General features: G+C 41.3%; 6 protein-coding genes across 18 annotated transcripts; 2 read left to right on the top strand and 4 right to left on the bottom strand.

The window, feature by feature from the left end:
• Positions 1-26,449: 26,449 nt before the first annotated feature.
• On the top strand, positions 26,450-42,173 carry NR2F6 (nuclear receptor subfamily 2 group F member 6). The gene is made up of 4 exons (XM_031947992.1): positions 26,450-28,256; positions 36,881-36,975; positions 40,410-40,946; positions 41,204-42,173. The coding sequence occupies exons 1-4, from the start codon at positions 27,982-27,984 to the stop codon at positions 41,476-41,478; spliced, it is 1,182 nt and encodes a 393-aa protein (XP_031803852.1). The 5' UTR covers positions 26,450-27,981; the 3' UTR covers positions 41,479-42,173.
• Positions 42,174-43,851: 1,678 nt separating this feature from the next.
• Positions 43,852-56,704, bottom strand: LOC100925944 (occludin). 3 transcript variants are annotated; one of them, XM_031947989.1, is made up of 9 exons: positions 56,040-56,704; positions 54,611-55,293; positions 50,477-50,635; positions 49,682-49,783; positions 46,881-47,023; positions 46,543-46,728; positions 46,049-46,220; positions 44,487-44,528; positions 43,852-44,267 (listed from the first exon to the last, which is right to left on the bottom strand). In XM_031947989.1, exons 2-9 carry the CDS (start codon positions 55,277-55,279, stop codon positions 44,166-44,168), a joined length of 1,575 nt encoding a protein of 524 aa, XP_031803849.1. In that variant the 5' UTR covers positions 55,280-55,293; positions 56,040-56,704; the 3' UTR covers positions 43,852-44,165. The 3 variants fall into 3 exon arrangements, with proteins under 3 accessions (XP_031803849.1, XP_031803850.1, XP_031803851.1); XM_031947990.1 differs by having other exon boundaries at positions 54,611-55,289; XM_031947991.1 differs by lacking the exon at positions 49,682-49,783 and having other exon boundaries at positions 44,122-44,267; positions 56,040-56,157.
• Positions 56,705-64,095: 7,391 nt separating this feature from the next.
• On the bottom strand, positions 64,096-75,296 carry OCEL1 (occludin/ELL domain containing 1). The gene is made up of 5 exons (XM_031947988.1): positions 74,114-75,296; positions 68,283-68,509; positions 67,402-67,567; positions 65,596-65,646; positions 64,096-64,783 (listed from the first exon to the last, which is right to left on the bottom strand). The coding sequence occupies exons 1-5, from the start codon at positions 74,600-74,602 to the stop codon at positions 64,661-64,663; spliced, it is 1,056 nt and encodes a 351-aa protein (XP_031803848.1). The 5' UTR covers positions 74,603-75,296; the 3' UTR covers positions 64,096-64,660.
• Positions 75,297-90,289: 14,993 nt separating this feature from the next.
• Positions 90,290-105,855, bottom strand: USE1 (unconventional SNARE in the ER 1). The gene is made up of 8 exons (XM_012542391.3): positions 105,543-105,855; positions 100,223-100,272; positions 99,212-99,290; positions 96,515-96,667; positions 94,040-94,058; positions 92,195-92,219; positions 91,295-91,457; positions 90,290-90,644 (listed from the first exon to the last, which is right to left on the bottom strand). The coding sequence occupies exons 1-8, from the start codon at positions 105,717-105,719 to the stop codon at positions 90,462-90,464; spliced, it is 849 nt and encodes a 282-aa protein (XP_012397845.1). The 5' UTR covers positions 105,720-105,855; the 3' UTR covers positions 90,290-90,461.
• Positions 105,856-115,214: 9,359 nt separating this feature from the next.
• On the bottom strand, positions 115,215-233,840 carry MYO9B (myosin IXB). 10 transcript variants are annotated; one of them, XM_031947983.1, is made up of 42 exons: positions 233,667-233,840; positions 205,287-206,180; positions 179,341-179,435; positions 171,153-171,215; positions 170,650-170,749; positions 170,278-170,378; positions 169,332-169,461; positions 168,262-168,351; positions 167,620-167,736; positions 167,312-167,446; positions 166,629-166,750; positions 164,844-164,985; positions 164,123-164,327; positions 161,110-161,188; positions 159,617-159,706; positions 157,513-157,626; positions 153,845-153,884; positions 152,308-152,430; positions 149,502-149,582; positions 148,037-148,147; positions 146,543-146,665; positions 145,836-145,985; positions 145,576-145,742; positions 144,308-145,249; positions 142,220-142,286; positions 141,817-141,938; positions 138,149-138,282; positions 137,267-137,466; positions 136,469-136,567; positions 135,610-135,783; positions 131,360-131,401; positions 130,857-130,968; positions 128,386-128,456; positions 122,980-123,172; positions 122,558-122,686; positions 122,305-122,410; positions 121,340-121,471; positions 119,704-119,827; positions 118,408-118,455; positions 117,853-117,989; positions 117,355-117,482; positions 115,215-117,217 (listed from the first exon to the last, which is right to left on the bottom strand). In XM_031947983.1, exons 2-42 carry the CDS (start codon positions 206,121-206,123, stop codon positions 116,778-116,780), a joined length of 6,615 nt encoding a protein of 2,204 aa, XP_031803843.1. In that variant the 5' UTR covers positions 206,124-206,180; positions 233,667-233,840; the 3' UTR covers positions 115,215-116,777. The 10 variants fall into 10 exon arrangements, with proteins under 10 accessions (XP_031803843.1, XP_031803837.1, XP_031803838.1 ...); XM_031947977.1 differs by having other exon boundaries at positions 161,110-161,185; positions 233,667-233,743; XM_031947984.1 differs by having other exon boundaries at positions 117,104-117,217; positions 117,343-117,482; positions 233,667-233,743.
• A 120-nt stretch (positions 233,841-233,960) lies between these two features.
• On the top strand, positions 233,961-260,826 carry HAUS8 (HAUS augmin like complex subunit 8). Of its 2 annotated transcripts, XM_012542393.3 has the most exons (12): positions 234,330-234,396; positions 234,960-235,039; positions 240,374-240,456; positions 240,793-240,848; positions 241,876-241,966; positions 244,228-244,320; positions 244,421-244,521; positions 254,678-254,743; positions 256,428-256,586; positions 256,969-257,110; positions 257,740-257,881; positions 260,418-260,826. In XM_012542393.3, the coding sequence occupies exons 3-12, from the start codon at positions 240,435-240,437 to the stop codon at positions 260,569-260,571; spliced, it is 1,026 nt and encodes a 341-aa protein (XP_012397847.1). In that variant the 5' UTR covers positions 234,330-234,396; positions 234,960-235,039; positions 240,374-240,434; the 3' UTR covers positions 260,572-260,826. The 2 variants fall into 2 exon arrangements, with proteins under 2 accessions (XP_012397846.1, XP_012397847.1); XM_012542392.3 differs by lacking the exon at positions 240,374-240,456 and having other exon boundaries at positions 233,961-234,348.
• Positions 260,827-266,916: the final 6,090 nt, after the last annotated feature.

Below are 266,916 nucleotides of genomic sequence, written 5' to 3'. Positions count from 1 at the left end.
CAGGGAGGCCACGCAGAAGCCTCTTTGCAATAGATTAAGTGTAGGGTAATGAGAGTCTGGACCAGTACGGTGGCTGTTAGTGGAAAAATGGGGAGGTATTTGAAGGATGTGAAGCAGAAACCTGAGATGACAAGGTTGGATAAACGGAGCGATTGTAAGAGAGGAGTTGAGAAGGACAGGGAGGTTTTGAGCCCGGGTGACTGGGAGAAGGCTGGTCTGCTCCATGGTAATAAAGATAAATCAGAGAGAAAGTCAATTTAGCTGAATTGGAAGTATGAGGGGAAGTCCAGTGAGATTGAAAAGGTAGATTGTGTAGGGCTTTAAAGCCTTAATGAAGGAGTTTATCATTGATCCTAAAAGCAATAGAAATTCACTGGAGTTGATTGAGTAGGAGAGTCACATGGTCAGCTATGAGCTTAAGGAACATCTCTCTGGCAGAGGTGCAGAGGATGGGCGGGAAAAGAGAGGGAGACCAGGTAGGAGACTTGTTGCCATCCATTTGGGTTTTTCTTGGCAAAGGTGCTGGAGTAGTTTGCCTGTTCCTTCTCCTATTCATTTTACAGATGAGGAAACTAAAGCAAACAGGTGAAGTGACTTGCCCAGACTCACACACCTAATAAGTATTTGAGGCCAAATTTGAAGATATATTCCTGACTTTGAGGCACTCTATCCACTGTGGCGCAACCTAGCCACCCTCTTGTAGAGGTAGAAATGACAAGATCCAGCAATTCATAGAATGTGCTGGTGAGGGACAATGAGGATCCCTGGATATTGTCATTATTATGAAACCTGGAGCCTGGAACAACGGTGGAGCCTCTGGCAGAAATAGGGAAGTCAATACAAAGTGTAACCAGTTGTCCATGTATAACACTCTCCTCGTTGGTGAAGAGGAGTACTCCAGGGAATAAAGGTTGTAACTGGGAAAGTAGAAATTGAGCTTCCCGCTTCCAGAGAGAGGACACGATTTCCCAGCAATCTTTTCCACCAAAGCAGAAAGTCTTATAGAAATGCACTAGGTTTGATACTTGGATTACAAAAGTCATTTCTGGGGCATGGGAGAGAAAGCGATAAAAATTAGGGAAATGGAAAAGACAATCTCACAGATTGTCACAGGGAGATGGAATCAAAGGCAGTTAGGGATTGCAAGAGGCAAAGGTCAGGTGAAGGAGCATTCCAAGCATGAGGAGACAGCTGTACACTGTGTACAGGGAATAGCAAATAGACCGGTTTGTCTGGAATGGAGAGACAGAAAGAAAGGTGAAAGCCGGCTAAAAGAATAGTCACTGTGAATGACTTTAAATTCTACATGGAAGAGGTTGCATTTGGCGGGGAGGCAATTGAGCTTAACTGATTTCTCTAAGATCATATAGCTAGTAAGCGTGTGAGACTGGATTGGAACTCAAGTCTTCCTGACAATGGCCTGTGTTTTCCCTGTGCTCCCACTCTCACTTTCTTCCAATTTATTCCAGTTCTTCCCCCCGCCCCCTTTCTCCCACTTCCTCTCCTAGATGGCATATAATCAAATAATATATATTTTTCTTAGAGAAAATAGAGAGCCACTGAAAACTCTTGCCACGCTGTACTGATTTTTAAATCTACATGGGCATAGAAAGATATCCTTAAGGTAGCTGAAGATAGAGCTCAGGGTAGTGTTATGAAAGTCTGTGTTTAGAACCAAGGTCTGTCTGGTCCAAAGATGTGACTGTAGGAGCCCCTGCAAAGAGGTGGTAATTGAAATGAAATTGACAAGGAAGAAAAGGACTTAGGGCACAGGATGGACACTCACATTAAGGAATTGAGAAGTGGTTCATGGGATGGTAGGATTCAGAGCTGGGGGTCTTAGAGTCCAAAAAACCAGAAAAGAAGAAATAAGTAGTTACTGAGAATAGAAGGTAATGTCAAAGGTTTGGGGGAATTAGGGGTTCTTAAGAAGGATGAAGATGAAGAAAAGATCATTGGATTTGAGGATTAGCAAGTCATGGGCAGTGGGAGTGGAAAACTAACTAGGATGGAGGAGAGACTAGACACTGAGGAGGGTGGAAATGAAGGTATTGGGGACAGAAGGGAAGAAAGAAGGAAATAGCATTTATTAGGTATCTTCTGTGTGCTAGACCCCACGCCAAGCACTTAACAAATATTATCTCACTCAATCTTATTTGATCTTTGGATAACATAGCTAACTTTTTCTTTAAAAAAAATTTTGTAATAAGCTTGATTTAACCAAGCATAGTACAATGTAAAGGGCAAGAGTTGGATTCAAATACCAATGCTGACAATTCTTTTCTGTGTGAGCTGTGTAAGGTCATTCATCTTGAGCCTTAGTTTCCTCATCTAGAAAAATAAGAGAGTTGGACTAAATAGAGTCTGAAATCTCTGTCAATTCTAGGTTTATGATTCTATGATCAATAAATTCAATTAGATTTATTTTGCAATGATTTGCATTTCACTAAATGAATGGTGTATAAAATACCACAATTTTTCAATCACTCCTTAGTTTTCCATTAAATGACCCATATGGTCATTTTTTTGTGGTATATTAATATTGTATTACATTCATTCCACAAAATTTCAGAGTAGGAAGAAATCTCATGGCCATTAAGTATAACTCACACACAAAAGAAATCCTACATGTCTGTTCAGGAAGCCTTGAGTTCAAATTCTGCCTCAGACATCTGTTAGCTGGGCAAATCATTTAACCTCTATCTCTTTCCTCATTTGTAAAGTGGGGATAATTATAGCAGCTAATTAAGTTGCTAAGGTGGTTGTGAAGATCAAAGGCAAAAATATTTGTAAAGACTTTTGGGAACCTTGAAGTGCTATTTATATAAATGCTACTTAATATTATTATACTATTCTAATAATCTCTGCCAGAAAAACTCTGATGAAGAAGGATCCCTTCCCAAGGCAGTCCACTTTGTTTAGAGAAAACTTATTTTAGGGGAAGTTTTCCCCTGATATCTAGAAAAATTTTGTCTTTTTGCAACATGTATCTGTTACAGGTCCCTGGTTCTGCCCTCTGGGGCCAAACTGAACAAGTCTCGTCCAATCTCTGAGTCATAGCTATTCAAATATTTAAAGATTTTGATCATATCCTTCCCCCAACACAACACACACAACACAACCCATACATACCACACCCTACCACACACAACACAAACATACACAGAATCTTCTCTTCTCCAAGCAAAACATCCATAGTTTCTTCAGTTGATCTTCATGTGACACAGATTCGAGATGTTTCTGTATCCTATAGTTATTGATCTCTGAATACTCTTCCAACCTCTCAGTGTCGATATCAATCAGTATCAATGTACATTTATTAAGCACCTCCCATATGCCAAGCACTGTGTTAAATTAATTACTGGAGATACAAAAAGGAGCAAAAGACAGTTCTTGCCTCCAAGAAGCTTAGAGTCTTATGGGAGACACTCCAGGCAAACAAATACATGCAAACAAGTTACATTCAGATAAACAAAAAAGTAACCCCCACCGAAGTGGGGGTGTGAGAAAGATTTCCCATAGAAGATGAGATTTGAGTTGACATTTAAAGGAAGCCAGGGAAGACAGTAGGCAGAGATGAGGAGGGAGAGCCTCATAGGCATGGAGGACAGCCAGAGCAAATAACAAGAGAATGAATGTCTTGTTAGTGGGACAGCCAGGAGGTCAGTATCACTGGATTGAAGAGTACCTTCTAGAAAGTAAGATGTAAGAAACAGCATTTTTTTCAAAAATCATTTAGTTAGTTAATAAGCACCTACTATGTTCCAGGCACTGTGCTAATCAGGAGGGATACTAAAAAGGCAAAAGACAGTCCAGTCCCTGCTCTTGAGAAACTTACAATCTACTAGGTCAAAAGACATCCCCAATTTAATGACCTCTAACAAAATGTTCATAACCTTTCTTTTTATCCTGTTTTGATTTTGCTTCACATTCATTTTGAAAGGCCTTTTCCTATCTCTTCACCTTTTTCATATCTGTCCTTCTTAATTGCAATAGAGTATGTCATAACATGAATGTGCCACAATTTATTTAACCGTTTCCCTATTGGGCAATTAGGCTGCTATAAAAATCCCTGAACAGCTAGTTCTTCTTTCCTTGTTTTAAAATAAACACTCAGCATATAATCCCAACAGTTATATACTAAAAATAGAACCCCAACAATGGAATCATTGGGTCAGTGGCCAGGCTTATATTTTTCATTATTTTGTCATTTGTCCTGCCCCTTATTAATATACTAACAATAACATTGATAATCATCAAATTATGATTGTAAGGTGATCACTCAAAAATTGTTCTTGTCTGCATGGCTTTGATTCTTAGTGAGACTGAGCATTTTAAAAAGTGATTATTAACAATTTGTGTTTCTGCTTTTGAAAATTGTTCATAATCTTCTGATTATCCCTTGTGAAGAGGGATTTGTTTAAAAAAAAAACTTAAAACAGTTTCTTGTTTATTTTAGATGTCACATTTTTTGCTGTTTGCCATAAGTAATTTCCCCAATTTGTTATTCTTATTTTATATATGTACATACATCTATTTAGATAGTTTGCAACAAAATTTCCCCAATTAGTTTTTACTTTGTGTCTGCATACAGAAAGTATAAATATAAATATATATGTACAAATTATATCTCTGGAGATATATATGTAGCTTTATCTCTATAGAGATAGAGATACTTTGTATATGCTTTTAGATATATACAAAGTATGCTATATTTATTTGCTATATATATAAATATACTTTGTATACATAATGTTTTGTATAAATAAAAATAACAAATTGGAGAAACTACTTAGGGCAAACCTGATCACAAAAAAATATAACATCTGAAACAAATGAGAAACTGTTCAAAGTCTTTAAAAAGTAACTCCCACTCCACAATGGATAAGTGATCAGAGGATTATAAACCATTTTTTACATAAATTTTTAATAATCACTTGAAAAAATGATCATAAAAACCCCATACAAATTAAAATAATTTCAAGGCATGTAGATATAAATAGACTTTTTCAAGATGAGGTGTCGCTCATCTGACTAAGACAGAATTGCCAATATTAGTTGGCATGGAACATAAGCTTTAATCTGCTCTTTTTCTGTCCTGGACCAGGTTGCCTCTCCTTAGGAAGTCTGGTGGATATCTGTTGGAGGCTGGGAGGTGGGGCGGCTCTATTGATGCTGGACTTTGTGCAGACACATGATTTGCCGTAGTCTTACAGCAGTTCAGGATTCCCTAATTCCAATGATCTATCAGCCCCAGCCTCTTGGTAGTAGGAATCATAGCTCTCCTAACTATTATATTGTTTTTTGTTCAGAATATTAAAAAGTGTAATGTAGTCAAGAGTATATATCTTAACCTTAATAATTCCTTCTAATAGTTTAATAGAATAAGTAATCTCCCTTCCACAATAAAAAATAAATACATTATTCCATTTTCTTCTACCTTTTTGTATTTAAAATAATTGCTGAAACTGAAATTTGCTGAAATATATTGTGGAAATAAGAGTTTAAGCTCATTTCCTACCAAATTGCTAATCAGCAATTTCACCAAATACATAATTAAATAATGAATTCTTTCCCCAGGTTTTAAAATTTTATTTTATTTTTAATAGGTTTTCCCAAACCCATTAATTTTCAGTGTACATATACATATAAAAGAAGTTTAGCAGTAAAGGAAAGGAGAGAGATGGGAAGTTAACTATCTGAATGAAGGGAAGGCAAAAGTTTTTAGAAGTAGAGATTGTGTTCAAAGAAAATGGAGAAGAAGAGGTTGAAGCCATAAGACAGACAAAGAAAGACTGTTGAATGGAAGTCCCGAATGGCCAATGGAGCACAGCAAGGATAGCCTGACTTCTGAGAATTCCTAGATTCCCCAAGGCCATATTCTAAGATTTCTGCCATTTTAGAATTGCATCATGTCAGAATGCAGCCACCCCTAGGGGGTGCCAGAGTCCAATCACAATACCCGGGATCCTCATACCAAATTACCCCACTCAAGAAATCTTATAGTGACCCTCCCCAGGCCACCCAGAGGGGTAGAAGCCATCCATCCAAAAGGAGGGAATAGGAATTTATGGGTTAAATGTATTAGGAGAATGCCCAGGATCTGTTTTATCAAATGGTGTTTGTGGGGGCAGTACTTACAACCAGCAGAGGCAGAGATCCCATGTCCAGGAATGGGGATCAGAGCCTGTCTCCTCCCTCTTTATCCCCTCCCCCCACTGAATGCCCTGATGAGGAGAGCAAAAAGGGGAAGGGAACCTGGCCTCCACAAGGGTGGGGAACGAAGCTGTGCCCCCCAGTCCCTCCCACCCCCTTTGTCCTCAGTGGCCCGGTTCCCCCAGGTCAGTGACCCATAAGCACTGCCTATCCATCCATCCATCCCCTCTGGAGGGGCCCAACTGAAGGTGATGGTGTAGGGGTCAAGGGTCAGAAGACAGAGACTGGGAGAAGCACCCAAGGTCACCACCCTTTTCACATGGTAATGCTAAGAGACATAGTGGGGAGGGAGAGCAGACAAGGGTTAGGGGGTGGGTCAGGAAGGCCACCAGCTGAGCCTGTGTTCAGAGGCAGGTCCAGACCAAAAGATAGCTATTAGCATCTGCTAAAAAGCAGACTGGACCCAGCTAAAGCTGTCTCTGCCGCTTCACAGAATTATAGAATTTGAGAGTTGAAAGGCACGTCAGTTGCTTTTTTTGTCCAATTTATACATGAAAGGATCCCCCTCCTCCCCAATATCTGACAAGGGGTCTTCCAGCTTCCAAGACCTCCAAAGAGGGGGCAGGTACTACCTCCCAAAATAGCTTGTTCCTTTTCTTTTTTAAAAAAATAATATCTATGATTTCATCAATTTAGGAATCAGAGAAATACTCTTTACTGACACAAGTCAAGTTGACATTTGCTCTCCAATTTATAATCTTAGAGAGTTGCTTTAAGAGGTTAAGTGACTTGCCATGGTTTACTCAACTAGGATATTTCAGTAGGGGCACTTTAGACTTGGTCTTCCTAACTCAAAGGTCAAGCTTTCTATCTACCTTTCTATTTCATCTACATCCTATCTTTGGACATTTACCTAGACATTTTTCCCCCTGAAATCGAGTCTAAACCAGCCTTACATCTTTTACCCACTTTCCAGTTCTGTCCACTGGAGCCAAGCAGATTAAGTGTAACCTTCCTCCTGGTAATAGATCTTCAGGTATTAGAGCACCATCAGGTCCTCCCTCAGGCTTTCTTTTTCAGGCTGAACATCCCAAGTTCCATAACTCACTTCTTACATGACATGGATCTAAAGCCATTTACCACTGGCCTTGTCCCTGAGACATTTGGCTTATCAATATCCCTCTCAAACTAAGCTGCCTAGAACTGAACACATCATTCAGATGTGGGCTGACCAGGACAAAGGACAGGAGGGCTATCACCTCCCTATTCTTGGAATTTCTGCCTCTCTTAATGCAGCACAAGATTGCATTAATATTTTTGGCTTCTACATCACACTGCTGACTCACATTCAGCTCTTCTTTCCTTCTTCTCCATATTCATTATGAATGGTGACTGTGGTATAGTGGTTACTTACATAGTCAGAATGGCCTTGCATATAATAGGAGATAAGTACTTGATGAATTGAATTTCATTAAAGAGTCCAGATATAAGATCTCAGGCAAGTCACTTACCAAAATAGGGAGATTGGGCTGAATGATCTTAAAGTCCTTTCCCAACTCTGACTTCTATGATTCTAATAACACAAAATCCCAGACCTTCCACTGTCACCAGGATAGATTGTAAACTCTTTGAAAACAGGCAGTCTTTGATCCTTTTTTTTCCCCTAGTTTAGCACAGTGCCTAACACATTTGTTCAGTCATCCAATCTCCCTGACCCCCACTTAACAGTATTTTATTTTTTCCAGTTACATGTAAATATGACTTTTTCTTTTCTTTCTTTCTTCTTTCCTTCCTTCCTCTTTTCCTTCTTTCTTTCCTTCTTTCTTTCCTTCCTTCTTTCCTTCTTTCTTTCTTTCTTTCTTTCTTTCTTTCTTTCTTTCTTTCTTTCTTTCTTTCTTTCTTTCTTTCTTTCTTTCTTTCTTTCTTTCTTCTTTCTTTCTTTCTTTCTTTCTTTCTTTCTTTCTTTCTTTCTTTCTTTCTTTCTTTCTTTCTTTCTTTCTTTCTTTCTTTCTTTTCTTTCTTTCTTCTTTCCTTCCTTCCTCTTTTCCTTCTTTCTTTCCTTCTTTCTTTCCTTCCTTCTTTCCTTCTTTCTTTCTTTCTTTCTTTCTTTCTTTCTTTCTTTCTTTCTTTCTTTCTTTCTTTCTTTCTTTCTTTCTTTCTTTCTTTCTTTCTTATTGAAGTATTTTTATTTTCAAAACATATGCAAGGATAATTTTTTCAACATTGACCCCTGAAAAACCTTGTTTTCAGGCAGCTAGGTGGTGCAGTGGATAGAGCACCAGCCCTGCAATCAGGAGGGCCTGAGTTAGAATCCAGCCTCAGAAATTTAAACACTTCCTAATTGTGTTACCCTGGGCAGGTCAGTTAACCCTAATTCCCTCAGCACATTTTTTTAAAAAAGAAAGAAAACCCTTGTGTTCCAATTTCCCCCCTTCCCCCCATGCCCTCTCCATACATGGCAAGTAATACAATTAAAAATAACTTTTTAACATTTATAAAATTTCGATTTCCATTTCTCCCTCCCCAAGTCAGCTAGTAATCTGATATAAGCTATACATGTACAATCATATCAAAGATATTTCTACATTAGTCATATTGTAAAGGAAGAATCAAAACAAAGGAGGAAAATCATGAGAGAAAAAACAACAAAACTGAAAATAGTACACTTCAATCTGCATTCAGACTTTATAGTAAATTTCTCTGGGTATAGATAACATTTTCCATCTTGAGTCTTTTTCAGGTTTGTTTCATTTATTTTGGGGGGTGTGTGTGAGATAATTGGGGTCAAATGACTTGTGGAAGCCCTGTATATAGTAAGTGTGCCATGAGTCTGAGGTCAGATTTGAACTCAGGTTCTCCTAACTCTGGGACCAGTGCTCTATTCACTGTGCCACCTAGCTGCCTTTAGCATGTGTCATTTTGAACATTCTTTGATCATTGTATTGCTGAGAAGAGCAAAGTTTATTAAAGCTGATCATCCACACCATGTTGTTGTTACTGCATACCATGTTCTGGTTCTGCTTACTTCACTCAGCATCAGTTCACATGAGTTTTTCTACATTTTTTTCTGCAATCAGCTGCTCATTATTTCTTACAGAACAATAGGATTCCATTACATTCATATGCCACAACATGCCACAACTTGTTCAGCCATTTCTCACTGATGGGCGCCTGCTCCATTTTCAATTCTTTGTCACCAACAAAGAGTCCTGCTTACAAACGTTTTTGCACATGTGGATCCTTTCCCCTCTTTTATGATTTCTTTGGGATATAGACCCAGGAGACACAATGCTGAATCAAAGGTTATCGCCAGTTTTAGCCCTTTAGGCATAATTCCAAACTGTTCTCCAGAATGGTTAAATCAGTTCACAACTCCACTAACAATTGCATTAATGTTGCAGTTTTCCCACATCCCCTCCAACATCCATCATTACCTTTCCTGTCATCTTAGCCAATCTGACAGGTGTGGGGGAATACCTCAGAGATATTTTAATTTACATTTCTCTAATCAACAGTGATTTAGAGCAATTTTTATGACATAGTAGCTTTAACTTCTTAATCTGAAAACTTCCTATTCATATCCTTTGACCATTTATCAACTGGGCAATTTCAGACGTTCAGTTTTATTCATCTCTTCATTACCTGTGCACCATCATACAATAATGCTTTCCATGGGTCCTTCTTGGCAAAGACACTGGAGAGGTTTGCCATTTCTTTCTCCAGTGAATTAAGACCCAAAAAAAGCAGTTAAATAATTTGCCCAACATCACACAGCTCTTGTCTGAGGCCAAATTTGAACACAGGTCTTTCTGAAGCCAAGTCCAGCACTCTATCCACTAAGCCACCTAGCTACCTTCACTTAATATACAGTAGGTGCTTAATAATTGACTGATAGGAACAACTGGTGAATGTGATAGCTACACTATTGTCAGAATTTGGGGAGGCATTGTGGGGAAAATGCTGAAGGATTAAAATAAAGAAGGGTAAATGTCCCAATTTTCCAAAAAGGGAAGAGAATAGAGTCTATAAACTGGAGGCCTGTGAGTTTGTCTTTGATTCCTGGTGAAATACTAGAATGTATTATTAAAGAAATGGGTTAGTAAATTCTAGGAAAAGAAACAGCAACCACAAAGAGCCAGCAGGGTTTCATAAAGAATAGGTCATGACAGATCCTCTTCTGACAGCATTGCTAAGCTGGTGGATCCGCCCTCTATATCTCTCTATCCATCTATCTATCCATCTACCTGCCTTTCTACATATATACATGCATACAGATATAGATACAGCTAAAATAAAAAGGATGTCATTTACTTAGATTTTAGGAAAGCACTTGACAAAGTCTTTCTTGCTGAAAATGGAGATGTGAGTTAAGACAAAGGATTCCAAACTCCTTCAAAGAGCCAGACCCTCAAAACAATTATTGTTTCTGTTTCAACCTTAAAGGAGGTCTCTAGTGGAATGTCCCAGGGATTTGTGCTTTTCCCTGCACTGTTTAACATTTCCACTGGTGACTTGAATAAAGGCACAAATAGCCTGTTCATACTATTTGTAGATGACTAAAATCTAGGAGGGAGAGTTAACACTTTGAACAACAGAAGGCTTAAACTAATAAAAATAAAAATAAAACTAATAAAATTTTTTTGGAGTGAGGAGGATCCAGAAAGATTTCAACTAGTTGAAATGTTGGGCTGAATTGAAGGAGATAGGTAAATTGAGATAAAAGTAATCTTACATTTGGGTTCAAAATATCAACCTCAAATATCCACTCTATCTTACCTAACCTTACTCACTGAATGAATATAGCTTCAGTCTAGCTGAAACCTGTTAAAGACCTCAGCTTAAAAAGGCCAAGGTCTCCCACTGCATCCAGGGTCATCTCCTATTGTCCTGATCTCTATCTGACCACTGGATCCAGGTGACTCTGGAGGAGAAAGTGAGGCAGGTGACTGCACTCCCTCACTTAAATCCAATTCACCTGCATGTCACACTATCGCCTCTTTGATGTCATAGTCCTTTCTGAGAACAAAGAACAAACAACCACTACTTCTAGCTCCCTGGAGGCTTTAAAGAATTCGAGGCTCAATAGGAATCAACAGTATGATATCATAGCAAGAATCTAATATAATTTTCAACTGCATTAAGGGGGAAATGGTGGCCATTCAGGAATGAAAAAGATATAGATAGAACATTTATTAATTAAAGATGTGTCAGACACTGGTATAGCTACTGATCGTTGTACACCTGGATTATTAGATCCAGTCTGGATCCTCTATTTTATAAGAACATGGAAGGAGATGGAAAAGTCCCAGTGGAAGGTAATCAGAATGACAAAGGGATAAGGCAAAGAAACTGAGGATGTTTATTCCGAGGGAGAAGAGATTTGGGAGTTAGGGGATAGGTATGTGACAGTGAGCTTTCAGTATCTGAAGGACTGGCATGGAGAAGAAATATAAGATGTGTTCTATTTGGGCCCAGAAAGCAGAGGTAGCAGCTATGAATCTCAGAGAGGCAGATTTAGGAAAAATCTGCCTGATAAACTAGGACTATTTATCTGGGGAGGTAGTTGGTTCTCCCTTTGTGAAGTCTTCAAGCAAAGAAAGATTACATGATGACTTGTTAGGTATCTGGGGGGTAGAATTTGGAGCAAATGCCCCCTGAAGTGCTTTTCAGTCTCAGAGCTTGGTCTATGAGCTATTCTTGCTTAAGCAATGACAATAGCATTTTAAGGTTTGCACTACAAAAATAATTTAATTTGATCTTAGCTCTGAGAGTTGAATGTTATCCCCATTTTACAGGCAAGGAAATAGAGGGGGTTTTGTTGTTTTTAAGTGAAGGTCACACAGTTAAGAAGTATCCACAGCTAGATTTGAACTCAGGTTTTACTGACTCAGGGCCCTTATACTACCTACTGTACAATCTGGGGTCAAACTCACTAGATAGATTCTATCTAAGTCACTTGACCTCTGTCTGCCTCAGGTTCCTTAACTGTAAAATGAGGCTAATTATGGAATCTGTCTCCCAAGGTTTTTTTCCAAAGACCAAATGAAATAATCTTTATAAAGCACTTGACAAAGTACCTGGTATATAGTCATAACTTAATAAATGCTTGTTTCCTTTTCTTCCTTCCCTCCATCTCTGAGATTCTAGGATCTAGAGAGAAACTAATTAGTCTAGCAGTTTCCAAACTTTTTGAATCGTATCCCTATCAGTAAAAAGGTTTTGAGCATGCATCCCTGATATGTCTAGATTTTGCCTAATTCATGTTATATATCATGTCACTGTTCTCGTGATATGTGGTATAGAATTTGCACAAAAATAGAAATTTCAAAAGGATGGCTTAAAGATAATACTTGATCCTAAAATGCATAGGGAACCAACGAAAGGGAGAAAGGGAATAAATGGTCAAGCAAGTGCTTTAGAAAATCATCTTGGAGGCAGCTAGGAAGGGCAGAAGATAGACCTTTAAATCAAGAAGTTCAAGTCTAGTTTCAGACACTACTAGTGGTGTGATCCTGGACAAGTCAATTAACCTCAATTGCCTATCAAAAAAATCAACTTGATAGCTCAATTGAGGATTGATTTGAGACAAGACTTACATCAAGAAAGATTTGTGTAGCATTTATTTTGTGCCAGGCACCTCACTGAGTTGGGGGGATAAAAAGGCCAGGAAGAGCATTTAGCAAAAGGATTCTTTTTGTGTGTGTCATGGATTCCTTTGGGTTTTGTTTTTAAATACCTTAAATAAAATACAGAGAAATGCCAAGGAAAGCAATTCCATTGAAATGAAATTCTTGGGGCAGCTAGATGGTACAGTGGGTAGAATACCAGTTCTGGAGTCAGGATAGGTCTGAGTTCAAATCTAAACCGTGATACTTGCTAGCTTTGTGACTCTGATCGACTCTCCCCTAAATGAAGTTGTCAAAATATTTTAAAAAAACTAGTTCAACAACAGCAGGTTAAGAATCCCTGGTTTTAGTGGGTTGTTGCAATAGTCTAGGTGAGAGGTGATCAGGGTGGTGATTTGTGTAAGGAGGCAGATGAGACTAAATGAGAGAGTCGTTAGGGAGAGAGAAATGACAATATTTGGCAACTGCCCGGAAATGTGGGGTAGGAGAGAAGGAGAAGCCAAGGATGACAAAGTTGCAGGCATGGGTGACTGGGTGCCCCAGGACAGTAACAGGGAGATTTCGAAAAGGACTGAGCATTATGGGAAGTGGAATGCTATGAAATCTTCCAGTTATCCAAACCCTTGCACCGGCTCACTCTTCTCCTTGGAAACAATCTGTCTCACCTCAAAAGAAAAGGAGGGAGGCAGGGCGGCTCTTAGTCACCAGTTACTGCTAGGGAAAGCAAAACCTGCCCTTCAAGTGGGTGCTTGCTGCAGGCCTGGATCTGGGGAAAGGGGTGGGGATTTTCCCAGTGGCCCAGGTACTCCTATTGCTGCCATGGCTTTGATGGAAGGGGTTAGCTTATAACTATCCTCAGGGACTTATATAGGACCGGGATGGGGAAGGAAGTTGGGAACAGTCACTAAATCAGATATATTAAGTGCTTACTATTGCTGGGGACTCGAAGAGAAAAGGAGTTCCTGCTTTCATGGAGCTTATGATCTAATCGAGGAGATAATACATAAACAATGAACCAACTATCTCCCTCCCTCTCTCTTTCTCTCCTTCTCTTCCTCCCTTCTTCCTTTTCTATCTTTCTCATTCCCTCCCCCCTCCTTCTCTCCCTCTCTTTCTCTTTGTCTCCCGGTCTTCCCTCTCTCTCCTTCCTCCTTCCCTTCTCCCCCTTTCTCCCTCCCTCCCTCCCCTTTTCCTCCTTCCCTTCCTCTCTCTGTCTCCCTCTCCCTTTCCCTCCCTCCCTCCTTTCCTTTCTCTCTCTCTCTCTGTCTCGCTCTCTCAAATTGGAACAGGAAAGGATTGGGTCCTAACACATGAGATGTGGAGGGACTGAGTTTTATCCAGAGTAAGACCGGTTTTTTTGGCGGGGAGGGAGAGAGGTGATTCTCACTGGGGTGAGAGTCAACACTTCTTTCCACTGTCCAATTGGTTGATGATATACTCTCCCCCATGATTCCCTGCTCCTCATCCCCTTTTGAGACATACTCCCTTATGATAGACTCCTGGACATGGAGTCGGAAAAATCTCTGATCTGTATTAACCTCTTTCTGCCTCAGTTTCTTAATTTGTAAAATGGGGATATTATCACCGACCTTCCAGGGTTGTGGTGAAGATTAAATGAGATATATTTGTAAAGTACTTTGCAAATCCTAAAGTATCTCGCAAACATGAGATATTATTATTGTTCTGATGATCTCTGTTTGCCTCCGGCGTTGGGTCTCTACCAGCCTGAGTGTGGGCCTGCAGAAAGGGCCCAGAGTAATGCTCTACGCCTCCCGGTCACAGCTGTTCTCTGGTCCCAGAGGAGGAGAAGGAAGTGGGGCTGGGAAGAGGCGACAGAGATCTGTCTTCCTGGGCCACGCTTTCCCAATTCCCCCTGCCCCTCCCCCTCCCAGTTGGTTGCCAGAGAACAATCACCCCTCTCTCCCCCTCCCTCTCCCAGAGCCCAGCCTTCTCGAAGAGAGGCTCTGGCCTCCACAGCCCTGGGGCGGCCCAGGTTGAAGGTCATCTCCCTGCCCTTTTCTCATTCAAATCAGGTCCCTCCCAGGGGAGGCTGTGGGCTAGAGCCAGCACGGCACAGCCCGGGAGAGACTGCTGAGAGGGGGACAAATGAGAGATAGGAAAGAGATAGAGATGGGGACTGAGACTGAGACTGGGGAGAGATCTCCATCTGAGATGAAGACCCGGTGACTACTGGAGGTAGAGAAAGATATAGGAACAGAGAGATTGGGAAACCCCGGGCCAATCCACAGAGCAAGACAGACTCTGCCATTAGAGCCCAGGAGACTGAAGGATTATGGGCTTCAGAGATCTGAGGTCTCTTAGTCCCAGAGTGTCACCCTCAAATAGAAAACACCGGATTGTACGTGAGGATCCCTGTCGATCTCATGTTGACTTAGAAAATCACAGATTAACATTGATTATGTGTTTTATGGTATTTTTATTTCTTTTGTTTAAATGTTTCCCAATCACATTTATCCTGGTGTTGGATGCTGTGGGTAGGAAACCTTTGTTAACCTAGTCCAAACCTGTCATTTTATAGATGATGAAACTAAGGCCCAGAGAGATTAAATGACTTTGCTAATGATCTGAAGCAAAAAGGTGAAGCTACAAACTCAAATCCCCTGATTCTAAAAACAATCTTCTGCCATTTCCTTAGAAGAGAGGATTGGACAGAATTGGAGCATCCAATATGAGTAAGAGGGGATCTCATTGCTCCTATTCTACAGAAGCAAAAACTGAGGCCCAGAAACTAGCAGTGCTGTTTGCCAGGTTATTTTGGGGCTGTATCTATGCTTCCCTTGGGCTGTTTGAGTTGCCAGCCCATTCCTGGACCCTGTGCCAGTTACCACAGCTCTCCTAGCTGAATTCCTGGAATCTTAGAAAAGCAAACCTTGAGGGGAAACTCAGATCCTTCTTCAACTTTTGACAGAAGCCGTGAGTGAGAAGGGAAAGAACCTTTGGTCACAGCGGGAGTCAAGGGGCAAAAGTAAGACTACTGCCCAGATTTCTAAACCCTGGAGTCAATGTTCACATCTCACAGCTGCCCTGTCCAAGGCCTTACTCCCCTGGATGACGTCCCGCCTCCCCAACCTTGAGGGGGCCCTTGGAGCTCCATGAGGAGGCCTTCCCTTCTCTTGATCTATTCAACCAGGGATCTGAACTAGCAACGGGCCACTTTCCCACGAAGAAAAGGGGTCCCTAGAGAAGGGTGGAGGCCCACCAGGCTCAGCAGGGACTAGGGATTAGTGACCACAGGTGTCCTTATAATGGGGTTGGGGGGAAGCAAAGAGAGGCCCTTAAGCCCCAGCTCAGTAATCCAAGCTCCTGTCTTTGTTTCCCTGATGGGGAGAGCCCAGGTGTGCTTCACCTGTACAGGTGTGGATGGCCAGAAGAAGGGCCTGCTAAGGGTGGCACATTCATGCTGGGATCCCTCTCCCCTCTCAAGCCCACAGTCTCCCTCCCCATATCAAGAATATGGGGAGTGGAGAATGGATATTCCATCTCATGCACATGATTTTAAAATATCTATTTTTTTTTCATTTTTCAATTAACCAGTATAACTTTTCTTCCCATTTCCCTGCTCCACAATTGAAAAAAGAAAACCTGAGACTTTGAAGAGAGATGTATCATCAATTAAAGCAAAGCCCTCCATCAGCCTGTCTAAAACTGCATTTCTCATTCTGTGGGTCCATCAGATCTCTGTCAGAAGAGGGTCACCTGCAATCATTTTTGGATCACTCAGGCTTCTTAAGTTTTTCTTTTTTTTTATTGGAATAAGTTTATTTATTTCTAATACACATTGCTTTATGAATCATGTTGGGAGAGAAAAATCAGAGTAAAAGGGAAAAACCATGGATAGAGATAAAACAAAAAAAAAGCAGAAAAAAGAAGTGAACATAGCATGTGTTGATTCACATTCTGTCTCCTTAGTTCTCTCTCTCATTGCAGATGGCATTTGCTGTCCAAAGTCTATTGAGATTCCTTTGGATCACTGAACCACTGAGAAGAATCTAGCCTTTCATAGTTGATCATTACATATTCTTGCTATTATTATATACAATGTATTCCTGGTTCTGTTTGTTTTGCTCAGTATCAGTTCATGTAAATATTTCTAGATCTTTCTATAATCAGCTTGTTGATCATTTTTTAATACAACAATAATATTCCATTACTTTCATGTTCATTGTTCAGCCATTCCCCAATTGATGGGCATCCACTCATTTTCCAATTCTTTGCTACCACAAAAAGAACTGCTACAAACATCTTTCCACATGTGGATTCTTTCCCCTCCTTTATGATTTCCTTGGGATACAGACCCAATAATGGCACTGCTGGGTCAAACGATATGCACAGTTTTAGCCCTTTCGACATAGTTCCAGATTGCTCTCCAGAAAGGTTGGATCATTTCACAATTCCACCAACAATGCATCAGTGTTCCACTTTTCCCACATCGCCTCCAACATTTATCATTATCTTTTCCTGTCATCTTAGCCAATCTGAGAGTTGTGAGGTGGTACCTCAGAGTTGTTTTAATTTGCATTATTCTTGTTTTTTTTTTTTTTGTTTGTTTTTTTACAAAGGTTTTCTTTACAATGTGGTTATGATAAATATATTTAACATGGTATATAATTTAGAAAATAGGGAAAATATAGTCACATAGCCAGTATTTTTCAGGCAGGATGGAGACTTGGGTCTTCCAGATTCAATCTAGGTCTTCCAGACTCAGAGCCCTCTTCTCTAACCACTAGACACACTGCCATTTGCTCTTGAAATTACTTGACTCATTTACCTACCAAAGCTTTAAGTCAAGAACATTTTGTATTTGTCTTTTATGCCCCTATCTATTATTCCTTGCACATAGTAGATACTCAGAGAATGTTTATTTAATGAAACTGAAGTCAGTTAAGCTATCAGAGCCACAGTATTTTCTGGGACTCAATTTAATATAATAGGCTTCCTTTATAATTCAATGTATTTTACTTTATACACTCCTAAACAGACTCTGAGCAGGAAGTCTTCTCAGACTGATTATCAGAGGGGTCCTGGATATAAACCAGGTGAAGAGACCCTGCTCTGGGGCTCTGGTGATCATTAACACGCCTTCCAGAGTCAGCTCAGTGATGCTCAAGCACACAGCAGCCATCAGGATCCCCGTTCCACACCAAGCTACTGACCCTGCCCTCTCCAAGGTTACCAGGGATCACTTAGCAGCTAAACCCGATGCCCTTTTCTCAGTCCTCCTCCTTCTTGACCTCCAGGCAGCTTTTGACACTGGAGACCACTCCTCTCTCCCCTCCTCCCAGAGCCTCTGCTTTCACTGCTTTGGGACTGCTCCTTCTCAGGCTTCTTCACTGCATTAGCATCTCTTCTCCCTCCCATTAAGTTTTTTCTTTTTCCAGCTCCCAAGCTTTGTCACTTGCTTCCTTTTCTCATTTCTCTAATCTCTCTTGTAATTGAATCGGCTCCAATGAATTCCATAAGCATCTCTACCCAGATGACTTCCCCACCCCCCTTCGCCTCCCCCAAATTAATAACCAACTCCAACGGTCCTCCATTACCAACTGTCTGTGAATATCTCCAATATAGGCATTGCCTACTCAGCAGATCCAAAATGGAAGTCATTATATTCTCCCTCTCTTCCTCTCCCCCAGAAGACTCCAGCCAGCAAGCCTATCCTTCCTCCAAATTTCCCTATTTCCCCAAAATCCACACCATCCTTCATCCTTCTGTTTATGAAGGTTCACAAACTGAATTATTCTAACTCCCCTCTCCTCCTTACCCCCCACAATCTTGGAGATTCTTCCTCTACATCTTTTCACTTCTTTTTTTCCTTTTATATATTTCCTTTTCCTTCTCTCTTCTATCCCTTCTCACACTGTGATGAAGTAGATAGAATATTGTATTTGAAATCAGAAAGTCTCATCATTTGGCCTCAAATATTTATTAGCTGTATGACCTGGGGCAAGTCACTTATTCCTATTTGTCTCAGTTTCCCCATCTGTCAAGTGAGCTAGAGAAGGACATGGCAAACCACTAGCTGTGTGACCCTGGACAGTCACTTAATCTTATTTACCTCAGTTTCCTCAGTAACCTACAGGACAAGGAAATGGCAAATCACTCCAGTGTCTTTGCCAAGAAAATACCCAACAGGGTCACAGAGTCAGAAATGACTAAACAAACACAATGACTGTGGAAAAGTTATTTATCCTCCCTGGGCCTTAGTTTCATCATTTGCAAAATTGGACGGGTTGTTTAGGTAGTTCCTGATTTCTGGAATGCTATTTCCTCTCTTGGAATCCTTTAAGGGATCTGTAAGGTCCTTTAAAACTCTAAATCAATATCCTATGTCACTTTCCTCAAAAATCCTCAATGGTTCTCTATTAGAATAAAAGACAAAGACCATCGAGTAAAGTCCTTTGGGGGCCAGCTAGATGGTTCAATGGATGGAGCACGGGTCTTGGAGTAAAGACTTGCATTCAAATCTAGCTTCGGACATTTACTAACTGTGACCCTGGGCAAGTCGCTTAACCCTAATTGTCTCTGAAAAAAAAAAGGAGAAAAAAGTACTTTACCATATAGTTCCTTTTGATTTATTTCACGGTAATTCCTTCCTATACCTGGAAAAACTGGTCTACTTGCAGTTCCCCAAACCTGACCTTTCACCTCTCATCTATCTACCTCTGGGCCTCTCACCTGGAGAGCACACCCTTTCCAACTTCTTAGATTCTCCAACTTCCTTTAAGGCTTAGGTACTATTTAAGGGGAAATATTTCCGGTGCTTCTAACCTATTTAAATTATCTTTTATTAACTTATGTGTTTACTCACCTTGTTCCTCTGTAAAGTGTAAACTCCTTGAGGGGAGGGACTATTTTTTTCTTTTTTTTTGTCTTTTTATCCACCGGGTACATTACCTTGTACACAGTTACAGTGATTGTTGAATCGCTGGAGAATTCAAAGAGTATCTAGTCTCGCCTTGTATCTGAGTAAGAATTTACAAGCATTTCTGTCAAGTGGACATCTAACCTCAGCCTAAGGTCTCCAGGGATTGGAGAGGTCAATACTCTGTTAAACTATCCCCTGGAGGGGAGAGAAAGGTGTGGATTGGAGGGCTCTGGGACCTGAAAAAGAGCTTAGGTCCTAACATAGTGGTAAGGCAGAAGTCCAGGTAGGGTATTTGTACCAAGGTCAAGAACAGTAGGGAAACAAGAAGGCCCAGGCAGGGAACTGCCTTCTCTCTACATTAGAGCCAATGGGAGAGGGGGCCATTTTCCCACAATAGATCTTCCTTTTTAATACAAGCCATTGTATTAATGATTTGAGCCTTTCTCAGCTTTGGGAATAGAAGTAGAAAAGAGGGAGAGTATGATGTCTGAAATTTCCCTGAACTTCTGTCCCACTCACAACTCCCTGGGTGTCAAGTCAGCTGTGTGACTTGAGTTTTCAGGGCCTGGGGGTTCTGGTTATAGTTGGGCTCTTCATCCTGTCACATGATGGAATCCCTGGTCCTCCAGAGTCACTCTTACTGGTTCTGGGTGTGGATGAGTACCTGGGGGAGGGGGGCGTTATAAGGACTGCATGGGTCTGCCTAAAGGGAGTCTTGGGCCATCTGAGCCGACATTCTAATTCCAGCTCTTAACACTGACTAGCTAGTTATATGATCTTAGGTAAGTCATTTTCTTCCTCTGAGTCTTAATTTGGCTAACTAAATTAAATGGTCTCTTTGTAGCTCTGGTATTCTATGTTCTAAGGGCCCTCCCAGCTCATTCTATGTTCTAAGGGCCCCCCCAGTTCTGACATCCTGGGTTCTAAGGGCCCTCCCAGCTCTGACCTCCTGGGTTCTAAGGGCCTCCTAGTCCTAACACTATTTTCACAAGTCATTCTCAGTTCTGATAGCCTGTGTTCTAAGATCTCTCCCAGCCCTGACAAATTTCAAAGGGATCTCTCAGCTTTAATACTGAGTCTGTGGGCTCAGGAGTCCCTTGGGGGCGGGGCTAGAGTGTGGGTCACTTCCCCCGCAAGGGCTGGGGGAATGAGAAAGATCTGGCTGGCAGTTCTCACAGGCCTGGGCCCTAAAAACAGCCAGATGGGCCTGGCAGGCGCCTTTGTCCCAGCCTTCTCCCCGCCCCCAGCCCCCAGGCCGCACTGACTAGCCCACAAGGTCAAATGTTAACTCAAGTCCCCCCCCCTTCTTCTTCCTGGGGCCCAAAAGTCGCTAGTGCTTAGTGGGGAGCCTGAAGGGCGGGCGGGGCCATTGGTCAGGCAGGGCTATTGGTCAGGCTGGGAAGAGGCCCAGGATGGGGAGGGAGGCCCTGAGACACTCCTTGCCCTCTTCCCCTCCCCCAGAGCAGCAGGAATGTGGTGAGGTGGGGGGTGAGGGGGGGGGGTGAAGTCCCCTCCCGCTTGAAGAATGACCAGAATCTGGCCCTCAGCCACAGATTCTGGTTAAACAGGCCCCTTCTGAGACCTGGGTTTCTCTCCTTCCCTCCCCCTCCTCCCCACTACTCCATTTCTTCCTCAGGGCCTTTCCTTATCCTAGGTCAGGGTAAGGGTAGCCCATCCCTCACTGAAGTCTCCGGACCATCTTATCCTATTCCTAGTTCCTCAACTCCCCACAGAGCCCCCAGCTCCTCATAAGACCCCAGCTCCTCCTGAGCCTTCAGCTCCTCCCTGAGCCCCCATTCCAAGTTCCAACTCCCTCTGGAGCCACATTTCCTATCACCCCTCACCTTCCTCCTTTCTCTCCTGTCTTTAGGAGTTGGGTTTGTCCCAGGAGGTGGAGAATCAAGGAGCAGAGAACAGAGCAGTGCCGGCAGCGGTGGGCTGGGGAGGGGGAGGTTACTTAACAGGAGAATATTGAAGGTGGTTGAGTGGGAAGGCCTTTTGTGGAGATGTGAGATCTGGCCTAAGCAAAAAGTGCCAAACAACCCCAGATGGCCCTGTCCCATCCCCTCAAGCTCCTGCTTCCTTTGAAGGACTTGGGGAGGTGTGTGTTGGGAGGGGGCTCCGGGGGAGAGAATAGGGGAGTGTAATTTGGGGGGGGATATTCTAAAAAGAGGATTTGGTGGGGGTGGGGTGATTCTGAGGGAATTCTTAGCAGGCATTTGGGGATGAGGGACGATTCAACATTCACCGACTTGGTAGGGACCTTAGAGGCCATCCTATTTCCACCTTTGTCTGAACAGGTGAGCCAGAAGCAGGCCTAAGATGAAGAGAGGAGATGGGGGCTCCTCCCCGCCTTTCCCCAAATGCTGTTGGAGAATGGGCACACAGATCAGAGACATTCCCCATTCTTCAGCGCTGCTCAGGCTGAAATGGAATCCTCCCATCCCTGGGAGTCTTGGGGAGGAAGAGAGGGACAGGATGTGTTGAATGTGCTTGGGGGGTGGGGAGGGCAATGAGGGAGAATTAGAGAGGCACTGACCCTAAGTGCCTTAGGTTACATGGAGTGGGGCACATTTAAAGCAGTGAGCAGCCTACCAGAACTCCCAGAATCACCTAATGATGTACAAAGTGTCCCTTCAAGGGGGCCCAAAGCTTTATTTAGATCCTCCTATTTCTCCCCCTCTCCCCTGGAGGCCCACCTGGCTCCAAATCTCAGCTTTTTCAATCCAACAAACACACATTGAACCCAGTCCAAGAAATGGCCCTAGACCCAGCGTGGGACTGCAAAGGAAAAACAATCCTGCCTTCAAAGAGCTTATATTCTCCCAGAAAGTCCACTCTCCCTGGGTCCTCCTCCCACCCTGCATTTCTTTCAGCAAGCACTTGCTACAGTGTTCCTAGCTTTAACCAGATGTGGTTCTATTCACTCCCCAGGTTTCCTGAAAATTTATTGTGTGCTTCAAGGATGGCAGAAGACTCTTCACCATAATCCTGAATTCGAAATGTTGTCATCCCCATTTTACAGATGGGGAAACAGGTTCAGAGAGGTGACTTGCCCAATGGGTCCATAGTAATGCAGCCCTGGGATCAGCACCCAAATCTCTTTCTGGTTCACTATCCCTTTTTCCTCTGGAGTGATTGTTTCCTTTTCCTTTTCCTTTTTTTTTTTTTTTTTTTTTTTTTTTTTTGCATTCACTTTGCTTAACACAGTGCCTGATAATAACAAATGTTTACTGTTTGGTGAATCCTGTCCTCTCTTAATTCTCTTCCTGCCCTCAATTTGGCCAAGCAGGGCCTGGGATCTTTTCCTGGGAGCTACAGCCAGAATCTTGACTTCATATACCTCCCTTACCCCTCAACTTCCTCCAACCCCAGGCCAGGCTGATGGGAAAGGATAGTTAAGGAATTGGAAAGGGGGATGTTTTTGCCCTGTCTCTCACTTGGCAGCCTAGAAATTTCCTGAACATCACAAGATAGGAGGTTATGCTGGACTATTCTTCAAATCCCTTTCCCCCTGCTGAGAAGCACCTTTTGGAGAGAAAGTCCTTGCTTAGCAGCTCACCTAAGTCACTTTTGCTCAGGCTCAATGACTTGTGGGTAGTAAAACCCTAATTCCTGGATAGGTCAGAAATGATGGGTCAGAACCATCCCCTGATTAATGCAAGGAGGTTGTGGATCAGGAGGCTAAGGACTAAAGCTTCCAGTTATAAATTACCTAACTTAAACCTCTTTCTTACTCTCTGCCTAGCCATAGGACTGTATGAAAGCACTTTGCAAACCTTTTGGAGCTATAGAAATAAACATCACTATTAAGAAACATCAGGGGGCAGCTAGGTGGCACAGTGGAGAGAGTACCAGCCATGAAGTCTAGAGGAGCTGAGTTCAAATCCCACCTCAGATACTTAATACTTACTAGCTGTGTGACCTAGGCAAGTCACTTAACCCCAACTGCCTCACAGACACACAAAGAAAGAAAGAAAAGAAATGTTGCCAGTTGAAAGGAATTTCTCTGGCAGCAAGCTTGGAAAAGAAGTGCTTTGCTAATGTGACTTGAAGGGAGAGGAAACCCAGAAGGACACAAAAGGTTGGAAGTGGAGGGAGGCAGGTCTGTGAAATTAATAATTTTGTTAAGAACCTCTTCCTGTGAGTGACCAACAAGAGGTATCCTGGTACAGGGAAAAGGGCACATACACTCAGGATTTAGAGCCAGAGGACTGGATTTGAATCTTCCCTATCTCCAATTGCCTGTGTGAACCTTGGGCCTCGGTTTCTCCATTTGCAAACTGTGTGGGTTGGAGGCTGAATTAGAAAACCTCTCAACCTCCTTCTTGTTCTAAAGATTTTTATGATCTTACTCTCTTTCCTCTATCTCTGATAAAGGCAAAGGCATTTCCAGGCAGACTTGTGGTAAATGGGGATGTATGGGAAAGATCAATTTATTAATACTGAAGAGGCCCTCCTTTCCTCCTTTCCCCATCTCCAGCTCTGGTCCATTTGAAGTTTGATTCCCTAGTTAATCTTTAATGTCAGTACTCTAGCCCAGGCCAGCAGGGCAGGACTGCCAGACAGACAGAGACCGGTAGGCTGGCAGGCCTAATGGCCAGGCTCACCCATCTGAATCCCAAAAGGAGTTTCAATACTTATTAACCCAAGGAAACCTTTCATCCAGGCCTCCCTCTGATTGGAGCAGCTCCTCCCCCAGCTCCTTCTCTTTCCTCTTTGGCTGAGTCCCACTGCTCTTGGGTTCAATGCATCCATTTCAACTCCCATTTTATAGATGGTCTTAAATGGTTTTCTCTGGGAGATACCATAGCTTGGGGTCAAAGCAGAATGTCTAATTTTGAAGGGATCTTAGGATAGAGCTGGGATAGGCCTTAGAATATAGAATAATGAGGCTGGGAGGGATACAAAACGTCAAAGCTGGGAGGGTTACAAAATGTCAATAGTGCAATATTGCAATATAGAATATCAGAGCTTTGGGGTGGAGAGATATGGAACACAGAATGTCAGTGCAGAGAAGGTCCTTAGCAATGATAATGTGGGAGTGCTCTTGGATCAGAGAATAAAAGAGCTGAAAGGAACCTTAGACCCAAAGATGTTCAGGGCAGGGAGGGGCTTTAGAACCTAGCATGTGCAGGGCAGAGAGGGAGCTCTAATATATATATATATATATATATATATATATTTTTTTTTTTTTTGATATCATTGGGTATCATTTGGCAATCTGGTGAAGCCTATGAACCCTTCTCAGAATAATGTTTTTAAATGTGTAAAATAAAATATATACAATGACAAAATTCCCTTTTTACGTTGAAATACAATTACCAAAAAATTTGGAAAAACAATCTATGGACCCCAGATTAAAAATACCTAATCTAGTCTGATCCCCCTCATTTTACTGATGAGAAAACTTGAAATCCATGGTTGGGAAATGAGATGCCCAAAATGATAAAGGTAGTCAGTCATTGGTAAAAGACACAGGATTAGGGGGAAAAAAACAAACAGATTTCTAGATTATAACCTCAAGCAAGTTCCACATGTCATGAATTCAATTGCTCCTGTTGCCTTTGGCTAGGTATTATAAGGATGATATTAGAGAGAGAGGGGATGGTAGATGACCCGTAAGAATAGGGTTAAAATGAAGGAAGGCAGGACAAACCTGATGCAGACCTTCCAGAGTTGTTGAGAACTGGTGTTCTTGGCTTGGGATCATAGGGAAAGATGAAGGGTGACATCCCTTCGAATCCCCATTTAATTAATGCATATTTCCGTCCCCTTCTTTCCTCTCCTCTTCCACTACAATTTAGGACGGGCATTTGATTCCTAGGAGAATTAGGGATGATTCTCAAGTAATTCAGACAAATGGAAAACAGACTTCCAAGGTGGGCCCAGGGTATTTATAATTCCCTTTTTCTATTGACCAAGGCCAGCCTGTCTTCCTTCCCTGCTTCAGCAAAGAAAATAAAGAGGTGGGGAACGGGAAGGGGGGTAAAAGGCAGACCTCAACTTTGGCCCCCTTCCTTGTCCGGGCAGGCACCAAAGAGGCCAGAGTAGGACGGATGGGAGGGAACCGTTTGCTCTTTGGTCTGGCCTCTTGCCCTACAGAACCCAGGGTTCTGCGGGGCCATGAGGGGAAGGGGGCACTCGGGTCACTGCACATGGTGGGGAGGTGGAGGTGTGGGCGTGCTCCGTAGGCCGTAAGTGGGGCTGAGCCCCTTGGCTGAACTGGGGGCCCCGGAGGGGGAGCGGACGTTTTGCAGCTCTGTGCAGCGCCTGCGTGCTCCGGCCAGGTCCTCTCCCCTTCTCAACTCCCCCACACCTAGGCGGGGAGGAGGTGGGGTGAGGGAGGTGCTGTGGAACGTAGCGAGAGAAATACCGGGGCTGTGGGCGCAGCTTCTGGACGTGCGTTTTCCCCCGACGACCGGAAGCTAGCGAACGAAGGGGGGGGGGATCGATACCCCGAGCCCCTATTTGTGCCATGTAGCCCCCAGTTAATATAGCAACATCTCCTATCTCCCCCTCCTCCATCCCTGGGGTTAAGAAAGAGCCTAAGTGGCGGCTGCAGCACCGGGCACTGGAGAGAAGAACGACCTGGGGATCTGGAGACTGAAGGCGGAGATGGGGGCGGGGGGGGGGGGCAAGAGCAGGGGCTGCAGTGCAGTGGCGAAGGGGTTAAGGTTTTGCAGCCTCTCGCGCCCGGGGGGGGGGGTCAGGCCTGAGCAGGCACATTCCTCCTCCCTCCCTCCCTCCCTCCTCCTCCTCCTCCTCTCTTCTTCCTCCTTCTCTCCCCCCCTCTCGTGCCCGGGCCGGGCGCGCGCTCTCTGACACCCATGTCCTTATAAGGGCGGCCGTCGCCCGGGCAACCGTCCTTCTCTCTCTCTCTTTCTCTCTCTGTTTCTCCCCGTTCCCCCCCCCCCCCCCACCCCGTCCCCCTCCTCTTCCGAATGGAACGTTGTGTGTCAAACCGGCCGCAGCGCGAGAGCTCCGAGGAGCAGCAGCAGCAGCAGCGGCGGCGGCGGCAGCGACGGCGGCAGCAGTCTTAACAGCCCGGGCGGCGGTGGCCGCTACAGGAGCTGAGCCGCGCCGGCTGCAGCCCAAGGCAGACCCTCGGGGCCGAGGACTGCGGCTGGGGCAGCTCTAGCTGCGCGGTGAGGGCCGGCCCTGCCGAGGGCGGGGGCCGAGGCCGGACCCAGGCCGCTGAGCGCCACTCTCGACTGCCCCTCCCTTAGCGGAGCCGGAGCTCGGCGGAGGCGGAGGCGGAGGCAGGAGGAGGAGGCGGAGGCGGAGGAAGAGGAGGAGGAGGAGGAGGAGGGAGGGGCGCCCTCCTGCTCGCCTGCCGGGGCTCGGGAACTTGCAGCGCCTCAAGTTGCAGCCAAACTTTCCTTGTCGCCGAGCTCGAGCACCCGGAGGAGGCGGAGGCACCGCGGAGGCCCAGCCCCGCTAAGTTTGCCCCCGGCTCGGAGAGGAGAGGAGAGCGCCCGGGGCCGAAGCTTTCCGAGGGCCAGAGCGGCGGCGGCCGCAGGAGGAGCAGCAGCAGCGGCAGCAGCAGCAGCAGGAGAAGGGAGGAGGAGGTGGAGGAAGAGGAGGGAGGAGACGGACGGCCCGCCCGGAGGCCAGGCCCCGAAGTTTCCCCGGCGCGGGGGGGAGGAGGAGGAGGAGGAGGAGCTCGGAGGAAGGCGGAGAGGCCTGCGTGGGCCAGAAGCGAGCAGCCCTAGTCTCCGGAGTGGCACGAGTGGGGGCTGAGCCCCGAAGTTTCCCGGCGCTGAAAGGAGGAGGAGGAGCTGAGAGGAAGGTGCAGGCGCTTGGGACTACGGGTCGGGGAGGTGCCTCTGTAGCTGCCCCTGCTGCTTCTGCCGCTGGCGTGATGTCCCGGGGCCGGCCTGCTCTGGCCGCCGTAGCGGGGCCGCTGGGCCGGGGGACGGGTCGCACGCACTGCTAGTCCCGGCTCCAGCTCCGACCCCGCCGCTTGGGAAGGTGGTGCCGCCGCAGCCGCTGCTCGCCCCCCCCCCCTTTTTTTTTCCTCCGGGAGCCCTTGCCGGCTCGGGAACCGGCCCGACCAGTTCTGCCTTCAGCCGGGACCCGCGGAAAGTTGTTGCCAAACTTTGCCTGTCTCCGGGCCCGCCGCAGGGCCCCCAGCGCCCCGGCCGGCCCCGCCCCGCTCCGCGCCCCGGGAGCGGCGGCTGTTTCGGGGGCGCAGCCTGATGCTCTTCGGGGGCGCCCCCCAGCGCCGGGCTCGCGCCTCCTGCTAGCTCCCCGCCTCCCCTTCTCCCGCACCCCCGAGCCCGGGACCCTCCTCTCCCCTCCCTGGAGGGGAGAATGGCTATGGTGACCGGCGGCTGGGGCGGCCCCAACGGGGACACGAACGGAGTGGAGAAGGGCGGCTACCCCCGCACGTCGGAAGAGGACTCGGCCTCGCCCCAGGGCGGCGGCAGCGACCCGGAGCCGGGCGACGAAGACAAGCCCGGGCTCCAGGTGGACTGCGTGGTCTGCGGGGACAAGTCCAGCGGCAAACATTACGGCGTCTTCACCTGCGAGGGCTGTAAGAGTTTTTTCAAGCGGAGCATCCGGCGGAACCTCAGCTACACCTGCAGGTATGGGAGGGTGGGGAGGGGAGCGAGGCGCAGCCGGAGGCGCAGCCGCAGCCCCGGAGCTGAGGCAGGGGGCGGCGTGTGGATAGTTCCCAGAGCCCTGGGTTCAAATTCCAGCTCATGCGCCCCACGCTCTCTGGGCGATCTTGAGCAAGTCGCTTCCCCTCTCGGGGCCTATCGTCTCCCTATCAGTAAAATGAAATTCTTGGATTAGATCTCTAGCTCTTGTCACATGAAACCTCGAAAGCTCCGAGGCTTCCTCCTCCTCTGGGCTCGCCCAGGCCCGGCTGACCCCGAGGCTGCAGTCTATCACCTTGGGAAGACCACGGGACTGGCAGTTGGGTGGCTTGCGTTTGGCCTTAGGAGCTGGCTGTTCTTGGACAAGTCACTTCTCCCTGAGCCTCAGTTTCCCCCATCCTTAATTTGCAGATAGTCTCTCGCCTGTCTCATAAACTTGCTGTCGTGATAGAAAAGATCGGTAGACATGGGAGCATTTTTGTAAACTATAAAATGCTCTCTAAATGTAGGGCATTATCACCAGCTCTACATTTGCTTCCCCTTTAACCCCTTTCTTTCCCCTGACCTTTCATCTTTGACCCTCTTGCCCTCCCCTTCTACTGCTGTTTTCTCTGCCCTCATTTAACCTTCTTCTTCTGCCCTCCAGGGCCTCTGAAACCTGGCATGGTGGGGGGAGGGGGGAATGGAGTCTTTGAGGCTGTGACCTCTGGCCTGGGCCGGGGAAGCAGGCCTTCCCTTCCCAGGGCCAGTGGGCTGGAGGAGCCATCTGCGGGAGGCGGTGGCTGGAGGCAGTGATTGAAGACTGACTGGCCAGGGAGGCCACAAGCCCTCGTCTCCCTCTCCAGACTCCGAGTTAGGGACCTCTGGCCTCCTCTTTCTCTTCTCTTCCCCCTTCCTCCCCCAACCCTTTTTCTTATTTTTATAAAGCCAAGTATTTAGAGGGGCCCCACGTGGCATTTAGAACTTAGAATCCCTTAGAACACAGAACCTTCTGGCCATTGTCTTTGCTTGGGCCGGTTTCCAGAGCAAATCTCCTTTCCCCCCCCAAGTTTGCAGCCTCTTCACGGGGAGTAGGGTGCCCTGAGCTGGTTGGGGGCCTGGAAGTGGGAGAGCCGGGCTAGTTGGGGAGTAGAGTTTGGGTCCTGCCCTTCTTTGGGTTTTCCAGCTTGAGGTTTCCTTCCCCTCCCCCCACCCTTCCCACAAAAAAAAAATACCAACTCAAACTGGGTCTTAATTCAATCCCAAAAGTATTGAACCACAATGACCATAAATCTCTAATCAAAGGTATTAATACAGCCAGTAAATAGTGCTTCTTTAGTAGGGGAGATTGCCCCCTTTTTTTGGTGGGGGGGAAGGAGGGGAAGCCAGAACTCTTTTATGAAACTCGAAGTGAAGAAATGCCTTCTACTGTTGGGGAGCTGTCGCTTTTGGCTTTGAAGGGTCTGGGGGCTTGGAGAGCTTAGGTGATATTCCCAGGGTCCTGCAAGCAGGCCTTCTTGAATTCTAGGCCGGTTCTGTAAATTCCCTGCTGGAGAGGTGAAATAAGACATATCTTCTGCCCTTAAGAGCTCCTAGGATCCACAGGGGGCCCTGGAGGTGTCTGAACAGAGGAGGGGGGGGTGTATGTGTGCCAGATTCCTGCTCTCCAGAGAGCCTCCTTTCCCCTTCCCCCTCCCCCACCCTGCTAGGCTGCTGCCCACGAGCTGGTGTACCTGCCCTGGCCTAGGGGCAGGAAATCACAGGAAACCCCTTTCTTCTGTGGGCTCCAGGGCCGCAACTCCAGCCTGGCCGGCTGCCTGCAAAGGCGGCTGCTCCGGCTTGGAGGTGTCGGATTGTCCTTGTTGTTTTTTGAGAGGAGTCCCGGTGATGTTTTGTTTTGCTTTGTTGTTGTTGTTTTGGTGGTTTAAAGTGTTTTAAGTTCTCCGCCCCCACGGAGAGAAGCTGGAGGTGCTTTTCTGTGGTTTCTGGCCAAGGGGTTGGGGGGCTGGCAGAAAGGGAGCGAAGCAGACGATGTAAGATGCTCCAGAGCCACCTGAAGAAGGGCCGGACTCCGGCCCCACCTCCACCCAGCCCATCTCTCTCCCCAAGGCCCGAGGGCCTGCACGGCCACTTAGTGCTGGGCCCTCCCAGGCCTGGGCCCCGGAGGCCCCGGCCCAGCCTCAGGTGGGCAAGGCTTCCTCTGCCCCTGCAGGGGCCCGTTGTGGGGGGAAGGCAGGGAGAGGTCTGCCGGGCTCAGAGCCGGCTAATTCTCCTCCAGTGCCCGCCCTGCCCTCCCCTCCCCAAAAGGGGAAATAAACCATTTCTCGCTGCACTTAATTGTCCTTACCACCTGTTTTCTGGCAGCCGCCTCCAACCAACCCACAGTTGTTGGCAAGGAGGGGCAGGCAGGCTCAGCTTGCTGCAGGCCTGCTAATTAGGAGGTGAGCAGGGCCCCCCCACCGGCCTCTGGCTTTCCTGGGCCCGGGTTCGGGGCTGGACCTGCCCCTGAAAGCTCGAGGCTTTCCTGAGGGTCGCTGCTGGCTGCCTGAGAGCAAGACGCTGGGCCGGGGGTGGTGAGCTGGCCCAGCCCCGGCCCTGGCAGGGCCTGAGACCGAGAGGACGGTTAGCTTCTGCAACCGTGGGTAATTGGGCCGGCGCAGGCCTGGAAGCAGTGACCTTGGCCTCATTATCCGGAAGCTCTAACCATTGGTCAGGAGCCCAGGTGTTCCAGGGCCATTAATGATCCTCCCCTCCCCTTCCCCCAGCCCGCCCAGCTGGGGGCCCTGGCAGCCCTTGTCCCCAAGAGTGCCCTTGGCCCCTTCCTTTCAGACAAAAGGCTGGGATTTTCCCTGCCCGGTTCGGGCCGGACTGAGGCATCTTCTCAACTGGAACCTTTCCATGCTGCCGACCTCGCCTTGGGAGGAAGCAGCCGCTGCTGGGTGACCTTGGACAAGTCGGGGCCACCGGGTGGGCTTAAAGTGGGGAAAGGGGATCTGTAGGCAGGGGCCGCTTGCCTGGACTCTTGAGACAGTGGCCATCTTGTTCCTTCCCATTCAGTTCCTGACCTTGTCATTGTGGGACTGAGGGCATCTCTTCTGGGTCTCAGTTTCCCCAAGATGAGGCCTTCAGATAGAGGATTTCTGATGGGCCCTCCCAGCCCTGGCATTCCGTACTCTGGGAACCCCTCCCAGCTCTGATATTCCTGTTCTAGGAGTTCTCCCAGCTCTGACCTCCCGGGTTCTAAGGGCCCTCCCAGCTCTGACCTCCCGGGTTCTAAGGGCCCTCCCAGCTCTGACCTCCCGGGTTCTAAGGGCCCTCCCAGCTCTGACCTCCCGGGTTCTAAGGGCCCTCCCAGCTCTGACCTCCCGGGTTCCTAAGGGCCCTCCCAGCTCCTGACCTCCCGGGTTCTAAGGGCCCTCCCAGCTCTGACCTCCTGGGTTCTAAGGGCCCTCCCAGCTCTGACCTCCCGGGTTCTAAGGGCCCTCCCAGCTCTGACCTCCCGGGTTCTAAGGGCCCTCCCAGCTCTGACCTCCCGGGTTCTAAGGGCCCTCCCAGCTCTGACCTCCCGGGTTCTAAGGGCCCTCCCAGCTCTGACCTCCCGGGTTCTAAGGGCCCTCCCAGCTCTGACCTCCCGGGTTCTAAGGGCCCTCCCAGCTCTGACCTCCCGGGTTCTAAGGGCCCTCCCAGCTCTGACCTCCCGGGTTCTAAGGGCCCTCCCAGCTCTGACCTCCCGGGTTCTAAGGGCCCTCCCAGCTCTGACCTCCCGGGTTCTAAGGGCCCTCCCAGCTCTGACCTCCCGGGTTCTAAGGGCCCTCCCAGCTCTGACCTCCTGGGTTCTAAGAGCCCTTTCAGCTCTGACATCCCGGGTTCTAAGGGCCCTCCCAGCTCTTGACCTCCCGGGTTCTAAGGGCCCTCCCAGCTCTGACCTCCTGGGTTCTAAGGGCCCTTTCAGCCCTGACATCCTGGTTCTAAGGGCCCTTCCAGCCCTGACATCCCAGGTTCTAAGGGCCCTCCCAGCTCTGACATCCTGGGTTCTAAGGCTCTCCCAGCTCTGACCTCCTGGGTTCTAAGGGCCCTCCCAGCCCTGGCCTCTGGGTTCTGGTTTTCTTAACAACAAAGTCCTTCTTGGCCAAAAATCATAGTAATTTATCCCTGGGATTGAAGTTATCAATGTTTGAACTATTGTTACTATTATTTGTTAGTGTGGGGCTTAGACTAATGGTTCCCAACCCCAGGAACCTAGACAAGGGGTCACCAAATCAGTGAAAGATCTTTCTGAGAGCAATATTTCTCTCCCTTCAGGAGAGGGAGAATGATGGGAGGAGGGTCTCCGGTCCTGGAGATCCTGTAAGCCTGGACCAGTTTGGGCTCCTCAGTCCCTTTCAGATCCTCAGGATTGGGCGGGGTCCCGCCCCTCCAGCTTGTGCCTGTGGGGTCTCCCAGTCTGGAGTCTTGTAGGCTGGCCTGGCTTCCTTCCCTGAGCCAAGGACCCAGCTGGGCTCCTTTGCCAAGCCTCCTCCCCCGTCACTGCTCCCTTTGTCTTGGCCCACTGACTCTCTTTCTGACCTTGAACTTTGAGGGCCAGAGCCCAGCTCTGCCAGGCCTCTCCCAAGTTTATTGACGTGCCCTTTATTCTTGTAGGGTCCTTGGCATTCTCCACGGGTCATTCCCATTTCTGTCACACTGAGAGGCTTTCAAGGTTCTTTCTTCAGTCATCCCATGAGATGTAGGGCAGTAAAAAAAGATCCCTATTTTCCAGATGGGGCTACTGAGGCTTGGAGAGCCAGGTCTGTCCCTCACTGTGCCTGTCCCTAAGCCCTTTCTCCTTGACAAGGGGTTCTTTGATTCTCGCCCCTTCCCCCCAGGCCCCCAGCGTTGGCCGGAGGCCACTGCAAACAACCCTCTTAGTGGCACATCCCTGACTCCAGAGATTAGGGAGTGATAGGCCCCAGGGTGAAGTTCCTCAGATCCTGCCTGAGCCAGGGCCCAGTGGCCCTTGGCTTTGGGGGGGGGGGGGAATGGTGTTTCTTGGCCTTTTCCAGGCCCCAGGAAATTGCATTTTTATTTTTATTTTGGGGGGATCGAGGAGAGGGAGTAAGTAGTTAACAGGATTGGTGGGGTTGGAACAGAGTCCATGAGGAAGGGTAACTTCTCAGCACGGCCTCCTTCTCTCTCCTCTGGCCTCCTACCTTTCTGACTCTAGCTTGATTAGAGTCTGGGGTCACTTAAGGGGCAAGTTAAGGGGGTTCCCCACATTCTAGTCTTAGTACCCCCCACTTCTGAATTGCCTCGGGTATGTCAGGACCTGGAATTCAACGGAGGGAGCAGAGAGGGTTGGAGCTCTAGGTTCTAGAACTGTGGGGAGAGAACTGATAGGCTCCTTGGAAACTAGCAAATCTAATGGTGCTCAGCTTCAGGTCCTAAAACTGAAAAAAATATGATAACTATTTCAGTGTAATTGGTTTCCTTGGTAATGCTGTGTATTTTAATTTGTGCCTTTAAACACGTTATTCTGAGAAGAATTCCCATCACTTTCACCATGGAGCCATGGGGATCCAGGGCACAAAAAATCCAGCCCTTGATTGAATCCAACCCCCACATTTTACAGATACACACACTGAGGCCCAGGCCGGCAAACTGGTTTAGAACGTGAGGGTCACACAGAAGAGGCTGAAGCAGGATTTGAATCCCGGATCTTTGCCCCCAAATTGGGAGCAGCTGGAAGGAGGGGAAGGCGGGGCACTGGCCGGGGACCCAGCAGGGGCCCAAGTCCCTTAAGGTTCCGTGCTAGCTGGCAATATCTCATGTTTAGAACCTAGAATATCAGACCTAGAAAGATCTGAGAAACTGGGCCAATCTTCTCATTTTACAGAGAAAGAAAGTAGCTCTTGGAGTCGCGGGCCAGGAGTTGTAGTAATGCAACTAGAATGTGACATCGCGAGCCCTGGGTCCTGCTCTCCTGGAGCCGGGCCTGCTGTGCTTTCCTCTCCTAAGTCGGAGTCTGCTCTGGGACTTGTTAGACGTGGAGGGGTGAGATTGCCCATGGGCGAGAAGGAATTCCAGGCTGAAGCTTACCGGGACAACGGGCGTTTCTATGGCGGGTCGACCTCGGCTAGGCGGCTCACAATGATTATCTCATTTGATCCTCGCCACAGCCCTGGGATAATCGAAATTATCTTCTCCATATTACAGATGAGGAAACTGAGGCAGACAGAGGAGGGATTTTTCCAGGGTGACAAGTGAGGGTCTGGGTCTGATTTGAACTCATGAATCCCAAGTCTGGGGGCAGCTAGGAAGGGCAGTGGAGAGAGCACCAGCCTGAAGGCAGGGGGACCTGAGTTCAAATCTGGTCTCAGACACAACGCTTCCTGGCTGTGTGACCCTGGGCAAGTCACTTAGCCCCAGTTGCTCCAGCAAAAAATAAATTAAATAAAATTAAATTAACCCAAGTCTGATGTGATACCCAGTGTGTCACCTGGCCAGAATAAAAGGCATAGGTATGGGAGTGTCATCTGCCTGGAGGGGGAAGCTGAAAGCACGGAAAAGGGGGCAAAGAGAGGAACAATGAAGTCTCCGGCAGAACCTTGGGCCATTAGCAAGACATGGAAGAGAGGAAACGGGTTCAGCCGGGATGGGACGAGGAGAAGAGGGCTCTGAGGTTGGAAAGGAGACTTTGCGGTGGGAGGGGGTTGTCACCAGCCACGAGCAGCATGGGGGACTGAGGAAGGCAAGTCCAGAGGTTTGGGAACTGGGACATGTCTGTGACCTTGGGGAGAGCAGGGTGCAGAGGCCTGGATGAGGTATCCTGCAGTCGGGGGTGTCCTCCGGTGCCCCTCTGCTTTCCTCCACACCCTGGTGGGGATCTGTCAGTCACTGAATTCTCCATCCACCCTATTTATATCTCTATCCTGGGTCACTGCTCAGGGGAATGAACTCCATTTCTTTTTTCCCTCTGTGGGAAGTAGGACAGGCTTCTGTTTGTCCTAAAACTCCCTCTTTTATCCTGAAGAGTGGGACCCAGCCCTCTCTTCTTTCTTCCTCTGCATTTTCAGCTCCTGGCAAAGCAGAGAGGAAGAGGTAAGATAAAAATAGCTGAGACCCTCCCTCACCCTGCCCCTTCTGCCCGAGAACTCCCCGGCATTCTGCCCTCTCCGACCATGCTCCGACATCTGAGGTTCAGGTCGGTCATCCGGCCAGCAAACGTTTATGAAACACCTACTGTGTGCCACCTGGAAGGAGCTCCAAGTTTGTCCTATTGAGAGTGCGGGTGCTTGGAGGGCAGGTGGAGGCGGCGCTTTCTGTTCTCTGTATGCTGTATAGAGTGTGGGGGCCGCCCCCAGGGTGCCAGAACTGAGGGGTACCCTTAAGCTGGAACCTTCCAAGCTCTGTCCCTGGCCCACCCGCTGAGGGAGGAGCCTGAGGGACAGAGCAGACTGGGTGCCCTTTTCTCACAGGTGAGGGAACAGGTCCAGAGCTTAAGTGATGGAGGTCGGGTTCCTAGGAAGGCTTGGAGAAGGCCTTGAACTTGGGTTTTCTGAGTTCAGAGATCCGTGTTCTTCCCTCCTCCTCTCCCCCACCCTCCCTTTGAGCTAATGTTCTCTGCCTGACCAGAGTGGTCCATGGGTGGCTTAGGCCTTCAAGGGGTTTGGACCCTAGGCCTGTGTGAAGGGGCTCCTTGACACCCCAGAGGAGATTCTCCTTTCCTAACAGGGATTGCTTTTCCCAGCAGGTCCCTTGGACCCAGGATTCAGGATACAGGGGATGGAGGCTGTTCCAAGCAAGGGGGGGAAGCCCCTAGGCCTTTGGATCCATCCCTCCTGAGACCTGGGATTTGTGTGGGGCCCGAGGTCTGACCCTGCCCTGAGGCAGTCTCTGTGTCCTTGCCAGGCCCAGCAGTCGGGGAGGCAGCCTTCGCAGCCACAGCCAGGGCACTCCGGGACAAGGGGCGGCTCTGAAAAGCCCATCCACAAAAATTACGTCCTCGGTGCCTTTCTCAGGGGCTGTTTCTGGCCTCCAGATCTGGGCTCACTTGTGGCTCCCACGGGACAACGGCGCAGAGCATAGGAGGCCTGCCGATGGCCGCCGGGCAGCCTGGGGCTAGCCGGGGTCACCCCCTGAGCTGCAAGGGGCTTCGGAGGGCAGGGAGTCCAGCTGCCTCTGCCCCCCAGCCCCTCCCACATAGACGTGACAGGAAAACCAGAGCCCAGAAAGGGGGGGGATGAGGACTTTTTAGAAGGGTGGGTTACGGAAATGAGACCCTGGGGGAGAAGGGGAGTGACAAAGCTGGGATTTGTACCCAGGTCTCTCAGCCCCAGTCGGATCTGCCCCTGCCCTAGAGGGGAGGGACCTGGCCACAGGCAGACAGGGAGTTAATCTCAGAGATCAGGTGAGGGTCCAGGGTAAGTGTCCCCCTCCCCACCATTCAGCAGAACCAGTAAAGGAGTTAATGTGACTAGCATGGTGTTCACTCATAACAGTTTGGCAGGGGCTGGTGATGTAATTATCCCCATTTTACACATGGGGACAGCAGTCACTGAGGCTCAGAAAGGAGGCCGGGTAGTCTGGGGTTCTTCCCGTATTTCCAGTCTTTGGTTTGGATGTTGACCTTGGCCCGTTCTCCACCCCTCCAGGTCCAACCGAGACTGCCAGATCGACCAGCACCACCGGAACCAGTGCCAGTACTGCCGTTTAAAAAAGTGCTTTCGGGTCGGCATGAGAAAGGAAGGTGAGACAGGCAGGAGCCCCGCTCTCAGCCCTTCCTCAGGGAGTGGCCTGGACCGCCTTCTGAAGCCTGGGCTTCACACACTGCCTGGAGTCCAGGGGAGGTCGGAGGGGCTTGGCCCAGAATCGCCGGCAGCCTGAATTCACAGCTGGGCCTGGGACGCGGCTCCTATCCACTGTGTCGTCCTGAGAGTGGGGGGCTAGTTTGGGGTTTGGGGGGGCACGAGGGGACTGGGGAATCAGATCTGTTCCCTGGCTTTTCTGGCCACTCCCTGGGGCCAGGAGTCTGACTTCCGGGGTGATCCCGGCCCCTCCCCAGCAGGAGTCTAGTCCTTTCCTGGGCTGAGGGTCCCCCCCATCCCCAGGCTTCCCAATTCCCCCCCTCCATCTAGTACAGGAGGGCCCGGGGCCCCCCTCCCTCCCTCCTCCCCAGTCACCCTGCCCAGGTCGCTCTGACCTTCCCACCTCTAGATGGGGCGGTTCCTTTGCTGTTTGTTTTTTTCTTACAAGGGCCCTTTATTCCCTCCCTCTTCTTCCACCCCAGTGTTTGCCCAGGGCAGGAAGCATGTCCCGGGGCACAGTGCCCTCCCAGCTCCCTAGCCTGGCTGCCTCCTGGCCGGAGGAGCACCCAGCTCCTGGTCAGGACATACTGACTCGGGCCCCGGAGGGGGTTCTAGAAGGGCAGCTCGGAGCCTGGGGGGCATTCGGGGCCAGGTGGGCCTCTCCTGCAGCCAGGGTTTGGGAGCCAGAGAAGGTGCCAGACCTGGTTCTGCCTCCGCCCTTCCCTGGCTGAGGATCTGCCCTGCCACTTAGTTTTCCGTGCCTCGGTTTCCTCATTTGTGCAGTGCTGGTACTGGGAGTCTGAATGCTCAGCTCCCAGATTGTCTGGGTCTCCTCCTTCCCTTGTTGATGCTCTGGGCCCTGTTCTGGGCCAGACTTCCAGAGGCTGAGAGAGAGCAGTGTGTCCCTCCCTTCCCGCTGCTCCTGAGCCAGGGGGTTTGATCTTAGGCTCTCCCAGCCCCAGGACTGGAGGGAAAGGCCGGACTGTGAGTGATCCAGTGGCCCTCCTTCTGGCCTGCTGGGCCCCACTGAGCCACCAAAGTCCCATCCCTCCCTCTGAGCAGACCCAGACTGGGCTTGTCCTTTCCCTTCAGTGCCAGCTGTGGCCCCAAGTCCGGGGCGGGGGGGGGGGGGGGGGGGAGGCAGAGCTGGGTCTGCAGATCTCTGGGCTGGGGAAGGTTGGCCTTGACCCTGACCCCTGGCCCCTAGCCCCTGACCCCTGGCCGGGCGCAGCTGAGGCAGAGTCTGTGACACTGGGCCAGGTCATTTCTTCCCCCTCCTCTCCTGTTTCCCTCTCTCTAAAGTGAGCCCATGGCCCTGATTGGGGATGTAAGCTCTCTAGATCTCCAGGCTTCCTCTGAGGCCAAACCCGAGCAATCCCATGGAGCACTAGGTGCTACGACTCCCCCGGCCCCCTCCCTGCCAGAAGATGAACGGCTCCCTATTTCTGCTTCCTATGGGTCCCCGAGTCCCTGGAGCAGGGCCTGGTGGGTGTGTCTCGCCTGGTTCCTGCCCTGCTCTCCAGGGCCTTCCTGCCTAAGCCTGGAAGCTTCTGTCCCTCGGGCCCTCTGGGAGGGAGTGGGCCGGGCTGGCTTTCTCTCCCCCTCCCCCTCCCCAGCTGCTGTTCCGGCCCCTGGGTGTGGGCAGGGCTGTCTCCACAAGGATGGAGGAAGAAGGGGCAAGCACGTGGACCTGCCACTGGGGGGTTGGAAGCCCAGGAGAGGGGAAAGAGACCCAGTCCGGAGGCTGAGTTTCCAATTCTAGTCCCGGCCTGCTTCCAGGTCACCCTGATCCCCCTTTATCTCCAGCTGGGCCCATTTCCTTCCCTGAGATGAAGGGGATTGGGATGAGCCGATTGCTATCTCTCCAGACCCAGCTGCGATAAATCCTTCTTGGGCCCCCCAGGACCCGGGAGGGAAATGGGGACAAGTACTCTTCCCCTCCCTCGCCCCCTGCTCTGTTTTGTCCCCGTCCAGGCCTGGCCTTCCCTGCTCCTCCAGCCGCCGGCTCCGTTCCCAGGGACTGCCTAGGACTCTTTCTGTGTTTCTCTGTCCTTCGGAGCCCTTCCCGGCGGTCCCAGGCCAGGGACAGATAATTGCCCTGGTCCCCCCCAGGGCTCCGAGGGGAGGAGCGAACGCCCGGTGTCTCTGGGCTGCAGCTGTGTGGGCTGGCCTGGCCTGTTTCTCTTTTGTTCGCCTAACGCATGTGCTAGTGTTTATCTGGCCAGCTGGAGGAGGTACCGGGGCAGGTCCCCCCCCCACGGGCTTCCATGTGTGTGGGGAGGGCTGGAGCTGCTGTGCCAACGGGCGCTGTGTGTGGGGGGCTTCTGGGGGCCCTGCCTTCTGACTCCTCCCCAGACCCTTCCTTCCTCCCTGGGCCTGGTGGGTAGACCGACCTGCTCTCCCAGTATTGGTGCAGTTCCGGGGGTCTTGGCCTTTACCATTAAGCTTAAATGTGGGTGGGGATGGGGGGCACTGAATGGAAATTCACATCACTTGTTCTAATGCAGTTGTTTTTCTTTCTCCCTGTCTGCCCCTATCTGGCTTCTCTCTTTCTCTCCTGCTCCCTTCATCCTCATTCACTCATCTTTATCCCCTATCTTCTAAATTTCTTTCAATTTTATCTTTTCCACTTTTTCTTTCTCCTCTTTTCTCTCTGGCTATCTTTCTGTCTCTTCTACTCCCTGTCTGTTTCTCTGTCTCTCTCTGTCTGTTTCTCTGTCTGTCTGTGTCTCTGTCTCTCTCTGTCTCTGTCCCTCTCTGTCTCTCTCTCTTCTCTCTCTGTCTCTCTGTGTCTCTCTGTCTCTCTCTCTCCCTCTCTGTCTCTCTGCGTCTCTCTGTCTCTCTCTGTCTGTCTCTGTCTCTTTGTCTCTTCTCTCTCTGTCTCTGTGTCTCTCTGTCTCTCTCCCTCTCCGTCTCTCTCTCTCTCTCTGTCTCTGTGTCTCTCTGTCTCTCTCTCTCTCCCTCTCTGTGTCTCTCTGTCTCTGTCTTTCTCTCCCTTTCTCTCTCTCTCTCCCTCTCCCTCTCCGTCTCTCTCTCTCTCCCTCTCCATCCACTCTCTTTTTTCTCTTCCCCTGCTTTTCTCTCCCTCTTCTCTCTGTCTCTCTCTCCTCTCTGTCTCTTTCTGTCTTCCTTCCTCTCTCTCCTTCCTTCCTTCTTTGTCTCTCTTTCTCTGTCTCCTTTTTTTCCTCCCTTCTTCTTACTGTCTCTTTCTGTGATTCCCTGTCTCTTTCTCTTTACTTCTCTTCCTTCTCCTCCATTTTTCCTTCTTTTTTTTCTTCCCCTCCTTTTCTCCCCATTTGGCTTTTCTTTCTCCCTCCCTCCCCCTTTCCCTCCCGATGCTGTTTCCCTCGCCCCCCTTTTCTCCTCTCCCCCACAGCGGTACAGCGGGGCCGGATCCCCCACACGCACTCGGGGGGCAGCCCCACAACCCTGGCCGGAGGTGGGGGTGGGGAGTACTTCAACGGGCAGCCGGTGTCGGAGCTGATCTCTCAGCTGCTGCGGGCGGAGCCATACCCCGCAGCCCGCTATGGCTCCCAGTACGCCCAGCAGCAGGGCAGCGTCATGGGCATCGACAACATCTGTGAGCTGGCCGCCCGCCTCCTCTTCAGCACCGTGGAGTGGGCCCGGAACATCCCCTTCTTCCCCGAGCTGCCCGTGGCCGACCAGGTGGCCCTGCTGAGGCTCAGCTGGAGTGAGCTCTTCGTCCTCAATGCCGCCCAGTCCGCCCTGCCCCTGCACATGGCTCCCTTGCTGGCTGCCGCAGGCTTCCACGCAGCACCCATGGCCGCGGACCGCGTGGTCTCCTTCATGGACCAGATCCGGGTCTTTCAGGAGCAGGTGGACAAGCTCAACCGGCTGCAGGTGGACTCTGCGGAGTACAGCTGTCTCAAGGCCATCGCCCTCTTCACGCCAGGTGGGTGGGCCGCCCTCTCCCCTGCTCAGGCCCCTCCCCACCCTGGGGGTCCCTTGTAGCCTCCATACCCTGGGGGGTCAGCCTTGGGACTCCAGACCCTCCTATAGCTTGTCCCTTTTTCTTGGGGATGGGGGCAGGCAGCACTTCTGTGGTCAGGGGCTGGCAGGATCCCCCTTGGGCTGAGGGGATGACTGCCTGGGCGGGGGAGGGTGGGGTGGCTCCAGGCCCAGCAGCTGACAGCCCCCTGTCCCTGGCAGATGCCTGTGGCCTCTCGGACCCGGCACATGTGGAGAGCCTGCAGGAGAAGGCCCAGGTGGCCCTGACGGAGTACGTGCGCGCCCAGTACCCCTCGCAGCCGCAGCGGTTCGGCCGCCTGCTCCTCCGGCTGCCCGCCCTGAGGGCCGTGCCCGCCGCCCTCATCTCCCAGCTCTTCTTCATGCGCCTTGTGGGCAAGACGCCCATTGAGACGCTCATCCGGGACATGCTGCTGTCTGGCAGCACTTTCAACTGGCCCTACGCCGCTGGGCAGTAGGGGGCCGGCCAGGCCGAACCCCAGGCCCCTCGTCTGTCGGGGGGACCGCGGCCTCTGCCCTTCGCATGTTGGGACCAGCGCAGAGGGCCGGGCTCCCTCCTCGGGCGGGGGCCGGATGGACCTTTAGGACTCGGTTATTTTTTAGAAGGCAAATGAAATCACTTTGCCCTTTTTGTTTGTTCGTTTTTTTTTTTTTGTTTTTTTTTTTTTTTAAATGACAACATAAAACCAAAAAGACCCTCCCTCCCCTCCCGCCGGGACTCCGGCGGCACAGATGCTCTCCCCGCCCGTCAGTGCCCAGGAGCCAGCGCGCCTGTGAAGCCTCCCGGGGGAGGGAAGCCCGCCGGGCGGCGGCCCAGCCCGCCTCCTCTCACCCCTTCCTTGTCTCCCCAGATGCATGTCCTGGGCCCTATCCCAGAGCTACCGAGGCTGGAGAGAAGGTGCCGGCGCAGGGAGGCCGGCTTCTCCTGGCAGACCCCAGGGGCTGAGGCAAGGGGGCAGCGGGGGCCGGACTTGCCCTGCCTCCTTGGTCCTTCTGCTCCCAGGCTGGGGGGCGGCAAGGAGAGGGAAGGTGGGAGTGGCCCGGCCAGGGGGACACGAGTATGTATAATTTAGATTGATTCTCTAAAAATATAATCCTCGCTGGACACTACAAAATGAATGACCTAAAGCCAATAAAGATGTTTCTTACCACAGGGGTGACTCTGTCATTGGGGGGGGGGGCAGAGGCCTGTGGGCCTGACCAAGGGCCTCCCTGTGACCTTGGGCAAGGCTGGGCCACATCCCTGCCAAGTATGGATGGTTGTCCCTGCCCTTCCAGAGAGCCCCAAGCACAGGCCAGGCCACCTGCTGTGCCTGGGCCAGGAGCAGGAGACCGGGGACAGCTGCGGGCCGGGGCTGCCCGCTCACCTCCCTTCCCACCCTCCTCTCCTCCATCTCCTCACTATCACCCCCCTCCGGCCCAACCTCTTTCAGCTTCTCTTTATGGAGGCAGTGGTGGCGGGGCAGGATCAGCCCCATGACATTTGTCACTAAGCTTCCTGAGCTCCCCGGGCTGGGTCTGCAAATTGAGAGGGTCCCTTCCCCCTCTCAGCCCCAGGAGCTTTTTCTCCCCCTCTGTCCCCACACCCCCAAGTTCTTTTTTTCATCTCTTTCTTCTTTCTATCTCTCTGTCTCTCTCCCCTCTCTTTTTGTCTTTTTCTCTCCCCCTTTTGTTTGTCTCTCTTTCTCTTCCCCTCCCTCTCTCTGTTTCTCTTTCTGTCTTTTTCTTACCTCTCTCTTTTTATTTCTCTCCTCCTCCCTCCTCTATTTCTCTCTTTCCCTCTGTTTCTGTCTCTCCCCCCTCTTCCCTTTCTGTTTCTCTTTCTCTTCCCCTTTCTCTTTCTGTCTCTCTCCCCCTCCTCTGTTTCTCTTTCCCTCTATTTTTGTCTCTCCCCCTCCCCGTCTCTCTCTTCCCAACTCTGTTTTGCTTTTTCTTTCCCCTCGCTTTTCTTTTTTCTTTTCCTTTCTCTTTCTTTCCATCTCTCTCCCCCCCTCTGTTTCTTTCTCCACCTCCCTCTCTCTATTTCTGTCTCCCCCTTTTTTCCCATTTCTCTCCCCCTCCTTTCTGTCTCTCTGTTTCTCTCTCCCCCTTTCTCTGTCCCTCTCTGTTTTTCTCTCAGTCTCTCCTTTCCTCCCCTCTCCTTTGTTACTTTCCCAACTACTGTTCTACAAACCAGACTCTAAACTTCCCAGACTTCACCAGTCCCATCTGACACCTCTTATGTTGAAGGCCCTTCCCCTCTTCCTAAATTGGGGGGGGGGCTATGTGATCCCTGGATGGGAAGGCCCAAGAGAGGGGGTACGGTTATGAAAAGTGCTTTTGGTGGTGGATACTGCTCAGATCTGAAGGCCAGTGGGTGGGCAGGTGTCCCTGCCTCCTCCTCTCACCCCGTCCTGCAGGAATGAGCTGGAAGTAGGGAGTGTCCCTTGTGTCTTTTGACTCCCTGGAAGAGGAAGGGGATGACCTTAAAGCTTCTTCACGGGGAGAGCCAGGTACTGGGAGCTGAGATGTAGCAGGGGCCCCCCAGATTCAGGATAAGAGAAAGACTGGTCACTGATGTTTCTCCTCACCAAAGGAAAAGCCAGTGTACTTCAGCCGGTCCATGTCTCCTGATTTCTTCTCAATTCTTGGGGATTTCTTCCTGACTTTCCTCCTGACATCTTCAGGCTTGCTGTGTCTGATTTCTTTTTGGCCTAACACCTGCCATCTGGGGCATCTGCCTGATTTCTTGGAGGCCCGCCTTCTCAAGCTCCCAGTAACCAGGGCAGCCGGACCTTGGGGACTAAGGCCACCTGCCCCCTCCCCTTTCCCCCAGCAGGGAGGGCCCTGTCTCAGAGCAGAGCAGACTTTATTGATGTATATATCAGCTTCAGGCTGCCGAGCCTCCCCCTCTCCCCCTCTTCCCCTTAACCCTTCTTGGGACCGGGACCACCCTTTCTGGTTGCCATTGCCTCTCTCTTGGGCCCTGAGGGATCCCCGCTTCTCGCCCGGCAGAGAAGTTCATGGGAAAACCTGGGGAGACTAGCTCCCCACTACCGGCTAGGGGAGTGCAGGATCCATGGCATCCAATCTTTCCCTGGGCACATAAAAAGACGGTTCCTAGACCAAAAGCCTGGGAACCCACTCCCAGAGGGTCCGACCCTCATTAGCTTCGGACCTGGTCATAGGCCCCAACCATGCGCTTGATGTGGCAAAGCTTGTCTCGAAGGCTCTGGGTCTCCAGTTTCTTGCTTTGGTATTCTGGACTCTGGAGGGAGGACAGAAGGAAATGGGCAAAAGGGTTAACCCTTGGTGGGGCTGCCTGGCGTCCTGCTCATCTCGCTCGCTTCCCCAAATCCCAGAAAGCTTCCGCCAGGGACAAGGAGCCCAAGCAGCCCAGGCTTGGTGCCCTGGTACTTCCGGGCAGGGGACACATCCTCTTCTTGGGGTAAATAGAGGCAAGGGGCTCCCAGGGATGACATCTTACCCTCTTCAAGTCTTTCAGCCGGTTGTATTCTTCCGCAACACCCTGGGGAGGAAGACACGAGGGCCCTTCAGACTCTGCCAGGGCCCCTTCACCCCTTTCCCACCTCGTCCAGGGCAATGCAAGAGGTAGGTCAGGTATTGTCCCCATTACTGATCTGTGTCATCTGCTGGGCCATCAGCTACTTGGCCATTTCTAACCGCCGCGTGGACCGCTGACCTCTACCCCGAGACCCCGGGTTCTGATAAGTTTTCCTCTCTTGGCCCCCGGCCCATCATCCTGGTATCTCCTAGCTGGGAGGTGGGGCCTGGAGCAGCCTTGCCTCCTTCCCGCCCTGGCCTGCCTTGGTCACCAACCCCCATTAGGGCTCCTTTGCAGAGAAAGGACCCAATCCGAAGTAATAAGCTTTTAAGAGATCCTTTTTTTCTTATTTTGAACAACTAGGAGACTGAGGCTCAGAGAGAGGGAGGGACTGAAGCACAGCTGCAGGGGGATAGTCCTGGGCTGTCTGCTACTCTAATGATCACTCCCCTCCCTCTTGTTTCTTCCCTATGGGACAGTCCGTGTCAGGCTTGCCTGGAAAAGGAAGCCGAGGGGGCAGGTGGGGTTTGTCCCCACTAGTGTTCGGACAAAGGGGGATAGAGTGGGTGGGAGTATCATTCCTGGTTTTTGAGAACCCCGGGTGTGAGGGGCAACCTGGCTGCCCAGAGAGTAGAAAAGGGGCTTAGGTGGGAGAACAAAGGCAGCTTGTGAGGTGGTGCTAGAGCCGGACAAACCAGTTCTCTGGGCAGCTGGGGGAGGGGCTGGGCTGGCAACGGGTTGCCCAGAGAGTGCAGGGACCTGGGGGTGCCGGTGAGAACCCACTGGGATCCCAGTCCCAGGCCTACTGTTCTCACCTGTGTGGCCTGCACTCTCTGGGCTCGAGTTGGACTGTGGGAAGGGAATGAGGGAAGGGAACAGGCAACTATGATGAGCCTACTATGTGCCAGCTTCTGTGGTAAGCATTTTGCAAATAGCTCATTTGGTTCTTGGATGGTTTCTGAGGTCCTTCCTGACTTTGACATTCCATGTTCTGTGTTTTGTGGAAAGCGTCCTGGATTCCGTTAGGATCAGGAGATGACATTCAGGGTTCTAAAGGCCCTCCCAGCCCTGGGTTCTGAGGCTCTCCCGGCTCTGACACCCTGTATTCTAAGGGCCTTCCCAGCCCTGACCTCCTGGGTTCTAAGGGCCCTCCCAGCCCTGACCTGGGTTCTAAGGGCCCTCCTGACTCCAACATCCTGTATTCTAAGGGCCTTCCCAGCCTTGACCTCCTGGGTTCTAAGGGCCCTCCCAGCTCTGACATCTTTGTTTCTAGGGCCCTCCCAACCCTGACACTCTCCATTTTTGAGTTTTTTTATTCAAAATTTCCTTGAGAATCTCTAGCTCCACCTTCCATAGTATTCTCAGGCTAGCTCTAGCCTGGGCTGTGTAGGACCTATATTCTGCCTCAGAGAGAATGAAATGCTGCCCGGTGACCCTCAGCCCCTGCCCTGCCCTTTCCATTCCCTATTCCCCCGGGTCTTTACCTGATAGCGTAAGCTGCCTTCTGGGAGACAGTCCAGCTCATGACTGAGCTGCCTGAGTTGAGCCCCAATGTCGTCCATCTCAGAGCACAGGGCTTTGTATCGCTGAAGGTCACTGTTGAACTCTGCCTTGTAGGTCTGGCGGACGGCGTCCGAGGTGATGGGTGGGTAGAGGCTGTGGGCAGGGCAGGGAATGTGGGTGTCAGCCAGGAAGAGAGCTTAGAGTCTGGGTCTCTGATTCCCTTCCTTCTCCTCTCCCTGGATCCCAGCCCTGGAAGGCCTAGGTGCCCACATGCCACCAAGAGAGAGCATTAGCTTAGGCTCTGAAGGGTGCTTGTGGAGGGTTTCTCCATCAATGGCATGGAACCTGGGGGAGGGGGGTCCCTAAAACCCAGCTCTCCCTCCCCCTGTGCCCTCTGTCAAGGGAAGCACCTTGGGCTGGGGGACTATGGCTGGGTTCCTGAGGGCCAGAAGCCAGTGGAAACACCTCGCCTCACCTGGCCCAATCGTCCCGGTCCCGCTCCTCGCTGGATTCCGCCGCTGTGGTGTAATCTGTCTCGTATTGTGCTTCCTCCAGGCCTGTTGGACGCTGTCTTTGGCGTGGGCCCCGCCTGGCGGGGGGCCGACTCACAGGCCCTTTGTCTTTTCCTTCTGGAGAGCTGGTCCCTGCCGGGGGTGGGGGACTGGGAGAAGGGTTGGAGAATGCTGAGTTCTTGGGCCCAAGTTGTGGATCATGGGAGGGGGTGGAGGTTCTGGACTGTAAAGTGCCCACTCCCCAGGAGTCTGCGCCCATCCCCCGGGAGCCCGTGCCCACCCCCCGGGAGCCTATCCCTACCTGGGACTGGAAGGGGTTGGCTGGCTGTAGCCATTCTCCTGGGCTGGTGGGAAAGCACTGGTCAGCGGGCTGGTGGGCTTCTCAGAGTACGCCAGTGTGGCCGTTTCATCCTGAGTACCGGCATCCCCGGATACGTTCTTCACCTAGAAGTATTACAAACAGCAAGAGCTCCCTTTGTTGTCACTCTTTCACTGTAGGGGACATTGAGGCCCAAAGGAGTTAAGCTATAGAGTCATAGAATGTCATGATTAGAAAGGGTTTTTGAACCCACTACCACAGAGAACATAGGGTCTAGACTGTGATCTGGGATGTTATGTAGGATTCTCCATAGGGTGGAGAGTGTTAGGCCTGAGAGACTGTTTTCCCTCTTTTTGCTGATAGTAAAAAGTAATGTCCTCAAATCAGCTGGACCTCGTGGGTAGAACTTAGACCTTCTGCCTCCAAATCCAGTGTCGCCCCTTGGGCAGCCAGGCAGGTAACTTTGGGGTGAGACGCAGCTTCCTGTCTGGGTGGGCAAAGTGGGCCCTGGCAGATGAGTCATCACTGAGTCAGGCTGATAAGAGCAGGTCTGGATGCTTGGGGGCAGAAGACTGGGCTGTATCATCTCTCTGGGGTCCCTCCCAGCCCTTCCAGGGCAAGTCTGAGAGCTGTGGCTACTAAGAGGGGGACAAATTTCAGGCCTTGGGCCTGGCCATATATGTACATGGGAGTTAGGGAGATGGAGAGGAACTGGTAAAAGACCATTTTGGGGACTGAGTCAGTCCCAACTCCTCCAGACCCTTCTCTCCTGGCTTTTACCTCCCTATCCCTGACTCTCCAAAGGGTCTGAGACCATGGGTCCTCCTGAAGGAGGGTTAATGGCTGCCCCTCCTTGGAGAACAGGAGGAATGAAAGGCAGGATGGTTCAGCAAAAAGAATGAGGGATTTGGAGACTGACATCCCAGTTCTAATAGTTGCTGCCTATTCAAGTCTGAGGAAGTCATCTCTTGGTCTCAGTTTCTTCATTTGTGAAATGGGGCTAAGAACAAAATAGCTTCCATCCACCAAGGGAATTGTGGGTGAAGCAATTTATGAACTGTCCTATAAATGGGGGAAGGGGAGCTTGTATCCGTGATACCTCCTTAGGTCCTGTCCTGTCTCCTTCAAATCTTCCTCTTCCTTCCTTCCTCTGCACCACATCCACTCCCCACCCCCTGCTCCAAACCAGAAACTAAGATTTCAATCCCCCTCCCCCACCTTTTAAAAAACACCACCAGACTTGACTTGAATTCAGAGACACATCAAGGACATGACTGTCTCCGCTCCCCTCCCTGTGTGTACTTTTAAAATTCTCCCAGGAGGAAACATCGCTTCCGGGCATGGGTAAGCCCTTTGGTTACACAAAACACAAAGAATCTGTCGGAAAAGACCCGGATGGAGGGGAGTCTGTGCCTTTATAATTGAGGCAACCTCCCTTCAGGAGCTGCTTCCAGTTTCCTGCTCCCCAATCTCTGCTTTCAATCTTCTCTTAACAGAAGAGCAAGCGCCACTACCTTTGCTTGTTCTGCCCACTGCTCCCGAATCCTCCCTTCTCCTTAGAATAACAAAGGCAGCTTTGGTTCCCGAAGTCCTTTGAGGTTGGCCAAGTGCTTTATTTGTTTGTCCCATCTAAAGATCTTATGCAGCAGGGACCAGAGCTATTGTTATTCCCATTTTATAGCTGAGGAAACTGAGGCTCAATGAGCCAAAGAACTGGACCAAAATTGAATAGGGAGGAAGTGTTGAAGCTGGGACTCAAAGTGAAGTCTTCTGACTCTACAGATTTCTTTATTTATTGGTTGGTTTGTTCATTTATTTGTTTTTTAGGTGAAAACTCTGCAAATAATGTATTTGAAGTGAGAGAAATGAGGTTAGAATCTTGGTTCTCGTCACTGGCTAGCTATAGGATTTTAAGCAATTGCTTCAATCTCTTCAATCACCTCAATTGTAAATTGAGAGACTAGATGTTCTTCTGCTGCCCCTCCCAGCTCTATACTTTATGATCCCGAGATCTCCGGGCTTCTCCAGATTTTTCCAAGACCAGCCTTCTCCAGAATCCTGGAGACCAGACCTCTAGACTCCACCTCTGAATTCCTACAATTTTGAATTTGCAGCTCACAGCTTCGGATGCCCCCTGACCCCAGCGGTGTTTGGGAATCCTGTTGTCCCCTCCCGCCTCCCCTCCCCCACTCTGGTGGGTTGCTTTGGCCCCCCAAGGAGACTGGGTGGGTCTTCAGGTTTTTGAAAGTGGGAGCAGACTCTGTCCTGGTCCTTTTCCCCGCCCCTTAGGAGCATCACTAAGATTGATAGATAGTTGAAAAACAACGAGTGTCCCCTGCTGGAGTGGGCTACTTTGGGGGGGTGTTCTCCCTCTCCCTGAAAGACTCCCAGAAGAGGTTGGGATGGCCACTCGCCAACGGCGTTGCCCAGAGCATCTTGGGGCGACAGTTTGGCTCGGAGAGGCTGTTTGCTCAGACGTCGGGGCTCCCCAAGCACGCATCTCCTTCCCAGCTCACTCCCATTCCCACGGTGAGAAGGGGGGGCGGGCAGCCTTACTGCAACGTGCCCCACCTTTGCCTGTTGTTTCCACTAAGGTTCCGCCCCCCCGCCAGCTGACCAAGCTCTAGGTTAATCATTTTCCATACAGAAACTCAGACTATCTTGAGCAAATAGGGAATGGAGGGGCGGGACCCATGTGGACAGGCCTGGGACCCTGGCACCGAGCTCTCCACTGAGGCTGGGGGGGGCAGCAAAGTGACCCCGGGGGATGAAAGCTGAAGTACCTGTTCTCTACGGAAGCAGCGTGGCAAGAACCGAAACAGAGCCGGTCTCGGATCCATCAAAAGACCTGGATTCCAATTCTGACATCTACTGGCTTTGGGACCCTGGGTAAATCATTTATTTCTCAGTACCCAAGGCAACTCCCTGAGATTCACATTTAAAAGCTATGTTGGTATAAGGAGTCTCCCCATGTGGGAATTCTCTGTCTCTATTCTTAGGATCTCGATAGGATTTATAAATCAAAGCACATGACAAACATTATTTCATCTGATCTTCCCTCCCCCTGGGATGGGGGGTGGGGAGTGCTATTATTTCCCCCATTTTACAAGTGAGGAAACTGAAGCAGACAGAACTTATGTGACTAGTAGATTTGAACTCAAATCTTCCAGAACCCAATTCACTTTCTTAGCACCATAGTCTCTTCCCTAACCCTCCCAGGCTGATAAGTACTAGTCTTCTGGCTATTTTTGCAGATGAGGAAACTGAGGCATAGGAAAAAAGTATATGCTCAAGATCATGCAGCTAATAAATGGGGAGAGATATGGACTCAACTCAACTGGAACAGAGAAAAGAACATTGGGCTCAGTACTAGTAGATCTGGGTTCAATTCATGGCTCAAACATCTATGTGACTCTGGGCAAATCATTTGACTTCAAGCTTATTCATTCCTCCACACTGCCCCCCTTACCCACTTCTCCACACTGCCCTCCTACCCACTCCTCCACACTGCCCTCCTACCCACTCCTCCACACTGCCCTCCCTTACCCACCTCTCCACACTGCCCCCCTCCTGCTTACCCATTCCTCCACATTAGGACCCTCCATTGTAGCCAGGGGCTTGTCCCAGAAGATATTGGGCTTCCCGTACTTCCAGATCTTGTGACGGGTCTTCTGGGCGAAGTAGCAGATGACACAGAGGAGGACCACAACGAGGAAGCCACAGACGATGGCCACGGCCTGGGAGAGGAGGAAGGGGGCACGTGGGCTCAGCACTGGGGCCGCCCTCTGGACCTTGAAGGACTAGGTGAGAGACAGCAGCCATAGGACAAGCAGCCCACTCTGAGGCTGGCACAGGCAAGCGCCCTCCAAAGTACCCATCTTCAAGTTCTTGCTGTTAACCCGACAGCACCCAGGGAATTCTCAGCATCTCCTGCCTGGCTACTTTCCTGGCCTTGATCTTGGGCATTCTGGGAAACTCGGCTCTAGGAGCACTTCCCACCCTAGCTGACTGGGTTCACCAGGCACTGCTTCTCCCCGACCTGCCAGGGGACCCCTCCTGACCCCCAGCTTCTTATGTGCTCTCTCCTCTTCCTTCCCCCGCTGTTACATGGTAAGCAACTTGAGGGTAGGAGCTGTTCTTTGTGTCCCCAGTGCTTAGCACAGTGCCTGGCACATAGTAGGCATTAATTCATGTTCATTGACTGATTCAGACTCAGTGTAGAACTCTGGCTTTTCTCGCTGGCCTGAACTTTCTCCCACAAAGGAAGGACTCCTGGAGAATATGTAGGTTCCCTAGTGATGAGAGGGATCGTGGATACAGAGAGGCAGATCAGATGAGCTGGTCTGTCACCCTGAAGGGTCCAAATAGAACTTGGAATTGGGTGAATTTTAGAGGAATATCTTAGGAATGGGAGAATTTCAAGGAAGAATATCTTAGGAATGGGAAAATTTCATGAGGAAATATTTTAGGAATTGGGAGAATTTCGTGAGGGAATATTTTAGGAATGGGAGAATTTCAAGAAGGAATATCTTAGGAATGGGAGAATTTCATGAGGGAATATTTTAGGAATGGGAGAATTTCATGAGGGAATATCTTAGGAATTGGGTGAATTTCATGGAGGAGTATCTTAGAATGGGAGAATTTCAAGGAAGTGTGGTGGGGGGGTGGCTAAGGAGGGCTATTCACTATGGGACTTTGGCTTTGGAGATTGGGGAAGCAGAGAGAGGATAGAGTACTGATTGTGTACTCTAAAGACAAAAATGGGGAGGCAGCTAGTTAGTGCATAGAGCACTCACTGTGTGACCCTGGGCAAATCACTTAACCAATTGCCTCAGTTAAAAAAAAAAAAAAAAAAGACAAAAAGGCAGGTGGTTGGTCTGCTCCACCCTCAGCCCCCAGTTATGGAAAAGGCAAATAGGACTGGAGAGTTTTGTGCTGGATTCCAAGGTTCTGAAGGGAAGAGACTATATCTTCAACATAAATATCATATTTATAATAACAATAATAGCCAACTGTGGTCTTTAGATACTTGTTACTGTTTTTGGTAAACATCATTTTATGACAATGTTTGGGTAACAGCTAAAATCCAAGACATTTTTTGATTTGTATCAGAGAGTGAAGATGCATAAACAAATTTGACCAATGACTGTATCACCATTATTTAAAATTTTGTTTTCGGAAGGGATTCTTGTTTTTAACAGCTTGATCTTATAAGAGGATTGTATAAAAGAAATTACCAAGATATGAAAATTCCCATAATGACCTTAGCTTTCATTATGCATGAAATATGTTGATGTTTGTGAGTCATATATCAGTCATGCATCATACATCCCAAAATAAAATGGAATATTAAAAAAAAAAGCCGATACTTATATAGTGATCTCTAGGTTTTCAAAGAATCTTATGAACTTTTGATCATGGGACACTTCTGATAGCTGTGGGAGGTAAGTATGTAGCTATTATTACTCCCATTTTACAAATGAGGAAACTGAGGCTCAGAGAGGTTAAAATGATTTGCTTCTGGTCACATAGTTAAGTATCAGAGGTAACAATCATCCTGAGCATAGTGGATTAGACACTGGACTTAAAGTCAGGATAACTTTCTTCAGATACCATGTGTTCTTGAACAAGCCATTGACAAATCTCTTTGTGCCTCAGTTTCCTCATCTGTAAATGACTCAGTGGCTTCCTTGAGCTCAAATCTCTCTTCAGATACTATGTAGTCTTGAGCAAGCCATTGACAAATCTCTTTGTGCCTCAGTTTCCTCATCTGTATATGATTCAGTGGCTTCTAAGCTTCTAACTCTAAATCTATAATACTCAAAATAAAATAAAATAAATCTATAATCCTATGAACCAAGTATTTAGGGTTAGGGTTAGTATTTCCCCATCTGCCATGCTGCCACGTCCACTGCCATCACCCTTGTCATTATTGCTCTTCCCATCACCATTGTCCAGACCATCATGACCACTTCTACCACCATCTTCTTCTTCCTCATCCTCCTTTCATCACCATCATCTTCGTCCTCCTCCATCACTGTCTACCACCATCATCCCAATGTTGCCATTTCTACGGTCACCATTACAATCACCATCACCATTCTATCTCTGCCACTTTTACCACCAGCAGCACCATTCTGACCACATCATTGATACTAATTTTTTCCTAACTGTGGTTTTCAGATCATGGATTCAGAGGTTTTCCGGCAATCATCTAGACCCACCCTTTTGTTTCACAGATGAGTTTTATCCTTATTTTCCTAATTCAGAAGAGAGCTGTCGTGCTGACAGACATTTCTGTACCAACAACAGATCATTATAATGTACTTGGATGATAGGGACAACGTTCTTCTAGTATGCTGCAATCAGATTCAACCATGCACACAGAATAAGAGCATAATAAGAGTGATGACTAGTTTTGTACACCTGTCATATAATCAGGAGATTCCTATCTCACTTGTGGGTAATTAGGATGGCGGTGGCTAATGTCTGTGTTTTAGCATGTTGAGTTCAGATTGAGATAGGAAATTCTCAGAAGAACTGTCATTACAATACCAACCCTACTAATAGAATAATGTTATCATTAATTGTTATTATTAATTTTATTATATTATAAATATATAATTATATATTATTAATGTAGCATTGTAATAGTACTACTAATAATTACCAATATTAATATAATAAGTTACATAATAATGACTCATATTTCAATGACACTTTAAAGTTAGATGACTTGCCTGGTCACCTAGCCACCCAGCATCAGAGTGACGATTTGACCCAAAGTCCAAGTCCCTTCCAGACAACATCATCTCTCTAGCCAAAGGAATATCACGGACAGTCACTTGTGTTTGCAATTTAAAAAGTGGGAATGATGGGTTTCTTATGGATAGACAATAAAGATATAAAGAGAGTCACAAATGATCAGAAGTCAAATAGTCCGGTGTCTGTTCTCAAAGAGGATTGAAATAACATCACAATTTTCATGGTGGAAAGAGCACCAGTTTTGAAGCCAAGAGAAACTGAGTTAAAATCCAGTCTCAGATATTTACTAGCTGTGTGACCTTGGGCACCCCAATTGCCTTCAAAATCAGAAATGGGATTAAGTCACATACTAGAAGTTATGGGGTACCAACTTTGTAGGTTCTGCCCCATACCAAAGAAGGACCAATTGATGAAACAGAACAGAAGGTTTTGAGGGAAGGAAGGTGGAAATAAGACCATTGTCTTCAGATAACCGACAAGCTGTCATGTGGGTAAGGGATTATTGCTAGATGACCTAATAACAGCAGCACAGAAAAGTTAAGTATTGTAGAGACAGCCAGCTGACTGTTGGATAGAGTACTGGACCTAGAATCAGGGTGATCTGAGTTCAAATTCAACCCAGACACTTACGAGCTATGTGACTCTGGACAAGATACTTAGTCTCCATCTGCCTTAATTTCTTTTATTAAATGAGGATAATAATATCACTTAATTCTTCAAGTTGTAAAGATTACAAGAGAAAATATTTGTAAAGAATGTACTATGATGGCTCGCACATGGTAGACACTTTATCCTTTTTCCATCCCTTCCTTAAGTGAATTGCCCAGCATCACACTGGTTCCTGAGTATCTCAGATTTTCCTGACTCCCAGCTCTGAACTCTGCCCACCGCCCCACTGAGTTCCCTTCTAGTTGTGCTGTATTTTGTAATCTTCCCGTGACTCTTACCTCTTGAGGGTCCACTATGCAGTAGTGATAGAGGTACTGGTTCACAATCCCCCCTGCCACTGGAGACATCATCTGATTGCAGAGCATCAACATCTGGTTGTAGTAGAGACTCCCAGAGCTGGACCCCAGCCCCGCTCGGGGGTTCACCCCGACGACATAGACGATGGAGGCGATGAGCATCATGAAGGCCAGCAGGCCACTGAGCACGGTGACCAGCAGGTAGAAGCGGCGAGAGCGGGCACCTGATGCTTTGGACAGCCCGGCTATGACCAGCCCCAGAGTCACCAGGAAGCAGAGCACAGCCATGGCGATCATAAAGCCATTGGCTGCCCGTGGGTTGGTCAGGCCACCGTAATAACCACCATAGTAGCCACCATAGTAGCCACTGTAGTAGCTTCCCAGGCCACCCCCATAACCGAGGAGACCGCTGCTACTACCGTAGTAGTCCCAGGATAAGGTGGAGGCTACACAGGCAAAAATAGCCAAACACAGGAAGACCACAAATCCCTGAAGGATACGGACAATACCTGGCGGGGACCGCCACTGGTAGAAATGCTGGGGAGGGACATCTGCAAGGTAGAAGGAGCCAGGAGGGCCCGAGGGAGGTGGGTAGTCATAGCGGGAACTGGGGTGACCATAGCCCGTGTAAGACCTCTTCTCATACATCATGGGCAGGGGGCTACCTGGAACAGAGCAGACAGATCCCATTCTCCCCTTTCCATTCCGGCATCACTTCCAGCTCTGACACTCCCTGTTCTAAGATCCCTTTCAGTTCTGACATTGTATGTTCTGAGGTCTCTTTTATCTCTGACATTTCATGTTCTAGGTTGTATCTCAGCTCTGACATTTCTGTTCTCAGAACCTCTGCGACTCTGATATTCTGTTTTTCCCCCCAGCTCCAACAATCTATGTTTTATATTCTAAGGAAATTCTAAGTTCAGACCCCTCACATACTGATACTCTATATGTGGTGGATTTTTATGACCTGATACCTGTTAGGAGAACAGCTCCATCACTGTCTCCTCCACCTCCATACCCCTAAACAAGGAGTAAGAGAGAGAGGGCTAAGAGAGAGAATCTGGAGATCATGGGCTCTCTCCAGCTACTGGGAGTTTCTGAAGGGACTGAGTTCAAGTACCTCAGGCACTGGAAAATGCTACCTTTCATCTCCTTCTCTGATGGGTGGCTGGGAACAGAAGAATGCCATTCAGAGGCGCCCCAAGCTCCGAAGTTTTTTTTATCCCATAAGCCACCTCCCTCCTTTCTATGGGCTTCTGCCACCCTCTTCTACCCCCAAATCAGGGCATTCCCCTGGTCCCTAAGTCACTCTCTGCCTTGCCCTGTTGCCCAGCTTGGACTAACTCCTTCCTAGTCCTTGCTAATCCCCAGGGATTGCCCTGAGGTCTCCTGTGGGGCGAGAGCCGTTTACCTGAGCTTGGTGCCCTCCTGCCCAGGCTCCGCCTGGCTGCCTCCTCTCTCCAGGGATCCACTTCCAGGCTCCCACAGCCAGCTCTGAGAGTTGTCCTAATGCCTTCCCCTTCACTGGTTGCCCACTGAAAAGTTAACCGTGGGGACTCTTGGAGGAGGGAGGGGATGCCGAAACCTGAGGGGTGGGGTCCCCCGGCTCCCCTGGGCAGCTTTAGCCTGCCCTCCCTCTTTGTCCCTGGAAAAATGGCTGCAGGGATTAATCATTAGTAGATATACAAAGGCTCAGGAAAGGAGAAAAACCACAAGCTTGGCCCTCGCTGGAGTTAACCCAACTTTAGCCAGGGCGGGAGCACAGGCTGGCTGGGAGAGGCAGGCAGGCAGCTCTTGGTGGGGACCCACAGGTTCCTCTGTGGGACTGGGCCAGCCCCGAGCAACTTAACCCCTTCTCTTCCGGAGCGTCCCTCGGGAGGGGCGGCAACTTGATCCGAGGGTTTTCAGGGGCACAGAACAGAGCCAGGCAGCTCCCTGCCCAAAGGTTGCAGGGAGAGGGCTGTGGTGAGAATTCCCGCACCACTTCCCATCTCTTAGGGGGCCCTTTTTCTGGCATGGGAGAGGGCTGGAGGGATGGCTGGGCCAGCCTCTGGAGCCCCTTCCGGGTCTCCGAGGGGTTCCTACTGGAATATGATCGCAAGTAAGAGCTTCCTCAAGACTTCCTGGCTCATGGAACAGGAAACCTCCTCACCAAAAAGTGTTTCATGGGCTAAAACCTTCCTCCTTCAGGAAGCCTTTAGCGTTGCCCTGCCCATCCCCCCACTCTCACAACAGCTACCCCAAGTCTTCTCAACACAAAGGGACCCGGCAAAATTGGTTTCCTCTAGTTTAAACCTAGGGCCCTATGGCAGGGCCCTTATTTCCTTCAAACTAGGGACTCTTGGAAAGAGACATAATATTTCCCCCTTTTATTCAGGCTTTCCTTTTTTAAAAAAATTATATATTTTATTTTCAAAGAATATTTTAATTTTACCCTTTTATGAATTATATGTAAAAACGATTTTTTTTGAGGCAATCGGGGTTAAGTGACTTGCCCAGGGTCACACAGCTAGAAAGTGCGAAGTGTCTGAGATCAGATTTGAACTCAGGTCCTCCTGACTTCAGGGCTGGTGTAGATGTTCATTTTAAAAACTATTGTTGAGTTTCCAAATTCCCTTTCCTCCTCTGCCCCCCTCATTGATAAGGCAAACACTTTGAGATAGATTATATACGTTTAACCATGCAGAATATATTTTCATTATCAGCCATACTTTAGAAGAGAACACAGACCAAAAAGAAAAAAAAAAACACAAGAAAAATGAAGTCTGATTTTTAAAGTAGATACTTTGATCTGCATTCAGACTCCATCTGAATAAGGTCGATAGTGTTTTTCATTATGAGTTCTTCAGAATTGTCTTAGATCTTTGCATTGCCCAGAGTAACAATTCACAGTTGATCTTTATACAATGTTGCTACTATTGTGTACAATGTTCTCTTGGTTCTGCTCCCTTTACTTTGAATCAGTTCATGTCAAGTTTTCCCAGGTTTTTCTGGAACCATTCTTATTGTCACTTCTTACAGCACAATAATAATCCACACCATTTATGTATCAGTGTTTATTCAGCCTTTTCTCAATTAATGGGCATCCTCTCAGTTTCTAATTCTTCGCCACCTCAAAAAGAGCTGCTATAAATATTTTTTGCACATATGAAAATTTTCCCTTTTTCTTTGGTGTCATCTTGATATAGATGTAGTAGTGGTATAGATGGGACAAAGTAGTTTTATAGTCCTTTGTGCTATAAGGGACCACATTGCCCCCTCAAATCAGGGCTCTCTGAGAGCGAGAGTCATATTTTTCCCCAGATTCTGATCACAGAGAAAATATCTCAGACTGGGAGCTGCCACTCCGCCTCTGTCTGCCCCTCAAATTCCAGACCTTAGGAGGCTCCCTGAATGGAGGAACTAGATCACCCCTCTTAATTGGGACTCCCCAAGGTCAAGATCACATATACTGTGGCCTGGATGGTTACCCTTTTGGAGATATTTCATGCAAAGATGGTCTCTTACCCCAGTTGACAGAGGAGCCACCTCAAGTGAAAAAAGGAGAGGAAAGGCAAGATGTTAAGCCCCCACAGAGGGGTCAGCTTCTCTGGGCTAGGAAATTTGAAAAACATAGAATTTGCCTACAATGTGGCACATAGATAAAAAATACATTGTATCAGTTTGAATTATTAAAATTTCTCCCATCCCATCACTTCCCTTTTTTCTCCATTTGATAGGGGATCAGAGGAGTCAGACAACTCTCCAAAGATCACACAGCACTGATGGCATCCTCATTCACTCCCACCTACACCAAATGATCTCCAAGCTGTTGCACTCCTTCCTCAATCCTAGAATGACTTCCATCCTGGCCTTCCCCTTTTGACCCCTCCCTCAGGGCTCAATTATAATCCTGTTTTCTTTAGGGAGCTTTAAATTTTTTAAAAAAATAATTACTCCAAGGAACCTTCCCATGACTCCCATGACCCACATTGACCTCCTCCACTCACTTGATGTACAGCATTTGCCAGCTGAACATTTGGGTCTTTAAGTGTCTTGGGAACAGAGAAGATAATATGTCAAAGCTGGAAGATACTTTAGGAGTCATTATGCCTAATTACTCAAGTAGACCTGTGATCTCATGCATCAATTTGGGTGTTTCCTCCAGTGATACAGACCACCACCTGTCCACCTCTGTCCACCTTATGGGACTCTTGTCTATGTGTTATCATGAGTTTGTCTCATGTTCCAATCAAGTTGCTGGCTTCCTGCCTATCATCTCTTTACGTGACCAGTCCATGTTCTTTTTTTTTTTTCCTATCATACATTTCCTTGAATGACAATCTTTACTTTCGTTTTTCAAAGTTCCTCATTGATTAGATACTGTAGCCTGTTTTTTTTTGGCACTATGCTCTTTTCCATGGCTTTCTATGTAACTGATATCCATTTTCATTTCTTTGGACACCATGTTTCATGTCTCACAGCCATATACCTAAGCCACTAGAAAATTGGCATTAAAAAGACAAACCTTTGTTTCCTGGAGATGTTTGGGATCATTAAAAGAGCTTCACAATTTCCTGAAGGGAATCCAACTCATTAACCTGCTCTTGTTTAATTCTGGACCCAACTAATCTATCTGTGTGTATATATACATAAATATATGATTGTATGCATGTATATTTGACATGAACACACATGTATCTATATATATATATATATATATACCCATAGATACACATGCATATCCCATATTACACATGTATACCTATAACTATATATGGCTGTCTATTTATCCATATCTCTAGATGTATATTCTCTGTGTTATATACATATACACATATATAATATTATGTATACTGATATATAAGCTCCACAAATTGTCCATCCGACTACATGTCATCATCTTGGCAATAGACCCTTTTCATCCACTTGATTTTTCCTGTGTAGATGGCTAGGCCAATTTTTTTCAGTGATTATAAACTTTTTAAAAAATAGCTTTTTTTTTCAACATATATGCAAAAGATAGTTTTCAACATTCACCCTTGAGAAACTTTGTGTTCCAAATTTTTTCTCCCCCCCACCCCCTTCCCTAGATAGCAAATAGTCCAATAAAAACATGCAATTCTTCTATGCATATTTCTACAATTATCACTCTGCACAAGAAAAATCAGTTCAAAAAGGGAGAAAATGAGAAAGAAAACAAAATGCAAGCAAACAATAAAAAAGGTGAAAATACTATATTGTGATGCATATTTAGTCCCCACAGGACTCTCTCTGGGTGCAGATGTCTCTCTCCATCACAAATTTATTGGAACTGGTCTGAATCATCTCATTGTTGAAAAAAGCCATGCCCATCACAGTTGATCACCACCATAATGTGTTTTTTCCTGTGTACAATGTTCTCTTGATTCTATTCATTTCACTCAGCATCAGTTCATGTAAGCCTCTCCAGGCCTCTCTGAAATCATTTTGCTGATTATTTCTTACAGAACAATAATATTCCATCTCATTTGTGTACCATACTTATTCAGCCATTCCCCAAATGATGGGCATCCACTCAGTTTCCAGTTCTTGATTGCTACAAACATTTTTTGCACACGTGGGTCCTTTTCCCTTTCTTATGATCTCTTTGGAATACAGGCCCAGCAGAGATATTGCTGGATCAAAGGGTATATGAACCTCTTTCAGGAGGTTCCAAAATGTTGCAGGTCTTGATGTAGTCAGAAGGATATCATTTTCCAACTCCTCTTAATGCTAATAGTTTTCCTCTGTTTATTATTTCCTGTTTATACAGTATATAGCTTATTTATACATATATGCTTACTTGTTATCTCCTCCATTAGATTGTGAGTTCCTTGAGGGCAAAGACTACCTCTGCCCTTTTCTGTATCCTAAGTACTTAGCACATTGTTATTGTTCAGCCATTTGGTCATATCTGACTCCTCATGACCCTTTGGGATTTTCCCAGCAAAGATACTGGAGTGGTCTGTCATTTCCTTCTTTGTCTCATTTTACAGATGAGGAAACTAAGGCAAATAGGGTTAAATGACTTTCTTAGGGTCTCATAGCTAGGAAGTATCTGAGATCAGATTTGAATTCAGGGTTTCCTGACTCCAGGCTTGGCACTTTATCCACTATGTCATTTAACATAGTGCTTAGCACACACTAGGTGTTTAATAAATGTTTATTAATTTGCTTTAAATAGGATCCTCAGAAAGACTTTATCTTTTAAAAAATTTATTTTCCCCAGTTACATATAAAAACAAGATTTTTGGAGTTATACATGTACATTCTTTTTTTTTTTTTTTTTTTAAACATGTTTCTTTATGTGGAAGAGCCCTTCAGTTGAATCCTGCACTCTTCCATCACAATGACAAAAACCTTTAGCAAAGACTTCTCCTGCTTTATGCCTCATCTGATGTTTATGATTAGAGGAGCACTGAACAAGGTAATCTCTGTTATATCTTTCAAGGAATATGTAATAATTTTGATATCTAGAAGGGAAGCATCTTGCTGAAAGAACACCTTTAAGGTGGCGTTTTGCTCCATCAAATTAAATCCTATAAAAATATAATTGATAGACATTAAATACAATGGGTATCCTATGGTTTTGTACTTATTCTGGTCAGTTGTGTGATGGTAAAGATATAGCTCTCTGTGGAATATTGATTGCAAAAGCCTCACATCCTGGTTGAGGACGCCCTTGATACATGTAGAGATGATTCTCATAATTTTTTTTTAGATGGAAAATAGGTCAGTAGTTCTTTCAGTGCCTTTTTGGGATTAATAAGCTTTTGAAACTTTATTCATATCTTTGCTATCTTCCCCTCCTTTAGACATCTTATGAATTGATTCCCCAAGCACTCACAGTTTTATAATTTCCAGAATGGATCTTCTCTATTTATATTTGTTTTAGCCCATTTTTTTTTTTGCTTTTGTTCTATTTAATGCCATTTCTACCTTCTCTATGAACACATCCATCTCCATGATGTTTGAGTCCAAGTTTGGTGGAACTATTATCCTTGACAATGAAAGTAGTTGTTATAAAACTCTTTGCAGATCTTTTTCCATTTTTCTTCTGTTTGTGGTCTTCTATCTATTTTTCATCAAATGCTCTTGGGAAAATTGTACTTAATTTGCTCTCTCATAAGTCTTTTTGGGTTTTACATTCCACTGGTGTGCCAGATCTCAGAAAGACCTGAGTTCAAATTCAGCTTTAGATATTTATTAACTGTGTGATCTCGGGCAAGTCACTTATCCCCATTTGCTTCAGTTTCCTCGTCTGTAAAATGAGCTACAGAGAGAAATGACGAACCATGTTAGTGTTTTTGTCAAGAAAACTCCAAAAAAAGTCATGAAGAATTGGACGCTATTGAAAACAACTAAACGCTGAATCACAACAAACCTTTCTGCTTTATGAGGTACTATTGCTTCTAGTCATCCATCTCTGTTCTTCCAAAGATTTTACAAATGAGCTTATTGTCTAAATACATTGTAGAGTTTGGTTGTCATCTCTTTTCAATAAATGTAGGTTTGCTGATCAAGCTACTTTTTAGGCTCTTTTGGTATCCTTGTTATAGAAATTGATTTATTTTAGTATAATTTCTTGTATAAAATGTTTGAACAGATCAGGATTGAGTTGTTTCCATTGTTTACAATCTCTTCTCCTTATTATTCTTTTAAATTTTAATCTTTAATAAATCAGATTACTAGCTAATTTAGGAATGATTCCCATTCCAACAAGTTTATTTCTTCTCTGTTAAAATAATGCTCATTTCATTTTTTTTTTTGGCATGATATTCATTGTGGTATTAACCAGAATCTACCAGCTCTTTTCTAAAAAAAGAATATAGAGGGACAGCTAATTGGTGTAGTGGATAGAGCATCAGCCCTGAAGTCAGGAGGCCCTGAGTTCAAATCTGACCTCAGACACAACACTTCCTGACTGTGTGACCCTGGGCAAGTCACTCAGCCCCAGTTGCCTCAGATGTGAAGATTTGAGGTGTTTGTGAAGTCTCCATATCCTTGGAGTTCTTATTCTTTACCTGTGCTTTTCAATCTATTTCTCACCATCCTCACCTGTTCCTACTTTTGTTTTCAAGTCATTGAACACCAAATCATATGCTGATTTAATTTAGACTGTCTTAATTAATTTTTTTGTAGAGTTTCTCTTCCTCTTATCCTATGCAACCGGTGCTGGCACATAAACTGTCATGATTTTAATGGCAATCTTTTTTGCACACACTTATTATCATAGGCACTGAAATAGGAGACGGCCACCTGTTCCCATGAAATGATGTCTCTTGTTGTCTTTGAATATGTGATAAAACCCAATTCTGCCAGTTTCTTTCTTTGTCTCTCTAAGGAGCACTGGGGAGCTGGCTTTACATTTAGCTATATCTCTCATCTGGTGTTTCCTAGGCAGGCATTCTGAACTCGAGGTTTATAAAGTTGTTTGTGTGAATGTGTGTTTTTAATATTTTGACATTTGTACTTCAATACTTTATTTGCTTTAGAATCCCCCGTACATAATTTATGCATTCAGCGATATTGTTCAGAAGTTGGGATGGATGCTCGCAATCGTTATTACGGCAGGCTGAGTTTGGTGGATTGCTGGAGTTTAGTTGGAGTTCTGAGCGGCATTGGGTTGAAGTGATCAGGTGTTCATATTATATTTGGAAGCAATATGGCTTTTGTGGCAGTGATAAATATAGTAATGATAATGATGTTAATAATTATAATAATAATGGACATTTATTTTTGGAGAACTTTAAGACATTAAAAATTACTTTGCAAACATTAACTCATTTGAATCTCAAGTGGCCCAATGAGGTAGGTAACACATGTATAATTATGATTATCACCATTTTATGGATGAGGAACCTGAGGCCTCCTCACTATATTCTGGTCAAACAACTGGGAAAAGTCAGAGAAGCAATTTGGACCCAAGTCTTCCTGATTTCTAGTCCAGAACTGTATCCATTGTAACTTAATGCCTTCTTGGAATATGGAATGCAAAGAGCCAGATCTGGGCGACCCCTTAGAACATGGAACATAAGAGCTGAGACACTTAGAACAGGAAATATATGGGTTAAGAGGATCCTTAGAACAGAAAATATCAGGGGTAAGAGAACACTTAGAATAGAGAACGTTGGAGTTGAGAGACACTTTAAAACAGAATGACAGAGCAGGTAGGGCCCTTAGAACACAGAATGACAGAGCTGGGAGGAACCTTCAAATGCAGAATTTCAGGGTTGGGAGAGACCTTAGAACACAGAATATTGGAACTGGGAGAGACCTTAGAGTAAGAGAATGTCTGGATTAGGAAGTTCCATAGAACACAGAATTTTGGAGACTAGAGGGAAAATCCTTACAGGGGTCCTCAAACTGTGGGCCAGATGCAGTAGCTGAGGACGTTTATCCCCTTCACCCAGGGCTATGAGTTTCTTTATTTAAAGGCCCACAAAACAAAGTTTTTGTTTTTTACTATAATCTGGCCCTCCAATAGTCTGAGGGACAGTGAACTGGCCCCCTATTTAAAAAGTTTGAGGACCCCTGTGCTAGAATATAGAATTTTTGGGCTGGATTTGGGACTTCAGAGACCACATAGTTCATGTATCTCTCCTAATACTCCATTTTGAACAGAATGAATGAAATGAATGAGAGAAGAAAAAAGTGAAGGAGAAAAGCTTTGCCCAGGATTGGGCTAAATCAATGGCCCTCCAGGGCCTTGACTCCCAGTCTAACTGTCCCGTTGCTGCCTCTTCTCAGAAGCTTCTTCTCTCTAGGTATTTCTTCCCCAGCCCATGGGTGCACCACCAATGGATAGGCTACTTAGTGACATTTATACCCAAAATTCATTTTCCAAATACTGATATTCCCCTAAGGTGGGGGTGGAGGCTGAGATAGGTCTGTTCTCAGTGACAAATACTAGTGTCAGCCCTAGCTAAGGCAGCTCCCTTCTTCATGGGTGAAGAAGGACTATAGAGTCCCTTGCATCTCATCTGTCCCATCTACTGGAGCTGTCTCTGCCTGGGCATGGGCAATATCCGTTCAGAAATAAATGGAGCCATCCTGGGAATCTTTCTCATCATATTTCTGGATTTGTGCTTTGAGGTGCCTCAATTTTCTCTTCAAGTAGTCACAGCGGGCCTGCTTCTCCAGGAAAACTGGGTCCTGCCATAGGAGAGAGAGAAGAAAACCTTGTGGCCAACGGCTTAGCCTGGGAAAGTGCTTCTTTCAGTCTAGCTTTGAGCCTTATTACTGCCATAGCAATTCAATTTATTTCTATTTTTTAAAAAGGTCTATTTATGTCTGCCTTCTCCCCTCTTCTGCTTCCTTCTTCCAATTCACTAAACTCTTAACTTCCTGATCAAAACAGCTCCCCAACCTCGTTTCCTTCAGGGAGCCTGCCTAGATTGGCCCAAGAGGAGTCTGAACAGTCACCCGGCCTCTCCATAATTGGGGTTCTCTTTTATACAGAACCCCAGTATTTACAAAGTGAGGTCACAAAATAAAATGATCTAAAATCCTATGCTCTCATTGTTCAGGTCTTCAGGGGTTGGCCCCAGAACTGGAGGTGGGGAGGTTTTACTTCTGTCTCCAAACTTTTCCTCTCCATAGGCTGAGCCTTATCCTTCCTTCCCTTATTTGGGGTGTCCAGAGACTCCCGGGGACATCTGTTACCATAAGACTTAGTTTTTATATTTCCAGGGCAACAGGAAAGAGATCCTGCCTGAGGAAATATCATATTCTCTCTCAAGGGCCAAATCAGTTTCCTTGCCCTAAGACTGATTTAGTTTTACCATCTGTAAAATGGGAGAGTATGAAGTTCTATTTAATTTCTTTGGTCCTTGGATCTTAGGATGGCAAGGGGAGAGAGGAATGACTTCCAGTAGGGCCTTTGGGAAGGGATGTTGAGGGAGGGCTAGAAGCAGGAGTAGAGAGTTTTGTAGTGTTGGTAAAGGTTCTAGGAATCATTCACTCACCCTTTTCTTCCTCTCAAATTCTCTCCGGACCCAGGCAAGCCGGGCTTCTTGCTGGTGCAGGGGAAGAAGGGAGATGGAGAGCTGAGTCTGAGTTGAGTGGACACCCTCACCCACTTGTCTGCCTTTGACTTTCAAGTCATCAAATATTTTCTGCTCACAGCAGTACTTCTCCCTAACTGCCTCCCAGAGGCCAGATCGGATTGATGGGGCCTCCATGTCTCCGGGCCTTTCTCTGTGGACAAAGCAAGACTTCCTGGGCTGCTGGGGTGGCCTGGGTGGGGGCCTAACCCTCCCGCCAGCCAACAAGTACTTTTTATTAAGCACCTGCTGGCTTTGGGTTCTATGCTAAGCCCTGGAGAGTCACGGAGAGGGAAAAGACCTGCCCTCAAGGAACTCTTTTCCTACTGTGGGAGGCAATACACAAACAAGATATGTCCAGAGGAGATGGGAAAGGTCTCCCAAGAAAGCCGCCTTGGCAGGCCAAGGGAGCCTAGAATGGGGGGCGGGGGTGCTCATTCCAGACATGAGGCACAGCCAGGGCAAAGGCCCTGAGCCTGGAGATCAAGCCTGAGGTTGCTTGGGGGACAGTAGAGGAGAGAGGAGGGGAAGGGCCTGCTGTGACTGGGCAAGTACATGTGCTTCTGGCTCATGTCTGCACCAGGCTCCCTCCTCCCTTCCAGGGCGGGCTCAGAGGATGGCCCCCTGCCTAGCTCCCCATTCCCGCCCTTCCTCCCCGCTACATGAAAGCCTCTGCTGCCCAGCACACATTGGAAGTGCCAGGACCCCCACGGGGTGGGGGCTGGCCTCAAAGGCCCAGACCAAAGACTGGGCCCCCCAAGCTCTGCCATAGGCCCCTGAGTGCACAGGACCCCCTCTGAGGGGTTGGCTCCAAAGGCCCAGACCAGATACTGGGGCCCCCAAGGACTCAAGCTCTGCCATAGGCCCCTGAATGCTCAGGACCCTCTCTGAGGGGCTGGCCCCAAAGGCCCAGACCAAAGACTGGGGTCCCCAAGGACTCAAACTCTGCCATAGGCCCCCAAGTGCTCAGGACCCCCACAGAGGGGCTGTCCCCAAAGGCCCAGACCAAATACTGGGGTCCCCAAGGACTCAAGCTCTGCCACAGGCCCCCAAGTGCCCAGGACTCCCTCAGGCCTGAGCCCAAGTACTGGCCCCCCAGATTTCTCTCCCCACTCTCCTGAACTCTCCTCCTCCTCAGTTCTGGGCGATGTCTCCTCTGGGAAGGAAGTAGGATTTGTTTTGATCTCCCACCTGCTCCCCTGCCCTCTTCCCTCCCACTGCACAGGAAGGCCCAGCCCTGTCCAGTCCCCACAAGCTTCTCAGACAGGATTCCTGGTCAGGCCAGATCCCCACTTTGACCTCCCCCACCAAAGGGAAGGCCAAGTTCTTTAGCCCATCCCCCCTCCTCCCCCAAGCCGTACCCTTCCTCCCTGCCCACTGCTGCCCAAGCCCAGCCTACAGGTAGTCCCTGTCTGGACCAGACGGCCTTGTGAGTGTCCCCCTCTTTTCCCTTTAGGCTGGGTGCTCCCTGAGGTAAGAAGTATCCCTCTGCCCCAGATCAGGGGCTCTCGAGGGGAAGGGCTGGGCCTTCCCTCAAAAGGGTTTTCCACGGGAGGGGTCACATGCCTGTTTTTTGTCCTCTACCTTTAGAGTGAGTCATGGGGTGAATCCAAGGGGGCTCCTTGGAGGGGGCAGACTGGAGTTAGGAGGGGAACGGCGGGGCTCGGAGCCCAGGGTCTTTGGGAGCAAAGAGGGAGTTAGGGGGAGCTGGAAAGCGTGGGCACTGACCTTGGGCCCTGGCCGGGGCAAAGTAGCCAGCAGAGCCTCCAGCTCCTGGAACTTGGCCGTGGCCGTGGCCACCTCCTGGTGGAGCTTCAGGTACTCGGCGTGCTGGTCCTGAAACACAGCCTTGTAGCGGCCCCTCTCCACTGCGCTGGAGATTGCCGGGTATCTCCTGCCAGGGGAGGAACCCACCCACCGGGGGCTTAGTCCGGGCCAAAGCCTGTGCTGAGCCAGAACAGCTGGGCGATGACTTGTCCAAGGTCACAGAGTCGGCCGTGAGCCAGCTCGGGCTCAGTGAGACTCTGGCACCTTTACCCTGGGTTCCTTCCCCTTCATATACACACAGACACAGAGATAGAAAGATGCTGTCCCACAAGTAACTAAGTCCTCAGCCTCCGCCCTTGAGGAGGAGATGGAGTAGCTGGGGTTGAGGGCTGGAGGGGGAAGGCTCACCCATCCATCTTACAAAAGTGGAAGCTGTTCCCAGACAGAAAACTATGAACCCCAAAACAGGAACCAAGGGAAACATTTAAATACATAAAACAAATAGGGTACATGAGGAAGTACCCCTCAGCCCCACACCCAGTTGCCTTACAACCCTTTGCTTGGGGACTTCCCGATCCTTTGAATGTTTTCCCAAATAACTGTTCTCCAGGGACCCCTGAAATCCCCTTCACCCCCCATGTTCCTCCAATAACTCCAGCCCAAGGACTTTCCAATGCCTCCCCAAAAGTCTTAGGATCTCCCCCTGGAGATCTTTGTTGTCCCTTAATCCCTCCCAATGTTTCTACTTCCACCCCAGGGACTAGAAATCCTTCCCTCTCCTCTCTCGCACTGTTTCCCCCCCCATTCATGTTCTCCTGATGTCCTTCAAAAGGTAGACTCACAGAATGTAGTCAGGTACCAGCTGAGGCTGGGGAGTGTGCTCAGGGTGATGTGTCGGACCAGACCCTGTGGGGCCCTTGCCTGGCTGAGGACTTGGGCCCTTCCCTGGCTGAAGACTCGGGCCTCTGCCTGGCTGTGGAGCCAGGCCAGGAATCATTCCAGGGGTCTTGACAGGAAGCTCATCTTCAAACACAATCTTCCTGGGTCTCTGTTGGCACTGCCCCCGAGCCTAGGTATTATTGAGGCAGAAGGAGAAGGAGGGAGGGGTGGAGGGTCTTGGAGACCCAAGTGGGGCCAGTCCCAGACACCACAGCGGTGGGCCTCCCCAGGGACTCCAGAACCTTCACTGCCCTTTCCCCAACTCCAGATCTGGCATTAGTCACTGTTCTTGAATAAGTGGAACAGAGCTCTTTTGCACCTCAAAATAACAACAATGATAAATATTCATATATCACTTCATGGCCCCACATCTAATGTCTCCCTCAGCCTTTTTGTGGGTTGTCTTCCTGTTAGATAGTAAGCTTCTTGAGGGCACTGAATATCTGAACCCACAAATACCATCCTCACCTTTGCCAGGAACTTCATTCCCCCCTATCCTGGCACAGCCCACTCCCCCCATCCTAGGTATACATGCTGTGCCCACAAACATCATTCCCAGCTTTGTGCAGGGACTTCATCCTCTTTTGCCCTGGTACTTCCTATATACCTCACTCATCCCATCCTAGGCACACTACTGTGCCCACAAACGCCACCCTCAGCTTTGCCCAGAGACCTCATCCCTCCTTTCCCCAAGTGTCCATGTCTCCAGGGTACCCACGCTCCTCCCTTCTTGTGTCCACACCATTATCCCCCCAATCCCAGGTACACATGCTGTGCCCACAAACACCACCCTCAGCTTTGCCCAGAGACCCCATCCCTCCTTTCCCAAGTGCCCATGTCCCCTGGGTACCCACCCTCCTCCTTCCTGTGCCCACACCATTATCCTCAATGACCTCTACACTCCCACCTCTAACGCCTTGAGTCTCTAAGCCTAAGATCTCCCTCGGATTTCCCCTTTCCCCCACTCCCATCCCCTCCTACATCAAGAGACTGTTGCTGGATGTTTTTCTGTGCTCCATTCTTCTTTGCCCAAAGCCTTCATTGTCCGTGCACCCACAAACCCTGCAAACTCTGGCTTTTTCTGTGCCCACAGAATCCATTCTGTTGCTTGTCCTTAGATTCCATTTCCCTTTATGTCTATAGATCTCTCCCCTCTGTGCCCAACTTTTGTCCCACACCTTGTATTCCAACTCTATCCCAAAACCTCAGCCTTACCCTGTGCTCACTGATTCTGCCCATCTGCATGCCTACAGAAAACTACTCTTAATGCCCATAAGGTCCATCCCTTATGGTGTGCCCACAAACCTCGTCCTTCCTGCACCCATAGAGCATGTATCTCTCTGTGTCCACATGTCCAGTTTCCTCTTCTGCCCACACATTTGTCCTTCTAGGAACCCACAGTTTGTCTCCTACACATTCACAGTCTCCCTTGCCTGTTAGCTGTGTCTCTATGCCCCATGTGCTCCCATGACCCAGAAACCACCTCTCTTGTACCCACAGACCCCATCTCTCATATTCACATTCACTGCTCTCCACTGGGCCCATGAAACACATGCCCCCCTGCCCGGTGCCTACAGTTCCTGCCCCCTTTTCCTGTGCATGGACAAGTCTACCATGTCCACACAATTGTTGCTCCTTGTAATTGCCACAGACTCTGGATACATCTGTCTGACCTACTAGTGCATATATAACACATCTCTCCCATGCTCATACAACCTATCTCCTCCTATGCCAGGAGACCCTGTCCCCCCCTCCCATTTAGGGATTATATCCTCTCCCCATCCTCTTCAAATTCTTTTCTGAGGCTCAAGACCCTATTCATTCATTCAACAAGTCATTCATTCATTCACTCAACAGATATTTCTTCAATAGTTACTCTGTTCTCAACAACAATACTATATGATGATCAATTCTGATGGACCTGGCCATCCTCAGCAATGAGATGAACCAAATCAGTTCCAATAGAGCAGTAATGAATTGAACCAGCTACACCCAGCGAAAGAACTCTGGGAGATGACTGTGAGCCATTACACAGAATTCCCAATCCCTCTATTTTTGTCTGCCTGCATTTTTGATTTCCTTCACAGGCTATTTGTATAATTTTTCAAAGTCCGATTCTTTTTGTACAGCAAAATAACTATTTGGACATATATACTTATTTTGTATTTAATTTATACTTTAACATATTTAACATGTATTGGTCATCCTGCCATCTGGGGGAGGGAGTGGGGGGAAGGAGGGGAAAAATTGGAACAAAAGGTTTGTCAATTGTCAATGCTGTAAAATTACCCACGCATATAACTTGTAAATAAAAAGCTCTTAAAAAAAAAATTAGTTACTCTGTTCAAAGTCTGGTCTTTGTGCTAGTTTAGCTGTGACACTGTCCCTGCCCTCCTGACACGTACGTTCTCCTGGAGGAGAGATAGAGCATGCACACAGATAAATATGCTGCAAAGTACAGAGAATCAAATACAAAGTATGGAAGCAAAGGAGAGAGCCGAGTGTTCTAGGAGGATGTTTTCAATCCGTGGGATCCAGGGAAGGCTGCATGGGGAAGATGGCACCTAAGCTCAGCCCTGAAAGAAGAGAAGGGCTGCTCAGGGAGGCAGAGAAGGAGTAGTTTAATTCTAGACATGGCAGAGGGGGGGGGGGCATTCCATCTGTATGAGGTGGCAGAAGGATTTCGGGAAACAGTGAATGGTCCCATGTGTGACATATTACTTATGAAAGGACTAACGAGAAATAAATCTGGGCAGATAGTCTAAAAATAGTATGGAAGGTCTGGACTGTTGATATTTTTATCCTAGAAGTAATAGGGAGTCATTGAAGGTTTGAGGGGAAGGGAATGAAACAGTGAAACCTGTACCTGAAGAATATTATTTTGATATCTATGTGGAAGAAAGACAGTGGAAGGGAGAGACTGGTTTCAGGGAGATCAATTAAGAGATAATTACAATAGTCCAGGTGAGAGGTGATGGAGGATGGTGATTGTGGAATTGTAAATAAGGGAATGAATTCTCAAGGCTTTGTGGAGACAGAATTGAGAATGTATGACCCTAGGCAAGTCACTTGATCCTAATTGCTTTGTAAACAACAACATATGAGGAAATTGAGGTCCAGGGACTTGCCCAAGGTCACATGTAGCAAGGATCTGATTCTAGAACCAGTGCTCATTTCATTCCAACATGATGACATGGAAGGCTGGAGAAGGACTGGATTTGGGTGAAAAGATTTCTGTTGTTGTTTAGACATTTTTAAGTTGTGTCCAACTCTTTGTGACCCCATTTGGGATTTTCTTGACAAAGATACTGGAATTGTTTGCCATCTCCTTCTTCCGCTTGTTTTACAGATGAAGAAACTGAAGTAAACAGGGTAAAGTGACTTACCCACGATCACACAGCTACTAGGTGTCTGAGGCCAGATTAACATTAGGGAATCCGAGTCTTCCTGACCCCAGGCCTGGGTTCTTTTCCCCTAGCTGCCCTGAGGGAAAGGGCAGGGGTGGGTGGTAATAATGAGTTCAGTTTTGAACATGTTGAGTTGGAGAAGCTCGTGAGACATGTGGCAGGCAGATGGAGAGCAGGGTGGACATTGCCACTGGAGAAATAGCTCTCTATATAGAAATGATCACTGTACCCATCACAAAGGGAGACGGTGTAGAGAGAAAAGTGGGTCCAAAACATCCTTAATGCATAGGAGGTGGAGAATCATCCAGAAAGGTAGGAGAAGAACTAGGAAGAGGCAGTGCCATGAAAACCCAGTAGAGAGTGTCCAGGAGGGAAGGTATGATGGCCCCTAGAAATGCCATAAAGAAGCTAAAGAGGATGAGGATGGAGAGAAGGCTGTTGGGTTCATGGAAGATGGATGATTCTATTAATGGGAAAGGGATACTAGCTTGAGGGCACTTTAGACCAAGTGAAGGTTTTTGTTTTTTAATAACAGCTTTGTATTTTTTTATTATACTTTTTAATTAGGAAGCTTATGCATGGGTAATTTTTCAGCATTGCCCCTTGCAAAACTTTCTGTTCCAAATTTTCCCCTCCTTACCCCACCCCCTCCCCTAGATAGCAGGCAGCCCCATACATGTTAAATATGTTAAAATATATGTTAAATCCAATATATGTATACATGTTTATACAGTTATCTTGCTGTACAAGGAAAATCGGATCTAGCTAGAAAGAAAAAACCTGATAAAGAAAACATAAATGCATAGCTTTGTGTTTTTCAAAATACATGCAAAGTTAATTTTCAACATCCACCCTTGCAAAATCTTGTGTTCCAAAATTTTCTCTCTCTCTCCCTTCCCTAGACAGCAAGTAATCCAGTATAAATTAAACATGCAAATCTTCTAACCATATTTCCACATTTATCACGTTGCACCCCCCAAAAAAAATCACATCAAAAAGAAAAATAAATGAGAAAAAAATAAACAAGCAAAACTCAACAACAACCAAAAAGTGAAAATACTATGTTGTGATCTACATTCAGTCCCCGTGGTTTTCTTTCTGGATGTGGATGGCTCTCTTCATCACAAGTTTATTGGAACTGGCCTGAATCACCTCATTATTGCAAAGAGCCACATCCATCACCACATGAAGGTTTTAAAAGATGGAAGAGACTTGGGCATCTTTGTAGGCAATAGGGAAAAAACTAATCTAGGAAGGAGAGATTGAAGGTGAAAGGAGGAAGCTCTCTGAAGGAAAGAGATGTGAAGAAAGCAGACTGGTATCCTTCTGTCCCAGCCTTCCTGCATCCACATCTCCTGTGTCCCCATACAAGCCTTCCATGCCCAAAGATCCCATTCTCTCATAGGTTCACAGGTGCCATATTATTGTGCCTACAGAACCAGTCCCCCATATAATTTTTTTTTTTTTTTTTTTTTTTTTTTTGCTGAGGCAATTGGGGTTAAGTGACTTGCCCAGGGTCACACAACCAGGAAGTGTTAAGTGTCTGAGGTTAAATTTGAACTCGGGTCCTCCTGACTTCAGGGCTAGTGCTCTCTCCACTGAGCTACCTAACTGCCCCCCACCCCCATATAATTTTTCATTCCCGTGCCCAGATTCCCTCCATCTAAGGGCACATCTAACCATTCCTTTGCTGTCCACAGGTTCCCATCCTTCCCTGAGCCCATTCACCCCCCCATGCCTAAAGATTCTGTCCCCTTTTGTGCCATATACCATTTCTTTGCTCAGAGACCATCTCTTGCTGTGCCTACATAACCCGTTCCCCTGATTTCCAGATCCTATGCTCATACATACTCTCTACTAGTACCCACAAAGAAACACATCCTGTGCCCATAAACCTCGTTTCCTCAGTGCCCAGAAACCCCAACCCCTCTTTTGCCCAGAGTCTGTATTGCCCCACCTGACCAACCCCCAATCCCTATACCCAAACTTCATTTCTCCTTGGCCCTGAGAGCTCCCCCTTGCTTTCCCAGCCCCATTGCTCCATGCCCTCAGAGCCATTCTGTACCTCCCAAACCTTCAGTTCCTGCCTATGTCTACAACCTTCATGTCTGCTTTATTTATGCTTGATGACTCCTTCTGCCCCATAAGATGTCCTCTACGCCCCTGTAACTCACTCTCTCTTATGCCCATATCTATCTCACCCATGCCCACAGCCTCCCATCTCACCCCTGTGCCCACATTCTCTGGCTCTTCCTCTACCCTGAGATCTTGTCTTCCTCATTCTTTGTTCTTGTCTCTGGGGTCCTATCCCTCTCCAAGAGCCTTACCTCAGGATTCGTGGGTCTGGAAGGCAAGTGGTAGGTGACAGGTGGGCAGCTTGAGCTTTTGGGGGTCCCTCTCTTGCCTTGCAGGAGAAACTTCTTCCCAGTGTGGGAGACAAAGTGGTGGCTAGGAGGGACGGTCTGAGCTGGCCTTTGGAGACTCCTGGGGACTCTGGGTGAGTAGCCCCTTCCTCGCGGTCCTTGGCCTGAGCTCTGGATGCCCTGGCTTGATTGGGCAGGTGGGAGTGCCCTTAACTTCTCTGCCACAGAACATTTGACTCTGGGGATGCCCCTCCTGGCCCCTGGGGGCTTGCCTTCATCCCTCCGAGGGGCATGGGCAATGTGGGCCGGACCTGCCCCTTGAGAGACAGCACGGGGGGCACGGGAGCAGACCCCACGTGGGTGGGTCTGCCCCTCCCACCATTCCCCAGTCCGAGGCTCTGGAGGCCTGGCAGCAGCTTTGTGTATGTTTGTATATCTGACTCTTGTTTGCATGGCCCACTGCTGGCTTGGAAGCAGAGACTGTGGGCCCTGAGCTGGGCGTCTAGCTGCAACGAGCCCCTGTTCTTGTGGCAGAGGTGTCCCCCTCCAGTGCCAGGCCCGGGCTGGGAGCCTCTACACCACAGAGGGGACTCTGGGAGGAGGAAGAGCCGTCATTGCCCATGCTCTGCCCCCCCAGCACACACTGTCCTCCTTCCGCTGGGCAGGAAGTCCAAGAGTCCGCCTTCTCCCGGGCTTCCTCCTGATGGCTGCTTGGAAGAGGCCCGTCAGAGGCTTAGGCCTGGAGGCACCCCCTGCCTAGTGGCTTCCTTCCCCTCTCCCTCCCCCACCTCTCCAGCCCAGGGCAGGGGGAAGGAACTACCCTACACTGGTTCTATCCTGGATAGCCGAGAGCTAGGGAGGCACCTGGGGCTTCTGCTCCTCCTCTAGGCCCCAGAGGGCAAGGCAGGAGGGCGGCCCACGGGTACAGACTCTTGCCCCTTTCTCCACAGACTGGGGGCCGGGACCTGGGGCCGTTACCTGGTGGTCCCTGAGCCTAGCCGGGCTGCTCAGTCCTAGGGATCCCAGCCTGCTCTGCTTCTGTCCTGGACGAGAGCTGGGGCTGGGTTAGACATTAACCAGCCTGGGCAGGCTCATTACCCACCCCCACCCCCAGCCCAGCCTTCTGCAGCTGCAGAGGACCCGGGCAACCAGGGAAAGAGGGGCGGGCTGAGGGAGGGAGGCAGGGAGGGAGGGCTGGCAGGCAAGCGCTCCTGGGAGCCCAGCCTCAGCCAAAGTCTCAGGGGATCGCAGGGCAAGGCAGGAGTCACGACTCTCACACAAAGGGCAGGTCCTCTGGCCTGGGGCACAGCACCACGGCGACAGAAGGCACGGGACGCAGGACCCGCCAGGGCACAGGGACAAAGGGACGTGGGAGATGGGGATAATCGGACCTAGGGTGTGGGGATGCATAGGCACGAGGAAATGGGGGGCAGCCACATGGGGACGGGCCACAGAAACCCCGGGATACAGAGACACACGCACAGGGAGTTCACATGAACAGGGTAACACAAGGGCACAGAGACTTAAGGGACACAGGGACACAGGATTAGGCTACACATACAGAGCCAGCAGGAGGGGTTGAAATACAGAAGTTTTCCCATCCTGGAACTTAGGGATTACTTAATGATCATCCTTCCTTCTTTCCTTCTTTCTTCCTCCCCATCTTCCTTTGTTTCTTGTTTCTTTATTTTTCCTTCCTCCTTTCCTTCTTTCCTCCTTCCCTTCTTTCCTTCCTTCCACTCTCCCTCCTTTCTTTCTCTCTTCATTCCTCCCTCCCTCCTCCTTCCTTTCTTTCTTTCTTTCTTTCTTTTTTCTTCCTTCCTTCCTCTCCCTTCTTCCTTTCTCTCCCTCCTTCCCTTCCTTCCTCTTTTCTTTTCTTTCTCACTATTTCCTTGTTTATCTCCTTTTTCTGTCCTTTCTTTTTTCCTCCCTTCCTAACTTTTCTTTCTTTTTCTTTCTCTCCTTTTCTCTCTCCCTCTCATTTTTCTTTTTTTATTCATTCTTCTTTCCTTCCTTTTTCTTTTCCCCTCTTTCTTCTCTCTCTCTCTCTCTCTCTCTCTCTCTCTCTCTCTCTCTCTCTCTCTTTTTCTCTTCCTTCTTTTCTCTCTTTCCTTTTCTCCCTCCCTGTCTTTCATAGCTAAGTGACACAGAGGATTGAGTGCTATATTTAGACTTAGTATAAGACCTGAGTACAAAACCTGCCCCAGACACTTATTAGTTGTATGACACTGTGATCCTTAAGCTCTTTGTGGCTCAGTTTACCCATCTGCAAAATAGGGATAATAATAGTATTTATCTCATAGAGTTGTTATGAGAATCAAAGGAACTGTCCTATGTAAAGCACTTAAAGTGCTCTAGAATTGCTCTTTATTATTATCAGAAACCCCACATGTCCAAAACTGTATTCAATCTTTTTCCAAACCACTCTCTTCTTCCAAACTTCCCTATTATTGTCATTGCAGTAACTTATGCTTTGTCCTGGACTTCTCACTCTCTCCTACCCCTAACCCAGGTTTCCAGCCTCATAGGATATCTTTCCTACTTCTGTACTCTTGGAGCCAGACACCCTGGACTTCTCTTTGCTCCTGGCCCATTATTCATCTCCTATCTCCAGGCCTTTGCACTGGCTAGCTCTCATGCCTGGAATGCCCTCCATCTTTGTCCCTGCCTCATGAAGTCTTTCCTTTCCAAAACCACTTTCTGCAGGAAGCCTATACTAACTTCTTCCCCTGCACTCCTAGTATTCCTCATCCTTTCCTCCCTCCCAAAGTATCTCTTATTAACTACTTTGTATACTTTTGTGTCTATCCACTTTATATTTGTCCTGCCTTGTATATGTATTTCTTGTCTCCATTCAAATGTAAGCTTCCCCAAAGCAAGGATTCTTCTTACCTTCCTTTCTCCCTTTTTCTTCTTTCTTTTTTCTTTCTCTCTCTCCTTTTCCTTTTCCCTCTCTTTCTCACTCTTTCTCTATCTTTCTTTTTTCTTTCCTTTCTTTCTTTCCTTCCTTCCTTTCTTCCTTCCCTCCTTCCTTCCCTTCCTTCTTTACTTTCTTTCTTTCTTTCTTTCTTTCTTTCTTTCTTTCTTTCTTTCTTTCTTTCTTTCTTTCTTTCTTTCCCTCCCTTTCTCCCTTTCTCCCTCCCTTCTTCCTTTCTCCTTTCCTTCCTTTCTTCCTCCCTCCCTCCCTCTCGCCTTTTTTTCTTTCCTTAATATCTCTCCCTTTCTCTCCCCCATCCCCCTCTCTTTTTCTTCTCTCTCTCTCTCTCTCTCTCTCTCTCTCTCTCTCTCTCTCTCTTTCTCTCTCTCTCTCTCCCCCTTTCCCCCCTTCATCAGGTACTTAATAATATTTGATTAAGTGATGTCCCCTGATGTCCCCTCCTCCTCCCTTCATGTTCTCTGATGTTTCCTCATATGTGGGGGTGACCCTGGGAGTCCGAAGGCCTCCCTTCATAGCAAAACACAAATTTTGGCAGGCTTTATTAAGTTCCAAGGCTATGTGCCTAGCATCTGAGGAACTGTACGGTTAAGGGCACAGAGACTCATGGTCAGATTGGTTTCCAAGAGAATGCGTTTTCATGAGCGCAGTAAATCAGTAAACTGTCTCTTACAGGGTTGCCAAAGAAATCAGATAAAGAAGAAAATATGTACACAAATATTTATAGTAGTTCTGTTTGGGTGGCAAAGAACTGCCAAAGAAGGGGGGTGCTCATCACTGGGAAGAGTGGATGAGCTTACTAAAGATTGTGAATATAACGAAATGCAATTGTGCTGTAAGAAATGATGAAGGGCTGGTTTCAGAGAAACCTGAGGAGACTTGTATGAACTGATTCAGAGAGGAGTGAGCAAAAACAGAGAATGATTTATTTTTTACAAAAATAAATTGCATTTTTCAATTATATTAATTATTCTTAAGTGTTGTTTCAAGAGCATTTTAAAGTTGAATGGTTTTGAAAAACTTAAGAATTCTGATTGATGGGGAAACTAAACATGAGTCTAGAGAACCCAAGATGAAGCATTAGGCCTACCTCCTGGACTCCAAGTGCACACTGAGAAACACATTTTTTGCATTTGAGGATTTTTTTTGTTTGGCTCTACAATTTTTTTTTTTTTTAACTGAGGCAACTGGGGTTAAGTGACTTGCCCAGGTTCACAGGAAGTGTTATGTGTCTGAGGCTAGATTTGAACTCAAGTCCTCCTGACTTCAGGGCTGGTGCTCTATCCATCACACCAACTAACTGCCCCTATTCTACAAATTTTTAAATAAGGGTTTTCTTTTTCTTTTAAATAATTTGGGGAGAGGAGAGAAAATAAATGCCAATTACTTGTAAAAAACAAACAAAACACCAAAGATTGCAGGATTGGACTTGGCTACCAGGAAGAGTGCTCCTGTTCTTGAAATTGGAGACCTCTGGATACAGCAAAATAAGTTCTGACTCCTTAAGGAAATAATAGCAAGAAGGAAGCCCTGGAATGAACCCAGTGCCCAGCGGAGATTTGGGTGTCAGGGAAGCAGGGAAGGGGGAATGGGGTTGTCAGAGGCATATTTTGCAGAGATCTGCTGGAGGTGTGTGTGCACATGTGCAGGGATCCATTTTACTTCAATGTATGCAAAAAAGACTGGAAGTCCTGAAGTAGTTCTCTTTTGTGGTTCAGAGTTATAATTTCTCCTAAGGAGCAACCAGTGTGGACTGATAAGAATAGTGAATCCATCTTTAACTTGTGCTCAGATTTGCCAGGGACATTGTGAGGTTAAGGGGCTTGCCCATGATCACAGAGTTAGTCACAAGCTTGTGACATTTACTAGGTGTACATCCAGGAAACTTTATTTATTTGTAAAGCAAATATTTATTGAATGAACACTCATATTATTTTCATTTTTAAATAATTTCAAAACAAGCAATTAAAAAAGTTAACAGCGAAATTTTACTTTTAAAATGAGACGCAAAATACTAGTTGGGTTTTTTTTTTTTTAAAAAACTCAGAGGTTTGCCTGGGCACATCTGCAATCCTAACTCTGCGCCAGTTCAGCTACTATGTATCAGTAGCAGAATATGAACCAGGACATGAAGCCAAGGTAGACCCTCTGTTTACTATGTTTTGAAGACTTAAGATATGGCTGAAACAACAAGTCATAGATACAATCAATAATTTCATCCAAGAGAATGACAATAATGAGAAAACATACAAAATTTGTGGGATGCAGCCAACGCGGTAATAAGGAGAAATTTTATATCTCTAGAGGCCTACTTGCATAAAATAGAGAAAGAGAAGGTCAATGAATTGAGCATGCAATTAAAAAAGCTAAGAAATGAACAAATTAAAACCCTTCAATTAAATAACAAATTTGAGATTCTGAAAATAAAAGGGAAGATTAATAAAATTGAAAGTAAGAAAACCATTGAATTAATAAATAAAACTGAGTTGATTTTATGAAAAAAACCAACAAAATAGATAAACTTTGAGTTAATTTGATTAGAAAAAGAAAAGAGGACTTAAATTAAATGTTAGAAACGTTTATTGGGAGTAGCTAGATGGTACAGTGGATAGTGTGTTGGGTCTAAAATCAGAAAGTCCCCTCATCCCAAATTCACTCAATCTCAGACACTTACTAGTGGTCTGACTTGGGTAAGTCACTTTATTCTGTTTGCCTCAGTTTCCTCATCTGTAAAATGAGCTGGAGAAGGAAATGGCAAACCACTCCAGCATCTTTGCCAAGAGTACTCCAAGAAGGGTCACAAACAGTTGGACATAACTGAAAAAAAAAAAAAAACCTACTAACCCACAAAATTCTCTGGAGCAACTAGCTGGCACAGTGGATAGAGCACTGGTCTTATAGCGAAGAAGACCTGAATCAAATTCTCAGATCGTTACTAGCTGTATTCTCTTGGACAAGTCAAAAAAGAGTAAAAAGTTTATCAAGAAGAATTATTTGAGCAGGATCAAATAGGATTTAAATATAAAAAAGTGGGAAGGGACAACAAACCAGAATAGAGAATATTGTGAAGAAGGGTGATTGTTTGGGTAATCAGGAATTGGAGTATAGGGTATCTGAAGATTAAGAAGCAGGCAGACAGTTCCAATAGTCTTGTGATGGAGACAACCATCTACACTGAGAGAGAGAACTGTGGGAACTGAATGTGGATCACTACATAGCATTTTCACTCTTTTTGTTGTTTGCTTGCATTTTGTTTTCTCATTTTTTTCCTTTTGATTTGATTTTTCTTGTGTAATATGATAATTGTGGAAATATGTATAGAAGAATTGCATGTTTAATGTATAATAGATCAATTGCTTTCTAGGAGAGGGGGTGGGGGAAAGGGAGGGAAAAAATAGAGTATAGAATTTTTAAGGGTGAATGTTGAATATTATCCATGTATATGTTTTGAAAATAAAAAGGTTTTTTTTAAATTTTTAATAGCTTTTTATTTACAAGTTATATGCATGGGTAATTTTACAGCATTGACAATTGCCAAATCTTTTGTTCCAATTTTTCCCCTCCTTCCCCCCACTCCCTTCACTAGAGGACAGGATGACCAATACATGTTAAATATGTTAAAGTATAAATTAAATACAATATAAGTATACATACCCAAACAGTTATTTTGCTGTACAAAAAGAATTGGACTCTGGAATATTGTACAATTAGCTTGTGAAGGAAATCAAAAATGCAGGCGGACAAAATAGAGGGATTGGGAATTCTTTGTAATGGTTCATAGTCATCTCCCAGCGTTCTTTTGCTGGGTGTAGCTGGTTCAGTTCATTACTGCTCTATTAGAACTGGTTTGGTTCATCTCATTGCTGAAGATGGCCAGGTCCATCAGAATTGATCATCATCATATAGTATTGTTGTTGAAGTATATAGTGATCTCCTGGTCCTGCTCAGAAAATAAAAAGTTTTAATAAAAATAAAAGAAGTAGGCATAGAGTGATAGAGAGAAGTTAGAGGGTTTTGTCCAAGGTCTTAAATGGCAGGCTGAGAAATTTGGATATTATCCTTTGACTATGGGAGTCATTGAAGATAGTTGAGCATGAGAAGGATCTATGTCCGGGACTGGACTTTGAGAAATATTTCAGACAATCTGATTACAAAGAAAACTGTGGGAAAAGAAAGAAATCCTTTGATGGTATTTGAGTGTCTGGGATAACCCCTTAGCAGCTATTGGCTTCTCAGGAAAAATATTACTTGAGGAAGTGACTTTGTGGACCTTTGTCCCAGACAACTAATCTCCCAAAGTCAGGGAGGCCTCATTTTCTGTATGAATCACATAGGGGTATTTAGGGTCTCCAAATCAGGCAGAATGATGAAAGATTGTGAGCTGATGTGGTTGGGAAGTCCCACCAGGATTTATTGTAAATTAAATGAGGTAAAATACAGGAGCTTTTGTGAATAGCAAAAAAAAATTCTTCATAGGCAGGAAAATGTCCCTGATCTTCCTCCACTAATAATTAAGGATTCCTTGGACAGGGAGCAAATGGGAAACAGAGGGGCTCCACAGAAGAGGAAGAGATGCCCCCTAGTGGGCAAAACAGATAGTGACAGTAAAGTGATTAGGGGTAGGGGGTCCATGGTCCAAACATGAGAAATGACTCATTTATACACTATCAGAACTGAAAGAGACCTTAGAGCATAAGAGAATCAGAACTGAGTTTTATAAAGACCCTTAGAACACAGGATGTCAGGACTGGGAGGGCCCTTAGAATAAAGAATGTCAAAAAAAATTTTTTTTTTGACTTAAGAAAACTTTAAAGCATCATGTCAATGAGTGAAAATTCATAGAGTTAAACAAGACTTTCTAAAGTTGAAATGGAGTTAAATTTGTTTTTGATTCATAAAAATTTATTTTATTTTTTTTCCCTTGCAAAACCTTTTGTTCCAAATTTTCCCCTCCTTCCCCCCATCCCCTCCCTTAGCTGGCAGGTAGTCCCAATATATGTTAAATATGTTGAAATACATGTTAAATCTAATATATGTATACATATTTATACAGTTATATTGTTGCACAATAAAATCAGATCAAGAAGGAAGAAAAAGAAAAACTGAGAAAGAAAACAAAATGCAAGCAAGTAACAACAGAGAGAGTGAGAATGCTGTGTGGTATTCCACACTCAGTTCCCACAGTCCTCTCTCTGGGTGTAGATGGCTCTCTTCAACAGTGTACAAAAGTGGAACTGGAACAGTGTGCAAGTGGAACATAGTTCCAGATTGCTCTACAGAATGGTTGAATTCGTTCACAACTCCACCAACATGTATCAGTGTCCCAGTTTTCCCACATCCTCTCTAACATTTGTCATTATCATTTCCTGTCGTCTTAGCCAATCTGAAAGCTGTGTAGTGGTATCTCAGAATTGTCTTAATTTGCATTTCTCTGATCAATAGTGATTTGGAACAACTTTTCATGTGACTACAAATACTTTCAATTTCTTCATCTGAAAATTGTCTGTTCATATCCTTTGACCAGAGAATGTCAAAATTGTGAGAGACTTTTAAATGTCAGATCCCTGAGATCTTAGAAGAAACAATGTCAGAGCTGGGGGTGAGGGGGAACCTTAGAATCTAGAATGTTGAAGCTTGGAGAGTCCTAGAACATTTAACTAGATTGTCAGAGTTTAGAAGGACTGTAGAAAAGTGTCCTCACTTTAAAAATGGGGATACTAAGGCCCAGGGAAGTGAGGTGAGTTGTTCAAAGTCATATGACTTCACAGCACTTGAGAGAGAATGTGCTAACATCCAAGGCCCCGATGTTTTCTGCCATACTGTGTTTCTCCAAGATTGCACACCTGATTGGTGGCAAGGCTAGTACAAGAGGCAGTGGATGTTTTGATCATTGCCCTATGTTCCAATTCAGTACATACCTATCAGCATTTATCAGAGTCCTATAATGTGATATGCAAGGCCCCAGGGATTCATTAAAAAAAAGTTAGCAATTTCTCAGACTTTATTTTTTACTTGAGAGATTTGATATAAAAGAAGAAGGTAATTTGAGAAAGAATTCATCAGAACTAAAACTCAAGAGATATATCGAAGATCTGACCTAGGAGGTGGCTTGTGTTGAGCCTTAAAGGAAACTAGGGATTCTAAGAAGCAGAGGGGAAGAAGGTATTTATTCCAGGCAAGGGTTAACAATCTATGACAAAGGTCTGGAGGAGGGAAATGAATGGTCAAGTCTGAGAGCAAATAGGCTAAATTGAATGGAATATAGTGTGAATGAAGAGAAAAAATGTGCAAGAAAGTTGAGAGATTTCTGGTTCTGCTTTCTCATTTTAAGAAAAGATATTAAAGAAAAAATGACCCCATCATTTAATTCCTTGTCCTTTTCATTTTTCTTTGTAATCTATCTGTTGCTGAACTTTATCTGAGTTCTAAAATTGAATTCAGAGATGAATGATCCTGGACCTTGCGCCTGGACATGTAGCAGCTCTGTGGCTGCTCTTCTTTCTGTGCTCTGGACTCTCTCCTCAGTGCATGCTGGGCTGGAGAAGTGCTCAGTTCCCCTACAAGCCTCAATCTTCCCCTCTCCAACATCTTCCTCAACGCTTCTGGTGTTGCCCTCTGGGGCTAAGGAGAATAAGTCTCATTGTCATCTACCAAGTGAAAACTCTTCAATATACTTGAGTACGGACATGCCGGCTTTGCCAGGCTTCCCTCCTACAAGCCAGAAACATCACTTCCTTCAACGGATCCTTCTACAAAGTCATCTGGAGTCCCTTCATTACTCTGGTCACCCTCCTCTGAATTATTTTTGGCTTATCAAGCCCTGAAAAGTGGCACCAGGATTGGAGACTTCAGGTGTGGGCTGATCAGCACAAAGCATGATGGGAATATCCTCTCTCAGTGATGGATATGGCTTCCCTCTTTGCATCCCAAAATCTCATTTAGTTTTTCATGCTGTTTCATATGTTAACTTCTATTGAGCTTGCAGATCACTGAGACCCTCATATCTTTTTCAGGCCAACTGCTGGGTGGTCATATTTCGTCCATCTTGTACTTCGGAAGTTGGGTTTTAAACAAAATTAATATTTAGTCTTTGCCCAATTCCCAAATTGTAAAAAAAACTTTTAACATTATTATTTTTTTAATTTTGAGTTCCAAATTCTCTTCTTTCCCTTCCTCTCATTAAGAAGGCAAGCAGTTTAATATGTCATATCTGTACAGTCATGTAAAAAATATTCCATGTTAGTCATGTTGTAAAAGAAAACATAGGCACCCCCCCAAAAATAAAGAAAGTAAAGAAAAAGTGATTCAATCTGTTCCATCAGTTCTTTCTGTATAGCATTTTTTATCAGATCCTTCAGACTTGTCTTGGATCATCGTATTCTGAGAAGAGCTGAGTCATTCGCAGTTGATCATCATACAATTTTTAATGTTACTGTATACAATATTTTCCTGGTTCTGCTAATTTTACTTTGTATCACTTCATGTAAATCTTTCCAGGTTTTTCTGAGAGCATTCTGTTCATCATTTCTTATAGCACAATAGTATTCACTCACAATCATACACAATAAGTTGTTCAGCCCTTCCCAAGTTAACGCACATCCCTTTGATTTCCAGTTCTTTGTCACCATAAAAAGAACTGTATAAATGTTTTCATACCTATAGGTCCTTTTCTTTTCTTTTTCTTTTCCTTTCTAAAAATCTCTTTGGGATAAAGACCTAGTAGTGGTATTTTTGGGTAAAAAGGTATGCACTATTTTATAACTCTTTGGGAATAGTTTCAAATTGTTCTACAGAATGGCTAAATCAGTATACAATTTCACCAATGGTACATTAGTATCTCAATTTTCCCACATCCTCCTCAACATTTGTCATTTTCTTTTTCTGTCATATTAGCCAATTTGACATATGTGGGGCGGTAGCTCAGAGTTGTTTTAATGTGCACTTCTTTACTTAATAGTGATTTAGAGCATTTTTTCACAGAATTGTAGATAGGTTGGATTGTTTTGTCTGAAAACTGCCTGTTCACACCCTTTGACCATTTATCAATTGAGGAGTGGCTTTTTTTTTTCCTATAAATTTGATTCAGCTGTTTATATATTTGAGAAATGACACGTTTATCAGAGAAACTTATTTTAATTTTTTTTCACAATTATGATTACTATGTATTTCCCTCCATTTTATTTTCCATATGTTTATCCTAGTCTCTATCCTTTCATCCTGAGCCAATTCTGATGAGTAAGATTCATGTACTCCCCCTTTTCCATTTTCTCTTCTACTGTAAAAGTTCTCTTACCTCTTTTTTCAGATAATTTATCCCATTTTAGTCCTCCCTTTTCCCTTTTCCCAGTGTATTTCTCCTCCTCATATCTTTATTTTTTTTAGATAATTATCCCATCATATTCAATTCACTCTCATATCCTTGGTCTATGCATACTCCTTTTAATGCCCCTAAGTTCTTAGGAGTTATAAGTATATAATTTTCTCATGTAGAAATGTAAACAACTTAACCTTCTTGAATCCTTTATGATTTCTCTTTCTTGTTTACCTTTTTATGTTGCTCATGAGTTTTGTATTTAAAAGTTAAATTTTTTATTCACTCCAGTCTTTTTTTTTTTTTTTTTTTTAGGAATGCTTGAAAGTTTTCTATTTCACTAAATATCCATTTCCCTCTGAAGGATTATATAATTATCCCTTTGCTCATCAAAGTTTTCATCTATTGCAGGTCTGCATAAGAAATTAAATGGGAATTCTGGAGAGTTTTGCAGAAGTTTTCAGACAACGTGTGATGGTTGGCAGATGACAGAAAAAAAGTTTAGAAACTCAGAAATGCATAAAACATATACATAATTGTATAATATCAACATTTTGTCTTTTAATATCATAATAAGTTAGATTCCTTCTGTGGTATGAGGGGAGGGTCAAAAATTTATACACAGGTTTTCCAGATCATGGGAATATCTCATCCCTATTTTCCACAATGCAAAACAAATAACTGTACTCAGTTTTGCTGGGTAGGTGATTCTTGATTGTAATCATAATTCTTTTGCCCTCTGAAAGATCATATTCCAAGTCTTCTCATCCTTTGATGTAGAAACTGCTAAATCTTGTGTTATACTAACTGTGGCTCCATGATATATGAATATTTTTTCTGGCTTTTGCAATATTTTTTTCTTGGCCTGAGGACCTGAAACTAGGATTTGGCTATAATATTCCTGGGAGTTTTCATTTTGGGATCTCTTTCAGTAGGAGGTTGATGGAGTCTTTCCATTTCTATTTTATCCGCTGGTTCCAGAATATTAGGATAGTTTTTCTTCATCATTTCCTGAAAGATAATGTCTAGGCTCTTTTTTTCATTCTGACTTTGAAATAGACCAGTAATTTGTTGTTGTTGTTAATTAAAAAAAAAAACAACCTTCAATAGTTTTTATCTTTCCAATTACATGCAAAGATAGTTCTCAATATTCATTTTTGTAACTTTCAGTTTCTGGACATTGAGTAGATGCCCATCAATTGGAGAATGGTTGAATAAGCTGTGGTATATGAATGTTATGGAATATTATTGTTCTATAAGAAATGACCAGCAGGATGATTTCAGAAAGGCCTGGAGAGACTTACATGAACTAATGCTGAGTGAAGTGAGTAAAACCAAGATTCTATGGTACACAGCAACAACAAGATTACATGATCATCAACTGTAATGGCCGTGGCTCTTTTCAAAAATGAGATGATTCAAGGCAATTCCAATAGACTTGTGCTAGAAAGAGCCATCCGAATCCAGAGAGAAAACTATGGAGACTCAATGTGGATCACCTTTTGGGGGAGGTTATTGTTTGCTTGTTTTTTTTTTTTTCTTTCTCATGGTTTTTTCCCCCTTTTTGATCTGATTCTTCTTGTGCAGCATGATGAATATGGAAATATGTTTAGAAGAATTGCAAGGTTAACTTATATTGGATTGCTTGCTGTCTATAGGAGGGGATGGGGAGAAGGGAAAGAGAAAAATTTGGAACACATGGTTTTGAAAAGCTAAATGCCGAGAACTACATTTACATGTATTTGAAAAAATAAAAAGCTATTTAAAAATTGAGTCAGAAAAATAAACGAATAAAAGGATTTATCCATATTAAAAATATTCAGTTCAAATTTTTTCTCCTTCCTTCCTTTATTTCTTCCTTCCCTAAGCAATCTGATATAGGTTATACATTTACAATCATTTAAAAATATTTCCGTATTAGTCATTTTGTGAAAGAAAAATCAGAACAAAAGGGAAAAGACATGAGGGAAAAAAGCAAACAAGCAAAAAAAAAAAAAAAAAAAGGTGAAAATAGTATGCTTTCATTCAAACTCTACAATTCTCTCTCTGGATACAGATGGCATTTTCTATCCCAAACCTATTGGAATTGTCTTGTAGTCCAAAAATTCTTAAATTATCCCTCCTGGATCTATTTTTCAGATCAGTTGTTTTTCCAATGAGGTATTTCACATTTTTTTTTACTTTTTTATTTTTTTAATTTTGCTTAATTGATTCTTGATATCATATGGAATCCTTAGATTCCACTTGTCCCAATCTAATTTTAAAGGGATTATTTTCTTCAGTTGAGTTTTTTTTAATTTCCTCTTCCATTTTGCCAATTCTTTTTAAGGAATTGTTTTCTTCAGTTGAATTTTCATATAACTCTTTCCATTTGGTCAATCTGCTTTTCAAAGCATTTTTCCTTCATTGAATTTTTGTGCCTCTTTTTACCATTTGGCCTATTCTGTTTTTTAAGGTGTTATTTTCTTCAGTATTTATGGAGGGTGTGTGTGTCTGTGTGTGCCTTCTTAACAGAGATTGACTCATTATAATTTTCTAGCTTCACTCTCATTTCTTTTCCTAATTTTTTTTCTCTTACTTGATTTTTAAAATTATCTTTGGGCTTTTCCATGGCTTGAGACCAATTCATATTCTTAGCAGTTATGACTTTGTTTTTTTGAGTATGTGTTTAAATCTTCCTTGTCACCATAGTAGCTTTTTATAGTTATTATTTTTTTCTACTGTCTCCTCATTTTCTCAGCCTATTTCTTGAATTTTAACTTATGCTAAAGTAGACTCTGCTTTTGGAGGAGAGGGGGCACTGTCTCAAACTTCAGGTTTTTTGTGTAGCTGTTTTCAGAGATAATCCTGGGGACCTGCAAAGTTTTGGTTCTTCCAAGGTGGTATGATCTAGGGAGAAACATGTTTATTACTTTTTGGTCTGTGAATAACTACAAGCACTCATTTCTGTCCTGAAACAGGGATAGGGTCCCGGCTCCCCTATGGCTGCAAGTTCTGGTGTGCTGGTGCTCCTCCTTGCATTGAGATTGAGATCCAGCATTGTGACCCAGGGATCTTCAATGTATAATAAAATTCTGAGCAGTATGTATGAGTAATGCAACAGAGTCCCGTCCCTGGTGCCTGCAAAGGGATCCCTTGTACAATTTCCTTTTGAACAGTTATTTGACACCCTTACCATCTGTGGACTGAGGGGTCTGGAACTCTTCACTGATTCACTGATTCCCAAGTCCCACTGCTGGTTTGCTGGGGCATGGCCTATGCTGGACTGAGTTCTGCTCACACTGCAGTACAACCAACCTGTTCTGCTGACTGTCTAACTTGTCTTGGTGTGGAAAATTGTTTCATCCCATTATTTTGTGGATTCTGCTGCTCCAGAATTTGTTTTAAGGAATTTATTTAAGGTTGCTTGTAGAGATTTTGGGTAGAATTCAAGTGAGCCCCTACCTCTTCTCTGCCATCTTGGCTCTGCCCCCAAAGTTGAGGGCTTAAAACTTGGAGAAGGAAATTTTTTTTTTTTTTTTTTAACATGGAACAATTTCACTGAAATGTAGATTGTGAGATTAATAGTAAGCAGGAAGCAGACCATGAAAGGTTTTAAATGCCAAATATTTGTTTATGATGTTATTTTGTTCCCCAATTCTCATCTAGTGGCAGGACCCTCAGAACAGAGATGTTAAGAGTTGGGAGGGCTCTCAGACCCCAGAATGTCAGGGCTGGGAGGGCCCTCAGAATTTAAAATGTTCAGAGCCGGGATGGCCCTTAGAACCTGGGAGGTCAGGGCTGGGAGGGCCCTTAGAACCCAGGATGTCAGAGCTGGGAGGGACCTTAGAAGTGGAGAACAAACAGTCATGTAAAATGTAGCTGTACATACCTGCAAAATATCTTTACCTATTTTCCCATATAGGTCTGATCTCTAATGGATTTCCAGAGCTATGTTTTCATGTTTTTTTTTCCCATTTGGTTAAATTTTTTTTTAAATGTGAGATTCTCAGGTTGTAAAGGTGTATGTTTTTACAGGATAGATGTGCCACTGATAGACTGCCCAGTAATCTCAAGCCAGAGTAGTCAGGAGCTGACATGTGCTTTAAAATTAATTCTGGATGCCTTTTCTTCCTTTTTTCTTTCTTTAAAAATTTCTACCCACTCCATCCTCCCAAATTCTATAGACATTAATCCTTGATTATTTGCTCTATATTTATGCCCTTTTGGGTAACTTATCACCAGCAGACTGTTACTATGCTTGACTATGTATAAGAGCTTATGATGAAATATTGATTTTTCAAATTAAGAAAAAGACAACAGAGGGCCAGTGAAGTTTCTTGAGTGATAGAGTAACAATGAGACCTGGATTTTAGGAATATCAGCTTGACATCAGAAGGACTGAAGAGGAGAGAGACCAAACAAGAAAGACCAATTACAAAAATCTAGGTGAGAGGTGAGAAGGTCTAGGGTGGAGATTATGTGAATGGATTCTGGGAGAGATCAGACTGGACATGGGGGTGGGGAAGAGGGAGAAGGAAGAGACCCTCCCATTTGTGCTTTTTTGTGGGATTCAGAGCTGCTCTGGCACCTGGATAGGATAATCCCCCACCTTCCCAGCTCCTGGTCCTTCTCCACTCGACCTCCAATGCTGGATCAGCTCTACTGCCTGCCACCCTTCTCTGCTGGACCTTCCTTGGTGCATCATGCTTGGGCACCTTCTGCAGAAGCTCCCTGAGGGCGGGAACCTTGCTGCCACACAGGCCCTCCTCACTGCTGACCCAGCGGGATTCTGCAAAAGCCCCAAGAAGGCTGGAGTCCAACCTCCACCCTTTGCCGATGAGGAGACGGGACTGAGGCGCGAGGGCCCAGCTGCGTGCTGGGCAGAAAGTGGAAGAGCCGTGATAACCACTCGTCAAAAGTATGGAAATGCCACTTTATTCTCCTCCTTTTGAGAAGACTCTTCGGCTTAATGTTCCTGGCGTTTGGAAGGAAACCCTGGGAGATGAATGATTGTTTCTTAAGTCCGGACCTACCCCCATGTCCCCCCTCCTCTTGTCCATGTGCCAGCTGGCCAGCTCCTTGTTTCACTTTAACTTGGGGAAGATCCTGATGAAGAGGATCATACTGATGAAGATGAAGCAGACAAAGATGAGCACGATCCACAGGAGCCAGTTTACAGACTTCTTGGCATGCTGCTCCAGCCTCTCTGACTCGGTCTTCAGCTTCTCAAAGTTCTGGTCTGCCATCTTGAGGGAGTGGGAGAGGGTCTGTGGAAAGGACAGGCAGAATAGGGTGAGGGGCCAGCTCTGCCCCAGCACCTGGGGGAGCTCAGAGGCCCTACCATCCCCATCCCCACCTCTTAGGTTTTAGTCCAAGCAAACCATTTTCCCTCAGAGACCCTTGTTTTCCCATCTGTCAAATAAGGGGACTTATGATCTCCAAGGACCTTCCCAGCTCTGACCTCCTGGGTTCTAAGGGCCCTCCCAGCTCTGACATCCCGGGTTCTAAGGGCCCTCCCAGCTCTGACCTCCCGGGTTCTAAGGGCCCTCCCAGCTCTGACATCCCGGGTTCTAAGGGCCCTCCCAGCTCTGACCTCCCGGGTTCTAAGGGCCCTCCCAGCTCTGACATCCCGGGTTCTCAAGGGCCCTCCCAGCTCTGACATCCCGGGTTCTAAGGGCCCTCCCAGCTCTGACATCCCGGGTTCTAAGGGCCCTCCCAGCTCTGACCTCCTGGGCTCTAAGGGCCCTCCCAGCTCTGACATCCTGGGTTCTAAGGGCCCTCCCAGCTCTGACATCCCGGGTTCTAAGGGCCCTCCTGGCTGTCATGTTCCAAGTGCTCCCATCCCCCTTGGCTGCTGCTCTGTGGCTCTCCCAGCTGGAGACGCCGGCTGGGCATCTCGGGTTTCTTGTTGCTCTACCTGATTATCTTGTTTAATAACATTCTGTGCCGCCAGAGTGTTGTTCTTCAGACTTCGGGCCAAACTCAACATTTCCTCGGCCAGCTTCTCCTGGACACTGTGGTGATGCTGTAGCACGGCATCGAGCTCAGCAGCCGACTGCTTCTCATCTGCCCCAAGGCCCCTGTGTGTACAGAGGGCGTGGGGTGGAGGGGAAAGGTTTGCTCAGAACCGGTGGAGCTCTAAACCACCGAAAAGGAAAAACTGGCTGTCTCCGCCATCTCTGGAACAGGCGATCCTGCCATTTATTCTAGGCTACACATGTCTGAGCTCCAGGGTGAACACCCCGGTCCTGATTCCCAAACATGAGCAGAAAAAAGCTCCTGCACAATTGCCATAGGCCTTTTTTTAATAAATGGCAACAACAATTTCAAACATCTGTCCAGGACATGGGACCTGCAGCAGTTAAGTCACTTTCTCTAGCTCTCTGGAGGGAAAAGTTGGATCCTGCAAAGGCGGAGTGCCAGCCAGACATAGGTTAATGGGGATACCGAACCTCAGGCAGACTGAGCTTAAGGGGCCAAGTGAAAAGTGTCCTCAAATATGGGAAGGGCTGTCTACGGCAAGAGGGATTAAACTGGTTCTGCTTGGCCCTAAAGGGCAGCCCAACAGGTAGAGGCTACAGAGAAGTCAGATTTTAGTTGGATAAGAGGAAAATTGGGGTATGGGCATGGGATAATTTGTTTCCTATCACTGAATATCCCAAAGCTGGGTGGGCTGTTCCTCTGCTGGATCTGTTGTAGGGATGGAGTTCATGTTTCAGGTAGGAGTAAGACAGGATAGCTTTTCACATTTGGATGTGAACCCTAGGGGTCCCTACAACACGAGATGAGGAGATAGGACCAAAGATGAGTCACTTACGTCCGCTTCCTTATGTCCCCAGAACCTGGAACCAAAAGAGAGACATTTATCAGTCAGAAAATAGTCACTCATCAGTTGCAGGCTTTTACCATTCTCTTATACTGACGGGGTTCTTTCTTGTGAAAATTTCAGATAAAGCCCATTCCAAGGGCCCTGAATATTCCCAGAAATTCTAATCGGGGCCCAATGGATAATCTTAACTTTTAAGTACAACTTAAGTATATGTCAGCCATATTTGTGCCCTCCCTGCCCCCATTACTTGCCATATTCTTTTCTCACTTACTGCTTTTGCTCACACCTTTTGTGCAATGCTGAGTGAGAGGGAGACATTGCCCAAGATCCTGATGGGGCTTTCCCCCTCCCGACCTCCTCTCTGTCTGGCCTCTTGACATGAAGCCCACTCGGCTCCCAGGGATCTCTCTTAAAATTCATGATATTTCTCTGCCTCCCTCATGGCCCCTGGCATTTCCTGCCTCGGTGCGGTGGAAAGGACCCTGAGCTGAGGACCTCAGGCTCGGGTTTTGTCCTGGCTCTGCCCCTCACTAGCTGATTTGGTAATCCGATCCCTTCCTGGGTCAATTTTCTCAGCTGCAAAATGGGGGTGGGGGGTGGGGAAGAAGGGAGTAGACTAGATAATGTCTAAGGTACCTTCTAGTGATGACATTTTGGGTTCTATAACTCCCTCTGGCCTGTGCTGTCCAGGGGCTAAAATAAGTTTTCTGGTATTAGCCTTGTCTATTCACCCAGACTGCTGTGAGTCCCCATCTCCTGTAACAATCCCACACACAGGCCTGGACTCGGCACTGAAAGGGGCCTCAGGAACCAAGTCATCTCCTAGGGACTGAACCTCCCCCCCTGCCCAAACATCTAGGATCTGTGGCTTCATCAGGACATGGACTTGCTCCACCAAAGCTCAGCTCAACCGCTCAGGGACTTACTTAATAATCAGAGAGATGCTTTGACCAAAAAAATCAGGCCGAGGGCAACCTGGTGCTGGGCCTCCGGGCCCTAAGTGAGGCGGCTCCTCGGACGCCAGACCCAGCCTAGAACTTAGGACCAGCAGGTTTTCCCCTTATCTCCTCCGTTAGAATGTAAGCTCCTCAAGGACAGTGATGGCCTCCTTCTCTGGCCTAGCTCAGTACCTGGCACGTGGTAAATGTTTAAGAAACGCTGGCTGATTGAGTGAGGGTTGCTTGGCCAGAATGGATTTTAAAGTCCTGGGTATCTCCTGCTTCGTGGGGAAGCCCCAGGGAAGCCCTTACGTCCAGCTTGGGCTGCTGCCTGATTCTGGGTCACACAGTAGGGCTCCTCACAGACTGCTCGTTCCTTTACGTGGGCCTGCGTCTCCAAGGAGGCTCAACTGGTATCCTGAGTGAGTCCCGTCTCCCCCGGCTGTTGGCTCTGAGAGCCATGAGGGCCCCCTTCACCCCCCTCCACCCCCTCAGCCACCCTGACTTTCCTCCCTGAACCACTTTCCGGGTGCTGCTTGGGGCCTTTAGGAGCGGGACTGTCTAGGACTGAGAGGACGGGGGAGACAGAGACTGAAGGTCCCTGTGCTCAGCCACGAGAGCCTCTGAGGGCATCCAAGGCTGGGCAGGACACCCGGGGCTGGCAGGATGAAATGTCTTGTTCCAGACATTTGTTCTTGGTGACCTTGTTCCAGGTCACACAGTTAGTAGGATCTGAACCCGCCTCCCCTGCCAGTGAACTCCATTACTCTGTGGAACCAACTTCAGGAAACTGGAGACCTTCCATCTCTGCAATGAAGAGGGGCAGCCTGGGCTGAGCTGCCCGGGGCTTCTTTCCCAGGGTTCAAAATCATTTGGAGGGGCTGTGCTTACTCACCGCTGGTTGGCGAGGACTCCTAAGGGGAGAAAAACTGCAATGAAAACGTGCACTCCAGCCCTCGACTGGCCCAGGCTAGGAAGCTGGCCACAGGGGAACCCCGAGTCTCCCTCCTCCCCTGAAGTGGGGCCCCGGCTGGGCCAGTGCGAGGTGTTTCAGCTGAGGGCTCGGGGGAGGGCGGATTCTGATCCTGGGTGCAGAAAACCCAAACTTTGCTTTCCCTCCAGGTGGGCCTTAATCCATCCTGTTACCCGCTTGGTCCCCCAAATATGAGCCACATTTCTAAAATGAGGTCTTTTTGAAAAGAAAATGGAGAGAGGTCAACAAGTCCATCCCACAAGGAGCTGAAATTACATCAGTGTGGCTACTTCATTCACCGGTGCAGATTGCAGCCCCTCTGTAGACTAGTGGGTGGTCTTCTAGGGTTGCTAGAGACCAAGGATTCATTTTCCTGGGGCTACCACGACAATGCACCCTCTAAACGGAGCCCCGGTGACACACACACCATCTCGGGGCTGGTGCTGGGTAGGAGCTGCCGTAGCTTAGCCAGTTCTGACATCCGCTTTGGGGTCCCCATCAACCCCAAGCTCCATCAGGCTCTGGGGGAGTGTGAAGGGCCGGTGTGCATGAAGTGTGATGAGGGAAGGCCTTGAATACCAGGATGAGCCTTCAGTTGGTCCCTGAGGCTGCTGTTGCTTCTTTTGGAATGTGTCAGACTCCACCATGCCCACAGCCCTGAGCTACACGAGCAGTCTCCCTTCCTTCCTCTCGGTCTCTGCCATTCAGTGCCCTCCAGCCCCTGCCTTACCTCCCTCAACATTTCCGCTCTGCCCCCCCACCTCCACCCCGGGCTCTCATACGCCCCTCTCTCCCATCCCTTCCATCTCCAGGCTGGGCCCCATTTTTTTCCTCTAAATCCTCCCCTTCATCAGGCCCCAGTTAAGTTGCTTCCTCCCTCACAAAGCCTTCCTAGACCTGTCAAACCCTTCTAAGTCGCCCTGGGATTTATGGTCTGTTCCTACATTTAACACTTGTGAGCAGATGAAGCAAGAGGGACAGAAATCACTTAGATAAAAAACTTAACATAACGACCAGGCTCTGCCCTGAAGAAGAGCTAGGAGAAAGCAGCTTATCTCCTTCCTTCTTTCCAGAAGGGATGTGGGGGACTACAGATGGGGAATACTGCATATACTATGCTATGTGCTGGCCCCCTCTTGTTTATATTCTCCGTAACAAAAGCTGACTTTCTGCAAAGGAGGAAAATCGCAAATGAAGATGACAGAAAAACAAGAGAAATCAAAAAACTTCTGGGGAAAATTGTTTTTTAAATTCAATTTAACTGGATGAAAAGCTATAAAGTGCGATGCGCACCAGAGGCATTTCTGTTTTCTATCTAACAGTCCTAACTGTCTCCCTTGTGCTTTATGCAGACCAAGCTGAAGACAATCTATGGGTACTGGTCAGAGAGCTAAATGGAACCTGCAGGGCAATGGGGGAAGCAGGAAATTGCGAGTGAAAACAGGGGCAACTTAACCACCCACGGGAAGGGGTTGGGGCTTGGGGGACCGTACTTCCAACCCCACACTTCAGCTGCATTATGACCCTGGAAGGTCCCTCAGTAGGTGGGGCCTCCTTACCCAGGAACATCCATTGCCCTCTGTCTTCCTCGGCCTGGAGCATGCGCCCACCTGTGTCCTCCCCGGCCCGGAGCATCCCTCAGCTAGGCCAGTCTCCCTCTCCCACTGGCGAACTCCTCTCAGAATCTCCATTTGGTCCCCGACATGCTCTGTTTCCCTCCCAGCTGTGCTTCTGACTTTCTGGACTTCGATTCCAAGCCTCAGCTTCCTTTTGGTCTCCTCTCTCTCCCTTAGAATATGAGCTCCTTGAGGGGACAGGTCATTGTTCTTTGCTGCTCATATTTGTGTCCCAAGAGCTGACTTTGCTCAGTGCCTGGCACACAGTAAGGGCTTAATAAATGCTTTTACCTGCCTGCCTGGGCTGGAGGCTATACACCAACCCACAGTGTGACATCACAGCCAAATAAGGCTCCCATAACCCACATGCTCCCCAGACGAGGGGGCTGGTGCTCGGGCTGGGCTCCGGTTGCCTCTACAGAGCCTAGAAGCTACAGGTTGCTTCTAGGAGGGGGCTTCGTGCTCCCAGAGGAGGGAGACCGGGGTGAGGAGGATCAGCTGGGGGAGGCGGGGACACTGACTCTGGTGGGACGTCCCCGAAGGGCCGCCTGGGCAGGGAGGACGAGCTGGGCTCTGCTTGGCCCCACAGGGCAGAAGTGGGACTATGGGTGGAGAGTTCAGGGAGGTGGATCTTGGCTCTGTGTTAAGGAAGAGCTTGTTAGCAAGGAAAGTGATCCAACACAGAGTCCTGGGCTGCCTCTGGAGGCCTCCCAGCCGAGGCAAGGTGACCTGTGGGGGCTGTGGTGGCACAGGGGGAGGGAGGCCCTCTGGGCCCACGTACCGTCCCCAGAAGCTCACTCCGCATCTCCCCCGTGTACCGGGCCCGCGTCTGCAGGTGCACTGTCTTGGTGGCCGGCACCCGCTCCTTGGTGGTGGTGGGGGTGCGTCCCGGCGCCAGGAACTGATTGGCGAGGGCCTTCTCCGAGGAAGATGACTGGGGAGAGACAAGAGGAGGCTGGATAAGTTGGGGCAGCTCTGGCCTCAGGTCCGGGGATCCCCCTCTGGGGAATCCGTGTCCCCTTCACAGGAAGCTTCCAAAGGGAGAGGGAGGTGAGGGCAGGAGGTAACCCAGCTTCGCTCCATGAGCCATTCTTCCCCTAAGCTGCCAGGGACAAGCAGCATCTCTAACGGGGACTTTCAGGGCCTGAGTCTCATCTGCAAACCTCCTCTAAGTCCTGAAAACGAGTAAATGTGACCGGTTTGCCATGCTGTACAGCAATGCATTGTGGGATCCTTGGCAAGAGGTTATTTTTTTCCCTCACAAAGGTTTCCTGACACCTTGTGCTTTCATTACACTCTCATTTCCAAAATGTTCTCTTCCTATTCCCTTTCACAGAGCTCCAACCTTTGAGATTTCAATTCAGCAAATGCTGATGATTGTCCACTGGAAGTATGTCAGATGGGCTCGGCACCCCCAGGGATTGACTACCTTGGCCCTCTCTAGGGCAGCTGCTGGCCCAGGGGCGTGGGGGTCTGGGGCGGGCTGGTTCTCCTCTTGGCAGCCGCTGCCAGCACCACTGCTGTCTCCTCTTACTCCCCCTCCACAGCTTTCAAGAGGCTCTGGGATGGGAGAGTAGAAGGGGGTCTGGGAAGTGACTTAGAAACCCCTCAATATGGGGCCCCTCAATGACCCTATTCTAGCCTCTCTGCAGCATGAACTTTCCTACATTCAGGGGACTTGTACTTGTCCAGTGTCCAGTCCCTGTCTGGGTCAGGAGGGCTTGTCTGCCCTTTTCCTTCCTTCTCCCAGAAGGCCAGCCCCTTCTCCATTAAGTCCAGAGCCCCCTCTCTAATCCTGGGTTCCCTTTCCTGTCAGTCCCTGGTCCCCTCTCCAGTCCAGGGCCCCCACTCTGGTCTTCTCCTGCCCTCTCCCATCCTGCCCTGGGCCTCTATGTGGCTGTAGCCAAGTCAGGGGAAAATCAACAAGATTTCTTTCCCCTTTCACTCCTTTGGCCACTTTTGTTTTCCTTGGCTCAGCCCATGGAATGTGGCCCGAGGCTCAGGTTGGCACAGGAAAGCACATGAGTGAAACCCCCGCCCCCCACCAGCCCTCTGTGGCCAAGCAGGGGCTGGGGAAGCGGGGTCCCCTCCCAAGGGGGCCGAGAGGGGAAGGCCACAGAGCTTGTTCTGGGTTTTAGAGAAGGGGGAAGGGTCTCATGAAGTGGAGCCCTTATAAGTGAAATGGAGTTGCTGATTTTAAAAAACTACATTTATTTTCTTTAGCTAAATGAATAAAAATAACATTCTTTGGAAATTAAATATTCAATGAGTGTTTATCTTTAAAAAAACAAATACAATTCTGTGGGCACGCACCCTAATGATTTGTGCATGTGCCTCTGGGGCTCACTGTGGGGCCCGTTTTGGGCAGGGGCTGGATCAGATGGCCCCCAAGGCGCTCCCTCTGTGTCGCTCCTTGCAAAGCACTGTGCAGGGGGCCGAGGGGGCGAGTGTCATCATAACAACTACATATGACACTTTCCGGAGCTACAGTGGGTGTAGATAGAATCAGGAAGACCCGAGAATACAACCTGCCTGAGACCCAGTGGCTGTGGTTGACCTTGGCTAAGTCCCTTAACCCTCAGTTTTCTGTAAGCTTCAGTTTTCTCTTCTATAAAATGGCGATAATCACAGTACCTATCTCACAGGCTTTGTGCTGATTAAATGAGGCAATCTCTGTACTTTGCAGATTTTAAATTTTAAAGTGTGATGTAATGCGTGCTGTAATTAGTATTATTACCATTATTTTTGTTCTTAGTGGTAGTGGTGTTAGGGTCATATGGTCCTCTGATCCTCACAATAAGCCTGTGGTAGCTCTATAACTATTCCTGTTTCTTGGATGAGGGGACTGAGGCAAACGCAGAGGAAGTGACTTGTACAGGGTCACTGTGCTGCTGTTTGTCCTCGATGAGGACCGAGACGTGGGGCAGCTGAGTGAGGGAGGGCTGGGCGAGGCCCCCGGGCTCACTTCCTCCTCCGGAGCCGTCTGGGTGACGGGAGCTGGCCATGGCTGCAGGGGTCTGGGGTCCGAGGCAGGGCCAGCCCAAAGGCAGCCTTCCATCCAGGACACCGGCCCTTGAGAAGCCCGGTCTCTGCGGGTGGGAACAGAAAAATACAGAGCAGCTGGAGTTGGAGGCAGCGTCACCTGGTGGACCAGAAGGCTCCCATGGAAACTCAGGGCTCCGGACCCATCACCCATAAATACGATTTTCAATGTGAAAATGGGCGACCGGTGGCACAGGGGAGGGAAGCCTGGGCTTGGAGGCGCCTCAGATGCTTGCCGGCTGTGTGACCCTGTACAAGTCATATCATCCACTGGCCTCAGTTTTCTCATCTGCAAAACGGGACTAACAACAGATCTGCCACAGAGTTGTCAGGGACTCACGGGCCCACAGTTCCAGGGCATCTCTGAGGCCAGTTCCTGAGAACTCTAAGTTCTGTAATTGTATAATGTTAGTAACAGGCCAGTTACTTTACTTACCAGTTTTTCAGCTTCTAACATTCCTTTTAAAAAGTCCACTTTTCTAGAATACTCATTCAGCATTTCAGGGGCAGGTTTACTGAAAAGCAGAAAAAAGGAAAAATGTCACCAAGAAACCTGCTACTTTCTATCCATTTAGCCCGAGCTCTCTGAATTATCCCAGGCTTAGTTCCAGAACCAGGTGAGGGGGTGGGCCCGCCCCCCCCTTCCCCCCCCACAGATCCTAGAGAAAGAGAGCCCAGGACAAGGAGACTGGGGCTTGAGATGCTGCTCTTCTGTGAACCAGCCAGGTGAATGTGGGCAAGTCTTTTCATTCCTTTGAAGGTTACATTCTTCATTTGTAATATTTAGAGAAGGCTTGACTCGATGATCCCTGGTGGATCTTCCTAACTCTGACCTCCTGGGTTCTAAGGGCCCTCCCAGCTCTGGCATTCTATAAATCAATGCCAATTTCCCACTTAGATCGCCTTGGGTGAGTATCTATGGGAAGCAGAAGGGCATCAGTGGTCCCTGAGGGCCTTTTGCTCTCCCCAGACTTTGCTCCCTAAAATGGCACACATCTTTCTTGATTAGATGATTCGGACCAGTCATGCTGAGTTTCATTTGATTGTTGGGTTGGGACTTCTGCATGAATGGGTCCAGGGACCTGCTGTGGAACTGCAATACTTCCTCTAACAATTAGGATCATAACCTGAATCTAGTGAGTTTGTAAGCTTGTTTTTAAAAAACAGCTCGATGACTGGATTTCACATGCACTGGTTTCCTGTGTAATCCAATCCATTTTGTTTTATTCCTCTAACACCATCGCTCGGAAAAGCAGTCCCCAGGCTTCTTCAGACTGCCCACACCAAAGGGCTCCAGGACATCCCCTGCCTTAGAGGCAGAGCCACCCAGAGATCAGCCGACAGTCAGAGCTGGTACATGGCAAAGGTAAGAGCTGAACCTGCCTCCTCCTGCCCCTGGGCCCGCTTCCTTACCCACTGTATCCTACAGCTTTTCATCACCTCTTACCTTGACTGTTCCTTCAAGGCTTGAAGCATTTCTTCCAGGGCAGCTACATACTAAAAGCAAAGGCGACCCGTTAGTGACTGGATAAAAATGGTGCCAGCCTTCCTTCTCTCAAGCCCCAGCTAAAATCCCACCTCAACAAGCCCTGAATGATGGCACCTTCTCTCGGCTGCTTATGCCCAGTTCAGTCTGCTTCTGTCTGGTTTGGCTGCACTCGGTGGTCTGCAGTCTGTCCTTTTTTGAATTTCTTCCCACCTTCCTCCCCTTTGTTCCCACTTAGATGTCTGGTTGCCCCTCATACTGTTGTTGCCTTGGGTCTTACTCTTCCTGAGTTTTTTGGGGGGTAGAGATCTGGAGGGACAGACATTCCTTTCTCCAGTGGATTAAGATGAAGCCTCACAGCTGCCTTGTAGGCAACCCCAAAATCACACAGCTTGTAAGTGTGAGGCCAGATGGAACATGAAGGCTTCCTGACAGCGAGGTGGGGAGGTTGATAAGAGTCCTGGGCTTGAGATCTGGGAGACTCTTCTTCATGGATTTAAATCTGACCTCAACCAATCCCAATGGTCTTATGATGGAGAGAGCAGTCTATATCCAGAGAGAAGACTGTGGGGGCTGAGTGTGGATCACAACACAGAATTTTTGCCTTTTTTGTTGTTTTCTTTTTTTCCCTCTTTTTGATCTGATTTTTCTTGTGCAATATGATAAATGTGGAAATATGTAAGAAGAACTGCACATGTGTAACCTGCATTGGGTTACTTGCTGTCTAGGAAAAGGGAGAGTTGGGGAGAGAGGGAGAAAAGTATGGAACACAAGGTTTTGCAAGGGTGAGCATTGAAAATTATTTTTGCATGTATTTTGAAAATAAAAAACGATTATTATTTAAAAAAAATCTGGCCTCAAACTTTTACTTGGTATGTGACCTGGGCAAATCATTTCATCTGTTTTCTCATCAGTAAAATGAGCTAGAGAAGGAAATAGCAAACAATTCTAGCATTTCTGCCAATAAAACCCCCAAAAAGGGGTCAAAAAGAAGAGTTGGACAGAACTGAAATGTTTCAACAGCATCTTCCTGACCCCAGGCCCAGTGCTCCAGTCATTGAGCCATCTAGCTGCCTGGCCTTGCAACATAGTAGTTGCTAAAAAGTGTATCCTTAGTTGACTTGACTTCAACATATTTGTTTTTGGCCAGAACTGTGATTTGATTTGTTTAGGGCAGAAGTGTCAATCAGATTAAAATGTAATTGGGAAATATTTAACAAAACAAAAAAAAAAACAGTCAATTAAAGCTCATAACTTGGAGAGATGGAGGGTCTGGTGTGAGGAACAGTAGAGGCCTGTGTGGTGAGATTGCAGAGCATGTGAAGGGTTTATGAGCAGAGGCGAGGGAGAAACACAGTCAGATTTTCACTTTAGGAAGATCACTTTGAAGCTGAGTGAAGTAGGAATAGGAGAGAACTGGAGTAGGGAGAGAACTGAAGGAGAGAGTTCCCCCAAAACACCACTGAAATTATCCAGGTTTCAGGTGATGAGGGCCCAAAGGAGAGTGCGGCTCCTGTTCCGAGGAGAGATGAGAATATAGACTAGAATTGTTAAGAAGGTGAAATCCACAGGCTTTCAGATTGCACATGAGGTGGCAGAAGAGAATGAATGAGGAGGTGAGGGTGACTCCTAGATTTTGAGCCTGGGAACTTGAGAGGATGTGGACATCCTTGCCACTAACTGGGAATTACTAGAAAGAGAAGTTTTCTGGGGGAAAGATATTTGAGTTCCATTTTGGACATATTGAGTTTAAGATATCCCCTGGACGGCCGGTTTTGGATCTTCAGTGTGCAGCTATAGATTTAGACTAGAATGAGAGAGAGGTTAGGGCTAGATAAGTATACCTGAGGTTTATCTGCATAGAGATAATAATTAAATCACAGGAGTTGAAGAGAATATAGAAGGAGAAGAGATGGGGTTCAGGACACCTACCATTTACTGGGAATGTCCTAGACAAAGACCCAGCAAGGGAGACTGAGTCTCTCAGGTAGGAAGAAAACCCACATGCAGCCTGAGTGGTGATGGACAGTGTCAAAAGAAGAGGAAGAGGGAAGGGAATAAGCATTCATAGAGGGCCTATGATATGTCAGGCATTGTTAAAAAAATTTTTTTTAAACAAATTTGATCCTTCTCACAACAACCCTGTAAGATAGTAGCTATTCTTATCTTAATTTTACATTGAGGAAACTGAGGCAGAAATTAAGTGATTTGTTCAAGGTGCCACAACTAGTAATTGTTTATGGAAAGAACAATACAGTTCTTTCTGATTCTGTCTACTGCCTCAGTTGTAGAAAGATCTAGTAAGATAAAGATGAGAAAAGGCCAGAAAAGGCCATTAGATTTGGCAATGACATAACTGCAATTTAAGAGCAATTTCAGTCAATGATGGGGCATGAAACCACAATGTAGAGAGTTAAGAAGAGATTTAAAGGAAAGGAAGGGAAGGCTCTTAGTACGGAAGGTCTTCTCAAGTTTAGTCACAAAAGGGAGAAAAAAGATAGAAGCAAATAAGTTTTGGGGTAGACAGATTAAGAGGTTTTTTTTTTTTTCTTTCTGCGGCTCAGGGCAACATGAACATATTTGTTATCAGTAGGAAAGCCACTAGCAGACAGAGAGAGACTGGATAGAACAGGATAGGACAGGAAGGAAAGGGAGCTTGCATAAGCTAGTTCTCTCTGCCGAGAGAAAGGGCAGAAGTGTTTGTTGATAGGGGCAAGTTGAGGAGAAAAGAGGTCTCTGTGGGGAGGGAGAGAGACTAGGGAAGAAGGAAAGGACTGGCTTGCTGCAGGGAAGGCCCAGACAGCAAAGTTGTGTGACTTTGCCCCAGCATCATGTGGGCAGAAGTGGAAAAGGTACATGGTGCAAGTAATCCTGGTGTGTTTTTTGGAAAGGGATGAGTAGTGGATAAAAATGGGATAAGGCAACCAAAGACATAGGGGAAAATCTGAAATGGCAGAAGAGCCTACTTTTGGAGAGGACAAGAATGAATCCAGAACTAAGGTGATGGCCTGGGAAGGCAGGAAGAATGGAAGGCTGGCAGCTGAGGAGGTTATGGTCAGAGAGAGGAATCTCAGAGTTACAGACTGTGGAGTTATTAGACTTGAGTTCCTTGAGAGCAAGAACTGTTTTTGCTTCTCTTTGTACCTTTGCTGTTTAGCACAGGACCTGGCACACAGTAAGTTCTTAATAAATGCTTGTTGATGAGTTAGAGATGGAAGTCTTGTGGATAAGAGATCAAGGGTATGGCTATCCCTATGTATATCTGTACTGGAGTGAAGATTTTGAACAGGCAAATGAACCTGGAAGTATTTAAGGCTATTTGAGGGAATGTTGACAGGTGAGCCAAAGTCCCCAAATATGAGGAAGGGCTTGGATGATTGAAATGGAGAGGAAGATGGTGAGCCAGGACCTGAACTCCTTGAGAAAGGAAAGAGAATGATTTGGAGGCTGGCAGGGAACAGCCTGGGTAGTCTACCTGGACAGGTGATCCTTCAAAGAGTAAAGGGAACTAGAGAGGGCCTGAAAAAAGACAACTGGAGGTGCTGACCAGGTATGTCTAGATCTGGGATCTAAAAAGAGGCCTTGGCATGGTGCTTTTGAGGCTCTACAATGAGAAAGCACAGTCTAGATGACACATATTCCTTCTCCTGCTCTATGATGTTGGTGGGCATTGAGAAGATCTCAGGCCTGCAGGCCTGGACAGAATGTGGGGCTTTCTCAGAGAGCCGGATTTCTGACAGTAAGAAGCCACAATATGAAAGGAAGAGGCCTAATAAGGAATACAGAATAAAGGTTTCTAAGGAAAAGGAAAGGAGAGTTACAGAGGGACCAGGAAGGATGAGGTGGAAGGATGGAGGAGGAGGAGGAAGCGATGATCAGGAAGGAAGCTTGGGTTTGGACAGCCTAAGACTCACAATCACAGGGCCCCTGAGTGGAGCCGAAGAGCAGTAGACTGTCACACTCTGTCCGGCAGCCAATGGTCTCTTTCCTTAATCCTCATAACATCTCTACAGAACATGACCCTGTTCATTACCCTGTCCTGGATACTCTCCTTTCTATGATTTCACGCTCCTAATTCCTTTTTGTTAACTCCTCTTCTCTGTTGGACACTTTAAATTTTAAAAACAAAATTTGCTTGGGGGATTTAAAAATCCTGAACTTTGTGGTTGCATGCACATATGCATGTGTGCACACGTGCACAAACATACACGCACACACAGGCTCAGAGGGCATTTCCAAACATGCATCAGGACACCAAAAAACAGGACTCTGCATGAAACTGTGAATCTCCGCTTCCCGCTTCTTGCTTTTTTTTTTTTAAAGTCTCCTTTGCAGATTTCTCATCTAAATCATGCCTTCTCAGTATCTGTCCTGCAGCCCCTTGGTCCTTTTCTCTCTACTCTCTCTCACTTGATGATCTCATCACTTCCATGGGTTTAACGATCTCATACCACCTTGCTCAACCCGAGATTCCTCCTTGTGGGTCTCACACCTCCAACGGCCTTTTATATTCCCCAAATGCCTCATATTCAACATGAGAGAAGAGACCTCTTCCCCTCCCACGCTTCCCCATTTCTGCTGCGGGTCCTTCGTTCTCTCTCACACACACGCAGCTGCTGGATCTCGGCGCATCCCCGCGCGCACAGCGGCCGCCACCGCCTCTCACTGAGACAACTGGCCAGTCCCGCGCACTCATTCTGTTTCAGGTCACCCCACCTTGCGCTGACTTTGCCGGCACCGAGCAGAGACAGAACGCAAGCGGAAGCCAGAGGCGCCCTCCCGGAGCGGAGTTTCCCAGCGTGAGGGCAAGCGTGCAGAGGGAAGGAGGAGGAACAATGTGGAAAAGCACACTGAGACCGGGGACGCTAAGAGGAAGAAGTCTGGGAGTTTTGCCCGGTTCTGGCTCTGCCGGGCTTTGTGACCTCGGACGAGGGGCAGAGGGAGCCAGGCGGGGGGACCCTGCGCGCGCCCTGCTCGGCTAGGCTCCCGCCGGGCCGCCTGGCCGGCTTTATTAGCTCCGCCAGTCTAGGAAGGCCCCATGCCTCCGACGCCCTTCTTTCTATGCCTCAATCCCTCGGGGAAAAAGACTAGCGATGCTTTCAAGCAAGGCCAATTCAAATGCACCCGAACCGGCGCGGGGTAAGGCCAATGAGAGGCCAAGAGAGCGGAGCCACGCCCCAGATGGGGGCGGAGCCACGCCTCAGGTGGGGGCGGGGCAGCGGCGGCCGCCACATCAGCCCCATCTACCCCGGCCGCAGCGGGTCTCGGCGGCGCCTCCCACCTTCTCCAGGCGCCACTCGCTCGGGTCGCGCTTCTCGGCAGCCAGCGTCTCGCAGCGGCACAGCAGCCGCACCAGATTCAGCTCCAGCCGCGACACCGCCATCGCCGTTCCCACACTGCCGTCAATTCCGCCGCGGTTTAACCAACTACGGGCGGAAGAAGGCACCCCTGTCGCCATATTAACTACGGGCGATAGGAGGAGCTTCCGCTGCCACGTCCGTGACAGCGGAAGATGTCTTAGATTCCAAGCGGAAAATGACTGTCGGCATATTAGCCACGGGCGGAAGAGGCGGTTTCATGACCATCCGTGGTAAGGGCAAAATAAAAACATAAAAGGTCATTCAGAGCTTCCGGTTGGCCGCCTTTCCCGCGCCATCTTAGTTTGGGCGGGAGATGATGCGGAGCATCGGGATAGTCGGAGGCGGGCACTGCCGTCTTCTTTACGGCTGTTAGGGGGAAGGGTTCCTCTCGCCACGTTGATTAAGGGCTGACACGGGCTTTCTCCTTTTTCTCATCACGCGCTGCTTTGTAAGATTTCTAAATGAAGTCAGCTTCCCTTGCCCAGCCAGTCCCAGCCATGCTGGGGCTGGGCGCTAGGGGGCGGTGTATGGAGCGCGGGCCTTGTAGTTGCAAGGGTTCGAGTCCCGCCTCCGACAGCCTGGGCCAGTCATTTAATCCTGTCTGTCTCGGTTTCCTCATCTTGTAAAGCGAGCTGGAGAAAGAAATGGCGAAACACCTCGCGGCCCTGCCCAGAAACCCCGCAAAGAGCTCAAAGAGTGGGACCGCGCTTGAAATGCCTGACTCGCTCTAGTTTTAAAGGGGACCGCTAGGGGGCGCCCTTGGAGCCGGAGAAGATTGAAGTTCAAATCCTCCTTCAGTCAGTCACAAGCCCTGTGGTCCTTCTAAAGGACGGGGACCATCTTTTGCCTGCCTTTACAGGCGCTTATTGACTGGGCCTGGGCAACGCCACTTGTCTCTGCCTCAGTTTCCTCAAATGTAGACTGACCTCTCAGGGTGGTTAATTGTAAATCACTTAGAACAGTGTCAGGCACACAGTAGGTACTTATTGTCTGTAAATCACTTAGAACAGTGTCAGGCACACAGTAGGTACTTATTGTCTGTAAATCACTTAGAACAGTGTCAGGCACACAGTAGGTACTTTTTGTCTGTAAATCACTTAGAACAGTGTCAGGCACACAGTAGGTACTTTTTGTTTCTTCCTCCCTCCCCCTCCCCCCAGTCTCCTACTTCTAGTCCTAAATCACACTATCTTTTCGACAGCTCGAACCACATGTTCCCACAGGGATTTCAAACTCAACGTGTCCAAAGCCGAACCCTAACCCCCAAAGGCTCACTGAGCTTCCCTGGAAGGCGCTCTTAAGTTATTTCACACCTGTCCGCCTCCGATCCTGTCCTTTCTGCCATCATAATTTTCCTGTTTTCCATTTTCCCCATTCTCACAGACTCCCCTTCTCTGGACTAATAAAAAAGACTTGGGATTGATCTGGCTGCTTCTCTACTTCCATGAATCCATTTTTCTAAAGGGTAATTTTTTTTTTTCCTGGGCAATTGGGGTTAAGTGATTTGCCCAGTGCCGGATTTGAGCTCAGGTTGTGCTAACTTCAGGGCTGGTGCTCTCTCCACTGCCCCATCTAGCTGCCCCTAAAGGGTAGACCTCACCAAGACACTCCTAGTGGATCATTACTGACTCCAGGATTGAATATGAATCTCTTTCTTTGGCATTTAAGACCATTGAGTGGTGGTCATCTTTCCATTCCTTCAGACTTGCAACTTGGGAGTTAAACTTGACTCCTCACTCTCTTACCCCTCCCATTCCCATCCCCATCCCCAAACAAAGTCTATTGATTTAGATTCTGTATCTCTTAACCATTCCCCCTTCTCTCATCTAGCCTGGCCACCACCCTGGGGTGAGTTATCATCTCCTGCCTCTATTTAACCACCAAAATGATTTTTATCCTAAGGTGATAAGGTGTGAGAATAGAGGGTATGAGATCCCCTCTGGTCGATGTCACAGATCCCTAACGAAAGAATTGGCAAACCTGAAGTCTGTGGCAAAAAGGGGATTTATTTTCACTAAGAAGAAAGTTTTCTTAGTGGGCAAGGTCGTGTCAGGACTATTGCAAAGATGGGTTTGCATTAAGAAGAAAATATCTTCACCAGTGGACAAAATCCTGCGTTAGGCATTCTGCAAAGATGTCTGGGCATAGAGAGCCAGATATGTTGGGGCTGCTTTGAACTTTGGCCCAGAACCAGGGGCCTATCACTGGATGAGTCTGGGAGACTGATTTTCAATTCAATTCAAAATTGGATGAGATTACTTATCTTGAGTTTCCCTTATGAAGTGTATGCCCCACCTAGAGGAGAGTCTGAGACCCCCATCACCTTTCCCTCACAGTTTTAAGGGAACATAATTCACATCAGGGCCTCTCCAACCCTTCCTCCCAAAAGATCTCAGTTTATGTCAAAAGCACAGGTCTGACTGTATCATTATCTTTCTCAACTCCAATGCTTCCCTACTGCTTCCAGGAGCACATACAAAATATTCTGTTTGGCATTTAAAGTCCTTCAAAACCTAACTCCTTCCTACTTATCCCACACCTTCCCACCAAAAGAATACTTTTTAACAGCCTCTTGGCTGTTCTATGAACAAGACATTCCAACTGTCAACTCTGGGCATTTTCTTTTTTGTTTTTTTTCCTCTTTTTTTTTTTTTTTTTTTTTTTCTGGATGTAGATGGCATTTTCCATCCAAAGTTTACTTGAATTGCCTTGGATCACAGTATTATCAAGAGGAACTAAATCTCATTGATCATCACACAATGTTGCTACCATACCATGTTTTCCTGGTTCTGCTCACTTCCCTCAGTATCAGTTTATGTAAGTCTTTCCTGAAATCAGCCTGTTCATCACTTTTTATAGAACAATCATTCCATTCCACTCATATGCTATTCCCCAGGCTGAATCCACATTTCCATTTCCTTGCCACCATAAAAAAAACTGCTACAAATATTTTTACATGTTCTAGGCATTTTCTCTGGCTGTCTCGCATGTCTGCAAAGTTATCTCTCCTCTGATCATATTATTAATGACCTTCCAGGCTTCAGATGCCAAATAAAATCCCATCTTTTACAGGAAGTCTTTCCCAATTCCTCTTAATTATACTGCCTTCTTTCTGTTAATTATCTCCTACTTATTCTATATAAAACTTGCTTTGTGTATATTTGTTTGCATGTTGTAAGCTCCTTGAGGGCAAAGACTGTCTTTTTGCCTCTTTTTGCATTCCCATGACTTAACACAGTGCTTGGCCCAGAGTAGATGCTTAATAAATATTAACTGATTGATAATGTGGCCCCTTCCTAACTTTCCAGTCTTCTTACACTTGATTGCTATTTGCACATCCTTAGGTCCAGCTGCTCTGGCCTACTTGCAATTCTTCCAACATAGTATTCCATTTCCTTTCTCTGGGCTTTTGCCCTGACTGTTCAAGCATGGAATACTCTCCTTCTTTACCTCCACTTCAGTTTCCTTGCCTTCTTTTAGGAGTTACCTTGAGTTCCACCTTCTCTAGAAGGCCTTTTTGGGAACTCCTGGCTGCTAGTATTTTCTCCTCTGAGATCACCTTCTATCTACACTGTACATACTTCTTCCCATTAGAATATAAATTCCTTGACCACTGGGGACAGTTTGTCTTTCTTTGTGTCCCCAGAAGGACAAATAACAAGTACTTAGCACAGTGCTTGATACATTTTTGTTAACTGACTAGGTTGTTGTCTTGCCTTTTTAATACAGTATAGAGACTCAACACCTACACAGTACAAGGAATTGGTACTAGATACAGACATGAAACAATCCCTGACCTCAATGCCTACATTCTAGGCATCACATTAAGGGACACAATAGACACAGCGCTCATCCTGGAGTCAGGAAGACATGAGTTCAAACATTTATTTGAATACTTATTAGCTGTGAAACCTGGGCAAGTCATTTAACCTTTATCTGCCCTAATTTTCTCATCGGCAAAATGAGAATAAGATCTCACAAGATTATTGTAAGGATAAAATTAGATATTTGTAAATCACCTTGTACATTTTTTTTAAAAGCACTATATTAATACTAACTATAATTGTTATTACTTGGAGGCAGTGTGAGGAAAGAGAATATAATATAAACAGATATGTCAATACAAAGAGTTTTGTTGTTGTTATTGTTTACATTTGATTCCATCAGTGACCCAATCAGTATCTGGTCCATGCAGGAAGGATGAAAATAAGCATTTATTAAACACCTCCTACGTGCCAGGCATAATGTTAAGTGCTTTACAAAATTATCAAATTAAATCCTTCTCACACAATCCTTGTGATGTAGGTGCTTCTACAGTCAAAGAAACTGAGGCAGGGTTTAAGTGATTTGTCCAGTGTCACACACAGTCTAGTGTCTGAGGCTGGATTTGAACTCTGGTCTTCCTAACTTCAGGTCTAGACCTCCAGTCCAATGTCATCTGGCTGCTTTTTGAACCTGAGTATTCCTGGCTCCGAAGCAGACCCTTCAAACTGCTGCTAGAAAGTATATACAGAGTAATGTCAAGAAGTAGACAGTGCTAATGATGGGAAGGGATCAAAAAAGAGTGTAGGGATTAGGATCACACAAACAAAGAGCCAGGAGGGATCACCAAGATTGTCTACTCCAACCTCCTCCTTTCAAAAGACAATATGGACATGGCATGTGAACTTGAGCCTTGGAGGAAATGAGGGTCTTTAAGCGGTATGAAGAAGAATGAATTCCAGGGTGGTGTGTGTGTGTGTGTGTGTGTGTGGGGGGTTAGGGAGAATAGGGAAAGCCTGTGGAGAAATGAAAGGTCCCAAAGGTGAGCCAGCTATATGTCTGGAACAGAGCATCCCAGAATGGGCACTAATATAAGACTGAAATATAGAATATAAAATTAGGTTGTAGACTCCTTGAGGAAAAAAAATATATATATATATATGTATATATATATATATATATATATATATATATTTGCCTCTTTTTGTATCCTCCTTGCTTAGAATGTCTAGCACATAGTAGGTGCTTAATCAATGTTTACTGACAGACTAAATTTGTTGAGAGGAAAGATGGGTCTTTCTTTATTCATCATTTTCTGGCCACTGTCCAGGGCTGCATGACATAGGTGCTCAGTAATGGTTGTTGAGTTAGACTCAGTGAATAAACATTCCAGCAGTCATCTTGTTCAGGCCATAAACTTCCCTCTCTTACTGAATGTTTTCCAAGGATGTTAGAATTGGAAAGAACCTAAAGATCATCCAATATAAGTCCCTCATTTTACAGAGGAAAAAACCCTAAAGCCCACAGAAAGGAAGTGAGACTCAAATCCAGAAGACATACCAGACTTTTCCCAGAGGTAGCTAGTGGATAGAACAGGGCCTTGTGTCAGGAAGACCAGTTCAAATGTAGCCTTAATATTTATTAGCAGTGTGACCTCAGTCATTTTCTGTCTATCTCAGTTTCCTTAACTTTAAATTGGGGATTAATAATAGTACCTACCCCCTAGGGTTGTTCTGAGGCTTAACTGGGATCGTTTGCAAAAGCTCTTGGTATAATTCCTTGCATATATTAAGTGGTATATAAATGTTAGCCTTTATTTTTATTTATTTTCTTCAATCATTTACATTTCCTTTACAGTCTGGGTTGTAGAGTTAGCAAAGATGCTAAAGAATAGGAAAATATTGTTGGAAGCAGTGTGGAAAGGCAGCCGGTGCTGGCAAATATAACTTTGAACTGGTTCAACTTTTCTGGAAAAAACAATTTAGGATTGTGAGAGGAAAGTTATTGTATCGTTCATAACCTTTTTTCCTCCTTTATCCCACAAATGGGACTATATTTTCCTAAGTACATTTTAAAAATTATAGCTTTTTATTTACAAAACATATGGATAATCTTTCAACACTGACCCTTGTCAAACCTTCTGTTCCAAATTTTCCCCTCCTTCTTCCCTCCCCCTCCCCTTGATGGCAGGTAGTACAATATATGTTAAATGTTAAAATATATGTTAAATCCAATATATGTATATATATTTATACAGTTATCTTGCTGCAAAAGAAAAATCAGATCTAGAAAGAAAAAGACCTGAGAAGGAAAACAAAAATGCAAGCAGACAATAACAGGAGTGGAAATGCTATGTTGTGGTCCACATTCAGTTCCCATGGTTCTCTCCCTGGATGTAGATGGCTCTCTTCATCACTGAACAAGTGGAACTGGTTTGAATCATTTTATTGTTGAAGAGAGTCACATCCATCAGAATTGATCATCGTATAATCTTGTTGCCGTGTGTAATGATCTCCTGGTTCTGCTCATTTCACTCAGCATCAGTTCATGTAAGTCTCTCCAAGCCTCTCTGTATTCATCCTGCTGGTCATTTCTTACAGAACAATAATATTCCATAACATTCATATACCACAATTTATTCAGCCATTCTCCACCTGATGGGCACCCACTCAGTTTCCAGTTTCTTGCCACTATCAAAAGGGCTGCCACAAACATTTTTGCACATGTGGGTCCCTTTCCTTCCTGATTATTGATAGCAAGAAAAGACCCAAATGTACAAATTTGTTCATAATAACATCTGTAGTAAACAAAAATCTGCCCAATGCTTAAGTGGCTGGATAATCTATTTAATGGAATATTATTTCCTCATGAGGAATGATAAATATGAAAAATTTACAGAAACATGGGGAGACTAAATGTGATGCAGTGGGGAAAGCAGAATCCAAAGAATAAAATATAAATGATAATAGATATTAACCTCTTAATTCTATTGCCTTCCCTTTGTGATTTCGTATTTATAGGAAATCTGTATACAGCTTGTGTGTACATTTGCTTCTAGTCTCTCACATTAGATTGTGAGCTCCTCAAGAGAAGGTGACTTTTTCATTTGTTTTTTGGTCCATTAAAAAAAAGATAATAGCCTTTTATTTTCAAAATCCATGCAAAGATAGTTTCCAACATTCACCCTTGTTAAGCCTTGTGTTCCAAATTTTTCTCCCTCCTTTCCCCTCACTCCCTTCCCCTAGACAGCAAGTAACCCAATATGTTAGACACATGTAATTCTTCTGTGCAATATTTCCACATTTATCATGAGCAGGCACTGCCTTTTGTCTCTTTGTATCTCTTAAGACTTAGCACAGTGCCTGGCAGCGCTACAGTAGACACTCAATAGATGCTTATTGACTAGATAATATGTAACAAGTCAACAAAACTTGAGTCAAATTCAAGTCAATGCTGGTGCCATGTGGTCAGTTAGAGGAACACAATCCTCCTTTTAGTAATAGTTACTAAGTTGCGTTTGGGAATGTTTGATGGAAACTGTGTCAAAACGAAATGTATGAATAAACTTAACAAAGCACTGCTAGTTTCTTCTGCTTTGGGCTCCGGAACCCACATGAGCATCGTTGGAAGCCGGGGAAGCCACGGCTTTACCCCATCCCACGCCTAGAGTGCCTAACTGGGCCTGAATAACGCCTCTCCATCAGCTAACGTTCAGCTCAAATCCCAGACTGCCCTCCACTCTCCTTCCGGCTTGGTCACAGGGTCAGCAATTTCCCTATCGTTCCTTACTCTTTAGCATGGCCGGGCCTGCCTAGTCTGGTTGGGAATGCTAAGTCATTACCTCCCGGCTGGCTGGTAAAACCAGGAGCAGAGAGACAGTCAGTGACTGGCTGGTCTGATCTTTTCCCTTCTTGATGGCCTTTTGTAGAACAGTAAGAGGTTGGATGGATCTATATCTTTTACATACAAATATTACATATTTGTATTAGTATTCTCTCCAAGTCAATGCTCAAAAGCATATGACGTTTGAGTGGATGTGGACAAAAAAGTCATCTGGTGGGCAGAACTTAGATAAGGGCATCTCTACACTTTGCTAATAATAAATAACATATAGTCACTTGAGCCCCACAGCTACTGTTTATGGATGAAGATTAAATGGAGAGAGGTTAAGTGACTTGCGTGTGGTAGTATTGCCCATGGGATTCAAACCCAGACTCCTCTGTGGTCCTCTGCCACGTTACCTTGGATGGGCTGCTAATTTAACTTCACAAATGCTTATGCCACATTTATATGGGCATAGCTGTGTCTGGCGCTGGGTTGCCTCTAGGGGGATATAGTTTTTGGCCGCTGATATTTGTTAGCATTTCCCTGCTGTGGGTTGTTTTCTTTTTGACTGGCCTCTGATTTCATGGCTCTAGATGAAACTTCTGCTAATGCAGATCACCACTTGCCCTGTAATTTTTACTCTTAGAGGCCCCCGGGCACACTGAAAGGTGAAGATTGGCCCAGCTACACAGCCAGTAGGTCGGTACAGCTGCAGGAGTTAAACCCAGAGCTTCCTGACTTTTAGGCCAGCTTTCTATCCACATCATGCTATCTCAGGCAAAGTGGATATCAGACCTTGATCAGAAATACTTGTGGCAAAGATTTTTTTCTCTCTCAACCCATCTTTCTCTTTTTTTTTGCTGAGCCATTTGGGTTTAAGTGACTTGCCCAGGATCACACAGCTAGGAAGTGTGTCTGAATCCAGATTTGAACTCGGGTCCTCTGGACTTCAGGGCTGGTGCTCTGTCCACTGTGCCACCTAGCTGTCCTCCTTCCCCCCCTTAAAGCTCTTTATTTTCAAAACATACACACACACGAATAATTTTTCAATGTTGACCCTTGCATAGGTTTGTGTTTCAGATTTTCCCCTCCTTCCCCCCACCCCCTCTCCTAGATGGCAAGCAATCCAATATATATTAAATGTGTATAACTTTGATTTCTTTGCTAATGAGAAAACTCCCTTTGCCAGTATAGACAGGCACCCGGGAGAATTGGCTAGGATAGAGGATGGATGACTTAAAACCAGGCCTTCCTGAATTGTGCCATTCAGCCAAGCTGGCCCCTGCATTCTTTAAATGCAATATTTTTTCTTTCGTCCTTATGGCCGTTGCCTGTTCTTTCACTCATCTCTCTTCAAGATGCAGCTTAAGCACCATGGTCTACATGAGGCCTTTCCATCTTGGTCCTCCAACTCCTATCGCCCCTTTCCCCATGCTACCCTGTATGTGTGTGTATAAACACATATATGAAATTATTCACTACATGCTTTTTTCATATGTACTTTTTAATGTCCCTCAGAATGCAAGCTCATTGTGAATTTATTCTTTTTACTTGTGTTCCTAAAGCCCAGCAGTGCCTGGCCCAGTGTAGGTGCTTAATAGTTGATGACTATCCACTATTTCACACTGCCTTTGGGACACCGTCATACTCCCTTAACTCGGTGTTCACGAACTTGGATGGGAAGAAAAAATACATACTTTAAGAGTCAATCCACACAATAACACTATGAGATTCTATAGGAATCATTTCCATTTTATAGATGAGGAGTCAAACTCTTGTCAGGAGATGGGGAAGTGGGCTGGGGACATGAACAGCAAAGCTGTCTCACCCTACTTGGTAGACTTTCCATCAGTAACCGGAGGGAACAGCTGCTTCCCCTACTCCAATTTCTCCTTGGGTGAACATATCAGTTCCTCTCCCTTCCAACTTGAGCCTTTCTGACGGACTGCTCAGAGGAGCTTTGTTTCAAGAAGGTAATAAATGAGGGACATGAGGAGACAGGCAAAAACAAGTAAGTCATCATTTATTGCAAGTCAGTTGTGCAGGCACTTTTCTATTTGACATAAGGGCAGCATCACCAGGTCCCAGCACACTGGCTGCAGAGGTACCAGGGAGAGAACAGGCAGCTTGGAAAAAGACCAAAGCACAGGCAGGGCATCGGATACCTCTGCTCCAATGAACGTTCAGGAATGTCGCAGCTTTATTATTAAGGACACAAAGAAAAAGAGCTGAGGTCCTGCCCTGGCCCGTGGCCATTTTGACTTCATTTTGGAGCTGGGCAGCATGGAACTGAAGTTTTTCTTCCACTGTGGGAAAGAGGAGAAAAGGGATAGAGGGAAGATGTCCTCTGCTGCTTTCTTTGATAAGACCTGAGGCTCACTGCCTTACCTTCCCCCCCCCCCCCCCCCCCCCCATTTTGTTTGCTGAAAGCAAAATCCCCGGTTTTCTATTTTTTTCCATCCTGTAGTTTGTCCTCGTTGCAGGTCTGTCTCATCTGATTTCCAGTCAATCACCAAGAAAATACAAAGGAGACCAAACGAGGCAGCAAAGGCTACCTGTTAACCACAGGTCGCTTAAGAACAATCTCTCTTCTCTTTATGGTAATGGGTCCCTGGCACACAGAACTTCACTCCCTCACTCCCATGGCACAGACTCTGTGGCAGTGAAGAGAACATCACAAGTGCGACCATGTCATATCCTCGATCCCAGTCTCTGTGGGGCCTGTAAGACGAATGCAGGGAGATGAGAATTCACCTGCTTCCCTAAAAGGACTTATCCATGATCTACCTCAGACAGTCAAACATTTCCTCATACTGTCCCCCAAAGTACTTTTATGGGATCAGTGAAGACACAATGTAAAGGTTCTTTCCATATTTCCAAGTGAAAAGACTTTTGCTTTTGGGTTCTCGGAATGATGTATTCTTCACCAACTTGAATAGGAATTTTGTAATGTATGCTATTGTCAAATTAATGGCCCCAGCTCTTCATTAACTTAAGCACATATTAAAGGAAAGCTGCACAGCATTAATATAAAAGTTTATATATATATATATATATATATATATATAATATATATAATTTGGTCTTCCCTTAAGGCTGTTGTATTTTTAAAATTCTGTAAACTGCATACCAAGAAATAATTACCATAAAAACATACAAAAGAGTAGATTTGGGAAACATTGGCAAAGGGGCCTGTTTTCCCTTTTGGTCCTACTGGATAACCCACAGTGAGCAAATACAAAAGGCAAAGGAGCTGACACAGCACCAAGTATAGCTTGCAAATAGCAGGCTCATCTGCAAAGGTAATTTCATGATTTAATACCTATAAAGATTTTAATTTAATAAGTTCTCCAAGAGCAAAGAATTGATTTTGGAGCACTACTACCTAAGTCCCACAAGGGCACTTTCTGGAAGACCAAGGCAGTGTCCTAATCGATCCCGTCTCACTTAGGAGTACACATACGTAAGTACATGCTCCCCAAGAAAATGACAGGCCAGAACAATCTCAGAGGGCTTATCATCAGCTGCAGGGAAGTTACGACTTGGACCAGTCCACTTTGGGTCCAACTTCAGCCATCAGATTTGTTCGCCTGGGGAACAAAAGGGTAAACCGGAGGGTCAGAGTGTCTCCGCTTGGCTGCAGTTGCCAGGTCATAGTCATTCAAAGGTTCCTGAGCTTGGGCTGGGTCATCCCCTGCTGTGATGTACACAGACTGAATCTGATCCGTTCGCCGGGCTGGCTGCTCCCTGCGTTTCACTGGGACCTCAGTCTCCTTCAAAGATGAAGTCCGCCTCTGGAGGTGGGTTGACATGCCATATGGGAGCTTGATATTAGATGTCGGCATTATTGGAGTCCTCCGAGGAATTTTAATTCTAACTGTCATTGAAGATGGTCTTTGTCTCATCTGAGAAGGGCCTGGATAAGGGTTTGAGGACATCAAAGGAACTGAAATGCTGGATGTTCTAGAAGTAGGCGTACTGTGGCAAGGAAATGCGAATGTAACCATTCCTTTTAAAAGGAAAATAAGGCAAATTATTGCATCATTTGGAAAAGGCAGTGAGACCCTTGAATATCAATGCAGAGGTAACCCCAAATTCTGAAAAATCATAGAAAGTAAGAAAAGTACACACTACCTTAATACTGACCTTCCGTGTCCACCCGCCCTGCTCTGTCTTCCAAAAGGCTCTCGGTGCTTACTGAGGTCTCTGAATCCAGGTTTTCCTCATCTGAGCCTCGCTGATCTAATTCGGGTAATCGGTAAGTTATGTCTTCCCTGTGTGAGGAAAGGATTTAATGTAAATAGCCCATCAATTAAAAAAAAAAATTTAAGAACCACTAAAATCATACCCTGTTGGAAACTACCAGGGACTTTACTGACTATTGACTAATGGGAGAATCCAACTTCTCCCATTTTTTGGATGGACAGAGAAGAGGAAGGGGTTTGCTCAGTTATGGTAAAACAGGGACCAGACCCCATGTCTCCTGTAGGTGAGCCAGGTCCTCCTCCACCCCAATACCCCTCCTTTGGTAGCTGAGATGAGTAGTGATTTTTCCTTGATTTAGGGCTCAGAGGTGACAGGGAAAGGCAAGAAATAGAGGAGGACAGAAATGTGAACAAAAAGAAAGCAAAACTCAGAACTTGCTTTTCTTCCTTTATTGACTGGATACGTTCAATCAGAATTTCCTTCTCCCGGTCATCATCTCCTTCAGCTTGCTCCTCTTGCAGGACACCTAGTCCGTCTAAACTGCCATCACTAAGCTTAGACTTGGGGTTTTTGCTCTAAAACAAAGAAGGACGTGTAAGTGGCAGTCTCTCTTCAATCAAGAGTTAGTACTAGCTATAATAGTAGACAGACAAGCAGGAGAAGCTGACAAGTTGTTAATTCATATATGAAGGGAACATTTATAAGACAGATTCTCTAGATGAATAATGGGAAATCTATCAGGATGTACTTGCTCAGCTCATTAATAGCATATCTTCTTAGCTGTAAATTGATTATTTCTAGGGATTGTTGCAGTCTACTGACTCCCAAAGTTAACAAATGCAAATATCTACAACAGAGTATACATGCATTTTGAGGATATTTAATATGTAGTTGAGTTCATGCTAAAAAAATTTCAATGAAGCCATGAAAACCCAGGTCATGCTGCTGTGCACAAAAGTCATGCATAAGGAGACCACTAAGTTCTGTACGTACCATCACCCCCTCATAGGGAGAAGAAAACCCCAGTTTTAGAGGCCACAGCTAGAGAGAGACACGAAGACCAGGTTGACTATATCAAACATACACTATCACTTAAAGAAGCTCAGACAATAATTGCTCCATGGGGGTAGGGAAGGAAGCATATTGGGTCAGAGGAAACAGGCTTGCTTCATTCAGTTACCCATACCCATCACCCTGTTCCTCCCAACCAAATCTTCATTTTTTGCAGCTATGTACAAAGGAAGGGGGAAAAATTTGTGGGTTTATGCTCTTGGACACGTGAACATGGAGCCAAAGCAACACAATGAATTAAGCAAAGGGGCCAGATCTGTCTGGCTCTTCACGGCCACTTGAGGCTGCTAGGAGCCTGCAGGAACAACTAATGGGTATTCCTTGGACTAAATAATCAAAGTCAACCAGAGGCAAGGAGTTTCCTGGGCAGGCAGAAACTTTGTGGTAGGAGGGTCTCCTGGTTTGTAGTTATAGGACAGTATCCCTTCTCTGGCCTCAGGGGTCAGACTGCTGTTGGCAGAAAAGACTCAGAAGCTACAAATTAGAATGTGACCGGGGAAGCTGAAGGTGAAAAGGTAAGGAGACCAAGAACATTTAGTCTCACGACCAGGATGGATGAGAGCTAAGAGAAGGTACTAGGTACATGCAGAAAATAAATACTCATAAATACTCATGCTCGTGTGTAACACACCTTGCATATTGTTCTATAATACCTATCCTAGCTTGGTGACATATACAGGGCATGAATATAACCCACTTTCTTTTGCTGACATGGACACATGCCCTCTGGCAAGGTGATAAGAGAATTATGGAGGTAGAATATCCTTGTCTTGAACTTTTAATTTGCCAGTGGAAACCCAGTCTGTGACAAAGTTCACTGGAAACAGGAGTCTGGTCTGGGAGATTATTATATGATCCTCTGATTGAATGGATCTTCTGCATTTTACCAAGTCCTAACCCTCAAGTTAGTTACCTTTTCTTGCATCTCAACTAGCCAGGCTCAGTCATTAATTCCCCTGGCCTGCATACCTATTTCTCCTAATCACGCTCTCATTTGTCTTCTGGGTCTTTTCAACTCAACAGCAATAGCCTAGGCCCAAAGGGAGAGAAGAGCTATGGGGCAGAGCCGCTTAAAGATGAAGAAGGAGAGCCTCTGCTGCCCACCATCGCCACAGTGGAATCCTTTTCTTCTGTTCAAGGTTCAGGAGGACTCTCAAATGCTCTAGGACCAAAACGGCCCTCCCCAAGACTGGCCACTGTCAATCACTGAAAGCTTACTGTGTTTTGCCGGAGAAGTGACAATCTTCGAAAAGCTATGGTCTCTGCTGCTTCCAGCTGGTTAATTTCTTCCATTTTTATCTTGTACTTTCTCATTTGTTCCTTGATTAACATCTCTACACACCTGTGGGTAAAGACAGATCTTGTCACATGCAGGTTCTAAAGAGTGGACGAGACAGGGCTTAGATGGTGGGCAGAATGACCTGGGGGATTGCAAGAGTTAAATCCAGAGTAGGCAGAAGCATTTACTCATCCACTGAAGTGGGTACATGCCAGTCAATCCAAACTACTGTCAAAAAAGAACCCTAGTGTTTATTATTAGTGATAATAAACATATATGGGGCACTTTGAGGTTAAAAAAATGCTTTACAAGCATTATCTCATTTGATCCCCCTAACAAGTTTGTGGGATAGATATACTTCCATTTTTATCGACAAAAACATTTGAGACTCAGATTTAAGTGTCACACAGCTAGTAAGTATAGGATTTGGACGTAAGCCTTCTGATAATCATCTGCTACTTCCATTACAATATGCTGGGAAAGCTGGGGAAGGTACAAATACTCCAAGAAATCAGCAAGTAATGAGAAACAGGTGCACGTAAGGCGATCTTGTCAATGAAGTTTGATACAGATGTGAGGGTAGGTCCAGTGTCAGTACAAGATGAGGGAGATTAGGTACAAGATAAAGAGGAAACAATGTGGAGCTGTATTCACAGAGGGATGGTTTTTGCAGTTGCTTTGGATGCTGGCTAAATCTGTAGTGGTCTAAAAGTATCGGCCATGTTCTTTTTAAAGATCTATTCCCAAACCATAGGGATAAATGAGCAGCTTCTCTCTTTCTCAGCTGGTAGTGCTGTCTCTAAAGGCAATGTCAGGGATTTAGAAACTGTTGTTGACTGATCCCAGCAGTCTCTACATCTGGCTTTATGAGAGAATGCTTCACTTAAAGGGGAGAGAGCTCTATGGTCTAATCAGAAGAATGTTGCCAAGATATGGCCATTATTGTAGGATTATAAGCAGAAAGCAGAAAAAGACATAAAAAAGGTTTCCTAGGCTTGTGTGAACTCTCATTTGGGACAACTGTCTATCTCATGGTGCCCCCTCAGTGTATTCAGGCACAGCAGCCCCTCCAGAATCCCTTTTAAGCACCCTTGAGATCTATTAAGTTCTTCTAACTTCTCCTTCCACTTCTTTATGCTTGGACTTTGGCAGCTATTGAAAGCAGTCAGTTCCAATTGTTTCTTAAGTGATGTGAAAAGAATCAGGAGGTCCTGATGAAGGGGAAGATAAAACAGTTCTACATAAGGATGTACTATCAAGATCCCCCTTCCTGGTCTCTTTCTTAAACAAAAGGCATCGTTTCTCCTCCCCTTTGGAAATGATGATGGCACTTCAAAAGAGACAATAACAGATGTTTTCATTCATATTTGAATTTTTTATTCCAGCTTGTCGGAAAAGTAAATTAATATTCAGATGATATGAACGGTGAAATCCTTCTGCCACTGCCATGGAAGAAAAGTTCCCATTGGAATGAGAGAATGAATCCCCTCCCCCAGATTGAAGCATCAATTATCTATATCAATCACATTATTTATGTGACAAGTGTCTGATTCATGATAAGCCCCTAAGACTCACGTGGTGGTTTTCAAGACGTCCTTCATACTAGTGAGGGGATCTGAGTGGTCAGGACAGCGCAGCAGGCAAGGGGCAAAGACGATCGCCAGAGCACTGGGTGACATCCTGTTCACTTCCTCGATTAGAGCCACTCTGCCATGTAAAATATCAAACTGATTATTGAAAGGATCTATGCTCTTAAGGCACTTATTTTTGCAAGTAGAGACTTGGACTCTCACCCTTTATCAGTGGGGATTTCCATGGTGGGCTGGTGTGGGGGCTTGTTTCACCAAAGCCTCGCAGGCCCACTGTCACCAGCACGAAGTGGCCACCGTGAGGGTGAGTCAGGGGACTTTGCAAATGAAGCCGTGGGCAAGAGCCTTGGCAGGTGCTAGCTCCCTGGTTTTTCAAAGGCTTTAAAAAATGGCCAGCAGATTGACCATACATCTCCCATCTAAGGATTAGCCCAGTTGAGTTCAGAGAACTGCCTGTCAACTATAGGTTTTATATTGTAAATCAAAAGTTCCCAAGGAATTCATACATGTGATTCTATCAGGCACTCAAAACTCTCAGGAGAACATTTAGTGTTCTGCATGGGAAGTGTACACAAGGCCCATATTGTCCCAAGCCCAGCTGGACATGCCCCTGGTCTCTCTGCCCAGGTCTTTTCATCTTTGTTCCCTCCGTCTCTTCCACACCCTCTCTCTATTGGCTAGGGGCCCTCTGGATTGTCTTCCACCCCCCCTGTACATCCTGAGCACCTGTGCTGCATCCCTGGGCTCTGCCACGGTGTGTGGTGGCAGTCTGGGTGCCTGCCTCCTTTCTGTTTGCAGGAGTGCCTTCTGACGACTTCCTGCTCAGGGCACTCTCGAAGGGGAGGCTAGCTCTAGCAGCATTAACGCTGCTCCCAGTTTAACTTTCCATTGAGAGGGGCGGTGTCCGCGGCAGGCCACACCATCTCACACCATCCAGCGAGAGGAACTTACTTGACAAGATGGAAGATGAGCCGCTCCAGGGTGTTGTGATTGGCCTGGGGAAGATGCTCTAGGACAGCGTAGATGGCAGCGAGCTGCTCCTGCTTCTCTGGTAGCTCTGCAGGGACAGAGGAAGAAAAGCATCAGCACGAGTCCATCTTGTTCCTCCCTCTCACCCCGTCCTCGCGGTCTCCAGCCAGACCCTGGCTCCAGAGAAGCCGCGGGCCCAAACATGCCAGGAATGTTGTGCCCTGAGGACACTCACCCACGGCTCGGAGAAAGTCATTGTACTGAGCAAATGTCATGAGAGGTTCTGGCAGCTCTCTCAGCCACAGCTTCAGAACCCCAGTGATGGCATGAATGGGGTAATTCTCCAGTTTCACTGAATTAGGATCTGAAGGGGAAAAAATGACTCTATAAGCCAAACATTTAACTTTGGGAGAGAATAAGGAGTCAGTCTGCAGAAGGAGAGGGAGGCAGAGCTTCCCCTAACACCTCATCTCTAGAAGCGAAAGTGACTCATTTAATAAGGTGTTCTGGGGGAAAATGCACCTATTTTTGGATCAGAGGAGAAAGGGATGGCCAGGAATGACTCAACGATGACTCACTGATTGTCCCTCAGTAGTGGAGAGGAAACAGGAGCCGCATCTGCCGGACAGCCCTGGTTGGGCTCTGCAGCCCTCGTACCTGTTTGCAGGGACTGTTTGAGTTCTCGCATTCGATTGGCCGCCCCTGACTTCCGATAAATTCCTTCGGTGTATAAGCCGTGCATCTCCACATGTTCCAGTAGCTTCTCCAGGACCACGGGCACGGAAATCTTGTCGTTGGTCAGGTTGCTCACGGACACCCCAAAGTGCCGCGTCTCTGCTCCAGGTTCACTCTGTGTCAGAGCAGGCAGACCAGATCTCAGAGAGTGCGTGCAGTACGCGTACTGGACGCCAGAAGCTTAAAAAGCGTGGCGCCTCCCGTCCATCCCTGCCGCAGGCACTCCCCAGGCTTCCGTCCACAACACCCTCTGCCTCTCCTCTCACTCCCAACCACGCCATCATTTCATCACTGGCTTGGACACCTTATTTAAATTCCATTTTTACACAGCACCCCCTGCTTTCAACCTTCAAGATTGTCATCATCTCCAAGCCACTTTAGTCAGTCCCTGGGTCTTGGGACCACTCAGAACTTAGGAATTTCCTTCCTTGACACCTAGAATCTCTTGATTTTTTCTTTCATTCTTTCACTCTTACTTGCTGAGCTTAATTTTTGCGCTTATAGTGAAGGAGACTTCCTCTTTCACTTCACTTAATTGACCTTAGACAGAATGCTGGAAGATTTGGATTTGAAAATGTCTCAAACACTTCCTAGTTGGATGACCCTGGGCAAGTAGCTTAATCTTTCTTCAGCCTCAGTTTTCTCATCTGCAAAATGGGGACTGTAACAGTACCTATCTTATGTGGCAGTTGTGAGACTCAAATGAGATCATATATGTTAGAGGTTTTGTAAATTTTAAAGCACTACATAAATGTTAGATATTATTATTGTTATTAATCAAAGAGCTGTCTTCTGGCTTCATGTTATTCCTTAGCCAAGCCTCCACAGATTGTATAGTTACTTCAGAATCATCCTTAACAAACCTCACATCTAGTCCAAGGTTATTTCCTTTACAGAAAAGAAGTGAAGAGCCCTTATTCAATTAACCATCTGGATCCTCACCACTAACAGGCAAATCTCTTCCTCTTAACTTTTTTACCCCACTTGAATTTTCTCTCTCCTACCTTTCACCCCAAACTACTAAAAAAAGCTTCCTACACTCACTTCTCAGTCCTCGGCACCCAGCCCAGCTGCTCTCTTCCAAGTACCCACTGATCTCTCCAGGCTTTTTCCCAGTCCTCACCAATCTGGACCTCACTGAAGCCTTTGACCCTGCTGACCATCCTCTCTTCTCTGGATTTTTGTGACAATGCTTTCTCTTAGTCCTTCTAGCTGCTTGACTTCTCTTCTTCAGCCTAATTTGCTGAACCATCATTCATTTCACATTCCCTAACTGAACATACTCCAAAGTTCTGTCCTGGGTTCTCTTCCCTCTTAAGATCTCAGCAGGTGACTCTGTTGGTTCCTATGTAAAATCAGAGTCATTCTAAAGTGATCCCATGTTTTAACTTGCTTGTCTATGGCTTTGTGCAAACAGCCTGTAGGAGAGGTCCTACTGCAGGAACGTTAATCTACCTTAGCTTGAATTCCATTTTCTCATAATGAATAGCTCTGCTGCATGTGTTCATTTGCCCCATATTTTCATAAAAACTTATAGTATAATCAAAATACATAAGGAGCAACTGAAGTGGCACTAACCCCATCTCACTGAAATACAAAAGATTCAGGATTGTCTTTCCTTTATGTGGGAGTGGTTTACTCTTCTATAAAAAGCAACTTCCAACTGTGGTGGGCCCACCCAATGCTTACTGCCTTAGTATGCAGAATAAAATTCTTTTAACTTTTCTGAGTTTGTCTCACTAATCAGGGCAAAAGTTAAAATAAAAGTTTCTTTTTAATACGGGTACCCGGAGCTCAACTCCTGCATATCAAGCTTTTTGAACCGGATATCCTATATAAAAGGCTCTCAAGCTCAGCAAGTCTCTAACAGAACTCATTATCTTTCCCTAAATACTCAACTTGCATTCTAAACTTTCCTATTCTTGTTAAGTAGCATCCTTTCTGACTTTTTAGCTTCAATCTCTCACTTTCTTCACCTCATATATCTAGCCAGTTACAAATACTGTCATCTGAACTTCTGAAGCATCATCTTTTGATATCTGTTCTCTTGCCTCTTCTTCACTCATTCATTCAGTCATCAGCCTGGTTGAGGACTTTGTCCCCTCACACTTGGACTATTGGTAGTGTCTGAATTTTTCTGCCTATCTTTTTTCCTCACTCCAACCCATCATCCACTATTGCCAAAGGGATTTTCCAAAAACATACACCTGACTATGCCTTTCCCTAACTTAGTAACTACTTATGGCTTCTATTACCTGAAGGATCAAATAAAAACCCCTTTGTTTGGATTTTAAAGCCCTTCCCAGACCTGTCCCACTGTAAATTTCCAGACTTTTTATTCATGACATCCCTTCCTATACTATACAGCTCAGTCATTCCGGCCTTCTCTCTGCTCCTTTCTAGCCTGGATCTGTCCATGCAGAGGCCGAGCAGCATGTCTGGAAGACATTTTCTCCTCTAAGGATCACTGTCCAAAGCTCAGCTCAGGCACCATTCTTCTACCTGAAGCCTTACTAATCCCTTCACTTGCTTTGATCCTCTCCCTACAAGCCTCCCAATTACATGATATTTACTTTCTGTAAACTTATATATGTCCATTGTCTCTCCTGATAAAATGGAAGCTTGCCGAAAGTAGGAACCATTTCGGTTTGTCTCTGGAGACTCCCAGTGGCTAACAGAATGCTTGGCACGTACCAGATTCTTAATAAGTGCTTGATGGGTAAGATGTCTTCTTCCATCTGCTCTGTTCACTGTATCCCCTTCCCTAGCTATCGCAAAGGAAAGAGGCAGCTCTAATTCCTCGCTTTTCCCTTGACATTCTTGCTGTCATTGTCTCCCAGTCTTTGGGGACTTGTGTCATTTTTCTCTCCCCACTGGGGGCTTCTCCTAGGTTTACAAATATACTAAGGTTTTTCCTAATCTAAAAAGAAAACTCCTTCCCTTGAATTTCTCAATCTACAACTACCATACAATTTCTTTTTCCATTTATACTCAAACTTTTCAAAGAAACAGCTCTACTTACTACATTCATTTTATTTCTTTAGTCCCTGCTATGGACTGGAACCACAGCCTCACAGACTCCTGGATGTAGAGCCGAAGTTGGGTCCCTCATTTTGCAGATCAGAAAACAGGGCCCTCCAGAGGTTAAGTCATTTGCTCAAGGTCACCAATGATTTTTAAATCACTAAATCCAACAGATTTTCCTGACTTCATTATTCTTGCCCTTTCATGACTTTGCCCTGCTTAAAGAATAAGGCCCAAGCCCCAGCAGAATCCCCCACCTCACACTCTATTGAGGAGACCAGTTGTTCCCTGAAAGTCCCTCTATTCTTCTGTCTCAAAGCCCTGACACCCCTCCTTGTTCCTTCTTCTTCTACTCCAGGCACCAGTGTTTTTAAGTCTAACATGGCCCTTATCCAGGAGAAGACTCACTCAGGCCTAGTGTGTTATTTTAATCCTCAGTGCCCCAACCTAACCCTGGGTGATAGAGCCCTTACATTTTCCTGTGACCACCAGGCAGACATCTGACCATGTCAAGCTCCCCTAAAGCTACTAAGTGACAGCCATGGTGTGCTCACTTAGCTTATGAGTGCAAAGCCTCTCCCCGCAGTATCAGGCTGCTTTACTGCAGCTCTAAATATTCAAGTATTCCATAGCTATAGTGCAGCTGAAGCTTAAGTTAATTGGTTTAATAGCCTATGGAGCCTATGGGGAAAACTGCCAATTTTTCCTAGGAGAGGCCAGCAACTGAAAATCCTGTGCCTTTTTGGGCTCGTCTTCCAGCAGAATGTCCTAGAAGAGGGCCCCACACCCTTTTGGGTGTGGCCTCTAGATCCTGCTCAGAATCTCTGAGGCTCGTTGGGGTTCTTTCCAAGGGACTTGTCCTCTTATGGGGGCTTCCAGAGGGTCTAGACCCCCAAAGAGGGAGAGCCCAACTGAGGGCAGAGGGCTTCTTGCTTCATCGCCAGTCGCTTCATGCCCCAGGTACAGAATAGGCCTGGCCTTGTAGGCTCTGTGGGTCTCTCTGGCCTACCTGGCCCAAAGAACTTATGCTCAGCCAACCTTCCCTCGGGGGCACTGTGCTTCCTTAAGCCTTGGCCTTATGGCTAAAATGCCACGAGTCATTTTGCCAACTGCCTTTTCTGAGTGCTCCTCTCTTCCCCTTCCAATGCACTCTCCAACCCTGACGAGGGCCCTGCTTCATTTGTAAGGATGGGCTGGTTCTTTCTCTGCTTCCTACTTCCCTGCCTGGACATCTTCCTCTCCTGCCCTTCCACTCTGTCCTCCAGTTCTGGCTCCAAGGTAACCTCGGTCACCTCTATCATCCTCTACCTCCCAAGCCCCGCTGGGACAACATCCGACTTGAATCTGTGGAGCCCTAGGTCACATCCCAGTCCTGATCCTTGCTAGCCAGGTGATGCCAGGACCCCAGGACTCTACCTTTGAGCCTCAGTCCTCCTGTGTGAAAGGAAGCAAAGGCCTCCAATGCTCAGTCCAGAGGATTATGAAATGAAGGATGTCTGTAAAGCCTCTAGTGCTACAAGAACGGGAGATGATACTTGTGCTTCTGCCCCGGACTATCTTTATAGCAGAGTCCTCCTTCCCCCAGAAATGGGGTCTGTCTTTTTTTTTTTATCTCAGGGCTTAAAGCCATGCCTTAAAGAAGATCATACTCGGTGCTTAGCGAAGAGATTGTGACCCTTGGTGGGGGAGCAACCAGCCCAAAGCAGCCTCCACCCACGGCCTAAAATCAAAAGCTCTATACAAATCAGTCAGAGTCAACCTCCTCAGCCCTGGGTCTGCGGTCAGGAAGATGTGGGTTCAAATGCAGCTCCAGACAGTCACCAGCTGGGTGACCTCAGGCAAGGCATTAATGTCTCTCAATCTAGGGTTGGTGTGAGGATCCAATGAAATAAAATTTTTAAAGCACTTTTCAAACACTAAAGCATTAGATCAGGGGTCCTCAAACTATGGCCACGGGTCAGATGCAGCAGCTGAGGACGTTTATCCCCCTCACCCAGGACTATGAAGTTTCTTTATTTAAAGGCCCACAAAACAACGTTTTTGTTTTTACTATAGTCCGGCCCTCCAACAATCTGAGGGACAATGAACTGGCCCCCTATTTAAAAAGTTTGAGGACCCCTGCATTAGATAAATGTTTCTGTTACTATTATTACACAGTAATAATACTGTAAAGTTTCCATAGGATGATGACCATGGAGACCATGGCCACGATCATGGCCCAAGGCCTCAAGTCATAGAGAATGTAGTGGTGCTAGGGGATAGAGCTCTTCACCTGGCTATCGCTCTTGTACTAATAACACTTACCTTCCTTCCAAAAGAGGAACAACAAGTCTGAATTTTGTGTACACATTTCTTGTGGCAGGTCATCTTGCAAACTAGAAAAAACAGGTAGTAGGAATGAAGAGTTGTTAAAATCATTCAGACTTAAGTCAAGCTTTTGTAAGAAAAAGTAGCTCTTCTGGGGATTTTTTAGAATATTACAAATCTTAACCAGATGATTTATATAGTCAAAATCAAGTGTATGTATATGTATGTGTGTATGCTTATGAAAAGGCAACAGGATTCAGGGATAGAACTGCATCCCTAAACCTTAGAATTTAGCAGGTAGATTCAAGTCCCAGCTCTTTGCTGATGAACCATTCATTTATATGTGACCTTGGTCATATGACTTCACATCTGTGCCTATCCTGTCATCTAGAAAGCAATGGTGTAGTCTCTCTCTTTTTTTCTTTTAATTTATTTATTTAATAGCCTTTTATTTACAGGATATATGCATGGGTAACTTTACAGCATTAACAATTGAATGGTGTAGTCTCAATGATTTCTCTGTCTTCAAGAGCTAATAAACAGTTGATGATTCTGATGAACCTCACAAAATAAGCAAAAATGTAGTTTCTTTCCCTCTACATAGGAAAAAGAAAGAATGCTTTATTGTTTTTTAGGATCATTAATGTCCCAGTGCATCACAAATCAATTCTCTTCCTAGCCAGAAGTCAATGTGCATTAATATGAAAGCCCTCCACCTTCATGGGGAAGAATGCCAAAGCATGCTCCAAGCCCAGGGATTTGGGGTAACTCAGGAGAATGCACTGGCACTGTGCCACCCAACAAGGGAGGCAGTTGGTTTTCAACAAATAGATTCTTTTTATTTTTACATTATCTTCATTTCCAAATAAGCTACCTCTTCATAACCCTGAGGCAGCCCTCTCTTTTGAGAAATAATAAAAAAGGAGAAAAATGTATTTCAGCAAAACCAACACATGAACTGAGCCTAATGCATGTAATGTTTCATACACATAATGTTCCTCCCACCTTTGCAGAAAATAGAAACAGGTGTATTCTCCTACCTCTTTGAGATTGTGTCCATTCACTGGAATCAGTGTTCAGTTTTTATTTCTTTCTTTTCCACTGTCTTGACTGTATTTGTTGTGCATATTGTTTTCTTGGTATTGCCTACTTTACTACATTCTAAGTGTTCTCATGCTTCACTCAACTCTTCATATTCAATATTGCTTTCACTGCAATATAGTTCACCATGTTCACATACCACATTTGTTAAGCCATTCCCTAATCAATGAACATCTAATGGTAATAAAAAGTGGCTAAGACTATTTTGGCATATATGTGACCACCTTTGACCTCCCTGAAGTACATCAAAAGCTCTCTGGGATCTTAAACATTTTGGTCATTTTCTGATCATATTTTCACATTGCTTTTCTAAAATGATCAGATCATTTTACACTGTATTTATTATTAGCGTGTTTGTCTTTTTACAACCTCCTCAATATATCCCCACCATTTGTAATCTTTGCCAAACTTCTGTGATATATAACTTTAGAATTGTTTTGATTTAATTTATCTTATTATCATTAATTTTTAATAATCATTAAAGACATGTATTTACTAAGTCTGGGTTAGTGAAGCTAATTCCCCATACTGCTGAAATCATATGAAATATTCATATGGAAGGCAGGACGATATAGCAGAAAAATTCTGGAATCAAAAATCTTGAGCTTTCAATCATCACTAATTAGTGTATGATCTGAATAAATCATTCACTGTCCTTGTTCCTCAAATTTCTATATAAAAAAAGTGCTTTGGAAAGCATTAAACACTTTTTACAAAGACAAGCTCCCTTTCCAGTCTAATCTCATGCTGCTCTCTTTCATAAATTCTGGGCTCTAGCCAAACTAGATTACTCATGGTCTCTCACACACATTTTGCATTTTCCCAGCTCCATAAACTTGCTGAGAAAGTTCTCTCCTCTATCTACCTTGTTATCCTACCCAATTTCAAGGTCTGCTTCTTATATGAAACCTTTACTCAGTCCTCCAGCCAATAGTGATAGATTTTTACATCAGAGTTCACTATATTTATATGTGTGTGTGTGTGTGTGTGTGTGTGTGTGTGTGTGTGTGTGTGTGTCTGTTTTATCTCTCTTACCAGACCAAGCTCATTGAAGGCAGGGGGTGTGGTTTATTTTTACTTCTCCCTTAGTGCCTATGTCTGGCACAGGAATTTCTAACTAGGAAGCCCAAGGCATTTACCAAGGAGAATAAGCAAATAAGCATATGTTGAATAAATAGATCAGAATGATTTAACCAGCAAGGATAAAAACACCAAAAGGAAATACATAGCAGTCTGGACAGTAATAAATCTATATAATTACAAACACTGTTGGTGGAATCCCTACAGGGGTCTGTGGAACCATGGGACTCCTCAATACAAAGCAGTTTCAACCTTGTTGCTTTATGGCTGAACTATCTGTGACTCACCATTGCAAAGAAGTGCTTTATCCATGGGCCAGATGTAGGATAGGCAGTGTTCACAAGACTGGGGGATGCTCACTTGGTAGCTTGCAAACACATGACCATTGTGCTCCTGAATCTGAAATAGCAGCAAGTCACATCAGAAGGCAACTCTGTCCATCCCTCCAACCCCCAATGTAAGGAAAAAAGTGAATGAAGAAAATGGCATTCCAACACCATGACTTCCTTCTATACTGGTTTCCCTAAGAGAAGTAAAATTTCCAGAATTCAAGCTTTATGACTACTTCTGGCCACTGTCAACATTAAAAAACAAACGAACAAACAAAAAAAACCTATTCTCACCAAGCCATTCTCAAAATAACAAAACCCAATTTAAAATATATATAATTTTAAAAAATATCTATGAGCTGTCTACATTACAGAAATATACCCTTTGAAAAATCTTGGAAAGACTGGATCATTTATAAAAACACATAATCATTTAATTTGAAAATTTAAAATATACTCACTGCACGATCTTGCTTTCGCTTTTTCTTCTGAGATTTGCTTTGCTGTGAGGAAACAAAGAAAGAAACAAACAAAAAAGCCTATTTTTGAGTTCCCAATAATTTTATTGATTTACACTAGTTGGGCCTCCACTTGAAGCTGTCCCTGGAATCTCAAAGTTGGAAGTGATCTTGGAAACTATTTGGTCCAACCCATACTGGAACAAGAACCCTTATCATTATATATCTGACAAGTGGTCCTTTTTCTATATTTGCTTGAAGACCCTCAGTGAAGGGACCTATTTTACATAGGCCTAAATCGTTTTAGTTTCTATTCAGTGCTCCTGGCTCTGTTCCCCTGTCCCAAACTAAGGAGAATAGGTCCAACCTCCCTTTCGATAAGAGTTCTTTGGCCATCATGTTCTTCTAAAATTCTCTCTTCTCCAAGCTAAACATTCTCAGTTCTTTTAATTGCTCTTTAGATGACCTTGGGAGCCCTTCCCTAGCATGGCTATCCTCTAAACACTCTTTATCTTATACACATTCTGCTTAAGATGTGCCATATGGAACTATCCTAGAGGTGGAGTTACTGTGCCACCTATCCTTAATGTCACCTAAAATTATTCTAGCTGTGGTCTGATGAGGGCAGATGAAACCAGGGCTAAAATACTTCTCTAGTTTGGGGCAAGCTAATAGTTCATTAGCTTTTCAGACAGTCATACTATACTGTAGATTAAAGCTTGTGCTCCACTAAATCGTCAAATATTTTTCAAACCATCTGGTATCTAGAGACTTCTCTTCTTATTTTGTATTTGTGATTTTTTTTTTAAACTCAAGTATAAGGACATCATCAATATTATTTTTCTTCTTAAGATATAGATTAATGTTAAAGTCTGTCAAATTCTTTCAGAATCCCAGCTGTGGTATATGTAAACACGACAAACATATCATCCCTCATTCTAGACAAAGACAACAGTACACCAACCAGGACAAGCACAGATGCTTGGAGGTGTTTCTTTCAAGCAAATCATGGGTTTGACTATTTGAGCAGTGGAGCATCTACTTAATCATGCTAGTATCTTGACCTTATCTCTCCATCTTTTGCATAAAAATAGCATGAAAAACTTTCAAGAGTATTTTATTTTTCCAATTACATGCAAAGATAGTTTTCAACATTCATTTTTGTAAGATTCTGTTACAATTTTTTTTCTTCCTCCCTCTCTTACCTACCCCTTCCCTAAGACAGTAATCAATTCAGTATGGGTTATCTATCTATCTGAAATCATATCATTAAAGACATTCAAATACTTTGCTAAAATCTAGGTAAACCCTATTTGTGGCATTTTTCTGATCTATCAGCCCAATAAATCTATCCAACAAAAAAATGAGGTTAGTCTTGCCCTGTCCTTGACAAAGTCATGACTATTTTTTTAAACTAGAGGTATACTAACCATCTGTTCCTAGAATCACAGAATTGAGGAACAGTTCAGTGGTCATACTGTCCCTAGCACATGAAAGTCTAGCTTCTGCTTGAAGACCTTCAAGGAAAGGGAACTCACTGTCTCTTGAGCCCCTTCCACTTTGTCATGATTCTAATGGCTAGGAAGATTTTCCTGACATCTGGCCAAAAATTTATGTCTTTGAAGCATTCTCCATACTACCTCAATCCCACCAAATTATTTTGGGTTCTGCCCTCTGGGGCCAAACAGAACAAGCCTAGTCACTCCTCCATATGAAAGCCCATTGCATATTGAACACAGTTCTGATGTCCTTAATAAAGATCTGTTCTAGAATTTTATCAAGATGTGAAATTCAGTACCCTAGATCTAGATAATTCTAGTATCTTCCTTTATTGAAAACAGAAACAATATTTTCTCCTTTGCCAATCTGTGGAATCTTTCCTGTTTTCCAAGCTCTTCTCCAGATCAGTGACACTAGCCAATTTCTTTGATATCCTGGAAAGTAGGCGATCTGGATCGAGGGCTGTTGGATGTTCTTTTCTGCTACTTTACTTATAAATTCCTGATTAGCCACTTCTTTTATCCTTTGCAGTTTTTTTCTTAGACTGAAAGAGAAATCAATTCAGCAGTTTTTCCTACAGTTGTTCATCATTACTGCCTTACCTTTGGTCCTGTTTTCTGATTCTCCCTTTTTTCAGAATATGGCTAAAACACTCAGATTCTGGACTGTGTGTGTGTGTGTATATGTGTTTTTTTTTTTTTTTTAAATTAACAATTCTCACCTGCTTCTTTCTCCATAGCTTCAGCATCACTGACATTGTTCTTCCTAAGGCCCTGCCATTCCTCACAATCTATGTTGCTTTTTTTTTTTTAACGAATCTGATTAATTAATTTCCTGAGCATTGAAATCAGTCTTTACACAATTCTCTTTTTCCTTGTCATTGGAATTATTTCTTCATATCTTCAGAATTTTAATTCTTGAGACCTTTCCTCCTGAGTTGACTTCCTCCTGGAGAACCTTAGTTTCCAGGATTACACCTATTCTTTTCCAGAACCCTCTGAAATCTGCTCAGATTAAAATCATTTCTTCTTTTTCTCTATCACTAACTTTAGAATGGAAGTCTTCCATCACTATTTTAGCATACCTGTATCAGGCTTTCATGATCTACTCTTCAAATGACTACTCTACTCTATTGCTTCTTCTATCCAGGTGATCTGTAGCATACCCTGAGGATAATATTGCTCCTGTATAATTTTACACAAATGCTCTCTAGTTCCTGGATTTCTTCATGTGCATCTATCTTAATATATAAGGCTTCTTTCTTCGTGACTCTGTCTTCTTTTTAAAAACAAAACCGAACCAGAATAGAATATGCTATCTTTCAGGGCCACATTCCAGTAACAAGTTTCAGTGATACTTCTGAAGTCAAATTCACATCCCTGTGTAAGTCTGTTTTGCTTGTGAGCCACACTTTTATATATTTGAGTAGAGATATGAGAAAACAGGTTTTATCACTAGTCTCTTTCTTGGATTCTATCTTCTAGACATTTGAAGTCATCTCTACTGTTGTTTTTCCTATGTTGTAGATAGTCTCCTATGGTCTTTATCTTGATATATACATGCAGTCACTTTAACCTTCCTTCTTAATTTAGAGGGAAAGACTTTGAAATCAGACTTAAAAGATTCTGAGCAAATACATTCTTATCAGTGCTCTTCAGGACTAGCCAGGAACCAATCAATTCTTCTATTTTAAGTTATGGTCTATAAATCTAAACCTTGTACTTAGATACCAGCTTCTTTATCAGCTGCTCAATTCCTAACTCTGTTTCTCTTTTGAAGAGTCTCTTTTTATTGACTGGCGACTGTTATCTTCAGAAACACTTTCTGGATTCCTTTTGATGGTAACATTTGTACTCAAGTGTGAGTGGCAGCACTTTGTCTCCAGAATTTCTCTATGGCACCATGGATACTTATCTTGGGAAGGCAGAAAATGTCTTCATTTTTATTATGAAGTCATTTAGTTACTGCCACCACTAGACTTGGCTGCTTACCTGGATGATGTCTCTGGCCCACAGCATGTCTGGGTTTACAACATTTGTTCCTGGGAGGATAAATAGTTGTTTTTTCCTCTTTGAGAGGACCCCAAAAAGAACTGTTACTTAGTTCCATGTGTTATCCTTTCTTTTCTCTATAGTTTGTTAGATTCCTCATTTATTTATTCAGATCTATTGTCTTTTGTTTTCACATGGAAACCATTACTTTTTTTTTTTTCTTTTTTAAAACCGAACACCAATTGGGTGGATTCACCCAGGTAACATAGCCAGGAAGTGTTGAGTATCTGAGGCCAAATTTGAACTCAGGTCCTTCTGACTTCAGGGCCGGTGCTCTAGCCATCGTGCCACCTAGCTGCCTCAACACTTCCTTTTAAAAAAGAACTTGGATAACATAGAGAGGGCCATTTATCCTCTGTTGTTAAGGGAGATCGGGATGTACCTTGAATGTGGGTAACAGTTACTTGCACAGCAGAAATACACTGTGTACTCTCTGCATGTCACTGCTAAGAAGAGAACCCTGCTGTCTACTTGCTAGAAGTGAAATCCTTTGTTTTATTATTTCTATTTGCAGAACTGTTCTCTCTCTCTTCCCAAATCATGCTGAATACTGTATTACACACACACACACACACACACACACACAACACACACTCACAGAAATTAGAATTAGCAGAAGTGTGTTAGAATTTTTAAGTATTTAGATTTATAAATGAATAAGAAAGAGACAAAAGATTTCAGGGGTTGGGTCACAAGACCTACCTTTGGTAGTTCAAAATCATTTTTTGTGTATCCTCTAGTGAACTCATCAAGAAGGGACTGGAATAGATTCAGGACCAGATTTGTGTCCTTTTCCCCTTTTTCCATTGCCAGGTTGTTTACTACAATCTGGTAGTTCTCCATCAGATCCTTATAGCCAACATGAATTTTTCCATTCTAGTATTAAAAAGTAAAATTTAAAGTATAAGCACATTAAAATGTCCTATATTTTCTATTGTTTTACAACAAATAATCAGTTAAATATAAGTACTCCAGCACTGGAGATGCTTGTGAACTTCCCCACACATGAGCAATGTTCTCCCATCTCCGTACCTATAGTGGGTCATGCTTTCTTTACTCTCACAGCCTCCCTTCTCCAGAAGGACAGTATTTAGGCCGGGGAGGGGCCTCAGAGATCATTTGGTCTACTTCCTTCACTTTACAAATGATGACAGGTAGGCTCAGGGAAAATAGATGTTAGATCTACAAGTTGAGCTAGGTCCTAAACCCATGTACTTTAACTCAAGCCTGGTGTTCTTTCTAAGACATCATGCTGTTGCTGCCTTTCCTCTGCCTGCTGAAATTGTATTCGTCCTTTATGGACATCATTTGCTGGGGGAGCCAATACAGACCCAGGGGAAATAGTCTCACTTTCTATCATACTTTGTACCTTTCCTACATTGAATTCTGCATTATGATTATTTGTGTGTGTGTCTCATATCCTCTCCAAGACTGACAGCTATATGAGGGTAGGACTAGGTCTTCTTCACATCTGTATTCTCGTCTCCCACCCTTCTTACACATAGCACACACTCCTATATTAAGTTAAAGCTGGAGTTTATAAGAAAAAAAAGTTACTTACTGGAGCAGAATACATAGTCTTGATATTGCTTCTAAACTTTTCTGTGGCTTCAATAAATAAACTTTCGATGGGAGTCTTCTGAGAGCGCAAATCATTTATCTAACAGGCAAAAATATATAAAATAATTAATTTTTTTCTTTTAAGACAATGACATAATTGGTTTATGGGGAATTTGTAATTTACTGGAATTACAGGCTACAAAGCAAGTTCAATTGCCATTATAAGGATTTATCCACTTAACTAAGTATGGTTTTCAATTATGCTCTGTCATTTCTCCCTGGTAGTAGGTGAATTTTTTTTTCCTGTCCACTCCTTATCCTCTACACTCTGCCAGGTTCTAAGACTTGCAACATTGGGAAGAACAGTTCTTCCAGTTTCTTAGCCTTTGAGATGATAATGAACAATTATCAACTTAAGAAGTCTTTGGTATGGGAAGCCTTCTAGGCCTTTTCATCAAGTTTTCTCTTTGTCCCTCAATAGATGCCTTCACAAATACTACAAGCATCTATAAACAACCTGATATCTTAGTGGACAGTTCAATTAGTTACTGTCAGGGTCACCTGAGCTGAAGTGATCCTGAAGGGAGGACAAAAATACCCTGTCGTTGGTCCCAAGATAGAAGCCTTTCTAGCTGTAGGATTTGTTAGGGCTTGTGCTTTTTCCAAGTAGTTTTCAAAGACTTCAATATTTCACATATGATCAGGAAAAAGTTCATTTTTTTCGGGCCCCTACTATGGACATAGCCATTACTAGAATGTTTCACAGTAGTTATTAAAGTCCTCTGCTTGAACATCTCACCTTGTTCAAAAGGAACTCGTCAAGGTATTTCAGTTCATTGGCATTTGTTATTTTCCGGAATACAGACTCTCTCCATTTCTCAGACACTGTGGTGATTTTACCAATTTTAATGTTTCGATTCTTCTTCGTTTTGCTGCCTAGCTCCTTCACAGGTCGGTCTCGCTCTGCTGTGTGGGGGCGGTTCTGATGTCCTGATGATGCTAGGGAAAGGAGCATTCTCCATCATTAAGTGCATAAAACAGAGAAGCATTACAGGGAGCCATTTATGAAGCATAAGCCTAAACTTTAATCCCTCAAGTTTCTAAAATGTCACTTCAGATAATTTAATGATGTACAAAAGGACTCTGGTCCTGAAATCAATGTGACATTTTACAAAAGAGAATTTTTGTATGTCTTTTGTTTTTAGTTCCATCATTTCAACCCTTGATCCTGTTTGAACCCTTCCTTGTGACAGAAAAATACCTGAGCAAACACACATGATACAATGACTCCGTCTAACAAAAGCCAACATTTATATACTATTTCGATTTGCAAAACATTACACACCCATTATTTCATGTAATCCTCCCAACAGTCCTCATGGTCCTCTAGCTCTCTATCATGAGGAAAGAGGGAGAACCCTTTGCTGCTTTTCTCTATGTCTTGGAATTCCATTTCCAGTAGTGATTGAGAACTACTCTCAGTTTGACTGATCTTGCTTAACATCAATTCATATAAACTTTTCCTTCTTTTTTCTTAAGGTTATACTGATCATTTCTTGTTACCCATTAATAATCTCTTATATTCATTTTGTCATTCACCAGACACGGTGACTTTGCTACACGGTTTCATAGCTGAGTTGCATTCCTATACTTAAGAGCAATCATCATGTAGACAACTCACTTTCTGAACTTCTTTTTGAAGCTACGGCTTCCAACATCGCAGGGACAGGTGTGGCAGTCTCCATTTCTTCTGTTCCCTCTAAGTTGTACTTCTTATCTTTATTTTTAGGCATGAAAAGCCACTTAAATGTGGATCTAAGGGAAGAAGTATGAGTAAATTTGTTTAATTGTGTGCAATGTAAACATGTTTAGATTTTTTAGGTCCTGATTAGATGGCATAAAATGAAAAGAGGAAAACATCTAGCTATTTTATTACCAATAATATATAAATATCTTAATCAATAAACACAGATTTCCCATGCCCCTAGTAATCTATCCTATAGGAAATGAACCTTGTTGAAAACTTCCCTATGACTGTAAGAATCTCTTGAGAACGTTTAAAAAAAGTAGTGTTAATAAAAAAGTCTTCAAAAACAAAATAGGAGTAAACTACTGTTTTTGTATAAATTCCCTTTATGCTAATTTTCAAGATTAATTAATTAATTCAAGAGGATCTATATTTCATCATTTTCTCTAAACAAAGTGGGGGTCTTAAAATATGGCATGAAACCATGGCTGGCCTAAGAGAGAGTGTGGGAGGACATGGATGAGGTCCTAATTTGATGTCTTGCTACACATGTGACTTTGAACAATTCAATTAACCCTGTTGAATCTGTTTCTTCCTGTCAAATGGTGACAATAATTCTGGTACTTCCTACCTCATAGGGGAGAGAATAGGCTTTTTAAAGCTGAAGCATTCAGGTTAAGGTTGATTAGATGACAGCCTCTTGCTACCTTCACCTGGCTGGAGGACTCTCACTGGACTGTCCTCCCACTCTGGTGCTTGCTCTTAGAGGCCTTTCCTAACCTCTCAATCCCTTAATCAAAACTTTGATCTCATCTCCCAACAGTTTAGATCCCTGGAGATTCTCTGCTTTAACATGACTAAAGGAATTCTAGCTTCCTAACTTCACTGCTGAAATTGAGGCTCCCTCATCTCCCCCTGGAGTAGCTCAAAACCTGTTATTCTGTTTCTCTCTGAAAAGTACACCATACCTTCCAAGAAAATACTGCCATTCACTCTTTCAGCTTCAGTCTCTCTCTCTTGTCTTTGTCTCTATCTCTCGCCCCCACCCCCACTGGCTCCTCTATGTCCCTTTCCTAACATCAGTTATCCCTGATATGCTCCTAACCCCCAAAGTCTGCTCTGTGGTTATTAACCTTTGACTACCAAAATTTTAGAGGAACATACCAGCTGATTCTACTTCACCACCCATACTTTCTTTTCTTTTTTTTTTTTTTTTTTTTTTTGACGTCTATAAGCTAATTTTTTTTAATAGCCTTTTATTTACAGGTTATATGTATGGGTACTTTACAGCATTGACAATTGCCAAACCTCTTGTTCTAATTTTTCCCCTCCTTCCCCCCACCCCCTCCCCCAGATGGCAGGATGACCAGTAGATGTTAAATATATTAAAATATAAATTAGATACACAATAAGTATTCATGACCAAACCGTTATTTTGCTGTACAAAAAGAATCGGACTCTGAAATATTGTACAATTAGCCTGTGAAGGAAATCAAAAATGCAGGCGGGCAAAAATATAGGGATCGGGAATTCTATGTAGTGGTGCATAGTCATCTCCCAGAGTTCTTTCTCTGTGCGTAGCTGGTTCAGTTCATTACTGCTCCATTGGAACTGATTTGGTTCATCTCATTGCTGAGGATGGCCAGGTCCATCAGAATTGGTCATCATAAAATACTGTTGTTGAAGTATATAATGTCTCTTGGTCCTGCTTGTTTCACTCAGCATCAATTCGTGTCTCTCCAGGCCTTTCTGAAATCATCCTGCTGGTCATTTCTTACAGAACAATAATATTCCATAATATTCATATACCACAATTTATTCAGCCATTCTCCAATTGATGGGCATCCACTCAGTTTTCAGTTTCTAGCCACTACAAAGAGGGCTGCCACAAACATTCGTGCACATACAGTCCCTTTCCCTTCTTTATGATCTCTTTGGGATATTAAGCCCAGTAGTAACACTGCCGGATCAAAGGGTATGCACAGTTTGATAACTTTTTGCCACTCACACGTTCTTAAATGTCTGCAATCTTCTGCAAATTGTCACTTTTCTGTAGTCCACAAACAAATGGCTTTTCAAAGTTCTTCTCAATTTTTTGTATCATTTGACACTGGTGATCCCAACCACTTCCCTCAGAATGTGCTGCCCCTCTTTTCTTGTTTATCTCTTCTTTCTGAACATCCTTTCTCTAAAGATCTCTTTTGCTGGTTTTTCTTTTTCTTTACCCAGTAAGGGTGGGAATCCCTCAATGACAAGTTCTCCCTCAATGATCTTATCCATTTTAATTATCATCTCTATATAATTGGTTATCAACTCTTTATCTCTTCCTTTAACCTTTCCCCAGATCCACAATCTTGAACACATCCTTTTAACAAATGATCTGCTAATATACCTGCCTCAATGGCTTGCTACCACAAACTGCACAAGTGTAAAAAGGAATTCAATCTTTGTGCTATGAAGCTTGCCCCTCCTCCTAGAATTCCTGTTTCTGTTGAAAGTACCGTTATTTTCCTCATCAGCTAGGCCTCAGACATCAGCCTCATTCTCTGTATCCAACTGGTTGTCAACTTTGGTTGTTCTGTCTTTGTAATATTCCTTGTATGGATCCTGCCTAATCATTACATCTGGACTAAAATAGCAGCATAATGTTATTTTGCTCTGGAATATGGGTTCTATTTCTCTTTTCCAGTTCACCCTGTACTCTTTTGCATCCTCTGTTCTAGCCAAACAGAGGCCAGAAAAGATGAGGTTCAATTCCTGTTTTGGACCTCTAATGGCTGAGTGACCCTGAGCACGTGAGCCAGGTTTTTGGGGCTCCAGATCACTCTCCCAGAGTGGGTGCTGCCCTGCCTTGGCAGAGGAAGCTTCTCCCTGGGGGTCCTCGGCACCCATGAAGGCACAGACTGACCCAGTGTGGCCCAACATGGGCAGAGAAATACTTCTTCCCGGAGGCTCCCTGCCACCAATGGAATGCCCAGGCCCCATTTCCTCCTGCTCTCCCTCACCCCCATGTCTTTGTGCACAGTCCTGCCTTCATCCTAGCTACTGCTAGTCCTTTGTCTTCTTCCTTCCATTCCTCTCAGATCTCTCTTGGATCACCACACTCATCTCCTTTTAACACAGAATAATCATGTGTATGCCTGCTTCAACCTGCTAATAAATGAAAGGCAACCCAGAAGTGGTGACCATGGAGCCAGGAGACACAGGTTCAAATTCTGACTTTAAGTCAGTTTTCTTTTTTACAAAATGTGGCTACACTATTATATTACCTGTACCATACAGTTATGAAGAGAAAAGTGCTTTGTAAACTTAAAAGTGTATTACGTAAACATTATATTAAACTAGAACCTATTTTATAGGTTAACCTGAAGATCAGATAAGATGAAGTTTGGGAAGTGTCTGGTACACCTTACAGAGCTTCATGGGGATAAGCTATGATGAATGAATATCTGTCAACTTGAACAGGGTTATTAACATGTCCACTTTAAGGGGACATTTGGCTCTGCAGCAGGTGGAATGGGGCAAATATGTCGCCTCTCTTGCTTTCCCCTCCCCCCCATTGCCAAAGTCTACCCTCTCCTTTGGTGAACACGAGCACGTACTTAGAGTCGGCCGGCTGGCTTGGGGATAGGCCGTCACTGTGGGCAGACTGCTCCCCTGGCTTCTTCCTCAGGGTGTTCTGCTTCTTGGAGAACTTGCTGCCATCTACCACTTCTGCAGACACCTGCAGCAGATAAACAGGAATGTCAGGGGAGATGTACAATACATAGACTTCATTTTCATTTTCATTAGATCACTCTAGATTATAAGGAATCATCACTCATTTGAAAGAATGTCATTTACACTTTAAACTTTTTTTTTTTTTTTTTTTAGTGGGGACAAGGGAACAATCCATCAGCATTGGAAAGGTGGGCAACTTATGACTAGTGAAGTAAATGCAGTGTAGTCAGAAAATCACTGGAGGACAGAATTGCAGGCTTTTAATGATTTTCATGGAGATCTTACCTGATTCTTGGTAGATGAAGGAACTAGTTTATCAACATCACTCAATGATAAAGAAAATCCTCGTTCTCTGAAAGAACACAAAAGGATAACTGTTATGAAACAGATTTACAAGCACTTATCTGCTCTTGCTGATCAGTCATTTCAGTCCTGTTCAACTTTCTGTGATGTTTGGGGTATTCTTGGCAAAAAGACTGATGTGGTTTGTTATTTTCTTCTCCAGACCATTTTACAGATGAGGAAACTGATGCAAACAGGGTGAAGTGACTTGCCCAGGGGTCATTTAGTAAGTATCTGAAATCAGGTTTAAACTTGGAAAAATGAGCCTTCCTGATTCCAGGCCCGGTGCTCTATCTACTACGTCACCTGCTGTGCTTATCTGCTCTAGAGGAAAGTTGTCTTAGTCTTTCCAGAGATGAGAAAATTTTTCCCAATGAGATATAGAGGGGAAAAAATACTGGAGATGGAATCAGAAGGAATGAATTTGAATTTGACCTGGCACCATTACTTACTGGCTATGTGATTTCTCTGAGCTTAAATTTCCTTGTCTACAAAGTAGAGATAATAATGATTATACTACCAAGTTTATAGAGATGCTGAGAGGATCCAATGAAATACAATGTATATAAAGTGCTTTGAAAATTGTAAAGCATCATACCTTAACATAAACTCTTCATGATACTGTGAGTTTCTTGAGAGGAGGGGCTGTTTTTTGCTTTGCTTTGTATCCCCAGTGATTAGCACTGTGTTTGTCATACAGTGGGTATTTAATAAATACTAGTCTAAGAACTGACTTAAATACTCTAGAATCTAGGATTTCATCTGTGCAGATACTCCTTCCAACAAGGTTGATTACAACCTTGCTGTGCCTCAGTAGCTACATTCATGAGTTCATCATGAGGTGTTTCTGTTCCTAAGTAGCTAGCCTGCTCCAGGCTTTTGATCCTGAATCGCAGTGCATCCTTTTTGTTCCCAGTCTTTCACTCTACTGGAATTCTGACCAGGCTCTGAGAATCTGATTTTGAGCTCCCCGGTTGCTGAGCTGATTTTCTAATTTTTAGTTTCCCAAATATAGATGTTTCTTACGTTATTCTTGTAATATTACCCTGTCTTCTCACTGTTCTCTTTGCTTTCTTTGATTATTAAATTGGATTGATGACTTTTGCAGAGTAGGGATTATACCTAAAGATGCTGAATCCTTCCTCTACTTTACACTCACCCTTAGACATGGTAGAGAATGAATGTCTTTACTGAATGAATAATTACCTTACTATCACTGTCCTTAGTCTACATGTTGTTCAGTCTTTCCCCTTTCCTTAACATAGATTGTGCTTCTTGTGGGATGAGCCAAACTAAACTTTTCATTATCTGGTTATGACATCTGCTCAACCCCCCTCCCCCCCATTTAGTTCTTTGCCTCATACTGCAGGCCTTCCACCAGTTCTCATAACGGCCCATGCTCTGGTAGGGCTCCCTGCGCCTTGCCCGAGGGTCCTGACCTCACTCCTTCTGCAGTGGAAGGAATAGCTAAGTAAGTGTGGAGGCTTGTCTCCAAGGTCTAGTTCTGCCCTTTCCTGGCTCTGCAGCCTTGGGGAAGGGGTTACGACATCATCTGGGGCCTTACACTTCCTTATCTGGACAACAATGGGATAGCCTAGACCACCCTGAAGGTCTCCCCTATGATCCCCAGGCCTGGAGTGCTCTCTCCTTGCACTTTTGCTGCTGAAACAGTTTTAGCCTATAAAAGGTCCAGCCCAAATGTACCCACTTCCATGGAGCCTTCTGATTCCTCCTTTCCTGGTCCTGGGTTTGAACCTCTCATGCATTCTTGTACATTACGTCCAAGAGCCTGAAAAAGCCCTGATGACGTGCTAAACACTAGGGTTACAAAGATAAGAAAGTGCCAGACCTTGAAAATCCTTGGGGCTAGCAGCAGGGCAGATGTCAAGGCCTCTGCAGGGGTCTCAGGGTGACTGCAAATTCTACAAGGCCAGGGAGGGTGCTCTTTACACTAGCAGATGAGGTAGAAGTGCTGAATTGAACTGGATCTTTCAGAGCTTTTGCCTTGAACACATACACATCTTTACTTACTCTCCTGGTGTCAGGGGTGACCCAACAGTCCTGTATTTCTCACTCAGGTCCAGGGACTGGCTCAGCATCGTGCTGCTGGCAGTTATCATTTTCTTTCCTCTCCAAGACTCTACCATAACAGCCAATCGCTCACAATCGGCTTCTCGGTATCTCTGGATCTGGGAAGCGGGAGGACTCTCTGGACCTTCATTTATTTTCTGGCCAATGCTTGGCCTGTGTTTATCTTGGGGTGGCTCAGTGGCACCTTTGGTAACCTTGTTGTTTAGGGGAAGAGTAGATGGCCTTTCAAGATTACTGTAACTCTGACTTCCTTTTTGTTGCAGCTTCTGGTTTTCTTCCATTTTTTTAGACTCGATGGCCTGATTACTTGAAAATTCCTGCTTTAATTCTGTTGATTTTTTCCTCGGTAAATTTTCCTTGCCCATTGTTTCATCAAGAGAATTTATATCTGAAAGGACTTTCTCTTCTTTTTTACTTTGAAAAATAGCTTCTTGCCAATATTCATTTTGTTCCTGCACTGTCTTTCCTGGAGGCTCTCTGATACTGCCGTCTTCCTTGCAGGATAGTATGTGTTTATTCTGTAGTTTTACATGTTCAAGACCCCTTTGCCGTCGTGATTCACGCTTTTCTCGGCTACTTGTGCTCTTTTCATGACTTTCTATGAGATTTTTCTGGGAAGGAAGAGTCTTCTCAGTATTCTGGTTTCCTTTTTCTCTCTGTAAATTATGTTTTTCATCTTCTGTTGTGCGTGTTTCATGCAGCTGATGATCGGGGACAGAAACTGAAGTCAGTTCTGTCTCTGATGTGACCGTTTCCTCCTTGGGCACTGGCTCCCTGTTCTCTGCCTTGGGAGATCCAGTTTCTTCTTTTTCTTTCTCCATTGCCTGCTGTATTTCCCTTTTCTTTTCCTCAGTCTTCTTTTCTAAAATCATCTGGCCAAAGCTGTTAAAGGGGAAAAAAAAAGCTTAAGAAAGACATATGAAGATGGAGATCTCCAAAGATTTGACTCACTGCTGTTTGAACCAAAGTCTATACTATACAACTGCTGGCATGTTGACACCTCCTTAACCTTGGCTTTCAGGAACTGTGACTTGTCCAGCTTCACGCCCCCAAGTCCAGATCAGAACAGCCATATATATGGGAATCTTTTCCTTCATAAAAGGGCTACTGACATTAATAGCAAGAATAAAAATACAACTTCATTAAGTTTAGTATTTTCAAGACCTTTTAAAACTGTATACACAAACACAATTTCAAGTTGCATTCACCGTTGTCTCTGTAGGTATCCTCTGCCTGCAGTCTGCAGGAGAAGAGTACTCCGCCTTAGCCTCTGGAAGGCCTTCCGCAGCTGGTATCCTCTCCAAATTGCCTGAATATAAACGGCTGCCTCAGCTTTCGCTAGAGTCCTCCTAACTCGGTAAGAACGCCAAAATGCCTACAAAATTCAAGTAGTGAGAGAGGTAACCATTGATGTGGCCTGGATCAGCCTGTAACAAGATACCAGTTTCTTATCTTTAAAGGAAAGGACCTGAATGGTGATGGCTGCTTGCTTCACTTGGAGGAAATGTCTTCTTTCTAAGACCATTCGTGTCCAGCTTTGAAGAAGGATGATTTTCCGAATTACTTCTTTGTGAAGTGTCTCCTGTAAAATCTGTCTCTCAGTTTCCTTCATGAATACCTAATCCAGAAGAGAAGACCTGAATTGAGCTTTTCCTATTGAAAACTCTACCTTTCCTTAAGTTTACAGAGGCATTTTTCTATATAGGCAAGCCTCCAGGGTTAGAAAGTTCAAGCAGAGAGAAATTTAAAGCCAAATTTCCACCTTAATTTCAATAAACTACACCCTACAGAAGGCAGGTATGCAAAAAATGATTAAAAAGGCATTAGGTAAAGCCAAATGGCAAGTTGAAGATATCAGTTTATTTACTTTAAAAATAAGACAACAAATGAGATAAGTACTGAGTAAATTTTCAAAGAAATCCCCAAACAAGAAAATGTAAAATCACAAGTTAAAGATAGCTTTTTGCAAGAAAAAGTAAAAATGCTTTCAAATCCCAGGGGACTAAATTTCTACCAAAACCTCTATTTTATAATAAATGTATACTTTTGATCTGATTTCTGACATTTCTGGGAATAAGAGTGCCCTATACTCCTGAGAAAAAGGGAGTTCACAAATTCAAAGTAAAAAAGAGAAGGCCCTGGGTTTTCCAAAGAGTCAGAAAATACTGAACAGACCTTAGTTTTTCCTATTTGGTAGTTTTTCTTGTCCATGCCCATCTTCTCTAGCAGAGCAAATATCATGTCCTTTGAAGGTTTAGCATTTTTGGGTAGTAATACTTGGAACTGATCGGTGAAATCCTAAGTAATTTAGGTTGAGAAAAAGATAATTACTTGAGTTTTTACATCAATCAAAAAAGTGCACATGTAAATAATTTCTTTATCTTTATATCCAACTTAGGGTAATTTGTAGAAACTATTATTTTACTCTATAAGATTATATCTATATATTATATTATATCTATATCTATAAGATATTAAAAAATCTGTTTTAAGGTCACAATGCAACTATGTATTATTAGAATAGCTCAGCTGATGAACCTCTTTTTTTTTTTTTTAATATTATTCTTGCATTAATTTTCTTGAGCATTTTTCAATGCCTCTTCCATTTATGAACTGATTTGACCTTCACAGTTGTGTGATCTTCAGACTTTGGAGCACTTACTTTCTTTTTAGAGAAAAGGAGGCTAAGGCACATAATGGTGAAGTAAATTTCCAGATCTAATTATGTGCAGAGGCAGTCCTAGAATCCACATCTACTAATTCCTCAAGACTAGTTTTCCTTTAATAAGATCATGCACATGTTCTGCTAGAATGAGATGTACTGAATTATCAACTTGAAAGGAAAAATGTATCTGCTGGTTCCTGAACTGTTAGCTCTCACTTTAAATGATATTCCAATATATAAAAACTTAAATCCATTTTTTTTTTTTAAACTGTCAGTGTAGAACAGGTAAAAGTGTGAGCTCTGGCGTCAGAAAGGTTGGTTTCAAATCCCACATTTCTGTGTGATACTGGGCAAGTAATTCTGCTTCTCCTGGATATATTTCCTCCTTTTTAAAGTAAAGGGGTTGGACTAGATGATATTTCAGCACTGAATCTTGAGAATTTTAATGCTGTTCAAGGACAGAGACCTTAAAATGAATAATTTAGTGGGGAAACTGCTGAAATAAGCAGTTTTTGTTTATGTGTTTAAGTAAATATATGATGAAATAAAAACATTATTACAAAGTGTCAAAATACATTTTTAAAGCCAACGCTTCTCAAAGTGAAACAGAGGAAATCAGCAGAATATCATGACTGTGTGCACAAGAAGACTAGCAATAAGAAGTCCTGGGTTCTGCTCTGACTTCTGTTGCTAATGAGTAGGATACAAAGCAACTGCACCAGGTCTCTGGTCCTCAGATTCCTACTCTGTAAAATGAAAGAGTTAGATTGAATGACCTCAAAGTTTTCCTCCAGCTCTCAAAGTCTTTGAAATTTTCCTGTATGAAAATTTTCTGTAGAAATAACTTGGTTTGTGCAGTATGGAAGCTAAGACAAGTAAAGGTTAGGTAAGATTCCTTAACTTTAAAGTATGCCCACCGTTTTATTTGTGTGCAGTTAATGTCCCTCAATTGGTAAACAAAACAAAGTTTGCAAATGCTCAGTGTGGCAGGTGTATTTAAATACCTGAAAGGTATACTTGGCGCTGTAACCTGATCTCCGGATTCGTACAGTTTCTAACATTCCAGTGTACCTTAACTGCTGCAAAACCAGTTCTTCATCAAAGCAGAGCTCTTTCTGGAAAGAATACAGAATACAACTCAAAAGAATTCAGGACTACTAAACTTTACTTGACCAATTTGGTCAGAAGAAGAAGGCTTCTCACATTAATTTCTTCTTATTCCTGAATCCTCTTAGATTTAATTTTTCTTGTGCAGCAAGATAATTGTATAAATATGTATGCATCTCTATTGGATTTAACATACATTTATACCATATTTAACATATACTAGATTACTTGCCATCTAGGGGGGAGAAATTAGAACACAAGGTTTTGCAATGGTTAATGTTGAAAAATTATCCATGCATATGTTTTGAAAAATAAAAAGCTTTAATAAAAAAAAAAGATTTAATAGAAAAAAAAGGGTACCATGTAAACACATATAATTTTGGTAATTATAAAAAATATTTTGCTTGTCCTTCAGTTATCACTGAGAGGATCAGTCATTTATCATTATTCATTAAATTATTTTACTTTTAAGATTATTTTTTAAGTGTCAAGGATTTTATGGAAAAAAGCAAGGGAAGTGTGGAGAAAAGATTAGAACAAATAAATTCCAGGAAAAAAAATTTCTTTTTTTTACTAGTAAATTTATTTATTCTTAATACACATTATTTTATGAATCATGTTAGGAGAAAAAAAAATCAGAGCAAAAGGGAAAAGCCATGAGAGAGAAAAAAAAAAAACCCAACAGGAAAAAAAGTGAACATAGCACTTTTGCTACTTTGCACATTGATTTACATTCAATCTCCTAGGTTCTTTTTCTGGATACAGATGGCAATTTCTGTCCAATCTATTAGGACAGAATTAGGATTGCTTTGGATCAATAAAACAGGAATAAAATTTCAAAAACATCCTTTTAACTTGGAAAAATGTAACTAATGGGTAATTTACCAAGCATTTTCAAGCAATGTTCTGACCAATTCTCCATTCCAAAATAGTTTTAAAAAAAAGCAAGAAGAAAAGGGCACAACAGGCACTTTAGTCAAAGGAGTATTTGAAGATAGTGAGGAAAATGAGGGAAGTTATATGATCTTCATGACCAGAGATTCTTAAAAACCAACTGATTAAATGGTTCTGACAAGCCCAGAAAGGAGAGGGATTGACCAGTTAACCTTAAGCTTCCTTCTGGAAATGTAATTTTATAAGCACATATCCCATATGTAGTTTTCCATTAAATATCTGTTGATTTGGTTCAATCTACATCTGGACCCAGGATATGCAACTGGAAAATTTCCCACAAGTTGCTATAATCTGTGTATAAAAACTTTACTTTTAACAATGATGCTACTTTGTAATGACAGGTAGACAACTCAGTATTTCTGATCAAAGATATCCCTATCTTAGGAAGGTTGGGAAGCCTTTACCTACCTTCTCAGCATTAGAACGAATGCATCGAATGAAGAATGGCTCAGCTTTACTCAAAGTCTCCAACAACTTATTAAGGGAGGCCTAGGGAGAGAAGTCATTCAGAAATTTTTTTAGAAAGGTAGAAATTAAAAAAAAAAAAAAAGAAATCTAATTAGATAATAATTCAAGAAATCTTTAATTTTTTCCTTAAAAAGCTAAAAAGAAGACAAGTAAGGGAAGGGAAGAGAGAGAAAGAGAAACAGATGGGTACTTCCTACTTCCCTCCTTCTTCTTGGAATAGTCTGTAAGCATAGATACAGTCTCTTGATTTGATTACTGACTTCAGATACCCACACTAGTCTGAACAGAGGCCATGTTTTTTCCCTCTAAATTTGGCGTGTATAAAACTTAAATGTGGCCTATAATTCTGTGTTAGTAGGAACAGAAAAGAAAAGAAATGATGAAAAACAAACCAACCCCATCCTCCCAAAAAAAACCAAGTGATAAGCAGCTAGGTGGTGCAGTAGATAAAGCAATGGACCTGAACTTAGAAAAGCCTCATACATGAGTTGTGTGATCCTGAGCAAGTAACCTCTGTTTGTCCATAGTACCTAACTCCCTGTTGTCAGAATCAAATGAAATAATTCTAAAGCATTTAGAAATGTTTGGCATGCTATTAGTTATTATGATAATAAAAAATAAGAAAACATTTTTACTTAGAATACTTAAAAAGTTCTTTTTCTGTAATTTTTTAATATATTATTTTCTTTTATATAACTTTTAAAAATCCTCTTATAAATAGATGATTTCCTGCAACAGTTAAAATTTGAAATCTTTCTATCAGGCAAGGACCCAACTGATTAAATTGATTAACTACATCAAAAACAGACAATCTTCTATATTGTTAAAAATATGTCAAAAGTGGTTTTTTTAAAAATTTTATATTTTGCTCAGCACTAAGCAATATAAGCATAGATTCATTCCAAGATTTTGATTTATCTAGAACAGTCCAAATTTCTTTAGAGATGCTGGCATCTCAGGTAGAAGAGGATAGAGAAGTCTCGGAGTCACAGTTTAACCACCCTAATGAAATTAGGGTACCAATCACAAAAGACAGTTCCTTCCTTAAGGGAGGCTACCCCATAGAGCTATCTAGAGCTGGAAAGTCGGGAGTCAGGAGACGAAAGTTACATTGGAGACTAGAACTGCAGGTAATATATCAGAGAGATGAATGGCTGCAAAAAGGCAACTCAGGTCAAAGACCAGGACTAGAGAATGTTGCCAATCACAGCCCAGGCCAAGGTAGAGAAAACTGGGATTACAGATGGCCTGGCGTGGAGGCAGCAGGATTTATGAAACAAATCTATCCTTTTCATCCTTCCTAACAGGTACCATTGAATCAGCAGAATGAGAGACAATCACACAAAGATCCCAGCTATGAAGTCCATCACAAATGCTGCGAACAGCTGTTCTTCCTTTAACAGTCAATGTAGGCTTTAGAAATAACCACCCTGCAAAGCATTTCTCCAGCAAGTTCAAAACAAGCCAAAGTTACTATGTTACATGCTGTTTGTCTTATTTGTAAAAAACAAAACAAAACAAAAAAAAAACACAACCAACTTCTTTGTTGAATGCATTTAGGATTTCTTTTTAAAAATTCTTTAGAGCACAATTTTAACTTCAGTAGCTTTCATAAAAGCCAGAAGAACAGCAGCAAAGAATTTTGTACTGGCAGAGGTAGCCTTGTAAAGTGATATACAGAGATAACTTTTCATCTCTAATCACGTTGCTTATTAAGAATTTGCAGAGTTTCTCCAGAGAGTGGCTGGTGGAGCCTATCCTATAACCAGCCCACAAATACCATCTTATTTCTCTTGAATGTGATTAAGAATCCAGTAAAAGGTACCCTTGTTGTTGGAGAGTTTACCCACAGCCTGCATTTTGCTAAGTCCCAAGGGATACACGACAGCAGTGTGTGAAACTACAACTTAAGATCCCACCAATGTCATGGAGTACATAAAACTTCCCCAAGCTAAATTCGTAACTTCATTTTTTTCCTGGAAGAAGTAGCCTGGAGACAGATATGAGTGTAGTAAGGCACTGGAGGCTTTAGACTGATCAATCAAAAGCATTTATTGAGCACTTAACTATGTGTTACATACTTCAGAATCAAAGACACCTATGCTTTATGAAAGGGAAAAGGGAAGGGGATATTTATATGATGTCTACTATGTGCCAGGTACAATGGAAAGTGCTTCATAAATATTATTTCATTTGATCCTCAAAACAATTCTGTGAGCTACATGCTGTTTTTATTTCCATTTTATATTTGAGAAAACAGAGGCAAACAGAGGTTTGGTAACTTGTTCAGGATCACACAGATAATAATGTGTCTGGGGCTGGATTTGAACTTTGGTTGCCAAGTGGGGAATGGGTAGAAGAGAGAAGACTGAAGGCAGAGAGTCCACTGAGAAAGGGGAAAGGTGATAAAGCTGAACTAGGGTAGTAATTAATGAAAAATGAGTATATAGGTTTTAGAACTTAAAGAACCTCTATTCTGGATGGTTGGATCATTCCTCTGCTGCAAAACAGTCAAGAAGTTCAACTGTCCCCTTATGGAATCTCCTAGTACTACAATTCTATGATCTAACTAAATCTTCCAACAGGTGAGTCACTTTTGTCCTGTTTGGGGATGTGCTGTCTCTTGTTATTTCCCAATTTATAGCCGATAGCATAATGAAAAGCCAGGTGTCCAAAATGCACCCCTGCTTTCCCCCAGCCTGACTCTTCCCTTCCATTATACAATTGTCTCTCCCGTTCAACTTACCTGGAACTGGGCACTGATGCTAGGAGGCTTTTTCTTTTTATGCAAATGCAGAAGGGACTTAGTGGTGCGGTCGTGGAGGGTCATACTGACAATAAGCTTCAAAGACTTGGAATCCAACAAATTCTAAAACAAAAATATGGAGACTGATGTGCATTCAGCACCTCCTGGATACTTGAACAGAAACATCATCACTAAAATTGAAAAAGCTATAACAAATGAAACAGGAATTTCACACACAACCCTGATTTTAATGAACACTAAGGACTATCTGAGTTCTTTGGTAAAGTTAAAGTGTGGCCTTAAGTTAAGTATCACTACAATTTGTAAACTCGCAGCTGTATATTTGTTGTAATGCATTTTAAACAATATTTCATTCTGAATGGAGTCTTGATTTTGGGAGACCTTTTTAAAATCCTCTGGGATTTGTATTTCATTCCCTTTCTTCAGTCCAAAGGATGAAATAATTTCTTTGCCCTTTGGACCAGCAGTACTCAAAATTTGGTCCACAAATGCATTCCACAAAAAGATCTTAAGATCTTTTAAAGGAGTTCATGAGGTCAAACTATTTTCATAATATTAAGATATTTTAATCTCTAATACAGAAAATATCAATAGATATAACCCATACTCAAAAACCATTTTGAGAAAACCTAACAAAAGGTCTTTTAATTTTTAAAGCATTAACAGGATCTAAGACCAAAAACTTCAAGAGCTTCTGCTTTAGATGATTAAAAAAAAAAAAACCAAACCCCCCCCCAAAAAAAAACCCCCCCAAAAAACCCCAAGCAGTTGTTTCTTCTATATCAAGATGTTTTGCTACTCACAGATTGATAATTATAGTTTCTAAAATTCTGTGATCCATTCCAAATAATAACAAAGTTTATTCTTTTTATAGTGATTTATTTCATTAAATCTTACTTATGTGGCAGACTAAATTACTCTGTTCACATATTCTGTCCTATCAGTGATAATATTTCTGTTGAGTTGGCTGACCAGAAGTGTTAATAATATTCTTGTTTCTTTTCTGATAATTCATACAGCACTTGAAGGCTACAGAGTTATGTCATTTGATCTTAATGACATAACAAAAAAGAAAAATGTAGTAATTTAATGTTTAGAAAACACTCTTTTGTAACAATTTGGTAATGTTGTAACATATTATCGCTCTCATTTTACATGAGGAAACTGAAATCCAGCAATTAAGTGACTTGTCTAAGACATAGTCTGGTCATGTTTATAGAGATTTCAATTCAATATTTCAAGAATCAGAGACTTCATCAATGTGGGTACTTTCTCAATAAATATGTTACCCTTCTTTCACTCAGAATCCTGGGCTTTCAGTACAATTTTTAGGAATTCCGTATCATTTTGCATATCTAAACAACTTAAATAAGTGAGATATAAATCATTCCCACAAAAAGTTGAAAACCAAGGAAATAATTTATTATGTAATATTATTTTAGACATATCCACCTGTTGAGATGCATTTTCACGACTTGCAAAATAAGACATCTTTAAATGTGTTGAACATGTTTACCTTTGGAATGATCTGCTTTTGTTTGATACCTTTACTTTTCCTGTTAAAATATCAAAAATTTGTTTTTATGAAATTGAATGTACATGATTTCCATATTTGGGTTAGTTCAGCAAGCCATGCCTTGCAGGTTAGCTAGGGCAAGCTAAAAAGCCAGAGAGGAAGAGAACAAGTGCAACAACTCACTTTAGAAATTCTTTAAAAATCATACTGGGGAGAGGGGCGGAATGTGTGAATATTTAATTTAGTTAATCAAGTTATAATGTACACATTCTGGGGTCCAAAGATAAATTTCTATTCCTAGCAAAGTGAAAGGGAATCTAGTCTGTGACCATTGATATTTTCCAAGTGGAGGTTCCAATAACTAACTTAGCTTAATTTTCTAACTTATAAAAAGTGGCCTGTTGAAGATTTTGCTGAAGGATCACAAAAGAATTCAACAAACACTTATGAAACACCTACTGTGTACTGATTAGACACTGGGAATTTATAGATGGAAAGGACACAGAAAGAACATATGACACAGGGGAGTATAAAAAAAGGTATGCTGTGATAAGGGTAAGGGAGAGACAAACACCATGCTATAGGACATTAGGAAGAGGTTGGGGGAAGGAGAGAAACTGTTCCAAGTACATAATTATACTACTAGATCACAGCATTAGCTGATTAAGACTAATTATATTTTTCATAGTACCAGATGTTCCAATAACCTTTCAGAGGAAAAGTCAACTAGTTCTAAGCTACAGTATGGGGTTAGCTAGAAAATGAAGTGCTGACCTCTGGGTTGATTTTGAAATGATTGGCTACTAACCTTATTTTACTAGGGCAGGAGCTAATTTTCTTTATCATTACATGAATATAAGTAGAAATCAGCTTCTAAGGAACTAAGATTAAGATGAGGGCCACAGCTAAGATTAAACTGGGGAAACATTACAAAGTCCTTGGAATCCATGGATTTCTGCATGCAATTTAGAGATGCTTCTTTGGAGCCAGCAATGGGGAACAACAAAAGGAAGGTCTCTCTGCATGTTAAGATTTAGCACTATAAACATTTAAGATTGTTGTGGGGTTTTTGGGGGAGAGGGGCTATGAGGTGGGACTGAGATGTAGGGCAAGACAATAAAAATCTATCGAAATACATGTCATAATGGCCATAAACATTCTTTAAACAGCAAAAGGCCTGATGATTAGCACTGGAAATATAAAGACAAAAGCAACACAGTGCTTTCCCTTCTAGGAGTTTACAATCTATTTAGATAATGAAATATGAATGAATAACTCATACAAGTTGGGAAAGGTCAAACAAGAAGGACTAGAAGGATTCAAGGAAAGTGGTGGGCTCTCTTCTCATGAAAAAGGATCAAGGTAGACATTATTGAACAAAATTCAATTGAGCTGAGCCTCAAAGAACAGAAAGATGCTGACTAGGGACACTACAAATTATGATGGGCAATCTCAATAAGACCCTCACTGGCGTCAGCTAACCTTTAATTACTCTTCCCTGATTAACAGTCTATCCCACTCCCCACCATCTTTGTTCTAAACCTTTTCTCTTAGATCACATATTGCTTCTATCCTCTCACTCAGCAGAACACCTCACCTTACACTCAGAAGAGAAATCTGAGGCTATCTATTGTCAAGTCTCTCTTCTTTCCAGTTCTACACATCACATCACCCCTTCCCCCATTTTCTCCAATCTAAGAAAGAGGTGCTATTCCAACCTTTCTGCTTGTGCCCTTGATCCCCATTCCCTCCCATCTTCTTTGGCAAGTCACCCTTTCAATTCCTTTTCTCCTCTTAATGTTTTCTCTCTCCTTTATTTACTGACACCCAGATATTCCTTCTCCTTTAAAAATAAACTTTTAAAAGATAAAAAGAATTCTTGAAAAATAAACTTTTACTTCATCCTCAAATGAAAATTTGAGGGGATCCTGATCCCCTAAAAAAGATGACTATATTCAACAACTTTGCTTTCTCACCCCAACCCCTTATTTCTCAATCCCTTGAAATTCTTGAAATTAAGCCCTTGACATCATTCAACTTACCCTGCTTTCCCCAAAGTTCTTCACAGTCACTGAGTTGCCAAATTTCTTTTTGACCTCCTTGCTGCATTTAATGTTTCTGATCATCCCATCCTAGATAGTTTCTCTTGTTTTCTTAACACTGTTCTCTTTTGATTCCCAGTCTTTGTTCTCGAAAGGTTGTTCTATCTGCCTATATTCTGAGTGATTTTATCAGGGCTTGCAAATTCAATGATAAATTCAGCCTTAGTTCATATCTTCTGAACTCCCCTGATATCATCAAGTATATACTGGACATTTCTAATTGGATATCCCGGAGGCATCTCAATTCATTATCTTTCACTCCCATTTCCCACCTTTGCTCAATCTGTTAAGGGTACCACAAACTTTCGTCATGCAACCTCAGAGTCATCTTCTACTCTTCCTTCTCTCTCAACTGGAGCCAATTAACTGTTGACTTGAAAGTTCTGCCTCTACTCTCTCTTTTCCCATCTGTCTGCTTTTTCTTTACTTCCAGGGCTACTAACATAGTTCAGCCTAATTATCATCTTTTTCTGAACTATTGACTACAACAGTTTTCAGTCACTCTTCTCTCCAAACCACCCTTTCCACAGCTGCCAAAAAATATTCCCAAAAGATAGGTCTGATCATGTCACTTCCCTGCTGAAGAAGCTCTAGTCATTTCCTCTTGCTTCCAGGATAAAAGATAACCTCCCTTTTTGGGCTTGTGATTCCTTTCACCAATTGTCTCTAAAGCACTTCATGGGCTGGCCCATCTGCCCTGTACGTAATATCCCCTTTCTTCTCTTGGCACCTTGCTAAGTCTCTTCCTCATGTTCACAATATACTCCCTCTTTTCCAACTCATGGAATCACTAGCCCAAGTGCTATTTATAAGGAGCCCATCCTCATCTCCCTGTTGCTAGAAGCCTTCTTCCTGCCCCCAAATTATCTTTTATCTAGTTCATGCATATTTTATATTGACTTTTCTAGGTATATACTGTTATAACAGAATGTAAATTCTACCAGGGTCAGAGACTGCTTTTGTCTGTTTATTTCCAGCACTATCAAATAGCTGACATGTAGTAAGAGGCTGTTGAATGGATCTACACAAAGGAGGAGAGGTGAGAGAAGTAAGGTCAAGATCTGGTCATTTTGCCAATAGAAGACAAGCACAGAATAGATGTCAGAAAGGGGAATAGGAGGAATTATGGGTTGTTTGGAGCCAGGCTATCAGGCCTTAAGCACCATCTGTATTTTCACCATCACTGAAGTTTGTAACAAAGCAACAGGATTAAGAAAGTGGGATGGTAGAATACTGTGGTTGGAGTGTGAAGGATGAATTGGAGAGGAGAATAACTAGAGGCAGAGAGACAAGTTAGGAGACTATTCTTATGATGAAACAAAAAGGTTTTGTAATGTGTAAGGGGTTTGTGATCTAGGAAGCCAGTTAGCATTCTACAGCACATTAGTGCTAAACAAGAAACATTTTCAGCAGCCCCCACATTGACTAGAAAGAAATATAGTTGGGCCTGTTATTTTCTAACAGAGGCAATGCACTTCTGCAGTTATACCTGCTTCTGCACTGAAGGAATAGCATGATTATTGTTGCACTTGCAAAGAAGTATTACCCTTAGCACCAGGAACTCACAGGAAGTGGGCCCGGGGCTGCTGAAGCCGAGTGAGAGATTGAAGAAGCCTACGAGGGTCTTCACCCTGCCAGGGCAGTTCTTTTATAGTCTTGATGATTTGGTCATGCAAATCCCTATGAGGTCCGGAAGGAAAGGCAGAGAGAGGAAGATGTCCCAGATAGAGAAAACAAGGCATTAAAATAGGAAGACCCATCACCACAGGAGTTGAAACAGGAAGTTCTATTACCCAATGTGCCCCAAAGTTAAAATTAGGGTGCTTTCTCAGACTATGTGATCATAAACATGTACTCCCAACAATGTTCAATTCATCTTTGGGAGGTGAACTCTCCATTAAAGTATGGATAGGAACAAAGAAAAATTTTATTCATCCTGTCTATACAGGAGAAGATTTGAAGTTGAGGATAGCTAGAACATGCTTCTGGCCTTAGACTTACATTGTTTGGCGCAAGGGGACAAAATTATGATCAATAAGTGGAAGTTAAAGGCAGATGTTCACTTAATCTAAGGAAGAATTTTCTAATAATTCAAAAGTGAAATGAACTTCTAGGATCTTCCAACAGAATTTGGGGGAAGACTTTTCAAGCATATAATGGAGAGGAATCTGTGAGTCAGGAAGCTGTTGAACTAGTCTGACATCCCTTCTAACCAGGATTCTTGGAAGCAATTTTGAAGGACTGAGTAATTACTCTTCACATGAACTCTTTGCAACATCATTTCTTACCAATGGAAGTCGGAAAATAAATAATCATGAACAATTTTCCATAGCAGCAAATTTATGACCCTTACCAAACTTGTTTAAAAAAATGGCAAAATATACATTTTTAATATGTCAAAGATTATTGTTTTACTCAGGGTCAAAGGATTCAAAATTAGAAGGTGTTTGATTTGGGAAGATGAAAACTTCCTTTTCCTCTATTTTTTGATATACCAACTTCTTTAAAAAATTATAGAAAATTTAGAGTATAATATCATTTTAATAATCTGTTAAGCTAACATATTTGCAACTGTATATGCAAAATAATCTGACAGGATCTTCCTTCAAAAAATTATAATTGAATTTTTTTTATTAATTTCAATTATTCAGTAATTTCCTCTAGAGTTTTTTAATTGTCAAAATGCTATCTCTTCCCCTGATATCTTACTAGGACGTCTCCTGGTGGTGAATAGGTGATGCTGGTTTCTCAAAAGTTATGCCAGCAAAGCACAAGCTTGGGCAGGTCCTACTCAACCTGAAGATTGCAGATTTGGCAATGGATCACGAGTTTGTTTGTGTTCAAGGTACAGGCTACCTAAAGGGATAGGTTCATGAGAAGAAAGTTAGTCAGAGTGCTCATGAAGAATCTTTATAAGCAATGGGGAGTTAGCTTTTATGTAGAACTAAAGTAAGTAAAATGCTGTTTGTTATCTTTTATTTTAAAAATTATAGTATTTATAGGTCATTCTCTGAAACAACTTGAGATTCAAATTAAATGCTTCAAAATATTACTTTAAATTTGTTACTTTTGTTAAAGTTTTGGATTTGATCTCTAAGGTCCCTCACAAATATGTGATCAATGTTTTTGGAAATGAAGTATTTGAAAGTACAATAGTCAAATTTCACTTCTTTTGGGTCAGATTATTTTAAATACATGTTTATGCTCTTAAGTTAGCCTGGGATAAGCCCTAATTAGTGGTCCACTCAGTTTGATCCATGCACCATGCTAACTGATTCAAAAGTAAGTACCTACCTTTTTTCACTCATTCTCCAGAGAGGCACAAACCAAAGATAACAGAAGTGTAAGTTTCACTTCTAAGTATAAAATGCTATTATACTCCTGAGCGTCTCAGTGCAACAGCCGCTTTTCAAAATAAAACAAGATTTGCTTTTCCCCCAACTCTTAAAAAAACTTTTTTTTTTTTCTTTTGCAGTGCCAAATCTGTCAAGGTCACCACGCCTCAAACTCTAGCATTTCACAGATCTGTAATTGTAATCCATTCCATTTTCTTCCGAACAATTGATATCACTTTTTTTTTTCCTGGCTTGAATTCTGCACTGAGCTGGTTCAGGAAGATTAGCTTCCTATGAATGTGCCTCCCTGGTCTCTGCTTACAAATCCTACTTACTTCTTGCTTTCATAAAAAGCAATGATGTCCTCAAAAGCGTTAATATCGAATTCCTCAGAGCAATCAAATGAGAAATCAAGCATTGAACGGCTGCAAAGGGAAAATTTATATTACCTAAATACATTAAGAAAAGGTGATTCTGAACTGGAGAGCATCACCTGGGTTCTGTCCTTCAATGAAATCTACTTCTGTTTCATAGCATACTGCTGTTAATGGTCACCTTCATTCTTTTAAAAGCAGTTAGCTCTGGAAACCAACATATCTCTCCTTCATTTGTGAACAGAACTTAAAACATGGAAAAAGAAGTAGACAGACTAAAAATTCATGAATGAATTTTGATTTGCACTGTTGGTGGGAATAGCAACATGGATTCAATGAAATATATACAAAGAGGAAGTTCTATAACACCCGGTGAAACTATCAGATATATTACTTGGTTATTTTTAAATTTAATTTTCAATTTAAGAGTTAATTTTTTTGTGATATAGTTTAATGATTAGTCTGATTTTCTCGAGACATGTGTCATGCACCATTGATGTTGCTCATTCCATTAAAGATGGCCCTAATGGGCCAGAGCTATTTAGGCAATGCCTTGAAGTGAAGAGAAGAGAGAAGGGTGGCATATAAGATACAGTTTTTAATATAACTCTCAGTATATAGATGCTTTTTAATCCCAGAAAATCTTCATGACACATTAGCATTTATTTTATGAGACATAACATTGTGGAGGTGCAAAGCCTCAAAGAATACAGCAACACATTTGCAGCACAATTATAAAAGAAAAGAAACTTTATCAAGAATTTTTTTTGCCTACTGAATATTGGCTAATACAAATATAGAGATATGAAAATTTCTATAAAATTTCAGAATCCCACAAATACTATAATTGTATCTCATACTTAAATAAACAAAGATTCCCCCCCCCCCCATAACCATTATTGCACTATGTAAATAACATAAGTTACTCTTTTCAGAAGCAAAATTACATTCATACCTTCGCTGGGAAGTGAGTGGGGGGAACAATTTTCCAACCTTGCTTAGGCTGCATCAAATGCCTTTCCCAGTTCTGCCATAGGACCTCAAAATATTTTGTGTATCTCAAACAAAAATCTGAAGATACTAATTGAGAACTAGCAGAAATAAATTAATTCAAGGAGCTCGATGCTCTTGTTTTCACAGAATACGAGAAATGTTCTTAAAACACATTACCTTGCATCAACAAAAGGTCATTTTGCCAAACATAAATATCTACAAACTTTGAAAAGAACCTATTGTAAACTGAGATTAAATTGATTTCAATAGAGCAGATGACATGGTAATAGTCTTATTTCATCTCAGGTTAAAAAACACCCCAATTTCATTCATTTCCCTATTTTTGTTATTGTTCAATGAGAACTTTATTTATTCTCCCTTACATAAATCCTCATTTAATATTTTTTTATATGGATATATTCAAATGTCTATGACTTAGGGACATTAAAGGTTTCTCTCACCGATAAACTTTTTCTGATGGAGTATTGGTTTTCTGTAACTCTCCTGAGGGAGTTCTGATTGAAGGGGATGCCACACCTGCTAGGAAATAGGAGGAGTGGATACAATAGGAAAGAATTAATTGAAAATCAAAGCAATAAAAGAGATATTGTAACACTGAATGTACAATGTTTAATGGATCACCAATAAGAATTATTTCTTACTTCTCACAAGAGTTTCATATTATTTTCTTCATTAACAAAACAAAATCACATAATTGTATACATTAACAAAATAGATATAAATCTATGAACCTGAGTCGAATAAAGTGCATTATCTAAAAGAAAAAACATCACATGAAAGATGAACTTGTTTCATTGTTTAAATGCACATAATTCGAAGTTTTAAATCTCAAAAGACTTATTAAACAGTTATTAATAAGATACAAATACTGTAAAGTTTTTGTGTGAGTTCATCATTTCTCAACCTTTAGGGAATGCAGGTAAGGGTCAGGGATTTAGTTCTTTAAGAACTCATGTAAGCCTCTGAAACAATTAAGCAGGAAAAAAAAAAAAAAAAGAGCAATCTTTCCAATAAAGGAAATTTTAAAGGCCCAAAAAACTTAACATATAACTTGAGGGAAAATACATATTGGTCAGCTTCATTCAGGAATATGAAACATTACTAAACCATAAAAAATTTGAAAATAAATTTTGTAATAAATTGTAGCAAGAGGTAACCTTTATAAGTGCTTTCTAGTTACAAAATATTTTACTTATATTATCTTGATTGATCTTCTTAACAACTGTGAGGCAGATAATGGAAGTATTTTTATCTTCATATTACAGCTGAAAAAATTACTAATGATTTCTCAATCTTTATCATTCTTGCCTCTCAGCAGCCAAAACTGTTGATTGCTCTATTCTTTTTGATGTCTCCTTTCTCTAGGTTTTCATATATTGCCCTCTCCTGTTCTTCCTCCTACTTGTCTGAGCAGGCCAGATTTCTGCTAGATCTTCACCTAGTTCAATAATTCTAAGCATCTCACAAGGTTCTGTTCTGGATCCTTTTCTCCCCTCTATACAATTTTCAATGATCTCTGTGACTCTCAGATCTATTTATCCAGAACTTCCTTGATCTCCCGTCTACCAGCTGTCTATCAGACAACTTGAACAGGATGTCCTTTAGACACCCTTAACTCAAGATGTTCAATACGAAACTCATTATCTTTACACTTTCCCCCCGCCTGACTTCCCTCTTACTGCTGAAGGCACCACCATCCTTTCAGTCACACAGGTTCAATACCTAGGTGCCATCCTTGACTTTATTCTCACTTATCTCTCCACCCTCCCCCCCCTTCACTTTATCCAATCAGTTGTCAAGTCCTACTGAGTCTACCTTTGTAATAACTCTCATAATTAAGTAAATTCTAATGACTCCCCCATCTCTGGGATCAAATAAAAAATTCCTTTGGTTTTTAAAGCCCTTTATAACCCAGGCCCTTCTCCCTGTTCCTCTTTCCTTATTACCCTCCTGTACTATGTGACACTGGCCAGAGGAGATTCCCATTTCCTGACATGACATTTCCACTGGCTGTCCCCCCAGTCCTGGCATTCTCTCCTTCTTGACCTCTGCTTCTTGGATCCTTTCTAAATCTCAGTTAATATCCCATCGTCTGTAAGAGGCCTTTCCCCAAGCCCCTTAATATTAATGTCTTCCCCCCAAGAATGTTTCCAATTTATTTAGATTAAGACCAGGGCCTATTTTTACCTTTCTTTGTCTCCCTAACACTTATCACAATGCCTGGAACAAAGAAGGCACTTAATAAATGCTGGCTAACTTGAGAAAACTGGCTAAGTGAAATGGAGATTTGCTCTGTGCCACAAAGTTGTTAGCCTGCCTCAGCCCTGCCTGGAATACTGCCTTCAGGCTACTCCCCATCCAAGCCCTGAATCTAGTATCCTTTTCACTCTACCACTCTGTTCCCTCTTGATATTACTTGGTCTTTCTCTTTGGTCAGTTTGGACAGACTTGATTTAGAAGAATTGAGTACTGGTCTGGGTAACACTGGAGAATCATCAGCCTTCCATAGGGAATGATACTTAGGAGCTATCTGCGTAGCACTCTGACACAGGCAAAAGGTACTGCTCCAGTAGAGTATTGAGCATGTTATCTTTGACTTTTATTTTTATTTTATTTTAAAATTTATTAATGCCTTTTGGTTATATCACTGTAATTTCTCCTTAATCCCACTCCTGACTCTGCATTGAATACTCCCTTAAAAAAAAAGAAAGAAAAACATTGAAGCAAAAGCAGAATGGTGACCATTTCTGTTATACTGTCCTACATATGTTTTAAGATCTGAGTGCTTAGTCAGAGATCTTATAGAGTTTTTTTTTCTTTTTTTTTTTTTGAAGTGGGAAGAAAATAATTCATGAGAATATCATGCTTTAGAAGACAAAACATTTTCACCTTAACTCCAGGCGGCAGATTATAGAATTATTTCTATTTTGTAAATGGGGAAACATTTAAATGACTTGCTTAAGGATGACAGATATTAAGTGTCAGAGTCAGAACTCAAACTCAAGCCAAGCACTCTTGCCATTGGACTTTGTAAGGTTTGGAAAGGAGGGAAATATAGTATCAGGGCAGGAAAATTTCAGGCAAAGTAAGTATTTCACTCTTCACCCTAACCCCTTACTGTCTTAATTTGTCATCATACTTTCATTTCCTGTTCTAAACTAATTCTTAGCATTGATGAGATTTAAAATAAGCTGAAACCATAAAAAGGGGAGATTCCAATCTCAGAAGTCTGGTAGGGCTTTTACTAAAGGCAGAGGAAGTACTGCCACCCCTAGAACCCAGGTTGGGGAAGAGGGTTTACTTAACTAAACAAATACTTGTTTTGCATCTCCCTCACAAGAAGGTAGTTGCTACAACTTGTTCTGCAGATACAAAATAGCTTTTCCTAGATGGCCATGAGCAGATGTTGGGATTTTCAAAGCCACTGGATGTTATCTATCTTCTGTTCAGTACCTGAAGCTCTCTCAGCCCTCTCAGCACGAAGTCGTCCTGCCTCTCGGAAAACAGCCATGGCTCGAATGGCCGCTCGGAGAATGGCCCAGCGGAATACAGCCACAGGATCCATCCCAATTAATTCCCGAATGTAGTCACTCTCACTACTTCTGAGCAAAGCCACGATGTCGGGTCTCATGTAATCCATGTTCTTCTCTCGAAAATCCTGGGGCAATATGGTCAGAAAGTCATCATCTTCTTTATGCATTTTTGTTCTTAAGTTGGAATGAAAAATGATTCATAGGAACATAGATTCAGAGCAATTTAAGGGTCAGCCAACTAATTCAATTCCTCCAATGTAATGATGAGCATGGACTCAGACTGAAATCTTCTTGAACCCAGGTAGTAAATAGTAGAACTAGGACTTGAAGTATCTTCCTCAGAGACTCCAGATCTATATTACTGGAAGGCAGGCAAAGATAATACTGACAACTTTAAATTAAATATGTTGAAAGCAGATAGAAAACTGTTATTAAAGTAAGTACAATCTGGGTTCAAGGCCTTCCTATGACAAATATGACAATGCCTCTTATAATAACATTTGATCTCTCAGTGTGTCCAGGCAACTAATAATATACAATGCTGATTTGGGTTGCTGGAGAGTTTCTCACAAGTCCTTACTGGGCATTTTTTTGACCAATGAAATCATATATGGGGTCCTAAACAAATACATATTGTATACCTTTATCTGATATTTAACTTTCCCTGCAAAATGTTGGATGATAAATGCAGGCTCCATCACTGGGGTCCCAACAAAGAATCTGTTTTCTTCATGTTGCTGTTTGAATTTCGCCAGCAAGGTCTGACTGGTAGCATGTGGAAAACTATAATGAAAATTGAAATATCAAGTTTGAGAAGAGTGACCACAATGAGAGAAATGTGACCATAACTGAATGTTTTGGGTCTTTCTGAGTTAGCCATAAATCTAAATCATGGTGATTAGAAAGAAAAAAAGTGATATATACAGGACAGATGAGAAGTCACTAAATTAATCAATCATAGGAAATAAAAACAAGTTTCTAGATAATACACCCAAAGCAAAAGAGTCATAATATTCAGTAGGTAGAATACCCATTTTTAGGGGGCTTTCAAAGATCTTTCACTAAAGAAACTTAAAATAACAACAGGTAAAGGTAATTTCTTACTATTATTAGGTTCAAAAAGCTAATAATGACTTCACAGTTCTGGTATGGATGGGAATTACAAATAGATGTAGATTTAGCTTTCTGATGCATGTTTTTAGAGACAAGTTCTGAAAGCAGTTCTGAAAATGCTGAAATTGTACCTGCATCTAAGAATGTGGAGTGGACTTGCCAACTTGCACCTGACCAAGTTTCCTGTCAAGGAGTCCCCCAGTCTTAGCTTGGAGCCATCCAATGAGGGGGAGCCCACTATCTCCTGAGGCATTCCATTTTATTTCTAGATTATTAGACAGCTCTTCCTTAATATCAAGCTGAAAATCTGCTTCCAGCACTTCTACTTGTTGTTCCAAGTTTTGCCCGCTTAGGACAGGCAGAAAAAGTCTGGCACACATTTTGTATGACAGTTTCTGGAGAAAGCTATCCAGACCCCTTGGGCTTTTCTTCTCTATTGTAAACATGCTCAACCTTTTCAGTCAATCCTTCTATGTTATGCAAAACTAAAGCTAGCACTGCAGATATGGCCTGACCAGAGCAGGCTCTCCCTCATTGTGAACACTGCCTTCATCAAGGCAGCCTAGAATAGCTTTAGCTTTTTTCCTGGGATGTTGAACTTGGCATATAACATTTTGTCATGTTACACTGTTGATTAAAATTTAAAAATTCCCCTGTGCTGTACATGTGTCATGGACTTTTCCTGTTTGGACATTAGTGAAAACTAACACATGATGGCAAAAAGGAGCATAACTCTTATCAGCTAGCATGGAGAGGCAAGACTGCTAGAGACAGAAATTTCAGAGTTTCCTTAATAAGCTGTTATAGGCACTGACAGAACTACAAATCCTCTTCATGTAATACACAGTAAGGCACAAAATGTCAGTAATTTCAATATGATCTGAAGCCTTTCCTAAAGTGCTGGCCTGGAGGTTAATAGTTTCTTGAAAGCTTTATGAGAGAACCAACTTTGAGAGGAAGGTTCTGAATAAGGCCCCAAAATCAACTGAATGAGGGAAGCATCACCAGGACAAGAGTTTTTTAATTAGACTGTGTGAAAGTGTGTAAAGTTTATAATCTACTATGGCTGAGTGAGATTGAAAATGATAAAAATCTTTAAAATGCAGCTTAAATAGAGACACAGAGTTTCTAGGCTTTTGAGTAATAAATATTCTTTGTGCCCAAATGCTCTCTTAGAGAGGAATTGTCACTTTAGCTTTAGAGGACAGTCAACATAAAACTTTTCCAGTCTTGGTTATATATTATTCAATCAACTTCTCTATTTTTTTTTGTCTACTGATGGTCTATACTGAATAAAAAGTATGACGACTTACTTGCTTTCTTCATCTAGCAGATAGAAAAGGCCAGTGGGTTTCTTGCTGATCAAGTGAATACACCCTACATTATCTGTATAGTCAATATTGTGCCAAGTGATTCCTTCACTCTGATATTCTTCCTATGGAATTAAAAATTTCTTTATTAGCAAAAAACCTGAAGGGCTGCCTGGGTTACAGTGGTTATTATGATCATATAAAATTAAGAGGCAGTCAATTTTGATATAATCTAATAAAATGATTTTTACATATTTGCATAAATGCATCAATTCCTCAGCTTCATCAGTGGAGAGAATGAAAGACTAAAAGAAATCCAATATTTGAGAGGATACTTTTATCTTCATCTGAAATAAATCCTTATAAAGGCTTTTTCTGAGGTATTGAAAGCTAAAGTCTAAGTCACCACCCCACTGGGGATTCAGTTACTTGCAAAAAAAGCCAACAAAAGCCTCCTAAAATGATGTGTGCCAAAAAAGCACCTGATGTTTTTCCCCAACAAAGCTGAATGGGATTTTACCAAATAGTCCTCTGGGTTGAGGTCACAATGTGTCACAGCCCAAGGGAAATTTTGTGGTGAATTAGAATTCCAATTTTAATGCTTGGAAATAAGTTTTCAACCCAGATTTTCAACTCTTTCCTTTGTTTCTCAGAAACTAGATAGCCAAGAGAAATCAGTTTCTTACCTGTTCTAGTTTGAAAATGTGTTGATTGAAGTAATACTGAAGTTGTTCATTTGCATAATTTATGCAGAACTGTTCAAAACTGTTTCTCTCAAAGTCTTCAAAGCCAAAGATGTCCAGCACCCCAATGGATAAACACTGACAGAGACAGAAAAATCTCTTTTTAAACAGTAATTTATAAAATGTCAGAGAAAACTAATTAAGCCTCTGTTAGCACTCCTAGAATGAGTTGAGCATTATAAATAGTAACAGTATAAATTAGTTCAGCACTTGAACAAAGGAGCAAAAACAATCAATAGGAAAGAACTTACTGCAACTGATTCTTCCATGTCCTTTTTATTAAGGAGAGCATGATTGATACGGAGAACAATCCAATCAAAGAGAGCACTATACAATGATTTTGCCATTGAGTCACGAGCTGTTATTGCCTGTTGACAAAAGTACAAGTCTCTCAGTGACAAGTCAAAAAAGAAAAGGAAAAGTGGTTCCCTTCTTCAAATATATTGGTGTAGGTATTAATGTTGTCTTCTGAGGTTTAAATATAAAAGGAAAACAAAATAATCATTAAGACAATTAAGATAAATGGTAGCAGAAATTCTTCATTACAAAACAATACGAACTAACGTACTTTATAGATATTAAGTTACAACACAATTATAATATGCTATTACGGGGGGCAAACAACTATGGTATGTTTTGGGCAACATAATAAGACTTAAAGATCAATCTGTAGACATATAATAAAAGGCAATGTCATAAGAGAGCTCCACTAATTAAATTAGAGGCATAAAAATGACTACCAACTAAGGCTTTTCTATAAGGCTTTTATTATTTTATTCTGAATGATAATAAATTTAAAATGGGAAGGAATCTCAAATAACAAATTCAACCTTTTCATCATAGAAGAATATGTTTCGAGGATCCTCTCACAAAAAGGACATCACAGAACTTACCTCACTGAGACTGTAGGGAAGAATAAGTTTGTCATTGACTGTCACAGTTTTTCTCTTGGTCAGAACTTCCACTAAAATTTCTCGTTTTACCTATACAGGGGAAAAAAGAAAAGAAAAAAAAAAAAGATGAAGTCTTTCATATTTTACTCTCTTCTTAACCACTGACTCTGAGGAGAAAGGAATGACCAAAAGATGGTACCCCAAAATGTTGTGAAATGGATGTATTAACTCCTGGTATAAGAAAGCTGGTGATGGGCTACCATGGAAGCTACCTCCTGCTTTTGCCAAACAGTTATATCAACTAAACTTTCATATAACCTATAGTTGTATAGTGTGCCATGCTGCTTTACAATTGTCCAACTGATTTTATATATTAACTTATTCAATTAAATTCAAGGTTTTATTGAAAACCTACTCCATGAAAGGCTTTTTAGAAATACAAAGTTCAGTAAAATTCATTCTCAGACCCCAGGCAGCATACTATCCAGTAGGGATATAAAGCAATGATGATGATAAAGATGATGATAATATTACTACTAACAGCATTTATAGGTTTGCAAAATGCTTTATAAATCTCTTTTTATTCTTAACAATCTTGGAAGGTAAGTACTTGCTTAGGGTCACATAGCTAATAAGTCTCAGGCTCCAGCTCAAGTCATATATTTAGTGGCCTAAAAATATAAATGACTACAATGCAAGGCAGAATATTCTGGGAACCCAAAATGACAGAAATCAAGTGCTATGGAGGTCTGGAGAAACAACAGGGCAACTAGTTGGGAAGGAGTCATGAAAGAAGATGGCCTTAACAAATGGTAAGATTTTAGTAAGAGTAGGGAGGAAGGCATCACAAGCTGAGAAATCATCCTGAGCAAAGGTATGGGCTATATGAATGTATATTAATCCACAGGAAAATATTTTTTATTACAAAAATATTTTTTATTACAAAGATTGAATTTTGCACTTTCTAGCAGGCGTCTATAGTCAACTATTGAATACCTACATGCAGAGCATAATAAGCATCTTCCAAAGTTAGATCTGAATATAAAAGCAAGGAAAAAAGAAAACAGTACCTTCAGAAGTTGGGAGAGTGTGTCTAGTACCTCTGGAGGCCCCACTTCCAAGCCTTCATCACGACCTGTAGCTCTCTTTTTATAGATGACATTACCCAGGTATAAGATAGCTGATAGAACTGAAAAAATCCTTAGGTATAAAGAAGATAAATTCTTATTTTGCAAACTTTTAATTCGAACTTTTAAGAAAAGATTTCCAATAGAATTATACATCAAAGATTTCCAGTAACTTTTATTGAAATCATTAATGAGTGAATTCTAACTAAATATGAGACAAATATCATTCGATGCTTTTTTTCACAATGTAACCAGAAATAAATCTAAGGTTTGAATAGGAGGTAACAATGGCTATTATGATCATTTAATGTTAATCATCAAAATACAATAAAATGATAATAGGTTTCTCTGTGGTACAGCAGAGAATGACAAACTCTGAGTCAGGAAGAAGCAAGCTTCAACACATATGAGCTGCTATCTGACTCCAGATAAGGTGCTTCACCTCTCTTTACCCAGTCAACTCTGCAGAGAGAGCAGTAGCAATTTGTATTGGTGGAGAGTTATTTCCTCACCAGTGAGCTCCTGATACTAATGATATTACAGGTCTGGCAAAGAACAAAGTATGAAGGATCCTTCATATATAGATGGCACCTTACAACTACACAATGCTTGACATCCATGATCTTATTTGATCCTATCAATAATCTTGGAAAGTAAGCAGTATAAACATCATTTTGATTTACAGACAGAGAGGTTATATTCTTTGTCTCTTGCTACAGAGTTTGGGGCAGAGTGGGAACTTGTAGCTCAGTCTTCTGACTTCATCCAAGACTGTAACTTTCTCCGTGACACCTTAAAACCTCTCAGATAAAAATAATAAATATAATAAAACACAACTGGAAGGTTGTAACAATTTACTTGAGCTGCTTATAAAAGCAATCTGACTTACTGTTTCTTGGTTGCTGGAAGAAAGCCAACCATTTCCATGGCCTGTTTCAATCTTTCAAAGTCATGTTTCAGATCTTCTCCATCTTCAATCTTCAAGTTATGCTATAAAAGAAGGATATCAAACTATTTACCATTTTGGGAGTTGCAGGGCTGCCTTGTGAGAATAATTTCTGCCAGAACTAACAGGGTGACTCTCCAAGTTACTGTGAATCAATGGGCTCCTTTATATCATTTCCCTCAGCACTCCTTGAAGCTTGTTTCAGAAGAGAAGAGGAAAAAGGTCTCGTAGCCTTTGACCTTCCAACAGCTCATTAATAGCCAGCATAGAACAGAACAGAAATTACCTTGGTTGTTCCAGTTTTAAGCTGTTTACCTGGTTGAGGTAGAAGTAGTCTTCAGGTTGTTTGAGCTTAAATTCTTTACGCTCTTCCTCACTGACTCCAAGTAACAAATAATAGAATACATGGTAGTTTCTATGGATCAAAATTAGGAAAATTTATTTTTATAGTTTAAAAAAACCTTTCTAATATTCTGTTAAGACTTTTCTTGTAAACAAATTATAAAAAACCAGTTATGGAAAATATAAATTTTTAAAAATATGTTTTCAGAGCTGAGTTTAACGAGCATGTTTGGAAGTTTTTTTTCCTTTCCCACAAGTGCCTTATTACTTCAGAAAACTTTCCTAATAAGGAGAGAGATAGTCTTAGCTCACTTTATCTGTAACAGAACACAGAAAATTGGCAAACGGCTATATATGAAGCCATGTTCTGTTGAATTCTCAAATATCAGCCTTTCTTCTTACAGATATTAGTTAAATAACCACACACACACACAAATAAATTTAGTTCATATATCACTTTAGGATAATAGTCTTACCTTTCATCCTTTTCTTGAGAGACCAGGCGAGACTTTTCAAGCAGATATTTTTCAACAACAGCCCTGTCAAAAATAAAGAAATAAACATTTTCCTTAGCAAAAGGTGAGTTGTAATTATTGTAAAGAGCTACATATTAAATAAATTGTCCAAATATTTTGTCTTCTTTATACAATGTGATTTTGGTGGGGGAGTGATGAGGAATAGAAGTTTCACTGAAGGGACAGCTCTGCAACTTTTCATTTTAGGGAGTTGCCAGCAGCTCTAAGAGTTAAAGTGATTTTTCCATCTTTAATCCAAGTACTTCTGGCTCCAAAGCTAGACCCTGATCCACCAATCCATGCTACCTTTCCCACTGTGATTATCAGCCTTCATTTTGTAAGATCAAATCCACAAAAGTCATAAATAAAATACATAGATTGCAATTCCTTTTTCTGTTTAAATAAAATGTTGGTGGAGCCAACTGAGAAAACCTGGAGATAATATTTCAATTATTTTCCAGACATAGCCTATACCAGTTACTAGATATAAAAAGGCATTCTCTGGTAGTTAAAAGCAGAACTACATGTTCAAAAAGGGTAGAGACCAACCACTCACTCTTCAGCTATGATGGAATACTGCTTTGAGTGAGAAATCCTAAGATTCTTGGCAAAGAAGAGACTCAGTTTTTCAAGTATGCAGAATTTGCACAAAAATGCAGCTTTCAACAATTGGTCTTAATTAGACATGGTAATAAAATGGTCTTTATTGACTTTAACTCTTCCTGCTTATAGCAAGCAATGCATCTTAATGAGGGCTTAAGAAACCCTCCATTTTAAAAATAAATGATAGGAATAAACTTATCAAAGTAGACCACTGTGCTTTTCATTCTGGGAAAATAATAAAGTACTTATTACTCAGAGTTGTCATTACTGGAAAGATTTAATAGTGGTAAAACATTACTAATCTAGTAGATTTCTGACTCGCATGGTTATCCCCTAAACATAGTAGTATGTTTATAGTAGAATTCTAAAAGATCATCAAACACTTATTAAGCACCTACTACTATCTTTCTTTGGAAGGGGGTACAGGGGGTATACAAGGTACAGAAACAGATGCAAAGTAACCACAGGGAGAAGGTAGTGCCTGTATCTTAAAGAGAGCCAGACTCAGGGATTCTAAAGTGGAGGTGAAAGAGGAGGCAGAGCAATCTAGGTTGGGGGAGCAACCAATGTAAAGGCACAAAAGTCTGGCACGAAGGAGGCAGCATCGGCTGGATCTTAGGGTGTGTAGAAGGAGGAAGATTTAGAAGACCACCAGAAAGGTAGGAAGAAGCCGGGTTAAGAAGAGCTTTATATTTGATCCTGCAGATAAATAGGAGTCACTGGAATTTACTGAGTAGTATAGGACAATTAATGTATATTTGCAAATTGAAAACAAACTTGTGGGCCACTCATTACCAGATCCACAGGGAAATCCTCAAAGGAAAATTGGTGTTCCTTGTGAGAGGTTAAGTGACTTGTCAAAGGTCACACAGCTAGTAAGCATTAAGTGTTTGAGGCTAAATTTGAAGTCCTTCTAACTTCAGAGTCAGTGCTCTATCCACTGCGTCATCTAGCTGTCTCCCTTGGTTTTATTTGGAATACTCTTGGCAGTTTCATAGTTAGTTTAGAGCATGTTACTTTATACTGAACCTTCTCCCAAAAGCTCCTTTTATACGATTCTGACTGCCATATTTCTTTCCTGTCTTTATGGCTAATCTTCATAGCACCTAGGTCTCATATGACTGACTACAATTTTTTTCCAACACTTTTAAAAAATCAGTTTCAATAAGGAATTAGTTTATTAAAGTTATTCATGATCAACAATGACCTTTGTAATCACTTATATTTTAGCTGATATTGTTGTAGAAGGAGTTCACATAAAGCTTCACGAAACTGCCAAAGGACTCGATGACACAAAGAATCCTTGTTCTGTGTTCACTTCCTCAGGCATTTAATCTTTTTTTTCCTCATGGAATTTCCCCCCTCCCGGGTTGCCTACGTGACCCTCACATTACTACAATATATCATCAATCTCTAAAACTCTTGCCTTTCAAATCAATAATCCTTCTAAAGTTTCCCTTTTACTATTCTGTCAACAGATCTCCACCACACTAGCTGGGAAATTGGAATCTGCTTTCTCTCTTCCCTTTATCTCCTATACAGCAAGCGCTGCTATTCTTTCTTCAAACTTTTTAAGATTCACCCCTTCCTTTCCCATTTCCATAAAATCCACTCTCTATCAGTCACTATTTCCCATCTACATCATTTCAGAGCTTGGTGAAAACCAAAGGTTTTGTTAACATGCATACAGCCTCTTCTACTTCCCACCAAGTGCTTCCAAATCAGATTGAAATATAATTGGGAAGTACTTAACAAAATAAATAAAAATACAATAAAACACAGATAATATTATATTTTAAAATGAAGTCAATATGGAGCCTGTCTGATTTAGTGGGCCCTGTATAATCACTAATTTAGCTGACAGCAGGTACCTTCTATGGTGGTAAGGTAAACAAAGTTAAGTAACTTTTCCACAGTCACAAAGCTAGTAAATATCTGAAGCTAGATTTGAACTTAGATTTTCCTGACTGACTTCAGGCCCAGCGATCTATCCAGTGATCCACCCAGCTGCCTTCATTTTCATGTTGTTGTTATCCTTTGTTCTCAAAGGTGTTCAAAAAATGACATCATTTTAGAGTTGAGTTACATTGTGTTTGACTGGCACACTAATATGAGCTCAGAATGCTTGGCCACAGGTCAGATACAAATAGTCTGTCCCTATGAACATTTGGGGTAGACTCTTTAACCCTATGCATCTGAAGTCTCTTCTGAGCTAATTCAATTCTGCTTTGCCCACAGAGCACAGCACCCTCTCTGATGAGAGCATGCCATGCAGGGTGGCCCCATGCCAGTGTCTCTCACGTCATACAATCAATTCTAAAGTTCCTAAGAGAGACCTTGAGCATGTCCTTTTATTGCTTTTTCTTGACCATTTTGTGAGCTCTCCAAAAAATAATTTTTTTGGCAAGCATACATTTGGCATTTGAGCAATGTGGCCAGCCCAACAGAGTTGTACCCTCTGCAGCAGAGTTGGAATACTTGGCAATATAAAGTTTGAAAAAGGACCTTAATGTCTGGTATCTTATCCTGCTAGGTAATCTTCAGAATCTTCCTAAGACAATTCAAATAGTATAGTTCTGGACAAACTCTATACAGGTACCCCATTACTTTTAGAAATAGTATAATACCACTTTGTATTTGTATAGTATATGATTTTAATGTATTTTAATAGATCTCATTTTGGGGATCTGAACAACTCTGTGATACAGGTAATAATGATAATGATAACAGGTTGACATTTACAAAGCACTAACAGCCTGGAAAAACATTTTCACAATCTGGTGAGTTAGATTCTGCTGCAAAGTTTTATTATCCCCATTTTTATAGATGTGGAAATAGAAACTCAGAGTCTGTTAAGTGACTTACAGCAATGAAGGATCAGAGATAGGATTCAAACCCAGGTCTCAACCTCTAGATCTGACTTTCTTTCCAACATGATCATTATGACCGTTTTATATAGGAAGTTGACTTATTTAGGATCACTGCTAACTGGTAAAAGCTGGGTCCAGAGTCTCCACAGCTCCAGACTTTGCATCCAACTTTCTTGTTGGGATGCTAAGCCCAAATTTCTCAATTGAGCACTGAAGGTTCTGTCCATGTGCCTTCTTATTCTATGAAATTTCCCTTGTTTTTTTATTCTCTAATATAGTTCCTTTGCTCTCTTCAAGCCAGGCTCTTTGTGGTTCCTTGCATACAACTTAGTCATTGTCTATACTTTTGCGTGAACTGCTCTTCTCTGTCAATTGAGACCATTCACCACCTTCAGGACTAGGGTTAAACATACTTTTCCCTACAAGGTTCCCGTGCCCAGCCCATCTAATCTGGAACTTAGTCAGCATATTCTTAGCACTTCCAATGTTCATTTAGTGTGCAGTACATGTCACTATACTTGATGTGCTGCTCTGCAAACATACTCAAGTTATCTTGGATGTCTTTATTTTGTTTTCCCTAGCCTGTTATGAGACAACTTTATGTCCTATGTCTTTGTTTTGTCACAAAAATATGGAAGGGAATTACTCATAAGTCCTCTTTAGCAACTCTCATAAGGAAATGAGGAGGAAGCAGCAATACAACCTACAAGGAAACACAAGTAGTTGAGATTTGAACCCAGGTTTCCTGATTCCCTCTACTGAATCATATTTTCTTCTCTTCTGGAGGAGTAGGTCCTTGAGCCTATTATATAGTAACATGGGAGCCAATTCTTAAAGGCAGCCTTTTAGAAACCTGTCCCTCCTCCCTCCAGGCTCAGCTCTTCTGATCTCTGAAGATAGTGAGTCTCTACTCCCAGTAGCTCATATTTATTTTGCATATTCCTCTATAGGAACATTTCTCCCATTGTGGGCTCCTCCAAGTTAGGGAGAGGCTGCTTCACTTTTGTTTTCAGTTTTCTGGTACCTTTCAGAAATGTTTGCTTGCATACCCAACTTACATCAAATTGCTTATTATCTTTGGCAGGGGGGAGGAAAAGAGAAAATTTGGAACTCAAAACTTTCATTTAAAAAAATGTCAAAAATTGTCTTCACATGTAATTGGAAAAAATAAAATCTATTTTTAAAAAAAGAGAGAAATGCCTGTTTCCTTGGACAAGTCAGCAGGAGACAGGGGTTCCAGTATAAACTATCAATTAATTAGTTGGTTACCTTTGCTTAGTCACAATCTCTGTGGGCCTCAATTTTGTCAGACAATTTGGGTTTTTCCAGCTGTAGGATTTTATAACTCTATGATGTGAATTTTAAATCAACTCTTTAAGGAAGTCATGGACATGGACAGGCCAGAAGTAGAAATTAGGGAATGGCCCTATAGCAGGTTGAATCTAAGTATTATAAAGACTGGGAGGTGGGATTCCACATTCCTTGGTAGAGGCTGTGGTTTGTCTGGGTCTGAAAAGCCAACATATGGAATAAACCAACTAGTCAGATCCTGATTATTTACTCTATCTCTCCTGCCTAAAATTATTTGTTAGGTGTCTTCCTGGGAAGGGCTGGAACATCATTGATAGCTGCGCCTTCTTGCTCATTCTACTTAATATTCAGCCACTTCTCATTGCAGAAACTAGCAGGGGTTTTTGACTTGTTTAAAAAATATATTTTGATAATTGTATTGCAGTACAATTGGTTTTCTTTATAATTCTATATATTTTATTTTATGAATTTTAAAACATTCTGAACAGGGGTTCATGGACTTCGCCACATTGCTTGTCAAAGATGTTTTTGATATAAAGAAGAGGGGCCTCTCATTTACTTACATGATCCTTACCTAGTTTGATGAAATATAAATTCAATTTAAGAAATGTTTATAAAGCATCTATTCTGTAAAAGGTAATATGTTAAACAAGACTGACAAGATGAAAAACGACAAGTCCTGTCTTGAAGGGGCAATTAGTGGACTCCTGTGTTTTTCCCTTGCTACATGTAACACTCTAGAGCTAAGAAAAGAGGAACTTGCTTAAAAACAATTACTATTCACCCTCCTGAATATGGAAAAAAAAAAAAAAAACCACATGAAAGCATTATCAGTCAACATAAGACCAGAAAAATCCCATAAATCAAAAATTGCACTCAATGGAAATTTGTGAAATTTTAGAAGGTCCCCAGATTAAAACGTATTGTTTCATTATCTAGAAAGAAAGAGTTTGCTAATAAAACTTTCAAAGTAAAGAAGACTGCAGAAAGAATTACTACTAAACAACCTTACTATTAGCATTTCAACAACATCTCTTGGCATATATCTGAATTCTTACTAATTTATTAATGTAACAAGGTTTCTTATTATCCCTAGAACCAACACTTTCAAAGTTAATTGTTATTATAAACTAAATAATAATTAACAATCAAGCAAACATAATTCAAGGGGGACAATTTTTATTTCAACTTCTTGGTTTTCATAAGGTATAACTAAAGAAATTAACAAATAGCAAACCAGTAAATTTGGGCAAAGTCTAAGGGACAAAATGACATCTTCTGTCAGTATATGCAACATATCACACCTGTAGTCCTACCTCCCTTCAAGAAGGGAAAAAAAAAATTCAGTAAAAAAGTTGAAATCAATAGCTAAGAAACAAACAAACAAAAAAAAAAAAAAATTAATGCCAATAGTGGTCTTGGGAAACAGATAATGAATAAATCTCTCTTATCTTAGAAGAGAGGTGAGGGATTCTGAGAGCAGCATATTGTATCCATTATCATTCACACCAACTTTTTTTTTTTTTTGGCTGAGGCAGTTGGGGTTAAGTGACTTGCCCAGGATCACACAGTTAGGAAGTGTTTAGGTACCTGAGACCAGATTTGAACTCAGATCCTCCTGACTTCAGGGCTGGTGCTCTATCCATTGTGCTACCCATCTGTCCCATGCACAGTAATTTTTAATCATTCTGACAACCTTTTCTTTGTTAAAAAGGGCAGTTCAGTTCAGGGAGCAGGGGGGATACATAGAAATGACAATGATAGTAAAACAAAAGGTATCAATGAACACATTATTTTTCGAAAGAGTAGGTCATATCCAACAAACTTAATTGCTTTTTTGACAAAATTACTAAGCCAGTACCTTAAAAATTGTAGCGTTTAACTAGATTTTAATAGCACCTCTCATCCTACTCTTGTGAAAGGCAGTGAGATATAGGCTACATTAGATAGATTTGGAACTGGTTGAATGGCCTGATTATCAACAATTAGATTTTATTCTCAAATGTGGAATGCCCCAGGGATCTGTGCTATTTAACATTTTCACCAATGACTTGGATAAGGCATAGATGTTTATTATCTGCAGGTTACACAAAACCGTCAAGGAAAACTTACAGAAGATAGCAAAAAATGATGCAAATAAATTCACTGGCTACAACATTTTGAAACTTCAAAGTAGGTAGTTGTAATGGGCTTGAAACTTTCGAGTCGATGCACTGAGGTCAGGACTGCCGAGCACTTAAGGCTAACTACCAATTGGACAATACTCTATGGGCATATGCTTGGAAAATGGTCCTTCCCGCTATCCTGTGCTGGCTTGATGATTGGTGTATACAGAGAATTGTAGGAGGGACTAGGGGGTGGAGTAAGACTAGCCAGAGTCATATTGGGGGTAGATGAGGGAGAAGGAGGTCACAGAAATTCTGTTTCCATCCAATTCAATCCTACCTCTAAAGACCAAGAATAAAGACTAAGGACTTTTGCTTATCCTGACTCCAGCTGATTCTAAGGTATCCAGGGTGCTAACATGTTCATCAAAGGTAGTGGCAACCCCATGGCAAGACCCAAACGGTAACTGATCGGAGGGTGGGATGAATGGCATCCCACCACTATCGCTTATTACAAGACTTGTTTTAATACAATTCTATCACACACACCCCATCTCCCTTTACCCATTAATGAATCCCCCCACTCAACTTTTAACGTCCTTAGCCCTCATGTAGCTGGCTTCCTGTGACTATGCTCCCCCACCTCCAAGTTTTTTCATTTTTGCCAAACATCTTCATAACCTAAGCCACCCAACTTCACAATTTCATTAACTTTACTCTTACCTCCCACATACACTCAGTTTCCTACTTCCACAGAATCTTTCCTATTTTCTTTCCAATAATACTATTTATGTTCTAGTTCAGATCATTAACACTTTTTGCCTAAACTATGCATTTAAAGGTCTATTGAGAAACACAATCTGGTTCTAACTCATCTTACTGGGCTTACATTCCTTTTCCTCACACATATATTTTCCAGCAAAACTAGACTACCTAAAACTCAAATACCTGACTCACCCCAGTATCTTCTGCCCCATTCCCTCACATAATCATACAACACACATTTTCAATCCAGGGAATCCATTTTCCTTCATCATTTTTATCCCCAGAATCCTTATTTCTTTCAGTCTTCTTTTCAATACCCTCTCCTCCTCTGAAGTCTACTATTTATTCCTCCAGTAGAATATAATAAGCAGCTTTTGTGTCCCTCTCCATATATCCATCACCTAGTATATACACATAGAGTCCTTTGCAGAGAGTAGACATTTTAAAAATGTTTGTTAAATTGAAATTAGATAAAGTTAAAATTGCTGTACATACCCTCGGACAATGCCATTCTCCAAATAGTTGACTTGAATGAATTTCCCAAAACGGCTTGAATTGTTGTTGTGGGCTGTTTTGGCATTTCCAAATGCCTACAAAGGAAATAAAAAGAAGTTTTCAGATGATGAAATCCAAAATATCACACATCTAAGGCATATTATTCATCATGTAAAACTTAAGATTGAGGCATTTACATGCTGTGAAATACATTATGAAAATAGAAGCTTGTAGAAGATTATTATTCAGAAACATCAAAATTCTGCAATTTTTCCTCACAAGGAAATGCAGACCTGGAAAAGCATCTGAAATCACACTGTTTAAAGCTGAATGGCAGAATTGAAATTGGAATTCAAGGCCCTGGTCAATGCTGAGCAAGAATTGTATAAAACAGAAAATGGCATTCTAATAGCTACTAGTAATTTCTATAATGTCTCTTTCAGATTTACAGTGGGCTTAATGACTGGAAGTATAATCGTACCATTCTGAATCAATCAACTTTTTTTTTAGCTATATGTCAGATCCTAGAGGATTCAAAGACAAGAAAATAAACAATCCCTGTTCTTAAAGTGCTTACAACCTCCCAAGGGAGACAATCTGTGCATCTATATAGATTCAGAATATGTACAAAATAGATATGGTGGGGCACTAATGCCTGAGTGAATACTCAGGAAAGGCTTTGTGTAGCGGGGCTTTTGTGAAGGAACTGGGTGACTGAATTTGGCAGACATGAAAGAGGAATGCATGCCAAGCATGGGAATCAATTCAGTAGAAAGGCACGGAGTTGGGAGAAGGTGGGCTTTGAGGAACACAGAGGGGAACAGCATCATAGAATGTGGAAAGTTGTACAAGGGTAACGTGAGGTTTGGATATGAAAGACTTTAAAAACTAAAAGAGAGTTCATTTGATCTTACAGGCAATAGGAGCAGCTGGAGTTTATTGAATAGGGAATTGACATGCTTAGGATTATGTTTTAGGAAATTTTCTCTGGTAGTCATAGGGAGGAGAGAGTGGAGTAGGAAGAAATTGAGGCAAGGAGATCAATTAGAAGATCACTATAATACTCCAGGCAACTGGTGACAGACTGAGTTAAGGACTGGGGCCTGGATGAGTAATGCTAGGGAGTCATACGAAAGAGGTGCTATGGAGGTGGAAATGGTAGGATTTGGAAACTGATTTGCTTTATGGAGCAAGGGTAGAGTAAAGAGTTGAGGATAAAGTTGGGGTTGTGAATCTGGAAAACTGTGGGTGATGGGAGGAGACAGGTTCTGTCTTGGATATGCTGAGTTTGAAAAGTTTATGCAACATTTGGTTTGAGATGCCTAGAACACTGTTGGCAATGTGGGACTGGAGCTTAAAAGAGGGATTTGGGCTAGGTATGTAGAGATAGGAGTCACTTGCATAAACTATGACACGCAGGAGAGCTGATATAGTCACCAAGGAGAGATATAAAAAAGGAACAGGACAGAGACTTGGGGTGCGCTCACAGCTAAGGGCTATGACATGGATGATGTAATTTCAAGAGCTATTCCTACATATGTTTTGGAAGTAGAAGTCAAAAAGAGGGAACAGGAATAAAGGCTCAAGAGGCAGCTTTTAGCAGAGATGGTCTGCTCATAGTCAAAAGACAAACTACTCTAAAGGAGTTTTTGGAAACTTGGATTAAATGTTTTAATTAAATAATTTAATGTTTAAAAGAGCAGAATATTTATTCTGCTAAATCAGCTAATGCTAAACATCAAAAATTCTGCTTTAAAAAGGAAAAAAAAAAAAAGGAAAACAGAGAAGCTGTGAGAGGCTGAGAGGATAAAATATGTGACAATTTCCAAATGTTCTAGAATACCTAACTAGGTCAACAAGAATGAATATATTGTGTAAGGAAGTTTCCCCTGAAGGCAAAAGCAAGCAGCATCAGAGAGGAGATCACTGTCTGGAAGCATCTTCATAATAGGAAGTCTTCTTCAGTCATCATAAAGTGACTGTTTTATCAGGGTCACAAGACGGACCAACTTCCTGTTCCAAAAATAGTGCTATGTCTGTACAAGAACACTTAAAACCACAGTCTAAGCAGTATCCAAGTAGACAGAAATAAAATGAACCTTATGAAACTGATTTTTAAAACTGAAATTTTAAGAGTTAACCGTGTTAGAGCTAAAAGTAAAAACAAGGATGTGCTATAGAAAATGATCTCATATCTTGGAAAATTATGCTGGAATATTTTCCATCTTGTACAGATTCCTGAATCTTTCTTAAAGCCATCAAACAAGGGGGCAGCTAGGTGGCACAGTAGATAGAGCACCATCCCTGAAGTCAGGAGGATCTGAGTTCAAATCTGATCTCAGACACTTAACACTTCCTAGCTGTGTGACCCTAGGCAAGTCACTTAACCCCAACTGCCTCAGCCAAAAAAAAAAAAAAAAAAAAAAAAAAAAAAGCCACCAACAAAATTTCATGTGCTCAGAATTATTTTTTTAAAAATTTTGTGAAAGAGCACTAAAGGATTAATCTTTTCTATCAAAAGGCAGTTTGCCCAAGTAAAAAATGTGAAGAAAAAATTACTTTTATTTTCCTTTTACAATAAAGAGACCAGTTCAAAATTGAATCTTCCTTTTGTAGTCTCTCCCTAAGGCAGGGGCTATCACAGACACTTCTGGAAACCTTGTGAAATCTATGGACTCCTTTTCAGAATAAGGTTACATAAAATAAAATAGAAGATTACAAGGGAAATCAATTATATCAATATAAATTTATTTGTATACAAAAAAAGCAAGATCAAATTTATAGACTTCAAGTTAAAATTGTTGCATCAAGGTTTGCTTTTTCTTTTTTGAAGGGGAAAATACATATTATTCTACTATTAGTTCTGTTGTCTCAGGCAAATCAATTCCATCCACTCACAGAAAGTAAGAATGGTTTCCTACTTTTGAGATCAAAAGGTTATAAATGCAAAGCTGGAAGGTACCTTGGAAGATACCCCTCATTTACAGATGAGGAAACTGGGGCTCAAAAAGATGAAGTGTGCTAGATCAGAGGAGTAATAATCTGAATCCAATTTTGTCTTATCTAGTATGAGTTAGGCACATGAGTAACACTGAGTACAGAGTGGTGAACCTACAATGTGAGTCTTGATTGTTTGATTTACTTTGTGGGGAATTGTATCCCCTTCTCTTCCTCCTGTTTTCATTGACTTCTTTGGTGTATTTCTTTCGTTTTGAGATAGCAGCAGTGTTCATATGAGAGATAGGAGAGAAGAAACAACTCTTCATGGAGTCACCTTACTTATGGAGCCTGCTCTTCATGAACTGAAGTTAATTCTTGGTTGATCTCATCAGCTCCTATGGATTTGATGATTATCTCTATGTTGATGATTCTCAAATCTATTAATCCACATCTATCCTCTTGAAGAGGGGTCCCTGAAACTCTAAAAATCCTTAAAGGAGAAAATCTCCTTCAACTCTGCGTCAGTAAGGGACCTTGAAACTCATGAGTTTCAGAACTGAGCCAACCCCACCTAGAAAACAAGGATGAAACTGTTTATCCCTTAGGGTGGGGTCCCTCACTGAGGCAGAGTTGGAGATTTTCTCCTTTAAGGATTCTTAAGAGTTTCAGGGTCCCCTCTTCACTCTCTGCTGATCTCCAATATTGTCTTGCACTCAATAAACATTTCCAACAAGATGTCCAGTGAATATCTTCAGTTCAACACGTCCAAAACAGAATTCAATCCCTTTATTTTGATGCCGAGGCCCACTAATTTTTACCTTTGTAACATCTTTAGAATATGCTTTCATCTCTCTTCTGATACAATAACCTATTGGCTGATTTGTTTATCACAATTCTCCATCATCAGCTGTCAAAGTGATTTCCCTAAAATACAGTCAGACCATATCACTCTCATATCACTAAACTCTAGCAGTTTTTTTTTTTTTTATCATCTTAGGATCAAACATAAAATTCTCTGGTGTTCAAAGCCCTTCAGGATCTAAACTCTCCACCTCTTCACCTTTCTAATCAGTTGTCTCCTTCTTCCCTACCATAGGCTCTTAGATCTAGCTGCTGGCTTCTTTGCTCCAGGCATTTTCTCTAGTCCCTCATGTCTCATTTCCATCTATTGGGTTTCCTGGTTTCCTCCAATTTCCACTTAAAATCCCACCTTCTACAAGAAATTTCTCCTCCCTTAAGTCTAGTTATTTTTCTTTGCTGATTATTTCCCATTTATTTGTCTATAGCTGGTTTGTAGATAGTTGTTGGCATGTTGTCCCTCCCATTAAATTATGAACTTTTCCAGCTCAGGGATTGTCTTTTGCCTTTCTCTGTATCTTCAATGTTAAGCATAGAGGAAATAATAAATGCTTTTTGTTGTCATTCAGTTTTATCTGACTCTTTGTGGAGATTCCCTTTGGGAGGTTTTCTTGGCAACTGGAGTGGTCTGCATTTCCTCCTCCAGCTTGTTTTACATTTGAGGAAACTAAGGCAAACAGTTATGTGATTTGCCCAGTCAACATCTAGTAAATGTGCTCTGTCCACTGCACCACCTACCTGCTCAAGAAATGATTACTGCTTCACTTAACCTGGCCCACTTCTACTTTTTAAACTTTCTTATACCTTATTAATTTCTATATTCTTTTCATTTCAAGGATACTGGCTTCCAGACTATCCAATTATTTTCACTGGTCACTTCCCACCCCTGATATTCTCATCTTTCTTATTTCTACCTCTTCTTTTTCCTGGATTCCTTCAAGTCTCAGCTGAAATCCCTCCTTTTTGCAATGTTTTTTTTTCCATTCCTACGCAATCTTAGGGTCTTCTCCCTTTTTCCCCCTCCAGATAATCTCCAGTTTATTTTCTGTGTCTCTTGCTTAGATATAGTAATTTCCTTGTTGTCTCCTCCATTGAACTGTGAGCTTGGTGAGGACAGGAATTTCTTTTTTTAGTCCTTAGTACAGTACCCAACACATAGCAGGCACTTAAATAAGACTGGATGACTTGACTTGTTGATTAACGCAAAAAATAAAAATAACAAAAAATCTAAACAACCCAGAAAATGGTAAATTTACAGTCACGCAACTATTTAGATCACCTAGTCTTGCCTGACTTCTAAATACCAAGATGTTTTATTTTGCAATTACTCTCATAAGTGATGTGTATGGCTTAAACCTGCTCATAGCTCCAATGATCTCACATGTCTGGTATGTAGTCTCAGCATAGAGCAACTTTTCAAAAGCCAATCTAAAAATATCTGGCTTATATTTCTATATTCCAAGCTGTGGGAACTGTTTAATGCTCAGATGAAGTAGGACTATTATCATTTATACTCATCACTGGAATTTTAAGAAAATTTTTAGTCCACATCAAATTTTATAACAAATTAGTACAAATAAAATAACAATGTTAAAAGAAAATGATTTAAATAATATGGCTTTTATGAAATGCAATGATAGAAGGAAGAGATCTTAGGATATAAGCAATTATGTAATATGGCAAACATACTAGGAAAAAAAAAGCAAAATACTAATAGCACTTCTTCCATAAAGCAAAATTGATATGGATTCAACAAAATGTTACATTAAAATTATACTTCTAGTTTGATATTCACCATTAATTAATGAAAAGTTAATTTCATTTTAAGGGAAAATATCATAAATTACATCTTTGTCCAAGAAGGGACCTTTGACATCACATGTGTAAATCTCTCATTTTAATGAGGAGGTAACTTAGGCCCCCAGGAAGGGAAATGACATCTCAAGTTACAGGGAAGACTGTGGTCACATCTAATATTCTTTTGCTCTCTTGTGATTTCAGGCAGTGGAAGTGCTTGCCTCCTTTTGTTGTTACACATCTGATATTTACAATCTGCTGCTGAATTTTGCTACAACTTATATCTTTTATATTTGTATGGATTTGAAATGCTTTTTTGATTAAGCTCAAGAGGGAGTGTGGTACAGGAGAAAGCGGGGTGAGGACCCTTTGGAGTCAGCAGGCTTGGGTTCAAATTTTACTAATCCAGCTATGTAACTGTAGGCATGCCCATCACCTTTCCAGATACTATAGTTCTCTCATATGGAAATGGAAATTAAATTAGCATGGATTCAGTAAGCCAGACAGGAGATTTCAATATAAAAACTGAAACAATTCTCAAGGACTTCTAAGAAGTAAATTCTACTCTAAATTACCAATACTCTGATCCTAAGTCTTCCAATAAAGTCTGAGCTATGTATTGTTGGGGCCATCTCCAGTGATTTTGATCTGTATTTTGTGACTGGACCCAGATGGCTCTGGACAGGAAAGTGAGGCAGGTGACTTTGCATAGCCTTCCCTCACTTTAATCCAATTCACTTGAATATCACGGCATCACCTCCCTTATGTGATAGTCCTTTTCAAGAATGAAGGACAAACGATGACCACCTCTGTGTTGGGCAGCTAGGTGGTACAGTGGATAGAGGACTGGGCATGGAGTCAAGAAGATCTTAATTCAACTATTTCTGTCCTGCAGGGTAAAGTCAAACAAGAGAGTTTCTCTATCAGAACCTTGTAAATAATGGAAGATAATCGTCATGTTCCCCTTTGAGTCTTTTCTTCATATACTCAAACATTCTCAGTTTCCAAATTCAATTCTCATATGACGTAAACTCAAAACCTTTGACCATCCTGATCCCCCACTTCTGAATACTCACCAGCTTATCAATATCCTATCTAAAACGTAGTACCCAAGGCTTAGACTTCACTTGTGGTCTACAGTAAGGCTATCACTTCCCGAATAATCCTGGACACTAGGTCTTTCAACATAGCTCAAATATGAATCAATGTTCCTGACTGCCTTATCACACTGTTGACTCATATTGAGCAGGCAATGAATTGAAAATCCCACATGTTTTTTAGGTGAGTTGCTGTCTAGTCACATCTTCCTAATATTATACCTATATAAAGTTGATTTTCTGAAAACTCAAATATGAGACTTAAACAATTATCTCTATTAAGTTTCATATTATTGTATTTGGCCCAATGTAGCAAGACCTTTTTAGATCCAAACTTTGATACCAATGTGTATTCTTGAAAACTTTATATCATCTACCAATTTAACAAATATGCTTAAGTCATGCCTTCATCTAAGTCACTGAAAAAAATCGCTAAATAGCAAGGAGTCAAGTACCTATCCCACTCACTTTTGAATTCATCCACTTGTACTGTCGCTGAATCAGTGCCTCTCCTCTCTACAATAAGAGTGTGAAACTCATTCTGAACTACTAGCCTAGGAACCCCAAGTCTCAAGCTTAGTCTACTATGACCTGAGCCTGATGGAGTCACACTGGCTATTTCTTCCAGATGGTCATTAATGGTCGTTTTAATAATGTTTTCCAGTTTACCAGGTAACAAAGTCAAAATTATGAACATAAGAGTTTTCAGTCTTTATTCTTTTCCCATTTTTGAAATTGAGACATTTGCTCTTCCCCAGCATTGTGGTGTTTTTTCAGTTTCTCAGGATCTTTCCCAGTGGTTGGGCCACATCTGAGTTATCCTCTATGACAGGATAGAGTTCATCAGGGTTTGCTAACAACTTATCAAAGGCAGCTAGGTGTCTTCTTACTCTCTCTTCAATTTTGTTCTTTTTTAATTCAAACATCACTCTTTTTGGTAGAGTAAGTATAAGCAAAATAAGTGTTGCCTTCTCTTTCTCACTGGTTATTCATTCTGTCATCTACCCCGAATGTATTTCTTTCTGATTCCTTCTTCCTGAAGATGGTTAAAAAAATAGCCTTGGCATTGTTTTTGTTTATTTCACTAACTACAGCTCATGCTAAGCTTGAAGGACAACACTATTTAAAGGACTGTATTATAATTTTAAATTATTCATCCCATATCCTTGCTTCCATCATCTTTAATGAAGTTCCATCAGCTTTAAAATTATCTGCTCCTTCTAATAGTAATATTAATAATTAATAGCTTTAAACTTTATACAACACTTATAAATATTATTTCATTTGATCCTCACATGAACCCTGGGAGATGCTACTATTATCCCCATTTTTTACAGATAAGGAAACTGAGGCGGGCAGTGGTTATGTGACTTGTCTGAAGTCACAAAGCTAGTGAGCATCTGATGCTAAATATTGAACTCAGGCTTCTCTGATTCCACGCCTAGTACTGAGATACATTGTGGCCTTCTACCTTGAAATCTGATCCACTTCCCCCAGATCAGAATTCTTTCAATCTTCAAAATTTCAACATGAAAATGAATGACACAATCTACTCAATTTTAGAACAAGAAATATTACTTATCCTGTTATCTGAACCTTCTGTAATCTGTATTCAACAATATGGGATGCATATCAAATGATGCTTGATGGTACTTCCTTTTACTTCTCCCCAAATTTCTTTGTTATTTCCATCCAGAAACAAATTCCTTCTTGTTGGTGTGAAATGGATCCAGAATAGGATATAGTTTTCTATTCTGGTTACTCTACCTTTTGCTATGAGATACTTTACATTTTCTTCTTCTTCTCTCTCTCTGTCATTTGACTTTAATATTCCTTTCTGTCTCATAGAATCACTAGCTTCTATTTGGTTCATTCTAATTTTCAAGAATTTATTGTATAGGCATGGGACTTATTGTAACTGTTCTACTAAACTGTTAATTTCCTTTCTTCCATGCTCTCATTTCTTTTGGAAATTTTCCTTCTAGCACTCTCATTTTATTTATAAAAATTTAAAAATTCCCACTTCATTTCTTCTAGAATTCCAGTTGAATTTCTGCCAAGCAATGTTCTTCTCTGAGGCTTTCTTTGCTTGTAAATATTTTGGAGTCATTCTCTTCTTCTGGGCTTGTCTTGACTGTCCCTGACAATATAACTCTTTATGGAGAAAACTCTTTTTTGTTTGCTCATTCTCCCAGTCTACTTCCTGACTTTGCTTTGCACTTGGGGTCTGAGCCAAAATGTTGCTGCTTCTAGACTTTTTCTTTCTTTGAAAGAACTGCCTAGGGCCTCCCTACTTAGGAATATTAACACCCTACCCCGTTCTCAATCTATACTGGATCTGTGACTTAAAATTGGGTAAAAAAAACCCAAAGCTGACAGTTGGCACCTCCCTCTCTTGCAATGGCCGAGTAAGGGTCTGGAACTTTCTCTTGCCTTGGTCCATAGACTCTCCCTGAGTGCTGGAATACACAACATGCTCCTGATCCAACCCTGTCCTAGGGGCCACAGATTTCTCTGCTTGTCTTTCTCTGCTGACCTGGCCTGAATAAATGAATTCCTGTGACTTTTTCTGGATTTCCCCATCAGGATTTGGGATGGGGCACATTCTAGATTTAATAGAAGAGTTTTGTGAAAGGCAGCCATACTGCTTCCTACCTTTCTACCCTTATGCCAAGAAGTTCTGCCTCTTCCTCTGCCTTTTAAAGGATGAAATTACCATTAAGGCAAATCAAGAACATTTTAACTACTTTGTTTTTGGCACAAAGCAACAAAAGGTATTCAGTTAATTGAAAGGTCTATCAGTTACCACTGTGTCTCCATGTCAGGCGTGTTTTCTATTTCCGAAACTCTTCTAGTTAGTTCCCTTTTCCTATAGGTGTTCTGTATTATAATCAAATATTTTTCTATGTCTTGCCTTTTGCTCTCCCCACTACTCTACCTTAATGTCTTCCCAACTCCAATTTCCTTATTTGAATGAACTAATTAATCAACAAATACTTACTATACACCTACTATCTGCGGGTATGAGATATTTGAATGGATTTAAATTCTCACTGATGTCCATACTACCTCCAATGATGAAGAATGCAATTCATTTGTGATGTTTATACAAAGCATGTGACTCCTGTCAATGTTATGTCTGTTGGACTATCAAATGTTTGTAAGGATGGTGGTGGGGTGCCTTTCTTGAGTTCTACTGACATTGTAAGGATATCAATAGAACATGCAAGTTGTCCACTTATTATATGCCATGTTTTGCCATAGGCCAAGCTCTTCATTTATGATTACATATTTCTGAATACATACTTCTCTGATGACATTCATTACACAATATCTTATTCACAATTCTTGTTTTCTAACATGTTGCAACCTGCTCAAGTTCACCATATGCTTATGTCCTTTGAATAATCCCCAATTTTAATTTGGAAACTATAATATGTCATGATTCATAATTACAAATTACAGGAAGAAAAGTTGTAAAAATTATGTTTGATTCAAGGAGAGTCTGGGATCATTAAAGGAACTATGCAATTTTCAATGGTAAGTTCATTTTCTATAATTCTGGGCCCAGATTATTGTTCATTTGAATTGTCTGACCATCTAATTGAACATCATGATCTAGATATTTGATACTTTTTATCCACTCAATTTTCCTTGTATGGATATTGAATGCTCATTAAAAAGGCTCTGTAATGTTTTGGAACTTGATACAATCCTTACAATATACACAAAGAGAAGTATCTGGATTACTTTGCCATGTATAAGGAATTTCTCTTTGAACTGAACTCTGTATTAAATGTCCTGTGTGGCAGGACCTGTAAAAATCATATTATATAAAGATCAAAGGGTTATTGAGTATATTGAATAAATTTTCTATTTCCTTTCTTAGAAAGGAATGCTTAGAAACATGCTCAAGTATGTAAACCTTAAAAAAAAGAAAAAACAACAAAACCATTCATTTTATTTCACCATCAAACTACTATTCTATAATGGTTCCTTTTCACAAATTCCTAACGGAAAAATGTCTATACTTGTTGCCTCAGCTTTCTCATTTCCCAGAGATTTTCTCTGCAATCTATTTTCTAGCCTCATCACTAAACTGAACCTGTAAAATCTAAGGTGGCCAATGATTTTTAAATAACTTTGTTTAAAAATGTGTTTGTCTTTTGGCTTTCTATTACATCCGTTTCCAAATACAAGCCCTCTTACTTACTTCCCCTCAACAAACTATCCCTTATAACAAAGATTTTAAAAGAGAAAAAAAGGGGGCAGTTCAGCAAAATCAACCAGTACATTGAAGTGTATCAATATTCCACACTCATAGCTCCCGACCTCTGAAAAGAAGGAAAGCACATTTTCTCAACTTCTCCGTAGAATCAAGCTGTCATTAAAATTGCAGTGTTCAGTTTCATTTTACTGTTCTTTCCTGGATCTACTTACTTTACTGGCCATTAACACAAGTGAGTCTTCCCATGTTTTTCTGAATCACTCATATTTGCTATTTTTTAATGGTGTGGTAAGATTCCATTAATTTATATACCAAAAGTTGTTTAGCCATTCTCTAATCAGTGGGTATCTACTTTGCCTCCAGTTTCTTCCTAGTACAAAAAATGTTGCTATGTAAACTATGTATAGTTCTGTATTTGACCTCTTTGGATACGGTTAACAGTGGGTACTGTAGATAAAAAAAAGATTTAAGGTCATTTTATACACTTTTAAAAAGTTTAATTTCAAATTGTTTTCTAGGGTAATCGGTCAATTAGTTACTAAACTGCTAAACCATACATTTTCTTCCTAGTCCTCATCCACTTTGACCCCTAGCACCTGATATTGCTGTACCCCCAGGATTCTTTCCTTTCTAGTTATTTGGGACACTTTTCCTACCTGTTCTTCTAAATCTTTTTTCTGCTATCATTTTCCATGTCCTGCCCCCACATATGGGTAGAGTTCAAGGCTCTGTACTGGGACTTTCCTCTTTCTTTTCCTTTTTACACTCTCTTGATGATTTCACTGGCTCCCATGGATCTTTACATAGATGACTCTTGGATCTAAATATCCAGTTTTGGTCTGTCTTCTAAATACCCAAATAGCACTCAGCAATTGCCTACTAGGCACTTCCAACTGGATGTTTCAGATATCTTAAACTGGGTATGTTGAAAACAGAACTTATGCTCTCAAACTCTGCCTTTTTGTAACTTCCCTATTTCTATTGCGAGCACCATTAATTTTCCAGTCACTCAGGTTACAAAACTTTAATCAACCTCTTCCTCATCAAATCCAAAAACAGTTGCTAAGTCCTATCAACTCTACCTCCCCATCTTTCAGAGTCTTCCCTTCTCCACTCACATGGCCACCACTCTAGTTTAGGCCCTTATCACCTTTTCTACACTATTGAAATAGTTTCCTGGTTGGTTTCCTTTTCTCTAATGCCTCTCCTCTCTAGATCATACTTCATACCAAAGCTAGAAATACTTTAAAAGTACAGGTCCATATCACTGGGCTCAAAAGGCTTCAGGGACTTCATTTCCCCTCTAATACAAAATACAAACTCATCTGTTAGTTACTGGTAATCTGGCTCTAGCCTACTTTCCTAGTACTATCACACATTAATCTTCTGACACCATATATTACAACTACACTGGCCTACTTATTAGGTATATCTGACATTCCATTTCCTACCTTCATGCTGTGATCCAATAAATGGAATCCGTACTCTTCTCACCATAACCTTCTGGAATTCCTGGCTTTCTCTAAAGTAAATGCCATCTCCCAGCCTGATCCCATTTATAGTACTCTCTAACAGAAGTTACTTGGAATTTACTTGGTATACTTATCAATGTATCTGTTTTTTTATCTCAGTAGAATGTAAACTTGTTAAGGGCAGGGGAGGTTTTTGTATTTTCATAAAAATGCTTGGCACAACGAATGTTTGTGGCAGCCCTTTTTGTAGTGGCTAGAAACTGGAAACTGAATGGATGTCCATCAGTTGGAGAATGGCTGAATAAATTGTGGTATATGAAAATTATGGAATATTACTGTTCTGTAAGAAATGACCAACAGGATGATTTCAGAAAGGCCTGGAGAGACTTACACGAACTGATGCTAAGTGAAATGAGCAGGACCAGGAGATCATTATATACTTCAACAACAATACTAGATGATGACCAGTCCTGATGGATCAGGCCATCCTCAGCAACGAGATCAACCAAATCATTTCTAATGGAGCAGTAATGAACTGAACTAGCTATGCCCAGAAAAAGAACTCTGGGAGATGACTAAAAACCATTACATTGAATTCCCAATCCCTATATTTATGCACACCTGCATTTTTGATTTCCTTCACAAGCTAATTGTACAATAATTCAGAGTCTGATTCTTTTTGTACAGCAAAATAATGTTTTGGTCATGTATACTTATTGTGTATCTAAGTTATATTTTAATATATTTAACATCTACTGGTCATCCTGCCATTTAGGGGAGGGGGTGGGGGGGGGTAAGAGGTGAAAAATTGGAACAAGAGGTTTGGCAATTGTTAATGCTGTGAGGTTACCCATGTATATATCCTGTAAATTAAAGGCTATTAAAAAAAAAAAATGCTTGGCACATAGGATATTGATAAACACTTAAATGACTGCAGGGATTTTTTGTAACTTAAAAATACAAAAGAAACATCTTGTTGGAAAAAGATCATTTAAAACTGCATTGTGTTCTACTGAATTAAGTACTTAAAAAAAAAAAAGAAGCATTTATCACCATTCCTGTAACTTTGGAAATGTGTCCCTCTCTGATCACCATTCTCTTAAATTCTTCTCCTTAGAATGTAAGTATCTTGAAGGCATGGGCGGTCTTAGCTTTCCTCTCCTCTCCTTGAATTTGTATGCATGTAGCAAGTTTTTAATAAATGCTTTTTTAGGGGCAGCTAGGTGGCGTAGTAGATAGAGCACCAGCCCTAAAGTCAGGAGGATGGGAAGTTCAAATCTAATCTCAGACACTTAACACTTCCTAGCTCTGTGACCCTGGGCAAGTCACTTAACCTCAATTGTCTCCTCCCCCACGAATCTGTTGTTCAAGTCCTGTCAATTCTTTGTCACACATTCTCTCTTCTGATCCTACTCTTGTGGCACTACCTCATTACCTTACTTCTGGATTGCTGCAAAAGTTTGGTGGTTAGTACCCCCTACCTTCACCTTATTCTAAAGTCCATCTTCCACTCAACTACCAAAGTGATCTTTTAAATTTTCTTAAAATCTGGTCCCTTCCCCTCTTTTCAATCTTCTTATATTCTACTCCTCTTCACATACTTTAAAATCTAGTGACAGTGACCTCTTTGCTTCACCTTGAACAAAACCTCCATCTCTTGACTCCAGGATTTCCATTTGCTCTTTCTCCTGCCTGGAATGTACTCCTTCCTTACTTCTGTTTTCTGGCTTCAATTCTCTACTAAAGCAAGGGCTTTTCCTTGGTCTCCTTAATGCTAGAGCCTTTCCACTAAAATCAGTTGCAATTAATCTTTACATAAATTATTTTACATAGTGTATCTCCCATTATAATGGGAATTCTTTCAGATCAGGAAAATATTTTTTATACTCTCAGTGCTTAGCCCAGTGATACAGTATGCATTTATTAAGTGCATGTTAACTGCCCGATTCCCCTTCCCCCAACCTCTTTTGAATAAATTGTCCCTTTCTAGAGCAATCTTTCTATCAAGGTGTTCACAATTAAGAGTCCCCCATACTGGATCAGACTCAGGCCCAACTGGGTTCTACCCAGACATCTTCCTGCCATGGCACCCTGCCACTTGATGCTGCTTCTCAGACTTAGAAAAGTTTTTACTTGGGGATGGAGGGATCCTAAATTCTCCAGATTAGTGAGAGTTTGATACACCTAGACTGTTTCAGACTTAAAAATACTGCTTCCTGGTCATCTTTCTGTACCCTTGCCCTCAATACTTTCTATCTCTTGCTTTATGAACAGTAATTAAATCAACACTATTCTATGGCTTTATTCACCATCCCTGTGACTTCCCAAACCAAAAACCTCTCTTTCCTGCTACCCTCCTCCATTCTTCCCCTATTAAGATATAAGTTCCTTATGGGCAGAGATTTTCTTCCTTTTTGTATGTCCAGTATTTAACATTTAACATACCATATTACAGCAGTACCTATTTGGTCAAATGTGCCTCAAAAAGTTATTTAGTGCCTTTTGTTACTTATGTTTTGTGCATGTGATGTCCTGAGTTTTATTCCTTCAGATTTTGTCTCCTGTGAAGTTTTGCCTGTGTCTGTCAGTCAACTTAGCTGTTCTCTGCATATCTAGTTTGTAAGCAATTTTTACCCTTCCCTTTCCTTTTTAGTTTAAAGGACTTGGAAGAGTACAGGCTAATATATTCTTACTAGTCCTTGTCAGGTACAATTAGTACCTGGCCAGGAGTTTGTAATTTACTAGAAATCTGAATTCAATTCTCAAACACCACCTGAAATGATGAAATAATAAAAACATCACCTATGCCCTCTAAAACCAAGACACCATAGTCTTGAGTAATACTTTCTAGGGTCCTGCTTGTAGCATCATGTGTACCACAAGAGTCGGAGAGAAGTTATCTGGTTTGGCAAGTCTCAGGAGAGTCATTATCATGTCTTGGAATACACATTCCAGGAAGACAATAGATCATTTCTATTATTATCAAGTAGAAAACATATGGCTCAATCCCTCTCAGCAGGGACTTGCCAATGCTTACCATTTGACTCCTTTTCCTCTGACCCTGCCTAGCTGATCTTGCTCCAAAAAAGACTAGCTACCTCTTCCTTCTGTGCAGAACAAATTTCTTTTTACTCCTTAGATATCCTTATAGTAATTCCTTGACTTGTCATTAGAATTATTTCTCAGCTTTAATAATGCAAATACTGCTTTTATGAAACTTTTTTTTACAGTTTTGTTATATGACTAGACAGAATATGTAATATTTTTTATTATAAAAATGACATAGTGATAATCAATGTAGCTTTAAGAATTCTACAGTGTTGATTTACTTTTGCTTGTAATTATTTAAAAATCAGTGAAACAACTACCAAAAACATTTTAGGGGGTAAAGAAACAGTATTTTTATGGGGAAAAGAGGGAGAAAAGGAAGGAAGATGAGCAGAGAAACACTGCAAACATAGTATAATAGGATTTGGACCTTTTTTCCCTGAAGACCTGCCTTTGGATCCTTTCATATGCCTGGATAAGACACACTGATTGCAGCAGAGTCACTTAAACCCTCTAAACCTCAATCTGCTTATTTGTAAAGTGAACTTGTATTCCCAACCTCACAAGGCTGTTATGAGAAGAGTGCCATAAAAACATGAGCTAGTCATATTTAAAAGTATTTTTTGTAATTCTGAAGTAACATATCACTTAAATAGATATTTTCAGACTTGAAACAACATTCTCTAGGGTATACAGCTGTGTGAAAGGGGGTGGAGATGGAAAATAGCATAAGAAGGATAAAAGTTACTAATAAGCATTCATAATTTAGGCACCTCTGAGAACTTAACTAAAATTGGAACGCCAATTCCACTTTCTGGCATGGAAATTATTTTCTTTTCCAGGCTTGTTTGGAAAGCTTACTAAAGTAACTTTCTACTTGAAATAGACTGCTGCTAACGCCCACTAAGTATAATCTAAGTATATTATGTGTGATTGGTAACATGGTGAATGGAAACCAGAGATGAGGTATCATTAAACCTATGCCAAGAGCTTCAACTCAGACCACAAGCACAGCTGGGTATAAGAAAGAAGGGGGAAAGTTGGCAATGAAAAGTCTCTCTCCTTCTCCTCTCCCCTCTTGGAGTACACTGCTTGGACTATGGGTAAAAGCTAAGAGAAAGTTACAACAATTTATTGTAAGAGTAAGTGCTTACCACAGATAACTAGGTATAACCCACAGTAAAGTGCTGCAAAATACAGTTCATCACAGTAAAGTTTACTAGTGAGGTCAGGTTTTAACTTGCAACAGCATTTTTTAAAATTTTAGATATTCATTCATTCATTCAATCAACTATTTACTAAGCTATCTGCCATGTTTAAAGGCCTTGGAGAAAAATACAATGACCCTTTCCTTGGATACTTCAAGATTGTCTTATCAGAGGACAATGGGAGTATCATTTCCCTCATTCTAGACATTATAAAGTTATAGATGCAGCCCAAGATTCATTTTATTGGTGTCCATTGGCTCATAAAGCCAACTAAAACTACTGGGTCTTCTTTAAATAAAATGCTATTAAGTTAGGGGTTCTACATTTTATAAATGTATAGCTGACTTTTTGAAACCAAGCATGAACCTTTACGCTATTTCTTATAAATTTCATCTTGTGAGTTTAGATTTCAGATAGTTGAGGTCTGGTTAGGAAAGCTGGCTTTGGTTTAACAGTTGAGTCATCCAAAAGCAAATTCCAGAGAGAACCTCGAAACTAAGATTGGATGTTAAACTAGTTAACCAAGACTGAATTCTGCTAGGAAAAAAAAAAAGCAGCCTTTGTAGTTTTCTCGTCTATATAAGAAATAAACCAAATAAAATAGCTTTTATGTTCTTAAAACTCCTTTAAGTCTTAACTATACAACTGTTTCTATGATTCTAATGTCATTAGTGTCCTTTCCCTTTAAGGCTACTTCTATCCGCAAAAATGGACATGAAAAGTGACTTTTTTGCAATGCAGATGTACTTAGCATATTCTAAAAAGGCCAGTAGTTATTCATTTAGTTTTCTAATATAAAACAACTTCATGAGGAGTTTGATAGCTTGAATATAATGGGGAAAAACCATTAGATTGGGAGCTAGGAGACCAGTATTTCTATATGGAGAACTATATGTAGGACTTCTCATTCCTGGATATCACTATTCATCTGAAAAATAAGGAGCATGGCTAGACTAAATTATTTCAGAAGTTTCTTTTAGCGGTAAAAGTCCATCATTCTAAGTCTTTTAACCAACCACTTCAAAACCGCACAGATATTTTTAATCCTTAAAAAATACTACAATTCCATCCTTTTCTTGAAAGTGATTTCCTCAAAATATGATTATTTTTCATTGACTAAAAAAAGTCCTAAATCATTTATCACAAATTACAAGACTATGTTTATTTGAAATAAGCCAGAAACAGCAGTTAACTTTCATCTTTGCCACCTAAGAAGAGTTTTCTGACCAAAATACTTCCTTATTTGAGAGACTAAGTTCATACTAAAATTTCAGTTCTAATTTATCTGCTAGCTGAAAGGAAGAAGACGGGGAAATTGTTTCAAACAATTTTCCACACCAAGCACTGTCAACACTGAGCATGAGAGTTACTTACTACTCTATTTTAGGATACTGTAATTCTTTGAGGAGAAAAAATATTTCAGATGACTAGGCTGGCATGAACTTTTCTTCAACAGTTTCTTAACCTTATTTCTGACAATAGAACTAACATTCTCAGTATCCAACCATCCATTTTCTTCACAATACATATATTTTAGGGAACTGATTAAAAACTGTACTGTAGCTGTTTTTTTTTTTGGGGGGGGGGGAGAGGGAAGTATATATTTATTTTCCACTAGACTAATAAGACAATCATTATAAGTCCATCAAAAGCAATGACCCCGTCCTTCAATTTATCCATATATCTTCATAGTAAATTCAATTTACTTTATTTTTATTTACTTTAATTTAATAAGATCTTTGTGCCAGCTACTTTGCTAAGGATTGAGGGTACAAAGCCAGAAAAAACAAAAACAAAAAGCCCCCCCAAGGTCCTTAAAGAACTTTTTAATGGAGAAGATAACATGTAAGCAATTACATATTTATAAGAAGTGTGGGTGTGGATGTGTGTATACATGTATTTACACAGAGAAGATGGAAGGTCATCTGAAAACAACTGGGAGGTTGAGGGAAAAGAGAGTAAGGAATAAACCAAGAAAGGCTTCCTGCAGAAAAGATGAGATTTGAATTGAGTGTTGAAGGAAGCCAGAGAAGCTAAGTAGTACAGGTGAGGAGGGAAAACAGTTCTAGCATGGAAGACAGCCAGTACAAAAGCTCAGACTGGAAATGGAATGTCTAAGGAACAGCAAGCAGATCTATGTCACTGAACTACAGTGTGTAGAGAAGGAGTAAATCATGAGAAGGCTAGAAAAGAAGGAAGGGACCAGAAGAGTTTTAAATGTCAAGAGGACTTCATGTTTGTTTTTGGAAGTAATGGGAAGAAAGAAGAGTTCATTGAATAGAAGGGAGACATAATTATGATTTGTGCTTGAGGAAAATCATTTTGGCAAGTTAAGTAGAGGGGAAAGATTATAGTGGAAGGAGACAACAGGCAAAGAGAGCAATCAAAAGGTTATTGCAATGATTCAGGTGAGAGGTGATGAGGGTCTTATTATGACTGGATTCTGTGAATGAAGCTATGTGGACATACAGTATTGAGAAAGTAGAAAAGACAAAATCTGGCCACTGGTTTGGACTACTTGAAGTGAGTAAGAATGAGTAGTTAAAGATGACAGCAGTAAGTCTGTGATTAGGAGGATAATTTACTCTCAACAGTAACAAAAGAAGAGGATTTCTGAGGAAAGATTATAAATTCTATTTTGGATACGTTAAGTATGAGGTGTTCATGGGATATCTAGTCTAATCATTTTTGTATTTTATAACTGCAGTCCAGAAATCCAAATTCCATTTTCTGATTTCAAATTCCTAAACAGGTTTGTCCCTAAAATCTTTCATTTTTTGTCCTTGATTCATAATTCTATACACAGTGGACCTAGCCATGATCTTGATTTCCAGACAAATATTTAAGAGATAAAAATAATGAACTCTGGGTCATGAATGAAATGCATGTAAATAAAGGATAGAAAACAATGTATTTTTCAGGAAGACTTTTAAAATCGAGAAGTGAAAATGATGAGAGAAAAACATATCTACTACTACTAAGCTAATTAGTACAATACATATGTATGGCATCCAAATCTACAATCCTAATTTTTTTTTCTAGAGCTCTAGACCCATATTTCTACTATCAATTCCACTATCAATATTCATATCCAGCATATCAACATGTTCAAAAAGTTCCTTTTTTCCCCCTCCTAAACCGGTTCCTCCTTCTGACTTCACTATTTCTAACTCTGACATTATGATTCATATGATCTCTTATGTTGATAACTTCACATCCAAATAATTACAAGATCCCATCAATTTAATTCTCAAACATCATCTAAATCTGTTCCATCTTCTATCCTCATGGCTATCACTTTTAGATCATTTCCAGAAAAAAGTTCTTACACATACATTTGGTCATGGGACTCATCTATTAAATTTTTTTCAATGGCTTCCTATTATTGTTTGGCTAGTAAAGTTCAAATACCTCTTTTCCATGCTATTTTATTTTCCCAGCCTTCTTTTTCATTCATTCTATATGTAGTTACATTCATACAAGTTATTCCATATGACTAAATGCCTTCCTTGTGCCTACTGAAATTCTTATCTATTCTTATCATTTCTGAAAGCTCAACTCACTCAAATGCTGCTCTGACCTATATATATATATATATATATATATATATATATATATATATATATATATATATTTTTTTTTTCCCCCCTCATATATCACTACATTTCACAACTCTCTAATATATTTATGCAATATTGTGCATTATAGCTAACTTTGTTGATGTGTTAGAATTTTAATATCATAGTGAAAAGATGTGTCTTAAGTAAACTTTTTATCTCCTTCAGCACACCTAGCAGTGTACCCCACATAGGAAGCATTTAACACATTTTCTGTATTGTAATTAAAACTCTTATTGCAAGGAAGCAAATGCAACCTTAAAGCCATTAGTGAAATTTTATGTTATGACTTAAGTAAAACAATGGATGAGTATGTTTATTTAAAAGGAATAGATTTTTAAAAAAATGTTAGAATGTCACTGAATATCAAGAAGATATACCCATCTGTGAAAAACCACTGAAATAGTCAGAAAAAAATAAGGTAGAGGATATTTGAATGAAATTAAAGGGAAAAGAAACAGAAGCAATAGTATAGTAGAAATAAATTATGGAAAGAATGGCCATAAGAAAGAAGGGAACAGAGTTCATAAGTGGATGATAAAGTTGACAGACTATAAAAGAGATCGGAGAATGCCTCTTGGTTGAATTTAGCTAAGCAGCAGAGAATGTTAATGTTGATTCAATGTTAATATAATTAATATTAATTTCATTCTTTAGAAGATAGCAGAGGAAACATGAGGGAAAGTGATGTTTTGAGCTTGATTCTGATCAATAAAAAGGAATAGGTAGCATAAACAGAAAAGACAGAAAATTTAGGAAAAAGTGACCATATCGCCTCAAGAATTTATGAAAGTTAAGAAAAGGAATGATGGGCACACACATATAGCTGATATGTGTAGAGAAACAGATGTTCAAGATTTTAAAGAAAGAACAGACATGATTCTACGGCACAAGATTCTTTAAGAGAAGTCAACCCAATAGGTATGGAAGAACTCTTGTGAATTAAATTAAGGAAAGGAAAAGAAATTATTTCAATGAAGGGAGGAAAAAAAAAAAAAAAAAAGCAAAAATGGCCTAAAACACCAATGTTGATACATAGAGATTAAACTGATCAACTTACTTTAAAAAACAAAAACACTTATACAGAAGATAAAACCAAAGGCAAGTAATTGAAGATAAGTGCAAAAAAATTTTTTTCTACTTTTTTCCCTCCTGGAACATGACTAATGTGGAAATTTGTTTTGCATTATTTCATATTTGTAATGGGTTTTGTATTTTTTGCTTTCTCAATGGACAGAAGAAGGAAGAGAATTTGGAACTGAAAATAAAATGAAACTTAAAAATAAAGACAATCTTTGCTTTCAAGAAGCATACAATCTAATGAGGAAGATGAGAAGAAGCAAATAAGTAAAAACAAGCTATATTCAAGATAAACAGGAAAAAACCAAGAGGCTTAATTAAGAGGGTATAGGAAAGAAGATGAAATTTTAGTTAGAACTGGTAGAAAGCCAGAGAGCAGGAAGGAGTCTGAAGAAAAACTGGAAATTCAGTGTCACTGGACTGAAGGTAATGTGGGGTGGAGGGGAGGTGTAAGAAGATTAGAAGGGCTGGAGCATCACCTTCCTGATGTTATGGTCCTTTCTGAAAATCAAGGACAAACAAAAAGAAGACTGAAAAAGACTGAAAAGGAAAAAAAAAATTATGAAAGATTCTAATAATCAAAGAGAAGATTCTGTATTTGATCATGGAGGCAAGAGGGAGACATTGGAGTTAACTGAAGGGGGTGAGTAGATTGGCCCTGTATTTTAAGAAAACCATTTTGGCAGCTAAATGGAAGACAGATGACAGTGAGGACAGATTGGAGGTAGGCAGACCCAATAGACAGCTCTTGCAAAAGTACAAGGGTGAAGTGATAAAGACGTGTACCAGGATGTGGAAATATTAAAGATAGTGTAATGGAGAGATGTTGTAGAAGTAAAAGGGACAGATCTAATTATTAATAATTAGATGCAGAGGGGGAAATAGATTGAGGAGTCAAGGATGAAGCAAGCAAGTTGTGGGGAATTGGCACTGCCCAGGGAAAAAGATAATGAGTTTGGATAATACCATTTACTTTTAGCACCTCTCTTTCCTTGTCACCTTTTCTTTGATTTGGATATTTCTCCTCAGTAATTCCTCAATATCTCTCAGCCCACCATGCGTTCGTATTTGTATCTTCAGGTGCCTAGATATCATCAAGATATCTGATGAACAGCCCAACCTCAACATGGCTAAAGCTGAACTTGAGATCTTTCCCCAAAACCTGGCCTGCATCCAAACTTCTTAGTTTCTGCTGATGTCATCACTATCCTTCTAGTCACTTTATCTTAAAATCTCATGCTCATCTTTGACTCTTCTCTCCCCTTATTCAATCTTGACATCCAGTCACTTGCCAAGTCCTGTCAGTGCTACCTCCATAATATCTATCATTCTCATCCTCCTCCCCCATTTCTAGTCCCTTTGCTAATTTATTTCGGTTTCCTACCACCTCTCTTATTCTAACTCCCTAATAGCAATCTCTCCCCTTGCTGATTCCTCCTAAACACACATGCCAAAATATGTATTATTCTGGCCATGTCACTCTCTTACTCAAAAAAATTTTCAATAGTTCCTTCAAATTACTTATCCTGGCACTTAAGGCCCCAAGGTAGTCCTGACTTAATTTTTCAAATCTTACTTCTTCACTGTACTTCTTCTTTCATATTCTGGCTAAACTGGACCACTGGTTGTTCCTTCATCTCAAAACACATACACACAGACACCTCCCTCCACCCCCACTCCGTGCTGCACATACTCCCTACTCCCTTCACATCTCTTACTTGTTGAAATTTTTCCCCTCAAAAACTTAACTCAGGTGTCACCATCTTTATAAGGGCCATAATCTGTCCTTATTTTTTCTCTATTTGAAATAAGATTTTTCCACACAAATTTTCCTTTTCTGTGTTATTAAAAAAAAAAAATACCATACTACCTTTTATTATCTTTTTTTCTTTTTTTAAATTATCTTTTAATTTTTATACTACCTAAATTTCTCCCAATATTCATTTTCTGCCCCTTTAGAGAGCTGTTCCACCTTAAAAGAAAAAAATTTTTTAAAGAAAAAGATGGGGGAAGGGAGAGGGAAATAAGCAAAAACAAAACAAAACAAACAAACAAAAAAACAGCTTGAAAAAAGGCCTGAATTTATATGCAATATCAAGGAGTGGAGGTGGCATTTTCTCGATCAGATATTCTTAAAGAGTATACTCAAAGAATACTCTATACTAAAGAATATAAAGAGGGACAAAGGGAATTCTTTGTCCCTATTACAATTTACCTTTGACTTATTTCTTACCCCATCTGGGACACATTTATCTCTTTTTCTTCAGCACCAAGTATAGGGCATTGTGCATAAAAGAAGCTTAATCTATGTTTGCTGAATTGAACACAGCTAACATTTTTTAACTTTAAAGAGGGAGATAGAAGTAGGAGAGAAGCGAACTAAATGTAGAATAGTGTTCTTAACCTAGGATCCATAAATTTGGTTTTTAAAAAATATTTTCATAGTTGTTTTTTAAATATGATTGGTGTTCTTTGTGAGCCTATATTCTTTATTTTATTTTATTCATTTAAACATATTACTCTGGGAAAGGATCCAGGGGCTTCACCATACTGCCTGTCACAGGGCTCCACAAAAAAGGGTCAACAATCCCTATTGTAGAGACTGTAAACAATTTCATACCAACTCACTATGGTTAATAGCAATATTTCATGGTTAATTCCCCTTCCCCCTACACCTAATATCTATTAAATTGTGTTTATGAAGGTTAACATTTCTAAAATTACACACAACAGATAAAATTATAAATTAATATCTGCTATCTAAACATTCACCATGAAACTATTTAAATATTATTTACAGCAATGTTCTGAACAAACTGTTTTTGTTTGTACTCTGTCTAAAGAGCAGACTGTTGAAATATAAATTGTTTTAGTTTCATATTTCCCATATGGTACAAAACAGAGTCAATAATTTCATCCTCTTGCATCCCTGCCATGCACCCAGAGACAGTAAACAGTTAACTTGTTCAAACCTGGGCATGATCAGCTGATTGAACCAAGCTTTCCACAGTGACCCCTTCCTGTTTTTTGTTGAAAATTGCACAGTTAAACTGCAACAAGCTTCAAGCAAACCTCAAAACAAGTCAACTTCTCCTTTCAAGGAATAGAAAACAAATTTAAAAACCAAACCAAACCAAAAACTTTTCTTATCTTACATATCTTTTCAGTCCTCAAGGGAATCCTTTAAAGAAACCATCAAATGCTCCAAATTTATGACTATTTTGTTGCCAAGTTAAAAATTAACTTGGTCTACAACTGAAAGGCAATAAATACTTATTGACTTTGGTGGGATTGCACAGCAGAGTTCGAAAAATAATGAAACTTTTTTTTTTTTTTTTTTTAAAAAAAACAAGCTGCCCAGAACTAATACATGCAGATGAGCACTGTCCCTCAAAGCAATCATCTTGTGAGGCTATTCACTTATTTCAACAATGATGTCCTAACTCAAAACATGTTTGGAATTGCTTTCTAAGCCTATTTACAAAGCAAATAAGAAAACCCACGTCATCATTATGCCTAATGTGAAACTCAAAGTGGCACAATTCAAATAATCTGATTTATTTATCAGTTGTTTGGGAAGCTGCTTCCAAAAATCAAACCTGTCCCCAAAGATAAAGTTTTTTTTTTTTGTTTTTACCTCCAAGGGCACTGAAAAGACCGTACTGCAGGTAATACAAGCAATTCCAAAAGAGGAAAAAAGAAATATTTTGAGCAATGGCAACAAAACTGTCTACAGCCTGTAGTTTTCAAGATGATTACTTTGATGGTTACATATTTATTTAGATATATAAGCATATTTTAAAAAAAGAATCATAAAATGTGGCAACTTGTATATTTTATATCACAGATGCAATGTTACAGCAGAGTTTCTAAAAACTAGTCAAGACACAGACAGCTAGGCTCTTCTACCTATGTGGGCTGTGAAAAATCTGTCCTTAAAATAATCATAAGCTTTCTACGATAGTTAAATTCTACAGCTAATGACCCAACATTCTATCTCATTTTCTCTGCATACCATACTCCAAAGATTTTTTTTAATGAAGATTGGTTGCTTTATTTGAGAAAGATGATTAACTCATCATAAAGAGTTCATTTAATTTATGTTTCTCAAATATGTGGTATAGAGGAAAATCTCACATGGCACAGATCAACATTTATACTGGTTGTACAGAAAGAAAAACACTAAGAATTGTTGTTACTCAGCTGTATCTGACTCTGTGACCCTGTTTGGGGTTTTCCTAGATATTGAAGTGGTTTGCCATTTCCTTCTCCAGGTCCTCTTACAGATAAGAAACTGAGGTGAACATGATTAAGTGACTTGCCTAGGGTCATTCAGTTAGTAAGTGTCTGAGGCTGGAGTTGAACTCAAGTCTTCCTCATTCTAGGCCAACTAACTACCCTCTTTAAGGATTAACCTACTGCTATGCACAAAAGGTGCTTCAAATACTTGTTTCTGTTATTTCCAGAAAGTGCTATTTTTTTTAAAACAAGAATTACAAATGTTTCATAACTCTGAAACCCCAAAACATCTGAAAGTTTGAAATTCAAAATAATATAAGATGTACAGAAAAATCACAGGATTAAAAGGAAAAAAAATGTACCTCTAATACAGGGCCAGCACCCAGAATCGTCCTTTCTACTCCACTCGCGTACCCTTTCTGACTCAATGCAGTCAGACAATGAATTAAAAAGTTTGTACTTTGTGTTTTCCCAGACCCACTTTCACCTGAAATAACTATGCATTGGTTGATATGTTTCTTGAGCATGGTATAATAAGCCACATCCGCAATGGCAAAGATATGGGGCTCCAATTTTCCAAGTTGCTGATTCTCATACATCTTGACATATTTAGGGTTGTAAATGGGTAGGAATTTAAAGGGATTAATTGCAACAAGGATACTCCCTGCATAAGTATATATTTTCTGTTGTAAAAAACGATTCTTCAAATTCTTCAACAGATTTGTTTCTGTTAAATTAGGAAGATTACAAAGATCATCAAAGTCTTCTTGTTGCCAGGGAAGAAATCCCCTTTCAACCAAACTTCGAGCTTCCTTTGCTTTAGAGATAAGCTGAATGTTTACATATTTTATGGTCCCATCTGTGTTTCTCTCTTGCAAAAGAAAATAATATCCATCCTTTTGAGGATGCTCATCTTGGGCCCTCCGAGGCCAGAGTAATACTCGGTGCACAGGTGAATCATTTGCATCAAGTACCCATTCTTCACCTCCTGTTTCTTTTACTTCCACAAGAACATAACACTTGGTGACATCTAAGTTTAAGTTTGTTATCACATCCTTGATGACATCTGAAGTGGTGGTATCTTTAGTGGCTGTTACTCTGCAGAAAGCCGCACTTTCTGTAGTCAGCTGAGGGTAAATATGGAGATGGTAGGCTGCTTTCTCCTGGCAAACAGCACCGCCAGCGTCTTTTAAACTCATTCTGCCCAAAGCCGGACTCCGGCATGCCTCCCTGGCTCCGTGTGCAGTATTGTGTTTCTAAAAAGATTTCAAAAGTTACAACTTAAAAAGAGCAGGATGCATGTAGAATACAGCAAGTTTTAACTTATTCAAACTCCCAAATCACTAAAATTAACCTGAGTTTACTACAAAGTCTATTTTAAAAACCAAGGCACTGGGCATAAGACCAAAGACAAGAAATTTCTCACAGAACAGTCCCAGTTTCTATAAGGCTAAATTCACCACAGCATCCTCAATTAATGACATAGCAGATTCACCATGCAGACTTAATTTTGAACATTTGTTCATAAATGGAGGAAGCAAACTATGTCTCAAGTCATAAATCTAGGATGCAAATCTTGGTCCTGACTCTGTGCTTTGGTTTCCTCATCTATGAAATGGAGGGAATGTTCTTATACAAATCAAATGCTTTCATTTGAAAAGTTTTTCAATCCCACTTCACCTTCTGTCACTCAGTGAAACCTGATGCCTTCCTCGCCTTCCTCATGAAACAACTTCCCCAGCCATTCTCTCCAGGACCAGCTACACTTGACTCATACATCGTCAGTTTCCCACCCCATCAAGTCCACTGTGCTGGCATACTCCTTGCCCCCACTGCCACTTCCAGACTCCCCTCTTATACCATCATTCAGCAACAAATTCTTTTAAGATTTATTCAATCCATATTTATCAATCCATCCAAATTCTGGCAGACAATATATATCAATCCCTCCCAGGACATCCCCTTCCTTACTCTAAGAATTTGGTGCCTGATGTCTCTCTGTCTCTCTCTTTCTTTGTCTATCTCTCCCTCCGTGATATCAGAGAACTGTGAAAAATTCTTTTAAATACTTTCATTTCCTAGTTCCTCAATTTACTTATTACCCAAGATACATTCCTCTATTTTACTTCAGATATGATCAAATTCTTCTTTTTACTATTATTCTCAACTACTTCCATGTTCAGGAACTCTGAAATCCTTTTTTTCTTTTTTAAATAGCTTTTTATTTTCAAAATACATGCAAAGATAGTTTTCAGCATTCATTCTTGCAAAATCTTGTGTTCCAAATTTTTTTCCCACCCCTCCTCCCTTTACCAGACAGCAAGTAAACCAATATAAGTAAACATGTGCAATTCTTCTATACATAATTCCATATTTACCATACTGCACAAAAAAAAAAAAAATTGGATCTGGGGAAAAAAATGAGAAAAAAAAAAACAGGCAAACAACAAAGGTGAAAATACTATGTTGTGATCCATATTCAGTTCCCACAGTCCTCTATCTGAATGCACATAGCTCTCTCTACCACAAATCTACTGGAATTGGCCTGATTCACCTCACTGTTGAAAAGCGCCAAGTCCATCACAGCTGATGATCAAAGAATCTTGTTATTTCTATGTACAATGTTCTCTTGGTTCTACTCACTTTACTTAGCATCAGTTAATGCAAATCTCTCCAGGCATTTCTGAAACTATTCTGCTAATTGTTTCTTACAGAATATTCCATTACATTCATAAAACCATAACCCTAAATTCAACCATTCACCAACCAATGGGCATCCCCTCTGTTTCCATTTCCTTGCCACTACACAAAGGGCTGTTACAAACAGTTTTTGCACATATGGGTCCTTTTCCCTTTTTTATAATTTCTTTGGGATACAGGCCCAGTAGAGACACTGCTAGATCAAGGGGGGATGCAGTTTGATAGCTCTTTGGACATAGTTCCAAATTGCTCTCCAGAATAATTGGATCAGTTCACAACTCCACCAACAATGTATTAGTATCCCAGTTTTCACACATCCTTTCCAACATTTATCATTATCTTGAAATACTTTTGTTTAATTATTCCACCATTCCCTCTGCCTTAAGACTCTAACCCTGTTTTTTTGACTTCAGCATGACCTGCAATCCCTCCATCTCTCAGTTTTCCCAGGTATTCACCCTATTCACTGGCTATATTCTTCTCCCTACTCCATCTTAACTCCTTGAAAAGCCAGTTCAACTCTACTCTTATTTCTTTTTCTCTTATCATATTGCTGATTTTGCCCTGTAAAACTTCATCCTTGAATAACTCCTCCTATTTGTTGCCTTTTACTCCTGGTTCTCATTGAATGCAGCTAAGGTGATTAAGAAAACATGCTAAGTCCACCACAGATTTGTTATATAATCTCATGTGGGTCTTCACTGGGGCAAGGCAATCTTTTCACATCTTCCTAACTTCACTATCCCACTCACCACTGATCTTTCTAAACCTTTTGATTACCCTTATTCTTTTGAGTGAGAATCTTGCCCAACATTTCACTGAAAAAATCTGAAGCAATTCACCAACAAATCCTTCTTCTCTCCCTCCTCCTCCTCTTATACCACACACTCATTACTATCTCCTCTTACATTCTTGTCTCTGGCTATTAAGTATTCCTAAAATGCAAGTCTAACTATGCAACTTTCCCTACTATTCAATAAACTCTAGTGGATTCCTATAACCTCCAGAATCAAATATAAAATTCTCTATTTGGCTTTTAAACCTGCATAAACTGGCTCCTTGTTTTTATAGTCTTCTACCTTATGCTATGTTCTCTATAGTCCAGTGATATGGGCCTTCTTGTTTTTCCTTCACAAGATATTCTCATGGATTGTCATTCATGTGTGGAACTCTCCCTCCCTATATTCATCTCCTTATCTTCTTCAGCTCTCAACTAAATCCCACCTTCTGCAAAAAACATTTTCTGGTCCTCCTTAATCTTGGGGGTTTTCCTCTGAGATTATCTCTAATTTATCTTATCCACATCCATCTATCTATATCTTATTTATAGATAGATGTTGGTATAATCTCCTCTAACTGGACTATAAGTTCCCTGAGGGGAATGACAGTTTTTTTTTTTCTTTTAATTTTATCTTTAGCACTTAGCACAGTGCCTAAACTCAGAAAGAGCTTGGAAGGGCATTGTTCCTGGAGTCAGGAAGACCTAAGTTCAAATCACCTTCGGACATTTAGGAACTGTGACCCAAGCAAAAAACTTAACCTTTCAGCCTCAGTTTTCTCATGTACAAAATGAGGATAATAATAGAATTTATGACAATAAAATAATATTTGTAAGGTATTTTGCAAACCTTCAAGAACTATATAAATAGTAGTTATCATTAATTAAATGCTTGTTGACCAAGCTGAGGAGCAGAAAACTACTTTCTAAATAGTGCTAATGAACTGTAAAAAGGTAAGTTATTATTTTTATGTTACAGAGTAATTCTTCCAGTGATGGTTATGTCATTAAACAATATGATCTCAAAAGAATCAGAATTATTCAAAGGACAATGGAAAGATGCATGGGAGATGTATGTGGGTGTATACTGACAACAGTGATGTACATTCAAGAAGGGGAAAAGATATAACTAAGGACATGTAAGAAAAGATGATGGGTCAAATATACAATAAGAATGAAACACAACATATACATAAACCAAACGGTTACACTGGCAATCTAGAGGTCTTAAAAGTCTCTGATGAAGGCCTCTGGCCTGCCTGGTTGTGGATATTCTATGAAGGATAAATATGAGGACACAGGTGAGAATCACACAGGATGTGAAGAAATGGAAGGGTTGAGTCATAGTAGAGAAAGGTGTACCTCAAAGAGACGACTGATCCATAAAAGTGTCAAAATAGCCATAATAACATACACACACAAAAGAGGTAACATTGATAAAATTAAAAATGTTTTCTTAAAAACCCACAAAAACTTTCCCCCTAAAGCTTAATAAATGAGAGGTGGTCTGGAATAGTGGATAGAGGACCAGCCTAAGCTTACAAAAACACATACACAGACACACACACACACTCATACACACTCACACTCACACTCACTCTCTCTCTCTCTCTCTCTCTCTCTCTCTCTCTCTCTCTCTCTCTCTCTCTCTCTCTCTCTCTCTCTGTTTCTCGTTCTCTTTTCCTCCCTTCCTCTCTCCTTTCTCTCTTTCTCTCTCAATCTTTCAGTGCTCCAGACAATTCTCTAGAAGTATATGTTTGGAGCTCCTTACACTGTACATTCATGAAACAAACTCAAGACTGTGATATTAAAAAAAAAAAAAAAAAAAAACAACCCACCCCAAACTTCACACTGCTTATAGCATCAAGACATTAAGTACTTACATATAGTGTTTACTATGTTCTAGGCATTTTACAATAACTTATGAGACAGATATGGCAAATATTATTATTTGCATTCTACAGATGACAAAATTGAGAGTTGGAGAAGTTATATGATTTGCTCACAGTCCAAAGCTAACAAAATTAAGACATAAGATTTAAACTTTGTCTCCAAGCCTTGTATCTTTTCACCATCCTCCTAATTCATGTCCTAAGAACACTTTTAACAGTCACACTGCAATACACCCACTATTAAAATGCCATCGGTGGGGAAAAAACACAATTGGTAATAAAATATACTGGCTCATACAATTACAATATGTAAGACAGATGATAAATATTTTACAAAGAACATAATAAAATGCTTTAAAACAACACTAAATATATCGAAATCTGATGACTCAGAAGGCACTTTAGGATGATGCAGTGCCTCAGGGTCACTATTAAGAACTTCCAATTATCATTGTGTTGGCACAACTTAAAAGCCTCATTTAACAGAGATTTCCTGTGAATATGAGGTTGGATACAGATCTGCCCAGGGATTCCGTGTAGCCTTTGGTCAAACTAAGCTTGATGAAATCTAATTCCTTCTATTTCTTATACTTAATTTTATAAGACTATCCATATTCCAATTCCAAAGACCGGCACATTGTTTATCAATACTAAGTGTCATTTCCCAGAAAATCACCTAAATCTAGTTACACAAATTAAAAGAAATTACAGAGGTTATTTATCCTCGTGTCTGTTCTCCCCTTCTAAGTACTTGCTTCAGTAAAATTTAATTCCTGTCAGAACTCTCCATGTAAGTAATAAAAGTCATTCAGTCAACAAAAATTTGCTAGATTACTATGAATAAGGCACCAAATGAGGCTGTACGTGTGGGGACAAAATAAGAGGAAACACAAAGATGATAAGACAGAGGCTCATTTTAACAGAGAAAGTAAGATATGGATACAAATGGAAGTGCCTGAGGAGAGGTAGAAAAGGACATAAGGAAAGGGAGAGATGATTTTTGGTTAGGGGCACTTGGAAGATTTTATGAGTAGAGAAAAGAAATTAAAGGTGGAGAGAACAATATAGCAAAAGTATAGAAATGGTTTAGTGAAAGCTATTAAAAAAATAATTATCTGACAGCTGGGTAAAGTAACAAGAAGATTGAAGCAACAGAGTAATGCTGTATGGTAAGAGCTACTAAGAAATTTAGCCTTTACTCTACAGGTAAGAGAGAACCACTAATGGTATTTGAGCAATGGCATGATTTGACTCATGCTTTAAGAAGATTCTTCTGGTATCTGTGTAAAAAGAGCTAGGAGGATATAAAAATAGCATAGACTAATAGAATTATATGTATATATAAATAGTATCATAGGACTAACAGAGTAGGGCTTAAGAGTCTTTTATAGGCTACCTAGACCAATGCCCTCAGTTTAGCAATAATAACAGCAAACATTCATATAGTGCTTACTATATATTAAGCATTTTACAATTATTCTCTCATTTGATCTTTACAACAAGATTGGGAAATACATATTACGTATGTTGCCCAAAGTCACATGGCTAGTGAATATCTGAGGTCACATTTGAACTCAGATCTTCCTGATTCCAGATCTGGCACTCTATCCAATGGATCACCTAGGTACCACTCTCACCTTCTCAGGATCCTCCACTGGAGGGGAAAAGGCCAGGAGCTCTTCCCAGAACCTCAGGGGTTCCCAGAAAGTGCTACTCAGCTGCACTCCTCTGGGTCTCTCCACCATGTTCCTTGTCCCTTCTCAGTTTTCTTTTTGGATGTGCTCTCTTCCCTCATTGGATTGTAGGCTCCCCAGAGGCAAGGTCTTACTTTTTTTTCTTTGTATCTTCAGTGCTTGGCATATAGTAGGTTCTTAATGTTGACTGACTGACTAGAAGGCAAGAGTATGAATTCAGGCTCTCTAACTCCAAATCCAGTGCTTTTCCCACTGTACTACACTGAAATGTGGCCATAGAAATGTGGGGGTGAGGGGAGGGAGAGAGAGATGCTCAAATAAATAAATATTTAAAACTATTTACCTGGTGAGTGAAAGCACACTGCCAATAATGACCATGTGTTATATGTGGCTTAAAAAATATTATCAAGGATATCTATGACTGAAAAGGAAGTGAGCCAGTTTTGAGGTAGTAGATTAAGTCCCCATATAAACTGATCAATGACTTTAATAACAAAGCATTGGCTCTATTATAAAATCACCTGTCTAAATTATCTTGGAGGAGTTTTGAGGACAACTAACAAGCAAATCCAAAACCATTCTTGTTTTAGTCTAGAACCAACTGTCCTGGAGTTGTGTCATTTTTTTTTCACTGTCAAGCAAGAGGTAGAGATTAGAGTTAAATAAATGTGACTTGCTAAACCTTTTTCTTTCTTAAGCAAGCAATTTGATACAGGGATTAGTATTCAAGATTTGTGATTTAGGCTCTGAATTTAAATCCTGACCTTGATAGTCTCTTAACTTTTGAGGTTAACGCTTCATCAACTCTTCAAGATTATCTATTAAATTACAGACTACTAGAATTACCCTGATCTGTGGAGCTTCCACACAGAGGATAAATCTACATACTTTTCATCATTTCCATCTATTAAAATTTACTATCATCATGTCCTATCAATCAGAAAACCTGTTCTAATCACATGGACTACTGGTGATATTTGTCACATAAATTTTACATCATAATTATATAACATATTGCCTTCTAGTATAATTTATTCACTTAACCATCTTATCTTTCATATAATGCTCTCTACCTCCTTGAAGCTTTATGAAAGCATAACTGATTTACTATCCCTGTAGGCAAATCACTAAGTTTCTTAAACATAGTAGCAGAGTAACTAATTAAATAGATGAATGAAGTGATAATTTCAATAATTATGCAATATTAGACAAATGTTAAGATTCTCTGTTAATGAGGACTGGTATCACAGATATTTAAAATCCATAGATAGTTCTAGAAACAATAATGTGCATTTATAAATTGTGAAAAAGCCCAAAATTTTTTTTGAAATTCAATGTAAACATTATGTCTTAGTGTAAGGACCTTTCTAGACCCTCCTGGGTATTAATAATTCAATTATCTGGTATTTGTTGTACGTGTATATGAATAAGTTTACATGTTCTCACACACACACACACACACACACACACACACACGCATGTATGTGTTCAGATTCTTACAAGGTGCTAAGTCACTGGAATTGATAAGTACTCTGGGAGTTCACAAGTCGAGGAGATTCAAATACAATTTGCAGCTTCTAATATTTATCAGCTCTTTAAGGAACTTCAAGAGCAAGTGAGAAAGCATCCAGGTAAGATTTATATCTTGCATATCCACTCACATAGTGGACTTCCAGGCTCTATTTTTTATGGAAATTCAAAGGCAGACAGCCTTTTTAACTATGTTAGCCAGTACTCCTTTATTTCAGGAAGCCTAGGAATCTCATTCTAAATACCATCAGGCTGCCTGAGCTTTACATTTATAATTTGGGATAACAAAAGAGGAAGCTAGGAACATAGTAAAAAGCTGTACAGCTTGCCTTCCTTTCCATGCTCCTACGCTCTCTCCAGGAAAGAACCCTCATGGTTTGAGACCCAATGAAATCTGGCAAATGGATGTGACCCATTATAAATCTTTTGGTTGTCTGTCTTTTATCCACATTATAGTAGATACCTTTTCAGGATTCACTTTTGCAATACCAACAGCAAAAGAGACAGCCTGAGTGGTCACTGAATTCCTCATCCAAGCATTTGCAATTATGGGTGTGCCACAAGACGTAAAAACAGATAATGGACCTCCATATACTTCTAAACATCTTGAACACTTTTGTGCACAGTATAAGATTTTACACACTACTGACATACCCTTTAATCCTCAAGGTCAGGCAATTGTAGAGAGAAGAAACAGAGACATTAAGATGCTCTTCCAAAAATGAAAGAACGGGGGAGCCACAGGTAACCCTAGAGAACTTCTAATTTTAGTTCCCTATACCATTAATTTTTAAATTTTTGACAAAGATGCACTGGCTCCGGCAGACATGTTTTATAACTCAACACAAGGGCAGTGTCCAGTGTAAGCAGTTCCACTATATTTAGATAATCGCCAGGTGATGTGGAGAGATGAAGAAAGTGGTGAATGGAAGGGACCAGATAGGTTAACTGCTTGGGGAAGAGGGTTTGCTTGTATTTCTACAGATGGAAAAGGAATCAGATGGGTGCCAACGAGCCGTATATGCTTTGTCCATCAGAGAGAAACAGAAAAAGAGAAAAATCTGTAAAAAAAGGAAAAGACCTAAGAACAAAATCTGCAGGAATCATTGGATTCCCTGACATAAGATAAGACTGTTGCAGAACTTTAAAACCAGCAGGAATCATTGGATTCCCTGATATGAAAAACTGTTGATGAAGACTGTTTCAGGACTTGAAAACCAGCAGGAATCATTGGGTTCCTTGAGATGAAAAATTGTTGATAGAGACTGTTGCAGGACTTGAAAACCATCAGGAATCACTGGATTCCCTAACACAAGATGAGACTGTTGCAGAACTTTAAAACCTGCAGGAATTATTGGATTCCCTGAGATGAAAAATTGTTGATGAGACTATTGCAGGACTTCAAAACTTGCAGGAATTATTGGATTCCTGACACATGAACTAATAGATAATGGATTCCTTTTGGACTATTTCTAGGACTTATGGACATGCATAATTTTCTCATGTTGATTCATGTTATTTGTCACATCATTGTGACAGCCTGTGATAGCCTGTGTTACTATGTGCTTATGTAATTTATATAAATATGTGTAATACCTCCCATATTGATGGATTTATGTATACCTGTTTCAAGTAAGCCCCTTCAGAAACCAGCTAATCTGATTTGATTTCCCATTTCCTTTGGTGTTTTCATCTCCCTTCCTGAGACGTCAGGGAGGGCGCGATCACCTTTTTATGGTGTTTTCACTCCTTTTTTGAGCAGTCAGGGAAAGCGTGATCACCTTCTTTTTTGGGGTTCTCACCTCCTTGAGAAATCAGGGAGGTCATGACCACCTATGTTCAAAATCAAAAGAAAGCGGGAGATGTTATGATTCTTACAAGGTGCTAAGTCACTGGAATTCAGTGGAGAAGAGTCACAAGTCTAAGAGGAGCTTCCACAAGCCCAGAGAGAACCCACAATCCCACTCTCAGAGGAGGAGTCAGATTCATTCCATATATCACCTTTGTGCTGGCTGGAGGCTTTGGATTCAGAGAGAGCTAGAGACTGAAGCTGGAGAGGCAAAGGACAAGCTGCAAGAGCTCTTGGAACTAAGGAGAGAGACAGGCCTCTAAGAAAACTAACCAGCTATTTTGGAAAAGACAATAAAGGACTGGACTTTAACTCCTGGCTGCATTTGAGATGATTATTACACTGAACTGAAACTAAGGCTGCCTCCAGAAGCCCCCCAAGAAGCCTACTCCCAGAGAACGATTATATTTTGAGAAAAGAGAACATTGCATTTATGCATACTCCTTTCCCTCTTCCCTCAAGTCCTCCCACTCAGAAGAATTTGGTCTCCCTATCTCTTCCTGGCTGGAAGTACAGTAGACACTAATAGACCCAATCCTACTTCTGATCAACACTGATGATAGTTCTATCATCTTTTGTCTCCTCTCTAGGGACCTTGCCATGATATCACATTTGCCTCACATTTCATTTAGCCTAGTAACTTCAATTCCCCTCTGTTTTTTCACTAATTTAAATTTTGGGATCAAGGAAAAAAGAGATAAGATTTCAAAATAGAATAGGCTTTGAAAAGTTTGTTTAAATAAAAGATTTCAAGGATGAGAAAATGGCAGAGAAGACCTTTTCTCATATATGTAACTTTAGAAAAAAGATTTAAAGAAAGCTATAGATTGAATAATGATTAAGAAATCCTAACATCATATATTTCAAGCTAGAAAGGATCTTTTGAGGCCATTGAGTGCAATTCCCTCATTTAGATGAAGAAACTGAAGTACAAAATGGCTTGGCTAGCTAGGGTCACACAAATATTTGAGGTAGGATGTGAATCAAGAGCTTAAAGACACCAAGTTTAGTACCTTTTCACAATACCATACTGCCTCTCAAATTCAAAGAGAAAGTATCAACAGTGTCTTCAATCAGCACAATACTAAAACGGATAAATACCTGTAAGTTCTGGGAAAAGAAATCTCACCACAAAAGCTAGTGTGAACCTAGGCAAATAAACTGAAGGCCTGCCAAGACCCACAAGAGACTATCCAGGACTACTGATGCTAGGGGGAAGAAGAAGAGAGTGCTTCAAGGAAGAAAGTCCATGAGAGTCTACTAGAGCCCTAACTGAATAAAAGAAAGGATGATGGGAGGGCTGACAGTCAATAGTTTTCAAATCCCAAAGTTGGGAGCACTCTGACCTTAGACATTGTATAGAGCCATAAAAGATGTCCAACACAGGACAATCCAACTTCCCCAAACCAATCAATATTGGGTTCAGACATACCAGAATAAGAAAAAAATCAGTGATCAGTGTCCAGTTACCCCAACTCAAGAATGCAGAAATTGGTAGAAATGGCGAATAAACAATTTAATAGTTAAAAAACTGGTGTCAATAAAACAAATCAAAGAAAAGAATATATTCACCAAAGAAAATAATAATGATATTGTAGCCAATCTTAAGAGGAAAAATTGCACCAGTAAATCAGTCAACAAGTATTTATTAAGTGCTTATATTGTTTTAAGAGCTCAGGATAAAAACATACAAAAAATCCCTCCCTTAAAAGAGCAAACATCCTAATGGCGGAAAACAACATAAAAATAACTAGGTACTACAATATATATGGAGAGGAGATAGATAACATTAATTTCACAGCAAGAGTAGCTGGAGGGAAAGGCCTTTCATAGAAGACCCTATCTGAGCCCAGACTTGACTGAAACCAGGGAAACTAAGGAAGAGGGAGGGAGAGTCATAAGCATGGGGCAAAGCCTAAGGCAAGAAGTGGCTGGGTGGCAAAATAGAAAGCTGGGTTTGGAGTCAGGGAGATCTAAAGGTTCAAATCCAGTCTCAAAACTGTGTGACTTGTGGCAAATCACTTAACTTTTCTCTGCCTCAGTTTCCTCAGCTGTATAATGAGGATAATAATAGCATCCATCTCCAAGGATTCTTGTTATTTGTTAAGCACTTAGCACATATTAGGTGCTTAATAAGTTTCTTTCCCTTGCCCTGCAAAGAACATCAAGTAGGCAAGGATAGCTCACCTGTAGAATATGGAGAGGAATAAAGCATATGGGCTTTACTCCTGGCAAGGTAAGAATGAGTCAGATTATGAAGAGTTCTAAATGCCAACCAGGAGCCTTATACTCGATCCTGAAGTAATAGGGAGTCACTAGAATTAACTGAATGGGAAAGAGGAAGAATGACATAGACCCACAATTAGGAAAATCACTCTGACAGCTGAATGGGGAATGAACTGAAATAGGAAGATATTTGAAACAAGGAGATCCACAGGCAAATTATTTCAATAGTCCCAATGAGAGGGGGAAAAAAGGGTTAAATTAGGGTAGCAGCTGTATGAGGAGAGAAAAGGTCACATATGAGAGACATGATGAAACTAGAAATGATAAGATTTGGCAGCAGATTAGATATATGGAGTGAGTGAGAATGAAGAGTCAAAGAAGATTAAGAGGTTGCCCATCAATTGGGGACTCAAACAAAATACAAGAGTGTAATGGAATATTATGGCAACTTACAAAAAAAAAAAAAAAAAAGGAATTCAGAAATGATTCAGAAATTCAAATGATACAGAATAAAATGAGCAAAACCAAATAATTCATAGAATTATGACTGTGAAAAGGAAAAACATATAATTCACTCTGTGACAGAGAGGAGCGGAATGAGACAAATTACATCAAGAAACATTTATTAAGCATCCACCATGTGCTACACGTTGTGATTAGAATGGGAGATACAAAAAAAAAATCTCTTCCCTCAAGAAGTTTACAGTCTAATAATAGAAAAAACAAAATGAAAAACAACTATGTACAAACAAAATATATAGAGAATAAACTGGAGATAATTTCAAACAGAAGACTACCATTTGGAGGAATTCAGAAAGACTCCTTGTAGTAAGTAGGTTGTTAGATGGTCCTTGAAGGAAGTCAAGGAAGAAAGGAAGTTGAGGTGAGGAAGGAGGAAGTAGACATGGAGTACAATGAAAATCTTCAGTTCAGAAACAGCATGTCATGTATGAGGAACAAAGGCCACTATCAGTTTATGAAGGGTAGTGAATGCCAAACAGAGAAATTTATATTTAATCTTAGAGGTAACAAGGAGTCACTAAAATTTACTGAATGGGGTAGGAGGATGACACGGTCAGACTTGTGCTTTAGGAAGATCAAGTTGACAAATGAATGGAAGACATAATGGCATGGATAGAAACTTAAGGTGGGGAGACCAATCAGAAGTCTATTGCAACAGTTTGGGAATGAGGTAATGAGGTCCTTCATCAGTATAGCAGCATTTTTAGAGAAGAAAAGAGTGTGTATACCAGAAATATTATGAGGGTAGACCAGCCTGTATGATTGAGAGGATGGTGGTAATCCTGGACAGTAACAGAAAAATTGGATATACTAAGTTTGTTATCTATAGGAATAGGCAATTTAAAATGACCAAAAGGCAATTAGAGATAAGAATCTAGAGATGAGGAAAGTGGTTAGGGTTAGAGAGGCAGATCTAAGAATCAAGTGCATTCATGAAACAGAATCCATGGAAATCGATGTGATCACCAAATTAAATAGTATAAAACAGGGGTCCTCAAACTACAGCCGTGGGCCAGATGCGGCAGCTGAGGACATTTATCCCCCTCACCCAGGGTTATGAAGTTTCTTTATTTAAAGGCCCACAAAACAAAGTTTTTGTTTTTACTATAGTCCGCCCTCCAACAGTTTGAAGGACAGTGAATTGGCCCCCTATTTAAAAAGTTTGAGGACCCCTGGAAAACAATGAGAGAAAAGGCCTAGGACAGGAACATGGGGGACACTTATAATTTAGTTAATGTGACCTGAATGAAGACCCAGCAAAGGCAATTAAAGTACAATAAAAGGTAGAAAGAGAACTAGAAGAGAGACCAGTGTAAAAAGGCCTACAGAGAAGAGAGTTGGAAGGAAAAGAGGATGACTGACTGTCAAGAAGGATAGGACTGACAACAGGCCATTAGATCTTGCAATTAAGAAACCATTGGTAACTTTTCAACAGGCTAATAGTGGATTAGTTTACCTGCCCATGCTTATTGTTTGGAGCAAGGAGAGAAGTGGAGGTGCCTAGTGCTAAGATGCCGTCCACCCCCAAAAGAAAGAGAAGAAAGGAGAGTCACTGAAATATGTTTTTTAAACACAGAAGAGGACAGAAGGAAGTTTAGAAGGATAACAAATAGAAAAACTCTGAAACTAAAGTTTTGAATTTATTATATACTTAAACAATATTACTAGAGAGTCACAGTTCAATATGAACTACTTTTTCTGTTCTCCAGACACAGTTTACTAACATCTGTCAAGTTTAAAATTAAAGGGGAAAAAAAGAAATCAAAATTGCTTAAAAAAAAAAAAAAAAAACTACTTAAAATTACTTGATAATCTAATAAAGTAGAATTACTTAATGCCTGAATGCCAGAGTCCTTACACATCTGAGATGGGGAAACAAAGTATTTCCTGACAAGTCTTAGTTTCATTCATGCATAGACAACAGATTTATTTATTTACTATCTAGCTGGATTTAGAAAAATCCAGGATTTTTGAACCCTTCCTAGGAGGGTTCCCTAATTATATCTAGATAGAATACAGCTGCCTAACTCTGGCCAAGATGATTCCAGTTTCCTATCTAACTTTCTACAAAGATGACAGAACAGGAAGTAAAGACTTCTTTAGAACAAACTTGTTATGGCACAATTCTTTGTTACTCTGAGAATTTATGTTACTTCTGTATTTGGTTTGGATTCTAGTCTTAACTTAGTCTTCTTTAAATCTAACAATTTCTTAGGCATCAGTTTCTTCACCTGCAAAATGACAAATTTAAATGACCTGTAGGGTTTTTTATAGCTCTATAATTCTAAGATTCTGGTTTGCTGAGGAAAAAGCACCAACATTCAATGGATTTCTCATGTTCAACAAACAAAAAGGTTTTTATTTTTACAGAAATCTGTTTTTAGAGAAAAGAGTAATTCCATTTAATAAAATGGCCAAATCCAATTCAATTTATTTATATTAATCTTCAATAATTAGTTTGCTTTTGTCCACAAAACAAACTTTAACTCCAATTTATACTTGATCTTTAAAACAATTAAATAAAATGTGAAAGAAATATAAAAACCCATCTTTATCCAAAGAAAGTTCAGAGAGTGAAAAATCATTTGATTTTGGTAATAATTTGTACAGCTTTCTTGATCATAATTAGATTCAATGAATGTAAATTAAGTAACTTCTATGTTTAAGGTATAAAATACAACTGATATTTATGTAGCACTCGAAGACTTGACAAAACATTTTTCATAAAAAACTGGTGAATTCATTAAAAGTTAAATTAGCACTAAAATTTCTGGGACAGTCTATGTTATTTTATTTGAGCTTTACAAAGATCGTAGACAGTCAGTACTACAGGCATTATTATGCCCAATTTATTGATAAGAAAAGTAAAATTAAGAGAATTTAAGTGGATTGCTCAATTATTGTCATAACTAATGCCTCAAAAGACAAGACTTGATCCCAAGTCTCTGCTGACTCCAAGACCAGCTCATTTTCCCTAGATTTCCTAACTCCTCTGTGAATGTGGGCAACTTATTTGTCTAGGACTCAAGTTTTCTCATCTGTAAAACAAAAATTCTGGACTAGATGGCTATGTTGGTCCTGTTCAGCTCTACATCAATGATTCTTTGTACTCATAAGAGTGACACCCATAAAATGTACTACAACAATGGCAACTATACATTGCTTTTCTGAATTTTTTCTTTCAATTCAAAGACAAAGATCATTGCTTTTATTTTTCTAAAGAAATACATTTATTTATTTTAAAAATTTTAATAGCTTTTTATTTACAAGTTATATGCATGGCTAATTTTACATCATTGACAATTGCCAAACCTTTTGTTCCAATTTTTCCCCTCCTTCCCCCTATCCCCTCCCCTAGATGGCAGGATGACCAATACATATTAAATATATTGGAGTATAAATTAAATACAAAATAAGTATACATGTCTAAACCATTATTTTGCTGTACAAAAAGAATCAGAGTCCGAAATATTGTACAGTTAGCCTGTGAAGGAAATAAAAAATGCAGGCGGGCACAAATATAAGGATTGGGAATTCGATGTAATGGTTCTTAGTTATCTCCCAGAGTTTAAAGATATATATTTATTTAAAACTAGAGCTGAAGATAATCCATAGGGGCTTGGATATAACAAAATAAAATCCATTTCTTATCATTTTAGTTCGTAGGGGCCTCTCATTCTTTGCAACCACAGGCCTTTTTCATTAGGTCTCTTTCTAACCAAGACAGAGACTTGGAAGTCAACCAAAATATGATCATTTGCCTGATCCCAAATCTCTGTCACATGTGGACATAAAACTATAACACAGAAGTACTACGAGAACCCCAAACCTGCTCAGAATTAAGGCAACGACCCCCAACATCTATATCTGATTTCTTAAGAAAGCACTCTATAAAGGTATAGTAATCAAAAGGAAAAACAAGTGACAGGTTTGGAGGGGTAGAGTGGAGGAGAAAGAAGACAAGTTAGCTTCTGTACAAATCTGAAAAAGTACACTTAATTAAGTCTAATTAGCAATACAAATGACAAGACACAAAGTACTGTATAATATGACATAAATGCCAAAGAGCAATAGCAGTTAAGTGCCAGATAGGAAGTTAATCTAAATTTGGGAATAAAATAGACATTGCACTTTGATGAAATAATTAACTTAAAAAAATTTTTTTGTCACTAAACTATTAAAACAACATCAAAATCCCAACTTTTTCTCATTTTTATTCTTCTCTCCCTTTCCTTAACAATATGTACTTGAACAAATCAACAGAAAGCAAAGCAAGTCACCCAAACTGATAGAATCAGTCTGCCAAGTGGGAACTATCTAAAGATGATCTGTTGTTCATGCTTCACTAAGTGGAAGGCAAATTATAAGTACTTAGAATATTGTATAATTCACTAATCAATTACAGACCATTGAGAAAGAGGAGTCTATGGAAAGCAAAATTATCCTGTATTACAATATCCTTGGAGTTATTTAGTAATTCAGAGTAAAAGTATCAGTCCCTGTTCTTACAGAAAGGGAAAAATTTGGGGGGGGATGGCTGACCTGAATTTTATAAACAGCTGATCATATAAACATAAACATTGGAAGAAGAATAAAATTTTTAGGAGATAAAATTTTTTGAACAAAACCTTCAATTAATATGTTCCCAAAGCACAGTAAAAGCTTATAAAACTGAGAATCAACACTACGTATGCTAGGAGAACTATTGGGTTTTACTGGAAAATAAGTCAAATAGTGCTCCAATCAGTGGAGAGTAACTATTTGGTTTATATAAGACCATAATTGGAAGCCACATATTTGTCCAATGAAATCATACTACATCTAAAAAGAGAAGTCTAGGGCTTTACCAAAAATCTTTCAGGAAGAACAATTTATATTTAAGCTCATTCCTATTTTCATGCAAATTTCCTCTAATTTACATGGCCAAAAATTTAAAAACTTGGTAATATAAAGGACATCTTAAGTATTTACCTATTTCTTTTGTAAAATAATAAGCTAGGACTATATAATCTCTAACACATCTTCAGTTTCAAAATTATATGATTAACAATACCATTAATCATATGAGAGTCACAATTGGAACAGAAAATATGTGGTCTGCCACAAAAAAGTTTGCCCCTCATATACTTGAAAATATTGCCCATTAATAGAAATGGTGAGAAGAGAAGTCTACTAAAACTTTTAAGACTTCTTCATAAGATAAGTGAGACTGGCAAAAGTGGTGTCTCTAGCTAATCTAATAATTTACATGCCATCTGAAAAAGATTTTTATAAGTCCCTGTGGCCAACTAATCCAACCCATATGCAAACAAATTTCCACAATAGCATAACCAATAAGTGGTCAGTCTCCTTGAAGACCTTCAGAGATGGGGAATAATCCAAATTTTTAAGGCAACCCACTTCACTTTTGGCTGGTTCTCTATGTATAAATTGAAGATTTTACCTATACAACCTGGTTTGTACTTGTTCCTTATACAAATCTTAATCCATACTTTTCACAGGAAAAAAAAATCTTACACTTTCCTACGTCCATAGATTTTACTACACAAAATCAAACTCTGATAATATTTGGAAAAGACTTTAGTAGACAACTGACACATGAAAGAAATCTTCACTATAACACAGCCAACTAAACTTTGCTTAGATTTTCTAGCCTCTGTGCTTACACATAATCATTTAATAAATGTTGATGGACTAAGTCATGCTCATCTAGAATGCCCTAACCATATGTTCTCCCATCATTTCCTTCTCATGCTCACAATACCCCAACCATCCCAACTGCAAGCACTCTCAATTCCTTCTATAACAACTAGCTCTAGCAAACTCAAACAGAAAACGGGGCCAATAAACCATATATAAGAATTCCTGTGGATCACATATTTAATTTTTCTGGCACATAGCAGGTACTTTAAAAATACTTGTTCCATTCCCCTTTTCTTCAAAAATATTTTGTTGATAAAATTTCTTACTTTAAGAATTGAGGAAAAAACAAGAAAGCTATGCTTTATAATCGTTAGTAGGGAAATAAAGATTTGAACCTTATTATCTATCACATTCAGTAGCAAGGATTTTACTGGCTTTTTACTCTACTTTTAAGTACAAGTTGAAATTAACTCATTGGGAAATGAAGAAATAAATGGCCTGGGAGGTTCTGAGAGGAGTTCTTCACTCTATCCTGCAGTCCTCCAATCAGAGGGAGCAGAAAATAGTGAGGATACTGATGAGGTGTGAGTACAAAAGCTGGTGCCAATTCACAGGATAAATCTCTTGGTGAAGAGGTTTCCTGGGAGCATGATCATGGTAACTCGGTCCAAGGAAGGCAGGTGGGAGTTGGGGGGGGGGGGAGAGGGAAACGATGCCCACCATGATGATGTTTTCAGGAAACTTCATCAAAAATTGACTATTACATTGATAATTACTTCTGATATTCTGGCACCCTACACTATTAACATTCTACAAATTTGTTTACAAAGAAAGTTGCTACTATAAAAGCAATGGAAGTGAATTGTTGAACATAAATTGTTCTTATAATAGCAATAATCAGTTGCTTCAAAACTTGCTAGATTACTAGTAAAGGGATAAAATTAATTTTAAAATAATAATGGGAGAAAACACAATCAAAATCTGTTTTTTAATCTGTTAAATTTTTATTTGTAACAATGAGCACACTGCAAAATGTTTGTGGCAGTCCTTTTTGTAGTGGCTAGAAACTGGAAAATGAATGGATGCCCATCAATTGGAAAATGGTTGGGTAAATTGTGGTATATGAATGTTATGGAATATTATTGTTTTGTAAGAAATGACCAGCGGGATGAATACAGAGAGGCTTGGAGAGACTTACATGGAACTGATGCCGAGTGAAATGAGCAGAACCAGTAGATCATTATTCACTTCAACAACAATACTGTATGAGGATGTATTCTGATGGAAGTGGATATTTTCAACAAAGAGAAGATCTAATTCAGTTCCAATTGATCAAAGATGGACAGAATCAGCTACACCCAGAGAAGGAACACTGGGAAATGAGTGTGAACTGTTTGCATTTTTGTTTTTCTTCTCAGGTTATCTCTACCTTCTGAATCCAATTCTTCCTGTGCAACAAGAGAACTATTATGTTCTGCACACATATATTGTATCTAGGATATACTATAATATGTTTAACATGTATAAGACTGCCTGCCATCTAGGGGAAGGGGTGGAGGGAGGGAAGGGAAAAGTCGGAACAGAAGTGCAAGGGATAACATAAAAAATTACCCATGAATATGTACTGTTAATAAAAAGTTATTAAAAAAAAAACCCAAAACAATGAGCATAATGGTAGGTACATATGAGTCTTTAGAAGAGGACTTTAGATAAAGAGGATTTAGATAAAAGACAGTAGGGGATTTTCTTTTTTCTTTTTTTTTTTAAATTTATTTAATAGCCTTTTATTTACAGGATATATGCATGGGTAACTTTACAGCATTAACAATTGCCAAACCTCTTGTTCCAATTTTTTACCTCTTACCCCCCCACCCCCTCCCCCAGATGACAGGATGACCAGTAGATGTTAAATACATTAAAATATAAATTAGATACACAATAAGTATACATGACCAAAACGTTATTTTGCTGTACAAAAAGAATCAGACTCTGAAATATTGTACAATTAGCTTGTGAAGGAAATCAAAAATGCAGGTGGGCATAAATATAGGGATTGGGAATTCAATGTAATGGTTTTTAGTCATCTCCCAGAGTTCTTTCTCTGGGCGTAGCTGGTTCAGTTCATTACTGCTCCACTGGAAATGATTTGGTTGATCTCGTTGCTGAGGATGGCCAGGTCCATCAGAACTGGTCATCATATAGTATTGCTGTTGACGTATATAATGATCTCCTGGACCTGCTCATTTCACTCAGCATCAGTTCGTGTAAGTCTCTCCAGGCCTTTCTGAAATCATCCTATTGGTCATTTCTTACAGAACAGTAATATTCCATAATATTCATATACCACAATTTATTCAGCCATTCTCCAACTGATGGATATCCATTCAGTTTCCAATTTCTAGTCACTACAAAAAGGGCTGCCACAAACATTCGTGCACATACAGATCCCTTTCCCTTCTTTATAATCTCTTTGGGATATAATCCCAGTAGTAACACTGCTGGATCAAAGGGTATGCACAGTTTGATAACTTTTTTGAGCATAGTTCCAAACTATTCTCCAAAATGGTTGGATTCGTTCACAACTCCACCAACAATGCATCAATGTCCCAGTTTTCCCACATCCCCTCCAACAATCATCATTATTTTTTCCTGTCATCTTAGCCAATCTGACAGGTGTGTAGTGGTATCTTAGAGTTGTCTTAATTTGCATTTCTCTGATTAGTAATGACTTGGAGCATCTTTTCATATGACTAGAAATAGTTTCAATTTCTTCATCTGAGAATTGTCTGTTCATATCCTTTGACCATTTTTCAATTGGAGAATGGCTTGATTTTTTATAAATTAGAATTAATTCTCTATATATTTTGGAAATGAGGCCTTTATCAGAACCTTTGACTGTAAAAATATTTTCCCAGTTTATTGCTTCCCTTCTAATCTTGTCTGCATTAGTTTTGTTTGTACAAAAACTTTTCAGTTTGGTATAATCGAAATTTTCTATTTTGTGATCAGTAATGCTCTCTAGTTCTTCTTTGGTCATAAAGACCTTCCCCTTCCACAGGTCTGAGAGGTAAACTATCCTGTGTTCTTCTAATTTATTAATAATTTCATTCTTTATGCCTAGGTCATGAACCCATTTTGACCTTATCTTGATGTACGGTGTTAAGTATGGATCAATGCCTAATTTCTGCCATATTAGTTTCCAATTTTCCCAGCAATTTTTATCAAACAGTAAGTTCTTATCAGTAGGGGATTTTCTAATAGGTTCAAAAGCCTACTATTGCAAGTATCTTAATAATAACTACTATTGATATAGCATCTACTATAATTATTTATCTCATATGATCCTCACTGCAAGGTAAAGGTCCTACAGGGGTTCTACACTGCTTCACATCAAAATATCTTAGATTGGCTTCAACTCTCCCTAGCTATTGATGCTATCCTCAAATACCTTTTTACTACCCAAACTGTTAAAAACAAAAACAAACACCCTCACTAAATGTTACTATTCCCTAAGACCTGTGCCTTTGTACACCTCCCTCCCCCATTATAAGTCTCTCTTTTAACAATATGTAGTAAAGCAAAATAGTAACACTGGTAATATCTGAAAATGTATGCCTCATTCCACACCTACAGTCCACCACCTTTTCCAGAGAGGCAAGAGGCATGTTTCACCGTGAATCATCATAACTCACTGTGGGTCACTCCACTGATCAGAAGTCTGAAGTCTTTCATTATTTATCTTTACATTATTTTAGCCATTGTATAAGTTTTCTCTTGTTTCTGCTTACTCCCCTCTGTATCAGTTTTTATATTCTTCCTAAATTCCCTATCTATATTCCCTAATCTATAGATTACCTTTCCTAATGGTCCCCTTTTCTCTAATCACAAGCATTACTGAATTCACAACCTCACTTCTCCTCACTGTATTATAATAGTCCTCTAATTGGTCTTTCTGCCTCTCTCCGATTTACACTCACCATAACTGCCAAAGGAATGTTCTTCAAACATAGCTCTTACCATGTTATTATCCTGATCAATTAATTCAAATGGATCCCAATTGCCTTGACAATCAAATATAAACTCTTTTGTATAATTAAATTTGTTCAAAATATACCGTTGTTCTTTAGCCTATCTTTCCAGACTTAATACGATTGACTCCTCTTCATGTACTTTGTGGCCAAGCCAGCTTGGTTTACTTGCTATCCACATGCAATAATTTCTTCCTCATACTTGTGCCTTTGCTGGCTATCCCCTGCTCAGAAATGCAATCCCTTTTCACTTCCACATTTCTGAATATCTAGCACCTTTCAAACTAGGGGTCAAGTGATATGACTTATTTGAAGGCTTTGTTGATACACCTATAATTGCAACTCTCTCATCCATGTTTGCTTGTATCTATTTTGTCCTGTCATCTAAATATGGATAGCCCTCAAAATCTCTGTTCTGTGCCCTTTTCACTCTTTATATTATTTTTCTTGGTCATTTCATCACCTCCAATTGATTGAATTATTTCTATGCAGATAACTATCCATCTATGAGCCCTAACTTTTTCAGCCTCAAATTTTCAAATGCTTTTTGGACATCTTAAACTGCATATTCCAAAGATATCAACATGTCCAAAACTGACCTCATTATCTTTGGCCACCAAATCCTTCCATTTTAAATTTGGGGTCCCATCATCTTCCATGACACACAGGCTTGAAAGTTAGTTGGCATTCTTGACTCCTTACTCTCATCTTCTGAGCCCTCCTCTATTCAAACAGTGGTTAAGTCCTGTCTATTTTACCTTCGAAGGAGGGCATCTGCTTTTTTCTGACACTGCCACCACCTTGGTAATAGTGGGCACACTTAGACTACTTCAACAGTCTGCTAATTGATCTTCCTGTAACAAGACTCTTTGCACCTCAAGCCTTCATGCATTCACCTGTCAAAGTTTCCTACCCCTAAACTATTCAATAAATCTCAGTGATTCTCTACCACATCCAGAATCAAGTATGAAATCTTCTGCTTGGCTTTTAAATCCTTTTAAAATTCTGCCCTTTTCTACCTTTCTAATCTTCTTATATGTTAGTCCTTCCATGTCCTCTTTTAGGATGAGGCTTAGATTTATTTTCATTTTAAAACTGCTGATGAGGAAACTTAAAAACTTAAGTAATGATAAAAAGTGCTAAGAACTAGAGGTATGCATCTTCAGAACTTTTTGCTTAATTTGATTAATATTAGTTTTCAGAAACCAGGCTGAGAAGTGTTGTTTCTTATCCCCAAATTATTTTGTAACCTAAAAGATTTCACATGTAAAATAATTTTTATGTTTAAAAAAATTTAATGAAATATGTTAATTTGCCACACTCATAAAATCAGGTCTATAGCTCTTGCTATAATATGCAAAGTCTACTGCAGATTTTTAAGTACAAAAAGAGATCATATATCAATATTCAAAATTAGTCTCAAAAATCTAAAACTGTTGCATAATACCATGTAAAAGTTATAAATTAAATGACTAATTATAAGTAAGCAAACCATTCTTGCAAACTTCCTTTAAAATATAAAAACAATTACTATCTAGTTTAAATTCTATCATCCCATGAACCAAAAAAAAAAAAAAAAAAAAAAAAAAAAAAAAGCTGGGCAGAAAGTTGGAATATAACTGAGTCATAACAAACTAATTTTTTTAACACGTCATTTTAACCAACAGGTCTAGTTCTTGAATCACTATGTATATCATAAAACTCTGTCTGAATAGTCTCAAATAGGATATGAGTAAAACAAAATTCATCAGTTACTTAAAAAAAAATTGTCTAAATTACTGAGGTCATTTACATGCCAAAATAAAAATAAGAAAGGAAATAAGATGCCTTCAATTATGGTTCAAAGCTGTTTCTGGAAAGCTGTGGGCTGCCTAATTTGAGTGACACACATTACAACCAAGTAAGGCCTCAGACAAAGCTCTTTGTGAAATCTATTCAGCATTCTCAGACAGAAGAGTAGGGCTTTTCTTGGTATGGCTAAGAAGCTGACTGTAGAAGCTCAATCAATGTTCATCACTGTGAGAACGGGCTGCCTGGTACAGACAGATTTGAAAATGTTTGCATATTGATTATCACTGCCTTTATAAAGATGGAAAGAAATAAATGGGAAGGCAGACCAAACATGTTTTAATTACAGGATGACAGACCTAGAAAAGTAAAAAGGACCTTAAAAATGATCTCTTTTGTAAGAGGAAAATCTTGAATGTATTGTTTTTCAATATCAAGGTCAAGTACAATATTGCTCCTTATTGAAAGCAGATTTAAGAAATGAGAAGCAGGGCCAAGAAATTGTAAGAATAAAATTAAACATAAGAATTGGAGTACTCTTGAATATCTGGAGTCAAAGAAAAAAATGTAACAATTAATCTTTGCCTTCAAAAAATAAAATAAAACACTACAATATAATGTGATAATGATTTTAATACCAAGTCTTTTAGAGAAAAAAAAAACTGGAGAAATCCTAATTTTAGAAGGAAGGAAACAACTGAACTCACCACATGGTTCTTTTCAAAGTAGTTTTATCAAATAGCCGTATCAGTTTTAAAACAAAATTAAAATGTTGCTTAAAATTTCATCAAATTAAAAAATGCAGGTTGTGCTTATTTTGCAAATTAGCTATATTAATTTTTCTTCATTGTTTGAGCTTTATTTGCACTTAAAAATGAGTATTACCTAAAATAGCTCCCTAACAACAATCAAGTGTAAATTCCTTCTTGGCATATACAATTTCACATCATGATCCCTTTCTACCCTTTCAATCTTTTTACTCCCTGCCACATACTCTTCCATCCACATATTCTAGAATATATGGTAGTGTAGTGTAGAATACCACTAGAATGAATATGTGGTACTAGAATAGTACTAGAACCTACTATTTTGCTTCTCTATTTCCATTCTATACGCATTTGCATTAGGTGATCCTCAGATCTGTACTCCCTCATTATCTTTACCCAGAATCTGCTTTATTTCAAGATTCCATTTCTCCCTAGAAACAGCCTCCTATTCATTTTGTATAAATTACATATGTGTATAAAATAGTCCCTACTGCCTTGAAGGAGCTTGAAATCTCCCTTATGGATGGAGAAAAAAGGCAAAAAGCTTGATACAACCCAAATATATGTTAGAAAAATTTTTCAGAGAAAGGCAACAGCATTGGGGACTGGAAAAGGCTTCTTGCAGAAAGTGGGATTTTGGTTGAGGAGGAAGTAAGGAATTCCAAGATTTTTTGTTTTCACATCCATTATATCCTGAACCCCAAGTCTGGCACAAAATAAATGCTTATTGACTACTTAGAAGTAATAGCAGAAGTGATGGAAAGTCTACTAGATCTAGGTTTGACTCCTACCTTAAAAACTTATTAAATGTGTAACCATGAGAAAGATAGCAAAACTCTCCTAGACTCATTTTTTAAGGTGTAAAATGGGGATAATAATATTTACAAAAACCTATCTCATACATTTGTTGTGAGGACAGTTCTTTGCAAACTTTAAAACACTATATAAATATAAGTATAGAAACAAGATTCTAAAGCAAAATCAAAGAACAGAAAACAAAATCCAAATTTTCTGATGCCAATATGAACTGCTACAGTCATAAAAGCCAAATAAAAGCTTTCAATATTCCCTCTCAGTTTTATTTATAAAATTAGAATCCCTTAACTTTTCTCCCAAAATCAAAGGTAAAAAATCTGTAGAAGCAAGTGGATAAAGTTCACTAAATAAAGCCTACTAGATGAAGCTAAAAAAGAACCTCTCCCTCCCAAAATGACCATGTCAAATTAACATAAGAGAAAACAGAAGAAATGAAGAATTAATCTCAATCAACCAATTTAAGAGTTAAAAAGAACCTCAGAGGATATGTAATCTAACTTGCATCAGCAGTGGAAGCTCTCCTACATCTAACCCATCAAGTGTTCTAGTGAGAGGGTAATCCATTACCTTCCAAGGTATGCTTTTCCATTTTTGGATAGCCCTAAATGAAAGAGATTTTTTCCCCTCCTTAAATGAAACCTAAATCAAAAACTTTTAAGAATGCTCTCCTGTATCCCCATAAAATCTTTTCTCTAGGTTAAAAATCTTCCCATGTCTCTGGTCCTCTCATCATCCTGGCTGTCCTTTTTTTAATCAGTATCAATGTGGCACAAAGAATTTAATAAAATACTCCAGATGCGGCCTGATGTGAGCAGAGTAGAATAGGCCTACTACATTCCCAGGCCTGGACACTACAACTATGACACTGTGCAATCCAAATTATTCTTTTTTGGCTGCCATGTCACACTGTTGACTCAAACTTAGCATGCAATCTTCTAAAACTCCCAAATATTTTTTTCACAGCTTTCATCTAACCATGACTTCCTTATACTAGACTTGTTGCGAAGTTGAGTTTTTAAAGTGTAGGGTTTTATTTGCCTTTATTAGATTTGGTCCATTGTTCCAGGATCTTGGATTTGTTTTTTTTTTTTTTTAAGATTTTGAACAATCTCTACAAAGAATCTATTTTAAAATTGCTATGGGCACACATCATCTTAGTCATGGAGAGAAGCAATTCATTGCATGACAAAAAAACCAGACTAGCTATAACCGGAAAGAACATCTAGCAGTCGAGCGGAGTCAATTCCTTTTTTTACCCAAACTCTATGACAGTATGTTGAAGGCACTCTGGTACTATTTCGAAGGCACCTGTACTCACAACATTTGGGTCACTACTTAGAAACGAAGCTGAGATAGAAAGTACCAGCCCTTTACTTAGTAGGGCATATTTACTGAGAGCAGTCTGGATTGGGAAAAAGTGAATGGAAAGTGGCTGCCAAGTGTGCTTCAGTATAGGTTGAAGAGGACTGACCTCATCCAGGGTTGGGAGGTAGCCCGAATGACAGATTTCCTGTGACTCCAGGCCACTGGCTCAATTATACTGATTTAAAGACAAAGCTTTCAGACAGCCACAACACTCTCACAGCCTCCCATCCCCTTTCACCAGTAAAATAAGTTTCCAGCAAAGGAAAAGATTCGACACCCACCAGACAGTATTTTGACCCTCCCCCGCCCCCCCTCAGTGAACACATCCCGCCAAAACTGAGGTCCTCCCCCCCCCCCCCCAGCCCTGGAACCCTAGGAAAATCAGAGACACTGACTTGTGTCCTGGGGCGAGAGATTCGGCGGCTATTAATCTCCAGCCGTGTGCGCCAGGACTGGTGCTGCTTTGGGGATACAAAGACAAAAACCAGTCCCTGGCCTTTCTCCCCAAACTCTGAATGTCGTTTTCTTAACTTCCCTCACTCTCAACCTCGACTCCCGTATGATAGCTCCCCAACTGTGCCTCGGAGGGAAGGAGTAATCTTTCTTTCCCCCTCAGGTCCCTTCCACATTTCGCGGTAGAACTATTCGCTCCCCTCCTCACGTCCCATCCCAAGCCTTTCAAAAGGCCCCCTTCAGAGGCACCCCCAGATCATTTGCAGACTTTTTGGGTCTTTTTCGGAGCGCCCGCCACCTTCGTACCTCTCTGAGGGCCCCCTCCCTCCCGATTCTTCCCTTTCCCCTCCCCCACCTGCTCAGCCCTCCCCTCGCCCCCGCTCCTCCTCATCCCTTTCCGTGCTCCCCCCGGCCCTCACATCCCTGCCACCCGCTCCTCTGCACTCCCTCCATTCAGCCCAGCCCGAGTCCCGCCCGTTCCTCCTCAGCGTCCCTGCTTTCCCATCCCCGCCGCCCCCTCCCCTCCTCCACACTGGGCCCGGGCCTCAGGCTTCCCCCGCAGCCCCCCCCGGGCTCGCAGCTCCCCCCGGGCTCTCAGCCCCGGCTCAAGCCCGCGCGCCGCCGCCCCCGCCCCGCGGCCGCGACCCCTCTCCGCAGTGTCGGAGAAGCGCGTTGTCAGGGGCAGACTCACCTCAGCGGCGGCCAAACCGGAGCGGGATGCGAACGGTAACAGCCGCGACGGCGGCGGGGCCAGCAGCAGCAGCAGCAGCAGCGGCGGGAGCCTGTCCCCCCGCCATCCCCTGGTCCGCCTGCCCGCCCCCCAGAGGCTCGGGCTCCTCCCGGCCGCTGAGCTCGTAGCCCCCGCTCAGAGACTCGCTTCCGGGTTCCTGGGGGCGGAGGGGGGAGAGAAGAAGAAGGGTGAGTGCGAAGGAGGGGGGGAGGAGGGGCGGGGCGTGCTGGGAGTCGCGGGGAGGCGGAGGGAGGGCGCCGGAGGCGAGGAAAGGGAAGGAAGTGCCCCCGCGGGCGGGGCCTGGCGGTCCAGGACGCCGCGCCCCACCTCAGGACGAGATCAAGTGTGAAAGTAGGGGGACAGCGCCCTCGAAGGGGAAAGTGAGCCTCTCCAGGGCCAGCCGAGGGTCTGTCCCGGACCCTCTCAGAACCTCTGGATCGATATACGCACCCAGCTCCAGAGTCCCGGCGTCTCCGCGAAAGAGTCAGCCTCGTCCTCTGGGGGAGTCCCCGATCCCACCCTTCTGGGAATGATCTCGCCCACACTTCGGGGCGGGGCCGAGGCGCTTCCCGGCTCCGCGGAGCTCCTCGTCAATTCAACGGAGACGCGGGAAAATGGCGGAATCCCGCTTTAGGCCTCCGGGGTGAGTCCGCTGCGGGGGCAACTTTCCGGGGGCTGAGGGCGAAAGCGGGTAAGGTTACGGTTAGGGAAGGCCTCCCGCAGCTTTCTCGGAAACCCCCGAACCCGCCGTCCTTCGGGCCCCGGCTGCGCGCCCCCTGACCCCCTCGGAACCCGTGTGCCCCTCGTTGTGGGTTGGGGCGGGCCGTGGGTCGCAGAGAAGAGAGCTGGCTTCGCATCCTGCTCACCAGTCAACGCCCTCCTTCTCTCTGGGCCTCAGTTTACACTTCTTCAAAGGGAGAGGCCCCCCTAACTTAATTGATGGAATACGGGGTTGAGAGAAGGGAAGAAGAACCGGGTTAGGATCCCAGCCGACGGACGCCAAGAATTGTGATAGTTTTTATTAATGCAGCACTTTAAAAGTTGCGAAGCGCTTTCCAAATGTTATTTTAACTTCACAATGTTTCTGGGAGCGAGTGCTCTTATTATCCTTATTTTACAGAAGAGGAAACAGAGGGTCAGAGAGGCACCCAGGGTGGCACGGATGCTAAATCTCTAAGGTCACATTTGAAGGCCTTCTCTCAAGCCAGGGGTTTTTTTTTTGTTTTGTTTTGTTTTTTTTTGGTGCTGTTTCAGGAGGTCCTTCAGCGAAGCCGGACGCGAAGCCGGACCCGGTGCCCCTGTGAACCCCAAGAGTAAAGGGAGAAGAGTGCCAGGTGAGCCAGAGAGGGGGGAATCCACCTTACTCCTGCACGTCCCTACTGCTCCTTTGGAATCTTGTAGCTCGGAAAAGTCAGGATTGAAGCGAGAGCACTTAGGCTGGAAAAGTGACATTTTGAGCAAGTCATTTAATCACTCTGAGCCTCAGTTTCCTAATCTGTATTTAATGGGATTAGATGATTTATGAAAGCCTTTGTATCTGTAAGCCTCCTGATCTCATGACTTCAAAACTCCGTGTAATTGTGAACTATTGTTGGAGTCTGTGTTCTAAGACCCCTTCCAAACGATAACCTCATTTATGTGGACAATTCTAGATCTTAAAGAATCTTAAAAGATTCACATAATCTTTAAAGAATCTTAAGGTCTTAAAGAGTCCCAGAATCTTTAGCCAAATTCTTAACTCATGAAGAATCCCTTCTACAATGACAATAAGAAGGGTATTCAGCACTTTGCTTGGAGACCTCCAGTAAGGAATAGTTTATTACTTGTCAAGGTACTCCATTGCACTTTGGGTAAGTTTTATTTTAGGTCAGTCATAAATTGGACTTTGTAGCTTCACCCTTTTTCACCTGTTCTGTTTTCTGGGCCCAAACAGGACAACTAATTCCCCTTCCACAAGGCAAGTCTTCAAATACTTGTTAAAACTGTCCTATCTCCTTATTCTTTTCTTTAGGCTAAACATCTCACTTTTTTTTTTTTTTTTTTTTTTTTGGGCCTGTTCCTTATATGACATGATTGTGATGCTGATATCCAGTTGATTTTATCAGGCTTTTTTTTCCCCCATAGGCTGTTTTGCTGTTTCTTCATGTCACACCCATTAACCAGTGTCCTCCAAGATTCTGTCTTGTACTGTTTTCTCTTTTCCTTATATAGTAGGAGTTCATAACTTTTCTTGGGTCATGGGCCTTTTCACAGTGTAGTGAAAGCCTATAGGCCCCTTTATGTATAATGGTTTTTAATGCATAAAATAAAATATATAGGATTACAAAAGATTAAATTAATTACAATTAAAATACAGTTATCAAAATAGTTTAAAAATAAGCTCATAGACCCTCAGTTTAGTACCTTAGCGCTACATTGTCTTATCTGGTATTTTCATTAACTGTTAGTTCATTTATCTGTAGGCAGATGATTCCCAGATAGTTCCCCTGGTCTTTCTCCTGAGTTTCAGTGATGTATTATCAACTGCCTCTCAGACTCCTTTGAAATGTATGTTCTAAAGGTATCTCAAACTCAACATGTCCAAAACAGAATTCATTTGCTTTTTCCCCTAAGCCTTTTCTTTCCCCAAACTATTGCTCTTGCCAAACCCACAAATTCAGTGTTATCTTTCATTTCTTAGTTTTTCTCCCCATATCTAGATTTTTAAGAAATCTTATAATTTCTGCTTTTACAACATCACTTGTGTGTATCCTTTTCTTTCCTTTGACACAGTCACAAAACTAGCTAAGGCATTCAACTCTTCACTAATCTATTGCATTAGTATTCTAACTGGTCTTTCCCACTTCATCCTCCATTTTGCTACCAAGATGATTTTTTTTTTTTAAATGTAGGTCTGATCATGTCAACCTTCCCAAGCTCGAGTAGCTTCCCATTATTCTATGGATCATATATGAAGTCCTCTGGCATTTGGGACACCCTTCCTAATTTTCCAGTCTTCTTAAACCTGACTATTTTTTGTCCAGGTACACTCATCTGTGCACTGTTGCATACACAAGATATCCCATTTCTTGTCTCTTTGCTTTTGCACTAGCCATTCTGCCATACCTGGAATGTTCTTCCCTTAACCCCCTCTGTTCTTAATTTTTTTGATTTTCTTCAAACAACTCAAATCTCACTTTATGCAGGAGACTTTTCTCATCTTCTCTCCTTTTTCTTCTCCTCTCAACCCTGAGTTGCTAGTACCTTTCCTCAGATTATGCTCCTGTACAGATACTATTCTGTATATATGTATGTGTTGTCTATCTATCTATGTATTTATTTTTTTTTACATGTCTTCTCAATTAGAATGTGACTTCTTGTGAAGGTCACAAGAAGAATGTGACCTTCTTGGCAGAGGGTGAGAGGAGGAAGAGAGGCTTTGACTTTTCTTTGTGTCCTCAGCACTTATCACAGTGCCTTTTACATAGTGCTTCATAAATAATTGTTAACTATTGACCATCCTTTGGACACTATCTTATTAGTGTTCTTCATAAAATATGGCAACCAGAATTTAACAGAATACTCCAAATATTTTGACTACAGAGTATGCTGGTACTATGATTTCTGTAGTCCTAAACACTAAACATTTTTAATATTTTTTCCCCCAATTACATGTTAAAACAATTTAAAATTTTTTTAAAAAGAGTTTTGAATTCCAAATTCTATCCCTCCCCCATCTCTAAGATAATAAGCAATCCAGTATAGGTTATGCATGTGCAGTCATGCAAAGCATTTCCATATTAGTCATTTTGTGCAAGAAGACTAAAATAAGAAATAAACAAAGTGAAAAAAGGCATGTTGTAGTTTGTATTCAGACAATATCAATTTTTTTTTCCTGGAGGAAGCTTGTTTCAGTGTCCTTCAGGATTGTCTTGGATCATTGTGTTGCTGAGAATAGCTGAGTCATTCATAGTTCTTGTACATCATTGTTGTTACTGTGTACAACGTTTTTATGGTTCTGCTCACTTTACTTTGTATCAGTTCATGTAAGTCTTCTGAGGTTTTTCCGAAATCTTACTTATCACTACATATCTCTTAATGTGGCCTAAGATTGCATTAGTTTTTTTGACTGATATGTCATATTGTTGACTCTTATTTGGGTTGCTGATTTAAAATCCCTTGATGAATTATTCATCTTGAGTTGAACTATTGTCTAGCTTCACTTCACCTGGCCTGTAAAGTTGACTTATTAAACTTGTGTAAAAATGTACATTTGTTCCTATTAAATTGGATTCAGCATTTTAGTCTACAAGAATTGTCAGTCCTGTCATTTAGTATATTAGCTATGCCTTTCACATTTGTCATGCATTTTTGATAATCATATATCTCTTTGTTGTATCCAGATTATTGTAGAAAATATTAAAATAGTTAATGACTACTCCTTGAGTCTCATTGTTAACCAGTTTTGAATCTACCTAACTAGCATCATTTAGTAGTGTATAAGATTTTGTCAAATGCTTTGTTGAAATCTGTGAAAACTCTGTAGCATTCCCCTCATTTAGTATCTGGTAACTGTCAATAAAGGAAATGTGGCTGGCTGAGCATAACATGTCCCTAATAGAACGTGGGGGTATTGTGAAAACTACTTTTTCTAGGTGGTCACTACTCATCCCTTTAATAGTACATCCTAGAATTTTGTCAGGTTTTGAAGTCAAACTCACTGACTTGTAGTTTACAGACATTCATGATCTTTCATAGGTCCATTAGGAACTTAGTAATCATTTTTTGCCAGTACTTTGAATTACTAATTCATGGAGTCTTAATAACTTGAAGTCATCAAGAGTAGATAGCTGTTACTTTATTACCTTTCCCTTTTTAATCAACCCTTTGCCTATTTGAATAAGACTCAGATCAATACTACAGTCATGAATTTCATCCTACTAATTCTTTAGGGATCAACTTTGTCTCCTTGCATTAGCATCTTTAGTTGATGCTATTTCTTACCCATGTTTTATGCATTTGTAAATAGTCATCTGAAACCATGGGTTTTATTATTTGTTCTTTTCTTGGATTTTTTTTCCCATCTCTGAATTTCACTGTATAGTTGATTTGTTTGCTATACCTATGTTTTAGAAATTCTGTAGAGTCCAGTTTGGAAAATAGACACTTTTTTCTTTTATCTTTCATCTTTTTTAGTTTTATTCCCTTTATGTTAGATTTGTAAAGTCCAAGAAAATGCATTGTTTCAATCCATCCTTGCCCAGAAACCTATCATTTCTATTTTTTATTCTGTGCTCCTGAAGTTGAAATCTCTTTCGCAGATATCTTTTTTTTTTTTTAAAAGGGAAGCACTTTATTTATTTATTTTTTGTCCAATTACATGTAAAAAACAATTTTGACGTTCTTGTTAGGATTATTAAAAAGTGCTAAATTGGTTGTCTAATTTTAGCATGGTGCTTAGCAGTTCTCTGGTTCACTAAAGTGCTTACTCTGCTAGAGTTCACACCTTTCACACCTTTGAATTCACACCTCTAAAAGAGCATATAAAAGGACAAATCCACTGGAAGCTCCAGGAGATTCACAAGTCAGAAGGACAAGCCCACTAGAGGAGGAGCCCACTCTCGGAGGCAAGACAGATTCATTCCATTTTCCACCTTTGTGCTGGCTGTAAGCTTTGGATTCAGAGAGAGCTAGAGGCTGAAGCTGGAAGAGACAAAGGACTAGTGGCAAGAGCTCTCGGAACCAAGGAGAGGGAGATCGGCCTCTAAGAAAGCTAACCGGGCTATTTTGAAGGAAACAATAAAGGATTTGGATTTTAGCTCCTGGCTGCATTTGAGGTGATTATTACTCTGAACTGAAATGAAGGCTGCCTCCAGAAGCTCCCAAGAAACCTGCTCCCAGAGAACATATAATTGTTCTCTGGGAGCAGGTTTTAGAGAAGAGAACATTACAATTCTTTTTCTAAATTTTGAGTTCTGAATTCTCTTCCTTCTGTTCTCCCCTCATTGAGAAGACAAGCAGTATGACATAGGTTATACATGTTCAGTCAGTTTTATACATGAAAAACACACTTCCATGTGAACCATATTGTCAAAGAAAATACTGACCAAAATAATAAAAAAAAAAAAATAAAGAAAAAGTATGCTTCAGTTTTCATTCAGACTGCATCAGTTCTTTCTCTGGAAATGGATAACATTTTTCATCATAAGTCCTTTAGAATTGTCTTGAATTGTTGTATTACTAAGGATAGCTAAGTTTTTTCACAGTTGATCATCATACAATATTATTGTTTCTATATACATTGTTCTCCTAGTACTGATCATTTCTCTGTATATCAGTTCATGTAAATCTTTTCAGGTTTTTCAGAGAGCATCCTGCTTATCATTTCTTGTAGCACAATAGTATTCCATCACAATTGTATACAATAGCTTGTTCAGCTATTCGTCAATTGATGGACATTTCAGATACTGTCTTCTTAAGAAAGCAGTTTACTTCCCAAATCTGCCTTTCTCTTTTGAAGCCCTTGTCTTCTATTGGCTGCAGGGATAAAACTATGTGGGTGGCCTCTTCAGTTTCATTTACTCAAAAAATGATTAGCAAATCACATTTGTATAGTATTTTAAGGCTTGCAAAAGATTTTTCCTCACAACAACTTAATGCAAGTAAGTAATTTTCTTCCTATTTTACAGGCAAGGACACTGAGGTTATGAGAAATTTAAATGACATTCAGATTTAAATGACATCTACATCATGCAACTAATAAGTGATAGAGGTGGGTTTTGAAACTGAGTCCTCCAGGTTCCAGATCCAGCATTGTATCTCTGCTGCCACACACATTACCTCTTTGTAAATTTTTGATCATGATAAAGTAAGTTTCTGATATGAACAAAAAGAAACTATTATTTTGGAGAATGAGACAACTAGCAGAATAGCCGAGTGTTTCAAAAGATTGTAGAGTATCTTGGAGTTGGAGGAGGGAGGGTAGGGCAAATTGAAATTTTGCTGCTTTGGTATGATATGTTTTTTCCTAGAAGTAAAAAAATTATAAAGTATGAAGTACTATAAGTGGAAGTATTTTGAGAAACACAATATTCTTTTGTCTCCACAGCTGGAAGAATAGTAGAGTCTCGGTATTTGCAATGTGAAAAGAAAAAAGTTGTTAAGGTATAATATTTATTTCTCTAATTGTTGTTCAAAAAATTACTATAGATATCCTTGTAGCAAATTCTATGGAATGCATTCTAATTAATGTGAATTTCAAAATTCTCTAAAGGGGAATTTAAAGGAAGGCAGTCTTTGATGAAAGAAAACTTCATAACAGAGACATTTGAGAATGAACTAAATTGCTTTCTGAGGTAGTATGCTCCCCATCATTTGAAGTATTTAAACAGAATCAGAGAAGACATTTATTTATTGAGTAGGAATTTGGCCTATGCCATTTAACTTTGAGGTTCTGTTATTCTAAATAAGAGAATCTTACGTTTTTCGCCAAATTTCATTATTTATATTTAAATGTTTTTAATGACCATTGTTGTGGTTGACTCTTTTATAGCTTCTTAAAAAAGTCATTTTATTTTTAATCTCTTAGTTACTTCTTAACTGATATCATATTGCTATAGGTAGGTCCACCTTCTATTGATAGAGTAGGATTCTACTTAGGAAATTTTGGAATTAAATCTTTGTGTGAAGATGTTCTTAGTTATCCTTTTATTTTTGAAAACAGAACATTGAAATTAACTGAAGTATTGACATGGGAATGGCCAAAGGAACAAGTTAGATTATCAGGGATATTAGTCAAGTGTAACAGTTAAAATTTTAAAAAAGACTTTGCTGCTGTAAAAATATTTACATTATGTTAGACTGTTCAAAGAACATGATATTACTTTTGATTGGATTAATTTAATTTGTAATAGCAGTGTTTTACATCATTTTTCTTTTAGGGCTTCAAATGAAGCTCTAGAAGGTCCATATGTGATTGGTTACTGGTTTTAGAAGATTCAGTGTGTCAAAATTAAATTTTAGAATGCTTTGCCTATACTAGGTAATCAGTAGATGTTTGAATAAATGAAAAAGGAAACTTTGATTCAGCAAGAAGAGAAAAAGATAACTGGATTGTTTGTAATATATTTCTGTACTTTATGGATGTACCTTAGTGACTTTTAAATCTTTTTTTATTTTTTTCTTGCTGCAGGTACTTGCGTCAGATACTTCAGTCAACACTTCTAGTGGAAAACAGACTGAAAGTGGAAAAAAATCTAATGTGTCTCAAAAGGGTAGCAAAGGTAGTTTACAACTTTGTGGGAAATTTTAAGTCATTCAGTAGTTCCAAGTAACATTACTAAATTCATATATCAAACTTTTTTTCTTTCTTTCTTTTTTTTTTGGCAACTACCTTAGCTCACACCATAAACATGTCTCTTTAAATTCTTTTTTTTTGCTGAGGCAGTTGGGGTTAAGTGACTTGCCCAGGATCACACAGCTAGGAAGTGTCCTCCTGACTTCAGGACTGGTGTTCTATTCACTGCGCCACCTAACTGCCCCGTCTCTTTAAATTCTTAAGCACTTAGTACCGTATTCTGTTTTCTATGAATTCTAGTTTTCTTTCCAACTATTATTGTAAACTCTTAAAGAGTAGGAACTATGTGTGTCTTTTCTCAATTTTTCAGACTTTGCAGATTACTGCTATATGCTACCTCTCGGGTCCTTTGCCTCTTCATTGAAAGTTTGTATAGCAGGGTAATACTCAGGATTAATTCAGGGAAGTCACCCAACTGTTGATATCTCTATATGAGTTGATATCTCTACTCTTAAGCCATTACCAAGTTCTTTAAAGATAGTGACATTTTATTTGTTCATGTTGCCCCTCAGCATGTAGAGCAATTAAAACAAGGCTTGGGTTCATAAGGCTTAGTTCTCTCCTTCCAGGTATATATCTTTCACCTGTCCTTCAAGGTATCTGATGCCTCGGTGAAGTATAAGAGGAATTAAAATGACAAAACTATATTTAAGTGACTTCTGATTTCTAAACCAAAGAACTTTAGTTGCACCTTCATATATTGTGGCAGTTTTTTAAAAGTATGATCCCAAATTTAAATCCCAAAATTAAATTTTAGTTCTAAAATCAGTGGGATGATTTTTAATGCATTTTCTCACTAAAGGGACACTTAATAATTTTTGTTGTATTGAATAATGTCAAGAGCAGAAGTTATAATTCATTTAATCTTACATAGTTTTCTTAAGAAACATAATTCCCAAAGATCTTCTACATTCTCTCAGAACAAGTAAAATTCTTAAAAGGTTAATGATTATTATGGTTGTCTAGTTCAAATTTATAGTATAGACAGGTTGTATTTATTTGTACTTTATGAATATTTTATTCTAATCTCCGCTCAAATTGAAGGGAATGGTCCTCTAGGAAGCTTTTTCTGATCATCCTATTATGATTATTCTCCTTAACATTTAAGTACAGAACAGATTCATTACAATCTTGTTGGAGAAAGTTTGTGTATGTGTGTGTGTGCGTGTGTGTAAATTCATCAAGGGGAGAATTGATGATTTTTCATTTCTTTTGCACTCCTTCAAAATACTTTGAACTACTTTATTCAATACTTCAAAATACTGTATTGGATAAGCTAGTGCTTGGTAATGAACAATGTCAGGGAGCAGGTGAGATAATGAAAAGAGCTGGGTGTCCTTTGTGATCTTGGGCATATTACTTCTTTCGACCTGGTCTTATCTGAAGTTGAGTAAAATTGGATTAGATGATCTCTAAAGTCCCTTCAGCTTTTAAGCCTTGTGAATTTCTGAGATAGTGGACTACATCCCATTTTAAGTAGAGGAAGTGAAATGAGAAGTATGAGACAGTTCAATATAGTGTAGATGAAGTGCAAGACTTGGAGGTAGGAAGACTAGGTTCAAATGTTACTTTATGTTATAGCTGTGTAATTGGGAAAGTTACTTCTCTTTGTAATTCAATTTCTTCATCTGTAAAAGGGTTGTGGGGAGAGGGGAGGCATTAAACCAAATCATGGAGGTCATTTTAAACTCTAAATCATTGTCCTTATGAGAAAAGGTGCAGAGATGAGAATATTTTTGTAGATGTATAGGTAAGACAGGAAAACTGCTCTTGAGTTTACTGCATAAGCATTACTCATCTGACTCAGTAGTACATATTCAGGCTTTTTCCACATATCTTTAATGTGTACATATTGTTTTAATCTTAATTTAATATTGAGTAAAAATTAGTATGGTCAAAATGACAGTAGAGAAAAGAAAAGTGAAAATCAGATTGGTAAGTGGCAACTTTCAGAGAATATTTTGCCTAAATGGGAAGAAGGCAGGCACTAAATACAGTAAAGGATGAAAATAGAATGAGGGTTAAAAAAAATTGAAAAATGTAGGAAAAGCAGGTTTTGTTTTTGTGAGGAATTTTGCATGCTTGTTTTGAATAAAGTTACATTAATAAGACATCCATTCCTAAATTAAATTTTTCCTCATTGACATTTCATGAGCTAACTTTCAGGTATTTCTGCTTGATTATTAGATAATAATCAGATTGAAAAGAATGATTTGCAATCAACTCTGTTAGATGGACACAGAACTGCACCTCCTGATCTGGATCTTTCTGCTATTAATGGTACGTAATTTGCTTCAGAGCTACTTTAGTGTCTTCGTTTGGAATGCTCTACGTTTTGTAGGATGATGTTAAAATACTATTTATTCTTTGTTTGATTTAGATAAGAGTATTAAGAGAAGGACTCCACAATTAGCCAGTAAAGCTAATACAGGACAAATTTCCAACACCAAAAAACCACAACCATCAAAAAACCGCAACATAGTAAGTGTTTTGAAGGGGAAAAAAATACTCTAAAGGAGGGGGTCTTAACCTTGGGTTCATGAATTTGAATGGGGAAAAAAGATCTTTATTTTCAATATTCTTTCATTGAACTTTAGTATTTCCTTAAAATAATATTTTCTTCAATTATTTAAAAAACTTTATTATGAGAAAGATGTATAGATTTCACCAGATTGCTGAAATTATGCAAGACACAAAAAAGGTTTCAAACCCCTATTATCATCCTATGAGGAGAGAAAGTGTCTTTGTCACTAATTCAGTAAACATTTAAGGATCAATGAGTGATTAGGACTATGCTGGGTACTGAATAACATAAGAAAATTATTCATATTCTCAAAGAATTGGGAAGATATAGGACAGATAATACTGTATCCCAATGAGCTGTGTGACTACAAAACATGAAGTACTCTGAAGAGAGCACAATGGCTGGTGCAGTTTTATCATAGCACAGAAGGAGCCAGAACTTGTACTTTGGAGCAAAGATATTAGACCAGAAGGACAATGGACAAGCTTCTGACATTGTTGCCCCTCAGATATTCAGAGAACCAGGTGAATCCCTTCAGCCAATTAAGTGGACCCTCTATTGCAGGGGTCCTCAAACTTTTTAAATAGGGGCCAGTTCATTGTTCCTCAGACTGTTGGAGGGCCGGACTATAGTAAAAACAAAAACTTTGTTTTGTGGGTCTTTAAATAAAGCAACTTCATAGCCCTGGGTGAGGGGGATAAACATCCTCAGCTGCTGCATCTGGACCACGGACTGTAGTTTGAGGACCACTGCTGTATTGCAGTGGGAACCCTTTTGTTGAGCACTATGCTAAGGGCCGAAGTTATAGACTTGTGTTTGGTTCATGGCAGAGAAATCTACTATATAGTCCCTGTCAGCTGGGTTCCGGTAAGGGAAGAGCTCAATAGGTGCTAAGGCCTCTAAAGAGGGTTCACTCTTTTGCACCGGAATGGGGCCTTTTCAGATCCTTACCAGTGAAGCAACAGACCTGTTTGAGTATTAGATGAATGTTGTTTGAACTTCAGTCTTGAAGTGAATCAGTGATGTCAGGAGAAGGATGTGTTGGCTTGCAAGTGAATTGGATTTAAGTGAGGCAGAGCTGTGCAAAATCATCAGCCTCATTCTCTCCTCCAGAGGCTTTGGAGGCTGATGATAAGACATAAGCCGGATAACTGACAATGGCCTCTCATGCAGTGGGAGACTTTCGCCTTTTCAAGCCAAAATCTTTCCTAGGTCCCAATTTGTCTGAGATAACACACACTCAGTAATTAAAGACTAGATAAGAAGGAAGGCAAAAGATGGCGTAGTTTACCTTCAAAACAGAATCATTCTACAAGGGAAGACTCTCAGAGTTTCTAGCCAGAACAGAAACAGTCATTATATACACTCACTCTCTTCAGCTGATTGACATGGTGGTATAAGGATCAGAAAGGGGAGATACCTAATGATGAGAAAGGAGAAACAGGACGCAAGGACAAAAGGATCAATGGGGTTTTTACAGGGATCAAAGATATGTTTTTCATTTTACCTTTAAGTAATAATGATACATATTATATATGTTGTACCTAAAGCTTACAAAGACTTTATATGTTTAGTCCTTTTAGTAATCCTGAACGGTGGCAGCTTCAGTGACATATGTTTTATAATTGAAGAAGCTGAGGCTGAGAGATCCAGTGTCCTAGGTCATAGCTCATAAGTCCTCCAGGATTTTTCCACTGAAAACTGCTTCCTGGTCTAGTGGAAGGAACACTAAAATGAAAGAACTGGGAATTTAAAAAGAGGGTAGTTCCAATTAGAATTAATACAATCCCATTTATTTCCAAGTATTCAAATATTTGTGTAAGAAAAATTCAGATCAATCAAGCTTAAACAGAAAAACAAAAGAAGTTAACAAATTGTCCTTTAAATGTCCATATTCCTATAGGGATAACTTTCAAGAAACTTGTCCCTAGACATATATAATATACAAATTTATTGAATTTTTATATCCTTATATACTCCTTCAAGGTTTCATGATTTCCATCCATGGGATACCTACAAATGCAGGCCATAAACCCGTCATACTTTAGTTTGTTTTGTCTGTTGCTGTATCCAAAAAAACTTCATAATCTAGTGACTAGCCTTCTGGAAAAAGTTCTCTCTAAACCTGCCTATGATAGATGAACTATTCCTCATTAGGGCTCTACTTGAGCTTTGCTAGCTTTTCTAGTCCTTGCAGAATTTGCCCTTTACTAATATGTCTTTGGATATGCCAGCATCATTGCTACCTTTGTCAAAGTGGAAGATATTCACTGTATCTAAAAAGTCTGAAGGCCAAAGGCAAGTCCAGCAGTTTTTATTTTGGTCAGAAATAAAAATAACGATTTGAGCTTTTATGAGTCAATGCTTTAATTACAAAATCTAGGGAAACTTGAATAATCAGTGTCTGCCTAATTTTTTCTTTTTCTCTATTTCTGAGTGTCAGCAACAAAAGTTTGTACACAAGGCGTAAGGAGGCATAAATGGCCTTGAGACAAACTTAGCTGATTCCAATTTTGTCAGCTGCATTATCAAAAGCAAAAAGGAGGGAAGGGAGGGAGGGAGGAAGGGGAAAAAGAAAGAGAAAAGCATAATCTGGAGATAATAAGATGGCAGGAAATACAGAATTAGTTATTTTAACTATGAATGTGAATGGGACAAACTCTCCCATAAAACTGAAGCAGATAGCAGACTGGATTAAAAACCAGAATCCTACCATATGTTGTTTACAAGAAACACATCTAAAGCATAGTGATACATACAGAGTGAAAGTAAAGTGCTGGAGCGGAATTTATTATGCTTCAGGTAAAGTTAAAAAAAAAAAAAAAAAAGCAGGGGTAGCAGTCCTGATCTTAGATCAAGTAAAAGCAAAGATAGATCTAGTTAAAAGAGATAAGGAAGGAAACTATATTTTATGAAAGGGTACCATAGATAATGAAGCAATATCAATATTAAACCTATATGCACCAAGTGGTATAGCATCCAAATTCCTAGAGAAGAAGTTAAGAGAGATGCAAGAAGAAATAGACAACAAAACTATACTAGTGGGGGAATCTCAACCTTGCTTTCTCAGAACTAGATAAATCAAACCACAAAATAAATAAGAAGTTAAGGAGGTAAACAAAATGTTAGAAAAGTTAGTTATCATAGATCTTTGGAGAAAATTGAATGGAGACAAAGGAATTTTTTCTTCAGCGGTTCATGGAAATTATACAAACATTGACCATGTATTAGGGCATAAAAACCTCAAAATCAAATGCAAAAAGGCAGAAATAGTAAATGCATTTTTTTCAGATCATGATGCAATAAAAACCACATGCAATAAAAGGCAGGAGAAAACAACCCAAAAGTTAACTGGAAATTAAATAATCTAATCCTAAAGAATGAATGGGTGAAACAGCAAATCATAGATACAATCAATAATTTCATCTAAGAGAATGACAATAATGAAACAACATAACCAAAATTTGTGGGATGCTGCCAAAGTGGTTTTAAGGAGAAATTTTATACCTCTAGATGCTTACTTGCATAAAATAGAGAAGAAAAGATCAGTGAATTGGTCTAAATACCAAATTTAAATTTTGAAAATAAAAGGGGAGATTAATAAAATTGAAAATAAGAAAACTATTGAATTAATAAATAAAACTAAGAGTTGGTTTTATGAAAAAACCAATAAAATAGATAAACCTTTAGTTAATTTGATTAGAAAAAGGAAAGAAGAAAATCAAATTTTTAGTCCCAAAAATGAAAAGAGAGACTTTACACCAATGAAGAGGGAATTAGAGCAATAAGTGGAGTTATTTTGCCCAAGTATATGCCAATAAATTTGATAATCTAAATGAAATGGAGGGATATCTACCAATTTTGTCAGCTGAATGTTATTTTTTTTTAAATTTTATTTTTTATTTATTTATTTATTTTTCATATTAAATAACTTTTTATTGATAGAACCCATGCCAGGGTAATTTTTTACATTATCCCTTGCACTCACTTCTGTTCCGTTTTTCCCCTCCCTTCCTCCACCCTCTCCCCAAGATGGCAAGCAGTCCTATACATGTTAAATAGATTACAGTAGATCTTGGACTCAATATATGTGTGCAGAACCAAACAGTTTTCTTGTTGCTCAGGGAGAATTGTATTTAGAAGGTATAAATAACCTGGGAGGAAGAACAAAAATGCAAGCAGTTTACATTCATTTCCTAGTGTTCTTTCTTTGGGTGTATCAGCTGAATGTTAAAAGAAAACATCTACTTTTTCTGAACCAACAAGTGTTGTATGAGGGATTATGTAGGAATTATATGAAGGAAGTATGTAACACATTTAGGAAGTAAAGTCTACATATCTATAATTACTTCATGCCTGGGATTTAAATGTACATAAGCAAAAATTTTCATTCTGTCAAACAGATAGAAGTAGCTTCCTTAAAGCAAATACATTTTGCTGAGGTTTTTTAAGAAATAATTTTCAAATTACTTGTTTGAATACCAGTTTCTCAGACAAATACAATTATATTTGGTGCTCTAAAGTAGTGCATTTAGCCAATGTTTTCCATGTTTATACTTGTCCCCCAAACTTGTAAATTTAACCCTCAAATCTTGTAAAACATAAGGAAACCTGTTACCTCTAGACAGAATTACTTACTCCAAATTATCTCTTAAAGACAAATTTTATTTAAGGCAACATTAATGTTGTTATTGGGGGAGGGATAACCCGGGGGTTGGGGTGAAGAGGAAGAAGTAGAACCTAGTTCTTATTTTCTGTTTGACGTAGCCAAGCCATTAAAATAACATCTCAGTCTCTTGGGGCTCCAGACTTACAGGTGCTTTTTCTTAATCTGTGAGGTGATAGCTATCATTCCTTCTCAATGAATCAGGCTTCCAGGAGTCAGACTATGTATATCTAAGAAATTCATTCAGCATGTATCACCATTTTGTACTGAATTGTTGTTACAGGATAGCTTGGAGATTTTCATAATTCTTCAAAGTGTGTTAGTTACTAGTGGACTGCAATGGAATCTTTTCAGGGTTAATAGAGTGCTTTTGACATGATTTTTGGGAAATAGAATGTCTATTTTTCACATGGAATAGAGTGCTTTTGACAGATTTTTTTTTTTTTTTTTTTTTTGAGAATCCCAGAGTTAATTAGTATATAGAGGCAGCATGATGGAGTGGAAAGAATTCTGGACTTGTAATCAGGAAAGACCTGGGTTCAAATTCCATCTGTACCACTTACTAGGTGTCTTTTATTTAACATTTTTTTTTTTTTGAGATTCAATTTCCCTATCTTTAAAAATGAGGATAATAATATCTATACTTTGAACTTCACACAGAAGTGGTGTGAAAATCAAATGAGTATATTTTGTAGAGAATATATTGTATTAAGGTTTACAAAACACTTTACATACCTTTTCTCATTTAATCATTACAAACTTATGAAGTAGATGCTACTATAATCCTTCTTTACAGATAAGAAGACTGAAGCTAGCTCTGAGAAGTAAGTTGACTTAAATAATAGCTTTCCATTTTCAAAACACATGCAGAGATTGTCCCCAACTTTCATCTCCACAAAATCTTGTGTTCCAAACTTTTATCCCTCCCTTCCCCCTACCTCATAGATAGAATTTAAATCCTATAGAGGACAAGTCTTTTTGATTCCAAGTCTAGTTCTCTCTCCATTTTTTACTTGTCTTCTCTTCAATGTAATAAATACTTGCCATCAGAGGCATTCTTACTAACCATTCAATTCTAAAATCCCAGATTCTTTGTTTTTAAATGTCGTCATGTATTAATACACCTATTCTAACCTGCTGCCTGAGATTTGTAGTATTGCTGCCCTCATTTCTGTATCCTTTCCCTGACCTACCTTTTTTCACTAGAGAAACTCTGTTCTCTACCTATTGACATACCAATTCAAGATGATGTAGTGTCTTGCCCAACCCTTTACTCCTCAGTGCCTAGAGGGAGATCTTGTTCCTTACTCAGTGATAGAACAAAAGGGCCACACTATTAAGTCTAGTGCCATATTCACTTATTCTTTGTGGATGTTTAATTCTTGTTCTCTGAAGTACCATTTTCTAGAATTTTTCATAAAGTCACCAGTACTTGTATAGCACTCAAATAACCTGCTTAAACTGTCATGTATCAGACAGATCTATGGTCTCGCTGATCTGCAACAATATAGACTGCAGTGCCTCTATGCCTGCCTATTCTGTGTACCTATTGTTCTTGTCCTATAAGTTCTTCAAGGAAGGTTATCCAGTGTGTTAGAAGCCTTTTTCTAGAAATAGTAAAGGGTCCCAAGAGAGCTATCTGGCTCCCCATTAATTTCTTTTTTCTTGCATCCTTATCGGCCCATCTTCTATCCTATAGTTCTTTGATAACTTCTGAATTCCTCATTGTTGATGTGTTTCAGGCTCCTCACCCACTGTGTACTTCATTGTTAGTCATGTGGCATTTTTGTTTTGGTAGAGAACATTGTTATTCCATGTGGAATTAAAAATTCTCTTTCTAATATTGATTAAGAACTGTAGTAGTAAAAGTTCCTTGAGGGTAGACATTTTTTCCTTTTTATTTTTGTTTCCCAAATCCCTAGTGCAATTCTTTGCAATAAGCTTTTTTTTTTTTTAAATAGACTTATTGACACGATATTTTTACATCACTTATATTTCTCCCCTGGGACCTTATACTTCCTCCCAGAGATCCTTCCCTTATAACAAATAAGTTTTTGAAAAGGAAAAACAAGTTCAGGAAAACCGCTTATTCCCTTAAAAGAGTCTGTTATATGCAGTGTTCCACCCTTGTGAATTTCTCCTATCTCTGCAAAGGAGCATATATTATATCTCTTTGAAACTTTATAATTTTACAACATTCCATTTCATTTGCACTGAAATAATTGAGATTGGTTCTGTATCATTTTTATTGATCCTTTTTACAATTAATTGGTTTTGTCCTGTACCTGCCTAAATCATAGTTTCTGAACTTGGTGTAGAAATTCACCTGGCCTGTAATGAATTATGAAATTCTATTCTCTTTGCTAATCACTATTCTATTCTTGGCTTAAAGAATTCTGCTAACCTTGAGGGATGTGGCTTGCTTTAACAGAGTTGGACCTAATATCTATATTACTAAGCTACTCTTCAAGGGTGTCTGCTTTGCTACCCAGGGAAACCTCCACCACTATTTTGCAGGTGGACTCAAACAATGAACACTTCTTAGTCATAGGAGGGAAGGAAGGGAAGGAACCATTGTTCTTCTTACCTCATTTATATAGCCAATCATATTGTCCTTAGACATGGTGTCAGCTACTCTGCTCTGTTCCATATATTATTCTCCAAAATCATTCCCCTGATTTGGAGTCTTAGCTTTACTAAGAAAGCTGAGATCCAATTTACTGGTAAATTTGTGCTTTATTAAGAAATTGATTGTGCTGAAACTTTTGTGCCTCAGTTTATGTTGAGTCATGATATTCTTTTCCTGTGTTTCCCCTTGCATCAATTTATATAAGTCTTCTCATGTTTCTCATTTCTAATAGCATGGGATTTTTCATTACATTTAAGTACCACAGTTTATTTAACCATTTTCCAGTTAGTGAGTATCTGCTTTCTTTTTTTTTTTTTTCTGCTCTTTTTTTTTTATTTTTTTATTTAATAGCCTTTTATTTACAGGATATATACATGGGTAACTTTACAGCATTAACAATTGCCAAACCTCTTGTTCCAATTTTTCATCTCTTACCCCCCCACCCCCTCCCTTAGATGGCAGGATGACCATTAGATGTTAAATATATTAAAATATAAATTAGATACACAATAAGTATACCTGACCAAAACGTTATTTTGCTGTAGAGAAAGAATCAGACTCTGAAATATTGTACAATTAGCTTGTGAAGGAAATCAAAAATGCAGGTGTGCATAAATATAGGGATTGGGAATTCAATGTAATGGTTTTTAGTCATCTCCCAGAGTTCTTTTTCTGGGCATAGCTAGTTCAGTTCATTACTGCTCCATTAGAAATGATTTGGTTGATCTCGTTGCTGAGGATGGCCTGGTCCATCAGAACTGGTCATCATATAGTATTGTTGTTGAAGTATATAATGATCTCCTGGTCCTGCTCATTTCACTCAGCATCAGTTCGTGTAAGTCTCTCCAGGCCTTTCTGAAATTATCCTGTTGGCCATTTCTTACAGAACAGTAATATTCCATAATATTCATATACCACAATTTATTCAGCCATTCTCCAACTGATGGACATCCATTCAGTTTCCAGTTTTTAGCCACTACGAAAAGGGCTGCCACAAACATTCGTGCACATACAGGTCCCTTTCCCTTCTTTATAATCTCTTTGGGATATAATCCCAGTAGAGTATCTGCTTTCTTTACAATTTTTACTACTACAAAAAATGTTCTTATATTTTGGTGTATATAGGAACTTTGTTTTTGTCTTTAACTTCCTTGGGGAATATGCCTACCCATAGAGTATCTGGACCAGATTACATACTTTCTCTGCATAATTCCAAATTGCTTTCCAGATTGGTTATATCAGTTCACATTTGCACCAACAGTGCATTGGTGTGCCTGTCTTTCCATAATCTGTCCAACATTGACTGTTCCTATTTTTTGTCATCATTGCCAGTTTGCTAGATGTGAAGGTTTTTTTTGATTTGCAATTCTCTTAAAAATTATTTGAAACCACTTTCATATGGTTAATAATTTACAGTCCTCTTGGGAATTCTTTATGTCCTTATCCTTTGACCGCTTATCTCTTGGGGACTGTCTTCCATCTAAGCTTTTAATGTTTAATAGAATTTAGTTACCGTAGTTAAATGATCAATTACCTACTTGATAGCAGGGATCGGCAAAATATGGCCTATGGACCAAATCTGACTGCCACCTGGCTTTTACTTTCAGAATTCCATTTTGTTGTGTTTAAAATCGTAAAGCTTTGATAGCTTATGTATAAAAACAGGCTGAGGGCCAGATTTGCTCACCACTGTTTACAGAATTACCTTTCATACAGGGACAAAGATAAAGTGCAAAGAAGACATTGCCCCCATAACTCCAGCCTTTGCTGAGTTCATTTTTCACAGTCCTTTTAAATTTATTTTCCTACTTTCCCAATTGCTACAGTGACAGTCCCCTAAGATGAATTTATTGCTTCTTTATTCCAGGGACTTTGAGCAAACTAGAAATATTTAGACCCACAGAGTACCCAGCATGTATCAAGTCCAAATGTTTTTCTCAACAGGAGCTGAAACAAAGATCCAGAGCAAACACAAAGGGCAAGGAGGGAGGACTATAGGATTTAGAACCAGAAGGGACTTGAGAAATCATCTGGACCACCTTTTTTATTTTGCAGATGAGGCCCAGAACCTTAAAGGAGATGAGGACTGTTTGCAATCCTACAAATATATTTTTGAATGTTGAGTAGGAATTTCTAGTCCTGGGAGGATACCGATATGTATGAACTAATTTGGAATCAAATATATTATGGATTTTTTCCCCCAGATTTATTTGAAGAAACAGAATAAGCAAAAAGAAAAACTGAAAAGCAATACAAAACAAAATGAAACAAAACAAAAGAGAATATTATCATATGCTCAGCAGAACATCAGGGAAGATTCAAAATATATAACAACAAATACCAATTTAAGAAAATATATATATTGGTAGAAGAAATTATATTCATGAGTGTCCAAATTGTTCTTTTATTCTCTGCTGCATACCTTGTTTATTTTATTCTTTTTTTCCCCCCTTTTCAGCTCACCCATCCTCAAATAAGCTAGAGTTAAGAAAAGATATATTTATGTATAGCTATGTAGATATATTAATACATACACAGACTCACACATACACATATCCTTACATACACACTTGTCTTTCCTATCTCTGCTATTCTTTCATTAAATTCTGCTCTGTAATTTGACTTACTATTACTTAACCTCCCTCCACCCAGAGATCTCTCCCTTGTCTTCTTCCCTCACCCTTTGCTTCCCCATCCACCTATCTTTCGACTCTTATTTCTTTATAGATTTTGGAGGGTGCTATATTCTTCATGGTATATATGACAGTGTTGCCTATTGAACTCATTCCCAATGTGTTTTTTAATACTTGCTTTTTAGGTTTCCCCAGAAGATATCAGAAAGATGGAGTCACAGACATTACTTCTAACCCTTCTGACAGTGAAGGTAAAATTAAAGACAGTCAAACATATTTATAGAACAATGAATGAGTGAAAAACATGAATTGCTTTCTCTGTGCAAAACACTGCTGCATACTAGGACTGAAAATAGAAAAGCAGAACAATCCCTGTTCTCTAGGATCTTATATTGTAATAGAAAAGACAATATATTTCAATTGCTAGTCAGATAGAAAAGTTCCCTGGTCCTGACGGTACAATGACAAAGCAGAAGATAATGCATTTTCTTTAATATTATTTCCACTGGGAAAGCCACCCACATGGGAAATACCCACATCTTCTTTAAAACCATTTGACAGTATCAGGGATGTTTGAGGTGAGAGATATCTTTTCAGGGTCTTCATTGTGGTTATTGGGGAAGCAGAGGCTGCATTCCCTACAGAAGTAGTAGCTAACTCATCTCCAGAGTTGATTCCTTCATTGATGGTTTTCTGGTCTGGATTAGAAGCACGTCTCTAGGTGGGTGGTGATGCTATTTGTGAGGCTCCTGGACTAACGGTATAGATCTGTTTTTTTGTCTGAGAGAAGATAGGCAAGGTGGACGTGGGGTTTTTCTAAATAATGTTTTATTTTTTTCAATTACAAATAAATACAATTTTTAACATTTATTTTTTATAAATTTATGAGTCCCAAATTTTTTCCCTTTCTTCTCTCCCCTCTTTCTAAGATGATAAGTAATTTCATATAGGTTATGTTTATGATCATGTAAAACATATTTCCATATTAGTCATGTTGTGAAAGTCCAAAGTAAAAAAGATGGTGGTCGTTTAATTCACCTGGTACATGAAGAATTCCTGTCTTTCTTAGGGTGCTTTGCATGCTCTGTGGTAGCAATGGGGCTAGGGGTAGCTGGCTCCTTCTTCATGGGTGCTTAATGCTCTAGGGACTACTTGGAAACCAAGTCTGGGCGGAGAAGACTTGTATTCCCAAGGCTCTTGTATATACCTGCTTATTGATGACAGTTCATTGATGGTGGTAGTGATGGTGAGAATTGAAGTCTATTCTCCACCCTTTGATTGAGCTTATAGAGGTCAGGCTGGAAGCAGAGCTGGTAGTCTGGAGGGGATCACAATATGTTCCTCAGGTTCTTGGTGTCTCTTCATGAGTTTAAAGGAAGGGAATGTTGAAGTGATGGAGATAATTGAACTCCCCTTGAACATGTTGCCTCTTATAGTAGAGTTTGAGGGAGTATGGTATGCCAGATGGCCCACCAGCCCTGCCTCTGACACGTACTGGCTGTGTGACTACAAGCAAAGCACTGAATCTTGCCCCAGCCAACATTTTAAGTTTAAATTCAGACATTTTTTCAGATTTCATTGGCCCATAGATTTAGATTTAGGCCAGACCATTCATTGTGTGGAGTATAAATGAGTTGCTCATTTGATTGTGAGCTATCTTTATTTTTATTTGTATTTATCTCTCTAGTCTATTAGTACCATACCGAGTACATAGTAGGGGGTTAATAAATGTTTTTTTGACTGATAGCCTTGCCTGAGGTGAATGGATTAAAATTGTTAGAAATAGATTTTGAACTTAGGCCTTCTGCCTCCATGTCCAGAGATGTGTTATCCACAGTGCTGTGCTACCTCTGCCTTAATAGAGAGAATCCTTGTAAAAGAATACTTTAGTAAAGAATTATGGTAAAGTTGCTGGAATGCTTTTGGATTTTACAGATGAATAAACGTGTTGCTGTAACAAAAGAAAAAGCAGAAAAAAATCTCATCATGCTATGTGAAGAAAAGGACAGAGTGCAAAAAAAAGTCCAGGAATTAAAACGCAAACTTCTATTTCATCAGAAAGAACAGGAAATGGTGGACACACTTGCTACTCAGGTTAGTCTAACTAATTTGTATTAACGCTTATTAGAGATTGTGCATTTGTAGGTGAAAATAACTAACAGGAAACTGTGAGGTTTCTCACCAAGTGGTGACATTTATAATAACATAATAAAAGAAAAATATGTTTGCATACTTTTGCTTTCTAGCTCTGTTTAAAGTACATATGTAAAAAGTAGTATGAAACCCCACTACTTCTTCCTTGTTTGGGTGCAAAAAAACTTATTTAGAGTGAATGATCTATATCAGTAATAGCAAGTTACTCCAAGTACAGAAATATAATGGTATGATTGGTATTTTAGAGTGGCAGACTAAGAGATACTAGATTATCAGTTACAGTTTTTAGTTTATAGTAATGCCTTTTCTTTTTTGCTTGCAGAGTGAATTGCTTGCTCCCTTTGTGGCAATGTCTGAGAGTTTTAAGAAGGATTATAAAACTTTTGCAACTGCACTGGACTCTACGAGACATGAATTACCTGTGAAATCCATTCACATGGAAGGAGATAGGGACAAATTTTTAGGTATGGATGTCATAGGCATTCTTTATAATATATTATAGACTCACTATGCAAATAACTTCTCTTAGCGGAGACATTGACTATCTGTTTGATTCTGGGAAAGCCAGTTCACATCTTTGAATCTCAGTTTCCTCATATCCACAATGGAGATAATACTATTTAGCAAAGAACTTGGTAGTGCAGTAGATAAGATATGCTTGATTTTAGGCCAGTGCTCTGAGTTCAAATCCAGCCTCAGGCACTATAATGTTTGGCTCTAGGCAAGTCTTATAGCCTCTGTTTGCCTCAGTTTCCTCAACTGTAAAATGAGAATAATAATGACACCTATATCACAGGGATATTGTGAAAATCAAATGAGATAATATTTGTAAAACAGGTAGCATGGTATCTGTAATTGGTACTTAATAAATGCTTAGTCCCTTCCCTACCCTGTTTGAACTGTCAATATAATATAACACTAGGGATAGCACTTTGCATACTATAAAATATTATACTGATATGAGTTGTTATTTTTATTTTAAGACTGAATCTTTATCTCATTGATAAACTTTTTTTTTTTTAAAGACTTAAAGATATTCTGGGGATTTGATAACTAAAAACAAGTTTTTAAATGTTTTATTTTTTCTTTATAGATGATTTACAGCACCAACTATCTATCACACAAAACTTGTTGGCAGAAGTTACAACTGACAACGTAGGGCAGCATGCTAAAGTATTTGATGTGTTGGATGAATTTAAAGAAGTAGTGAAAAAAAAGGATCTAGAACTCAAAAGGTATAATACTACATAAACTTGCTTAAAAAATGTTGTAACATTTTATTTGTCCAGAAATCATATTTCTGGCAACTTTAAAATATGAACCACAACTCTGCTAGCAAAGTAAGTGGGGGGAAAAAAAGCCTTTTGCTGAAGTGTGTTGAAAAGTATTGAATTTATGTTAAGATATGTTGAACCTATTGATCTATGTTGCTTTGTTTGCTATCATAAAAGACTTGATAATATGGTTTCTTAATCCATAGCAGAATGTATTTTCAAGATGTCTTCTGAAACCAGGTACACAGATCAAATGAAATGAATATAAATGTTAGCTATCATCATCATCATCACTCTGATTGCCGACCCCAGAACATGGAAATACCTGCCACATACTAGGCTCTTAATAAGTGCTAGTTGTCTGAATTAGAAGAATTATTTTAAAAAGAAGAATTGCAAAAGTAGTGTGAAGCCATTTGGTCAAGTATCAAAGAGCCTTAGACAATTGAATCGCCGCTTGAAGTTATGTCTATTAAAAAGTTATAAGTTATAAGAGTTTCTAATGATGTCCCTTAATCATTGGGAAAAGTTGAAATTTTGTTTTGTATATTCTTAATAAGAATTTCTAAATAAAATGCATCAAATGTAGTTTGATATTAAAGGAAATAATTAATTCTTCTGGAAAATTTCTTTTAAGGTGCCACTGAAATTGTTTTGCTAGCATTGTGGCAAAAAGACCTCTTCAAAGTGGCTTTTGCCTCTGGGTTCTGTTTTTGTGATGAAAATAAAGTAAGGTAAAGGCTAATTAGAATCAAATGATAATTTAGTTAGAAAGAAAATTAATCAGTGTTCTTGTGCAGTTACTTCAGTTGTGTCTGATTCTCCGTGACCCTATTTGGGGGTTTCTTGGCTAATAAGATCCTGGAGCAATTTGCCATTTCTTTCTCTAGCTCATTTTACAGCTGAGGATACTGAGGCAAAAAAGGTAAAGTGACTTGCTCAGGGTCACACAGTAAGACTCAGGCCAGGTTGGAACTCAGGAAGAGGAATCTTCTTGACTCCTGGCCCAGCTTCCCATCCATTGTATTACCTAGGTGCCCCTAAAAGTCAGTCAGTAAACCTTTATGATAAGCAGTACACTAAGCTCTGAGAACACAAAGGCAAAAAATCTTGCTCTCTAGAAGTTTATGTCTGAAAAGGAAGACAACATGCAAAAATAACCTTGTACAGACAGGATGTCTCCAAGATCAACTGGAGTTAATGTCAGAGGGAAGGCACTGACATTAAGGAGGGCTGGCAATGGCTTCTTGCAGAAGATGGGACTTTAACTGAGACTTGCAGGAGGCCAGGGAATCCAGGAACTGGCCATAAAAGTTAGTTCCAGCCCCAGTCTCAGTTTGTCTTTGTATCTTTTGTCTGTCTTTCTTTGCTTGTCTGCCTCTCTCTCTGTCCCTGTGTCTGCCTCTTGTCTCCTCTCTGAAATACCCATTTAGTCATGAAGTGAAAAATGGTCTCTAGTAGGTATAGAGTACGTATTGGTCTTGGAGCCAAGAAAACTTGAGTTGAGATTCTTTTCTGGACATGTGATGGTGGCTGTATCATTTTGTGTAGCTTATTAAGAGTTTATTAAGTTCAGTTCTACTACTGATAAAATCATAGAACAAATAGTGAGATTGTTGCAGTCATTAGGTGAGAAAGAACAAAAAGATGAAAATGAATGAAAAAAAATACACATTCAGCAAAGACAGATTGTGTATTTTGGAATCACTTGTTCAAGGTCTCCTTATGATATACATTATGAGCTCTCTTAATTGGGGGAAGATAAACTATTTCATTGCATCCTAAGGATGCAATTGTAGCCTTCAAAACATAAAATCTCAGAATTGGAAAGATATAAATAAGCCAACCCTATATCAAATGCATGAATTTTTCCATTCGATAGCCCCAACAATTGGTTATGCGGTCTTTGAATATGTCTAGTAATAGAAAGCTCACTATCTCATGAGATACCCTGTTTTGCTGTTGGATAGTTCAGAGTATTAGGTAGTTCTTTCTTATATTGATTTGAAGTCTTCCATCTTTTAACTTCTTTAATTGGTCCTCAGGGCAGCTAGGTGACTCAGTGGATAGAACTTGATACCTGGAATCAGAAAGAGTTAGATCTGGCCTCAGACACTTACTAGTTATGTGATGTTGGACAAGTCACTTCACCCTGTTTGCTTCAGATTCCTCACCTGTAAAATGAGCTAGAAAAGAGAATGGCAAACCACTGCAGTATCTTTGCCAAGAAAATCCCAAATGGGATCACAGAAAGTAAGAAATGACTAAATAACAATTGGTCCTTGTCATTTTCTCCGGAGCCACATGATGGCTCTTCCATTTTGGTCAGTGAACACGGTCCCTTTAAATCTTCTCTTGGCTAAATGTTCCTGGTTTCTTTAACCAAACAGGCCTTTATATTTATACCATTTCTTTACTAATATTGACTTTGCTGTGGTCATCTAACACATGTCATTGGACAAAGAAAATGCCAATTTTTTTTCTGATTTGTTTGCAGGAGCTTTGCCCACGTGCTTAACTTATCTTCAGAAGTCAGTAAAGAAGCTGCCTTAACTAACCAAGAAGTCTGGGAAGAGACTCAAGGCACACAGAATCTAAGCCAATGGTATTTTAATCAACAGCATTCAGAGGATGCTCCAAAAGACAACTGAAGACTCAATGGGTACTTATGTTTTTAGGTTTATCACATCAACAATAAGTTGTCTGACACATTTTTACTGCGTTTGTTTTCTTATATTTTTTCTACTATCTGCATAAATAGTTGAGTACTGTTGACAACACATTTTTGTCTTTTTGGGACATTCAGAACACATAGCACTTTAAATCAATGTGTATTAAATAAATGTTTTTGTCTTCTATTATGTGAGAGATTTGGGGTATCAAAAATAAAAGTTCCTGACATGAAATTTTGTGTGTTTTCAAATTGGTGCATTTAATTTTTCTTTGAATACTTTGAATAATACAAAAAAGCCAAATCATTTTAAAATTTGTATGTAAGTCTGAAATTTTCTCTTTGTTGCATTGAAAGGAATCCCTAACGCTTTCTTTTTCCCTTGAGCAGACCTCCTCAGGACTTCAACTTTTTCATTTGTAAAATGAGGGGGTTTAACTAAAGTAGAGATTCTTAACCTTTTTTGGGGCCCATATCCTTTGGCAATCTGGAGAATAAGTTTTCAAATGGATAAAACAAAATATATAAGATTGTGGAGGAAACTAATTATGTTGAAATAACTTAATAAAATATTTTTTAAAAAAACAAATCCACAAGATCATCTGTGATAGACTTAGCTCTTCTCAGCAATGCAGTGATCCAAGAAAATTTCAATAGACTTGGAATAGAAAATGCCATCCACATCCAGAGAAAGAGCTATGGAGATTGAATGTCGATTGAAGTGTAGTATTTTCACCCTTATGTTTGTTTGCTTTTTCTTGCTCCTGTTTTTTTCCCTTTTAAGTCTGATTTTTCTTTTACAATATGACAAATATAGAAATATATTTAAAAGGATGCATATGTATACCCTGTATCAGTTTGTTTGCTTTCTTAGAGAAGGGGGAGGTAAGAAAGGAAGAAGTAGAAAATTTGGGACACAACATCTTACAAAAATGAATGTTGAAAATTATCTACATGTAATTGGAAAAATAAAATAAAATGAACTATCACTTCTCCATGTGTAAATTAAATGTAGGTTTTGGCAATTTAATTTAGCTGCTTTTACAGATTGCTGCCATTGGAGGGAGACCTTCACTCACTTTTTGATGTTATAGCATTTTCCAAAGACACCTATCTTAAACCAGAAGGGAGAAACCTGTGGTTTTGTTTTTAAAAATTTGAGTTTTAGCATCCAGAGAAAGAACTATAGGGACTGAATGTGGATTACAACTCAGTATTTTCTACCTTTGTTGTTGCTTGTTTGCTTGTTTTTTCCTTAATTTTTTTTCCCTCTTTTGATCTGATTTTTCTTGTGTAGAATGATATATGTGAAAATATGTTTAGAAAAATTGCATGTTTAACCTATATTGGGTTACTGCCTAGAGTAGGGAGGAGGGAAGGAGAAAAATTTGGAACACATGGTTTTGCAAGGGCGCATGTTAAACTATCTTTGCATGTTTTTGAAAAATATAAAGCTTTTATAAAAAATTTGAGTTTTAAAAGAAACTTATTTCTTAGAATCACAGAATTTGGAGCTCGAAATGAACTTAGGAAATTATATGGTCCAGCTTCTTTTTATAGGAAAGGAACTGTGCAAGTCTTCCCACCACAAATGACTTGGCCAGAATCACACAGTAGTACATGACAGAAAACTAGGATTAGATGTTTCTTGAGTTTTAGTTAAAGTTCTGTATGCTACAACATGTTCCCTTTTGGGGAAAGATATTAGTATTATATAGCTTTTATTAGTCTTAAATAAAGTGACTGTTTTAAAGGCAGCAAGTTAGGTAAACATGCACTTATTAAGTACCTACACCCGGAGCTATGTGAAGTGCTAGGGATTCAAAAAAAGACAAAATTAGTCCCTGCCAGCAAAGAACTTATAATCTAACGGGGGAGACAACATTCAAGTAACTGTGAAAACAACATAAATATGGAATAAATTGGAGATAATCTCAGAGAGGAGGGAATAAGATGCCATTTGGAGTGGCATTTGTATTTCCTGTATCTCTTAAGAATCTCCTCAAGGGCCACTTCCTACAGAAGACCCTCCTGATCCCTCTAGTTTTTACCACTCCCTTCCAAACTTGTATTGACTTTATATGTATTTTGTATTTGCTTATTAGGGTCGTAGGACCATATGATTACACATTTATGTGTAATAAAGGAGCCCATCTAGCCCAACTCCCTAATTTTATAGATGAAACTGTAGTCCCAGAAAATTATTTGATTTGCCCAAAGCTGCATAGGTAATAAGGGTCAGAAGTAGGATTGAAAGCCAGCTCCTCTGACTTCAGAGAAAGTTCCATTTCCCCTGCACCATATTATGTAGCTCTCCCTCTCTCAAGAGAATGTAAGCTGCTTGAGGACATTAGCTGTTTTGGCTCTTGTCTTCATGTCTGCAGTACCTATCACAGTGTCTACTTAGTAGATGCTTAATATATTTTTGCTGAGTAATTGGAATTCACTGCAAGGACAGGAACCAGAGAGAGGAAATTGTGGTATCTGCGTGAAAATAAGCAGGAACAAAAAAAGAATATATTGTCTTCAAGATATTATGCAGGTTACTTAGACTGAAAGAAGTTCTTCTAGGTAAGGAGTTTAGAAAATTATTACAAAACTGACAAAAGCAGACAGGCTTTTATAAAGTCACATTTTGTGTCATTTGTATGATGAATGTATCACATCCAACTGAGAGGTACTGAGATTCTACCATGCTTATTGTTTAGTGACCACAAAAAAAAAAGCATTGCATTCACTAAAACACCATGCTACTATAAAGACAATCCTTTCAGAGTCATATGTTTGTTTAAAATTGTATAAGATTGCTTAAAAGACACCAGGAAAGCTAATTCTGTTAGTCTTCTGATTTTTAATAACAAGAGAAATATGAAACAAAGATATTATCATCCATTGTGAAGAGAAATGTCCAGTGCAATAAGAAGCATTCCCTGTAGATCGGGATATTTTTCAGATGTTCTCTTTGGGAGTGACATTGTGCTGAGCCAAGGATAATTATTGAGCCATTGATTGTGCATTAGAGGTGGTATAAAACGTGATTGAAGAGAGCATGAATGGGAAAGGAAGCTGTTCGTATTGCAAGAGCATGGGATAACAGACAATATTTACTCCCTCAGTACCTTTGTAACCTCAAAAAACCTAGAGGCAGTCCTCAGCACTTTGGAGGGATTTATCGGAAGACAAGTCAAGTGTCATAGAGGATGAGCAGACTTGAAACTCCCTTGAAGGAAGGAGCCAATTGGGTGAGATCACAAATCCTTTGAAGTATCAAATAGAAGTATAAAGCATTAGAAAGAGAAAAAAATAAGTCCAAAGTATGCTAAGTACAGCAAAGAATTGTCATATGGAATTAATCAAGGAAAACTTTTATTTTTTTGAGGAGATAGATTTTGAATGAGGTTTCAAAGGAAAAAAAAAAAACCTTTTTGACCCATCTATAGCAACCAGTTCTTATCCCATTTCTCCTCCCTTTTACTGCCCTGCTTTTTTTTTTTTTTTTTTTTTTTTGATTAAAGCTTTTTATTTTCAAAATATATACATGGATAATTTTCAACATTCATTCTTACAAAACTTTATGTTCTAATTTTTTCCCACTCTTCCCCCAAGTCGGCAAGCGATCCAATATATGTTAAACATGTGCAATTCTTCTATATATATATTTCCACAAATATGCTGCACAAATCAAATCAAAAAGGAAAAAAAAATAAAACAAAATGCAATCAAACAACAAAAAGAGTGGCAATACTATCTTGTAGTCCACATTCAGTTCCCACAGTCCTCTCTCTCTGGGTGTAGATGGATGGCTCTCTTCGCAACAAGACCATTGGAACTGGCTTCAATCATTTCACTAAAGAAAAGAGCAACATCCATCAGAATTGATCATTGTATAATCTTGTTGCCGTGTACAATGATCTCCTGGTTCTGCTCATTTCACTCAGCATCAGGTCATATAAGTCTCACCAGGCCTCTCTGAAATCATTCTGCTGATCGTTTCTTAAAGAACAATATTATCCCATAACATTCATATACCATAATTTATTCAGCCATTCCCCAGCTGATGGGCATCCACTCAGTTTCTAGTTTCTTGCTACTACAAAGAGGGCTGCCACAAACATTTTTGCACATGTAGGTCCCTTTTATAATTTCTTTAGGATATAAGCTCAGTAGAAACATTTCTGGATCAAAGAGTATGCACAGTTAGATAGTCCTTTGGGCATAGTTCCAAATCAGTTTTGTTTTTTAATTTGAAGATATTTAAAAATTAATGTCTTTTAAATAATAATCACTTCCCTGTTATTGTTCTGTAAGAAATGATCAGCAAGAAGATTTCAGAAAGGCCTGGAGAAACTTACATGAACTGATGCTGAATGAAATGAGCAGGGCCAGGAGATCATTATATACTTCAACAACAATACTATATGACAATCAATTCTGATGGAAGTGGCTTTCTTCAACAATGAGATGAACCAAATCAGTTCCATTTGTTCGATAATGAATAGGACCAGCTACACCCAGTGAAAGAACTCTAGGAAATGAGTGTGAACCACTACATAGCATTTCCAATTCCTCTTTTTTTTTTTTTTTTTTGGTTCGCTTACATTTTTGATTTCCTTCTCAGGTTAATTTTACCTTATTTCAAAGCCCAATTCTTCTTGTGCAGCAAAATAACTGTATGGTTATGCATACATATATTGTATTTAACATATATTTTGACATTTAACATGTATTGGTCCACCTGCCATCTAGGGGAGGGGATGGGAGGAAGGAGGGAAAAGTTGGAACAGAAGGTTTTGTAAGAGTCAATGCTGAAAAATTACCCATGCATATATCTTGTAAATAAAAAGCTATAATAAAAAAATGGCCACAAGAAAAAAAATAATAATTTCCCAATATCTATAGATTTTTTACCTTCTCTCCCCAAACTCCTCCTCTGTAACAAAAAAAAATTGAACAAAACTAATCAATTATGTGACTATCCACATTTGGCTTTCATAATCATTTATCCTCTATATTCAATATTGGTCATTGCATTTATTTTGAATTCAGTTATCTTTTATTTTTTACATTTATTTTTAATACACATTGCTTAATGAATCATGTTGGGAGAGAAAAATCAGAGCAAAAGGGAAAAACCATGGGAGAGAAAAAACAAAAAACATATGTGAACATAGTATGTGTTGATTTACATTGAATCTCCATAGTTCTTTTTCTGGATGCAGATGGCATTTTTTTGTCCAAAGTCTATTGGGATTGCCTTGGATCAATTATCTTTTTGTATTGCTTTTATTTACATTGTAATCATAGTGTATATTGTTTTGGTAGCAAATGAATTTGGTAAATTCATTTCAGATCATTTTGTTCAAATCTTCCTGTGCTGCTTTGCATTTCTCATATTTGGTCTTATGGCACAATGATAGTCTGTTATATTTATATATTCATAAAGGAGAGAAAGGAAAGAAAGCACGCAGTTATATAAGTAATGTGCCAAATATGGTTTTAAGTACTTTACAAATGTCTCATTTAATCTTCATAACAATCTTTTGACATAGATACTATTATTATCATCTCCATTTTACAGTTGAGGAAACTGAGACAGACAGTGATTAAATGATTTGTGCAGGGTCACCCAGATAGTATCTGATACTGGATTTGTTTGAACTTAGATCTTGATTTTACATACAATCCTTTTGCATTTTATATTGTATATTGGAAATGGTCCTTTTTGGTGTTCAGAATAAAAAATATTTTAAAAAACTCTTCAATGTAACAAAGACATCTAAATTCCTAATAATAAAGATTACATATTCATAAGAATAAATATAAAGTCTTATACTTGGGTATAAGAAATTGGCTTCATGATTTTTTTTACAAGATGAGTATGATATCATTATCAACAAACAGGGATAGTTTTATCATCTTTTATTTTATTTCTTACTCATCTTATTGCTGTTACTAGCAGTTCCAAAACCATGTCAAATAATAGTGGGAAAGAAGACATCCTTATTTTATCCTTGCATTTACTGGAAAAAAGTTTTAGTACATCTCCATTATATGTGATGATTACTTTTGCTTTTAGATAGATGCTTTTTATATTTTTTTAAAAAGATCCTCTATGTATATACTTTGTAGAACTGTTGTTTTGTTTTTGCAAAAATGCACACTATACATAATCAACAACAACATGGAAAAAATATTCTTATACTGGAAATGAGACTGTCACTCTTAACAGATTTTTTTTTTTAAGGAAAAAGAAGCATCATCCAAGTAACTATTAACCTTAAAAGTCAACTCTCCATCTCATTCAATTTTGTGAGTTAGTCCTGAG

The sequence above is a fragment of the Sarcophilus harrisii genome, chromosome 1 (assembly GCF_902635505.1).
Source record: "Sarcophilus harrisii chromosome 1, mSarHar1.11, whole genome shotgun sequence".
NCBI classification, from domain to species: domain Eukaryota; kingdom Metazoa; phylum Chordata; class Mammalia; order Dasyuromorphia; family Dasyuridae; genus Sarcophilus; species Sarcophilus harrisii.
Note: the sequence above shows the minus strand (reverse complement) of the source record. Positions and strands in the feature narration are given on the sequence as shown.

Coding starts and splice junctions, on each gene's coding strand:
- NR2F6 (XM_031947992.1), top strand. CDS start 27,982: ATGGCTATGGTGACCGGCGGCTGGGGCGGCCCCAACGGGGACACGAAC. Junction 28,257..36,880: donor AACCTCAGCTACACCTGCAG/GTATGGGAGGGT, acceptor CCACCCCTCCAG/GTCCAACCGAGACTGCCAGA. Junction 36,976..40,409: donor GGTCGGCATGAGAAAGGAAG/GTGAGACAGGCA, acceptor TCTCCCCCACAG/CGGTACAGCGGGGCCGGATC.
- LOC100925944 (XM_031947989.1), bottom strand. CDS start 55,279: ATGATGTATGAGAAGAGGTCTTACACGGGCTATGGTCACCCCAGTTCC. Junction 49,784..50,476: donor GTCCTAATGTGGAGGAATGG/GTAAGCAGGAGG, acceptor TGATTTACCCAG/GGTCCCAAAGCCAGTAGATG. Junction 46,221..46,542: donor GACCGGGACGATTGGGCCAG/GTGAGGCGAGGT, acceptor CCCTGCCCACAG/CCTCTACCCACCCATCACCT.
- OCEL1 (XM_031947988.1), bottom strand. CDS start 74,602: ATGCAAACAAGAGTCAGATATACAAACATACACAAAGCTGCTGCCAGG. Junction 67,568..68,282: donor CTGGTACCTGACTACATTCT/GTGAGTCTACCT, acceptor CTCCCCTGGCAG/GAGATACCCGGCAATCTCCA. Junction 65,647..67,401: donor TGCCCCGGCCAGGGCCCAAG/GTCAGTGCCCAC, acceptor CCCCTGCACCAG/CAAGAAGCCCGGCTTGCCTG.
- USE1 (XM_012542391.3), bottom strand. CDS start 105,719: ATGGCGACAGGGGTGCCTTCTTCCGCCCGTAGTTGGTTAAACCGCGGC. Junction 96,668..99,211: donor TGTTAGAAGCTGAAAAACTG/GTAAGTAAAGTA, acceptor GTCTCTCCCCAG/TCATCTTCCTCGGAGAAGGC. Junction 90,645..91,294: donor TTATTAAACAAGATAATCAG/GTAGAGCAACAA, acceptor TCCTTTCCACAG/ACCCTCTCCCACTCCCTCAA.
- MYO9B (XM_031947983.1), bottom strand. CDS start 206,123: ATGAGTTTAAAAGACGCTGGCGGTGCTGTTTGCCAGGAGAAAGCAGCC. Junction 152,431..153,844: donor AAAAGCAGATCATTCCAAAG/GTAAACATGTTC, acceptor TTTTTGTTTTAG/AATTTGTTGGATTCCAAGTC. Junction 145,743..145,835: donor AAGCAGCCATCACCATTCAG/GTCCTTTCCTTT, acceptor TGAATTTTGTAG/GCATTTTGGCGTTCTTACCG.
- HAUS8 (XM_012542392.3), top strand. CDS start 234,320: ATGGCGGAATCCCGCTTTAGGCCTCCGGG. Junction 241,967..244,227: donor GTCTCAAAAGGGTAGCAAAG/GTAGTTTACAAC, acceptor CTTGATTATTAG/ATAATAATCAGATTGAAAAG. Junction 256,587..256,968: donor TGGACACACTTGCTACTCAG/GTTAGTCTAACT, acceptor TTTTGCTTGCAG/AGTGAATTGCTTGCTCCCTT.